Here is a 285,788-nt window from a genome sequence, read left to right on the forward strand (position 1 = left end):
TCTCCTGGAGGCGCTCAGTCAGACCCAGTGTTGACATGTGGCAAGACGCTCCTCGGGGCGCGTCTTGCTTGGGCCTCTCTCCTGGAGGCGCTCAGTCAGACCCAGTGGTGACACGTGGAAAGACGCTCCTCGGGGCGCGTCTTGGTTGGGCCTCTCTCCTGGAGGCCCTCAGTCAGACCCATTGTTGACATCTGGCAAGACGCTCCTCGGGGCACGTCTTGCTTGGGCCTCTCTCCTGGAGGCGCTCAGTCAGACCGAGTAGTGACATGTGGCAAGACGCTCCTCGGGGCGCGTCTTGCTTGGACCTCCCAGCTGGAGGCGCTCAGTCAGACCGAGTAGTGACATTTGGCAAGACGCTCCTCGGGGCGCCTCTTGCTTGGACCTCTCTCCTGGAGGCGCTCAGTTAGACCGAGTAGTGACATGTGGCAAGACGCTCCTCGGGGCGCATCTTGCCTGGGCCTCTCTCCTGGAGACGCTCAGTCAGACCGAGTGCTGACATAAGGCAAGACGCTCCTCGGGGCGCGTCTTGCTGGGGCCTCTCTCCTGGAGGTGCTCAATCAGACCCAGTGGTGACACGTGGCAAAACGTTCCTCTGGGCGCGTCTTGCTTGGGCCTCGTTCCTGGAGGAGCTCAGTCAGACCCAGTGGTGGCACGTGGCAAGACGCTCCTCAGGGCGCATCTTGCTTGGGCCTCTCTCCTGGAGGCGCTAAGTCAGACCCAGTGTTGACACGTGGCAAGAGGCTCCTCGGGGCGCGTCTTGCTTGGGCCTCTCTCCTGGAGGCGCTCAGTCAGACACAGTGATGACATGTGGCAAGACACTCCTCGGGGCGCGTCTTTCTTGGGCTTCTCTCATGGAGGCCCTCAGTAAGACCCATTGAAGACATGTGGAAAGAAGCTCCTCGGGGCGCGTCTTGCTTTGGCTTCTCTCCTGGAGGCCCTCAGTCAGACCCATTGTTGACATGTGGCAAGACGCTCCTCGGGGCGCGTATTGCTTGGGCCTCTCTCCTGGATGCCCTCTGTCAGACCCAGTGTTGACATGTGGCAAGACTCTCCTTGGGGCGCGTCTGGCTTGGGCTTCTCTCATGGAGGCCCTCAGTCAGACCCAGTGTTGACATGTGTCAAGACGCTCCTCGGGGCGTGTCTTGCTTGGGCCTCTCTCCTGGAGGCGCTATGTCAGACCCAGTGTTGACATGTGGCAAGACGCTCCTCGGGGCGCTTCTTGCTTGGGCTTCTCTCCTGGAGGCCCTCAGTCAGACCCATTGTTGACATGTGGCAAGACGCTCCTCGGGGCACGTCTTGCTTGGGCCTCTCTCCTGGAGGCGCTCAGTCAGACCCATTGTTGACATGTGGCAAGACGCTCCTCGGGGCGCGTCTTGCTTGGGCCTCTCTCCTGGAGGCGCTCAGTCAGACCGAGTAGTGACATGTGGCAAGACGCTTCTCGGGGCGCGTCTTGCTTGGACCTCCCTCCTGGAGGCGCTCAGTCAGACCGAGTAGTGACATTTGGCAAGACGCTCCTCGGGGCGCCTCTTGCTTGGACCTCTCTCCTGGAGGCGCTCAGTTAGACCGAGTAGTGACATGTGGCAAGACGCTCCTCGGGGCGCATCTTGCCTGGGCCTCTCTCCTGGAGACGCTCAGTCAGACCGAGTGCTGACATAAGGCAAGACGCTCCTCGGGGCGCGTCTTGCTGGGGCCTCTCTCCTGGAGGTGCTCAGTCAGACCCAGTGGTGGCACGTGGCAAGACGCTCCTCGGGGCGCATCTTGCTTGGGCCTCTCTCCTGGATGCCCTCTGTCAGACCCAGTGTTGACATGTGGCAAGACTCTCCTCGGGGCGCGTCTTGCTTGGGCTTCTCTCATGGAGGCCCTCAGCAAGACCCATTGTTGACATGTGGAAAGAAGCTCCTCGGGGCGCGTCTTGCTTTGGCTTCTCTCCTGGAGGCCCTCAGTCAGACCCATTGTTGACATGTGGCAAGACGCTCCTCGGGGCGCGTATTGCTTGGGCCTCTCTCCTGGAGGCGCTATGTCAGACCCAGTGTTGACATGTGGCAAGACGCTCCTCGGGGCGCTTCTTGCTTGGGCTTCTCTCCTGGAGGCCCTCAGTCAGACCCATTGTTGACATGTGGCAAGACGCTCCTCGGGGCACGTCTTGCTTGGGCCTCTCTCCTGGAGGCGCTCAGTCAGACCGAGTAGTGACATGTGGCAAGACGCTCCTCGGGGCGCGTCTTGCTGGGGCTTCTCTCATGGAGGCACTCAGTCAGACCCAGTGTTGACATGTGGCAAGACGCTCCTCGGGGCGCGTGTTGCTTGGACCTCTCTCCAGGAGGCGCTCAGTCAGACCGAGTAGTGACATGTGGCAAGACGCTCCTCGGGGCGCGTCTTGCTTGGGCCTCTCTCCTGGAGGCGCTCAATTAGGCCAAGTGTTGACATGTGGCAAGACGCTCCTCGGGGCGCTTCTTGCTTGGGCCTCTCTCCTGGAGGCGCTCAGTCAGACCGAGTGCTGACATGTGGCAAGACGCTCCTCGGGGCGCGTCTTGCTGGGGCCTCTCTCCTGGAGGCGCTCAGTCAGACCCAGTGTTGACATGTGTCAAGACGCTCCTCGGGCGTTTCTTGCTTGCGCTTCTCTCCTGGAGGCGCTCAGTCAGACCCAGAGGTGACATGTGGCAAGACGCTCCTCGGGCCTCTCTCCTGGAGGCGCTCAGTCAGACCCAGTGTTGACATGTGGCAAGACGCTCCTCGGGGCGCGTCTTGCTTGGGCTTCTCTCATGGAGGCCCTCAGTCAGACCGAGTAGTGACATGTGGCAAGACGCTCCTCGGGGCGTGTCTTGCTTGGGCCTCTCTCCTGGAGGCGCTATGTCAGACCCAGTGTTGACATGTGGCAAGACGCTCCTCGGGGCGCTTCTTGCTTGGGCTTCTCTCCTGGAGGCCCTCAGTCAGACCCATTGTTGACATGTGGCAAGACGCTCCTCGGGGCACGTCTTGCTTGGGCCTCTCTCCTGGAGGCGCTCAGTCAGACCGAGTAGTGACATGTGGCAAGACGCTCCTCGGGGCGCGTCTTGCTGGGGCTTCTCTCATGGAGGCACTCAGTCAGACCCAGTGTTGACATGTGGCAAGACGCTCCTCGGGGCGCGTGTTGCTTGGACCTCTCTCCTGGAGGCGCTCAGTCAGACCGAGTAGTGACATGTGGCAAGACGCTCCTCGGGGCGCGTCTTGCTTGGGCCTCTCTCCTGGAGGCGCTCAATTAGGCCCAGTGTTGACATGTGGCAAGACGCTCCTCGGGGCGCTTCTTGCTTGGGCCTCTCTCCTGGAGGCACTCAGTCAGACCGAGTGCTGACATGTGGCAAGACGCTCCTCGGGGCGCGTCTTGCTGGGGCCTTTCTCCTGGAGGCGCTCAGTCAGACCCAGTGTTGACATGTGTGAAGATGCTCCTCGGGCGTTTCTTGCTTGCGCTTCTCTCCTGGAGGCGCTCAGTCAGACCCAGAGGTGACATGTGGCAAGACGCTCCTCGGGCCTCTCTCCTGGAGGCGCTCAGTCAGAACCAGTGTTGACATGTGGCAAGACGCTCCTCGGGGCGCGTCTTGCTTGGGCCTCTCTCCTGGAGGTGCTCAGTCAGACCCAGTGTTGACATGTGGCAAGACGCTCCTCGGGGCGCGTCTTGCTGGGGCTTCTCTCATGGAGGCACTCAGTCAGACCCAGTGTTGACATGTGTCAAGACGCTCCTCGGGGCGCGTCTTGCTTGGGCTTCTCTCCTGGAGGCCCTCAGTCAGACCCATTGTTGACATATGGCAAGACGCTCCTCGGGGCGCGTCTTCCTTGGGCCTCTCTCCTGGAGGCGCTCAGTCAGAACCAGAGGTGACATGTGGCAAGACGCTCCTCGGGGTGCGTCATGCTTGGGCCTCTCTCCTGGAGGCCCTCTGTCAGATCCAGTGTTGACATGTGTCAAGACGCTCCTCCGGGCGCATCTTGCTTGGGCCTCTCTCCTGGAGGCGCTCAGTCAGACCCAGTGTTCACATGTGGCAAGACGCTCCTCGGGGCGCGTCTTGCTTGGGCCTCTCTCCTGGAGGCGCTCAGTCAGACCGAGTAGTGACATGTGGCAAGACGCTCCTCGGGGCACGTCTTGCTTGGGCCTCTCTCCTGGAGGCCCTCTGTCAGACCCAGTGTTGACATGTGGCAAGACGCTCCTCCGGGCGCATCTTGCTTGGGCCTCTCTCCTGGAGGCCCTCAGTCAGACCCATTGTTGACATGTGGCAAGACGCTCCTCGGGGCGCGTCTTGCTTGGGCCTCTCTCCTGGAGGCGCTCAGTCAGACCCAGTGTTGACATGTGGCAAGACACTCCATGGGGCGCGTCTTGCTTGGGCCTCTCTCCTGGAAGCGCTCAGTCAGACCCAGTGTTGACATGTGGCAAGACGCTCCTCGGGGCGCGTCTTGCTTGGGCCTCTCTCCTGGAGGCGCTCAGTCAGACTCAGTGGTGACACGTGGAAAGACGCTCCTCGGGGCGCGTCTTGGTTGGGCCTCTCTCCTGGAGGCGCTCATTCAGACCCAGTGGTGACATGTGGCAAGACGCTCCTCGGGGCGCGTATTGCTTGGGCCTCTCTCCTGAATGCCCTCTGTCAGACCGAGTGTTGACGTGTGGCAAGACTCTCCTCGAGGTGCGTCTTGCTTGGGCTTCTCTCATGGAGGCCCTCAGTCCGACCCAGTGTTGACATGTGTCAAGACGCTCCTCGGGGCGTGTCTTGCTTGGGCCTCTCTCCTGGAGGCGCTCAGTCAGACCCAGTGTTGACATGTGGCAAGACGCTCCTCTGGGTGCGTCTTGCTTGGGCTTCTCTCCTGGAGGCCCTCAGTCAGACCCATTGTTGACATGTGGCAAGACGCTCCTCGGGGCACGTCTTTCTTGGGCCTCTCTCCTGGAGGCGCTCAGTCAGACCGAGTAGTGACATGTGGCAAGACGCTCCTCGGGGCGCGTCTTGCTTAGACCTCCCTCCTAGAGGCGCTCAGTCAGACCGAGTAGTGACATTTGGCAAGACGCTCCTCGGGGCGCCTCTTGCTTGGACCTCTCTCCTGGAGGCGCTCAGTTAGACCGAGTAGTGACATGTGGCAAGACGCTCCTCGGGGCGCGTCTTGCTGGGGCCTCTCTCCTGGAGGTGCTCAATAAGACCCAGTGGTGACACGTGGCAAGACGCTCCTCTGGGCGCGTCTTGCTTGGGCCTCTCTCCTGGAGGAGCTCAGTCAGACCCAGTGGTGACACGTGGCAAGACGCTCCTCGGGGCGCATCTTGCTTGGGCCTCTCTCCTGGAGGCGCTAAGTCAGACACAGTGTTGACATGTGGCAAGACACTCCTCGGGGCGCGTCTTGCTTGCGCTTCTCTCCTGGAGGCGCTCAGTCAGACCCAGAGGTGACATGTGGCAAGACGCTCCTCGGGCCTCTCTCCTGGAGGCGCTCAGTCAGAACCAGTGTTGACATGTGGCAAGACGCTCCTCGGGGCGCGTCTTGCTTGGGCCTCTCTCCTGGAGGTGCTCAGTCAGACCCAGTGTTGACATGTGGCAAGACGCTCCTCGGGGCGCGTCTTGCTGGGGCTTCTCTCATGGAGGCACTCAGTCAGACCCAGTGTTGACATGTGTCAAGACGCTCCTCGGGGCGCGTCTTGCTTGGGCTTCTCTCCTGGAGGCCCTCAGTCAGACCCATTGTTGACATATGGCAAGACGCTCCTCGGGGCGCGTCTTCCTTGGGCCTCTCTCCTGGAGGCGCTCAGTCAGAACCAGAGGTGACATGTGGCAAGACGCTCCTCGGGGTGCGTCATGCTTGGGCCTCTCTCCTGGAGGCCCTCTGTCAGATCCAGTGTTGACATGTGTCAAGACGCTCCTCCGGGCGCATCTTGCTTGGGCCTCTCTCCTGGAGGCGCTCAGTCAGACCCAGTGTTCACATGTGGCAAGACATTCCTCGGGGCGCGTCTTGCTTGGGCCTCTCTCCTGGAGGCGCTCAGTCAGACCGAGTAGTGACATGTGGCAAGACGCTCCTCGGGGCACGTCTTGCTTGGGCCTCTCTCCTGGAGGCCCTCTGTCAGACCCAGTGTTGACATGTGGCAAGACGCTCCTCCGGGCGCATCTTGCTTGGGCCTCTCTCCTGGAGGCCCTCAGTCAGACCCATTGTTGACATGTGGCAAGACGCTCCTCGGGGCGCGTCTTGCTTGGGCCTCTCTCCTGGAGGCGCTCAATCAGACCCATTGTTGACATGTGGCAACACACTCCATGGGGCGCGTCTTGCTTGGGCCTCTCTCCTGGAGGCGCTCAATCAGACCCATTGTTGACACGTGGAAAGACGCTCCTCGGGGCGCGTCTTGGTTGGGCCTCTCTCCTGGAGGCGCTCATTCAGACCCAGTGGTGACATGTGGCAAGACGCTCCTCGGGGCGCATATTGCTTGGGCCTCTCTCCTGAATGCCCTCTGTCAGACCGAGTGTTGACGTGTGGCAAGACTCTCCTCGAGGCGCGTCTTGCTTGGGCTTCTCTCATGGAGGCCCTCAGTCCGACCCAGTGTTGACATGTGTCAAGACGCTCCTCGGGGCGTGTCTTGCTTGGGCCTCTCTCCTGGAGGCGCTCAGTCAGACCCAGTGTTGACATGTGGCAAGACGCTCCTCTGGGCGCGTCTTGCTTGGGCTTCTCTCCTGGAGGCCCTCAGTCAGACCCATTGTTGACATGTGGCAAGACGCTCCTCGGGGCACGTCTTGCTTGGGCCTCTCTCCTGGAGGCGCTCAGTCAGACCGAGTAGTGACATGTGGCAAGACGCTCCTCGGGGCGCCTCTTGCTTGGACCTCTCTCCTGGAGAACCTCAGTTAGACCGAGTAGTGACATGTGGCAAGACGCTCCTCGGGGCGCGTCTTGCTGGGGCCTCTCTCCTGGAGGTGCTCAATAAGACCCAGTGGTGACACGTGGCAAGACGCTCCTCTGGGCACGTCTTGCTTGGGCCTCTCTCCTGGAGGAGCTCAGTCAGACCCAGTGGTGACACGTGGCAAGACGCTCCTCGGGGCGCATCTTGCTTGGGCCTCTCTCCTGGAGGCGCTAAGTCAGACACAGTGTTGACATGTGGCAAGACACTCCTCGGGGCGCGTCTTGCTTGGGCTTCTCTCATGGAGGCCCTCAGTAAGACCCATTGTTGACATGTTGAAAGAAGCTCCTCGGGGCGCGTCTTGCTTTGGCTTCTCTCCTGGAGGCCCTCAGTCAGACCCATTGTTGACATGTGGCAAGACTCTCCTCGGGGCGCGTCTTGCTTGGGCTTCTCTCATGGAGGCCCTCAGTCAGACCCAGTGTTGACATGTGTCAAGACGCTCCTCGGGGCGTGTCTTGCTTGGGCCTCTCTCCTGGAGGCGCTATGTCTGACCCAGTGTTGACATGTGGCAAGACGCTTCTCGGGGCGCTTCTTGCTTGGGCTTCTCTCCTGGAGGCCCTCAGTCAGACCCATTGTTGACATGTGGCAAGACGCTCCTCGGGGCACGTCTTGCTTGGGCCTCTCTCCTGGAGGCGCTCAGTCAGACCGAGTAGTGACATGTGGCAAGACGCTCCTCGGGGCGCGTCTTGCTGGGGCTTCTCTCATGGAGGCACTCAGTCAGACCCAGTGTTGACATGTTGCAAGACGCTCCTCGGGGCGCGTGTTGCTTGGACCTCTCTCCTGGAGGCGCTCAGTCAGACCGAGTAGTGACATGTGGCAAGACGCTCCTCGGGGCGCGTCTTGCTTGGGCCTCTCTCCTGGAGGCGCTCAGTCAGACCGAGTGCTGACATGTGGCAAGACGCTCCTCGGGGCGCGTCTTGCTGGGGCCTCTCTCCTGGAGGCGCTCAGTCAGACCCAGTGTTGACATGTGTCAAGACGCTCCTCGGGCGTTTCTTGCTTGCGCTTATCTCCTGGAGGCGCTCAGTCAGACCCAGAGGTGACATGTGGCAAGACGCTCCTCGGGCCTCTCTCCTGGAGGCGCTCAGTCAGACCCAGTGATGACATGTGGCAAGCCGCTCCTCGGGGCGCGTCTTGCTTGGGCCTCTCTCCTGGAGGTGCTCAGTCAGACCCAGTGTTGACATGTGGCAAGACGCTCCTCGGGGCGCGTCTTGTTGGGGCTTCTCTCATGGAGGCACTCAGTCAGACCCAGTGTTGACATGTGGCAAGATGCTCCTCGGGGCACGTCTTGCTTGGGCCTCTCTCCTGGAGGCGCTCAGTCAGACCCAGAGGAGACATGTGTCAAGACGCTCCTCGGGGCGCGTCTTGCTTGGGCCTCTCTCCTGGAGGCACTCAGTCAGACCGAGTGCTGACATGTGGCAAGACGCTCCTCCGGGCGGGTCTTGCTTGGGCCTCTCTCCTGGAGGCGCTCAGTCAGACCCAGTGTTCACATGTGGCAAGACGCTCCTCGGGGCGCGTCTTGCTTGGGCCTCTCTCCTGGAGGCGCTCCGTCAGACCGAGTAGTGACATTTGGCAAGATGCTCCTCGGGGCGCTTCTTGCTTGGGCTTCTCTCCTGGAGGCCCTCAGTCAGACCCATTGTTGACATGTGGCAAGACGCTCCTCGGGGCACGTCTTGCTTGGGCGTCTCTCCTGGAGGCGCTCAGTCAGACCGAGTAGTGACATGTGGCAAGACGCTCCTCGGGGCGCGTCTTGCTGGGGCTTCTCTCATGGAGGCACTCAGTCAGACCCAGTGTTGACATGTGGCAAGACGCTCCTCGGGGCGCGTGTTACTTGCACCTCTCTCCTGGAGGCGCTCAGTCAGACCGAGTAGTGACAAGTGGCAAGACGCTCCTCGGGGCGCGTCTTGCTTGGGCCTCTCTCCTGGAGGCGCTCAATTAGACCCAGTGTTGACATGTGGCAAGACGCTCCTCGGGGCGCTTCTTGCTTGGGCCTCTCTCCTGGAGGCGCTCAGTCAGACGGAGTGCTGACATATGGCAAGACGCTCCTCGGGGCGCGTGTTGCTTGCACCTCTCTCCTGGAGGCGCTCAGTCAGACCCAGTGTTGACATGTGTCAAGACGCTCCTCGGGTGTTTCTTGCTTGCGCCTATCTCCTGGAGGCGCTCAGTCAGACCCAGAGGTGACATGTGGCAAGACGCTCCTCGGACCTCTCTCCTGGAGGCACTCAGTCAGACCCAGTGTTGACATGTGGCAAGACGCTCCTCGGGGCGCATCTTGCTTGGGCCTCTCTCCTGGAGGTGCTCAGTCAGACCCAGTGTTGACATGGGTCAAGACGCTCCTCGGGCGTTTCTTGCTTGCGCTTCTCTCCTGGAGGCGCTCAGTCAGACCCAGAGGTGACATGTGGCAAGACGCTCCTCGGGGCACTTCTTGCTTGGGCCTCTCTCCTGGAGGCGCTCAGTCAGACCGAGTGCTGACATGTGGCAAGACGCTCCTCGGGGCGCGTCTTGCTGGGGCCTCTCTCCTGGAGGCGCTCAGTCAGACCCAGTATTGACATGTGTCAAGACGCTCCTCGGGCGTTTCTTGCTTGCGCTTCTCTCCTGGAGGCGCTCAGTCAGACCCAGAGGTGACATGTGGCAAGACGCTCCTCGGGCCTCTCTCCTGGAGGCGCTCAGTCAGACCCAGTGATGACATGTGGCAAGACGCTCCTCGGGGCGCGTCTTGCTTGGGCCTCTCTCCTGGAGGTGCTCAGTCAGACCCAGTGTTGACATGTGGCAAGACGCTCCTCGGGGCGCGTCTTGCTGGGGCTTCTCTCATGGAGGCACTCAGTCAGACCCAGTGTTGACATGTGGCAAGATGCTCCTCGGGGCACGTCTTGCTTGGGCCTCTCTCCTGGAGGCGCTCAGTCAGACCCAGAGGAGACATGTGTCAAGACGCTCCTCGGGGCGTGTCTTGCTTGGGCCTCTCTCCTGGAGGCGCTCAGTCAGACCGAGTGCTGACATGTGGCAAGACGCTCCTCCGGGCGCGTCTTGCTTTGGCCTCTCTCCTGGAGGCGCTCAGTCAGACCCAGTGTTCACATGTGGCAAGACGCTCCTCGGGGCGCGTCTTGCTTGGGCCTCTCTCCTGGAGGCGCTCAGTCAGACCGAGTAGTGACATTTGGCAAGACGCTCCTCGGGGCGCTTCTTGCTTGGGCTTCTCTCCTGGAGGCCCTCAGTCAGACCCATTGTTGACATGTTGCAAGACGCTCCTCGGGGCACGTCTTGCTTGGGCCTCTCTCCTGGAGGCGCTCAGTCAGACCGAGTAGTGACATGTGGCAAGACGCTCCTCGGGGCGCGTCTTGCTGGGGCTTCTCTCATGGAGGCACTCAGTCAGACCCAGTGTTGACATGTGGCAAGACGCTCCTCGGGGCGCGTGTTGCTTGCACCTCTCTCCTGGAGGCGCTCAGTCAGACCGAGTAGTGACATGTGGCAAGACGCTCCTCGGGGCGCGTCTTGCTTGGGCCTCTCTCCTGGAGGCGCTCAATTAGACCCAGTGTTGACATGTGGCAAGACGCTCCTCGGGGCGCTTCTTGCTTGGGCCTCTCTCCTGGAGGCGCTCAGTCAGACGGAGTGCTGACATATGGCAAGACGCTCCTCGGGGCGCGTGTTGCTTGCACCTCTCTCCTGGAGGCGCTCAGTCAGACCCAGTGTTGACATGTGTCAAGACGCTCCTCGGGTGTTTCTTGCTTGCGCCTATCTCCTGGAGGAGCTCAGTCAGACCCAGAGGTGACATGTGGCAAGACGCTCCTCGGACCTCTCTCCTGGAGGCACTCAGTCAGACCCAGTGTTGACATGTGGCAAGACGCTCCTCGGGGCGCGTCTTGCTTGGGCCTCTCTCCTGGAGGTGCTCAGTCAGACCCAGTGTTGACATGGGTCAAGACGCTCCTCGGGCGTTTCTTGCTTGCGCTTCTCTCCTGGAGGCGCTCAGTCAGACCCAGAGGTGACATGTGGCAAGACGCTCCTCGGGCCTCTCTCCTGGAGGCGCTCAGTCAGACCCAGTGTTGACATGTGGCAAGACGCTCCTCGGGGCGCGTCTTGCTTGGGCCTCTCTCCTGGAGGTGCTCAGTCAGACCCAGTGTTGACATGTGGCAAGACGCTCCTCGGGGCGCGTCTTGCTTGGGCCTCTCTCCTGGAGGCGCTCAGTCAGACCCAGAGGAGACATGTGTCAAGACGCTCCTCGGGGCGCGTCTTGCTTGGGCCTCTCTCCTGGAGGCACTCAGTCAGACCGAGTGCTGACATGTGGCAAGACGCTCCTCCGGGCGCGTCTTGCTTGGGCCTCTCTCCTGGAGGCCCTCAGTCAGACCCATTGTTGACATGTGGCAAGACGCTCCTCGGGGCGCGTATTGCTTGGGCCTCTCTCCTGGATGCCCTCTGTCAGACCCAGTGTTGACATGTGGGAAGACTCTCCTCGGGGCGCGTCTGGCTTGGGCTTCTCTCATGGAGGCCCTCAGTCAGACCCAGTGTTGACATGTGTCAAGACGCTCCTCGGGGCGTGTCTTGCTTGGGCCTCTCTCCTGGAGGCGCTATGTCAGACCCAGTGTTGACATGTGGCAAGACGCTCCTCGGGGCGCTTCTTGCTTGGGCTTCTCTCCTGGAGGCCCTCAGTCAGACCCATTGTTGACATGTGGCAAGACGCTCCTCGGGGCACGTCTTGCTTGGGCCTCTCTCCTGGAGGCGCTCAGTCAGACCCATTGTTGACATGTGGCAAGACGCTCCTCGGGGCGCGTCTTGCTTGGGCCTCTCTCCTGGAGGCGCTCAGTCAGACCGAGTAGTGACATGTGGCAAGACGCTTCTCGGGGCGCGTCTTGCTTGGACCTCCCTCCTGGAGGCGCTCAGTCAGACCGAGTAGTGACATTTGGCAAGACGCTCCTCGGGGCGCCTCTTGCTTGGACCTCTCTCCTGGAGGCGCTCAGTTAGACCGAGTAGTGACATGTGGAAAGACGCTCCTCGGGGCGCATCTTGCCTGGGCCTCTCTCCTGGAGACGCTCAGTCAGACCGAGTGCTGACATAAGGCAAGACGCTCCTCGGGGCGCGTCTTGCTGGGGCCTCTCTCCTGGAGGTGCTCAGTCAGACCCAGTGGTGGCACGTGGCAAGACGCTCCTCGGGGCGCATCTTGCTTGGGCCTCTCTCCTGGATGCCCTCTGTCAGACCCAGTGTTGACATGTGGCAAGACTCTCCTCGGGGCGGGTCTTGCTTGGGCTTCTCTCATGGAGGCCCTCAGTAAGACCCATTGTTGACATGTGGAAAGAAGCTCCTCGGGGCGCGTCTTGCTTTGGCTTCTCTCCTGGAGGCCCTCAGTCAGACCCATTGTTGACATGTGGCAAGACGCTCCTCGGGGCGCGTATTGCTTGGGCCTCTCTCCTGGAGGCGCTATGTCAGACCCAGTGTTGACATGTGGCAAGACGCTCCTCGGGGCGCTTCTTGCTTGGGCTTCTCTCCTGGAGGCCCTCAGTCAGACCCATTGTTGACATGTGGCAAGACGCTCCTCGGGGCACGTCTTGCTTGGGCCTCTCTCCTGGAGGCGCTCAGTCAGACCGAGTAGTGACATGTGGCAAGACGCTCCTCGGGGCGCGTCTTGCTGGGGCTTCTCTCATGGAGGCACTCAGTCAGACCCAGTGTTGACATGTGGCAAGACGCTCCTCGGGGCGCGTGTTGCTTGGACCTCTCTCCTGGAGGCGCTCAGTCAGACCGAGTAGTGACATGTGGCAAGACGCTCCTCGGGGCGCGTCTTGCTTGGGCCTCTCTCCTGGAGGCGCTCAATTAGGCCAAGTGTTGACATGTGGCAAGACGCTCCTCGGGGCGCTTCTTGCTTGGGCCTCTCTCCTGGAGGCGCTCAGTCAGACCGAGTGCTGACATGTGGCAAGACGCTCCTCGGGGCGCGTCTTGCTGGGGCCTCTCTCCTGGAGGCGCTCAGTCAGACCCAGTGTTGACATGTGTCAAGACGCTCCTCGGGCGTTTCTTGCTTGCGCTTCTCTCCTGGAGGCGCTCAGTCAGACCCAGAGGTGACATGTGGCAAGACGCTCCTCGGGCCTCTCTCCTGGAGGCGCTCAGTCAGACCCAGTGTTGACATGTGGCAAGACGCTCCTCGGGGCGCGTCTTGCTTGGGCTTCTCTCATGGAGGCCCTCAGTCAGACCGAGTAGTGACATGTGGCAAGACGCTCCTCGGGGCGTGTCTTGCTTGGGCCTCTCTCCTGGAGGCGCTATGTCAGACCCAGTGTTGACATGTGGCAAGACGCTCCTCGGGGCGCTTCTTGCTTGGGCTTCTCTCCTGGAGGCCCTCAGTCAGACCCATTGTTGACATGTGGCAAGACGCTCCTCGGGGCACGTCTTGCTTGGGCCTCTCTCCTGGAGGCGCTCAGTCAGACCGAGTAGTGACATGTGGCAAGACGCTCCTCGGGGCGCGTCTTGCTGGGGCTTCTCTCATGGAGGCACTCAGTCAGACCCAGTGTTGACATGTGGCAAGACGCTCCTCGGGGCGCGTGTTGCTTGGACCTCTCTCCTGGAGGCGCTCAGTCAGACCGAGTAGTGACATGTGGCAAGACGATCCTTGGGCCTCTCTCCTGGAGGCCCTCTGTCAGACCCAGTGTTGACATGTGGCAAGACGCTCCTCCGGGCGCATCTTGCTTGGGCCTCTCTCCTGGAGGCCCTCAGTCAGACCCATTGTTGACATGTGGCAAGACGCTCCTCGGGGCGCGTCTTGCTTGGGCCTCTCTCCTGGAGGCGCTCAGTCAGACCCAGTGTTGACATGTGGCAAGACACTCCATGGGGCGCGTCTTGCTTAGGCCTCTCTCCTGGAAGCGCTCAGTCAGACCCAGTGTTGACAAGTGGCAAGACGCTCCTCGGGGCGCGTCTTGCTTGGACCTCTCTCCTGGAGGCGCTCAGTCAGACCCAGTGGTGACACGTGGAAAGACGCTCCTCGGGGCGCGTCTTGGTTGGGCCTCTCTCCTGGAGGCGCTCATTCAGACCCAGTGGTGACATGTGGCAAGACGCTCCTCGGGGCGCGTATTGCTTGGGCCTCTCTCCTGAATGCCCTCTGTCAGACCGAGTGTTGACGTGTGGCAAGACTCTCCTCGAGGCGCGTCTTGCTTGGGCTTCTCTCATGGAGGCCCTCAGTCCGACCCAGTGTTGACATGTGTCAAGACGCTCCTCGGGGCGTGTCTTGCTTGGGCCTCTCTCCTGGAGGCGCTCAGTCAGACCCAGTGTTGACATGTGGCAAGACGCTCCTCTGGGCGCGTCTTGCTTGGGCTTCTCTCCTGGAGGCCCTCAGTCAGACCCATTGTTGACATGTGGCAAGACGCTCCTCGGGGCACGTCTTGCTTGGGCCTCTCTCCTGGAGGCGCTCAGTCAGACCGAGTAGTGACATGTGGCAAGACGCTCCTCGGGGCGCGTCTTGCTTGGACCTCCCTCCTAGAGGCGCTCAGTCAGACCGAGTAGTGACATTTGGCAAGACGCTCCTCGGGGCGCCTCTTGCTTGGACCTCTCTCCTGGAGGCGCTCAGTTAGACCGAGTAGTGACATGTGGCAAGACGCTCCTCGGGGCGCGTCTTGCTGGGGCCTCTCTCCTTGAGGTGCTCAATAAGACCCAGTGGTGACACGTGGCAAGACGCTCCTCTGGGCGCGTCTTGCTTGGGCCTCTCTCCTGGAGGAGCTCAGTCAGACCCAGTGGTGACACGTGGCAAGACGCTCCTCGGGGCGCATCTTGCTTGGGCCTCTCTCCTGGAGGCGCTAAGTCAGACACAGTGTTGACATGTGGCAAGACACTCCTCGGGGCGCGTCTTGCTTGCGCTTCTCTCCTGGAGGCGCTCAGTCAGACCCAGAGGTCACATGTGGCAAGACGCTCCTCGGGCCTCTCTCCTGGAGGCGCTCAGTCAGAACCAGTGTTGACATGTGGCAAGACGCTCCTCGGGGCGCGTCTTGCTTGGGCCTCTCTCCTGGAGGTGCTCAGTCAGACCCAGTGTTGACATGTGGCAAGACGCTCCTCGGGGCGCGTCTTGCTGGGGCTTCTCTCATGGAGGCACTCAGTCAGACCCAGTGTTGACATGTGTCAAGACGCTCCTCGGGGCGCGTCTTGCTTGGGCTTCTCTCCTGGAGGCCCTCAGTCAGACCCATTGTTGACATATGGCAAGACGCTCCTCGGGGCGCGTCTTCCTTGGGCCTCTCTCCTGGAGGCGCTCAGTCAGAACCAGAGGTGACATGTGGCAAGACGCTCCTCGGGGTGCGTCATGCTTGGGCCTCTCTCCTGGAGGCCCTCTGTCAGATCCAGTGTTGACATGTGTCAAGACGCTCCTCCGGGCGCATCTTGCTTGGGCCTCTCTCCTGGAGGCGCTCAGTCAGACCCAGTGTTCACATGTGGCAAGACGCTCCTCGGGGCGCGTCTTGCTTGGGCCTCTCTCCTGGAGGCGCTCAGTCAGACCGAGTAGTGACATGTGGCAAGACGCTCCTCGGGGCACGTCTTGCTTGGGCCTCTCTCCTGGAGGCCCTCTGTCAGACCCAGTGTTGACATGTGGCAAGACGCTCCTCCGGGCGCATCTTGCTTGGGCCTCTCTCCTGGAGGCCCTCAGTCAGACCCATTGTTGACATGTGGCAAGACGCTCCTCGGGGCGCGTCTTGCTTGGGCCTCTCTCCTGGAGGCGCTCAGTCAGACCCAGTGTTGACATGTGGCAAGACACTCCATGGGGCGCGTCTTGCTTGGGCCTCTCTCCTGGAAGCGCTCAGTCAGACCCAGTGTTGACATGTGGCAAGACGCTCCTCGGGGCGCGTCTTGCTTGGGCCTCTCTCCTGGAGGCGCTCAGTCAGACCCAGTGGTGGCACGTGGAAAGACGCTCCTCGGGGCGCGTCTTGGTTGGGCCTCTCTCCTGGAGGCGCTCATTCAGACCCAGTGGTGACATGTGGAAAGACGCTCCTCGGGGCGCGTATTGCTTGGGCCTCTCTCCTGAATGCCCTCTGTCAGACCTAGTGTTGACGTGTGGCAAGACTCTCCTCGAGGCGCGTCTTGCTTGGGCTTCTCTCATGGAGGCCCTCAGTCCGACCCAGTGTTGACATGTGTCAAGACGCTCCTCGGGGCGTGTCTTGCTTGGGCCTCTCTCCTGGAGGCGCTCAGTCAGACCCAGTGGTGACACGTGGAAAGACGCTCCTCGGGGCGCGTCTTGGTTGGGCCTCTCTCCTGGAGGCGCTCATTCAGACCCAGTGGTGACATGTGGAAAGACGCTCCTCGGGGCGCGTATTGCTTGGGCCTCTCTCCTGAATGCCCTCTGTCAGACCTAGTGTTGACGTGTGGCAAGACTCTCCTCGAGGCGCGTCTTGCTTGGGCTTCTCTCATGGAGGCCCTCAGTCCGACCCAGTGTTGACATGTGTCAAGACGCTCCTCGGGGCGTGTCTTGCTTGGGCCTCTCTCCTGGAGGCGCTCAGTCAGACCCAGTGTTGACATGTGGCAAGACGCTCCTCTGGGCGCGTCTTGCTTGGGCTTCTCTCCTGGAGGCCCTCAGTCAGACCCATTGTTGACATGTGGCAAGACGCTCCTCGGGGCACGTCTTGCTTGGGCCTCTCTCCTGGAGGCGCTCAGTCAGACCGAGTAGTGACATGTGGCAAGACGCTCCTCGGGGCGCGTCTTGCTTGGACCTCCCTCCTAGAGGCGCTCAGTCAGACCGAGTAGTGACATTTGGCAAGACGCTCCTCGGGGCGCCTCTTGCTTGGACCTCTCTCCTGGAGAACCTCAGTTAGACCGAGTAGTGACATGTGGCAAGACGCTCCTCTGGGCGCGTCTTGCTTGGGCCTCTCTCCTGGAGGAGCTCAGTCAGACCCAGTGGTGACACGTGGCAAGACGCTCCTCGGGGCGCATCTTGCTTGGGCCTCTCTCCTGGAGGCGCTAAGTCAGACACAGTGTTGACATGTGGCAAGACACTCCTCGGGGCGCGTCTTGCTTGGGCTTCTCTCATGGAGGCCCTCAGTAAGACCCATTGTTGACATGTTGAAAGAAGCTCCTCGGGGCGCGTCTTGCTTTGGCTTCTCTCCTGGAGGCCCTCAGTCAGACCCATTGTTGACATGTGGCAAGACTCTCCTCGGGGCGCGTCTTGCTTGGGCTTCTCTCATGGAGGCCCTCAGTCAGACCCAGTGTTGACATGTGTCAAGACGCTCCTCGGGGCGTGTCTTGCTTGGGCCTCTCTCCTGGAGGCGCTATGTCAGACCCAGTGTTGACATGTGGCAAGACGCTCCTCGGGGCGCTTCTTGCTTGGGCTTCTCTCCTGGAGGCCCTCAGTCAGACCCATTGTTGACATGTGGCAAGACGCTCCTCGGGGCACGTCTTGCTTGGGCCTCTCTCCTGGAGGCGCTCAGTCAGACCGAGTAGTGACATGTGGCAAGACGCTCCTCGGGGCGCGTCTTGCTGGGGCTTCTCTCATGGAGGCACTCAGTCAGACCCAGTGTTGACATGTGGCAAGACGCTCCTCGGGGCGCGTGTTGCTTGGACCTCTCTCCTGGAGGCGCTCAGTCAGACCGAGTAGTGACATATGGCAAGACGCTCCTCGGGGCGCGTCTTGCTTGGGCCTCTCTCCTGGAGGCGCTCAGTCAGACCGAGTGCTGACATGTGGCAAGACGCTCCTCGGGGCGCGTCTTGCTGGGGCCTCTCTCCTGGAGGCGCTCAGTCAGACCCAGTGTTGACATGTGTCAAGACGCTCCTCGGGCGTTTCTTGCTTGCGCTTATCTCCTGGAGGCGCTCAGTCAGACCCAGAGGTGACATGTGGCAAGACGCTCCTCGGGCCTCTCTCCTGGAGGCGCTCAGTCAGACCCAGTGATGACATGTGGCAAGCCGCTCCTCGGGGCGCGTCTTGCTTGGGCCTCTCTCCTGGAGGTGCTCAGTCAGACCCAGTGTTGACATGTGGCAAGACGCTCCTCGGGGCGCGTCTTGTTGGGGCTTCTCTCATGGAGGCACTCAGTCAGACCCAGTGTTGACATGTGGCAAGATGCTCCTCGGGGCACGTCTTGCTTGGGCCTCTCTCCTGGAGGCGCTCAGTCAGACCCAGAGGAGACATGTGTCAAGACGCTCCTCGGGGCGCGTCTTGCTTGGGCCTCTCTCCTGGAGGCGCTCAGTCAGACCGAGTGCTGACATGTGGCAAGACGCTCCTCCGGGCGCGTCTTGCTTGGGCCTCTCTCCTGGAGGCGCTCAGTCAGACCCAGTGTTCACATGTGGCAAGACGCTCCTCGGGGCGCGTCTTGCTTGGGCCTCTCTCCTGGAGGCGCTCCGTCAGACCGAGTAGTGACATTTGGCAAGACGCTCCTCGGGGCGCTTCTTGCTTGGGCTTCTCTCCTGGAGGCCCTCAGTCAGACCCATTGTTGACATGTGGCAAGACGCTCCTCGGGGCACGTCTTGCTTGGGCGTCTCTCCTGGAGGCGCTCAGTCAGACCGAGTAGTGACATGTGGCAAGACGCTCCTCGGGGCGCGTCTTGCTGGGGCTTCTCTCATGGAGGCACTCAGTCAGACCCAGTGTTGACATGTGGCAAGACGCTCCTCGGGGCGCGTGTTGCTTGCACCTCTCTCCTGGAGGCGCTCAGTCAGACCGAGTAGTGACATGTGGCAAGACGCTCCTCGGGGCGCGTCTTGCTTGGGCCTCTCTCCTGGAGGCGCTCAATTAGACCCAGTGTTGACATGTGGCAAGACGCTCCTCGGGGCGCTTCTTGCTTGGGCCTCTCTCCTGGAGGCGCTCAGTCAGACGGAGTGCTGACATATGGCAAGACACTCCTCGGGGCGCGTGTTGCTTGCACCTCTCTCCTGGAGGCACTCAGTCAGACCCAGTGTTGACATGTGTCAAGACGCTCCTCGGGTGTTTCTTGCTTGCGCCTATCTCCTGGAGGCGCTCAGTCAGACCCAGAGGTGACATGTGGCAAGACGCTCCTCGGACCTCTCTCCTGGAGGCACTCAGTCAGACCCAGTGTTGACATGTGGCAAGACGCTCCTCGGGGCGTATCTTGCTTGGGCCTCTCTCCTGGAGGTGCTCAGTCAGACCCAGTGTTGACATGGGTCAAGACGCTCCTCGGGCGTTTCTTGCTTGCGCTTCTCTCCTGGAGGCGCTCAGTCAGACCCAGAGGTGACATGTGGCAAGACGCTCCTCGGGGCACTTCTTGCTTGGGCCTCTCTCCTGGAGGCGCTCAGTCAGACCGAGTGCTGACATGTGGCAAGACGCTCCTCGGGGCGCGTCTTGCTGGGGCCTCTCTCCTGGAGGCGCTCAGTCAGACCCAGTGTTGACATGTGTCAAGACGCTCCTCGGGCGTTTCTTGCTTGCGCTTCTCTCCTGGAGGCGCTCAGTCAGACCCAGAGGTGACATGTGGCAAGACGCTCCTCGGGCCTCTCTCCTGGAGGCGCTCAGTCAGACCCAGTGATGACATGTGGCAAGACGCTCCTCGGGGCGCGTCTTGCTTGGGCCTCTCTCCTGGAGGTGCTCAGTCAGACCCAGTGTTGACATGTGGCAAGACGCTCCTCGGGGCGCGTCTTGCTGGGGCTTCTCTCATGGAGGCACTCAGTCAGACCCAGTGTTGACATGTGGCAAGATGCTCCTCGGGGCACGTCTTGCTTGGGCCTCTCTCCTGGAGGCGCTCAGTCAGACCCAGAGGAGACATGTGTCAAGACGCTCCTCGGGGCGCGTCTTGCTTGGGCCTCTCTCCTGGAGGCGCTCAGTCAGACCGAGTGCTGACATGTGGCAAGACGCTCCTCCGGGCGCGTCTTGCTTTGGCCTCTCTCCTGGAGGCGCTCAGTCAGACCCAGTGTTCACATGTGGCAAGACGCTCCTCGGGGCGCGTCTTGCTTGGGCCTCTCTCCTGGAGGCGCTCAGTCAGACCGAGTAGTGACATTTGGCAAGACGCTCCTCGGGGCGCTTCTTGCTTGGGCTTCTCTCCTGGAGGCCCTCAGTCAGACCCATTGTTGACATGTTGCAAGACGCTCCTCGGGGCACGTCTTGCTTGGGCCTCTCTCCTGGAGGCGCTCAGTCAGACCGAGTAGTGACATGTGGCAAGACGCTCCTCGGGGCGCGTCTTGCTGGGGCTTCTCTCATGGAGGCACTCAGTCAGACCCAGTGTTGACATGTGGCAAGACGCTCCTCGGGGCGCGTGTTGCTTGCACCTCTCTCCTGGAGGCGCTCAGTCAGACCGAGTAGTGACATGTGGCAAGACGCTCCTCGGGGCGCGTCTTGCTTGGGCCTCTCTCCTGGAGGCGCTCAATTAGACCCAGTGTTGACATGTGGCAAGACGCTCCTCGGGGCGCTTCTTGCTTGGGCCTCTCTCCTGGAGGCGCTCAGTCAGACGGAGTGCTGACATATGGCAAGACGCTCCTCGGGGCGCGTGTTGCTTGCACCTCTCTCCTGGAGGCGCTCAGTCAGACCCAGTGTTGACATGTGTCAAGACGCTCCTCGGGTGTTTCTTGCTTGCGCCTATCTCCTGGAGGAGCTCAGTCAGACCCAGAGGTGACATGTGGCAAGACGGTCCTCGGACCTCTCTCCTGGAGGCACTCAGTCAGACCCAGTGTTGACATGTGGCAAGACGCTCCTCGGGGCGCGTCTTGCTTGGGCCTCTCTCCTGGAGGTGCTCAGTCAGACCCAGTGTTGACATGGGTCAAGACGCTCCTCGGGCGTTTCTTGCTTGCGCTTCTCTCCTGGAGGCGCTCAGTCAGACCCAGAGGTGACATGTGGACAGACGCTCCTCGGGCCTCTCTCCTGGAGGCGCTCAGTCAGACCCAGTGTTGACATGTGGCAAGACGCTCCTCGGGGCGCGTCTTGCTTGGGCCTCTCTCCTGGAGGTGCTCAGTCAGACCCAGTGTTGACATGTGGCAAGACGCTCCTCGGGGCGCTTCTTGCTTGGGCCTCTCTCCTGGAGGCGCTCAGTCAGACCCAGAGGAGACATGTGTCAAGACGCTCCTCGGGGCGCGTCTTGCTTGGGCCTCTCTCCTGGAGGCACTCAGTCAGACCGAGTGCTGACATGTGGCAAGACGCTCCTCCGGGCGCGTCTTGCTTGGGCCTCTCTCCTGGAGGCGCTCAGTCAGACCCAGTGTTCACATGTGGCAAGACGCTCCTCGGGGCGCGTCTTGCTTGGGCCTCTCTCCTGGAGGCGCTCAGTCAGACCGAGTAGTGACATTCGGCAAGACGCTCCTCGGGGCGCTTCTTGCTTGGGCTTCTCTCCTGGAGGCCCTCAGTCAGACCCATTGTTGACATGTGGCAAGACGCTCCTCGGGGCACGTCTTGCTTGGGCCTCTCTCCTGGAGGCGCTCAGTCAGACCGAGTAGTGACATGTGGCAAGAAGCTCCTCGGGGCGCGTCTTGCTGGGGCTTCTCTCATGGAGGCACTCAGTCAGACCCAGTGTTGACATGTGGCAAGACGCTCCTCGGGGCGCGTGTTGCTTGCACCTCTCTCCTGGAGGCGCTCAGTCAGACCGAGTAGTGAAATGTGGCAAGACGCTCCTCGGGGCGCGTTTTGCTTGGGCCTCTCTCCTGGAGGCGCTCAATTAGACCCAGTGTTGACATGTGGCAAGACGCTCCTCGGGGCGCTTCTTGCTTGGGCCACTCTCCTCGAGGCGCTCAGTCAGACGGAGTGCTGACTTATGGCAAGACGCTCCTCGGGGCGCGTCTTGCTGGGGCCTCTCTCCTGGAGGCGCTCAGTCAGACCCAGTGTTGACATGTGTCAAGACGCTCCTCGGGTGTTTCTTGCTTGCGCCTCTCTCCTGGAGGCGCTCAGTCAGACCCAGAGGTGACATGTGGCAAGACGCTCCTCGGACCTCTCTCCTGGAGGCGCTCAGTCAGACCGAGTGCTGACATAAGGCAAGATGCTCCTCGCGGCGCGTCTTGCTGGGGCCTCTCTCCTGGAGGTGCTCAGTCAGACCCAGTGTTGACATGTGGCAAGACGCTCCTCGGGGCGTGTCTTGCTGGGGCTTCTCTCATGGAGGCACTCAGTCAGACCCAGTGTTGACATGTGGCAAGATGCTCCTCGGGGCACGTCTGTCTTGGGCCTCTCTCCTGGAGGCGCTCAGTCAGACCCAGAGGAGACATGTGTCAAGACGCTCCTCGGGGCGCGTCTTGCTTGGGCCTCTCTCCTGGAGGCGCTCAGTCAGACCGAGTGCTGACATGTGGCAAGACGCTCCTCCGGGCGCGTCTTGCTTGGGCCTCTCTCCTGGAGGCGCTCAGTCAGACCCAGTGTTCACATGTGGCAAGACGCTCCTTGGGGCGCGTCTTGCTTGGGCCTCTCTCCTGGAGGCGCTCAGTCAGACCGAGTAGTGACATTTGGCAAGACGCTCCTCGGGGCGCTTCTTGCTTGGGCTTCTCTCCTGGAGGCCCTCAGTCAGACCCATTGTTGACATGTGGCAAGACGCTCCTCGGGGCACGTCTTGCTTGGGCCTCTCTCCTGGAGGCGCTCAGTCAGACCGAGTAGTGACATGTGGCAAGACGCTCCTCGGGGCGCGTCTTGCTTGGGCCTCTCTCCTGGAGGCGCTCAATTAGACCCAGTGTTGACATGTGTCAAGACGCTCCTCGGGCGTTTCTTGCTTGCGCCTCTCTCCTGGAGGCGCTCAGTCAGACCCAGAGGTGACATGTGGCAAGACGCTCCTCGGGCCTCTCTCCTGGAGGCACTCAGTCAGACCCAGTGTTGACATGTGGCAAGACGCTCCTCGGGGCGCGTCTTGCTGGGGCTTCTCTCATGGAGGCACTCAGTCAGACCCAGTGTTGACATGTGGCAAGATGCTCCTCGGAGCACGTCTTGCTTGGGCCTCTCTCCTAGAGGCGCTCAGTCAGACCCAGAGGAGACATGTGTCAAGACGCTCCTCGGGGCACGTCTTGCTTGGGCCTCTCTCCTGGAGGCGCTCAGTCAGACCGAGTGCTGACATTTGGCAAGACGCTCCTCCGGGCGCGTCTTGCTTGGGCCTCTCTCCTGGAGGCGCTCAGTCAGACCCAGTGTTCACATGTGGCAAGACGCTCCTCGGGGCGCGTCTTGCTTGGGCCTCTCTCCTGGAGGCGCTCAGTCAGACCCAGTGTTGACATGTGGCAAGACGCTCCTCGGGGTGCGTCTTGCTTGGGCCTCTCTCCTGGAGGCGCTCAGTCAGACCGAGTGCTGACATGTGGCAAGACGCTCCTCGGGGCGCATCTTGCTTGGGCTTCTCTCCTGGAGGCCCTCAGTCAGACCCAGTGTTGACATGTGGCAAGACACTCCTCGGGGCGCGTCTTATTTTGGCCTCTCTCCTGGGGGCCCTCAGTCAGACCCAGTGTTGACATGTGGCAAGACGCTCCTCGGGGCGCGTCTTGCTTGGGCTTCTCTCTTGGAGGCCCTCAGTCAGACCCATTGTTGACATGTGGCAAGACGCTCCTCGGGGCACGTCTTGCTTGGGCCTCTCTCCTGGAGGCGCTCAGTCAGACCGAGTAGTGACATGTGGCAAGACGCTCCTCGGGGCGCGTCTTGCTTGGACCTCCCTCCTGGAGGCGCTCAGTCAGACCGAGTAGTGACATGTGGCAAGACGCTCCTCGGGGCGTGTCTTGCTTGGACCTCTCTCCTGGAGGTGCTCAGTTAGACCGAGTCATGACATGTGGCAAGACGCTCCTCGGGGCGGGTCTTGCTTGGGCCTCTCTCCTGGAGGCGCTCAGTCAGACCGAGTGCAGACATTTGGCAAGACGCTCCTCGGGGCGCTTCTTGCTTGGGCTTCTCTCCTGGAGGCCCTCAGTCAGACCCATTGTTGACCTGTGGCAAGACGCTCCTCGGGGCACGTCTTGCTTGGGCCTCTCTCCTGGAGGCGCTCAGTCAGACCGAGTAGTGACATGTGGCAAGACGCTCCTCGGGGCGCGTCTTCCTTGGGCCTCTCTCCTGGAGGCGCTCAATTAGACCCAGTGTTGACATGTGGCAAGACGCTCCTCGGGGCACTTCTTGCTTGGGCCTCTCCCCTGGAGGCGCTCAGTCAGACCGAGTGCTGACATGTGGCAAGACGCTCCTCGGGGCGCGTCTTGCTGGGGCCTCTCTCCTGGAGGCGCTCAATCAGACCCAGTGTTGACATGTGTCAAGACGCTCCTCGGGCGTTTCTTGCTTGCGCCTCTCTCCTGGAGGCGCTCAGTCAGACCCAGAGGTGACATGTGGCAAGACGCTCCTCGGGCCTCTCTCCTGGAGGCACTCAGTCAGACCCAGTGTTGACATGTGGCAAGACGCTCCTCGGGGCGCGTCTTGCTGGGGCTTCTCTCATGGAGGCACTCAGTCAGACCCAGTGTTGACATGTGGCAAGATGCTCCTCGGGGCACGTCTTGCTTGGGCCTCTCTCCTGGTGGCGCTCAGTCAGATCCAGAGGAGACATGTGTCAAGACGCTCCTCGGGGCGCGTCTTGCTTGGGCCTCTCTCCTGGAGGCGCTCAGTCAGACCGAGTGCTGACATGTGGCAAGACGATCCTCCGGGCGCGTCTTGCTTGGGCCTCTCTCCTGGAGGCGCTCAGTCAGACCCAGTGTTCACATGTGGCAAGACGCTCCTCGGGGCGCGTCTTGCTTGGGCCTCTCTCCTGGAGGCGCTCAGTCAGACCCAGTGTTGACATGTGGCAAGACGCTCCTCGGGGCGCGTCTTGCTGGGGCTTCTCTCATGGAGGCACTCAGTCAGACCCAGTGTTGACATGTGGCAAGATGCTCCTCGGGGCACGTCTTGCTTGGGCCTCTCTCCTGGAGGCGCTCAGTCAGATCCAGAGGAGACATGTGTCAAGACGCTCCTCGGGGCGCGTCTTGCTTGGGCCTCTCTCCTGGAGGCGCTCAGTCAGACCGAGTGCTGACATGTGGCAAGACGATCCTCCGGGCGCGTCTTGCTTGGGCCTCTCTCCTGGAGGCGCTCAGTCAGACCCAGTGTTCACATGTGGCAAGACGCTCCTCGGGGCGCGTCTTGCTTGGGCCTCTCTCCTGGAGGCGCTCAGTCAGACCGAGTGCTGACATGTGGCAAGACGCTCCTCGGGGCGCATCTTGCTTGGGCTTCTCTCCTGGAGGCCCTCAGTCAGACCCAGTGTGGACATGTGGCAAGACACTCCTCGGGGCGCGTCTTATTTTGGCCTCTCTCCTGGGGGCCCTCAGTCAGACCCAGTGTTGACATGTGGCAAGACGCTCCTCGGGGCGCGTCTTGCTTGGGCTTCCCTCTTGGAGGACCTCAGTCAGACCCATTGTTGACATGTGGCAAGACGCTCCTCGGGGCACGTCTTGCTTGGGCCTCTCTCCTGGAGGCGCTCAGTCAGACCGAGTAGTGACATGTGGCAAGACGCTCCTCGGGGCTTGTCTTGCTTGGACCTCTCTCCTGGAGGCGCTCAGTTAGACCGAGTCATGACATGTGGCAAGACGCTCCTCGGGGCGGGTCTTGCTTGGGCCTCTCTCCTGGAGGCGCTCAGTCAGACCGAGTGCTGACATAAGGCAAGATGCTCCTCGCGGCGCGTCTTGCTGGGGCCTCTCTCCTGGAGGTGCTCAATCAGACCCAGTGGTGACACGTGGCAAGACGCTCCTCGGGGCGCGTCTTGCTTGGGCCTCTCTCCTGAAAGAGCTCAGTCAGACCCAGTGGTGACACGTGGCAAGACGCTCCTCGGGCCGCATCTTGCTTGGGCCTCTCTCCTGGAGGCGCTAAGTCAGACCCAGTGTTGACACGTGGCAAGACGCTCCTCGGGGCGCGTCTTGCTTGGGCCTATCTCCTGGAGGCGCTCAGTCAGACCCAGTGTTGACATGTGGCAAGACACTCCTCGGGGCGCGTCTTGCTTGGGCCTCTCTCATGGAGGCCCTCTGTCAGACCCAGTGTTAACATGTGTCAAGACTTTCCTCCGGGCGTGTCTTGCTTGGGCCTCTCTCCTGGAGGCGCTAAGTCAGACCCAGTGTTGACACGTGGCAAGACGCTCCTCGGGGCGCGTCTTCCTTGGGCTTCTCTCCTGGAGGCCCTCAGTCAGACCCATTGTTGACATGTGGCAAGACGCTACTCGGGGCGCGTATTGCTTGGGCCTCTCTCCTGGATGCCCTCTGTCAGACCCAGTGTTGACATGTGGCAAGACTCTCCTCGGGGCGCGTCTTGCTTGGGCTTCTCACATGGAGGCCCTCAGTCAGACCCAGTGTTAACATGTGTCAAGACTCTCCTCGGGGCGCGTCTTGCTTGGGCTTCTCACATGGAGGCCCTCAGTCAGACCCAGTGTTAACATGTGTCAAGACGCTCCTCGGGGCGCGTCTTGCTTGGGCTTCTCTCCTGGAGGCGCTCAGTCAGACCCAGTGTTGACATGTGTCAAGACGCTCCTCGGGGCGCATCTTGCTTTGGCCTCTCTCCTGGAGGCGCTCAGTCAGACCGAGTGCTGACATGTGGCAAGAAGCTCCTTGTGGCGCGTCTTCCTTGGGCTTCTCTCCTGGAGGCCCTCAGTCAGACCCATTGTTGACATGTGGCAAGACGCTCCTCGGGGCGCGTATTGCTTGGGCCTCTCTCCTGGATGCCCTCTGTCAGACCCAGTGTTGACATGTGGCAAGACTCTCCTCGGGGCGCGTCTTTTTTGGGCTTCTCACATGGAGGCCCTCAGTCAGACCCAGTGTTAACATGTGTCAAGACTCTCCTCGGGGCGTGTCTTGCTTGGGCCTCTCTCCTGGAGGCGCTCAGTCAGAACCAGTGTTGACATGTGGCAAGACGCTCCTCGGGGCGCTTCTTGCTTGGGCTTCTCTCCTGGAGGCCCTCAGTCAGACCCATTGTTGACATGTGGCAAGACGCTCCTCGGGGCACGTCTTGCTTGGGCCTCTCTCCTGGAGGTGCTCAGTCAGACCGAGTAGTGACATGTGACAAGACGCTCCTCGGGGCGCGTCTTGCTGGGGCTTCTCTCATGGAGGCACTCAGTCAGACCCAGTGTTGACATTTGGCAAGACGCTCCTCGGGGCGCGTCTTGCTTGGGCCTCTCTCCTGGAGGCGCTCAGTCAGACCCAGTGTTGACATGTGGCAAGACGCTCCTCGGGGCGCGTCTTGCTGGGGCTTCTCTCATGGAGGCACTCAGTCAGACCCAGTGTTGACATGTGGCAAGATGCTCCTCGGGGCACGTCTTGCTTGGGCCTCTCTCCTGGAGGCGCTCAGTCAGATCCAGAGGAGACATGTGTCAAGACGCTCCTCGGGGCGCGTCTTGCTTGGGCCTCTCTCCTGGAGGCGCTCAGTCAGACCGAGTGCTGACATGTGGCAAGACGATCCTCCGGGCGCGTCTTGCTTGGGCCTCTCTCCTGGAGGCGCTCAGTCAGACCCAGTGTTCACATGTGGCAAGACGCTCCTCGGGGCGCGTCTTGCTTGGGCCTCTCTCCTGGAGGCGCTCAGTCAGACCCAGTGTGGACATGTGGCAAGACACTCCTCGGGGCGCGTCTTATTTTGGCCTCTCTCCTGGGGGCCCTCAGTCAGACCCAGTGTTGACATGTGGCAAGACGCTCCTCGGGGCGCGTCTTGCTTGGGCTTCCCTCTTGGAGGACCTCAGTCAGACCCATTGTTGACATGTGGCAAGACGCTCCTCGGGGCACGTCTTGCTTGGGCCTCTCTCCTGGAGGCGCTCAGTCAGACCGAGTAGTGACATGTGGCAAGACGCTCCTCGGGGCTTGTCTTGCTTGGACCTCTCTCCTGGAGGCGCTCAGTTAGACCGAGTCATGACATGTGGCAAGACGCTCCTCGGGGCGGGTCTTGCTTGGGCCTCTCTCCTGGAGGCGCTCAGTCAGACCGAGTGCTGACATAAGGCAAGATGCTCCTCGCGGCGCGTCTTGCTGGGGCCTCTCTCCTGGAGGTGCTCAATCAGACCCAGTGGTGACACGTGGCAAGACGCTCCTCGGGGCGCGTCTTGCTTGGGCCTCTCTCCTGAAAGAGCTCAGTCAGACCCAGTGGTGACACGTGGCAAGACGCTCCTCGGGCCGCATCTTGCTTGGGCCTCTCTCCTGGAGGCGCTAAGTCAGACCCAGTGTTGACACGTGGCAAGACGCTCCTCGGGGCGCGTCTTGCTTGGGCCTATCTCCTGGAGGCGCTCAGTCAGACCCAGTGTTGACATGTGGCAAGACACTCCTCGGGGCGCGTCTTGCTTGGGCCTCTCTCATGGAGGCCCTCTGTCAGACCCAGTGTTAACATGTGTCAAGACTTTCCTCCGGGCGTGTCTTGCTTGGGCCTCTCTCCTGGAGGCGCTAAGTCAGACCCAGTGTTGACACGTGGCAAGACGCTCCTCGGGGCGCGTCTTCCTTGGGCTTCTCTCCTGGAGGCCCTCAGTCAGACCCATTGTTGACATGTGGCAAGACGCTACTCGGGGCGCGTATTGCTTGGGCCTCTCTCCTGGATGCCCTCTGTCAGACCCAGTGTTGACATGTGGCAAGACTCTCCTCGGGGCGCGTCTTGCTTGGGCTTCTCACATGGAGGCCCTCAGTCAGACCCAGTGTTAACATGTGTCAAGACTCTCCTCGGGGCGCGTCTTGCTTGGGCTTCTCACATGGAGGCCCTCAGTCAGACCCAGTGTTAACATGTGTCAAGACGCTCCTCGGGGCGCGTCTTGCTTGGGCTTCTCTCCTGGAGGCGCTCAGTCAGACCCAGTGTTGACATGTGTCAAGACGCTCCTCGGGGCGCATCTTGCTTTGGCCTCTCTCCTGGAGGCGCTCAGTCAGACCGAGTGCTGACATGTGGCAAGAAGCTCCTTGTGGCGCGTCTTCCTTGGGCTTCTCTCCTGGAGGCCCTCAGTCAGACCCATTGTTGACATGTGGCAAGACGCTCCTCGGGGCGCGTATTGCTTGGGCCTCTCTCCTGGATGCCCTCTGTCAGACCCAGTGTTGACATGTGGCAAGACTCTCCTCGGGGCGCGTCTTTTTTGGGCTTCTCACATGGAGGCCCTCAGTCAGACCCAGTGTTAACATGTGTCAAGACTCTCCTCGGGGCGTGTCTTGCTTGGGCCTCTCTCCTGGAGGCGCTCAGTCAGAACCAGTGTTGACATGTGGCAAGACGCTCCTCGGGGCGCTTCTTGCTTGGGCTTCTCTCCTGGAGGCCCTCAGTCAGACCCATTGTTGACATGTGGCAAGACGCTCCTCGGGGCACGTCTTGCTTGGGCCTCTCTCCTGGAGGTGCTCAGTCAGACCGAGTAGTGACATGTGACAAGACGCTCCTCGGGGCGCGTCTTGCTGGGGCTTCTCTCATGGAGGCACTCAGTCAGACCCAGTGTTGACATTTGGCAAGACGCTCCTCGGGGCGCGTCTTGCTTGGGCCTCTCTCCTGGAGGCGCTCAGTCAGACCCAGTGTTGACATGTGTCAAGACGCTCCTCGGGCGTTTCTTGCTTGGGCCTCGCTCCTGGAGGCGCTCAGTCAGACCCAGTGTTGACATGTGACAAGACGCTCCTCGGGACGCGTCTTGCTTGGGCCTCTCTCCTGGAGGCGCTCAGTCAGACCCAGAGGTGACATGTGTCAAGACGCTCCTCGGGCCTCTCTCCTGGAGGCGCTCAGTCAGACCCAGTGTTGACATGTGGCAAGACGCTCCTCGGGGCACGTCTTGCTTGGGCCTCTCTCCTGGAGGCGCTCAGTCAGACCAAGTAGTGACATGTGGCAAGACGCTCCTCGGGGCGCGTCTTGCTTGGACCTCCCTCCGGGAGGCGCTCAGTCAGACCGAGTAGTGACATTTGGCAAGACGCTCCTCGGGGCGTGTCTTGCTTGGACCTCTCTCCTGGAGGTGCTCAGTTAGACCGAGTAGTGACATGTGGCAAGACGCTCCTCGGGGCGGGTCTTGCTTGGGCCTCTCTCCTGGAGGCGCTCATTCAGACCGAGTGCTGACATAAGGCAAGATGCTCCTCGCAGCGCGTCTTGCTGGGGCCTCTCTCATGGAGGCACTCAGTCAGACCCAGTGTTGACATGTGGCAAGATGCTCCTTGGGGCACGTCTTGATTGGGCCTCTCTCCTGGAGGCGCTCAGTCAGACCCAGAGGAGACATGTGTCAAGACGCTCCTCGGGGCGCGTCTTGCTTGGGCCTCTCTCCTGGAGGCGCTCAGTCAGACCCAGTGTTCACATGTGGCAAGACGCTCCTCGGGGCGCATCTTGCTTGGGCCTCTCTCCTGGAGGCACTCAGACAGACCGAGTAGTGACATTTGGCAAGACGCTCCTCGGGGCACTTCTTGCTTGGGCTTCTCTCCTGGAGGCCCTCAGTCAGACCCATTGTTGACATGTGGCAAGACGCTCCTCGGGGCACGTCTTGCTTGGGCCTCTCTCCTGGAGGCGCTCAGTCAGACCGAGTAGTGACATGTGGCAAGACGCACCTCGGGGCGCGTCTTGCTGGGGCTTCTCTCATGGAGGCGCTAAGTCAGACCCAGTGTTGACACGTGGCAAGACGCTCCTCGGGGCGCGTCTTCCTTGGGCTTCTCTCCTGGAGGCCCTCAGTCAGACCCATTGTTGACATGTGGCAAGACGCTACTCGGGGCGCGTATTGCTTGGGCCTCTCTCCTGGATGCCCTCTGTCAGACCCAGTGTTGACATGTGGCAAGACTCTCCTCGGGGCGCGTCTTGCTTGGGCTTCTCACATGGAGGCCCTCAGTCAGACCCAGTGTTAACATGTGTCAAGACTCTCCTCGGGGCGCGTCTTGCTTGGGCTTCTCACATGGAGGCCCTCAGTCAGACCCAGTGTTAACATGTGTCAAGACGCTCCTCGGGGCGCGTCTTGCTTGGGCTTCTCTCCTGGAGGCGCTCAGTCAGACCCAGTGTTGACATGTGTCAAGACGCTCCTCGGGGCGCATCTTGCTTTGGCCTCTCTCCTGGAGGCGCTCAGTCAGACCGAGTGCTGACATGTGGCAAGAAGCTCCTTGTGGCGCGTCTTCCTTGGGCTTCTCTCCTGGAGGCCCTCAGTCAGACCCATTGTTGACATGTGGCAAGACGCTCCTCGGGGCGCGTATTGCTTGGGCCTCTCTCCTGGATGCCCTCTGTCAGACCCAGTGTTGACATGTGGCAAGACTCTCCTCGGGGCGCGTCTTTTTTGGGCTTCTCACATGGAGGCCCTCAGTCAGACCCAGTGTTAACATGTGTCAAGACTCTCCTCGGGGCGTGTCTTGCTTGGGCCTCTCTCCTGGAGGCGCTCAGTCAGAACCAGTGTTGACATGTGGCAAGACGCTCCTCGGGGCGCTTCTTGCTTGGGCTTCTCTCCTGGAGGCCCTCAGTCAGACCCATTGTTGACATGTGGCAAGACGCTCCTCGGGGCACGTCTTGCTTGGGCCTCTCTCCTGGAGGTGCTCAGTCAGACCGAGTAGTGACATGTGACAAGACGCTCCTCGGGGCGCGTCTTGCTGGGGCTTCTCTCATGGAGGCACTCAGTCAGACCCAGTGTTGACATTTGGCAAGACGCTCCTCGGGGCGCGTCTTGCTTGGGCCTCTCTCCTGGAGGCGCTCAGTCAGACCCAGTGTTGACATGTGTCAAGACGCTCCTCGGGCGTTTCTTGCTTGGGCCTCGCTCCTGGAGGCGCTCAGTCAGACCCAGTGTTGACATGTGACAAGACGCTCCTCGGGACGCGTCTTGCTTGGGCCTCTCTCCTGGAGGCGCTCAGTCAGACCCAGAGGTGACATGTGTCAAGACGCTCCTCGGGCCTCTCTCCTGGAGGCGCTCAGTCAGACCCAGTGTTGACATGTGGCAAGACGCTCCTCGGGGCACGTCTTGCTTGGGCCTCTCTCCTGGAGGCGCTCAGTCAGACCAAGTAGTGACATGTGGCAAGACGCTCCTCGGGGCGCGTCTTGCTTGGACCTCCCTCCGGGAGGCGCTCAGTCAGACCGAGTAGTGACATTTGGCAAGACGCTCCTCGGGGCGTGTCTTGCTTGGACCTCTCTCCTGGAGGTGCTCAGTTAGACCGAGTAGTGACATGTGGCAAGACGCTCCTCGGGGCGGGTCTTGCTTGGGCCTCTCTCCTGGAGGCGCTCATTCAGACCGAGTGCTGACATAAGGCAAGATGCTCCTCGCAGCGCGTCTTGCTGGGGCCTCTCTCATGGAGGCACTCAGTCAGACCCAGTGTTGACATGTGGCAAGATGCTCCTTGGGGCACGTCTTGATTGGGCCTCTCTCCTGGAGGCGCTCAGTCAGACCCAGAGGAGACATGTGTCAAGACGCTCCTCGGGGCGCGTCTTGCTTGGGCCTCTCTCCTGGAGGCGCTCAGTCAGACCCAGTGTTCACATGTGGCAAGACGCTCCTCGGGGCGCATCTTGCTTGGGCCTCTCTCCTGGAGGCACTCAGACAGACCGAGTAGTGACATTTGGCAAGACGCTCCTCGGGGCACTTCTTGCTTGGGCTTCTCTCCTGGAGGCCCTCAGTCAGACCCATTGTTGACATGTGGCAAGACGCTCCTCGGGGCACGTCTTGCTTGGGCCTCTCTCCTGGAGGCGCTCAGTCAGACCGAGTAGTGACATGTGGCAAGACGCACCTCGGGGCGCGTCTTGCTGGGGCTTCTCTCATGGAGGCACTCAGTCAGACCCAGTGTTGACATGTGGCAAGACGCTCCTCGGGGCGCGTGTTGCTTGCACCTCTCTCCTGGAGGCGCTCAGTCAGACCGAGTAGTGACATGTGGCAAGACGCTCCTCGGGGCGCGTCTTGCTTGGGCCTCTCTCCTGGAGGCGCTCAGTCAGACCAAGTGCTGACATGTGGCAAGACGCTCCTCGGGGCGCGTCTTGCTGGGGCCTCTCTCCTGGAGGCGCTCAGTCAGACCCAGTGTTGACATGTGTCAAGACGCTCCTCGGGCGTTTCTTGCTTGCGCCTCTCTCCTGGAGGCGCTCAGTTAGACCCAGAGGTGACATGTGGCAAGATGCTCCTCGGGCCTCTCTCCTGGAGGCACTCAGTCAGACCCAGTGTTGACATGTGGCAAGACGCTCCTCGGGGCACGTCTTGCTTGGGCCTCTCTCCTGGAGGCGCTCAGTCAGACCCAGAGGAGACATGTGTCAAGACGCTCCTCGGGGCGCGTCTTGCTTGGGCCTCTCTCCTGGAGGCGCTCAGTCAGACCGGGTGCTGACATGTGGCAAGACGCTCCTCCGGGCGCGTCTTGCTTGGGCCTCTCTCCTGGAGGCGCACAGTCAGACCCAGTGTTCACATGTGGCAAGACGCTCCTCGGGGCGCGTCTTGCTTGGGCCTCTCTCCTGGAGGCGCTCAGTCAGACCCAGTGTTGACATGTGGCAAGACGCTCCTCGGGGCGCGTCTTGCTTTGGCCTCTCTCCTGGAGGCACTCAGTCAGACCGAGTGCTGACATGTGGCAAGACGCCTCTCGGGGCGCATTTTGCCTGGGCTTCTCTCCTGGAGGCCCTCAGTCAGACCCAGTGTTGACATGTGGCAAGACGCTCCTCGGGGCGCGTCTTGCTTGGGCTTCTCTCCTGGAGGCCCTCAGTCAGACCCATTGTTGACATGTGGCAAGACGCTCCTCGGGGCACGTCTTGCTTGGGCCTCTCTCCTGGAGGCGCTCAGTAAGACCGAGTAGTGACATGTGGCAAGACGCTCCTCGGGGCGCGTCTTGCTTGGACCTCCCTCCTGGAGGCGCTCAGTCAGACCGAGTAGTGACATGTGGCAAGACGCTCCTCGGGGCGTGTCTTGCTTGGGCTTCTCTCCTGGAGGCCCTCAGTCAGACCCAGTGTTCATATGTGGCAAGACGCTCCTCGGGGCGCGTCTTGCTTTGGCCTCTCTCCTGGAGGCGCTCAGGCAGACCGAGTGCTGACATGTGGCAAGACGCTCCTCCGGGCGCGTCTTGCTTGGGCCTCTCTCCTGGAGGCGCTCAGTCAGACCCAGTGTTCACATGTGGCAATACGCTCCTCGGGGCGCATCTTGCTTGGGCCTCTCTCCTGGAGGCGCTCAGACAGACCGAGTAGTGACATTTGGCAAGACGCTCCTCGGGGCACTTCTTGCTTGGGCTTCTCTCCTGGAGGCCCTCAGTCAGACCCATTGTTGACATGTGGCAAGACGCTCCTCGGGGCACGTCTTGCTTGGGCCTCTCTCCTGGAGGCGCTCAGTCAGACCGAGTAGTGACATGTGGCAAGACGCTCCTCGGGGCGCGTCTTGCTGGGGCTTCTCTCATGGAGGCACTCAGTCAGACCCAGTGTTGACATGTGGCAAGACGCTCCTCGGGGCGCGTGTTGCTTGCACCTCTCTCCTGGAGGCGCTCAGTCAGACCGAGTAGTGACATGTGGCAAGACGCTCCTCGGGGCGCGTCTTGCTGGGGCCTCTCTCCTGGAGGCGCTCAGTCAGACCCAGTGTTGACATGTGTCAAGACGCTCCTCGGGCGTTTCTTGCTTGCGCCTCTCTCCTGGAGGCGCTCAGTTAGACCCAGAGGTGACATGTGGCAAGACGCTACTCGGGGCACGTCTTGCTTGGGCCTCTCTCCTGGAGGCGCTCAGTCAGACCGAGTAGTGACATGTGGCAAGACGCTCCTCGGGGCGTGTCTTGCTTGGGCTTCTCTCCTGGAGGCCCTCAGTCAGACCCAGTGTTCACATGTGGCAAGATGCTCCTCGGGGCGCGTCTTGCTTTGGCCTCTCTCCTGGAGGCGCTCAGGCAGACCGAGTGCTGACATGTGGCAAGACGCTCCTCCGGGCGCGTCTTGCTTGGGCCTTTCTCCTGGAGGCGCTCAGTCAGACCCAGTGTTCACATGTGGCAAGACGCTCCTCGGGGCGCATCTTGCTTGGGCCTCTCTCCTGGAGGCACTCAGACAGACCGAGTAGTGACATTTGGCAAGACGCTCCTCGGGGCACTTCTTGCTTGGGCTTCTCTCCTGGAGGCCCTCAGTCAGACCCAGTGTTCACATGTGGCAAGACGCTCCTCGGGGCGCATCTTGCTTGGGCCTCTCTCCTGGAGGCACTCAGTCAGACCCAGTGATGACATGTGGCAAGACGCTCCTCGGGGCGCGTGGTGCTTGCACCTCTCTCCTGGAGGCGCTCAGTCAGACCGAGTAGTGACATGTGGCAAGACGCTCCTCGGGGCGCGTATTGCTTGGGCCTCTCTCCTGGATGCCCTCTGTCAGACCCAGTGTTGACATGTGGCAAGACGCTCCTCGGGGCGCGTCTTGCTTGGGCCTTTCTCTTGGAGGCGCTCAATTAGACCCAGTGTTGACATGTGGCAAGACGCTCCTCGGGGCGCGTCTTGCTGGGGCCTCTCTCCTGGAGGCGCTCAGTCAGACCCAGTGTTGACATGTGTCAAGACGCTCCTCGGGCGTTTCTTGCTTGCGCCTCTCTCCTGGAGGCGCTCAGTTAGACCCAGAGGTGACATGTGGCAAGACGCTCCTCGGGGCGCGTCTTGCTTGGGCCTCTCTCCTGGAGGCGCACAGTCAGACCCAGTGTTCACATGTGGCAAGACGCTCCTCGGGGCGCGTCTTGCTTGGGCCTCTCTCCTGGAGGCGCTCAGTCAGACCGAGTGCTGACATGTGGCAAGACGCTTCTCGGGGCGCATTTTGCTTGGGCTTCTCTCCTGGAGGCCCTCAGTCAGACCCAGTGTTGACATGTGGCAAGACGCTCCTCGGGGCGCGTCGTATTTGGGCCTCTCTCCTGGGGGCCCTCAGTCAGACCCAGTGTTGACATGTGGCAAGACGCTCCTCGGGGCGCGTCTTGCTTGGGCTTCTCTCCTGGAGGCCCTCAGTCAGACCCATTGTTGACATGTGGCAAGACGCTCCTCGGGGCACGTCTTGCTTGGGCCTCTCTCCTGGAGGCGCTCAGTAAGACCGAGTAGTGACATGTGGCAAGACGCTCCTCGGGGCGCGTCTTGCTTGGACCTCCCTCCTGGAGGCGCTCAGTCAGACCGAGTAGTGACATGTGGCAAGACGCTCCTCGGGGCGTGTCTTGCTTGGACCTCTCTCCTGGAGGCGCTCAGTTAGACCGAGTAGTGACATGTGGCAAGACGCTCCTCGGGGCGGGTCTTGCTTGGGCCTCTCTCCTGGAGGCGCTCAGTCAGACCGAGTGCTGACATAAGGCAAGACGCTCCTCGGGGCGCATTTTGCTTGGGCCTCTCTCCTGGAAGCGCTAAGTCAGACCCAGTGTTGACACGTGGCAAGACGCTCCTCGGGGCGCGTCTTGCTTGGGCCTCTCTCCTGGAGGCGCTCAGTCAGACCCAGTGTTGACATGTGGCAAGACACTCCTCGGGGCGCATCTTGCTTGGGCTTCTCTCCTGGAGGCCCTCAGTAAGACCCATTGTTGACATGTGGCAAGACGCTCCTCGGGGCGCGTCTTGCTTGGGCCTCTCTCCTGGAGGCGCTCAGTCAGATCCAGTGTTGACATGTGGCAAGACACTCCTCGGGGCGCGTCTTGCTTGGGCTTCTCACATGGAGGCCCTCAGTCAGACCCAGTGTTAACATGTGTCAAGACTCTCCTCGGGGCGTGTCTTGCTTGGGCCTCTCTCCTGGAGGCGCTCAGTCAGACCCAGTGTTGACATGTGGCAAGACGCTCCTCGGGGCGCGTCTTGCTTGGGCTTCTCTCCTGGAGGCCCTCAGTCAGACCCATTGTTGACATGTGGCAAGACGCTCCTCGGGGCACGTCTTGCTTGGGCCTCTCTCCTGGAGGCGCTCAGTCAGACCGAGTAGTGACATGTGACAAGACGCTCCTCGGGGCACGTCTTGCTTGGGCCTCTCTCCTGGAGGCACTCAGTCAGACCGAGTAGTGACATGTGACAAGACGCTCCTCGGGGCGCGTCTTGCTGGGGCTTCTCTCATGGAGGCACTCAGTCAGACCCAGTGTTGACATGTGGCAAGACGCTCCTCGGGGCGCGTGTTGCTTGGACCTCTCTCCTGGAGGCGCTCAGTCAGACCCAGTGTTGACATGTGTCAAGACGCTCCTCGGGCGTTTCTTGCTTGGGCCTCGCTCCTGGAGGCGCTCAGTCAGACCCAGTGTTGACATGTGACAAGACGCTCCTCGGGGCGCGTCTTGCTTGGGCCTCTCTCCTGGAGGCGCTCAGTCAGACCCAGAGGTGACATGTGTCAAGACGCTCCTCGGGCCTCTCTCCTGGAGGCGCTCAGTCAGACCCAGTGTTGACAAGTGGCAAGACGCTCCTCGGGGCGCGTCTTGCTTGGGCCTCTCTCCTGGAGGCGCTCAGTCAAACCGAGTGTTGACATGTGGCAAGATGCTCCTCGGGGCACGTCTTGCTTGGGCCTCTCTCCTGGAGGCGCTCAGTCAGACCCAGAGGCGACATGTGTCAAGACGCTCCTCGGGGCGCGTCTTGCTTGGGCCTCTCTCCTGGAGGCGCTCAGTCAGACCGAGTGCTGACATGTGGCAAGACGCTCCTTCGGGCGCGTCTTTCTTGGGCCTCTCTCCTGGAGGCGCTCAGTCAGACCTAGTGTTCACATGTGGGAAGACGCTCCTCGGGGCGCGTCTTGCTTGGTTCTCTCTCCTGGAGGCGCTCAGTCAGACCCAGTGTTGACATGTGGCAAGACGCTCCTCGGGGCGCGTCTTGCTTGGGCCTCTCTCCTGGAGGCGCTCAGTCAGACCGAGTGCTGACATGTGGCAAGACGCTCCTCGGGGCGCATCTTGCTTGGGCTTCTCTCCTGGAGGCCCTCAGTCAGACCCAGTTTTGACCTGTGGCAAGACGCTCCTCGGGGCGCGTCTTATTTGGGCCTCTCTCCTGGGGGCCCTCAGTCAGACCCAGTGTTGACATGTGGCAAGACGCTCCTCGGGGCACGTCTTGCTTGGGCTTCTCTCCTGGCGGAGCTCAGTCAGACCGAGTAGTGACATGTGGCAAGACGCTCCTCGGGGCGTGTCTTGCTTGGACCTCTCTCCTGGAGGCGCTCAGTTAGACCGAGTAGTGACATGTGGCAAGACGCTCCTCGGGGCGGGTCTTGCTTGGGCCTCTCTCCTGGAGGCGCTCAGTCAGACCGAGTGCTGACATAAGGCAAGATGCTCCTCGCGGCGCGTCTTGCTTGGGCCTCTCTCCTGGAGGTGCTCAATCAGACCCAGTGTTCACATTTGGCAAGACGCTAATCGGGGCGCGTCTTGCTTGGGCCTCTCTCCTGGAGGCGCTCAGTCAGACCCAGTGTTGACATGTGGCAAGACGCTCCTCGGGGCGCGTCTTGCTTGGGCCTCTCTCCTGGAGGTGCTCAGTCAGACCGAGTGCTGACATGTGGCAAGACGCTCCTCGGGGCGCATCTTGCTTGGGTTTCTCTCCTGGAGGCCCTCAGTCAGACCCAGTGTTGACATGTGGCAAGACGCTCCTCCGGCGCGTCTTATTTGGGCCTCTCTCCTGGGGTTCCTCAGTCAGACCCAGTGTTGACATGTGGCAAGACGCTCCTCGGGGCGCGTCTTGCTGGGGCCTCTCTCCTGGAGGTGCTCAATCAGACCCAGTGGTGACACGTGGCTAGACACTCCTCGGGGCGCGTCTTGCTTTGGCCTCTCTCCTGGAGGCGCTCAGTCAGACCCATTGTTGACATGTGGCAAGACGCTCCTCGGGGCACGTCTTGCTTGGGCCTCTCTCCTGGAGGCGCTCAGTCAGACCCAGAAGTGACATGTGGCAAAACGCTCCTCGGGGCGTGTCTTGCTTGGACCTCTCTCCTGGAGGCCCTCATTCAGACCCATTGTTGACATGTGGCAAGACGCTCCTCGGGGCACGTCTTGCTTGGGCCTCTCTCCTGGAGGCGCTCAGTCAGACCCAGAAGTGACATGTGGCAAAACGCTCCTCGGGGCGTGTCTTGCTTGGACCTCTCTCCTGGAGGCGCTCAGTTAGACCGAGTAGTGACATGTGGCAAGACGCTCCTCGGGGCGGGTCTTGCTTGGGCCTCTCTCCTGGAGGCGCTCAGTCAGACCGAGTGCTGACATAAGGCAAGATGCTCCTCGCGGCGCGTCTTGCTGGGGCCTCTCTCCTGGAGGTGCTCAATCAGACCCAGTGGTGACACGTGGCTAGACACTCCTCGGGGCGCGTCTTGCTTTGGCCTCTCTCCTGGAGGCGCTCAGTCAGACCGAGTGCTGACATGTGGCAAGAAGCTCCTCGGGGCGCGTCTTGCTTGGGCTTCTCTCCTGGAGGCCCTCAGTCAGACCCATTGTTGACATGTGGCAAGACGCTCCTCGGGGCGCGTCTTGCTTGGGCCTCTCTCCAGAAGGCCCTCAATCAGACCCAGTGTTGACACGTGGCAAGACGGTCTTCGGGGCGCTTCTTGCTTGGGCCTCTCTCCTGGAGGCGCTCAGTCAGACCCAGTGGTGACATGTGGCAAGACGCTCCTCGCGACGCGTATTGCTTGGGCCTCTCTCCTGGATGCCCTCTGTCAGACCCAGTGTTGACATGTGGCAAGACTCTCCTCGGGGTGCGTCTTGCTTGGGCTTCTCTCATGGAGGCCCTCAGTCAGACCCAGTGTTGACATGTGTCAAGACGCTCCTCGGGGCGTGTCTTGCTTGGGCCTCTATCCTGGAGGCGCTCAGTCAGACCCAGTGTTGACATGTGGCAAGACGCTCCTCGGGGCGCTTATTGCTTGGGCTTCTCTCCTGGAGGCCCTCAGTCAGACCCATTGTTGACATGTGCCAAGACGCTCCTCGGGGCACGTCTTGCTTGGGCCTCTCTCCTGGAGGCGCTCAGTCAGACCGAGTAGTGACATGTGACAAGACGCTCCTCGGGGCGCGTCTTGCTTGGGCCTCTCTCCTGGAGGTGCTCAGTCAGACCCAGTGTTGACATGTGGCAAGACGCTCCTCGGGGCGCGTCTTGCTTGGGCCTCTCTCCTGGAGGTTCTCAGTCAGACCCAGTGTTGAAATGTAGCAAGATGCTCCTCGGGGCGCGTCTTGCTGGGGCTTCTCTCATGGAGGCACTCAGTCAGACCCAGTGTTGACATGTGGCAAGACGCTCCTCGGGGCACGTCTTGCTTGGGCCTCTCTCCTGGAGGCGCTCAGTCAGACCCAGTGTTCACATGTGGCAAGACGCTCCTCGGGGCGCGTCTTGCTTGGGCCTCTCTCCTGGAGGCTCTCAGTCAGACCGAGTGCTGACATGTGGCAAGACGCTCCTCCGGGCGCGTCTTGCTTGGGCCTCTCTCCTGGAGGCGCTCAGTCGGACCCAGTGTTCACATGTGGCAAGACACTCCTCAGGGCGCGTCTTGCTTGGGCCTCTCTCCTGGAGGCGCTCAGTCAGACCCAGTGTTGACATGTGGCAAGACGCTCCTCGGGGCACGTCTTGCTTGGGCCTCTCTCCTGGAGGCGCTCAGTCAGACCCAGTGTTCACATGTGGCAAGACGCTCCTCGGGGCGCTTCTTGCTTGGGCCTCTCTCCTGGAGGCGCTCAGTCAGACCCAGTGGTGACATGTGGCAAGACGCACCTCGGGGCGCGTATTGCTTGGGCCTCTCTCCTGGATGCCCTCTGTCAGACCCAGTGTTTACATGTGGCAAGACTCTCCTCGGGGCGCGTCTTGCTTGGGCCTCTCTCCTGGAGGCGCTCAGTCAGACCCAGTGTTGACATGTGGCAAGACGCTCCTTGGGGCGCTTCTTGCTTGGGCTTCTCTCCTGGAGGCCCTCAGTCAGACCCATTGTTGACATGTGGCAAGACACTCCTCGGGGCACGTCTTGCTTGGGCCTCTCTCCTGGAGGCGCTCAGTCTGACCGAGTAGTGACATGTGACAAGACGCTCCTCGGGGCGCGTCATGCTTGGGCCTCTCTCCTGGAGGCGCTCAGTCAGACCCAGTGTTGACACGTGGCAAGACGCTCCTCTGGGCGCTTCTTGCTTGGGCTTCTCTCCTGGAGGCCCTCAGTCAGACCCAGTGTTGACATGTGGCAAGACGCTCCTCGGGGCGCGTCTTATTTGGGCCTCTCTCCTGGGGGCCCTCAGTCAGACCCAGTGTTGACATGTGGCAAGACGCTCCTCGGGGCGCGTCTTGCTTGGGCTTCTCTCCTGGAGGCCCTCAGTCAGACCCATTGTTGACATGTGGCAAGACGCTCCTCGGGGCGCGTCTTGCTTGGGCCTCTCTCCTGGAGGCGCTCAGTCAGACCGAGTGCTGACATGTGGCAAGACGCTCCTCGGGGCGCATCTTGCTTGGGCTTCTCTCCTGGAGGCCCTCAGTCAGACCCAGTGTTGACATGTGGCAAGACGCTCCTCGGGGCGCGTCTTATTTGGGCCTCTCTCCTGGGGGCCCTCAGTCAGACCCAGTGTTGACATGTGGCAAGACGCTCCTCGGGGCGCGTCTTGCTTGGGCTTCTCTCCTGGAGGCCCTCAGTCAGACCCATTGTTGACATGTGGCAAGACGCTCCTCGGGGAACGTCTTGCTTGGACCTCCCTCCTGGAGGCGCTCAGTCAGACCGAGTAGTGACATGTGGCAAGACGCTCCTCAGTGTGTTTCTTGCTTGGACCTCTCTCCTGGAGGCGCTCAGTTAGACCGAGTAGTGACATGTGGCAAGACGCTCCTCGGGGCGGGTCTTGCTTGGGCCTCTCTCCTGGAGGCGCTCAGTCAGACCGAGTGTTGACATAAGGCAAGATGCTCCTCGCGGCGCGTCTTGCTGGGGCCTCTCTCCTGGAGGTGCTCAATCAGACCCAGTGTTCACATGTGGCAAGACGCTCCTCGGGGCGCGTCTTGCTTGGGCCTCTCTCCTGGAGGCGCTCAGTCAGACCCAGTGTTGACATGTGGCAAGACGCTCCTCGGGGCGCGTCTTGCTTGGGCCTCTCTCCTGGAGGCGCTCAGTCAGACCGAGTGCTGACATGTGGCAAGACGCTCCTCGGGGCGCATCTTGCTTGGGCTTCTCTCCTGGAGGCCCTCAGTCAGACCCAGTGTTGACATGTGGCAAGACGCTCCTCGGGGCGCATCTTGCTTGGGCTTCTCTCCTGGAGGCCCTCAGTCAGACCGAGTGCTGACATGTGGCAAGAAGCTCCTCGGGCGCATCTTGCTTGGGCTTCTCTCCTGGAGGCCCTCAGTCAGACCCAGTGTTGACATGTGGCAAGACGCTCCTCGGGGCACGTCTTGCTTGGACCTCCCTCCTGGAGGCGCTCAGTCAGACCGAGTAGTGACATGTGGCAAGACGCTCCTCGGGGCGTGTCTTGCTTGGACCTCTCTCCTGGAGGCACTCAGTTAGACCGAGTAGTGACATGTGGCAAGACGCTCCTCGGGGCGGGTCTTGCTTGGGCCTCTCTCCTGGAGGCGCTCAGTCAGAACGAGTGCTAACATAAGGCAAGATGCTCCTCGCAGCGCGTCTTGCTGGGGCCTCTCTCCTGGAGGTGCTCAATCAGACCCAGTGTTCACATGTGGCAAGACGCTCCTCGGGGCACGTCTTGCTTGGGCCTCTCTCCTGGAGGCGCTCAGTCAGACCCAGTGTTCACATGTGGCAAGACGCTCCTCGGGGCGCTTCTTGCTTGGGCCTCTCTCCTGGAGGCGCTCAGTCAGACCCAGTGGTGACATGTGGCAAGACGCACCTCGGGGCGCGTATTGCTTGGGCCTCTCTCCTGGATGCCCTCTGTCAGACCCAGTGTTTACATGTGGCAAGACTCTCCTCGGGGCGCGTCTTGCTTGGGCCTCTCTCCTGGAGGCGCTCAGTCAGACCCAGTGTTGACATGTGGCAAGACGCTCCTTGGGGCGCTTCTTGCTTGGGCTTCTCTCCTGGAGGCCCTCAGTCAGACCCATTGTTGACATGTGGCAAGACACTCCTCGGGGCACGTCTTGCTTGGGCCTCTCTCCTGGAGGCGCTCAGTCTGACCGAGTAGTGACATGTGACAAGACGCTCCTCGGGGCGCGTCATGCTTGGGCCTCTCTCCTGGAGGCGCTCAGTCAGACCCAGTGTTGACACGTGGCAAGACGCTCCTCTGGGCGCTTCTTGCTTGGGCTTCTCTCCTGGAGGCCCTCAGTCAGACCCAGTGTTGACATGTGGCAAGACGCTCCTCGGGGCGCGTCTTATTTGGGCCTCTCTCCTGGGGGCCCTCAGTCAGACCCAGTGTTGACATGTGGCAAGACGCTCCTCGGGGCGCGTCTTGCTTGGGCTTCTCTCCTGGAGGCCCTCAGTCAGACCCATTGTTGACATGTGGCAAGACGCTCCTCGGGGCGCGTCTTGCTTGGGCCTCTCTCCTGGAGGCGCTCAGTCAGACCGAGTGCTGACATGTGGCAAGACGCTCCTCGGGGCGCATCTTGCTTGGGCTTCTCTCCTGGAGGCCCTCAGTCAGACCCAGTGTTGACATGTGGCAAGACGCTCCTCGGGGCGCGTCTTATTTGGGCCTCTCTCCTGGGGGCCCTCAGTCAGACCCAGTGTTGACATGTGGCAAGACGCTCCTCGGGGCGCGTCTTGCTTGGGCTTCTCTCCTGGAGGCCCTCAGTCAGACCCATTGTTGACATGTGGCAAGACGCTCCTCGGGGCACGTCTTGCTTGGACCTCCCTCCTGGAGGCGCTCAGTCAGACCGAGTAGTGACATGTGGCAAGACGCTCCTCAGTGTGTGTCTTGCTTGGACCTCTCTCCTGGAGGCGCTCAGTTAGACCGAGTAGTGACATGTGGCAAGACGCTCCTCGGGGCGGGTCTTGCTTGGGCCTCTCTCCTGGAGGCGCTCAGTCAGACCGAGTGTTGACATAAGGCAAGATGCTCCTCGCGGCGCGTCTTGCTGGGGCCTCTCTCCTGGAGGTGCTCAATCAGACCCAGTGTTCACATGTGGCAAGACGCTCCTCGGGGCGCGTCTTGCTTGGGCCTCTCTCCTGGAGGCGCTCAGTCAGACCCAGTGTTGACATGTGGCAAGACGCTCCTCGGGGCGCGTCTTGCTTGGGCCTCTCTCCTGGAGGCGCTCAGTCAGACCGAGTGCTGACATGTGGCAAGACGCTCCTCGGGGCGCATCTTGCTTGGGCTTCTCTCCTGGAGGCCCTCAGTCAGACCCAGTGTTGACATGTGGCAAGACGCTCCTCGGGGCGCATCTTGCTTGGGCTTCTCTCCTGGAGGCCCTCAGTCAGACCGAGTGCTGACATGTGGCAAGAAGCTCCTCGGGCGCATCTTGCTTGGGCTTCTCTCCTGGAGGCCCTCAGTCAGACCCAGTGTTGACATGTGGCAAGACGCTCCTCGGGGCGCGTCTTGCTTGGGCTTCTCTCCTGGAGGCCCTCAGTCAGACCCATTGTTGACATGTGGCAAGACGCTCCTCGGGGCACGTCTTGCTTGGACCTCCCTCCTGGAGGCGCTCAGTCAGACCGAGTAGTGACATGTGGCAACACGCTCCTCGGGGCGTGTCTTGCTTGGACCTCTCTCCTGGAGGCGCTCAGTTAGACCGAGTAGTGACATGTGGCAAGACGCTCCTCGGGCCGGGTCTTGCTTGGGCCTCTCTCCTGGAGGCGCTCAGTCAGACCGAGTGCTAACATAAGGCAAGATGCTCCTCGCAGCGCGTCTTGCTGGGGCCTCTCTCCTGGAGGTGCTCAATCAGACCCAGTGTTCACATGTGGCAAGACGCTCCTCGGGGCGCGTATTGCTTGGGCCTCTCTCCTGGAGGCGCTCAGTCAGACCCAGTGTTGACATGTGGCAAGACGCTCCTCGGGGCGCGTCTTGCTTGGGCCTCTCTCCTGGAGGCGCTCAGTCAGACCGAGTGCTGACATGTGGCAAGACGCTCCTCGGGGCGCATCTTGCTTGGGCTTCTCTCCTGGAGGCCCTCAGTCAGACCCAGTGTTGACATGTGGCAAGACGCTCCTCGGGGCGCGTCTTATTTGGGCCTCTCTCCTGGGGGCCCTCAGTCAGACCCATTGTTGACATGTGGCAAGACGCTCCTCGGGGCGCGTCTTGCTTGGGCTTCTCTCCTGGAGGCCCTCAGGCAGACCCATTGTTGACATGTGGCAAGACGCTCCTCGGGGCACGTCTTGCTTGGGCCTCTCTCCTGGAGGCGCTCAGTCAGACCGAGAAGTGACATGTGGCAAGACGCTCCTCGGGGCGCGTCTTGCTTGGACCTCCCTCCTGGAGGTGCTCAGTCAGACCGAGTAGTGACATGTGGCAAGACGCTCCTCGGGGCGTGTCTTGCTTGGACCTCTCTCCTGGAGGCGCTCAGTTAGACCGAGTTGTGACATCTGGCAAGACGCTCCTTGGGGCGGGTCTTGCTTGGGCCTCTCTCCTGGAGGCGCTCAGTCAGACGAGTGCTGACATAAGGCAAGACGCTCCTCGGGGCGCTTCTTGCTTGGGCTTCTCTCCTGGAGGCCCTCTGTCAGACCCATTGTTGACATGTGGCAAGACGCTCCTCGGGGCACGTCTTGCTTGGGCCTCTCTCCTGGAGGCGCTCAGTCAGACCGAGTAGTGACATGTGACAAGACGCTCCTCGGGGCGCATCTTGCTTGGGCCTCTCTCCTGGAGGCGCTCAGTCAGACCCAGTGTTGACATGTGGCAAGACGCTCCTCGGGTCCCGTCTTGCTTGGAACTCTCTCCGGGAGGTTCTCAGTCAGACCCAGTGTTGAAATGTGGCAAGATGCTCCTCGGGGCGCGTCTTGCTGGGGCTTCTCTCATGGAGGCACTCAGTCAGACCCAGTGTTGACATGTGGCAAGACGCTCCTCGGGGCACGTCTTGCTTGGGCCTCTCTCCTGGAGGCGCTCAGTCAGACCCAGAGGAGACATGTGTCAAGATGCTCCTCGGGGCGTGTCTTGCTTGGGCCTCTCTCCTGGAGGCGCTCAGTCAGACCGAATGCTGACATGTGGCAAGACGCTCCTCCGGGCGCGTCTTGCTTGGGCCTCTCTCCTGGAGGAGCTCAGTCAGACCCAGTGGTGACATGTGGCAAGACGCTCCTCAAGGCGCGTATTGCTTGGGCCTCTCTCCTGGATGCCCTCTGTCAGACCCAGTGTTGACCTGTGGCAAGACTCTCCTCGGGGCGCGTCTTGCTTGGGCTTCTCTCATGGAGGCCCTCAGTCAGACCCAGTGTTGACATGTGTCAAGACGCTCCTCGGGGCGTGTCTTGCTTGGGCCTCTCTCCTGGAGGCGCTCAGTCAGACCCAGTGTTGACATGTGGCAAGACGCTCCTTGGGGCGCTTCTTGCTTGGGCTTCTCTCCTGGAGGCCCTCAGTCAGACCCATTGTTGACATGTGGCAAGACGCTCCTCGGGGCACGTCTTGCTTGGGCCTCTCTCCTGGAGGCGCTCAGTCAGACCGAGTAGTGACATGGGACAAGACGCTCCTCGGGGCGCGTCTTGCTTGGGCCTCTCTCTTGGAGGCGCTCAGTCAGACCCAGTGTTGACATGTGGCAAGACGCTCCTCGGGGCGCGTCTTGCTTGGGCCTCTCTCCTGGAGGTTCTCAGTCAGACCCAGTGTTGACATGTGGCAAGATGCTCCTCGGGGCGCGTCTTGCTGGGGCTTCTCTCATGGAGTCACTCAGTCAGACCCAGTGTTGACATGTGGCAAGACGCTCCTCGGGGCACGTCTTGCTTGGGCCTCTCTCCTGGAGGCGCTCAGTCAGACCCAGAGGAGACATGTGTCAAGATGCTCCTCGGGGCGCGTCTTGCTTGGGCCTCTCTCCTGGAGGCGCTCAGTCAGACCCAGTGTTCACATGTGGCAAGACGCTCCTCGGGGCGCGTCTTGCTTGGGCCTCTCTCCTGGAGGCGCTCAGTCAGACCCAGTGTTGACATGTGGCAAGACGCTCCTCGGGGCACGTCTTGCTTGGGCCTCTCTCCTGGAGGCGCTCAGTCAGACCCATTGTTGACATGTGCTAAGACGCTCCTCGGGGCACGTCTTGCTTGGGACTCTCTCCAGAAGGCCCTCAATCAGACCCAGTGTTGACACGTGGCAAAGCGCTCCTCGGGGCGCTTCTTGCTTGGGCCTCTCTCCTGGAGGCGCTCAGTCAGACCCAGTGGTGACATGTGGCAAGACGCTCCTCGGGGCGCGTATTGCTTGGGCCTCTCTCCTGGATGCCCTCTGTCAGACCCAGTGTTGACATGTGGCAAGACTCTCCTCGGGGCGCGTCTTGCTTGGGCTTCTCTCTTGGAGGCCTTCAGTCAGACCCAGTGTTGACATGTGTCAAGACGCTCCTCAGGGCGTGTCTTGCTTGGGCCTCTCTCCTGGAGGCGCTCAGTCAGACCCAGTGTTGACATGTGGCAAGACGCTCCTCGGGGCGCTTCTTGCTTGGGCTTCTCTCCTGGAGGCCCTCAGTCAGACCCATTGTTGACATGTGGCAAGACGCTCCTCGGGGCACGTCTTGCTTGGGCCTCTCTCCTTGAGGCGCTCAGTCAGACCGAGTAGTGACATGTGACAAGACGCTCCTCGGGGCGCGTCTTGCTTGGGCCTCAATCCTGGAGGCGCTCAGTCAGACCCAGTGTTGAAATGTGGCAAGACGCTCCTCGGGGCGCGTCTTGCTTGGGCTTCTCTAATGGAGGAACTCAGTCAGACCCAGTGTTGACATGTGGCAAGATGCTCCTCTGTGCGCGTCTTGCTGGGGCCTCTCTCCTGGAGGCGCTCAGTCAGACCCAGAGGAGACATGTGTCAAGATGCTCCTCGGGGCGCGTCTTGCTTGGGTCTCTCTCCTGGAGGTGCTCAGTCAGACCCAGTGTTGACATGTGGCAAGACGCTCCTTGGGGCGCTTCTTGCTTGGGCTTCTCTCCTGGAGGCCCTCAGTCAGACCCATTGTTGACATGTGGCAAGACGCTCCTCGGGGCACGTCTTGCTTGGGCCTCTCTCCTGGAGGCGCTCAGTCAGACCGAGTAGTGACATGTGACAAGACGCTCCTCGGGGCGCGTCTTGCTTGGGCCTCTCTCTTGGAGGTGCTCAGTCAGACCCAGTGTTGACATGTGGCAAGACGCTCCTCGGGGCGCGTCTTGCTTGGGCCTCTCTCCTGGAGGTTCTCAGTCAGACCCAGTGTTGACATGTGGCAAGATGCTCCTCGGGGCGCGTCTTGCTGGGGCTTCTCTCATGGAGTCACTCAGTCAGACCCAGTGTTGACATGTGGCAAGACACTCCTCGGGGCATGTCTTGCTTGGGCCTCTCTCCTGGAGGCGCTCAGTCAGACCCAGAGGAGACATGTGTCAAGATGCTCCTCGGGGCGCGTCTTGCTTGGGCCTCTCTCCTGGAGGCGCTCAGTCAGACCCAGTGTTCACATGTGGCAAGACGCTCCTCGGGGCGTGTCTTGCTTGGGCCTCTCTCCTGGAGGCGCTCAGTCAGACCCAGTGTTGACGTGTGGCAAGACGCTCCTCGGGGCACGTCTTGCTTGGGCGCTCAGTCAGACCGAGTGCTGACATGTGGCAAGACGCTCCTCGGGGCGCGTCTTGCTTGGGCTTCTCTCCTGGAGGCCCTCAGTCAGACCCATTGTTGACATGTGGCAAGACGCTCCTCGGGGCGCTTCTTGCTTGGGCCTCTATCCTGGAGGCGCTCAGTCAGACCCAGTGGTGACATGTGGCAAGACGCTCCTCGGGGCGCGTATTGCTTGGGCCTCTCTCCTGGATGCCCTCTGTCAGACCCAGTGTTGACATGTGGCAAGACTCTCCTCGGGGCGCGTCTTGCTTGGGCTTCTCTCTTGGAGGCCCTCAGTCAGACCCAGTGTTGACATGTGTCAAGACGCTCCTCGGGGCGTGTCTTGCTTGGGCCTCTCTCCTGGAGGCGCTCAGTCAGACCCAGTGTTGACATGTGGCAAGACGCTCCTCGGGGCGCTTCTTGCTTGGGCTTCTCTCCTGGAGGCCCTCAGTCAGACCCATTGTTGACATGTGGCAAGACGCTCCTCGGGGCACGTCTTGCTTGGGCCTCTCTCCTGGAGGCGCTCAGTCAGACCGAGTAGTGACATGTGACAAGACGCTCCTCGGGGCGCGTCTTGCTTGGGCCTCAATCCTGGAGGCGCTCAGTCAGACCCAGTGTTGAAATGTGGCAAGACGCTCCTCGGGGCGCGTCTTGCTTGGGTTCTCTAATGGAGGAACTCAGTCAGACCCAGTGTTGACATGTCGCAAGATGCTCCTCGGGGCGCGTCTTGCTGGGGCCTCTCTCCTGGAGGCGCTCAGTCAGACCCAGAGGAGACATGTGTCAAGATGCTCTTCGGGGCACGTCTTGCTTGGGCCTCTCTCCTGGAGGCGCTCAGTCAGACCGAGTGCTGACATGTGGGAAGACGCTCCTCCGGGCGCGTCTTGCTTGGGCCTCTCTCCTGGAGGCGCTCAGTCAGACCCAGTGTTCACATGTGGCAAGACGCTCCTCGGGGCGCGTCTTGCTTGGGCCTCTCTCCTGGAGGCGCTCAGTCAGACCCAGTGTTGACATGTGGCAAGACGCTCCTCGGGGCACGTCTTGCCTGGGCCTCTCTCCTGGAGGCGCTCAGTCAGACCGAGTGCTGACATGTGGCAAGACGCTCCTCGGGGCGCATCTTTCTTGGGCCTCTCCCCTTGAGGCCCTCTGTCAGACCCAGTGTTGACATTTGGCAAAACGCTCCTCCAGGCGCGTCTTGCTTGGGCCTCTCTCCTGGAGGCGCTCAGTCAGACCCAGTGTTGACATGTGGCAAGACACTCCTCAGGGCGCGTCTTGCTTTGGGCCTCTCTCCTGGGGAGGCGATCAGTCAGACCCAGTGTTGACATGTGTCAAGACGCTCCTCGGGCGTTTCTTGCTTGGGCCTCTCTCCTGGAGGCGCTCAGTCAGACCCAGTGTTGACATGTGACAAGACGCTCCTCGGGGCGCGTCTTGCTTGGGCCTCTCTCCTGGAGGCGCTCAGTCAGACCCAGAGGTGACATGTGGCAAGACGCTCCTCGGGGCGCGTCTTGCTTGGGCCTCTCTCCTGGACAAGCTCAGTCAGACCCAGTGTTGACATGTGGCAAGACGCTCCTCGGGTCACGTCTTGCTTGGGCCTCTCTCCTGGAGGCGCTCAGTCAGACCGAGTGCTGACATGTGGCAAGATGCTCCTTGGGGCGCGTCTTGCTTGGGCTTCTCTCCTGGAGGCCCTCAGTCGGACCCATTGTTGACATGTGGCAAGACGCTCCTCGGGGCACGTCTTGCTTGGGCCTCTCTCCTGGAGGCGCTCAGTCAGACCGAGTAGTGACATGTGACAAGACGCTCCTCGGGGCGCGTCTTGCTTGGGCCTCAATCCTGGAGGCGCTCAGTCAGACCCAGTGTTGACATGTGGCAAGACGCTCCTCGGGGCGCGTCTTGCTTGGGCCTCTCTCCTGGAGGCGCTCAGTCAGACCGAGTGCTGACATGTGGCAAGACGCTCCTCCGGGCGCGTCTTGCTTGAGCCTCTCTCCTGGAGGCGCTCAGTCAGACCCAATGTTCACATGTGGCAAGACGCTCCTCGGGGCGCGTCTTGCTTGGGCCTCTCTCCTGGAGGCGCTCAGTCAGACCCAGTGTTGACATGTGGCAAGACGCTCCTCGGGGCACGTCTTGCTTGGGCCTCTCTCCTGGAGGCGCTCAGTCAGACCGAGTGCTGACATGTGGCAAGACGCTCCTCGGGGTGCGTCTTGCTTGGGCTTCTCTCCTGGAGGCCCTCAGTCAGACCCATTGTTGATATGTGGCAAGATGCTCCTCGGGGCGCATCTTGCTTGGGCCTCTCCCCTTGAGGCCCTCTGTCAGACCCAGTGTTTGCATGTGGCAAAACGCTCCTCCAGGCGCGTCTTGCTTGGGCCTCTCTCCTGGAGGCGCTCGGTCAGACCCAGTGTTGACATGTGGCAAGACACTCCTCAGGGCGCGTCTTGCTTGGGGCTCTCTCCTGGGGAGGCGATCAGTCAGACCCAGTGTTGACATGTGTCAAGACGCTCCTCGGGCGTTTCTTGCTTGGGCCTCTCTCCTGGAGGCGCTCAGTCAGACCCAGTGTTGACATGTGACAAGACGCTCCTCGGGGCGCGTCTTGCTTGGGCCTCTCTCCTGGAGGTGCTCAGTCAGACCCAGAGGTGACATGTGGCAAGATGCTCCTCGGGGCGCGTCTTGCTTGGGCCTCTCTCCTGGAGGCGCTCAGTCAGACAGAGTGCTGACATGTGGCAAGATGCTCCTTGGGGCGCGTCTTGCTTGGGCTTCTCTCCTGGAGGCCCTCAGTCAGACCGATTGTTGACATGTGGCAAGACGCTCCTCGGGGCGCGTCTTGCTTGGGCCTCTCTCCTGGGGAGGAGATCAGTCAGACCCAGTGTTGACATGTGTCAAGAGGTTCCTCGGGCGTTTCTTGCTTGGGCCTCTCTCCTGGAGGCGCTCAGTCAGACCCAGTGTTGACATGTGGCAAGACGCTCCTCGGGGCGAGTCTTGCTTGGGCCTCTCTCCTGGAGCCGCTCAGTAAGACCCAGTATTGACATGTGGCAAGACGCTCCTCGGGGCGCGTCTTGCTTGGACCTCTCTCCCTGAGGCGCTCAGTCAGACCCAGTGTTAACATTTGGCAAGACACTCCTCGGGGCGCGTCTTGCTTGGGCCTCTCTCATGGAGGCCCTCTGTCAGACCCAGTGTTGACATGTGTCAAGACGCTTCTCGGTGGGCGTCTTGCTTTGGCCTCTCTCCTGGAGGCGCTCAGTCAGACCGAGTGCTTACATGTGGCAAGAAGCTCCTCGGGGCGCGTCTTGCTTGGGCTTCTCTCCTGGAGGCCCTCAGTAAGAACCATTGTTGACATGTGGCAAGACGCTCCTCGGGGCGCGTCTTGCTTGGGCCTCTCTCCAGAAGGCCCTCAATCAGACCCAGTGTTGACACGTGGCAAGACGCTCCTCGGGGCGCGTCTTGCTTGGGCCTCTCTCCTGGAGGCGCTCAGTCAGACTGATTAGTGAAATGTGGCCTGACGCTCCTCGGGGCGCGTGTTGCTTGGGCCTCTCTCCTGGAGGCGCTCAGTCAGACCAAGTGGTGACATGTGGTAAGACACTCCTCGGGGCGCGTCTTGCTTGGGCCTCTCTCCTGGAGGCCCTCTGTCAGACCCAGTGTTGACATGTGGCAAGAAGCTCCTCGGGGCGCGTCTTGCTTGGGCTTCTCTCCTGGAGGCCCTCAGTCAGACCGATTGTTGACATGTGGCAAGACGCTCCTCGGGGTGCGTCTTGCTTGGGCCTCTCTCCTGGGGAGGCGATCTTTCAGACCCAGTGTTGACATGTGTCAAGAGGTTCCTCGGGCGTTTCTTGCTTGGGCCTCTCTCCTGGAGGCGCTCAGTCAGACCCAGTGTTGACATGTGGCAAGACGCTCCTCGGGGCGCGTCTTGCTCTGGCCTCTCTCCTGGAGCCGCTCAGTCAGACCTAGTGCTGACATGTGGCAAGACGCTCCTCGGGGCGCGTCTTGCTTGGGCCTCTCTCCTGGAGGCGCTCAAACAGACCGAGTAGTGACATGTGGCAAGACGCTCCTCGGGGCGCGTCTTGCTGGGGCTTCTCTCATGGAGGCACTCAGTCAGACCCAGTATTGACATGTGGCAAGACGCTCCTCGGGGCGCGTCTTGCTTGGACCTCTCTCCCTGAGGCGCTCAGTCAGACCGAGTAGTGACATGTGGCAAGACGCTCCTCGGGGCGCATCTTGCTTGGACCTCTCTCCCTGAGGCGCTCAGTCAGACCCAGTGTTGACATTTGGCAAGACACTCCTCGGGGCGCGTCTTGCTTGGGCCTCTCTCATGGAGGCCCTCTGTCAGACCCAGTGTTGACATGTGTCAAGACGCTCCTCGGTGGGCGTCTTGCTTTGGCCTCTCTCCTGGAGGCGCTCAGTCAGACCGAGTGCTTACATGTGGCAAGAAGCTCCTCGGGGCGCGTCTTGCTTGGGCTTCTCTCCTGGAGGCCCTCAGTCAGACCCATTGTTGATATGTGGCAAGATGCTCCTCGGGGCGCATCTTGCTTGGGCCTCTCCCCTTGAGGCCCTCTGTCAGACCCAGTGTTTGCATGTGGCAAAACGCTCCTCCAGGCGCGTCTTGCTTGGGCCTCTCTCCTGGAGGCGCTCGGTCAGACCCAGTGTTGACATGTGGCAAGACACTCCTCAGGGCGCGTCTTGCTTGGGCCTCTCTCCTGGGGAGGCGATCAGTCAGACCCAGTGTTGACATGTGTCAAGACGCTCCTCGGGCGTTTCTTGCTTGGGCCTCTCTCCTGGAGGCGCTCAGTCAGACCCAGTGTTGACATGTGACAAGACGCTCCTCGGGGCGCGTCTTGCTTGGGCCTCTCTCCTGGAGGTGCTCAGTCAGACCCAGAGGTGACATGTGGCAAGATGCTCCTCGGGGCGCGTCTTGCTTGGGCCTCTCTCCTGGAGGCGCTCAGTCAGACAGAGTGCTGACATGTGGCAAGATGCTCCTTGGGGCGCGTCTTGCTTGGGCTTCTCTCCTGGAGGCCCTCAGTCAGACCGATTGTTGACATGTGGCAAGACGCTCCTCGGGGCGCGTCTTGCTTGGGCCTCTCTCCTGGGGAGGAGATCAGTCAGACCCAGTGTTGACATGTGTCAAGAGGTTCCTCGGGCGTTTCTTGCTTGGGCCTCTCTCCTGGAGGCGCTCAGTCAGACCCAGTGTTGACATGTGGCAAGACGCTCCTCGGGGCGAGTCTTGCTTGGGCCTCTCTCCTGGAGCCGCTCAGTAAGACCCAGTATTGACATGTGGCAAGACGCTCCTCGGGGCGCGTCTTGCTTGGACCTCTCTCCCTGAGGCGCTCAGTCAGACCCAGTGTTAACATTTGGCAAGACACTCCTCGGGGCGCGTCTTGCTTGGGCCTCTCTCATGGAGGCCCTCTGTCAGACCCAGTGTTGACATGTGTCAAGACGCTCCTCGGTGGGCGTCTTGCTTTGGCCTCTCTCCTGGAGGCGCTCAGTCAGACCGAGTGCTTACATGTGGCAAGAAGCTCCTCGGGGCGCGTCTTGCTTGGGCTTCTCTCCTGGAAGCCCTCAGTAAGAACCATTGTTGACATGTGGCAAGACGCTCCTCGGGGCGCGTCTTGCTTGGGCCTCTCTCCAGAAGGCCCTCAATCAGACCCAGTGTTGACACGTGGCAAGACGCTCCTCGGGGCGCGTCTTGCTTGGGCCTCTCTCCTGGAGGCGCTCAGTCAGACTGATTAGTGAAATGTGGCCTGACGCTCCTCGGGGCGCGTGTTGCTTGGGCCTCTCTCCTGGAGGCGCTCAGTCAGACCAAGTGGTGACATGTGGTAAGACACTCCTCGGGGCGCGTCTTGCTTGGGCTTCTCTCCTGGAGGCCCTCAGTCAGACCGATTGTTGACATGTGGCAAGACGCTCCTCGGGGTGCGTCTTGCTTGGGCCTCTCTCCTGGGGAGGTGATCATTCAGACCCAGTGTTGACATGTGTCAAGAGGTTCCTCGGGCGTTTCTTGCTTGGGCCTCTCTCCTGGAGGCGCTCAGTCAGACCCAGTGTTGACATGTGGCAAGACGCTCCTCGGGGCGCGTCTTGCTCTGGCCTCTCTCCTGGAGCCGCTCAGTGAGACCTAGTGCTGACATGTGGCAAGACGCTCCTCGGGGCGCGTCTTGCTTGGGCCTCTCTCCTGGAGGCGCTCAAACAGACCGAGTAGTGACATGTGGCAAGACGCTCCTCGGGGCGCGTCTTGCTGGGGCTTCTCTCATGGAGGCACTCAGTCAGACCCAGTATTGACATGTGGCAAGACGCTCCTCGGGGCGCGTCTTGCTTGGGCCTCTCTCCTGGAGGCGCTCAGTCAGACTGAGTAGTGACATGTGGCCTGACGCTCCTCGGGGCGCGTGTTGCTTGGGCCTCTCTCCTGGAGGCGCTCAGTCAGACCAAGTGGTGACATGTGGCAAGACACTCCTCGGGGCGCGTCTTGCTTGGGCCTCTCTCCTGGAGGCCCTCTGTCAGACCCAGTGTTGACATGTGGCAAGAAGCTCCTCGGGGCGCGTCTTGCTTGGGCTTCTCTCCTGGAGGCCCTCAGTAAGACCCATTGTTGATATGTGGCAAGACGCTCCTCGGGGCGCGTCTTGCTTGGGCCTCTCTCCTGGAGGCGCTCAGTCAGACTGAGTAGTGACATGTGGCCTGACGCTCCTCGGGGCGCGTGTTGCTTGGGCCTCTCTCCTGGAGGCGCTCAGTCAGACCAAGTGGTGACATGTGGCAAGACGCTCCTCGGGGCGCGTCTTGCTTGGGCCTCTCTCCTGGAGGCGCTCAGTCAGAATGAGTAGTGACATGTGGCCTGACGCTCCTCGGGGCGCGTGTTGCTTGGGCCTCTCTCCTGGAGGAACTCAGTCAGACCAAGTGGTGACATGTGGCAAGACACTCCTCGGGGCGCGTCTTGCTTGGGCCTCTCTCCTGGAGGCCCTCTGTCAGACCCAGTGTTGACATGTGGCAAGACACTCCTCGGGGCGCGTCTTGCTTGGGCCTCTCTCATGGAGGCCCTCTGTCAGACCCAGTGTTGACATGTGTCAAGACGCTCCTCGGGGCGCGTCTTGCTTTGGCCTCTCTCCTGGAGGCGCTCAGTCAGACCGAGTGCTGACATGTGGCAAGAATCTCCTCGGGGCGTGTCTTGCTTGGGCTTCTCTCCTGGAGGCCCTCAGTAAGACCCATTGTTGACATGTGGCAAGACGCTCCTCGGGGCGCGTCTTGCTTGGGCCTCTCTCCTGGAGGCGCTCAGTCAGACTGAGTAGTGACATGTGGCCTGACGCTCCTCGGGGCGCGTGTTGTTTGGGCCTCTCTCCTGGAGGCGCTCAGTCAGACCAAGTGGTGACATGTGGCAATACGCTCCTCGGGGCGCGTTTTGCTTGGGCCTCTCTCCTGGAGGCGCTCAGTCAGAATGAGAAGTGACCTGTGGCCTGACGCTCCTCGGGGCGCGTGTTGCTTGGGCCTCTCTCCTGGAGGCGCTCAGTCAGACCAAGTGGTGACATGTGGCAAGACACTCCTCGGGGCGCGTCTTGCTTGGGCCTCTCTCCTGGAGGCCCTCTGTCAGACCCAGTGTTGACATGTGGCAAGAAGCTCCTCGGGGTGCGTCTTGCTTGGGCTTCTCTCCTGGAGGCCCTCAGTAAGACCCATTGTTGATATGTGGCAAGACGCTCCTCGGGGCTCGTCTTGCTTGGGCCTCTCTCCTGGAGGTGCTCAGTCAGACTGAGTAGTGACATGTGGCCTGACGCTCCTCGGGGCGCGTGGTGCTTGGGCCTCTCTCCTGGAGGCGCTCAGTCAGACCAAGTGGTGACATGTGGCAAGACGCTCCTCGGGGCGCGTCTTGCTTGGGCCTCTCTCCTGGAGGCGCTCAGTCAGAATTAGTAGTGACATGTGGCCTGACGCTCCTCGGGGCGCGTGTTGCTTGGGCCTCTCTCCTGGAGGAACTAAGTCAGACCAAGTGGTGACATGTGGCAAGACACTCCTCGGGGCGCGTCTTGCTTGGGCCTCTCTCCTGGAGGCCCTCTGTCAGACCCAGTGTTGACATGTGGCAAGACAATCCTCGGGGCGCGTCTTGCTTGGGCCTCTCTCATGGAGGCCCTCTGTCAGACCCAGTGTTGACATGTGTCAAGACGCTCCTCGGGGCGCGTCTTGCTTTGGCCTCTCTCCTGGAGGCGCTCAGTCAGACCGAGTGTTGACATGTGGCAAGAAGCTCCTTGGGGCGCGTCTTGCTTGGGCTTCTCTCCTGGAGGCCCTCAGTAAGACCCATTGTTGACATGTGGCAAGACGCTCCTCGGGGCGCGTCTTGCTTGGGCCTCTCTCCTGGAGGCGCTCAGTCAGACTGAGTAGTGACATGTGGCCTGACGCTCCTCGGGGCGCGTGTTGCTTGGGCCTCTCTCCTGGAGGCGCTCAGTCAGACCAAGTGGTGACATGTGGCAATACGCTCCTCGGGGCGCGTCTTGCTTGGGCCTCTCTCCTGGAGGCGCTCAGTCAGAATGAGTAGTGACATGTGGCCTGACGCTCCTCGGGGCGCGTGTTGCTTGGGCCTCTCTCCTGGAGGCGCTCAGTCAGACCAAGTGGTGACATGTGGCAAGACACTTCTCGGGGCGCGTCTTGCTTGGGCCTCTCTCCTGGAGGCCCTCTGTCAGACCCAGTGTTGACATGTGGCAAGACACTCCTCGGGGCGCGTCTTGCTTGGGCCTCTCTCATGGAGGCCCTCTGTCAGACCCATTGTTGACATGTGTCAAGACGCTCCTCGGGGCACGTCTTGCTTTGGCCTCTCTCCTGGAGGCGCTCAGTCAGACCGAGTGCTGACATGTGGCAAGACGCTCCTCGGGCCGCGTGTTGCTTGGGCTTCTCTCCAGGAGGCCCTCAGTCAGACCCATTGTTGACATGTGGCAAGACGCTCCTCGGGGCGCGTCTTGCTTGGGCCTCTCTCCTGGAGGCGCTCAGTCAGACCGAGTGCTGACATGTGGCAAGACGCTCCTCGGACCGCGTGTTGCTTGGGCTTCTCTCCTGGAGGCCCTCAGTCAGACCCATTGTTGACATGTGGCAAGACGCTCCTCGGGGCACGTCTTGCTTGGGCCTCTCTCCTGGAGGCGCTCAGTCAGAACCAGAGGTGACATGTGGCAAGACGCTCCTCGGGGCGCGTCTTGCTTGGGCCTCTCTCCTGGAGCCGCTCAGTCAGACTGAGTAGTGACATGTGGCCTGACGCTCCTCGGGGTGCATCTTGCTGGGGCCTCTCTCCTGGAGGCGCTCAGTCAGACCCAGTGCTGACATGTGGCAAGACGCTCCTCGGGGAACGTCTTGCTTGGGCCTCTCTCCTGGAGGCGCTCAGTCAGACTGAGTAGTGACATGTGGCCTGACGCTCCTCGGGGCGCGTCTTGCTTGGGCCTCTCTCCTGGAGGCGCTCAGTCAGACCCAGTGGTGACATGTGGACAGACACTCCTCGGGGCGCGTCTTGCTTGGGCCTCTCTCCTGGAGGCCCTCTGTCAGACCCAGTGTTGACATGTGTCAAGACGCTCCTCGGGGCGCGTCTTGCTTGGGCTTCTCTCCTGGAGGCCCTCAGTCAGACCCATTGTTGACATGTGGCAAGACACTCCTCGGGGCGCGTCTTGCTTGGGCTTCTCTCCTGGAGGCGCTCAGACAGACCCAGTGTTGACATGTGACAAGACACTCCTCGGGGCGCGTCTTGCTTGGGCTTCTCTCCTGGAGGCGCTCAGACAGACCCAGTGTTGACATGTGACAAGACGCTCCTTGGGGCGCGTCTTGCTGGGGCCTCTCTCCTGGAGGCGCTCAGTCAGAACCAGAGGTGACATGTGGCAAGACGCTCCTCGGGGCGCGTCTTGCTTGGGCCTCTCTCCTGGAGGCCCTCTGTCAGACCAAGTGTTGACATGTGGCAAGACGCTCCTCCGGGCGCATCTTGCTTGGGCCTCTCTCCTGGAGGCCCTCAGTCAGACCCATTGTTGACATGTGGCAAGACGCTCCTCCGGGCGCATCTTGCTTGGGCCTCTCTCCTGGAGGCGCTCAGACAGACCCAGTGTTGACATGTGACAAGACACTCCTCGGGGCGCGTCTTGCTTGGGCTTCTCTCCTGGAGGCGCTCAGACAGACCCAGTGTTGACATGTGACAAGACGCTCCTTGGGGCGCGTCTTGCTGGGGCCTCTCTCCTGGAGGCGCTCAGTCAGAACCAGAGGTGACATGTGGCAAGACGCTCCTCGGGGCGCGTCTTGCTTGGGCCTCTCTCCTGGAGGCCCTCTGTCAGACCAAGTGTTGACATGTGGCAAGACGCTCCTCCGGGCGCATCTTGCTTGGGCCTCTCTCCTGGAGGCCCTCAGTCAGACCCATTGTTGACATGTGGCAAGACGCTCCTCGGGGCGCGTCTTGCTTGGGCCTCTCTCCTGGAGGCGCTCAGTCAGACCGAGTGCTGACATAAGGCAAGACGCTCCTCGGGGCGCGTCTTGCTGGGGCCTATCTCCTGGAGGCGCTCAGTCAGACCCAGCGCTGACATGTGGCCTGACGCTCCTCGGGGCGCGTGTTGCTTGGGCCTCTCTCCTGGAGGCGCTCAGTCAGACTGAGTAGTGACATGTGGCAAGACGCTCCTCGGGGCGCGTCTTGCTTGGGCCTCTCTCCTGGAGGCGCTCAGTCAGAATGAGTAGTTACATGTGGCCTGACGCTCCTCGGGGCGCGTGTTGCTTGGGCCTCTCTCCTGGAGGCGCTCAGTCAGACCAAGTGGTGACATGTGGCAAGACACTTCTCGGGGCACGTCTTGCTTGGGCCTCTCTCCTGGAGGCCCTCTGTCAGACCCAGTGTTGACATGTGGCAAGACACTCCTCGGGGCGCGTCTTGTTTGGGCCTCTCTCATGGAGGCCTTCTGTCAGACCCATTGTTTACATGTGTCAAGACGCTCCTCGGGGCGCGTCTTGCTTTGGCCTCTCTCCTGGAGGCGCTCAGTCAGACCGAGTGCTGACATGTGGCAAGACGCTCCTCGGGCCGCGTGTTGCTTGGGCTTCTCTCCTGGAGGCCCTCAGTCAGACCCATTGTTGACATGTGGCAAGACGCTCCTCGGGCCGCGTCTTGCTTGGGCCTCTCTCCTGGAGGCGCTCAGTCAGACCGAGTGCTGACATGTGGCAAGACGCTCCTCGGGCCGCGTGTTGCTTGGGCTTCTCTCCTGGAGGCCCTCAGTCAGACCCATTGTTGACATGTGGCAAGACGCTCCTCGGGGCGCGTCTTGCTTGGGCCTCTCTCCTGGAGGCGCTCAGTCACACTGAGTAGCGACATGTGGCCTGACGCTCCTCGGGGTGCGTCTTGCTGGAGCCTCTCTCCTGGAGGCGCTCAGTCAGACCCAGTGCTGACATGTGGCAAGATGCTCCTCGGGGCGCGTCTTGCTTGGGCCTCTCTCCTGGAGACGCTCCCTCACACAGTCACAGTCACAGTCCCTCTCGCTCACACAGTCACAGTCACAGTCCCTCTCCCTCACACAGTCACAGTCCCTCTACCTCACACAGTCACAGTCCCTCTCCCTCACACAGTCAAAGTCCCTCTCCCTCACACAGTCACAGTCCCTCTCCCTGACACAGTCACAGTCACAGTCAACGTCCCTCTCCCTCACACAGTCACAGTCCCTCTCGCTCACACAGTCCCTCACAGTCACAGTCCCTCTTCCTCACACAGTCCCTCACAGTCACAGTCACAGTCCCTCTCCCTCACACAGTATCTCACAGTCACAGTCACAGTCCCTCTCCCTCACACAGTCACAGTCACAGTCACAGTCCCTCTCCCTCACACAGTCACAGTCACAGTCCCTCTCCCTCACACAGTCACAGTCCCTCTCCATCACACAGACACAGTCCCTTTCCCTCACACAGTCACAGTCCCTCTCGCTCACACAGTCACAGTCACAATCCCTCTCCCTCACACAGTTACAGTCCCTCTCCCTCACACAGTCACAGTCACAGTCCCTCTCCCTCACACAGTCACAGTCCCTCTCGCTCACACAGTCACAGTCACAATCCCTCTCCCTCACACAGTTACAGTCCCTCTCCCTCACACAGTCACAGTCACAGTTCCTCTCCCTCACACAGTCACAGTCCCTTGCCCTCACACAGTCACAATCCCTCTCCCTCACACAGTCACAGTCCCTCTCCCTCACACAGTCACAGTCCCTCACCCTCACACAGTCACAGTCCCTCTCCCTCACACAGTCACAGTCCCTCTCCCTCACACAGTCACAGTCCCTCTCCCTCACACAGTCACAGTCCCTCTCCCTCACACACTAACAGTCACAGTCCCTCTCGCTCACACAGTCACAGTCACAGTCCCTCTCCCTCACACAGTCAAAGTCCCTCTCCCTGACACAGTCACAGTCACAGTCCCTCTCCCTCACACAGTCAAAGTCCCTCTCCCTGACACAGTCACAGTCACAGTCCCTCTCGCTCACACAGTCACAGTCACAGTCCCTCTCCCTCACACAGTCAAAGTCCCTCTCCCTGACACAGTCACAGTCACAGTCCCTCTCCCTCACACAGTCACAGTCCCTCACCCTCACACAGTCACAGTCCCTCTCCCTTACACAGTCACAGTCCCTCTCCCTCACACAGTCACAGTCCCTCTCCCTCACACAGTCCCTCACAGTCACAGTCACAGTCCCTCTCCCTCACACAGTCCCTCACAGTCACAGTCCCTCTCCCTCACACAGTCACAGTCACAGTCACAGTCCCTCTCCCTCACACAGTCACAGTCACAGTACCTCTCCCTCACACAGTCCCTCTCCCTGACACAGTCACAGTCACAGTCCCTCTCCCTCACACAGTCACAGTCACAGTCACAGTCCCTCTCCCTCACACAGTCACAGTCACAGTCCCTCTCCCTCACACAGTCACAGTCACAGTACCTCTCCCTCACACAGTCACAGTCACAGTCCCTCTCCCTGACACAGTCACAGTCACAGTCACAGTCCCTCTCCCTCACAAAGTCAGTCACAGTCCCTCTCCCTCACACAGTCACAGTCACAGTCCCTCTCCCTCACACAGTCAGTCACAGTCTCTCTCCCTCACACAGTCACAGTCCCTCTCCCTCACAGAGTCACAGTCCCTCTCCCTCACACAGTCATAGTCCTTCTCCCTCACACAGTCACAGTCACAGTCCCTCTCCCTCACACAGTCACAGTCACAGTCCCTCTCCCTCACACAGTCACAGTCAAAGTCACAGTCCCTCTCCCTCACACAGTCACAGTCACAGTCACAGTCCCTCTCCCTCACACAGTCACAGTCACAGTCCCTCTCCCTCACACAGTCACAGTCACAGTCACAGTCCCTCTCCATCACACAGTCACAGTCACAGTCACAGTCCCTCTCCCTCACACAGTCACTGTCACAGTCACAGTCCCTCTCCATCACACAGTCACAGTCACAGTCACAGTCCCTCTCCCTCACACAGTCACAGTCCCTCTCCCTCACACAGTCACAGTCCCTCTCCCTCACACAGTCCCTCTCCCTCACACAGTCACAGTCACAGTCCCTCTCGATCACACAGTCACAGTCACAGTCCCTCTCCCTCACACAGTCATAGTCCCTCTCCCTCACACAGTCCCTCTCCCTCACACAGTCACAGTCCCTCTCCCTCACACAGTCACAGTCCCTCTCCCTCACACAGTCACAGTCACAGTCCCTCTCCCTCACACAGTCACAGTCCCTCTACCTCACACAGTCACAATCCCTCTCCCTCACACAGTCACAGTCACAGTCCCTCTCCCTGACACAGTCACAGTCCCTCTCCCTCACACAGTCACAGTCCCTCTCCCTCACACAGTCACAGTCACAGTCCATCTCCCTCACACAGTAAGAGTCACAGTCACAGTCCCTCTCCCTCACACAGACACAGTCCCTCTCCCTCACAGAGTCACAGTCCCTCTCCCTCACACAGTCACAGTCACAGTCCCTCTCCCTCACACAGTCCTCACAGTAACAGTCACAGTCACAGTCCCTCTCCCTCACACAGTCACAGTCACAGTCCCTCTCCCTCACACAGTCACAGTCACAGGCACAGTCCCTCTCCCTCACACAGTCACAGTCACAGTCCCTCTCCCTCACACAGTCACAGTCCCTCTCCCTCACACAGACACAGTCCCTCTCCCTCACACAGTCACAGTCCCTCTCCCTCACACAGTCACAGTCCCTCTCGCTCACACAGTCACAGTCAAACTCCCTCTCCCTCACACAGTTACAGTCCCTCTCCCTCACACAGTCACAGTCCCTCTCCCTCACACAGTCAAAGTCCCTCGCCCTCACACAGTCACAGTCCCTCTCCCTCACACAGTCACAGTCACAGTCACAGTCCCTCTCCCTCACACAGTCACAGTCCCTCTCCCTCACACAGTCACAGTCCCTCGCCCTCACACAGTCACAGTCCCTCTCCCTCACACAGTCACAGTCCCTCTCCCTCACACAGTCACAGTCAAAGTCCCTATCCCTCACACAGTCACAGTCACAGTCCCTCTCGCTCACACAGTCACAGTCCCTCTCCCTCACACAGTCACAGTCCCTCTACCTCACACAGTCACAGTCCCTCTCCCTGACACAGTCACAGTCCCTCTCCCTCACACAGTCACAGTCACAGTCCCTCTCCCTGACACAGTCACAGTCCCTCTCCCTCACACAGTCACAGTCACAGTCCCTCTCCCTGACACAGTCACAGTCCCTCTCCCTCACACAGTCAAAGTCCCTCTCCCTCACACAGTCACAGTCAACGTCTCTCTCCCTCACACAGTCACAGTCCCTCTCCCTCACACAGTCACAGTCACAGTCCCTCTCCCTCACACAGTCACTGTCACAGTCCCTCTCCCTCACACAGTCACAGTCACAGTCCCTCTCCCTCACACAGTCACAGTCACAGTCCCTCTCCCTCACACAGTCAGTCACAATCCATCTCCCTCACACAGTCACAGTCCCTCTCCCTCACACAGTCATAGTCCTTCTCCCTCACACAGTCACAGTCCCTCTCCCTCACACAGTCACAGTCACAGTCCCTCTCCCTCACACAGACACAGTCACAGTCCCTCTCCCTCACAGAGTCAGTCCCTCTCCCTCACACAGTCACAGTCACAGTCCCACTCCCTCACACAGTCCCTCACAGTCACAGTCACAGTCCCTCTACCTCACACAGTCCCTCACAGTCACAGTCACAGTCCCTCTCCCTCACACAGTCCCTCACAGTCACAGTCCCTCTCCCTCACACAGTCACAGTCACAGTCACAGTCCCTCTCCCTCACACAGTCAGTCACAGTCCCTCTCCCTCACACAGTCACAGTCCCTCTCCCTCACACAGACACAGTCCCTCTCCCTCACAGAGTCACAGTCCCTCTCCCTCACACAGTCACAGTCCTTCTCCCTCACACAGTCACAGTCACAGTCCCTCTCCCTCACACAGTCACAGTCCCTCTCCCTGACACAGTCACAGTCAACGTCCCTCTCCCTCACACAGTCACAGTCACAGTCCCTCTCCCTCACACAGTCACAGTCACAGTCTCTCTCCCTCACACAGTGACAGTCACAGTCACAGTCACAGTCCCTCTCCCTCACACAGTCACAGTCAGTCACAGTCCCTCTCCCTCACACAGTCACAGTCCCTCTCCCTCACAGAGTCACAGTCCCTCTCCGTCACACAGTCATAGTCCTTCTCCCTCACACAGTCACAGTCACAGTCCCTCTACCTCACACAGTCACAGTCACAGTCACAGTCACAGTCCCTCTCCCTCACACAGACACAGTCACAGTCCCTCTCCCTCACACAGTCACAGTCACAGTCACAGTCCATCTCCCTCACACAGTCCCTCACAGTCACAGTCACAGTCCCTCTCCCTCACACAGTCCCTCACAGTCACAGTCCCTCTCCCTCACACAGTCACAGTCACAGACCCTCTCCCTCACACAGACACAGTCACAGTCCCTCTCCCTCACACAGTCACAGTCCCTCTCCCTCACACAGTCACAGTCACAGTCCCTCTCCCTCACACAGTCACAGTCCCTCTCCCTCACACAGTCACAGTCCCTCTCCCTCACACAGTCACAGTCCCTCTCGCTCACACAGTCACAGTCACAGTCCCTCTCGCTCACAAAGTCACAGTCACAATCCCTCTCCCTCACACAGTCACAGTCGCTCTGGCTCACACAGTCACAGTCACAGTCCCTCTCCCTCACACAGTGACAGTCCCTCTCCCTCACAGAGTCACAGTCCCTCTCCGTCACACAGTCATAGTCCTTCTCCCTCACACAGTCACAGTCACATTCCCTCTACCTCACACAGTCACAGTCACAGTCACAGTCACAGTCCCTCTCCCTCACACAGTCCCTCACAGTCACAGTCACAGTCCCTCTCCCTCACACAGTCCCTCACAGTCACAGTCACAGTCCCTCTCCCTCACACAGTCACAGTCACAGTCACAGTCCCTCTCCCTCACACAGTCACAGTCACAGTCACAGTCCCTCTCCCTCACACAGTCACAGTCACAGTCCCTTTCCCTCACACAGTGACAGTCACAGTCACAGTCCCTCTACCTCACACAGTCACAGTCACAGACACAGTCACAGTCCCTCTCCCTCACACAGTCCCTCACAGTCACAGTCACAGTCCCTCTCCCTCACACAGTCCCTCACAGTCACAGTCACAGTCCCTCTCCCTCACACAGTCACAGTCACAGTCACAGTCCCTCTCCCTCACACAGTCACAGTCACAGTCACAGTCCCTCTCCCTCACACAGTCACAGTCACAGTCCCTCTCCCTCACACAGTGACAGTCACAGTCACAGTCCCTCTCCCTCACACAGTGACAGTCACAGTCACAGTCACAGTCCCTCTCCCTCACACAGTCACAGTCACAGTCCCTCTCGCTCACACAGTCACAGTCCCTCTCCCTCACACAGTCACAGTCCCTCTACCTCACACAGTCACAGTCCCTCTCCCTGACACAGTCACAGTCCCTCTCCCTCACACAGTCACAGTCCCTCTCCCTGACACAGTCACAGTCCCTCTCCCTCACACAGTCATGGTCACAGTCCCTCTCCCTGACACAGTCACAGTCCCTCTCCCTCACACAGTCAAAGTCCCTCTCCCTCACACAGTCACAGTCAACGTCTCTCTCCCTCACACAGTCACAGTCCCTCTCCCTCACACAGTCACAGTCACAGTCCCTCTCCCTCACACAGTCACAGTCACAGTCCCTCTCCCTCACACAGTCACAGTCACAGTCCCTCTCCCTCACACAGTCACAGTCACAGTCCCTCTCCCTCACACAGTCAGTCACAATCCCTCTCCCTCACACAGTCACAGTCCCTCTCCCTCACACAGTCATAGTCCTTCTCCCTCACACAGTCACAGTCCCTCTCACTCACACAGTCACAGTCACAGTCCCTCTCCCTCACACAGACACAGTCACAGTCCCTCTCCCTCACAGAGTCAGTCCCTCTCCCTCACACAGTCACAGTCACAGTCCCTCTCCCTCACACAGTCCCTCACAGTCACAGTCACAGTCCCTCTACCTCACACAGTCCCTCACAGTCACAGTCCCTCTCCCTCACACAGTCCCTCACAGTCACAGTCCCTCTCCCTCACACAGTCACAGTCCCTCTCCCTCACACAGTAACAGTCACACTCCCTCTCCCTCACATAGTCAGTCACAGTCCCTCTCCCTCACACAGTCACAGTCCCTCTCCCTCACACAGACACAGTCCCTCTCCCTCACAGATTCACAGTCCCTCTCCCTCACACAGTCACAGTCCTTCTCCCTCACACAGTCACAGTCACAGACCCTCTCCCTCACACAGTCACAGTCCCTCTCCCTGACACAGTCACAGTCACAGTCAACGTCCCTCTCCCTCACACAGTCACAGTCACAGTCCCTCTCCCTCACACAGTCACAGTCACAGTCTCTCTCCCTCACACAGTGACAGTCACAGTCACAGTCACAGTCCCTCTCCCTCACACAGTCACAGTCAGTCACAGTCCCTCTCCCTCACACAGTCACAGTCCCTCTCCCTCACAGAATCACAGTCCCTCTCCGTCACACAGTCATAGTCCTTCTCCCTCACACAGTCACAGTCACAGTCCCTCTACCTCACACAGTCACAGTCACAGTCACAGTCACAGTCCCTCTCCCTCACACAGTCCCACACAGTCACAGTCCCTCTCCCTCACACAGTCACAGTCACAGTCACAGTCCATCTCCCTCACACAGTCCCTCACAGTCACAGTCACAGTCCCTCTCCCTCACACAGTCCCTCACAGTCACAGTCCCTCTCCCTCACACAGTCACAGTCACAGACCCTCTCCCTCACACAGACACAGTCACAGTCCCTCTCCCTCACACAGTCACAGTCCCTCTCCCTCACACAGTCACAGTCACAGTCCCTCTCCCTCACACAGTCACAGTCCCTCTCCCTCACACAGTCACAGTCACAGTCCCTCTCGCTCACACAGTCACAGTCACAGTCCCTCTCGCTCACACAGTCACAGTCACAATCCCTCTCCCTCACACAGTCACAGTCGCTCTGGCTCACACAGTCACAGTCACAGTCCCTCTCCCTCACACAGTCACAGTCCCTCTCCCTCACAGAGTCACAGTCCCTCTCCGTCACACAGTCATAGTCCTTCTCCCTCACACAGTCACAGTCACAGTCCCTCTACCTCACACAGTCACAGTCACAGTCCCTCTCCCTCACACAGTCCCTCACAGTCACAGTCACAGTCCCTCTCCCTCACACAGTCCCTCACAGTCACAGTCACAGTCCCTCTCCCTCACACAGTCACAGTCACAGTCACAGTCCCTCTCCCTCACACAGTCACAGTCACAGTCACAGTCACAGTCCCTCTCCCTCACACAGTCACAGTCACAGTCCCTTTCCCTCACACAGTGACAGTCACAGTCACAGTCCCTCTACCTCACACAGTCACAGTCACAGACACAGTCACAGTCCCTCTCCCTCACACAGTCCCTCACAGTCACAGTCACAGTCCCTCTCCCTCACACAGTCCCTCACAGTCACAGTCACAGTCCCTCTCCCTCACACAGTCACAGTCACAGTCACAGTCCCTCTCCCTCACACAGTCACAGTCACAGTCACAGTCCCTCTCCCTCACACAGTCACAGTCACAGTCCCTCTCCCTCACACAGTGACAGTCACAGTCAAAGTCCCTCTCCCTCACACAGTGACAGTCACAGTCACAGTCACAGTCCCTCTCCCTCACACAGTCACAGTCACAGTCCCTCTCCCTCACACAGTCACAGTCCCTCTCCCTCACACAGTCACAGTCCCTCTCGCTCACACAGTCCCTCACAGTCACAGTCACAGTCCCTCTCCCTCACACAGTCCCTCACAGTCACAGTCACAGTCCCTCTCCCTCATACAGTCACAGTCCCTCTCCCTCACACAGTCCCTCACAGTCACAGTCACAGTCCCTCTCCCTCACACAGTCCCTCACAGTCACAGTCACAGTCCTTCTCCCTCACACAGTCCCTCACAGTCACAGTGCCTCTCCCTCACACAGTCCCTCACAGTCACAGTCACAGTCCCTCTCCCTCATACAGTCCCTCACAGTCACAGTCCCTCTCCCTCACACAGTCCCTCACAGTCACAGTCCCTCTCCCTCACACAGTCCCTCACAGTCACAGTCACAGTCCCTCTCCCTCACACAGACACAGTCACAGTCCCTCTCCCTCACACAGTCCCTCACAGTCACAGTCCCTCTCCCTCACACAGTCACAGTCACAGACCCTCTCCCTCACACAGTCACAGTCACAGTCCCTCTCCCTCACACAGTCACAGTCCCTCTCCCTCACACAGTCACAGTCCCTCTCCCTCACACAGTCAAAGTCCCTCTCCCTCACACAGTCACAGTCACAGTCCCTCTCCCTCACACAGTCCCTCACAGTCACAGTCCCTCTCCCTCACACAGTCACAGTCCCTCTCCCTCACACAGTCACAGTCCCTCTCCCTCACACAGTCAAAGTCCCTCTCCCTCACACAGTCACAGTCACAGTCCCTCTCCCTCACACAGTCACAGTCCCTCTCCCTCACACAGTCACAGTCCCTCTCCCTCACACAGTCAAAGTCCCTCTCCCTCACAGTCACAGTCACAGTCCCTCTCCCTCACACAGTCCCTCACAGTCACAGTCCCTCTCCCTCACACAGTCACAGTCACAGTCACAGTCCCTCTCCCTCACACAGTCACAGTCACAGTCCCTCTCCCTCACACAGTCCCTCACAGTCACAGTCCCTCTCCCTCACACAGTCCCTCACAGTCACAGTCACAGTCCCTCTCCCTCACACAGTCACTCACAGTCACAGTCACAGACCCTCTCCCTCACACAGTCCCTCACAGTCACAGTCACATTCCCTCTCCCTCACACAGACACAGTCACAGTCCCTCTCCCTCACACAGACACAGTCACAGTCCCTCTCCCTCACACAGTCACAGTCACAGTCCCTCTCCCTCACACAGTCCCTCACAGTCACAGTCCCTCTCCCTCACACAGTCACAGTCACAGACACTCTCCCTCACACAGACACAGTCACAGTCCCTCTCCCTCACACAGTCACAGTCCCTCTCCCTCACACAGTCAAAGTCACAGTCCCTCTCCCTCACACAGTCACAGTCACAGTCCCTCTCACTCACACATTTACAGTAACAGTCACAGTCCCTCTCCCTCACAGAGTCACAGTCACAGTCCCTCTCCCTCACACAGTCACAGTCACAGTCCCTCTCCCTCACACAGACACAGTCCCTCTCCCTCACACAGACACAGTCCCTCTCCCTCACACAGTCACAGTCACAGTCCCTCTCCCTCACACAGTCACAGTCACAGTCACAGTCCCTCTCCCTCACACAGTCACAGTCACAGTCACAGTCCCTCTCCCTCACACAGTCACAGTCACAGTCCCTCTCCCTCACACAGTCACAGTCACAGTCCCTCTCCCTCACACAGTCACAGTCCCTCTCCCTCACACATACACAGTCCCTCTCGCTCACACAGTCACAGTCAAAGTCCCTCTCGCTCACACAGTCACAGTCACAGTCCCTCTCCCTCACACAGTCACAGTCACAGTCACAGTCCCTCTCCCTCACACAGTCACAGACTGTGACTGTGTGAGGGAGAGGGACTGTGACTGTGTCAGGGAGAGGGACTGTGACTGTGTGAGGGAGAGGGACTGTGACTGTTACTGTAAATGTGTGAGTGAGAGGGACTGTGTCTGTGACTGTGTGAGGGAGAGGGACTGTGACTGTGACTGTGTGAGGGAGAGGGACTGTGACTGTGACTGTGTGAGGGAGAGGGACTGTGACTGTGACTGACTGTGTGAGGGAGAGGGACTGTGACTGTGTGAGGGAGAGAGACTGTGACTGTGACTGTGACTCACAGTCACAGTCACAGTCTCTCTCCCTCACACAGTCACAGTCCCTCTCCCTCACACAGTCAAAGTCCCTCTCCCTCACACAGTCACAGTCACAGTCCCTCTCCCTCACACAGTCACAGTCACAGTCCCTCTCCCTCACACAGTCACAGTCACAGTCCCTCTCCCTCACACAGTCACAGTCACAGTCCCTCTCCCTCACACAGTCACAGTCACAGTCCCTCTCCCTCACACAGTCACAGTCCCTCTCCCTCACACAGACACAGTCCCTCTCCCTCACACAGACACAGTCCCTCTCCCTCACACAGACACAGTCCCTCTCCCTCACACAGTCAGTCACAGTCACAGTCCCTCTCCCTCACACAGTCACAGTCACAGTCCCTCTCCCTCACACAGTCACAGTCACAGTCCCTCTCCCTCACACAGTCACAGACACAGTCCCTCTCACTCACACATTTACAGTAACAGTCACAGTCCCTCTCCCTCACACAGTCACAGTCCCTCTCCCTGACACAGTCACAGTCCCTCTCCCTCACACAGTCACAGTCCCTCTCCCTCACACAGTCACAGTCACAGTCCCTCTCCCTCACACAGTAAGAGTCACAGTCACAGTCCCTCTCCCTCACACAGTCACAGTCCCTCTCCCTCACACAGTCACAGTCACAGTCCCTCTCCCTCACACAGTCACAGTCACAGTCACAGTCCCTCTCCCTCACACAGTCACAGTCACAGTCCCTCTCCCTCACACAGTCACAGTCCCTCACCCTCACACAGTCACAGTCCCTCTCCCTCACACAGTCACAGTCCCTCTCCCTCACACAGTCACAGTCACAGTCCCTCTCGCTCACACAGTCACAGTCACAGTCCCTCTCCCTCACACAGTCACAGTCCCTCTCCCTCACACAGTCACAGTCACAGTCACAGTCACAGTCCCTCTCCCTCACACAGTCACAGTCACAGTCACAGTCCCTCTCCCTCACACAGTCAGTCACAGTCCCTCTCCCTCACACAGTCACAGACTGTGACTGTGTGAGGGAGAGGGACTGTGACTGTGTCAGGGAGAGGGACTGTGACTGTGTGAGGGAGAGGGACTGTGACTGTTACTGTAAATGTGTGAGTGAGAGGGACTGTGTCTGTGACTGTGTGAGGGAGAGGGACTGTGACTGTGTGAGGGAGAGGGACTGTGACTGTGACTGTGTGAGGGAGAGGGACTGTGACTGTGACTGTGTGTGAGGGAGAGGGACTGTGACTGTGTGAGGGAGAGAGACTGTGACTGTGACTGTGACTCACAGTCACAGTCACAGTCTCTCTCCCTCACACAGTCACAGTCCCTCTCCCTCACACAGTCAAAGTCCCTCTCCCTCACACAGTCACAGTCACAGTCCCTCTCCCTCACACAGTCACAGTCACAGTCCCTCTCCCTCACACAGTCACAGTCACAGTCCCTCTCCCTCACACAGTCACAGTCACAGTCCCTCTCCCTCACACAGTCACAGTCACAGTCCCTCTCCCTCACACAGTCACAGTCCCTCTCCCTCACACAGACACAGTCCCTCTCCCTCACACAGACACAGTCCCTCTCCCTCACACAGACACAGTCCCTCTCCCTCACACAGTCAGTCACAGTCACAGTCCCTCTCCCTCACACAGTCACAGTCACAGTCCCTCTCCCTCACACAGTCACAGTCACAGTCCCTCTCCCTCACACAGTCACAGACACAGTCCCTCTCACTCACACATTTACAGTAACAGTCACAGTCCCTCTCCCTCACACAGTCACAGTCCCTCTCCCTGACACAGTCACAGTCCCTCTCCCTCACACAGTCACAGTCCCTCTCCCTCACACAGTCACAGTCACAGTCCCTCTCCCTCACACAGTAAGAGTCACAGTCACAGTCCCTCTCCCTCACACAGTCACAGTCCCTCTCCCTCACACAGTCACAGTCACAGTCCCTCTCCCTCACACAGTCACAGTCACAGTCACAGTCCCTCTCCCTCACACAGTCACAGTCACAGTCCCTCTCCCTCACACAGTCACAGTCCCTCACCCTCACACAGTCACAGTCCCTCTCCCTCACACAGTCACAGTCCCTCTCCCTCACACAGTCACAGTCACAGTCCCTCTCGCTCACACAGTCACAGTCACAGTCCCTCTCCCTCACACAGTCACAGTCCCTCTCCCTCACACAGTCACAGTCACAGTCACAGTCACAGTCCCTCTCCCTCACACAGTCACAGTCACAGTCACAGTCCCTCTCCCTCACACAGTCAGTCACAGTCCCTCTCCCTCACACAGTCACAATACCTCTCCCTCACACAGACACAGTCCCTCTCCCTCACAGAGTCACAGTCCCTCTCCCTCACACAGTCATAGTCACAGTCACAGTCCCTCTCCCTCACACAGTCACAGTCACAGTCACAGTCCCTCTCCCTCACACAGTCACAGTCACAGTCACAGTCCCTCTCCCTCACACAGTCACGGTCCCTCGCCCTCACACAGTCACAGTCCCTCTCCCTCACACAGTCAAAGTCCCTCTCCCTCACACAGTCACAGTCACAGTCCCTCTCGCTCACACAGTCACAGTCACAGTCCCTCTCCCTCACACAGTCACAGTCCCTCTCCCTCACACAGTCACAGTCCCTCTCCCTCACACAGTCACAGTCCCTCTCCCTCACACAGTTACAGTCACAGTCACAGTCACAGTCCCTCTCCCTCACACAGTCAGTCACAGTCTCTCTCCCTCACACAGTCATAGTCCTCCCTCACACAGTCACAGTCACAGTCCCTCTCCCTCACACAGACACAGTCCCTCTCCCTCACACAGTCATAGTCCTTCTCCCTCACACAGTCACAGTCACAGTCCCTCTCCCTCACACAGTCACAGTCACAGTCACAGTCCCTCTCCCTCACACAGTCACAGTCACAGTCACAGTCCCTCTGCCTCACACAGTCACAGTCCCTCTCCCTCACACAGTCACAATCACAGTCACAGTCCCTCTCCCTCACACAGTCACAGTCACAGTCCCTCTCCCTCACACAGTCACAGTCACAGTCCCTCTCCCTCACACAGTCACAGTCCCTCGCCCTCACACAGTCACAGTCCCTCTCCCTCACACAGTCACAGTCCCTCTCCCTCACACAGTCACAGTCACAGTCCCTCTCCCTCACACAGTCACAGTCCCTCTCCCTCACACAGTCCCTCTCCCTCACACAGTAACAGTCACAGTCACAGTCCCTCTCCCTCACACAGTCACAGTCCCTCTCCCTCACACAGTCACAGTCACAGTCCCTCTCGCTCACACAGTCACACCCACAGTCCCTCTCGCTCACACAGTCACAGTCACAATCCCTCTCCCTCACACAGTCACAGTCCCTCTCACTCACACAGTCACAGTCCCTCGCCCTCACACAGTCACAATCACAGTCACAGTCCCTCTACCTCACACAGTCACAGTCACAGTCCCTCTCCCTCGCACAGTCACAGTCACAGTCCCTCTAACTCACACAGTCACAGTCCCTCTCCCTCACACAGTCCCTCACAGTCACAGTCCCTCTCCCTCACACAGTCACAGTCACAGTCACAGTCCCTCTCCCTCACACAGTCACAGTCACAGTCCCCCTCCCTCACACAGTCCCTCACAGTCACAGTCACAGTCAACGTCCCTCTCCCTCATACAGTCCCTCACAGTCACAGTCACAGTCCCTCTCCCTCACACAGTGCCTCACGGTCACAGTCACAGTCCCTCTCCCTGACACAGTCACAGTCACAGTCAACGTCCCTCTCCCTCACACAGTCACAGTCCCTCTCGCTCACACAGTCCCTCTTCCTCACACAGTCCCTCACAGTCACAGTCACAGTCCCTCTCCCTCACACAGTCACAGTCCCTCTCCCTCACACAGTCACAGTCACAGTCACAGTCCATCTCCCTCACACAGTCACAGTCACAGTCCATCTCCTTCACACAGTCCCTCACAGTCACAGTCCCTCTCCCTCACACAGTCACAGTCCCTCTTCCTCACACAGTCCCTCATAGTCACAGTCACAGTCCCTCTCCCTCACACAGTCACAGTCACAGTCACAGTCCCTCTCCCTCACACAGTCACAGTCACAGTCACAGTCCCTCTCCCTCATACAGTCCGTCACAGTCACAGTCCCTCTCCCTCACACAGTCCCTCACAGTCACAGTCCCTCTCCCTCACACAGTCCCTCACAGTCACAGTCACAGTCCCTCTCCCTCACACAGTCCTTCACAGTCACAGTCCCTCTCCCTCACACAGTCCCTCACAGTCACAGTCCCTCTCCCTCACACAGTCACAGTCACAGTCACAGTCCCTCTCCCTCATACAGTCCGTCACAGTCACAGTCCCTCTCCCTCACACAGTCCCTCACAGTCACAGTCCCTCTCCCTCACACAGTCCCTCACAGTCACAGTCACAGTCCCTCTCCCTCACACAGTCCCTCACAGTCACAGTCCCTCTCCCTCACACAGTCACAGTCACAGACCCTCTCCCTCACACAGACACAGTCACAGTCCCTCTCCCTCACACAGTCACAGTCCCTCTCCCTCACACAGTCACAGTCCCTTTCCCTCACACAGTCACAGTCACAGTCCCTCTCGCTCAAACAGTCACAGTCACAGTCCCTCTCCCTCACACAGTCACAGTCACAGTCCCTCTCTCTCACACAGTCACAGTCCCTCTCCCTCACACAGTCACAGTCCCTCTCCCTCACACAGTCACAGTCACAGTCCCTCTCCCTCACACAGTCACAGTCCCTCTCGCTCACACAGTCACAGTCACAGTCCCTCTCCCTCACACAGTCACATTCCCTCTCCCTCACACAGTCACAGTCCCTCTCCCTCACACAGTCACAGTCCCTCTCGCTCACACAGTCACAGTCACAGTCCCTCTCCCTCACACAGTCACAGTCCCTCTCCCTCACACAGTCACAGTCCCTCTCCCTCACACAGTCACAGTCCCTCTCCCTCACACAGTCACAGTCCCTCTCGCTCACACAGTCACAGTCACAATCCCTCTCCCTCACACAGTCACAGTCCCTCTCGCCCACACAGTCACAGTCACAGTCCCTCTCCCTCACACAGTCACAGTCCCTCTCCCTCACACAGTCACAGTCCCTCTCCCTCACACAGTCACAGTCCCTCTCCCTCACACAGTCAAAGTCACAGTCCCTCTCCCTCACACAGTCACCGTCACAGTCCCTCTCCCTCACACAGTAACAGTCACAGTCCCTCTCCCTAACACAGTCACAGTCCCTCTCCCTCACACAGTAACAGTCACAGTCACAGTCCCTCTCCCTCACACAGTCACAGTCACAGTCCCTCTCCCTCACACAGTCACAGTCCCTCTCCCTCACACAGTAACAGTCACAGTCACAGTCCCTCTCCCTCACACAGTCACAGTCACAGTCACAGTCCCTCTCCCTCACACAGTCACAGTCACAGTCCCTCTCCCTCAAACAGTCACAGTCACAGTCCCTCTCCCTCACACAGTCACAGTCCCTCTCCCTCAAACAGTCACAGTCACAGTCCCTCTCCCTCACACAGACACAGTCCCTCTCCCTCACACAGTCACAGTCCCTCTCCCTCACACAGTCACAGTCACAGTCCCTCTCCCTCACACAGTCACAGTCACAGTCCCTCTCGCTCACACAGTCACAGTCAAAGTCCCTCTCCCTCACACAGTCACAGTCACAGTCCCTCTCGCTCACACAGTCACAGTCACAATTCCTCTCCCTCACACAGTCACAGTCACAGTACCTCTCCCTCACACAGTCCCTCTCCCTGACACAGTCACAGTCACAGTCCCTCTCCCTCACACAGTCACAGTCACAGTCACAGTCCCTCTCCCTCACACAGTCACAGTCACAGTCACAGTCCCTCTCCCTCACACAGTCACAGTCACAGTACCTCTCCCTCACACAGTCACAGTCACAGTCCCTCTCCCTGACACAGTCACAGTCACAGTCACAGTCCCTCTCCCTCACAAAGTCAGTCACAGTCCCTCTCCCTCACACAGTCACAGTCACAGTCCCTCTCCCTCACACAGTCAGTCACAGTCTCTCTCCCTCACACAGTCACAGTCCCTCTCCCTCACAGAGTCACAGTCCCTCTCCCTCACACAGTCATAGTCCTTCTCCCTCACACAGTCACAGTCACAGTCCCTCTCCCTCACACAGTCACAGTCACAGTCCCTCTCCCTCACACAGTCACAGTCAAAGTCACAGTCCCTCTCCCTCACACAGTCACAGTCACAGTCACAGTCCCTCTCCCTCACACAGTCACAGTCACAGTCACAGTCCCTCTCCATCACACAGTCACAGTCACAGTCACAGTCCCTCTCCCTCACACAGTCACTGTCACAGTCACAGTCCCTCTCCATCACACAGTCACAGTCACAGTCACAGTCCCTCTCCCTCACACAGTCACAGTCCCTCTCCCTCACACAGTCACAGTCCCTCTCCCTCACACAGTCCCTCTCCCTCACACAGTCACAGTCACAGTCCCTCTCGATCACACAGTCACAGTCACAGTCCCTCTCCCTCACACAGTCATAGTCCCTCTCCCTCACACAGTCCCTCTCCCTCACACAGTCACAGTCCCTCTCCCTCACACAGTCACAGTCCCTCTCCCTCACACAGTCACAGTCACAGTCCCTCTCCCTCACACAGTCACAGTCCCTCTACCTCACACAGTCACAATCCCTCTCCCTCACACAGTCACAGTCACAGTCCCTCTCCCTGACACAGTCACAGTCCCTCTCCCTCACACAGTCACAGTCCCTCTCCCTCACACAGTCACAGTCACAGTCCATCTCCCTCACACAGTAAGAGTCACAGTCACAGTCCCTCTCCCTCACACAGACACAGTCCCTCTCCCTCACAGAGTCACAGTCCCTCTCCCTCACACAGTCACAGTCACAGTCCCTCTCCCTCACACAGTCCTCACAGTAACAGTCACAGTCACAGTCCCTCTCCCTCACACAGTCACAGTCACAGTCCCTCTCCCTCACACAGTCACAGTCACAGGCACAGTCCCTCTCCCTCACACAGTCACAGTCACAGTCCCTCTCCCTCACACAGTCACAGTCCCTCTCCCTCACACAGACACAGTCCCTCTCCCTCACACAGTCACAGTCCCTCTCCCTCACACAGTCACAGTCCCTCTCGCTCACACAGTCACAGTCAAACTCCCTCTCCCTCACACAGTTACAGTCCCTCTCCCTCACACAGTCACAGTCCCTCTCCCTCACACAGTCAAAGTCCCTCGCCCTCACACAGTCACAGTCCCTCTCCCTCACACAGTCACAGTCACAGTCACAGTCCCTCTCCCTCACACAGTCACAGTCCCTCTCCCTCACACAGTCACAGTCCCTCGCCCTCACACAGTCACAGTCCCTCTCCCTCACACAGTCACAGTCCCTCTCCCTCACACAGTCACAGTCAAAGTCCCTATCCCTCACACAGTCACAGTCACAGTCCCTCTCGCTCACACAGTCACAGTCCCTCTCCCTCACACAGTCACAGTCCCTCTACCTCACACAGTCACAGTCCCTCTCCCTGACACAGTCACAGTCCCTCTCCCTCACACAGTCACAGTCACAGTCCCTCTCCCTGACACAGTCACAGTCCCTCTCCCTCACACAGTCACAGTCACAGTCCCTCTCCCTGACACAGTCACAGTCCCTCTCCCTCACACAGTCAAAGTCCCTCTCCCTCACACAGTCACAGTCAACGTCTCTCTCCCTCACACAGTCACAGTCCCTCTCCCTCACACAGTCACAGTCACAGTCCCTCTCCCTCACACAGTCACTGTCACAGTCCCTCTCCCTCACACAGTCACAGTCACAGTCCCTCTCCCTCACACAGTCACAGTCACAGTCCCTCTCCCTCACACAGTCAGTCACAATCCATCTCCCTCACACAGTCACAGTCCCTCTCCCTCACACAGTCATAGTCCTTCTCCCTCACACAGTCACAGTCCCTCTCCCTCACACAGTCACAGTCACAGTCCCTCTCCCTCACACAGACACAGTCACAGTCCCTCTCCCTCACAGAGTCAGTCCCTCTCCCTCACACAGTCACAGTCACAGTCCCACTCCCTCACACAGTCCCTCACAGTCACAGTCACAGTCCCTCTACCTCACACAGTCCCTCACAGTCACAGTCACAGTCCCTCTCCCTCACACAGTCCCTCACAGTCACAGTCCCTCTCCCTCACACAGTCACAGTCACAGTCACAGTCCCTCTCCCTCACACAGTCAGTCACAGTCCCTCTCCCTCACACAGTCACAGTCCCTCTCCCTCACACAGACACAGTCCCTCTCCCTCACAGAGTCACAGTCCCTCTCCCTCACACAGTCACAGTCCTTCTCCCTCACACAGTCACAGTCACAGTCCCTCTCCCTCACACAGTCACAGTCCCTCTCCCTGACACAGTCACAGTCAACGTCCCTCTCCCTCACACAGTCAAAGTCACAGTCCCTCTCCCTCACACAGTCACAGTCACAGTCTCTCTCCCTCACACAGTGACAGTCACAGTCACAGTCACAGTCCCTCTCCCTCACACAGTCACAGTCAGTCACAGTCCCTCTCCCTCACACAGTCACAGTCCCTCTCCCTCACAGAGTCACAGTCCCTCTCCGTCACACAGTCATAGTCCTTCTCCCTCACACAGTCACAGTCACAGTCCCTCTACCTCACACAGTCACAGTCACAGTCACAGTCACAGTCCCTCTCCCTCACACAGACACAGTCACAGTCCCTCTCCCTCACACAGTCACAGTCACAGTCACAGTCAATCTCCCTCACACAGTCCCTCACAGTCACAGTCACAGTCCCTCTCCCTCACACAGTCCCTCACAGTCACAGTCCCTCTCCCTCACACAGTCACAGTCACAGACCCTCTCCCTCACACAGACACAGTCACAGTCCCTCTCCCTCACACAGTCACAGTCCCTCTCCCTCACACAGTCACAGTCACAGTCCCTCTCCCTCACACAGTCACAGTCCCTCTCCCTCACACAGTCACAGTCCCTCTCCCTCACACAGTCACAGTCACAGTCCCTCTCGCTCACACAGTCACAGTCACAGTCCCTCTCGCTCACAAAGTCACAATCCCTCTCCCTCACACAGTCACAGTCGCTCTGGCTCACACAGTCACAGTCACAGTCCCTCTCCCTCACACAGTCACAGTCCCTCTCCCTCACAGAGTCACAGTCCCTCTCCGTCACACAGTCATAGTCCTTCTCCCTCACACAGTCACAGTCACATTCCCTCTACCTCACACAGTCACAGTCACAGTCACAGTCACAGTCCCTCTCCCTCACACAGTCCCTCACAGTCACAGTCACAGTCCCTCTCCCTCACACAGTCCCTCACAGTCACAGTCACAGTCCCTCTCCCTCACACAGTCACAGTCACAGTCACAGTCCCTCTCCCTCACACAGTCACAGTCACAGTCACAGTCCCTCTCCCTCACACAGTCACAGTCACAGTCCCTTTCCCTCACACAGTGACAGTCACAGTCACAGTCCCTCTACCTCACACAGTCACAGTCACAGACACAGTCACAGTCCCTCTCCCTCACACAGTCCCTCACAGTCACAGTCACAGTCCCTCTCCCTCACACAGTCCCTCACAGTCACAGTCACAGTCCCTCTCCCTCACACAGTCACAGTCACAGTCACAGTCCCTCTCCCTCACACAGTCACAGTCACAGTCACAGTCCCTCTCCCTCACACAGTCACAGTCACAGTCCCTCTCCCTCACACAGTGACAGTCACAGTCACAGTCCCTCTCCCTCACACAGTGACAGTCACAGTCACAGTCACAGTCCCTCTCCCTCACACAGTCACAGTCACAGTCCCTCTCGCTCACACAGTCACAGTCCCTCTCCCTCACACAGTCACAGTCCCTCTACCTCACACAGTCACAGTCCCTCTCCCTGACACAGTCACAGTCCCTCTCCCTCACACAGTCACAGTCACAGTCCCTCTCCCTGACACAGTCACAGTCCCTCTCCCTCACACAGTCATGGTCACAGTCCCTCTCCCTGACACAGTCACAGTCCCTCTCCCTCACACAGTCAAAGTCCCTCTCCCTCACACAGTCACAGTCAACGTCTCTCTCCCTCACACAGTCACAGTCCCTCTCCCTCACACAGTCACAGTCACAGTCCCTCTCCCTCACACAGTCACAGTCACAGTCCCTCTCCCTCACACAGTCACAGTCACAGTCCCTCTCCCTCACACAGTCACAGTCACAGTCCCTCTCCCTCACACAGTCAGTCACAATCCCTCTCCCTCACACAGTCACAGTCCCTCTCCCTCACACAGTCATAGTCCTTCTCCCTCACACAGTCACAGTCCCTCTCACTCACACAGTCACAGTCACAGTCCCTCTCCCTCACACAGACACAGTCACAGTCCCTCTCCCTCACAGAGTCAGTCCCTCTCCCTCACACAGTCACAGTCACAGTCCCTCTCCCTCACACAGTCCCTCACAGTCACAGTCACAGTCCCTCTACCTCACACAGTCCCTCACAGTCACAGTCCCTCTCCCTCACACAGTCCCTCACAGTCACAGTCCCTCTCCCTCACACAGTCACAGTCCCTCTCCCTCACACAGTAACAGTCACACTCCCTCTCCCTCACATAGTCAGTCACAGTCCCTCTCCCTCACACAGTCACAGTCCCTCTCCCTCACACAGACACAGTCCCTCTCCCTCACAGAGTCACAGTCCCTCTCCCTCACACAGTCACAGTCCTTCTCCCTCACACAGTCACAGTCACAGACCCTCTCCCTCACACAGTCACAGTCCCTCTCCCTGACACAGTCACAGTCACAGTCAACGTCCCTCTCCCTCACACAGTCACAGTCACAGTCCCTCTCCCTCACACAGTCACAGTCACAGTCTCTCTCCCTCACACAGTGACAGTCACAGTCACAGTCACAGTCCCTCTCCCTCACACAGTCACAGTCAGTCACAGTCACTCTCCCTCACACAGTCACAGTCCCTCTCCGTCACACAGTCATAGTCCTTCTCCCTCACACAGTCACAGTCACAGTCCCTCTACCTCACACAGTCACAGTCACAGTCACAGTCCCTCTCCCTCACACAGTCCAAGTCCCTCTCCCTCACACAGTCACAGTCAACGTCTCTCTCCCTCACACAGTCACAGTCCCTCTCCCTCACACAGTCACAGTCACAGTCCCTCTCCCTCACACAGTCACAGTCACAGTCCCTCTCCCTCACACAGTCACAGTCACAGTCCCTCTCCCTCACACAGTCACAGTCACAGTCCCTCTCCCTCACACAGTCAGTCACAATCCCTCTCCCTCACACAGTCACAGTCCCTCTCCCTCACACAGTCATAGTCCTTCTCCCTCACACAGTCACAGTCCCTCTCACTCACACAGTCACAGTCACAGTCCCTCTCCCTCACACAGACACAGTCACAGTCCCTCTCCCTCACAGAGTCAGTCCCTCTCCCTCACACAGTCACAGTCACAGTCCCTCTCCCTCACACAGTCCCTCACAGTCACAGTCACAGTCCCTCTACCTCACACAGTCCCTCACAGTCACAGTCCCTCTCCCTCACACAGTCCCTCACAGTCACAGTCCCTCTCCCTCACACAGTCACAGTCCCTCTCCCTCACACAGTAACAGTCACACTCCCTCTCCCTCACATAGTCAGTCACAGTCCCTCTCCCTCACACAGTCACAGTCCCTCTCCCTCACACAGACACAGTCCCTCTCCCTCACAGAGTCACAGTCCCTCTCCCTCACACAGTCACAGTCCTTCTCCCTCACACAGTCACAGTCACAGACCCTCTCCCTCACACAGTCACAGTCCCTCTCCCTGACACAGTCACAGTCACAGTCAACGTCCCTCTCCCTCACACAGTCACAGTCACAGTCCCTCTCCCTCACACAGTCACAGTCACAGTCTCTCTCCCTCACACAGTGACAGTCACAGTCACAGTCACAGTCCCTCTCCCTCACACAGTCACAGTCAGTCACAGTCCCTCTCCCTCACACAGTCACAGTCCCTCTCCCTCACAGAGTCACAGTCCCTCTCCGTCACACAGTCATAGTCCTTCTCCCTCACACAGTCACAGTCACAGTCCCTCTACCTCACACAGTCACAGTCACAGTCACAGTCCCTCTCCCTCACACAGTCCCACACAGTCACAGTCCCTCTCCCTCACACAGTCACAGTCACAGTCACAGTCCATCTCCCTCACACAGTCCCTCACAGTCACAGTCACAGTCCCTCTCCCTCACACAGTCCCTCACAGTCACAGTCCCTCTCCCTCACACAGTCACAGTCACAGACCCTCTCCCTCACACAGACACAGTCACAGTCCCTCTCCCTCACACAGTCACAGTCCCTCTCCCTCACACAGTCACAGTCACAGTCCCTCTCCCTCACACAGTCACAGTCCCTCTCCCTCACACAGTCACAGTCACAGTCCCTCTCGCTCACACAGTCACAGTCACAGTCCCTCTCGCTCACACAGTCACAGTCACAATCCCTCTCCCTCACACAGTCACAGTCGCTCTGGCTCACACAGTCACAGTCACAGTCCCTCTCCCTCACACAGTCACAGTCCCTCTCCCTCACAGAGTCACAGTCCCTCTCCGTCACACAGTCATAGTCCTTCTCCCTCACACAGTCACAGTCACAGTCCCTCTACCTCACACAGTCACAGTCACAGTCCCTCTCCCTCACACAGTCCCTCACAGTCACAGTCACAGTCCCTCTCCCTCACACAGTCCCTCACAGTCACAGTCACAGTCCCTCTCCCTCACACAGTCACAGTCACAGTCACAGTCCCTCTCCCTCACACAGTCACAGTCACAGTCACAGTCCCTCTCCCTCACACAGTCACAGTCACAGTCCCTTTCCCTCACACAGTGACAGTCACAGTCACAGTCCCTCTACCTCACACAGTCACAGTCACAGACACAGTCACAGTCCCTCTCCCTCACACAGTCCCTCACAGTCACAGTCACAGTCCCTCTCCCTCACACAGTCCCTCACAGTCACAGTCACAGTCCCTCTCCCTCACACAGTCACAGTCACAGTCACAGTCCCTCTCCCTCACACAGTCACAGTCACAGTCACAGTCCCTCTCCCTCACACAGTCACAGTCACAGTCCCTCTCCCTCACACAGTGACAGTCACAGTCAAAGTCCCTCTCCCTCACACAGTGACAGTCACAGTCACAGTCACAGTCCCTCTCCCTCACACAGTCACAGTCACAGTCCCTCTCCCTCACACAGTCACAGTCCCTCTCCCTCACACAGTCACAGTCCCTCTCGCTCACACAGTCCCTCACAGTCACAGTCACAGTCCCTCTCCCTCACACAGTCCCTCACAGTCACAGTCACAGTCCCTCTCCCTCATACAGTCACAGTCCCTCTCCCTCACACAGTCCCTCACAGTCACAGTCACAGTCCCTCACAGTCACAGTCACAGTCCTTCTCCCTCACACAGTCCCTCACAGTCACAGTGCCTCTCCCTCACACAGTCCCTCACAGTCACAGTCACAGTCCCTCTCCCTCATACAGTCCCTCACAGTCACAGTCCCTCTCCCTCACACAGTCCCTCACAGTCACAGTCCCTCTCCCTCACACAGTCCCTCACAGTCACAGTCACAGTCCCTCTCCCTCACACAGACACAGTCACAGTCCCTCTCCCTCACACAGTCACAGTCACAGACCCTCTCCCTCACACAGTCACAGTCACAGTCCCTCTCCCTCACACAGTCACAGTCCCTCTCCCTCACACAGTCACAGTCCCTCTCCCTCACACAGTCAAAGTCCCTCTCCCTCACACAGTCACAGTCACAGTCCCTCTCCCTCACACAGTCCCTCACAGTCACAGTCCCTCTCCCTCACACAGTCACAGTCCCTCTCCCTCACACAGTCACAGTCCCTCTCCCTCACACAGTCAAAGTCCCTCTCCCTCACACAGTCACAGTCACAGTCCCTCTCCCTCACACAGTCACAGTCCCTCTCCCTCACACAGTCACAGTCCCTCTCCCTCACACAGTCAAAGTCCCTCTCCCTCACAGTCACAGTCACAGTCCCTCTCCCTCACACAGTCCCTCACAGTCACAGTCCCTCTCCCTCACACAGTCACAGTCACAGTCACAGTCCCTCTCCCTCACACAGTCACAGTCACAGTCCCTCTCCCTCACACAGTCCCTCACAGTCACAGTCCCTCTCCCTCACACAGTCCCTCACAGTCACAGTCACAGTCCCTCTCCCTCACACAGTCACTCACAGTCACAGTCACAGACCCTCTCCCTCACACAGTCCCTCACAGTCACAGTCACATTCCCTCTCCCTCACACAGACACAGTCACAGTCCCTCTCCCTCACACAGACACAGTCACAGTCCCTCTCCCTCACACAGTCACAGTCACAGTCCCTCTCCCTCACACAGTCCCTCACAGTCACAGTCCCTCTCCCTCACACAGTCACAGTCACAGACACTCTCCCTCACACAGACACAGTCACAGTCCCTCTCCCTCACACAGTCACAGTCCCTCTCCCTCACACAGTCAAAGTCACAGTCCCTCTCCCTCACACAGTCACAGTCACAGTCCCTCTCACTCACACATTTACAGTAACAGTCACAGTCCCTCTCCCTCACAGAGTCACAGTCACAGTCCCTCTCCCTCACACAGTCACAGTCACAGTCCCTCTCCCTCACACAGACACAGTCCCTCTCCCTCACACAGACACAGTCCCTCTCCCTCACACAGTCACAGTCACAGTCCCTCTCCCTCACACAGTCACAGTCACAGTCACAGTCCCTCTCCCTCACACAGTCACAGTCACAGTCACAGTCCCTCTCCCTCACACAGTCACAGTCACAGTCCCTCTCCCTCACACAGTCACAGTCACAGTCCCTCTCCCTCACACAGTCACAGTCCCTCTCCCTCACACATACACAGTCCCTCTCGCTCACACAGTCACAGTCAAAGTCCCTCTCGCTCACACAGTCACAGTCACAGTCCCTCTCCCTCACACAGTCACAGTCACAGTCACAGTCCCTCTCCCTCACACAGTCACAGACTGTGACTGTGTGAGGGAGAGGGACTGTGACTGTGTCAGGGAGAGGGACTGTGACTGTGTGAGGGAGAGGGACTGTGACTGTTACTGTAAATGTGTGAGTGAGAGGGACTGTGTCTGTGACTGTGTGAGGGAGAGGGACTGTGACTGTGACTGTGTGAGGGAGAGGGACTGTGACTGTGACTGTGTGAGGGAGAGGGACTGTGACTGTGACTGACTGTGTGAGGGAGAGGGACTGTGACTGTGTGAGGGAGAGAGACTGTGACTGTGACTGTGACTCACAGTCACAGTCACAGTCTCTCTCCCTCACACAGTCACAGTCCCTCTCCCTCACACAGTCAAAGTCCCTCTCCCTCACACAGTCACAGTCACAGTCCCTCTCCCTCACACAGTCACAGTCACAGTCCCTCTCCCTCACACAGTCACAGTCACAGTCCCTCTCCCTCACACAGTCACAGTCACAGTCCCTCTCCCTCACACAGTCACAGTCACAGTCCCTCTCCCTCACACAGTCACAGTCCCTCTCCCTCACACAGACACAGTCCCTCTCCCTCACACAGACACAGTCCCTCTCCCTCACACAGACACAGTCCCTCTCCCTCACACAGTCAGTCACAGTCACAGTCCCTCTCCCTCACACAGTCACAGTCACAGTCCCTCTCCCTCACACAGTCACAGTCACAGTCCCTCTCCCTCACACAGTCACAGACACAGTCCCTCTCACTCACACATTTACAGTAACAGTCACAGTCCCTCTCCCTCACACAGTCACAGTCCCTCTCCCTGACACAGTCACAGTCCCTCTCCCTCACACAGTCACAGTCCCTCTCCCTCACACAGTCACAGTCACAGTCCCTCTCCCTCACACAGTAAGAGTCACAGTCACAGTCCCTCTCCCTCACACAGTCACAGTCCCTCTCCCTCACACAGTCACAGTCACAGTCCCTCTCCCTCACACAGTCACAGTCACAGTCACAGTCCCTCTCCCTCACACAGTCACAGTCACAGTCCCTCTCCCTCACACAGTCACAGTCCCTCACCCTCACACAGTCACAGTCCCTCTCCCTCACACAGTCACAGCCCCTTTCCCTCACACAGTCACAGTCACAGTCCCTCTCGCTCACACAGTCACAGTCACAGTCCCTCTCCCTCACACAGTCACAGTCCCTCTCCCTCACACAGTCACAGTCACAGTCACAGTCCCTCTCCCTCACACAGTCACAGTCACAGTCACAGTCCCTCTCCCTCACACAGTCAGTCACAGTCCCTCTCCCTCACACAGTCACAGACTGTGACTGTGTGAGGGAGAGGGACTGTGACTGTGTCAGGGAGAGGGACTGTGACTGTGTGAGGGAGAGGGACTGTGACTGTTACTGTAAATGTGTGAGTGAGAGGGACTGTGTCTGTGACTGTGTGAGGGAGAGGGACTGTGACTGTGACTGTGTGAGGGAGAGGGACTGTGACTGTGACTGTGTGAGGGAGAGGGACTGTGACTGTGACTGACTGTGTGAGGGAGAGGGACTGTGACTGTGTGAGGGAGAGAGACTGTGACTGTGACTGTGACTCACAGTCACAGTCACAGTCTCTCTCCCTCACACAGTCACAGTCCCTCTCCCTCACACAGTCAAAGTCCCTCTCCCTCACACAGTCACAGTCACAGTCCCTCTCCCTCACACAGTCACAGTCACAGTCCCTCTCCCTCACACAGTCACAGTCACATTCCCTCTCCCTCACACAGTCACAGTCACAGTCCCTCTCCCTCACACAGTCACAGTCACAGTCCCTCTCCCTCACACAGTCACAGTCCCTCTCCCTCACACAGACACAGTCCCTCTCCCTCACACAGACACAGTCCCTCTCCCTCACACAGACACAGTCCCTCTCCCTCACACAGTCAGTCACAGTCACAGTCCCTCTCCCTCACACAGTCACAGTCACAGTCCCTCTCCCTCACACAGTCACAGTCACAGTCCCTCTCCCTCACACAGTCACAGACACAGTCCCTCTCACTCACACATTTACAGTAACAGTCACAGTCCCTCTCCCTCACACAGTCACAGTCCCTCTCCCTGACACAGTCACAGTCCCTCTCCCTCACACAGTCACAGTCCCTCTCCCTCACACAGTCACAGTCACAGTCCCTCTCCCTCACACAGTAAGAGTCACAGTCACAGTCCCTCTCCCTCACACAGTCACAGTCCCTCTCCCTCACACAGTCACAGTCACAGTCCCTCTCCCTCACACAGTCACAGTCACAGTCACAGTCCCTCTCCCTCACACAGTCACAGTCACAGTCCCTCTCCCTCACACAGTCACAGTCCCTCACCCTCACACAGTCACAGTCCCTCTCCCTCACACAGTCACAGTCCCTCTCCCTCACACAGTCACAGTCACAGTCCCTCTCGCTCACACAGTCACAGTCACAGTCCCTCTCCCTCACACAGTCACAGTCCCTCTCCCTCACACAGTCACAGTCACAGTCACAGTCCCTCTCCCTCACACAGTCACAGTCACAGTCACAGTCCCTCTCCCTCACACAGTCAGTCACAGTCCCTCTCCCTCACACAGTCACAATACCTCTCCCTCACACAGACACAGTCCCTCTCCCTCACAGAGTCACAGTCCCTCTCCCTCACACAGTCATAGTCACAGTCACAGTCCCTCTCCCTCACACAGTCACAGTCACAGTCACAGTCCCTCTCCCTCACACAGTCACAGTCACAGTCACAGTCCCTCTCCCTCACACAGTCACGGTCCCTCGCCCTCACACAGTCACAGTCCCTCTCCCTCACACAGTCAAAGTCCCTCTCCCTCACACAGTCACAGTCACAGTCCCTCTCGCTCACACAGTCACAGTCACAGTCCCTCTCCCTCACACAGTCACAGTCCCTCTCCCTCACACAGTCACAGTCCCTCTCCCTCACACAGTCACAGTCCCTCTCCCTCACACAGTTACAGTCACAGTCACAGTCCCTCTCCCTCACACAGTCAGTCACAGTCTCTCTCCCTCACACAGTCATAGTCCTCCCTCACACAGTCACAGTCACAGTCCCTCTCCCTCACACAGACACAGTCCCTCTCCCTCACACAGTCATAGTCCTTCTCCCTCACACAGTCACAGTCACAGTCCCTCTCCCTCACACAGTCACAGTCACAGTCACAGTCCCTCTCCCTCACACAGTCACAGTCACAGTCACAGTCCCTCTGCCTCACACAGTCACAGTCCCTCTCCCTCACACAGTCACAATCACAGTCACAGTCCCTCTCCCTCACACAGTCACAGTCACAGTCCCTCTCCCTCACACAGTCACAGTCACAGTCCCTCTCCCTCACACAGTCACAGTCCCTCGCCCTCACACAGTCACAGTCCCTCTCCCTCACACAGTCACAGTCCCTCTCCCTCACACAGTCACAGTCACAGTCCCTCTCCCTCACACAGTCACAGTCCCTCTCCCTCACACAGTCCCTCTCCCTCACACAGTAACAGTCACAGTCACAGTCCCTCTCCCTCACACAGTCACAGTCCCTCTCCCTCACACAGTCACAGTCACAGTCCCTCTCGCTCACACAGTCACACCCACAGTCCCTCTCGCTCACACAGTCACAGTCACAATCCCTCTCCCTCACACAGTCACAGTCCCTCTCACTCACACAGTCACAGTCCCTCGCCCTCACACAGTCACAATCACAGTCACAGTCCCTCTACCTCACACAGTCACAGTCACAGTCCCTCTCCCTCACACAGTCACAGTCACAGTCCCTCTCGCTCACACAGTCACAGTCACAGTCCCTCTCCCTCACACAGTCACAGTCCCTCTAACTCACACAGTCACAGTCCCTCTCCCTCACACAGTCCCTCACAGTCACAGTCCCTCTCCCTCACACAGTCACAGTCACAGTCACAGTCCCTCTCCCTCACACAGTCACAGTCACAGTCCCCCTCCCTCACACAGTCCCTCACAGTCACAGTCACAGTCAACGTCCCTCTCCCTCATACAGTCCCTCACAGTCACAGTCACAGTCCCTCTCCCTCACACAGTGCCTCACGGTCACAGTCACAGTCCCTCTCCCTGACACAGTCACAGTCACAGTCAACGTCCCTCTCCCTCACACAGTCACAGTCCCTCTCGCTCACACAGTCCCTCTTCCTCACACAGTCCCTCACAGTCACAGTCACAGTCCCTCTCCCTCACACAGTCACAGTCCCTCTCCCTCACACAGTCACAGTCACAGTCCATCTCCCTCACACAGTCACAGTCACAGTCACAGTCCATCTCCTTCACACAGTCCCTCACAGTCACAGTCCCTCTCCCTCACACAGTCACAGTCCCTCTTCCTCACACAGTCCCTCATAGTCACAGTCACAGTCCCTCTCCCTCACACAGTCACAGTCACAGTCACAGTCCCTCTCCCTCACACAGTCACAGTCACAGTCACAGTCCCTCTCCCTCATACAGTCCGTCACAGTCACAGTCCCTCTCCCTCACACAGTCCCTCACAGTCACAGTCCCTCTCCCTCACACAGTCCCTCACAGTCACAGTCACAGTCCCTCTCCCTCACACAGTCCTTCACAGTCACAGTCCCTCTCCCTCACACAGTCCCTCACAGTCACAGTCCCTCTCCCTCACACAGTCACAGTCACAGTCACAGTCCCTCTCCCTCATACAGTCCGTCACAGTCACAGTCCCTCTCCCTCACACAGTCCCTCACAGTCACAGTCCCTCTCCCTCACACAGTCCCTCACAGTCACAGTCACAGTCCCTCTCCCTCACACAGTCCCTCACAGTCACAGTCCCTCTCCCTCACACAGTCACAGTCACAGACCCTCTCCCTCACACAGACACAGTCACAGTCCCTCTCCCTCACACAGTCACAGTCCCTCTCCCTCACACAGTCACAGTCCCTTTCCCTCACACAGTCACAGTCACAGTCCCTCTCGCTCAAACAGTCACAGTCACAGTCCCTCTCCCTCACACAGTCACAGTCACAGTCCCTCTCTCTCACACAGTCACAGTCCCTCTCCCTCACACAGTCACAGTCCCTCTCCCTCACACAGTCACAGTCACAGTCCCTCTCCCTCACACAGTCACAGTCCCTCTCGCTCACACAGTCACAGTCACAGTCCCTCTCCCTCAAACAGTCACATTCCCTCTCCCTCACACAGTCACAGTCCCTCTCCCTCACACAGTCACAGTCCCTCTCGCTCACACAGTCACAGTCACAGTCCCTCTCCCTCACACAGTCACAGTCCCTCTCCCTCACACAGTCACAGTCCCTCTCCCTCACACAGTCACAGTCCCTCTCCCTCACACAGTCACAGTCACAGTCCCTCTCGCTCACACAGTCACAGTCACAATCCCTCTCCCTCACACAGTCACAGTCCCTCTCGCCCACACAGTCACAGTCACAGTCCCTCTCCCTCACACAGTCACAGTCCCTCTCCCTCACACAGTCACAGTCCCTCTCCCTCACACAGTCACAGTCCCTCTCCCTCACACAGTCAAAGTCACAGTCCCTCTCCCTCACACAGTCACCGTCACAGTCCCTCTCCCTCACACAGTAACAGTCACAGTCCCTCTCCCTCACACAGTCACAGTCCCTCTCCCTCACACAGTAACAGTCACAGTCACAGTCCCTCTCCCTCACACAGTCACAGTCACAGTCCCTCTCCCTCACACAGTCACAGTCCCTCTCCCTCACACAGTAACAGTCACAGTCACAGTCCCTCTCCCTCACACAGTCACAGTCACAGTCACAGTCCCTCTCCCTCACACAGTCACAGTCACAGTCCCTCTCCCTCAAACAGTCACAGTCACAGTCCCTCTCCCTCACACAGTCACAGTCCCTCTCCCTCAAACAGTCACAGTCACAGTCCCTCTCCCTCACACAGACACAGTCCCTCTCCCTCACACAGTCACAGTCCCTCTCCCTCACACAGTCACAGTCACAGTCCCTCTCCCTCACACAGTCACAGTCACAGTCCCTCTCGCTCACACAGTCACAGTCAAAGTCCCTCTCCCTCACACAGTCACAGTCACAGTCCCTCTCGCTCACACAGTCACAGTCACAATTCCTCTCCCTCACACAGTTACAGTCCCTCTCCCTCACACAGTCACAGTCACAGTCCCTCTCCCTCACACAGTCACAGTCACAGTCACAGTCCCTCTCCCTCACACAGTGACAGTCACAGTCCCTCTCCCTCACACAGTCACAGTCCCTCTCCCTCACACAGTCACAGTCCCTCGCCCTCACTCAGTCACAGTCCCTCTCCCTCACACAGTCACAGTCCCTCTCCCTCACACAGTCACAGTCACAGTCCCTCTCCCTCACACAGTCACAGTCACAGTCACAGTCCCTCTCGCTCACACAGTCACAGTCACAGTCCCTCTCCCTTACACAGTCACAGTCCCTCTCCCTCACACAGTCACAGTCCCTCTCCCTCACACAGTCAAAGTCCCTCTCCCTCACACAGTCACAGTCACAGTCCCTCTCCCTGACACAGTCACAGTCACAGTCCCTCTCCCTCACACAGTCACAGTCCCTCTCCCTCACACAGTAACAGTCACAGTCCCTCTCCCTCACACAGTCAGTCACAGTCCCTCTCCCTCACACAGTCACAGTCACAGTAACAGTCCCTCTCCCTCACACAGTAAGAGTCACAGTCACAGTCCCTCTCCCTCAAACAGTCACAGTCACAGTCACAGTCCCTCTCCCTCACACAGTCACAGTGACAGTCACAGTCCCTCTCCCTCACACAGTCAGTCACAGTCCCTCTCCCTCACACAGACACAGTCCCTCTCCCTCACAGAGTCACAGTCCCTCTCCCTCACACAGTCACAGTCCTTCTCCTTCACACAGTCACAGTCACAGTCGCTCTCCCTCACACAGTCACAGTCCCTCTCCCTCACACAGTCACAGTCACAGTCCCTCTCCCTCACACAGTCACAGTCACAGTCCCTCACCCTCACACAGTCACAGTCACAGTCCCTCTCCCTCACACAGTCACAGTCACAGTCCCTCTCCCTCACACAGTCAAAGTCACAGTCCCTGTCCCTCACACAGTCACAGTCACAGTCCCTCTCCCTCACAAAGTCACAGAAACAGTCACAGTCACAGTCCCTCTCCCTCACACAGTCACAGTCACAGTCACAGTCCCTCTCCCTCACACAGTCACAGTCCCTCTCCCTCACACAGTCACAGTCTCTCTCCCTCACACAGTCACAGTCCCTCTCGCTCACACAGTCACAGTCAAAGTCCCTCTCCCTCACACAGTCACAGTCCCTCTCGCTCACACAGTCACAGTCACAGTCCCTCTCGCTCACACAGTCACAGTCACAATCCCTCTCCCTCACACAGTTACAGTCCCTCTCCCTCACACAGTCACAGTCACAGTCCCTCTCCCTCACACAGTCACAGTCACAGTCCATCTCCCTCACACAGTCACAGTCTCTCTCCCTCACACAGTCACAGTCCCTCGCCCTCACACAGTCACAGTCCCTCTCCCTCACACAGTCACAGTCCCTCTCCCTCACACAGTCACAGTCACAGTCACAGTCACAGTCCCTCTCCCTCACACAGTCACAGTCACAGTCCATCTCCCTCACACAGTCACAGTCCCTCTCCCTCACACAGTCACAGTCCCTCGCCCTCACACAGTCACAGTCCCTCTCCCTCACACAGTCACAGTCCCTCTCCCTCACACAGTCACAGTCACAGTCACAGTCCCTCTCCCTCACACAGTCACAGTCACAGTCCATCTCCCTCACACAGTCACAGTCCCTCTCCCTCACACAGTCAAAGTCCCTCTTCCTCACACAGTCACAGTCACAGTCCCTCTCCCTCACACAGTCACAGTCACAGTCCCTCTCCCTCACACAGTCACAGTCACAGTCCCTCTCCCTCACACAGTCACAGTCCCTCGCCCTCACACAGTCACAGTCCCTCTCCCTCACACAGTCACAGTCCCTCTCCCTCACACAGTCACAGTCACAGTCACAGTCACAGTCCCATTCCCTCACACAGTCACAGTCACAGTCCATCTCCCTCACACAGTCACAGTCCCTCTCCCTCACACAGTCACAGTCCCTCGCCCTCACACAGTCACAGTCCCTCTCCCTCACACAGTCACAGTCCCTCTCCCTCACACAGTCACAGTCACAGTCACAGTCCCTCTCCCTCACACAGTCACAGTCCCTCTCCCTCACACAGTCACAGTCCCTCTCCCTCACACAGTCAAAGTCCCTCTCCCTGACACAGTCGCAGTCACAGTCACAGTCCCTCTCCCTCACACAGTCACAGTCACAGTCCCTCTCCCTCACACAGTCACAGTCACAGTTCCTCTCCCTCACACAGTCACAGTCACAGTCACAGTCCCTCTCCCTCACACAGTCACAGTCACAGTCCCTCTCCCTCACACAGTAAGAGTCACAGTTCCTCTCCCTCACACAGTCACAGTCACAGTCACAGTCCCTCTCCCTCACACAGTCACAGTCACAGTCCCTCTCCCTCACACAGTCACAGTCACAGTTCCTCTCCCTCACACAGTCACAGTCACAGTCCCTCTCCCTCACACAGTCACAGTCACAGTCCCTCTTCCTCACACAGTAAGAGTCACAGTCACAGTCCCTCTCCCTCACACAGTAACAGTCACAGTCACAGTCCCTCTCCCTCACACAGTCACAGTCACAGTCCCTCTCCCTCACACAGTCACAGTCACAGTCACAGTCCCTCTCCCTCACACAGTCACAGTCACAGTCCCTCACCCTCACACAGTCACAGTCACAGTCCCTCTCCCTCACACAGTCACAGTCACAGTCACAGTCCCTCTCCCTCACAAAGTCACAGAAACAGTCACAGTCACAGTCACAGTCCCTCTCCCTCACACAGTCACAGTCACAGTCCCTCTCCCTCACAAAGTCACAGAAACAGTCACAGTCACAGTCCCTCTCCCTCACACAGTCAAAGTCACAGTCCCTCTCCCTCACACAGTCACAGTAACAGTCACAGTCACTGTCCCTCTCCCTCACACAGTCACAGTCCCTCTCCCTCACACAGTCACAGTCACAGTCACAGTCACTGTCCCTCTCCCTCACACAGTCACAGTCCCTCTCCCTCACACAGTCACAGTCACAGTCACAGTCCCTCTCCCTCACACAGTCACAGTCCCTCTCCCTCACACAGTCACAGTCACAGTCCCTCTCGCTCACACAGTCACAGTCAAAGTCCCTCTCCCTCACACAGTCACAGTCACAGTCCCTCTCGCTCACACAGTCACAGTCACAATCCCTCTCCCTCACACAGTTACAGTCCCTCTCCCTCACACAGTCACAGTCACAGTCCCTCTCCCTCACACAGTCACAGTCACAGTCCCTCTCCCTCACACAGTCACAGTCACAGTCCATCTCCCTCACACAGTCACAGTCCCTCTCCCTCACACAGTCACAGTCCCTCTCCCTCACACAGTCACAGTCACAGTCACAGTCACAGTCCCTCTCCCTCACACAGGCACATTCACAGTCCATCTCCCTCACACAGTCACAGTCCCTCTCCCTCACACAGTCACAGTCCCTCTCCCTCACACAGTCACAGTCCCTCGCCCTCACACAGTCACAGTCCCTCTCCCTCACACAGTCACAGTCCCTCTCCCTCACACAGTCACAGTCACAGTCACAGTCCCTCTCGCTCACACAGTCACAGTCACAGTCCCTCTCCCTCACACAGTCACAGTCCCTCTCCCTCACACAGTCACAGTCCCTCTCCCTCAACCCCCTCAAAGTCCCTCTCCCTCACACAGTCACAGTCACAGTCCCTCTCCCTGACACAGTCACAGTCACAGTCCCTCTACCTCACACAGTCACAGTCCCTCTCCCTCACACAGTAACAGTCACAGTCCCTCTCCCTCACACAGTCACAGTCACAGTCCCTCTTCCTCACACAGTCACAGTCACAGTCCCTCTCCCTCACACAGTAAGAGTCACAGTCACAGTCCCTCTCCCTCACACAGTCACAGTCACAGTAACAGTCCCTCTCCCTCACACAGTAAGAGTCACAGTCACAGTCCCTCTCCCTCACACAGTCACAGTCACAGTCACAGTCCCTCTCCCTCACACAGTCACAGTCACAGTCACAGTCCCTCTCCCTCACACAGTCAGTCACAGTCCCTCTCCCTCACACAGTCACAGTCACAGTAACAGTCCCTCTCCCTCACACAGTAAGAGTCACAGTCACAGTCCCTCTCCCTCACACAGTCAGTCACAGTCCCTCTCCCTCACACAGTCACAGTAACAGTCCCTCTCCCTCACACAGTAAGAGTGACAGTCACAGTCCCTCTCCCTCACACAGTCACAGTCACAGTCACAGTCCCTCTCCCTCACACAGTCACAGTCACAGTCACAGTCCCTCTCCCTCACACAGTCAATCACAGTCCCTCTCCCTCACAGAGTCACAGTCCCTCTCCCTCACACAGTCACAGTCCCTCTCCCTCACACAGTCACAGTCACAGTCCCTCTCGCTCACACAGTCCCTCAAAGTCACAGTCCCTCTCCCTCACACAGTCAGAGTCACAGTCACAGTCCCTCTCCCTCACACAGTCACAGTCACAGTCCCTCACCCTCACACAGTCACAGTCACAGTCCCTCTCCCTCACACAGTCACAGTCACAGTCACAGTCCCTCTCCCTCACACAGTCAAAGTCACAGTCCCTCTCCCTCACACAGTCACAATCCCTCTCCCTCACAAAGTCACAGAAACAGTCACAGTCACAGTCCCTCTCCCTCACACAGTAACAGTCACAGTCCCTCTCCCTCACACAGTCACAGTCAAAGTCCCTCTCCCTCACACAGTCACAGTCAAGGTCCCTCTCCCTCACACAGTCACAGTCACAGTCCCTCTCCCTCACACAGTCACAGTCAAGGTCCCTCTCCCTCACACAGTCACAGTCACAGTCCCTCTCCCTCACACAGTCACAGTCACAGTCACAGTCCCTCTCCCTCACACAGTCACAGTCCCTCTCCCTCACACAGTCACAGTCACAGTCCCTCTCGCTCACACAGTCACAGTCAAAGTCCCTCTCCCTCACACAGTCACAGTCACAGTCCCTCTCGCTCACACAGTCACAGTCACAGTCCCTCTCCCTCACACAGTCACAGTCACAGTCCCTCTCCCTCACACAGTCACAGTCACAGTCACAGTCCCTCTCCCTCACACAGTCACAGTCACAGTCCATCTCCCTCACACAGTCACAGTCCCTCTCCCTCACACAGTCACAGTCCCTCGCCCTCACACAGTCACAGTCCCTCTCCCTCACACAGTCACAGTCCCTCTCCCTCACACAGTCACAGTCACAGTACCTCTCCCTCACACAGTCACAGTCACAGTCACAGTCCCTCTCCCTCACACAGTCACAGTCACAGTCCATCTCCCTCACACAGTCACAGTCCCTCTCCCTCACACAGTTACAGTCCCTCGCCCTCACACAGTCACAGTCCCTCTCCCTCACACAGTCACAGTCCCTCTCCCTCACACAGTCACAGTCACAGTCCCTCTCGCTCACACAGTCACAGTCACAGTCCCTCTCCCTCACACAGTCACAGTCCCTCTCCCTGACACAGTCGCAGTCACAGTCACAGTCCCTCTCCCTCACACAGTCACAGTCACAGTTCCTCTCCCTCACACAGTCACAGTCACAGTCCCTCTCCCTCACACAGTCACAGTCACAGTCCCTCTCCCTCACACAGTAACAGTCACAGTCACTGTCCCTCTCCCTCACACAGTCACAGTCCCTCTCCCTCACACAGTCACAGTCACAGTCACAGTCCCTCTCCCTCACACAGTCACAGTCCCTCTCTCTCACACAGTCACAGTCCCTCTCCCTCACACAGTCACAGTCACAGTCCCTCTCGCTCACACAGTCACAGTCAAAGTCCCTCTCCCTCACACAGTCACAGTCCCTCTCCCTCACACAGTCACAGTCACAGTCCCTCTCGCTCACACAGTCACAGTCAAAGTCCCTCTCCCTCACACAGTCACAGTCACAATCCCTCTCCCTCACACAGTTACAGTCCCTCTCCCTCACACAGTCACAGTCACAGTCCCTCTCCCTCACAAAGTCACAGAAACAGTCACAGTCACAGTCCCTCTCCCTCACACAGTAACAGTCACAGTCACTGTCCCTCTCCCTCACACAGTCACAGTCCCTCTCCCTCACACAGTCACAGTCACAGTCACAGTCCCTCTCCCTCACACAGTCACAGTCCCTCTCTCTCTTACACAGTCACAGTCCCTCTCCCTCACACAGTCACAGTCACAGTCCCTCTCGCTCACACAGTCACAGTCAAAGTCCCTCTCCCTCACACAGTCACAGTCACAGTCCCTCTCGCTCACACAGTCACAGTCACAGTCCCTCTCCCTCACACAGTTACAGTCCCTCTCCCTCACACAGTTACAGTCCCTCTCCCTCACACAGTCACAGTCACAGTCCCTCTCCCTCACACAGTCACAGTCACAGTCACAGTCCATCTCCCTCACACAGTCACAGTCCCTCTCCCTCACACAGTCACAATCCCTCTCCCTCACACAGTCACAGTCCCTCTCCCTCACACAGTCACAGTCCCTCTCCCTCACACAGTCACAGTCCCTCTCCCTCACACAGTCACAGTCACAGTCACAGTCCCTCTCCCTCACACAGTCACAGTCACAGTCCATCTTCCTCACACAGTCACAGTCCCTCTCCCTCACACAGTCAAAGTCCCTCTCCCTCACACAGTCACAGTCCCTCGCCCTCACACAGTCACAGTCCCTCTCCCTCACACAGTCACAGTCCCTCTCGCTCACACAGTCACAGTCACAGTCCCTCTCCCTCACACAGTCACAGTCCCTCTCCCTCACACAGTCACAGTCCCTCTCCCTCACACAGTCAAAGTCCCTCTCCCTCACACAGTCACAGTCACAGTCCTTCTCCCTGACACAGTCACAGTCACAGTCCCTCTCCCTCACACAGTCACAGTCCCTCTCCCTCACACAGTAACAGTCACAGTCCCTCTCCCTCACACAGTCACAGTCACAGTCCCTCTCCCTCACACAGTCACAGTCACAGTCCCTCTCCCTCACACAGTAAGAGTCACAGTCCCTCTCGCTCACACAGTCACAGTCACAGTCCCTCTCCCTCACACAGTCACAGTCCCTCTCCCTCACACAGTCACAGTCCCTCTCCCTCACACAGTCAAAGTCCCTCTCCCTCACACAGTCACAGTCACAGTCCCTCTCCCTCACACAGTCACAGTCACAGTTCCTCTCCCTCACACAGTCACAGTCACAGTCACAGTCCCTCTCCCTCACACAGTCACAGTCACAGTCCCTCTCCCTCACACAGTCACAGTCACAGTCCCTCTCCCTCACACAGTAAGAGTCACAGTTCCTCTCCCTCACACAGTCACAGTCACAGTCACAGTCCCTCTCCCTCACACAGTCACAGTCACAGTCACAGTCCCTCTCCCTCACACAGTAACAGTCACAGTCACAGTCCCTCTCCCTCACACAGTAACAGTCACAGTCCCTCTCCCTCACACAGACACAGTCCCTCTCCCTCACACAGTCACAGTCCCTCTCCCTCACACAGTCACAGTCACAGTCCCTCTCGCTCACACAGTCACAGTCACAGTCCCTCTCGCTCACACAGTCACAGTCACAATTCCTCTCCCTCACACAGTTACAGTCCCTCTCCCTCACACAGTCACAGTCACAGTCCCTCTCCCTCACACAGTCACAGTCACAGTCACAGTCCCTCTCCCTCACACAGTGACAGTCACAGTCCCTCTCCCTCACACAGTCACAGTCCCTCTCCCTCACACAGTCACAGTCCCTCGCCCTCACTCAGTCACAGTCCCTCTCCCTCACACAGTCACAGTCCCTCTCCCTCACACAGTCACAGTCACAGTCACAGTCCCTCTCCCTCACACAGTCACAGTCACAGTCACAGTCCCTCTCGCTCACACAGTCACAGTCACAGTCCCTCTCCCTTACACAGTCACAGTCCCTCTCCCTCACACAGTCACAGTCCCTCTCCCTCACACAGTCAAAGTCCCTCTCCCTCACACAGTCACAGTCACAGTCCCTCTCCCTGACACAGTCACAGTCACAGTCCCTCTCCCTCACACAGTCACAGTCCCTCTCCCTCACACAGTAACAGTCACAGTCCCTCTCCCTCACACAGTCACAGTCATAGTCCCTCTCCCTCACTCAGTAAGAGTCACAGTCACAGTCCCTTTCCCTCACACAGTCACAGTCACAGTCACAGTCCCTCTCCCTCACACAGTCAGTCACAGTCCCTCTCCCTCACACAGTCACAGTCACAGTAACAGTCCCTCTCCCTCACACAGTAAGAGTCACAGTCACAGTCCCTCTCCCTCACACAGTCACAGTCACAGTCACAGTCCCTCTCCCTCACACAGTCACAGTGACAGTCACAGTCCCTCTCCCTCACACAGTCAGTCACAGTCCCTCTCCCTCACACAGACACAGTCCCTCTCCCTCACAGAGTCACAGTCCCTCTCCCTCACACAGTCACAGTCCTTCTCCTTCACACAGTCACAGTCACAGTCGCTCTCCCTCACACAGTCACAGTCCCTCTCCCTCACACAGTCACAGTCACAGTCCCTCTCGCTCACACAGTCCCTCAAAGTCACAGTCCCTCTCCCTCACACAGTCAGAGTCACAGTCACAGTCCCCCTCCCTCACACAGTCACAGTCACAGTCCCTCACCCTCACACAGTCACAGTCACAGTCCCTCTCCCTCACACAGTCACAGTCACAGTCCCTCTCCCTCACACAGTCAAAGTCACAGTCCCTGTCCCTCACACAGTCACAGTCACAGTCCCTCTCCCTCACAAAGTCACAGAAACAGTCACAGTCACAGTCCCTCTCCCTCACACAGTCACAGTCACAGTCACAGTCCCTCTCCCTCACACAGTCACAGTCCCTCTCCCTCACACAGTCACAGTCTCTCTCCCTCACACAGTCACAGTCAAAGTCCCTCTCCCTCACACAGTCACAGTCCCTCTCGCTCACACAGTCACAGTCACAGTCCCTCTCGCTCACACAGTCACAGTCACAATCCCTCTCCCTCACACAGTTACAGTCCCTCTCCCTCACACAGTCACAGTCACAGTCCCTCTCCCTCACACAGTCACAGTCACAGTCCATCTCCCTCACACAGTCACAGTCCCTCTCCCTCACACAGTCACAGTCCCTCGCCCTCACACAGTCACAGTCCCTCTCCCTCACACAGTCACATTCCCTCTCCCTCACACAGTCACAGTCACAGTCACAGTCACAGTCCCTCTCCCTCACACAGTCACAGTCACAGTCCATCTCCCTCACACAGTCACAGTCCCTCTCCCTCACACAGTCACAGTCCCTCGCCCTCACACAGTCACAGTCCCTCTCCCTCACACAGTCACAGTCCCTCTCCCTCACACAGTCACAGTCACAGTCACAGTCACAGTCCCTCTCCCTCACACAGTCACAGTCACAGTCACAGTCCCTCTCCCTCACACAGTCACAGTCACAGTCCATCTCCCTCACACAGTCACAGTCCCTCTCCCTCACACAGTCAAAGTCCCTCTTCCTCACACAGTCACAGTCACAGTCCCTCTCCCTCACACAGTCACAGTCACAGTCCCTCTCCCTCACACAGTCACAGTCACAGTCCCTCTCCCTCACACAGTCACAGTCCCTCGCCCTCACACAGTCACAGTCCCTCTCCCTCACACAGTCACAGTCCCTCTCCCTCACACAGTCACAGTCACAGTCACAGTCACAGTCCCTCTCCCTCACACAGTCACAGTCACAGTCCATCTCCCTCACACAGTCACAGTCCCTCTCCCTCACACAGTCACAGTCCCTCGCCCTCACACAGTCACAGTCCCTCTCCCTCACACAGTCACAGTCCCTCTCCCTCACACAGTCACAGTCACAGTCACAGTCCCTCTCCCTCACACAGTCACAGTCCCTCTCCCTCACACAGTCACAGTCCCTCTCCCTCACACAGTCAAAGTCCCTCTCCCTGACACAGTCGCAGTCACAGTCACAGTCCCTCTCCCTCACACAGTCACAGTCACAGTCCCTCTCCCTCACACAGTCACAGTCACAGTTCCTCTCCCTCACACAGTCACAGTCACAGTCCCTCTCCCTCACACAGTCACAGTCACAGTCCCTCTCCCTCACACAGTAAGAGTCACAGTTCCTCTCCCTCACACAGTCACAGTCACAGTCACAGTCCCTCTCCCTCACACAGTCACAGTCACAGTCCCTCTCCCTCACACAGTCACAGTCACAGTTCCTCTCCCTCACACAGTCACAGTCACAGTCCCTCTCCCTCACACAGTCACAGTCACAGTCCCTCTCCCTCACACAGTAAGAGTCACAGTCACAGTCCCTCTCCCTCACACAGTAACAGTCACAGTCACAGTCCCTCTCCCTCACACAGTCACAGTCACAGTCCCTCTCCCTCACACAGTCACAGTCACAGTCACAGTCCCTCTCCCTCACACAGTCACAGTCACAGTCCCTCACCCTCACACAGTCACAGTCACAGTCCCTCTCCCTCACACAGTCACAGTCACAGTCACAGTCCCTCTCCCTCATAAAGTCACAGAAACAGTCACAGTCACAGTCACAGTCCCTCTCCCTCACACAGTCACAGTCACAGTCCCTCTCCCTCACAAAGTCACAGAAACAGTCACAGTCACAGTCCCTCTCCCTCACACAGTCAAAGTCACAGTCCCTCTCCCTCACACAGTCACAGTCCCTCTCCCTCACAAAGTCACAGTAACAGTCACAGTCACTGTCCCTCTCCCTCACACAGTCACAGTCCCTCTCCCTCACACAGTCACAGTCACAGTCACAGTCCCTCTCCCTCACACAGTCACAGTCCCTCTCCCTCACACAGTCACAGTCACAGTCCCTCTCGCTCACACAGTCACAGTCAAAGTCCCTCTCCCTCACACAGTCACAGTCACAGTCCCTCTCGCTCACACAGTCACAGTCACAATCCCTCTCCCTCACACAGTTACAGTCCCTCTCCCTCACACAGTCACAGTCACAGTCCCTCTCCCTCACACAGTCACAGTCACAGTCCCTCTCCCTCACACAGTCACAGTCACAGTCCATCTCCTTCACACAGTCACAGTCCCTCTCCCTCACACAGTCACAGTCCCTCTCCCTCACACAGTCACAGTCACAGTCACAGTCACAGTCCCTCTCCCTCACACAGGCACATTCACAGTCCATCTCCCTCACACAGTCACAGTCCCTCTCCCTCACACAGTCACAGTCCCTCTCCCTCACACAGTCACAGTCCCTCGCCCTCACACAGTCACAGTCCCTCTCCCTCACACAGTCACAGTCACAGTCACAGTCCCTCTCGCTCACACAGTCACAGTCACAGTCCCTCTCCCTCACACAGTCACAGTCCCTCTCCCTCACACAGTCACAGTCCCTCTCCCTCAACCCCCTCAAAGTCCCTCTCCCTCACACAGTCACAGTCACAGTCCCTCTCCCTGACACAGTCACAGTCACAGTCCCTCTACCTCACACAGTCACAGTCCCTCTCCCTCACACAGTAACAGTCACAGTCCCTCTCCCTCACACAGTCACAGTCACAGTCCCTCTCCCTCACACAGTCACAGTCACAGTCCCTCTCCCTCACACAGTAAGAGTCACAGTCACAGTCCCTCTCCCTCACACAGTCACAGTCACAGTAACAGTCCCTCTCCCTCACACAGTAAGAGTCACAGTCACAGTCCCTCTCCCTCACACAGTCACAGTCACAGTCACAGTCCCTCTCCCTCACACAGTCACAGTCACAGTCACAGTCCCTCTCCCTCACACAGTCAGTCACAGTCCCTCTCCCTCACACAGTCACAGTCACAGTAACAGTCCCTCTCCCTCACACAGTAAGAGTCACAGTCACAGTCACAGTCACAGTCCCTCTCCCTCACACAGTCAGTCACAGTCCCTCTCCCTCACACAGTCACAGTAACAGTCCCTCTCCCTCACACAGTAAGAGTCACATTCACAGTCCCTCTCCCTCACACAGTCACAGTCACAGTCACAGTCCCTCTCCCTCACACAGTCACAGTCACAGTCACAGTCCCTCTCCCTCACACAGTCAGTCACAGTCCCTCTCCCTCACAGAGTCACAGTCCCTCTCCCTCACACAGTCACAGTCCCTCTCCCTCACACAGTCACAGTCACAGTCCCTCTCGCTCACACAGTCCCTCAAAGTCACAGTCCCTCTCCCTCACACAGTCAGAGTCACAGTCACAGTCCCTCTCCCTCACACAGTCACAGTCACAGTCCCTCACCCTCACACAGTCACAGTCACAGTCCCTCTCCCTCACACAGTCACAGTCACAGTCACAGTCCCTCTCCCTCACACAGTCAAAGTCACAGTCCCTCTCCCTCACACAGTCACAATCCCTCTCCCTCACAAAGTCACAGAAACAGTCACAGTCACAGTCCCTCTCCCTCACACAGTAACAGTCACAGTCCCTCTCCCTCACACAGTCACAGTCAAAGTCCCTCTCCCTCACACAGTCACAGTCAAGGTCCCTCTCCCTCACACAGTCACAGTCACAGTCCCTCTCCCTCACACAGTCACAGTCAAGGTCCCTCTCCCTCACACAGTCACAGTCACAGTCCCTCTCCCTCACACAGTCACAGTCACAGTCCCTCTCCCTCACACAGTCACAGTCCCTCTCCCTCACACAGTCACAGTCACAGTCCCTCTCGCTCACACAGTCACAGTCAAAGTCCCTCTCCCTCACACAGTCACAGTCACAGTCCCTCTCGCTCACACAGTCACAGTCACAGTCCCTCTCCCTCACACAGTCACAGTCACAGTCCCTCTCCCTCACACAGTCACAGTCACAGTCACAGTCCCTCTCCCTCACACAGTCACAGTCACAGTCCATCTCCCTCACACAGTCACAGTCCCTCTCCCTCACACAGTCACAGTCCCTCGCCCTCACACAGTCACAGTCCCTCTCCCTCACACAGTCACAGTCCCTCTCCCTCACACAGTCACAGTCACAGTCCCTCTCCCTCACACAGTCACAGTCACAGTCACAGTCCCTCTCCCTCACACAGTCACAGTCACAGTCCATCTCCCTCACACAGTCACAGTCCCTCTCCCTCACACAGTCACAGTCCCTCGCCCTCACACAGTCACAGTCCCTCTCCCTCACACAGTCACAGTCCCTCTCCCTCACACAGTCACAGTCACAGTCCCTCTCGCTCACACAGTCACAGTCACAGTCCCTCTCCCTCACACAGTCACAGTCCCTCTCCCTGACACAGTCGCAGTCACAGTCACAGTCCCTCTCCCTTACACAGTCACAGTCACAGTTCCTCTCCCTCACACAGTCACAGTCACAGTCCCTCTCCCTCACACAGTCACAGTCACAGTCCCTCTCCCTCACACAGTCACAGTCACAGTCACAGTCCCTCTCCCTCACAAATTCACAGAAACAGTCACAGTCACAGTCCCTCTCCCTCAAACAGTAACAGTCACAGTCACTGTCCCTCTCCCTCACACAGTCACAGTCCCTCTCCCTCACACAGTCACAGTCACAGTCACAGTCCCTCTCCCTCACACAGTCACAGTCCCTCTCTCTCACACAGTCACAGTCCCTCTCCCTCACACAGTCACAGTCACAGTCCCTCTCGCTCACACAGTCACAGTCAAAGTCCCTCTCCCTCACACAGTCACAGTCCCTCTCCCTCACACAGTCACAGTCACAGTCCCTCTCGCTCACACAGTCACAGTCAAAGTCCCTCTCCCTCACACAGTCACAGTCACAATCCCTCTCCCTCACACAGTTACAGTCCCTCTCCCTCACACAGTCACAGTCACAGTCCCTCTCCCTCACAAAGTCACAGAAACAGTCACAGTCACAGTCCCTCTCCCTCACACAGTAACAGTCACAGTCACTGTCCCTCTCCCTCACACAGTCACAGTACCTCTCCCTCACACAGTCACAGTCACAGTCACAGTCCCTCTCCCTCACACAGTCACAGTCCCTCTCTCTCACACAGTCACAGTCCCTCTCCCTCACACAGTCACAGTCACAGTCCCTCTCGCTCACACAGTCACAGTCAAAGTCCCTCTCCCTCACACAGTCACAGTCACAGTCCCTCTCGCTCACACAGTCACAGTCACAGTCACAGTCCCTCTCCCTCACACAGTTACAGTCCCTCTCCCTCACACAGTTACAGTCCCTCTCCCTCACACAGTCACAGTCACAGTCCCTCTCCCTCACACAGTCACAGTCACAGTCACAGTCCATCTCCCTCACACAGTCACAGTCCCTCTCCCTCACACAGTCACAGTCCCTCTCCCTCACACAGTCACAGTCCCTCTCCCTCACACAGTCACAGTCCCTCTCCCTCACACAGTCACAGTCCCTCTCCCTCACACAGTCACAGTCACAGTCACAGTCACAGTCCCTCTCCCTCACACAGTCACAGTCACAGTCCATCTTCCTCACACAGTCACAGTCCCTCTCCCTCACACAGTCACAGTCCCTCTCCCTCACACAGTCACAGTCCCTCGCCCTCACACAGTCACAGTCCCTCTCCCTCACACAGTCACAGTCCCTCTCGCTCACACAGTCACAGTCACAGTCCCTCTCCCTCACACAGTCACAGTCCCTCTCCCTCACACAGTCACAGTCCCTCTCCCTCACACAGTCAAAGTCCCTCTCCCTCACACAGTCACAGTCACAGTCCTTCTCCCTGACACAGTCACAGTCACAGTCCCTCTCCCTCACACAGTCACAGTCCCTCTCCCTCACACAGTAACAGTCACAGTCCCTCTCCCTCACACAGTCACAGTCACAGTCCCTCTCCCTCACACAGTCACAGTCACAGTCCCTCTCCCTCACACAGTAAGAGTCACAGTCCCTCTCGCTCACACAGTCTCAGTCACAGTCCCTCTCCCTCACACAGTCACAGTCCCTCTCCCTCACACAGTCACAGTCCCTCTCCCTCACACAGTCAAAGTCCCTCTCCCTCACACAGTCACAGTCACAGTCCCTCTCCCTCACACAGTCACAGTCACAGTTCCTCTCCCTCACACAGTCACAGTCACAGTCACAGTCCCTCTCCCTCACACAGTCACAGTCACAGTCCCTCTCCCTCACACAGTCACAGTCACAGTCCCTCTCCCTCACACAGTAAGAGTCACAGTTCCTCTCCCTCACACAGTCACAGTCACAGTCACAGTCCCTCTCCCTCACACAGTCACAGTCACAGTCACAGTCCCTCTCCCTCACACAGTAACAGTCACAGTCACAGTCCCTCTCCCTCACACAGTAACAGTCACAGTCACAGTCCCTCTCCCTCACACAGTCACAGTCACAGTCCCTCTCCCTCACACAGACACAGTCCCTCTCCCTCACACAGTCACAGTCCCTCTCCCTCACACAGTCACAGTCACAGTCCCTCACGCTCACACAGTCACAGTCAAAGTCCCTCTCCCTCACACAGTCACAGTCACAGTCCCTCTCCCTCACACAGACACAGTCCCTCTCCCTCACACAGTCACAGTCCCTCTCCCTCACACAGTCACAGTCCCTCTCCCTCACACAGTCACAGACACAGTCCCTCTCCCTCACACAGTCACAGTCCCTCTCGCTCACACAGTCACAGGCACAGTCCCTCTCGCTCACACAGTCACAGTCACAATCCCTCTCCCTCACACAGTCACAGTCACAATCCCTCTCCCTCACACAGTTACAGTCCCTCTCACTCACACAGTGACAGTCACAGTCCCTCTCCCTCACACAGTCACAGTCCCTCGCCCTCACACAGTCACAGTCCCTCTCCCTCACACAGTCACAGTCCCTCTCCCTCACACAGTAACAGTCACAGTCACAGTCCCTCTCCCTCACACAGTCACAGTCACAGTCACAGTCCCTCTCCCTCACACAGTCACAGTCCCTCTCACTCACACAGTCACAGTCACAGTCACAGTCCCTCTCCCTCACACAGTCACAGTCCCTCTCCCTCACACAGTCACAGTCCCTCTCCCTCACACAGTCACAGTCACAGTCACAGTCCCTCTCCCTCACACAGTCACAGTCACAGTCCCTCTCCCTCACACAGTCAGTCACAGTCCCTCTCCCTCACACAGTCAGTCACAGTCCCTCTCCCTCACACAGTCAGTCACAGTCCCTCTCCCTCACACAGTAAGAGTCAGTCACAGTCCGTCTCCCTCACACAGTCACAGTCACAGTCACAGTCCCTCTCCCTCACACAGTCACAGTCACAGTCACAGTCCCTCTCCCTCACATAGTCAGTCACAGTCCCTCTCCCTCACACAGACACAGTCCCTCTCCCTCACAGAGTCACAGTCCCTCTCCCTCACACAGTCACAGTCCTTCTCCCTCACACAGTCACAGTCACAGTCCCTCTCCCTCACACAGTCACAGTCACAGTCCCTCTCGCTCACACAGTCCCTCACAGTCACAGTCCCTCTCCCTCACACAGTCACAGTCACAGTCACAGTCCCTCTCCCTCACACAGTCACAGTCACAGTCCCTCGCCCTCACACAGTCACAGTCACAGTCCCTCTCCCTCACACAGTCACAGTCACAGTCACAGTCACAGTCCCTCTCCCTCACACAGTCAAAGTCACAGTCCCTCTCCCTCACACAGTCACAGTCACAGTCCCTCTCCCTCACAAAGTCACAGAAACAGTCACAGTCACAGTCCCTCTCCCTCACACAGTAACAGTCACAGTCACTGTCCCTCTCCCTCACACAGTCACAGTCACAGTCCCTCTCCCTCACACAGTCACAGTCACAGTCCCTCTCCCTCACACAGTCACAGTCACAGTCACAGTCCCTCTCCCTCATACAGTCACAGTCCCTCTCCCTCACACAGTCACAGTGACAGTCACAGTCCCTCTCCCTCACACAGTCACAGAAACAGTCACAGTCCCTCTCCCTCACACAGTAACAGTCACAGTCACTGTCCCTCTCCCTCACACAGTAACAGTCACAGTCACAGTCACAGTCCCTCTCCCTCACACAGTCACAGTCACAGTCCCTCTCCCTCACACAGTCACAGTCACAGTCACAGTCCCTCTCCCTCACACAGTCAGAGTAACAGTCACAGTCCCTCTCCCTCACACAGTAACAGTCACAGTCACAGTCACAGTCCCTCTCCCTCACACAGTCACAGTCACAGTCACAGTCACAGTCCCTCTCCCTCACACAGTCACAGTCACAGTCACAGTCCCTCTCCCTCACACAGTCAGTCACAGTCCCTCTCCCTCACACAGTCACAGTCACATTCCCTCTCCCTCACACAGTCACATTCACAGTCACAGTCCCTCTCCCTCACACAGTCAGTCACAGTCCCTCTCCCTCACACAGTCACAGTCACAGTCCCTCTCCCTCACACAGTCAGTCACAGTCCCTCTCCCTCACACAGTCACAGTCACAGTCCCTCTCCCTCAGACAGTCACAGTCACAGTCCCTCTCCCTCACACAGTCACGGTCCCTCTCCCTCACACAGTCCCTCACAGTCACAGTCCCTCTCCCTCATACAGTCCCTCACAGTCACAGTCACAGTCCCTCTCCCTCACACAGTCCCTCACAGTCACAGTCCCTCTCCCTCACACAGTCCCTCACAGTCACAGTCACAGTCCCTCTCCCTCACACAGTCCCTCACAGTCACAGTCACAGTCCCTCTCCCTCACACAGTCCCTCACAGTCACAGTCCCTCTCCCTCACACAGTCACAGTCACAATCCCTCTCCCTCACACAGTCACAGTCCGTCTCCCTCACACAGTCACAGTCCCTCTCGCTCACACAGTCACAGTCACAATCCCTCTCCCTCACACAGTCACAGTCCCTCTCCCTCACACAGTCACAGTCCGTCTCCCTCACACAGTCACAGTCCCTCTCGCTCACACAGTCACAGTCACAGTCCCTCTCCCTCACACAGTCACAGTCCCTCTCCCTCACACAGTCACAGTCCGTTTCCCTCACACAGTCACAGTCCCTCTCCCTCACACAGTCAAAGTCCCTCTCCCTCACACAGTCACAGTCACAATCCCTCTCCCTGACACAGTCACAGTCACAGTCACAGTCCCTCTCCTTCACACAGTCAATGTCACAGTCCCTCTCCCTCACACAGTCACAGTCACAGTCCCTCTCCCTCACACAGTCAAAGTCACAGTCCCTCTCCCTCACACAGTCACAGTCACAGTCACAGTCCCTCTCCCTCACACAGTCACAGTCACAGTCCTTCTCCCTCACACAGTCACAGTCACAGTCACAGTCACAGTCCCTCTCCCTCACAAAGTCACAGAAACAGTCACAGTCACAGTCCCTCTCCCTCACAAAGTCACAGTCACAGTCACAGTCCCTCTCCCTCACAAAGTCACAGAAACAGTCACAGTCACAGTCCCTCTCCCTCACACAGTCAAAGTCACAGTCCCTCTCCCTCACACAGTCACAGTCACAGTCACAGTCCCTCTCCCTCACAAAGTCACAGAAACAGTCACAGTCACAGTCTCTCTCCCTCACACAGTCACAGTCACAGTTACAGCCCCTCTCCCTCACACAGTCACAGTCACAGTCCCTCTCCCTCACACAGTCACAGTCACAGTCCCTCTCCCTCACACAGTCACAGTCCCTCTCCCTCACACAGACACAGTCCCTCTCCCTCACACAGTCACAGTCCCTCTCGCTCACACAGTCACAGTCACAATCCCTCTCCCTCACACAGTTACAGTCCCTCTCCCTCACACAGTCACAGTCACAGTCCCTCTCCCTCACACAGTCACAGTCTCAGTCCCTCTTCCTCACACAGTCACAGTCACAGTCACAGTCCCTCTCCCTCACACAGTCACAGTCCCTCGCACTCGCCCTCACACAGTCACAGTCCCTCTCCCTCACACAGTCACAGTCCCTCTCCCTCACACAGTCACAGTCACAGTCACAGTCCCTCTCCCTCACACAGTCACAGTCACAGTCCCTCTCCCTCACACAGTTACAGTCCCTCTCGCTCACACAGTCACAGTCACAGTCCCTCTCCCTCACACAGTCACAGTCCCTCTCCCTCACACAGTCACAGTCCCTCTCCCTCACACAGTCAAAGTCCCTCTCCCTCACACAGTCACAGTCACAGTCCCTCTCCCTGACACAGTCACAGTCACAGTCACAGTCCCTCTCCCTCACACAGTCACAGTCACAGTCACAGTCCCTCTCCCTCACACAGTCACAGTCACAGTCCCTCTCCCTGACACAGTCACAGTCACAGTCACAGTCACAGTCCCTCTCCCTCACACAGTCACAGTCACAGTCACAGTCCCTCTCCCTCACACAGTCACAGTCACAGTCCCTCTCCCTCACACAGACACAGTCACAGTCACAGTCCCTCTCCCTCACACAGTCACAGTCACAGTCCCTCTCCCTCACACAGACACAGTCACAGTCACAGTCCTTCTCCCTCACACAGTCACAGTCACAGTCCCTCTCCCTCACAAAGTCACAGTCACAGTCACAGTCCCTCTCCCTCACACAGTCACAGTCACAGTCCCTCTCCCTCACACAGTCACAGTCACAGTCACAGTCCCTCTCCCTCACACAGTCACAGTCACAGTCACAGTCCCTCTCCCTCACACAGTCACAGTCACAGTCCCAATCCCTCACACAGTCACAGTCACAGTCCCTCTCCCTCACACAGTCACAGTCACAGTCACAGTCCCTCTCCCTCACACAGACACAGTCACAGTCACAGTCCCTCTCCCTCACACAGTCACAGTCACAGTCCCACTCCCTCACACAGTCACAGTCACAGTCCCTCTCGCTCACACAGTCACAGTCACAGTCCCTCTCCCTCACACAGTCACAGTCCCTCTACCTCACACAGTCACAGTCCCTCTACCTCACACAGTCAATGTCCCTCTCCCTGACACAGTCACAACCCCTCTCCCTCACACAGTCACAGTCACAGTTACAGTCCCTCTCCCTCACACAGTCACAGTCACAGTCCCTCTCCCTCACACAGTCACAGTCCCTCTCCCTCGCACAGTAAGAGTCACAGTCCCTCTCCCTCACACAGTCACAGTCCCTCTCCCTCACACAGTCACAGTCACAGTCCCTCTCCCTCACACAGTCACAGTCACAGTCCCTCTCCCTCACACAGTGACAGTCACAGTCACAGTCACAGTCCCTCTCCCTCACACAGTCACAGTGACAGTCCCTCTCCCTCACACAGACACAGTCCCTCTCCCTCACAGAGTCACAGTCCCTCTCCCTCACACAGACACAGTCCCTCTCCCTCACAGAGTCACAGTCCCTCTCCCTCACACAGTCATAGTCCTTCTCCCTCACACAGTCACAGTCACAGTCCCTCTCCCTCACACAGTCACAGTCACAGTCACAGTCCCTCTCCCTCACACAGTCAAAGTCACATTCCCTCTCCCTCACACAGTCACAGTCCCTCTCCCTCACACAGTCATAGTCCTTCTCCCTCACACAGTCACAGTCCCTCTCCCTCACAGAGTCACAGTCACAGTCCCTCTCCCTCACACAGTCACAGTCCCTCTCCCTCACACAGACACAGTCCCCCTCCCTCACAGAGTCACATTCCCTCTCCCTCACACAGACACAGTCCCTCTCCCTCACAGAGTCACAGTCCCTCTCCCTCACACAGTCATAGGCCTTCTCCCTCACACAGTCACAGTCACAGTCCCTCTCCCTCACAAAGTCACAGTCACAGTCACAGTCCCTCTCCCTCACACAGTCACAGTCACTGTCCCTCTCCCTCACACATTTACAGTCACAGTTACAGTCCCTCTCCCTCACACAGTCACAGTCACAGTCCCTCTCCCTCACACAGTCACAGTCACAGTCACAGTCCCTCTCCCTCACACAGTCACAGTCACAGTCCCTCTCCCTCACACAGTCACAGTCACAGTCACAGTCCCTCACACAGTCACAGTCACAGTCCCTCTCGCTCACACAGTCACAGTCACAGTCCCTCTCCCTCACACAGTCACAGTCACAGTCCCTCTCCCTCACACAGTGACAGTCACAGTCACAGTCACAGTCCCTCTCTCTCACACAGTCACAGTCACAGTCCCTCTCCCTCACACAGTCACAGTCCCTCTCCCTCACACAGACACAGTCCCTCTCCCTCACAGAGTCACAGTCCCTCTCCCTCACACAGACACAGTCCCTCTCCCTCACAGAGTCACAGTCCCTCTCCCTCACACAGTCATAGTCCTTCTCCCTCACACAGTCACAGTCACAGTCCCTCTCCCTCACACAGTCACAGTCACAGTCACAGTCCCTCTCCCTCACACAGTCAAAGTCACATTCCCTCTCCCTCACACAGTCATAGTCCTTCTCCCTCACACAGTCACAGTCCCTCTCCCTCACACAGTCACAGTCACAGTCCCTCTCCCTCACACAGTCACAGTCACAGTCCCACTCCCTCACACAGTCACAGTCACAGTCCCTCTCGCTCACACAGTCACAGTCACAGTCCCTCTCCCTCACACAGTCACAGTCCCTCTCTCTCACACAGTCACAGTCCCTCTCCCTCACACAGTCACAGTCACAGTCCCTCTCTCTCACACAGTCACAGTCACAGTCCCTCTCCCTCACACAGACACAGTCCCTCTCCCTCACATAGTCACAGTCCCTCTCCCTCACACAGTCACAGACACAGTCCCTCTCCCTCACACAGTCACAGTCCCTCTCGCTCACACAGTCACAGGCACAGTCCCTCTCGCTCACACAGTCACAGTCACAATCCCTCTCCCTCACACAGTCACAGTCACAATCCCTCTCCCTCACACAGTTACAGTCCCTCTCACTCACACAGTGACAGTCACAGTCCCTCTCCCTCACACAGTCACAGTCCCTCGCCCTCACACAGTCACAGTCCCTCTCCCTCACACAGTCACAGTCCCTCTCCCTCACACAGTAACAGTCACAGTCACAGTCCCTCTCCCTCACACAGTCACAGTCACAGTCACAGTCCCTCTCCCTCACACAGTCACAGTCCCTCTCCCTCACACAGTCACAGTCACAGTCCCTCTCCCTCACACAGTCACAGTCCCTCTCCCTCACACACTCACAGTCCCTCTCCCTCACACAGTCACAGTCACAGTCACAGTCCCTCTCCCTCACACAGTCACAGTCACAGTCCCTCTCCCTCACACAGTCAGTCACAGTCCCTCTCCCTCACACAGTCAGTCACAGTCCCTCTCCCTCACACAGTAAGAGTCAGTCACAGTCCGTCTCCCTCACACAGTCACAGTCACAGTCACAGTCCCTCTCCCTCACACAGTCACAGTCACAGTCACAGTCCCTCTCCCTCACATAGTCAGTCACAGTCCCTCTCCCTCACACAGACACAGTGCCTCTCCCTCACAGAGTCACAGTCCCTCTCCCTCACACAGTCACAGTCCTTCTCCCTCACACAGTCACAGTCACAGTCCCTCTCCCTCACACAGTCACAGTCCCTCTCCCTCATACAGTCACAGTCACAGTCCCTCTCGCTCACACAGTCCCTCACAGTCACAGTCCCTCTCCCTCACACAGTCACAGTCACAGTCCCTCGCCCTCACACAGTCACAGTCACAGTCCCTCTCCCTCACACAGTCACAGTCACAGTCACAGTCACAGTCCCTCTCCCTCACACAGTCAAAGTCACAGTCCCTCTCCCTCACACAGTCACAGTCACAGTCCCTCTCCCTCACAAAGTCACAGAAACAGTCACAGTCACAGTCCCTCTCCCTCACACAGTAACAGTCACAGTCACTGTCCCTCTCCCTCACACAGTCACAGTCACAGTCCCTCTCCCTCACACAGTCACAGTCACAGTCCCTCTCCCTCATACAGTCACAGTCCCTCTCCCTCACACAGTCACAGTGACAGTCACAGTCCCTCTCCCTCACACAGTCACAGAAACAGTCACAGTCACAGTCCCTCTCCCTCACACAGTAACAGTCACAGTCACTGTCCCTCTCCCTCACACAGTAACAGTCACAGTCACAGTCACAGTCCCTCTCCCTCACACAGTCACAGTCACAGTCCCTCTCCCTCACACAGTCACAGTCACAGTCACAGTCCCTCTCCCTCACACAGTCAGAGTAACAGTCACAGTCCCTCTCCCTCACACAGTAACAGTCACAGTCACAGTCACAGTCCCTCTCCCTCACACAGTCACAGTCACAGTCACAGTCACAGTCCCTCTCCCTCACACAGTCACAGTCACAGTCACAGTCCCTCTCCCTCACACAGTCAGTCACAGTCCCTCTCCCTCACACAGTCACAGTCACATTCCCTCTCCCTCACACAGTCACATTCACAGTCACATTCCCTCTCCCTCACACAGTCAATCACAGTCCCTCTCCCTCACACAGTCACAGTCACAGTCCCTCTCCCTCACACAGTCAGTCACAGTCCCTCTCCCTCACACAGTCACAGTCACAGTCCCTCTCCCTCAGACAGTCACAGTCACAGTCCCTCTCCCTCACACAGTCACGGTCCCTCTCCCTCACACAGTCCCTCACAGTCACAGTCCCTCTCCCTCACACAGTCACGGTCCCTCTCCCTCACACAGTCCCTCACAGTCACAGTCACAGTCCCTCTCCCTCACACAGTCCCTCACAGTCACAGTCCCTCTCCCTCACACAGTCCCTCACAGTCACAGTCACAGTCCCTCTCCCTCACACAGTCCCTCACAGTGTAACGGAAACAAAGTGTTGTAACTAACCAAAGTTGTATTTTAATACACTGTTAGTAGTTCACTTTTATAAACAGAAGAATAGGCTGTTTTTATCATCAGGGAGTTTAATTAAACACTCTGCATTGACTTTGAGACAAGAAAAGAGAGAGATATGGGATCGTTTGAGAATCTTTAATTTCTGAATTATAAATTCTAAACAATCTACCAGGACTACTCTGTGATGGATGAGAATGGATTCGGATGTTGTGTTGGTGCGTGTGTGTGAGTGTGTGTGTGTCTGGTTCAGATTCTCTAGGATGACGTAATCGAATCTGGTCGTCTTTGTTATGACTAGATATCACGAGGCTTATAAAGTGATGACATGAGCCGCTATTTTGCCGTGTACGTACCCAGTGGGGTCTCCCAAGTAGATCAGGAATTGCCAGGTCTGGAAACCTCGGATGTACGGTGGAGCTGTCGGTGCAGCGATCACAACGTTTCAAAGCCCGTCTGGAGGGTCGACCCAGTACCGTTCGTCGGCGTCAGCAGGTGCTCTTATTTTGAAAGGACGTCGTCTGGTTGTTAACCGACGAAAATCTCCCATTTCACAGTTCTTAGTTTAAAGAAAACGCATCCGGCCAGGCTGCGCTTGTCTTTAGGATGATGGTGAATAGAACTGAAGTCAAAATGGAACTGACTTAAAATGGCGTTGCCTTGTTTTATATCTCTGAATTGTTGATAAGTTTCAATAAAGTAGATTGGACACTTGAAGTCAACACCAGATTCTCCTGCGGCAGCCGAAAGCTCTGATTGGTTGGAACAATGTGTCATGCGTTTCTATGGAGATGAGGATCAGTATGTCTGCACCGTAGTCCTGGTTTCATTAAACATAATTCATGACATATTTATTTCACAGATCATTCACTTGATTATTGTTGATCAACATCTGTTTTGCTTAATAATTTTAATCACAAATAAAGTACTTTGATTAAGTAAAGCTTCTTCTTCTCCTTCGGACTCTTCTCCTGGAATGTAAACAGTCTGAGGACAACCCGACCTTGGTTTTTCTACACGGTGTTATTGTGCCCAGGGGCCAGCTGTATGGAGTTGAAAACCATGAACTTCATAACCTTACATATCCCCCCTTTTCAAGGTCAATGTGGTCCTTCAAGAGACCACTTGGTCGTTGAACCAACCCAAGTTATGAAGAATCTTGACAACAGAACCGGATGTGATCCCAAGGGAACAGCCATCTGTGGTGAGGTACGAACCCCACGCCGGAGAACAGTCTCGCATACTCCTCAGGAAGAACACAAGTCAGCAGGTTATTAATTATTCCCCATGGAAGCCATAAACGAAGCAACAGCAACTTCATATCCTCACGGGCAATAAAGCAAAGCAGGAGCAAATCTTGAACGTATCCACGAACAGGGTAGTATTCCAATTAAAAATCGATTGTTGTATCCGCAGGCAGGGCAATATTCCAAATAAAAATTGAACTTTGAAAGAGTACTTATCGTAATCCACAAAAAGGGAAGAGCGGGTGACAGTAAACCCAACGAATGAGGCGTCCCAGCAGCCAAGCTGGAACCACAGTCGTCCAAGGCCAACGAGCCGGAGAACCCCCAGGAGTAGTCGATGCAGATGACGAGTCACGGATCCACCCCCAGGACGCAGGATCCTCACACGCTCAACAGAGGAGAGAGAGCACAGTGTAGGCACTTCAATGTAGACACGACAAAAGTGCATTTCATGTCATCAAAGAAATAAAAATAATAAAAACCTAACTCTATGAGTGCCTTTTGTACTATGTGTTAGTTTTAAGTGTAATTACCCATTAAGTGAAGAAATGGATGCAGCCCTGACTGTGTAAGATGCAAAAAGGGATGATGCGAGAAGCAGAAAAATGAAAGAAACCCTAACCGGTATCAGTGAATCCTCACTGTAAATACTTGTGTCAGGACAGGGGCAAAATTGGTTACAGCCCAGTAGGATAAATCAAAGAATTGATGATCACAAACATAATTTTCACTGTTAAAATCAACTGGTCAAAGGTACTATAAAAAAAATAAATGTAAATCAGCACTAAAATGTAAATCAGTGGTTAGTAATCATGTTCATGTCAATGTACCCCTAAGGCATTGTGATTAGTAAAGATTAAAAAAAAAATTTTGGACAACAGTACTACGTGACCTAACCCACTCACTGTAACCTGGCCTTTTACCTGACTCCAGGAGCCCACAGCACGTCCATCTCAACACACCTTAAGTCTGCACGTGACGTATAACAGGAAAGACAACCATGTACACTCACAAACACAAATTTGTGTAATCAGAGATAGAAATCTGTGGAACCAACGGGACGTATTTATCACCCCCCTTTTGAAGTCGGTGGATTGTTGTTGTTGGTATCGGCCAAATCTGTGGGACCCTTGTGCAGTTTGATATGGTCCCTGTGTACCCATTTGTAGACGGGCGCCTTGTTTTTGTCGGCGATCTTGATCTGATACACGACCGGAGAGATCTTATCTGTAATCAGGTATGGACCCGACCATTTGGGCAAAAGTTTCTTAGCCAGCTTCCCCGAGGTCGCATTGTTGTTACCCGTTTTGGGAGCGAAAATGTAGTACCAGGCCTGGTCACCCACATCGAGTTCGGAATGTGAGGCTTTCTTATCGTAATAAGTTTTTCTGCCTTCAGCTGACTTTCCCAGAGATGCCTGTGCGAACGAGAATGCTGCAAGCAGGTGATTTCTCAGGTCCTGCAAGTATTGGCTGCTCGTACACGCCGGGGCTGTGTCGGACTGAACCTGTCGTTGATACAGCAGGTGAAGCGGTAGGGTCATCTGTCTGCCCGTCATCATTTCAAACGGGGAGACACCTGTAGACTCGTGAGGGGTAGCGCGTATGGCCATGAGGACCAACGGAAGTTTTACATCCCAATCTCGGTGGTTAGCTTTCACATATTTTTTTAACATGCTAATAACCGTGCGGTTCACCCTTTCGACCTGTCCAGAGGACTGGGGCCGGTGGCTAATGTGGAACTTAGCCTTGACACCCAACAGTTCCCAAAGATGTTTCATCACGTCAGAGGTGAAATGGGTACCCCTGTCCGAGTCGACCCTCGTGGGCAAACCGAAGCGGGCAAAAACGTGATTCAGCAAGAGGATCGCTGTAGTCTTAGCCGTGTCATCAGGTGCTGGCAAACATTCAACCCATTTGGTGAATGCGCAGGTGACAGTCAGTATGTACTTACTCCCTCTGGTGGATTTGGTCAGAGGCCCCACCCAATCGAATTGCAAGTCCGACCACGGAGTGGTCGGCCCTTTTTCTTGTAGGGGAGCTCTGTGCGTAGGGTTGGACGGCTGAAACTGACAACAAACCAAGCAACGCTCGACGTGGTCCGAGATATCACGACGCATCCCCGGCCAATAAGCAACCTGGCACAGGGCACCGAACGTGGCCTTGACGCCTTTGTGACCGGCGGATGGAGAGTCATGAGCCTGCGAGATCATGTCCCTCCTCAGCGGTTTTGGAGTAACAAGGACAGGCGGCGAAGGTGGCTTGGCGGCGTGCATCAGCAGCCCTTCGACGACCCTCAGCGTGGACCGCACACGAAAGAGAGAGCGAAGCTCTGGAACGGAATCAAGCTCGACGGAAGTCGGTAGCTGGGTTTTAGGATCAGAAATATACTTGATCATCCTGCTGATAGCAGGGTCCCGGGATTGAAGACTGACAAGATCGGTATCCGAATAGGCAGGTTGAACGGCCACCGCACCTTTGGGTGGTTCCGAGTCGGACGCTCTAGCAGCCCGAGCTCGAGTAACCACACACACCTGGTTTTCATCAGGGAAAGACCACACATGCCCCTCAAGCCACCCGGGTTCGAAAACCCACAGGGGACCATCGGTTGCGCCCTGTTTGGCCAAAGAGTCTGCAAGATCGTTCAACTCCTTTTCAGGACCGGGTGCGCGAGAGTGACCTTTGACTTTACGCCAGTAAATGTGCATGTCAAGTGTAGTCACCAGAATGTCACACGCCCTGAAGAGGGCTTGATTTTTGACGGGCTTCCGGCTAGCGGTCTGGAACCCGTTACTCTTCCACGTTGGTAGATGACACAAGAAACTGAGACGCGCGTAGTCCGAGTCAGTGCAAACCACCAGTTCACGGAAGCCATGGTCCCTAGCGCTACGTAGCGCTATCACGATCCCCGCTACTTCAGCATACTGTGAGGTCTTCTCACCCAGAGAGTAACATCGGGACTCCCTGCGGTCACCGTCCACCCAGACGACACCCACGCCCGCACTAGGCGCAGAACCGTGCCGAAAAGCACTGCCATCCACGTATACGGTCGGTAAACCCGCACAGTACGACTGGTCGTAGTAGTGGTGGTTGCGGTTTAGAAGAGCCTGAGGGGGCCTGGCTGGCGGGACTGACGCGATGGCGTCGTCCGAGCAATGTTGGCACGCAGCCAAACCCATGCCAAGAGGGCTACGTCGGTTCTGGGCGTAGCGCACCTCGATGTCGAAACTTTGAAGAGCCAGCAGCCACGAAGCGATTCGGGAATTGGTCACCACACCATCTCTGATGCGCTGACTGTTAAGGAAGGTCACCGGCTGGTGCTGTGTCTCAATGATGATTTTCTGTCCGCCAATGTAGTTCGCAAAGTACTTAACTGCCCACATGGTGGAAAGCAAAGCCTTTTCACAGTCCGAGTATTTCAACTCAGGTCCAGTCAAGAGCTTACTAGCATAGGCCACGACACGCCTGTCGCAGTCATGAATCTGGTAGAGACCAGCACTCAAACAGTGAGCTGAGAAACCAACCTCAAGATGGAACTCCTTGTCACAGTCGGGGAGCGCCAAGCACGGAGCCGAGCACATGGCGGCCTTCAGGTCATCCATGGCCTGCTGATGCTGCTCCGCCCATTCGAACGCCACATCCTTCTTCAACAGATTAGTCAGAGGTCGTGCCAACTCAGCGTAATGTTCCACGAACTGACGCGAGTAGTTGCAGACCCCCAAGAAGCTGCGAAGTTCGGAGACGTTCTTCGGAGGTGTGATGGTGGCAACACCCTGAATCCTGCCAAGCTGAGGCTGCACTCCCTGTGGTCCCACAAGGAGGCCAACGTACTGAACTTGTGACCTGCACCACTGTCCCTTGGCGAGAGAGATCTTAGCACCCGCCGCCGCGAGCTGACCCATGACATGGTCCAGCTCGGCCAGGTGGTCATCCAATGTACGCCGACGAATAAGAATGTCGTCGACATAGATGAGTGTCCCACGCTCTCGAGCATCGGGGCAGGCCTTGTTCAAGAAGATGTTGAACTCAGCCGGCGAGTTGGAATAACCAAAAGGACACCGGGTGAAGGTGTATTGCCGGTTGGCAAAGGAGAAAGCAAGTTTGTGTTGGTCCGATTCGTGGACGGGAATCGTCCAGAATCCAGACGCAATGTCAAGGGTGGAAAAATACTTAGCATCCTTCACTTTTGGAAGCTCCTGCTCCAGGCGTGCCATAGGCCACCTAGACAAGGGGACCTGTTTGTTGAGTTGCCGGTAGTCAATGGTAAGTCGCCACTTACCATTAGGCTTCAGTACCGGCCACAACGGAGCCGAGTAGGTGCTGTTGCAGGGTCGAATGACCCCGTTAGCCAAGAGGCTGTCAATGATTTCCTGGACCGGTTCTATGGACGCCAGGGGAATCTTGTATTGCCGCACAAAGGACGGCGGTGCATCTGGCCTGGTAGGAATCCGGACCTCATGGATAGTGGTCAGACCACAGTCCAAGGAGTCAAGTGAAAGAAAATCCTGGTACTTTAGCAAAAGTTGTCTTAGCTGGTCTCGCTCGACATCGTTGGTGAGAGCATCCGCTTGGTCTATGACCTTCTCAATCTGTAACAGAAGTTCCGGGGGTCTACCCGGTGGCTTCGAGAGTGGTGGTGAGGTCGAAATCGCGTCCCCCCGCGAAAGACATGCCACCGAAGGGCGTCCGCCTGTGTCAGGCCACGGTTTGTACGGCTTTGGCTTCCGCACACGTGCAAACAGTTGTCCGGACGCACCGCTGAGTCTAGCGTCAAGGCGTTGGAGACAGTCCAACCCTAAGAGCATGGGCATCGGCATCTCCTCGGTGATGTACACGAGGTGTTTAAAGGACATGCCTCCTATCGAGATGTTGACCTCAGTCGTCGCAGCCGCGGGCGAGGGAGCGCCATAGAACTCGTCAAAATCCTTTGGGCCGGAAATGAGTGTGGGGGGTGAGATGTCCTCCCCCCTTTGTTCGCACATGCTGCTGTAAAGAGCTCCGCTGATGAGCGAGATGTCCGCTCCTGTGTCTAATAATGCGACACAGCGATGTCTCTGATTAACAGTGACCTCCACTGCGGGCCTATTAGATCCCTTTCTCACGACCAGAGGTGCAAGCAAAATTTTCTCAGTTACGGCGGTGGTAGTAGTGGTACTGCGGTCGTCATCTGCGGGTTCATCGCCTAACATCGCCACAGATGGAACGACCGGAGAGGTGTTGTCTCCTTCCTTTGAGGTGTTGTTGTTTTCCTGTGAATCAGAACCTGTGAAAACATCAACCTGCAGCATCCCAGTCTCATTTTGTGGCTTCTCAGGCAAACCCGGAGCTGCCGCCCGTGTCGCCTGAGAATCACGCATGAATTGTTTGATGACTTCGACGTCTTTCTGAAGATTGCAGATCATGTTCATCATGTTAGTCATCATTGGAAGGAAAGTGTTTTGCATCGCCTGAAGTTGAGATGATAATTGCATCGTTACCTCTGAGTCCATTTTCCAAAATATCAAATAGCCTTTTAATTAGATGTTTATTTAGAAACAACCTTACCTGTAGATTTTTTAAAAGAGGTAGTCACAGGGAAGTTTGGCTGGTGAATGATTATTTTGGGCAAAATTGTTCAATAATGCCAAAAATATCATTGTTATTTGACCTGCCCAAGATGGCGGGTCGAGCTACGTGTCGGGCACCTAAGATGGCGGACCGCCGCGCATGCGTCGTCCGACACCCGGCTTGGATCCCCGTAGCAATCACACGATTCTGAACACTGCAGCGTGTTTCAGAACCGCCGCCAACGTTACCTTAAAGTACTCCGTACCGGAAGGTTTAGCGGATTAAAGGACACAGTTCCGCTGCGTCGGAACGGCTAGAAAGCTGCGCGGGACGCGTTCCCGAGCCTTCTCACCGAGAAGAGTGGCTAGTTAGCTCGTCGGCTAATGCTAGCGAACGCCCTGTTGCAACCAGGGTCTCAACATTGCCTCGATCAACCAACGGGCATCTCGCGCCGTGACTGAAAGGGTCTCAATAGCGTACGCAAACCGGATGCAGTATCGCTCTGCGGTTGTTCTCGGCTGACAGCGTTTACCGAGCAAATCAAGCTACGGCAGGTGCTAACGAGAATTCCGACTAAGAACAGCGCGGATTCTGCGCTCATCGAACGGAAATAAATTTCCGACGGAGTCTTCTGTCTCCGATTACACAAATGGACGCACACAGTGTCACAAACACCACGACAAACAATAAACAGACGGTTCCAATGCAATAAAACAGGAGAAATGTTTACCCTTAGATGTAGGCCTCAAAATGGCCACCAGCACACGTCAGCACTTAAGGTGTTTTGATGAAACAGCGCCCCCTGTTGGAGGGTGATGAATGTGCACCCCCCCCCCCCCCCCTTTTCTGAGAGCTGAAGGAGGAAGCGCTCGCCTTTTTCCTTTTCTCTAACACAGACAGTGAACTAAAAATCCCAAATAAAATGTCTCAGAGTCGGCACAAAGTGTAATAAACTGTGCAGATATCAAGCTTGGCTCGCCATATGTAACGGAAACAAAGTGTTGTAACTAACCAAAGTTGTATTTTAATACACTGTTAGTAGTTCACTTTTATAAACAGAAGAATAGGCTGTTTTTATCATCAGGGAGTTTAATTAAACACTCTGCATTGACTTTGAGACAAGAAAAGAGAGAGATATGGGATCGTTTGAGAATCTTTAATTTCTGAATTATAAATTCTAAACAATCTACCAGGACTACTCTGTGATGGATGAGAATGGATTCGGATGTTGTGTTGGTGCGTGTGTGTGAGTGTGTGTGTGTCTGGTTCAGATTCTCTAGGATGACGTAATCGAATCTGGTCGTCTTTGTTATGACTAGATATCACGAGGCTTATAAAGTGATGACATGAGCCGCTATTTTGCCGTGTACGTACCCAGTGGGGTCTCCCAAGTAGATCAGGAATTGCCAGGTCTGGAAACCTCGGATGTACGGTGGAGCTGTCGGTGCAGCGATCACAACGTTTCAAAGCCCGTCTGGAGGGTCGACCCAGTACCGTTCGTCGGCGTCAGCAGGTGCTCTTATTTTGAAAGGACGTCGTCTGGTTGTTAACCGACGAAAATCTCCCGTTTCACAGTTCTTAGTTTAAAGAAAACGCATCCGGCCAGGCTGCGCTTGTCTTTAGGATGATGGTGAATAGAACTGAAGTCAAAATGGAACTGACTTAAAATGGCGTTGCCTTGTTTTATATCTCTGAATTGTTGATAAGTTTCAATAAAGTAGATTGGACACTTGAAGTCAACACCAGATTCTCCTGCGGCAGCCGAAAGCTCTGATTGGTTGGAACAATGTGTCATGCGTTTCTATGGAGATGAGGATCAGTATGTCTGCACCGTAGTCCTGGTTTCATTAAACATAATTCATGACATATTTATTTCACAGATCATTCACTTGATTATTGTTGATCAACATCTGTTTTGCTTAATAATTTTAATCACAAATAAAGTACTTTGATTAAGTAAAGCTTCTTCTTCTCCTTCGGACTCTTCTCCTGGAATGTAAACAGTCTGAGGACAACCCGACCTTGGTTTTTCTACACGGTGTTATTGTGCCCAGGGGCCAGCTGTATGGAGTTGAAAACCATGAACTTCATAACCTTACAACAGTCACAGTCACAGTCCCTCTCCCTCACACAGTCCCTCACAGTCACAGTCCCTCTCCCTCACACAGTCACAGTCACAATCCCTCTCCCTCACACAGTCACAGTCCGTCTCCCTCACACAGTCACAGTCCCTCTCGCTCACACAGTCACAGTCACAATCCCTCTCCCTCACACAGTCACAGTCCCTCTCCCTCACACAGTCACAGTCCGTCTCCCTCACACAGTCACAGTCCCTCTCCCTCACACAGTCACAGTCCCTCTCCCTCACACAGTCACAGTCCGTCTCCCTCACACAGTCACAGTCCCTCTCCCTCACACAGTCAAAGTCCCTCTCCCTCACACAGTCACAGTCACAATCCCTCTCCCTGACACAGTCACAGTCACAGTCCCTCTCCTTCACACAGTCAATGTCACAGTCCCTCTCCCTCACACAGTCACAGTCACAGTCCCTCTCCCTCACACAGTCAAAGTCACAGTCCCTCTCCCTCACACAGTCACAGTCACAGTCACAGTCCCTCTCCCTCACACAGTCACAGTCACAGTCCCTCTCCCTCACACAGTCACAGTCACAGTCACAGTCACAGTCCCTCTCCCTCACAAAGTCACAGAAACAGTCACAGTCACAGTCCCTCTCCCTCACAAAGTCACAGTCACAGTCACAGTCCCTCTCCCTCACAAAGTCACAGTCACAGTCACAGTCCCTCTCCCTCACAAAGTCACAGAAACAGTCACAGTCACAGTCCCTCTCCCTCACACAGTCAAAGTCACAGTCCCTCTCCCTCACACAGTCACAGTCACAGTCACAGTCACAGTCCCTCTCCCTCACAAAGTCACAGAAACAGTCACAGTCACAGTCTCTCTCCCTCACACAGTCACAGTCACAGTTACAGTCCCTCTCCCTCACACAGTCACAGTCACAGTCACAGTCCCTCTCCCTCACACAGTCACAGTCACAGTCCCTCTCCCTCACACAGTCACAGTCCCTCTCCCTCACACAGACACAGTCCCTCTCCCTCACACAGTCACAGTCCCTCTCGCTCACACAGTCACAGTCACAATCCCTCTCCCTCACACAGTTACAGTCCCTCTCCCTCACACAGTCACAGTCACAGTCCCTCTCCCTCACACAGTCACAGTCACAGTCCCTCTTCCTCACACAGTCACAGTCACAGTCACAGTCCCTCTCCCTCACACAGTCACAGTCCCTCGCCCTCGCCCTCACACAGTCACAGTCCCTCTCCCTCACACAGTCACAGTCACAGTCACAGTCCCTCTCCCTCACACAGTCACAGTCACAGTCCCTCTCCCTCACACAGTCACAGTCCCTCTCGCTCACACAGTCACAGTCACAGTCCCTCTCCCTCACACAGTCACAGTCCCTCTCCCTCACACAGTCACAGTCACAGTCACAGTCCCTCTCCCTCACACAGTCACAGTCCCTCTCGCTCACACAGTCACAGTCACAGTCCCTCTCCCTCACACAGTCACAGTCCCTCTCCCTCACACAGTCACAGTCCCTCTCCCTCACACAGTCAAAGTACATCTCCCTCACACAGTCACAGTCACAGTCCCTCTCCCTGACACAGTCACAGTCACAGTCACAGTCCCTCTCCCTCACACAGTCACAGTCACAGTCACAGTCCCTCTCCCTCACACAGTCACAGTCACAGTCCCTCTCCCTGACACAGTCACAGTCACAGTCACAGTCCCTCTCCCTCACACAGTCACAGTCACAGTCACAGTCCCTCTCCCTCACACAGTCACAGTCACAGTCCCTCTCCCTCACACAGACACAGTCACAGTCACAGTCCCTCTCCCTCACACAGTCACAGTCACAGTCCCTCTCCCTCACACAGACACAGTCACAGTCACAGTCCTTCTCCCTCACACAGTCACAGTCACAGTCCCTCTCCCTCACAAAGTCACAGTCACAGTCACAGTCCCTCTCCCTCACACAGTCACAGTCACAGTCCCTCTCCCTCACACAGTCACAGTCACAGTCACAGTCCCTCTCCCTCACACAGTCACAGTCACAGTCACAGTCCCTCTCCCTCACACAGTCACAGTCACAGTCCCAATCCCTCACACAGTCACAGTCACAGTCCCTCTCCCTCACACAGTCACAGTCACAGTCCCTCTCCCTCACACAGACACAGTCACAGTCACAGTCCCTCTCCCTCACACAGTCACAGTCACAGTCCCACTCCCTCACACAGTTACAGTCACAGTCCCTCTCGCTCACACAGTCACAGTCACAGTCCCTCTCCCTCACACAGTCACAGTCCCTCTACCTCACACAGTCACAGTCCCTCTACCTCACACAGTCAATGTCCCTCTCCCTGACACAGTCACAACCCCTCTCCCTCACACAGTCACAGTCACAGTTACAGTCCCTCTCCCTCACACAGTCACAGTCACAGTCCCTCTCCCTCACACAGTCACAGTCCCTCTCCCTCGCACAGTAAGAGTCACAGTCCCTCTCCCTCACACAGTCACAGTCCCTCTCCCTCACACAGTCACAGTCACAGTCCCTCTCCCTCACACAGTCACAGTCACAGTCCCTCTCCCTCACACAGTGACAGTCACAGTCACAGTCACAGTCCCTCTCCCTCACACAGTCACAGTCACAGTCCCTCTCCCTCACACAGTCACAGTCCCTCTCCCTCACACAGACACAGTCCCTCTCCCTCACAGAGTCCCAGTCCCTCTCCCTCACACAGACACAGTCCCTCTCCCTCACAGAGTCACAGTCCCTCTCCCTCACACAGTCATAGTCCTTCTCCCTCACACAGTCACAGTCACAGTCCCTCTCCCTCACACAGTCACAGTCACAGTCACAGTCCCTCTCCCTCACACAGTCAAAGTCACATTCCCTCTCCCTCACACAGTCACAGTCCCTCTCCCTCACACAGTCATAGTCCTTCTCCCTCACACAGTCACAGTCCCTCTCCCTCACAGAGTCACAGTCACAGTCCCTCTCCCTCACACAGTCACAGTCCCTCTCCCTCACACAGACACAGTCCCCCTCCCTCACAGAGTCACATTCCCTCTCCCTCACACAGACACAGTCCCTCTCCCTCACAGAGTCACAGTCCCTCTCCCTCACACAGTCATAGGCCTTCTCCCTCACACAGTCACAGTCACAGTCCCTCTCCCTCACACAGTCACAGTCACAGTCCCTCTCCCTCACACATTTACAGTCACAGTTACAGTCCCTCTCCCTCACACAGTCACAGTCACAGTCCCTCTCCCTCACACAGTCACAGTCACAGTCACAGTCCCTCTCCCTCACACAGTCACAGTCACAGTCCCTCTCCCTCACACAGTCACAGTCACAGTCACAGTCCCTCACACAGTCACAGTCACAGTCCCTCTCGCTCACACAGTCACAGTCACAGTCCCTCTCCCTCACACAGTCAAGGTCACAGTCCCTCTCCCTCACACAGTGACAGTCACAGTCACAGTCACAGTCCCTCTCTCTCACACAGTCACAGTCACAGTCCCTCACCCTCACACAGTCACAGTCCCTCTCCCTCACACAGACACAGTCCCTCTCCCTCACAGAGTCACAGTCCCTCTCCCTCACACAGACACAGTCCCTCTCCCTCACAGAGTCACAGTCCCTCTCCCTCACACAGTCATAGTCCTTCTCCCTCACACAGTCACAGTCACAGTCCCTCTCCCTCACACAGTCACAGTCACAGTCACAGTCCCTCTCCCTCACACAGTCAAAGTCACATTCCCTCTCCCTCACACAGTCATAGTCCTTCTCCCTCACACAGTCACAGTCCCTCTCCCTCACACAGTCACAGTCACAGTCCCTCTCCCTCACACAGTCACAGTCACAGTCCCACTCCCTCACACAGTCACAGTCACAGTCCCTCTCGCTCACACAGTCACAGTCACAGTCCCTCTCCCTCACACAGTCAAAGTCACATTCCCTCTCCCTCACACAGTCACAGTCCCTCTCCCTCACACAGTCATAGTCCTTCTCCCTCACACAGTCACAGTCCCTCTCCCTCACACAGTCACAGTCCCTCTCCCTCACACAGACACAGTCCCTCTCCCTCACAGAGTCACATTCCCTCTCCCTCACACAGACACAGCCCCTCTCTCTCACAGAGTCACAGTCCCTCTCCCTCACACAGTCATAGTCCTTCTCCCTCACACAGTCACAGTCACAGTCCCTCTCCCTCACACAGTCACAGTCACAGTCACAGTCCCTCTCCCTCACACAGTCACAGTCACAGTCCCTCTCCCTCACACATTTACAGACACAGTTACAGTCCCTCTCCCTCACACAGTCACAGTCACAGTCCCTCTCCCTCACACAGTCACAGTCACAGTCACAGTCCCTCTCCCTCACACAGTCACAGTCACAGTCCCTCTCCCTCACACAGTGACAGTCACAGTCACAGTCCCTCTCCCTCACACAGTCACAGTCACAGTCCCTCTCCCTCACACAGTCACAGTCACAGTCCCTCTCGCTCACACATTCACAGTCAAAGTCCCTCTCCCTCACACAGTCACAGTCACAGTCCCTCTCGCTCACACAGTCACAGTCACAATCCCTCTCCCTCACACAGTTACAGTCCCTCTCCCTCACACAGTCACAGTCACAGTCCCTCTCCCACACACAGTCACAGTCACAGTCCCTCTCCCTCACACAGTCACAGTCCCTCTCCCTTACACAGTCACAGTCCCTCGCCCTCGCCCTCACACAGTCAAAATCCCTTTCCCTCACACAGTCACAGTCCCTCTCCCTCACACAGTCACAGTCACAGTCCCTCTCGCTCACACAGTCACAGTCACAGTCCCTCTCCCTCACACAGTCACAGTCCCTCTCCCTCACAAAGTCACAGAAACAGTCACAGTCCCTCTCCCTCACACAGTCACAGTCACAGTCCCTCTCCCTCACACAATCACATTCACAGTCACAGTCCCTCTCCCTCACACAGTCAGTCACAGTCCCTCTCCCTCACACAGTCACAGTCACATTCCCTCTCCCTCACACAGTCACATTCACAGTCACAGTCCCTCTCCCTCACACAGTCAGTCACAGTCCCTCTCCCTCACACAGTCACAGTCCCTCTCCCTCACACAGTCACAGTCCTTCTCCCTCACACAGTCAGTCACAGTCCCTCTCCCACAAACAGTCACAGTCACAGTCCCTCTCCCTCACACAGTCACAGTCACAGTCCCTCTCCCTCAGACAGTCACAGTCACAGTCCCTCTCCCTCACACAGTCACGGTCCCTCTCCCTCACACAGTCCCTCACAGTCACAGTCCCTCTCCCTCACACAGTCACAGTCACAGTCACTGTCCCTCTCCCTCACACAGTCCCTCACAGTCACAGTCACAGTCACAGTCCCTCTCCCTCATACAGTCCCTCACAGTCACAGTCACAGTCCCTCTCCCTCACACAGTCCCTCACAGTCACAGTCCCTCTCCCTCACACAGTCCCTCACAGTCACAGTCACAGTCCCTCTCCCTCACACAGTCCCTCACAGTCACAGTCCCTCTCCCTCACACAGTCACAGTCACATACCCTCTCCCTCACACAGACACAGTAACAGTCCCTCTCCCTCACACAGTCCCTCACAGTCACAGTAACAGTCCCTCTCCCTCACACAGTCCCTCACAGTCACAGTCACATACCCTCTCCCTCACACAGACACAGTCACAGTCCCTCTCCCTCACACAGTCCCTCACAGTCACAGTCACAGTCCCTCTCCCTCACACAGTCCCTCACAGTCACAGTCACAGTCCCTCTCCCTCACACAGTCCCTCACAGTCACAGTCCCTCTCCCTCACACAGTCACAGTCACATACCCTCTCCCTCACACAGTCACAGTCACTCTCCCTCACACAGTCACAGTCCCTCTCCCTCACACAGTCACAGTCACAGTCCATCTCCCTCACACAGTCACAGTCACAGTCCCTCTCGCTCACACAGTCACAGTCACAGTCCCTCTCCCTCACACAGTCACAGTCCGTCTCCCTCACACAGTCACAGTCCCTCTCGCTCACACAGACACAGTCCCTCTCCCTCACAGAGTCACAGTCCCTCTCCCTCACACAGTCATAGTCCTTCTCCCTCACACAGTCACAGTCACAGTCCCTCTCCCTCACACAGTCACAGTCACAGTTCCTCTCCCTCACACAGTCAAAGTCACATTCCCTCTCCCTCACACAGTCATAGTCCTTCTCCCTCACACAGTCACAGTCCCTCTCCCTCACACAGTCACAGTCACAGTCCCTCTCCCTCACACAGTCACAGTCACAGTCCCACTCCCTCACACTGTCATAGTCCTTCTCCCTCACACAGTCACAGTCCCTCTCCCTCACACAGTCACAGTCACAGTCCCTCTCCCTCACACAGTCAAAGTCACATTCCCTCTCCCTCACACAGTCATAGTCCTTCTCCCTCACACAGTCACAGTCCCTCTCCCTCACACAGTCACAGTCCCTCTCCCTCACACATTCACAGTCACAGTCCCTCTCGCTCACACAGTCACAGTCACAGTCCCTCTCCCTCACACAGTCATAGTCACAGTCCCTCTCCCTCACACAGTGACAGTCACAGTCACAGTCACAGTCCCTCTCCCTCACACAGTCACAGTCACAGTCCCTCTCCCTCACACAGTCACAGTCCCTCTCCCTCACACAGACACAGTCCCTCTCCCTCACAGAGTCACAGTCCCTCTCCCTCACACAGACACAGTCCCTCTCCCTCACAGAGTCACAGTCCCTCTCCCTCACACAGTCATAGTCCTTCTCCCTCACACAGTCACAGTCACAGTCCCTCTCCCTCACACAGTCACAGTCACAGTCACAGTCCCTCTCCCTCACACAGTCAAAGTCACATTCCCTCTCCCTCACACAGTCACAGTCCCTCTCCTTCACACAGTCATAGTCCTTCTCCCTCACACAGTCACAGTCCCTCTCCCTCACACAGTCACAGTCCCTCTCCCTCACACAGACACAGTCCCTCTCCCTCACAGAGTCACATTCCCTCTCCCTCACACAGACACAGTCCCTCTCTCTCACAGAGTCACAGTCCCTCTCCCTCACACAGTCATAGTCCTTCTCCCTCACACAGTCGCAGTCACAGTCCCTCTCCCTCACACATTTACAGACACAGTTACAGTCCCTCTCCCTCACACAGTCACAGTCACAGTCCCTCTCCCTCACACAGTCACAGTCACAGTCACAGTCCCTCTCCCTCACACAGTCACAGTCACAGTCCCTCTCCCTCACACAGTCACAGTCACAGTCACAGTCCCTCTCCCTCACACAGTCACAGTCACAGTCCCTCTCCCTCACACAGTCACAGTCACAGTCCCTCTCGCTCACACATTCACAGTCAAAGTTCCTCTCCCTCACACAGTCACAGTCACAGTCCCTCTCGCTCACACAGTCACAGTCACAATCCCTCTCCCTCACACAGTTACAGTCCCTCTCCCTCACACAGTCACAGTCACAGTCCCTCTCCCTCACACAGTCACAGTCACAGTCACAGTCCCTCTCCCTCACACAGTCACAGTCCCTCTCCCTCACACAGTCACAGTCCCTCGCCCTCGCCCTCACACAGTCACAGTCCCTTTCCCTCACACAGTCACAGTCCCTCTCCCTCACACAGTCACAGTCACAGTCACAGTCCCTCTCCCTCACACAGTCACAGTCACAGTCCCTCTCGCTCACACAGTCACAGTCACAGTCCCTCTCCCTCACACAGTCACAGTCCCTCTCCCTCACAAAGTCACAGAAACAGTCACAGTCCCTCTCCCTCACACAGTCACAGTCACAGTCCCTCTCCCTCACACAGTCACATTCACAGTCACAGTCCCTCTCCCTCACGCAGTCAGTCACAGTCCCTCTCCCTCACACAGTCACAGTCACATTCCCTCTCCCTCACACAGTCACATTCACAGTCACAGTCCCTCTCCCTCACACAGTCAGTCACAGTCCCTCTCCCTCACACAGTCACAGTCCCTCTCCCTCACACAGTCACAGTCCCTCTCCCTCACACAGTCAGTCACAGTCCCTCTCCCACACACAGTCACAGTCACAGTCCCTCTCCCTCACACAGTCACAGTCACAGTCCCTCTCCCTCAGACAGTCACAGTCACAGTCCCTCTCCCTCACACAGTCACGGTCCCTCTCCCTCACACAGTCCCTCACAGTCACAGTCCCTCTCCCTCACACAGTCACAGTCACAGTCACAGTCACAGTCCCTCTCCCTCACACAGTCCCTCACAGTCACAGTCCCTCTCCCTCACACAGTCCCTCACAGTCACAATCACAGTCCCTCTCCCTCACACAGTCCCTCACAGTCACAGTCACAGTCCCTCTCCCTCACACAGTCCCTCACAGTCACAGTCACAGTCCCTCTCCCTCACACAGTCCCTCACAGTCACAGTCCCTCTCCCTCACACAGTCACAGTCACATCCCCTCTCCCTCACACAGACACAGTAACAGTCCCTCTCCCTCACACAGTCACAGTCACTCTCCCTCACACAGTCACAGTCCCTCTCCCTCACACAGTCACAGTCACAGTCCATCTCCCTCACACAGTCACAGTCACAGTCCCTCTCGCTCAGACAGTCACAGTCACAGTCCCTCTCCCTCACACAGTCACAGTCCGTCTCCCTCACACAGTCACAGTCCCTCTCGCTCACACAGTCACAGTCACAGTCCCTCTCCCTCACACAGTCACAGTCCCTCTCCCTCACACAGTCACAGTCCGTCTCCCTCACACAGTCACAGTCCCTCTCCCTCACACAGTCAAAGTCCCTCTCCCTCACACAGTCACAGTCACAATCCCTCTCCCTGACACAGTCACAGTCACAGTCACAGTCCCTCTCCCTCACACAGTCATAGTCACAGTCCCTCTCCCTCACACAGTGACAGTCACAGTCACAGTCACAGTCCCTCTCCCTCACACAGTCACAGTCACAGTCCCTCTCCCTCACACAGTCACAGTCCCTCTCCCTCACACAGACACAGTCCCTCTCCCTCACAGAGTCACAGTCCCTCTCCCTCACACAGACACAGTCCCTCTCCCTCACAGAGTCACAGTCCCTCTCCCTCACACAGTCATAGTCCTTCTCCCTCACACAGTCACAGTCACAGTCCCTCTCCCTCACACAGTCACAGTCACAGTCACAGTCCCTCTCCCTCACACAGTCAAAGTCACATTCCCTCTCCCTCACACAGTCACAGTCCCTCTCCTTCACACAGTCATAGTCCTTCTCCCTCACACAGTCACAGTCCCTCTCCCTCACACAGTCACAGTCCCTCTCCCTCACACAGACACAGTCCCTCTCCCTCACAGAGTCACATTCCCTCTCCCTCACACAGACACAGTCCCTCTCTCTCACAGAGTCACAGTCCCTCTCCCTCACACAGTCATAGTCCTTCTCCCTCACACAGTCGCAGTCACAGTCCCTCTCCCTCACACATTTACAGACACAGTTACAGTCCCTCTCCCTCACACAGTCACAGTCACAGTCCCTCTCCCTCACACAGTCACAGTCACAGTCACAGTCCCTCTCCCTCACACAGTCACAGTCACAGTCCCTCTCCCTCACACAGTCACAGTCACAGTCACAGTCCCTCTCCCTCACACAGTCACAGTCACAGTCCCTCTCCCTCACACAGTCACAGTCACAGTCCCTCTCGCTCACACATTCACAGTCAAAGTTCCTCTCCCTCACACAGTCACAGTCACAGTCCCTCTCGCTCACACAGTCACAGTCACAATCCCTCTCCCTCACACAGTTACAGTCCCTCTCCCTCACACAGTCACAGTCACAGTCCCTCTCCCTCACACAGTCACAGTCACAGTCACAGTCCCTCTCCCTCACACAGTCACAGTCCCTCTCCCTCACACAGTCACAGTCCCTCGCCCTCGCCCTCACACAGTCACAGTCCCTTTCCCTCACACAGTCACAGTCCCTCTCCCTCACACAGTCACAGTCACAGTCACAGTCCCTCTCCCTCACACAGTCACAGTCACAGTCCCTCTCGCTCACACAGTCACAGTCACAGTCCCTCTCCCTCACACAGTCACAGTCCCTCTCCCTCACAAAGTCACAGAAACAGTCACAGTCCCTCTCCCTCACACAGTCACAGTCACAGTCCCTCTCCCTCACACAGTCACATTCACAGTCACAGTCCCTCTCCCTCACGCAGTCAGTCACAGTCCCTCTCCCTCACACAGTCACAGTCACATTCCCTCTCCCTCACACAGTCACATTCACAGTCACAGTCCCTCTCCCTCACACAGTCAGTCACAGTCCCTCTCCCTCACACAGTCACAGTCCCTCTCCCTCACACAGTCACAGTCCCTCTCCCTCACACAGTCAGTCACAGTCCCTCTCCCACACACAGTCACAGTCACAGTCCCTCTCCCTCACACAGTCACAGTCACAGTCCCTCTCCCTCAGACAGTCACAGTCACAGTCCCTCTCCCTCACACAGTCACGGTCCCTCTCCCTCACACAGTCCCTCACAGTCACAGTCCCTCTCCCTCACACAGTCACAGTCACAGTCACAGTCACAGTCCCTCTCCCTCACACAGTCCCTCACAGTCACAGTCCCTCTCCCTCACACAGTCCCTCACAGTCACAATCACAGTCCCTCTCCCTCACACAGTCCCTCACAGTCACAGTCACAGTCCCTCTCCCTCACACAGTCCCTCACAGTCACAGTCACAGTCCCTCTCCCTCACACAGTCCCTCACAGTCACAGTCCCTCTCCCTCACACAGTCACAGTCACATACCCTCTCCCTCACACAGACACAGTAACAGTCCCTCTCCCTCACACAGTCACAGTCACTCTCCCTCACACAGTCACAGTCCCTCTCCCTCACACAGTCACAGTCACAGTCCATCTCCCTCACACAGTCACAGTCACAGTCCCTCTCGCTCAGACAGTCACAGTCACAGTCCCTCTCCCTCACACAGTCACAGTCCGTCTCCCTCACACAGTCACAGTCCCTCTCGCTCACACAGTCACAGTCACAGTCCCTCTCCCTCACACAGTCACAGTCCCTCTCCCTCACACAGTCACAGTCCGTCTCCCTCACACAGTCACAGTCCCTCTCCCTCACACAGTCAAAGTCCCTCTCCCTCACACAGTCACAGTCACAATCCCTCTCCCTGACACAGTCACAGTCACAGTCACAGTCCCTCTCCTTCACACAGTCAATGTCACAGTCCCTCTCCCTCACACAGTCACAGTCACAGTCCCTCTCCCTCACACAGTCAAAGTCACAGTCCCTCTCCCTCACACAGTCACAGTCACAGTCACAGTCCCTCTCCCTCACACAGTCACAGTCACAGTCACAGTCCCTCTCCCTCAGACAGTCAAAGTCACAGTCCCTCTCCCTCACACAGTCACAATCACAGTCACAGTCACAGTCCCTCTCCCTCACAAAGTCACAGAAACAGTCACAGTCACAGTCCCTCTCCCTCACACAGTCACAGTCACAGTTACAGTCCCTCTCCCTCACACATTTACAGTCACAGTTACAGTCCCTCTCCCTCACACAGTCACAGTCACAGTCACAGTCCCTCTCCCTCACACAGTCACAGTCACAGTCCCTCTCCCTCACACAGTCACAGTCCCTCTCCCTCACACAGACACAGTCCCTCTCCCTCACACAGTACCAGTCCCTCTCGCTCACACAGTCACAGTCACAGTCCCTCTCGCTCACAAATTCACAGTCACAATCCCTCTCCCTCACACAGTCAAAGTCCCTCTCGCTCACACAGTCACAGTCACAATCCCTCTCCCTCACACAGTTACAGTCCCTCTCCCTCACACAGTCACAGTCACAGTCCATCTCCCTCACACAGTCACAGTCACAGTCACAGTCCCTCTCCCTCACACAGTCACAGTCCCTCGCCCTCGCCCTCACACAGTCACAGTCCCTGTCCCTCACACAGTCACAGTCCCTCTCCCTCACACAGTCACAGTCACAGTCACAGTCCCTCTCCCTCACACAGTCACAGTCCCTCTCGCTCACACTGTCACAGTCACAGTCCCTCTCCCTCACACAGTCACAGTCCCTCTCGCTCACACAGTCACAGTCACAGTCCCTCTCCCTCACACAGTCACAGTCACAGTCCCTCTCCCTGACACAGTCACAGTCACAGTCACAGTCACAGTCCCTCTCCCTCACACAGTCACAGTCACAGTCCCTCTCCCTCACACAGTCACAGTCCCTCTCCCTCACACAGACACAGTCCCTCTCCCTCACAGAGTCACAGTCCCTCTCCCTCACACAGACACAGTCCCTCTCCCTCACAGAGTCACAGTCCCTCTCCCTCACACAGTCACAGTCACAGTCCCTCACACAGTCACAGTCACAGTCCCTCTCCCTCACACAGTCACAGTCACAGTCCCTCTCCCTCACACAGTCACAGTCACAGTCCATCTCCCTCACACATTTACAGTCACAGTTACAGTCCCTCTCCCTCACACAGTCACAGTCACAGTCCCTCTCGCTCACACAGTCACAGTCACAGTCCCTCTCCCTCACACAGTCACAGTCCCTCTACCTCACACAGTCAATGTCCCTCTCCCTGACACAGTCACAGTCCCTCTCCCTCACACAGTCACAGTCACAGTTACAGTCCCTCTCCCTCACACAGTCACAGTCACAGTCCCTCTCCCTCACACAGTCACAGTCACAGTCCCTCTCCCTCGCACAGTAAGAGTCACAGTCCCTCTCCCTCACACAGTCACAGTCCCTCTCCCTCACACAGTCACAGTCACAGTCCCTCTCCCCCACACAGTCACAGTCACAGTCCCTCTCCCTCACACAGTCACAGTCACAGTCCCTCTCCCTCACAGAGTCACAGTCCCTCTCCCTCACACAGACACAGTCCCTCTCCCTCACAGAGTCACAGTCCCTCTCCCTCACACAGTCATAGTCCTTCTCCCTCACACAGTCACAGTCACAGTCCCTCTCCCTCACACAGTCACAGTCACAGTCCCTCTCCCTCACACAGTCAAAGTCACAGTCCCTCTCCCTCACACAGTCACAGTTACAGTCCCTCTCCCTCACCAAGTCACAGTCACAGTCCCTCTCCCTCACACATTTACAGTCACAGTTACAGTCCCTCTCCCTCACACAGTCACAGTCACAGTCCCTCTCCCTCACACAGTCACAGTCACAGTCCCTCTCCCTCACACAGTCACAGTCACAGTCACAGTCCCTCTCCCTCACACAGTCACAGTCCCTCTCGCTTACGCAGTCACAGTCACAGTCCCTCTCGCTCACACAGTCACAGTCACAATCCCTCTCCCTCACACAGTTACAGTCCCTCTCCCTCACACAGTCACAGTCACAGTCCCTCTCCCTCACACAGTCACAGTCACAGTCACAGTCCCTCTCCCTCACACAGTCACAGTCCCTCGCCCTCGCCCTCACACAGTCACAGTCCCTTTCCCTCACACAGTCACAGTCCCTCTCCCTCACACAGTCACAGTCACAGTCACAGTCCCTCTCCCTCACACAGTCACAGTCACAGTCCCTCTCGCTCACACAGTCACAGTCACAGTCCCTCTCCCTCACACAGTCACAGTCCCTCTCCCTCACACAGTCACAGTCACAGTCCCTCTCCCTCACACAGTCACAGTCCATCTCCCTCACACATTTACAGTCACAGTTACAGTCCCTCTCCCTCACAAAGTCACAGAAACAGTCACAGTCCCTCTCCCTCACACAGTCACAGTCACAGTCCATCTCCCTCACACATTTACAGTCACAGTTACAGTCCCTCTCCCTCACACAGTCACAGTCACAGTCCCTCTCCCTCACACAGTCACAGTCACAGTCCCTCTCCCTGACACAGTCACAGTCACAGTCAACGTCCCTCTCCCTCACACAGTCACAGTCCCTCTCCCTCACACAGTCACAGTCACAGTCCCTCTCCCTCACACAGTCACAGTCACAGTCCCTCTCCCTGACACAGTCACAGTCACAGTCAACGTCCCTCTCCCTCACACAGTCACAGTCCCTCTCCCTCACACAGTCACAGTCACAGTCCCTCTCCCTCACACAGTCACAGTCACAGTCCCTCTCCCTCACACAGTGACAGTCACAGTCACAGTCACAGTCCCTCTCCCTCACACAGTCACAGTCACAGTCACAGCCCCTCTCCCTCACACAGTCAGTCACAGTCCCTCTCCCTCACACAGTCACAGTCCCTCACCCTCACACAGACACAGTCCCTCTCCCTCACAGAGTCACAGTCCCTCTCCCTCACACAGTCATAGTCCTTCTCCCTCACACAGTCACAGTCACAGTCCCTCTCCCTCACAAAGTCACAGTCACAGTCACATTCCCTCTCCCTCACACAGTCACAGTCACAGTCCCTCTCCCTCACACAGTCACAGTCACAGTCCCTCTCCCTCACACAGTCCATCACAGTCACAGTCAAAGTCCCTCTCCCTCACACAGTCCCTCACAGTCACAGTCCCTCTCCCTCACACAGTCACAGTCACAATCCCTCTCCCTCACACAGTCACAGTCACAGTCCCTCTCCCTCACACAGTCACAGTCACAGTCACAGTCCCTCTCCCTCACACAGTCACAGTCACAGTCACAGTCCCTCTCCCTCACACAGTCACAGTCCGTCTCCCTCACACAGTCACAGTCCCTCTCGCTCACACAGTCACAGTCACAGTCCCTCTCCCTCACACAGTCACAGTCCGTCTCCCTCACACAGTCACAGTCCCTCTCGCTCACACAGTCACAGTCACAGTCCCTCTCCCTCACACAGTCACAGTCCCTCTCACTCACACAGTCACATTCCGTCTCCCTCACACAGTCACAGTCCGTCTCCCTCACACAGTCACAGTCCCTCTCGCTCACACAGTCACAGTCACAGTCCCTCTCCCTCACACAGTCACAGTCCCTCTCACTCACACAGTCACATTCCGTCTCCCTCACACAGTCACAGTCAGTCTCCCTCACACAGTCACAGTCCCTCTCCCTCACACAGTCACAGTCACAATCCCTCTCCCTGACACAGTCACAGTCACAGTCACAGTCCCTCTCCCTCACACAGTCACAGTCACAGTCCCTCTCCCTCACACAGTCACAGTTACAGTCCCTCTCCCTCGCACAGTAAGAGTCACAGTCCCTCTCCCTCACACAGTCACAGTCACAGTCCCTCTCCCTCACACAGTCACAGTCCCTCTCCCTCACAGAGTCACAGTCCCTCTCCCTCACACAGTCATAGTCCTTCTCCCTCACACAGTCACAGTCACAGTCCCTCTCCCTCACACAGTCACAGTCACAGTCCCTCTACCTCACACAGTCACAGTCACAGTCCCTCTCCCTCACACAGTAAGAGTCACAGTCCCTCTCCCTCACACAGTCACAGTCACAGTCCCTCTCCCTCACACAGACACAGTCCCTCTCCCTCACAGAGTCACAGTCCCTCTCCCTCACACAGTCATAGTCCTTCTCCCTCACACAGTCACAGTCACAGTCCCTCTCCCTCACACAGTCACAGTCACAGTCACAGTCCCTCTCCCTCACACAGTCACAGTCACAGTCCCTCTCCCTCACACAGTCACAGTCACAGTCCCTCTCCCTCACACAGTCCCTCACAGTCACAGTCCCTCTCCCTCACACAGTCACAGTCACAGTCCCTCTCCCTCACACAGTCACAGTCACAGTCACAGTCCCTCTCCCTCACACAGTCACAATCACAGTCACAGTCCCTCTCCCTCACACAGTCACAGTCCCTCTCCCTCACACAGTGACAGTCACAGTCACAGTCACATTCCCTCTCCCTCACACAGTCACAGTCCGTCTCCCTCACACAGTCACAGTCCCTCTCGCTCACACAGTCACAGTCACAGTCCCTCTCCCTCACACAGTCACAGTCCCTCTCCCTCACACAGTCACAGTCCGTCTCCCTCACACAGTCACAGTCCCTCTCCCTCACACAGTCAAAGTCCCTCTCCCTCACACAGTCACAGTCACAATCCCTCTCCCTGACACAGTCACAGTCCCTCTCCCTCACACAGTCAAAGTCACAGTCCCTCTCCCTCACACAGTCACAGTCACAGTCACAGTCCCTCTCCCTCACACAGTCAAAGTCACAGTCCCTCTCCCTCACACAGTCACAGTCACAGTCACAGTCCCTCTCCCTCACAAAGTCACAGAAACAGTCACAGTCACAGTCCCTCTCCCTCACACAGTCACAGTCACAGTCCCTCTCCCTCACACAGTCACAGTCACAGTCACAGTCCCTCTCCCTCACACAGTCACAGTCACAGTCCCTCTCCCTCACACAGTCACAGTCCCTCTCCCTCACACAGTCACAGTCAAAGTCCCTCTCCCTCACACAGTCACAGTCAGAGTCCCTCTCGCTCACACAGTCACAGTCCCTCTCCCTCACACAGTCACAGTCCCTCTCCCTCACACAGTCACAGTCCCTCTCCCTCACACAGTCACAGTCACAGTCCCTCTCCCTCACACAGTCACAGTCACAGTCCCTCTCCCTCACACAGTCACAGTCCCTCTCCCTCACACAGTCACAGTCCCTCTCCCTCACACAGTCAAAGTCCCTCTCCCTCACACAGTCACAGTCACAGTCCCTCTCCCTCACACAGTCACAGTCACAGTCCCTCTCCTCACACAGTCACAGTCACAGTCACAGTCCCTCTCCCTCACACAGTCACAGTCACAGTCCCTCTCCCTCACACAGTCACAGTCACAGTCCCTCTCCCTCACACAGTCACAGTCACAGTCACAGCCCCTCTCCCTCACACAGTCACACTCACAGTCCCTCTCCCTCACACAGTCACAGTCACAGTCACAGTCCCTCTCCCTCACACAGTCACAGTCACAGTCCCTCTCCCTCAAACAGTCACAGTCACAGTCCCTCTCCCTCACACAGTTAAAGTCACAGTCACAGTCACAGTCCCTCTCCCTCACACAGTCACAGTCACAGTCCCTCTCCCTCACACAGTCAGTCACAGTCCCTCTCCCTCACACAGTCACAGTCACAGTCCCTCTCCCTCACACAGTCACAGTCACAGTCCCTCTCCCTCACACAGTCACAGTCACAGTCACGGTCCCTCTCCCTCACACAGTCACAGTCACAGTCACAGTCCATCTCCCTCACACAGTCACAGTCCCTCTCCCACACACAGTCACAGTCCCTAGCCCTCGCCCTCACACAGTCACAGTCCCTCTCCCTCACACAGTCAAAGTCCCTCTCCCTCACACAGTCACAGTCACAGTGACAGTCCCTCTCCCTCACACAGTCACAGTCACAGTCCCTCTCGCTCACACAGTCACAGTCACAGTCCTTCTCCCTCACACAGTCACAGTCCCTCTCCCTCACACAGTCACAGTCCCTCTCCCTCACACAGTCAAAGTACCTCTCCCTCACACAGTCACAGTCACAGTCCCTCTCCCTGACACAGTCACAGTCACAGTCCCTCTCCCTCACACAGTCACAGTCACAGTCCCTCTCCCTCACACAGTCACAGTCACAGTCAAAGTCCCTCTCCCTCACACAGTCACAGTCACAGTCCCTCTACCTCACACAGTCAGTCACAGTCCCTCTCCCTCACACAGACACAGTCCCTCTCCCTCACAGAGTCACAGTCCCTCTCCCTCACACAGTCACAGTCCTTCTCCCTCACACAGTCAAAGTCACAGTCACAGTCCCTCTCCCTCACACAGACACAGTCCCTCTCCCTCACACAGTCACAGTCACAGTCCCTCTCGCTCACACAGTCCCTCACAGTCACACTCCCTCTTCCTCACACAGTCCCTCACAGTCACAGTCACTGTCCCTCTCCCTCACACAGTCCCTCACAGTCACAGTCACAGTCCCTCTCCCTCACACAGTCACAGTCACAGTCCCTCTCCCTCACACAGTCACAGTCACAGTCCCTCTCCCTCACACAGTCACAGTCACAGTCCCTCTCCCTCACACAGTCACAGTCACAGTCACTCTCCCTCACAAAGTCACAGTCACAGTCCCTCTCCCTCACACAGTCACAGTCACAGTCCCTCTCCCTCACACAGTCACAGTCCCTCTCCCTCACACAGTCACAGTCCCTCTCCCTCACACAGTCACAGTCCCTCTCCCTCACACAGTCACAGTCACAGTCACAGTCCCTCTCCCTCACACAGTCACAGTCCCTCTCCCTCACACAGTGACAGTCACAGTCACAGTCCCTCTCCCTCACACAGTCACAGTCACAGTCTCTCTCCCTCACACAGTCAGGGACTGTCACTGTGACTGTGACTGTAACTGTGTGAGGGAGAGGGACTGTGACTGTGACTCTTACTGTGTGAGGGAGAGGGACTGTGACTGTGTGAGGGAGAGGGACTGTGACTGTGTGAGGGAGAGGGACTGTGGCTGTGTGAGGGAGAGGGACTGTGACTGAGTGAGGGAGAGGGATTGTGACTGTGTGAGGGAGAGGGACTGTGACTGTGTGAGGGAGAGGGACCGTGACTTTGACTATGTGAGGGAGAGGGACTGTGACTGTGATTGTGACTGTGACTGTGTGAGGGAGAGGGACTGTGACTGTGTGAGGGAGAGAGACTGTGACTTTGACTGTGTGAGGGAGAGGGACTGTGACTGTGATTGTGACTGTGACTGTGTGAGGGAGAGGGACTGTGACTGTGTGAGGGAGAGGGACTGTGACTGTGTGAGGGAGAGGGACTGTGACTGTGTGAGGGAAAGGGACTGTGACTGTGTGAGGGAGAGAGACTGTGACTGTGACTGTGTGAGGGAGAGGGACTGTGACTGTGATTGTGACTGTGACTGTGTGAGGGAGAGGGACTGTGACTGTGTGAGGGAGAGAGACTGTGATTGTGACTGTGTGAGGGAGAGGGACTGTGACTGTGACTGTGTGAGGGAGAGGGACTGTGACTGTGACTGTGTGAGGGAGAGGGACTGTGACTGTGACTGTGTGAGGGAGAGGGACTGTGACTGTGACTGTGACTGTGTGAGGGAGAGGGACTGTGACTGTGTGAGGGCGAGGGACTGTGACTGTGTGAGGGAGAGGGACTGTGACTGTGACTGTGACTGTGTGAGGGAGAGGGACTGTGACTGTGTGAGGGAGAGGGACTGTGACTGTGTGAGGGAGAGGGACTGTGACTGTGTGAGGGAGAGGGACTGTGACTGTGTGAATGAGAGGGACTTTGACTGTGACTGTGTGAGGGAGAGAGACTGTGACTGACTGTGTGAGGGAGAGAGACTGTGACTGTGACTGTGACTGTGTGAGGGAGAGGGACTGTCACTGTGACTGTGACTGTAACTGTGTGAGGGAGAGGGACTGTGACTGTGTGAGGGAGAGGGACTGTGACTGTGACTGTGTTAGGGAGAGGGACTGTGACTGTGACTCTTACTGTGTGAGGGAGAGGGACTGTGACTGTGTGAGGGAGAGGGACTGTGACTGTGACTGTGTTAGGGAGAGGGACTGTGACTGTGACTGTGACTGTGTGAGGGAGAGGGACTGTGACTGTGTGAGGGAGAGAGACTGTGACTGTGTGAGGGAGAGGGACTGTGACTGTGTGAGGGAAAGGGACTGTGACTGTGACTGTGTGAGGGAGAGGGACTGTGACTGTGATTGTGACTGTGACTGTGTGAGGGAGAGGGACTGTGACTGTGTGAGGGAGAGGGACTGTGATGGTGACTGTGACTGTGACTGTGTGAGAGAGAGGGACAGTGACTGTGACTGTGACTGTGTGAGGGAGAGGGACTGTGACTGTGATTGTGACTGTGACTGTGTGAGGGAGATTGAATGTGACTGTGTGAGGGAGAGGGACTGTGACTGTGTGAGGGAGAGGGACTGTGACTGTGTGAGGGAGACGGACTGTGACTGTGACTCTTACTGTGTGAGGGAGAGGGACTGTGACTGTGACTCTTACTGTGTGAGGGAGAGGGACTGTGACTGTGACTGTGACTGTGTGAGGGAGAGGGACTGTGACTGTGACTGTCACTGTGTGAGGGAGAGGGACTGTGACTGTGACTCTTATTGTGTGAGGGAGAGGGACTGTGACTGTGTGAGGGAGAGGGACTGTGACTGTGACTGTGAGGGAGAGGGACTTTGACTCTGTGAGGGAGATGGACTGTGACTGTGTGAGGGAGATGGACTGTGACTCTGTGAGGGAGATGGACTGTGACTGTGTGAGGGAGAGGGACTGTGACTGTGTGAGGGAGAGGGACTGTGACTGTGACTGTGAGGGAGAGGGACTTTGACTCTGTGAGGGAGATGGACTGTGACTGTGTGAGGGAGAGGGACTGTGACTGTGTGAGGGAGAGGGACTGTGACTGTGACTGTGAGGGAGAGGGACTTTGACTCTGTGAGGGAGATGGACTGTGACTGTGTGAGGGAGAGGGACTGTGACTCTGTGAGGGAGATGGACTGTGACTGTGTGAGGGAGAGGGACTGTGACTGTGTGAGGGAGAGGGACTGTGACTGTGACTGTGTGAGGGAGAGGGACTGTGACTGTGACTGTGTGAGGGAGAGGGACTGTGACTGTGACTTTGTGAGGGAGAGTGACTGTGACTGTGACTGTGTGAGGGAGAGGGACTGTGACTGTGACTGTGTGAGGGAGAGGGACTGTGACTGTGACTGTGTGAGGGAGAGGGACTGTGACTGTGACTGTGTGAGGGAGAGGGACTGTGACTGTGACTGTGTGAGGGAGAGGGACTGTGACTGTGACTTTGTGAGGGAGACGGACTGTGACTGTGACTCTTACTGTGTGAGGGAGAGGGACTGTGACTGTGACTGTCACTGTGTGAGGGACAGTGACTGTGACTGTGTGAGGGAGACGGACTGTGACTGTGACTCTTACTGTGTGAGGGAGAGGGACTGTGACTGTGACTCTTACTGTGTGAGGGAGAGGGACTGTGACTGTGACTGTGACTGTGTGAGGGAGAGGGACTGTGACTGTGACTGTCACTGTGTGAGGGAGAGGGACTGTGACTGTGACTCTTATTGTGTGAGGGAGAGGGACTGTGACTGTGTGAGGGAGAGGGACTGTGACTGTGACTGTGAGGGAGAGGGACTTTGACTGTGTGAGGGAGATGGACTGTGACTGTGTGAGGGAGAGGGACTGTGACTGTGTGAGGGAGAGGGACTGTGACTGTGACTGTGTGAGGGAGAGGGACTTTGACTGTGTGAGGGAGAGGGACTATGACTGTGTGAGGGAGAGGGACTGTGACTGTGTGAGGGAGAGGGACTGTGACTGTGACTGTGTGAGGGAGAGGGACTGTGACTGTGTGAGGGAGAGGGACTGTGACTGTGTGAGGGAGATGGACTGTGACTGTGAGGGACTGTGTGAGGGAGAGGGACTGTGACTGTGACTGTGTGAGGGAGAGGGACTTTGACTGTGTGAGGGAGAGGGACTGTGACTGTGTGAGGGAGAGGGACTGTGACTGTGTGAGCGAGAGGGACTGTGACTGTGACTGTGTGAGGGAGAGGGACTGTGACTGTGTGAGGGAGAGGGACTGTGACTGTGTGAGGGAGAGGGACTGTGACTGTGACTGTGTGAGGGAGAGGGACTGTGACTGTGTGAGGGAGAGGGACTGTGACTGTGTCTGTGTGAGGGAGAGGGTCTGTGACTGTGACTGTGTGAGGGAGAGGGACTGTGACTGTGAGGGACTGTGTGAGGGAGAGGGACTGTGACTGTGTCTGTGTGAGGGAGAGGGACTGTGACTGTGACTGTGAGGGAATGTGAGGGAGAGGGTCTGTGACTGTTACTGTGAGTGACTGTGTGAGGGAGAGGGACTGTGACTGTGACTGTGAGGGACTGTGTGAGGGAGAGGGACTGTGACTGTGAGGGACTGTATGAGGGAGAGGGACTGTGACTGTGACTGTGAGGGACTGTGTGAGGGAGAGGCACTGTGACTGTGAGGGACTGTGTGAGGGAGAAGGACTGTGACTGTATGAGGGAGAGGGACTGTGACTGTGACTGTGAGGGACTGTGTGAGGGAGAGGGACTGTGACTGTGTGAGCGAGAGGGACTGTGACTGTGTGAGGGAGAGGGACTGTGACTGTGTGAGGGAGAGGGACTGTGACTGTGACTGTGTGAGGGAGAGGGACTGTGACTGTGACTGTCACTGTGTGAGGGAGAGGGACTGTGACTGTGACTGTCACTGTGTGAGGGAGAGGGACTGTGACTGTGACTGTGTGAGGGAGAGGGACTGTGACTGTGACTGTGACTGTGTGAGGGAGAGGGACTGTGACTGTGACTGTGTGAGGGAGAGGGACTGTGACTTTGACTGTGACTGTGTGAGGGGGAGGGACTGTGACTGTGAGGGACTGTGTGAGGGAGAGGGACTGTGACTGTGACTGTGAGGGACTGTGTGAGGGAGAGGGACTGTGACTGTGACTGTGACGGACTGTGTGAGGGAGAGGGACTGTGACTGTGTCTGTGTGAGGGAGAGGGACTGTGACTGTGACTGTGACTGTGTGAGGTAGAGGGACTGTGACTGTGACTGTGTGAGAGAGAAGGACTATGACTGTGTGACGGAGAGGGACTGTGACTCTGTGAGGGAGAGGGACTGTGACTGTGTGAGGGAGAGGGACTGTGACTGTGACTGTGTGAGCGAGAGGGACTGTGACTGTGTGAGGGAGAGGGATTGTGACTGTGACTGTGTGAGCGAGAGGGACTGTGACTGTGACTGTGTGAGCGAGAGGAACTGTGACTGTGACTGTGTGAGGGAGAGGGACTGTGACTGTGTGAGGGAGAGGGACTGTGACTGTGTGAGGGAGAGGGACTGTGACTGTGACTGTGTGAGGGAGAGGGACTGTGACTGTGTGAGGGAGAGGGACTGTGACTGTGTCTGTGTGAGGGAGAGGGTCTGTGACTGTGACTGTGTGAGGGAGAGGGACTGTGACTGTGAGGGACTGTGTGAGGGAGAGGGACTGTGACTGTGACTGTGAGGGACTGTGTGAGGGAGATGGACTGTGACTGTGACTGTGTGAGGGAGAGGGACTGTGACTGTGAGGGACTGTGTGATGGAGAGGGACTGTGACTGTGACTGTGTGAGGGAGAAGGACTGTGACTGTGACTGTGACTGTGTGAGGGAGAGGGACTTTGACTGTGACTGTGTGAGGGAGAGGGACTGTGACTGTGTGAGGGAGAGGGACTGTGACTGTGTGAGGGAGAGGGACTGTGACTGTGACTGTGACTGTGTGAGGGAGAGGGAATGTGACTGTGACTGTGACTGTGTGAGGGAGAGGGACTGTGACTGTGACTGTGATTGTGACTGTGACTGTGTGAGGGAGAGGGACTGTGACTGTGTGAGGGAGAGGGACTGTGACTGTGTGAGGGAGAGGGACTGTGACTGTGACTGTGACTGTGTGATGGAGAGGGACTGTGACTGTGACTGTGTGAGATAGAGGGACTGTGACTGTGTGAGGGAGAGGGACTGTGACTGTGTGAGGGAGAGGGACTGTGACTGTGTGAGGGAGAGGGACTGTGACTGTGACTGTGTGAGGGAGAGGGACTGTGACTGTGTGAGGGAGAGGGACTGTGACTGTGACTGTGACTGTGTGAGGGAGAAGGACTGTGACTGTGACTGTGACTGTGTGAGGTAGAGGGACTGTGACTGCTGCTGTGTGAGCGAGAGGGACTGTGACTGTGTGAGGGAGAGGGACTGTGACTGTGACTGTGACTGTGTGAGGGAGAGGGACTGTGACTGTGTGAGGGAGAGGGACTATGACTGTGTGAGGGCGAGGGACTGTGACTGTGTGAGGGAGAGGGACTGTGACTGTGTGAGGGAGAGGGACTGTGACTGTGTGAGGGAGAGGGACTGTGACTGTGACTGTGTGAGGGAGAGGGACTGTGACTGTGTGAGGGAGAGGGACTGTGACTGTGACTGTGACTGTGTGAGGGAGAGGGACTGTGACCGTGACTGTGACTGTGTGAGGGAGAGGGACTGTGATGGTGACTGTGACTGTGTGAGGGAGAGGGACTGTGACTGTGTGAGGGAGAGGGACTGTGATTGTGTGAAGGAGAGGGACTGTGACTGTGTGAGGGAGAGGGACTGTGACTGTGACTGTGTGAGGGAGAGGGACTGTGACTGTGACTGTGACTGTGTGAGGGAGAGGGACTGTGACTGTGTGAGGGAGAGGGACTGTGACTGTGTGAGGGAGAAGGACTGTGACTGTGACTGTGACTGTGTGAGGGAGAGGGACTGTGACTGTGACTGTGTGAGGGAGAGGGACTGTGACTGTGGCTGTGACTGTGTGAGGGAGAGGGACTGTGACTGTGACTGTGACTGTGTGAGGGAGAGGGACTGTGACTGTGTGAGGGAGAGGGACTGTGACTGTGACTGTGACTGTGCTTGTGTGAGGGAGAGGGACTGTGACTGTGTGAGGGAGAGGGACTGTGACGTTGTGAGGGAGAGGGACTGTGACTGTGTGAGGGAGAGGGACTGCGACTGTGACTGTGCGAGGGAGAGGGACTGTGACTGTGTGAGGGAGAGGGACTGTGACTGTGTGAGGGTGAGGGACTGTGACTGTGACTGTGACTGTGTGAGGGAGAGGGACTGTGACTGTGTGAGGGTGAGGGACTGTGACTGTGACTGTGACTGTGTGAGGGAGAGGGACTGTGACTGTGTGAGGGAGAGGGACTGTGACTGTGTGATGGTGAGGGACTGTGACTGTGACTGTGACTGTGTGAGGGAGAGGGACTGTGACTGTGTGAGGGTGAGGGACTGTGACTGTGACTGTGACTGTGTGAGGGAGAGGGACTGTGACTGTGTGAGGGATAGGGACTGTGACTGTGTGAGGGAGAGGGACTGTGACTGTGTGAGGGAGGGGGACTGTGACTGTGACTGTGTGAGGGAGAGGGACTGTGACTGTGACTGTGACTGTGACTGTGTGAGGGAGAGGGACTGTGACTGTGACTGTGTGAGGGAGAGGGACTGTGACTGTGTGAGGGAGAGGGACTGTGACTGTGTGAGGGAGAGGGACTGTGACTGTGACTGTGACTGTGACCGTGTGAGGGAGAGGGACCTTGACTGTGTGAGGGAGAGGGACTGTGACTGTGTGAGGGAGAGGGAGAGGGACTGTGACTGTGACTGTGACTGTGACTGTGTGAGGGAGAGGGACTGTGACTGCGACTGTGTGAGGGAGAGGGACTGTGACTGTGACTGTGTGAGGGAGAGGAATTGTGACTGTGTGAGTGAGAGGGACTGTGTGAGAGAGAGGGACTGTGACTGTGTGAGGGAGAGGGACTGTGACTGTGTGAGGGAGGGGGACTGTGACTGTGTGAGGGAGAGGGACTGTGACTGTGACTGTGACTGTGTGAGGGAGAGGGACTGTGACTGTGTGATGGAGAGGGACTGTGACTGTGACTGTGACTGTGACTGTGTGAGGGAGAGGGACTGTGACTGCGACTGTGTGAGGGAGAGGGACTGTGACTGTGACTGTGTGAGGGAGAGGGACTGTGACTGCGACTGTGTGAGGGAGAGGGACTGTGACTGTGACTGTGTGAGGGAGAGGGACTGTGTGAGAGAGAGGGACTGTGACTGTGTGAGGGAGAGGGACTGTGACTGTGTGAGGGAGGGGGACTGTGACTGTGTGAGGGAGAGGGACTGTGACTGTGACTGTGTGAGGGAGAGGGACTGTGACTGTGTGAGGGCGAGGGACTGTGACTGTGACTGTGTGAGGGAGAGGGACTGTGACTGTGACTGTGATTGTGACTGTGACTGTGTGAGGGAGAGGGACTGTGACTGTGTGAGGGAGAGGGACTGTGACTGTGTGAGGGAGAGGGACTGTGACTGTGACTGTGACTGTGTGATGGAGAGGGACTGTGACTGTGACTGTGTGAGATAGAGGGACTGTGACTGTGTGAGGGAGAGGGACTGTGACTGTGTGAGGGAGAGGGACTGTGACTGTGTGAGGGAGAGGGACTGTGACTGTGACTGTGTGAGGGAGAGGGACTGTGACTGTGTGAGGGAGAGGGACTGTGACTGTGACTGTGACTGTGTGAGGGAGAAGGACTGTGACTGTGACTGTGACTGTGTGAGGTAGAGGGACTGTGACTGCTGCTGTGTGAGCGAGAGGGACTGTGACTGTGTGAGGGAGAGGGACTGTGACTGTGACTGTGACTGTGTGAGGGAGAGGGACTGTGACTGTGTGAGGGAGAGGGACTATGACTGTGTGAGGGCGAGGGACTGTGACTGTGTGAGGGAGAGGGACTGTGACTGTGTGAGGGAGAGGGACTGTGACTGTGTGAGGGAGAGGGACTGTGACTGTGACTGTGTGAGGGAGAGGGACTGTGACTGTGTGAGGGAGAGGGACTGTGACTGTGACTGTGACTGTGTGAGGGAGAGGGACTGTGACGGTGACTGTGACTGTGTGAGGGAGAGGGACTGTGATGGTGACTGTGACTGTGTGAGGGAGAGGGACTGTGACTGTGTGAGGGAGAGGGACTGTGATTGTGTGAAGGAGAGGGACTGTGACTGTGTGAGGGAGAGGGACTGTGACTGTGACTGTGTGAGGGAGAGGGACTGTGACTGTGACTGTGACTGTGTGAGGGAGAGGGACTGTGACTGTGTGAGGGAGAGGGACTGTGACTGTGTGAGGGAGAAGGACTGTGACTGTGACTGTGACTGTGTGAGGGAGAGGGACTGTGACTGTGACTGTGTGAGGGAGAGGGACTGTGACTGTGGCTGTGACTGTGTGAGGGAGAGGGACTGTGACTGTGACTGTGACTGTGTGAGGGAGAGGGACTGTGACTGTGTGAGGGAGAGGGACTGTGACTGTGACTGTGACTGTGCTTGTGTGAGGGAGAGGGACTGTGACTGTGTGAGGGAGAGGGACTGTGACGTTGTGAGGGAGAGGGACTGTGACTGTGTGAGGGAGAGGGACTGCGACTGTGACTGTGCGAGGGAGAGGGACTGTGACTGTGTGAGGGAGAGGGACTGTGACTGTGTGAGGGTGAGGGACTGTGACTGTGACTGTGACTGTGTGAGGGAGAGGGACTGTGACTGTGTGAGGGTGAGGGACTGTGACTGTGACTGTGACTGTGTGAGGGAGAGGGACTGTGACTGTGTGAGGGAGAGGGACTGTGACTGTGTGATGGTGAGGGACTGTGACTGTGACTGTGACTGTGTGAGGGAGAGGGACTGTGACTGTGTGAGAGTGAGGGACTGTGACTGTGACTGTGACTGTGTGAGGGAGAGGGACTGTGACTGTGTGAGGGATAGGGACTGTGACTGTGTGAGGGAGAGGGACTGTGACTGTGTGAGGGAGGGGGACTGTGACTGTGACTGTGTGAGGGAGAGGGACTGTGACTGTGACTGTGACTGTGACTGTGACTGTGTGAGGGAGAGGGACTGTGACTGTGACTGTGTGAGGGAGAGGGACTGTGACTGTGTGAGGGAGAGGGACTGTGACTGTGTTAGGGAGAGGGACTGTGACTGTGACTGTGACTGTGACCGTGTGAGGGAGAGGGACCTTGACTGTGTGAGGGAGAGGGACTGTGACTGTGTGAGGGAGAGGGAGAGGGACTGTGACTGTGACTGTGACTGTGACTGTGTGAGGGAGAGGGACTGTGACTGCGACTGTGTGAGGGAGAGGGACTGTGACTGTGACTGTGTGAGGGAGAGGAATTGTGACTGTGTGAGTGAGAGGGACTGTGTGAGAGAGAGGGACTGTGACTGTGTGAGGGAGAGGGACTGTGACTGTGTGAGGGAGGGGGACTGTGACTGTGTGAGGGAGAGGGACTGTGACTGTGACTGTGACTGTGTGAGGGAGAGGGACTGTGACTGTGTGATGGAGAGGGACTGTGACTGTGACTGTGACTGTGACTGTGTGAGGGAGAGGGACTGTGACTGCGACTGTGTGAGGGAGAGGGACTGTGACTGTGACTGTGTGAGGGAGAGGGACTGTGACTGCGACTGTGTGAGGGAGAGGGACTGTGACTGTGACTGTGTGAGGGAGAGGGACTGTGTGAGAGAGAGGGACTGTGACTGTGTGAGGGAGAGGGACTGTGACTGTGTGAGGGAGGGGGACTGTGACTGTGTGAGGGAGAGGGACTGTGACTGTGACTGTGACTGTGTGAGGGAGAGGGACTGTGACTGTGTGAGGGCGAGGGACTGTGACTGTGACTGTGTGAGGGAGAGGGACTGTGACTGTGTGACGGAGAGGGACTGTGACTGTGTGAGGGAGAGGTACTGTGACTGTGTGAGGGAGAGGGACTGTGACTGTGTGAGGGAGAGGGACTGTGACTCTGTGAGGGAGAGGGACTGTGACTGTGACTGTGTGAGGGAGAGGGACTGTGACTGTGTGAGGGAGAGGGACTGTGACTGTGTGAGGGAGAGGGGCTGTGACTGTGACTTTGACTGTGTGAGGGAGAGGGACTGTGACTGTGTGAGGGAGAGGGGCTGTGACTTTGACTGTGACTGTGTGAGGGAGAGGGACCGTGACTGTGTGAGGGAGAGGGACTGTGACTGTGTGAGGGAGAGTTACTGTGACTGCGACTGTGTGAGGGAGAGGGACTGTGACTGTGACTGTGACTGTGACTGTGTGAGGGAGATTGACTGTGACTGTGACTGTGTGAGGGAGAGGGACTGTGACTGTGTGAGGGAGAGGGACTGTGGCTGTGACTGTGTGAGGGAGAGGGACTGTGACTGTGTGAGGGAGAGGGACTGTGACTGTGTGAGGGAGAGGGACTGTGACTGTGTGAGGGAGAGGGACTGTGACTGTGTGAGGGAGAGGGACTGTAACTGTGACTGTGACCGTGTGAGGGAGAGGGACTGTGACTGTGTGAGGGAGAGGGACTGTGACTGTGTGACGGAGAGGGACTGTGACTGTGACTGTGCTTGTGTGAGGGAGAGGGACTGTGACTGTGTGAGGGCGAGGGACTGTGACTGTGACTGTGTGAGGGAGAGGGACTGTGACTGTGTGACGGAGAGGGACTGTGACTTTGTGAGGGAGAGGGACTGTGACTCTGTGAGGGAGAGGGACTGTGACTGTGACTGTGACTGTGTGAGGGAGAGGGACTGTGACTGTGACTGTGACTGTGTGAGGGAGAGGTACTGTGACTGTGACTGTGACTGTGTGAGGGAGAGGGACTGTGACTGTGTGAGGGAGAGGGACTGTGACTCTGTGAGGGAGAGGGACTGTGACTGTGACTGTGACTGTGTGAGGGAGAGGGACTGTGACTGTGTGAGGGAGAGGGACTGTGACTGTGTGAGGGCGAGGGACTGTGACTGTGACTGTGACTGTGTGAGGGAGAGGGACTGTGACTGTGTGAGGGAGAGGGACTGTGACTGTGAATGTGACTGTATGAGGGAGAGGGACTGTGACTGTGTGAGGGAGAGGGGCTGTGACTGTGACTGTGACTGTGTGAGGGAGAGGGACCGTGACTGTGTGAGGGAGAGGGACTGTGACTGTGTGAGGGAGAGGGACTGTGACTGCGACTGTGTGAGGGAGATTGACTGTGACTGTGACTGTGACTGTGACTGTGTGAGGGAGATTGACTGTGACTGTGACTGTGTGAGGGAGAGGGACTGTGACTGTGTGAGGGAGAGGGACTGTGACTGTGTGAGGGAGAGGGACTGTAACTGTGACTGTGACCGTGTGAGGGAGAGGGACTGTGACTGTGTGAGGGAGAGGGACTGTGACTGTGACTGTGACTGTGTGAGGTAGAGGGACTGTGACTGTGACTGTGTGAGGGAGAGGGACTGTGACTGTGTGAGGGAGAGGGACTGTGACTGTGTGAGGGAGAGGGACTGTGACTGTGTGAGGGAGAGGGACTGTGACTGTGTGAGGGAGGGGGACTGTGACTGTGACTGTGACTGTGTGAGGGAGAGGGACTGTGACTGTGACTGTGACTGTGACTGTGTGAGGGAGAGGGACTGTGACTGCGACTGTGTGAGGGAGAGGGACTGTGACTGTGACTGTGACTGTGTGAGGGAGAGGGACTGTGACTGTGTGAGGGAGAGGGACTGTGACTGTGAATGTGACTGTGTGAGGGAGAGGGACTGTGACTGTGTGAGGGAGAGGGGCTGTGACTGTGACTGTGACTGTGTGAGGGAGAGGGACCGTGACTGTGTGAGGGAGAGGGACTGTGACTGTGTGAGGGAGAGGGACTGTGACTGCGACTGTGTGAGGGAGAGGGACTGTGACTGTGACTGTGTGAGGGAGATTGACTGTGACTGTGACTGTGTGAGGGAGAGGGACTGTGACTGTGTGAGGGAGAGGGACTGTGACTGTGTGAGGGAGAGGGACTGTGACTGTGTGAGGGAGAGGGACTGTGACTGTGTGAGGGAGAGGGACTGTGACTGTGTGAGGGAGAGGGACTGTAACTGTGACTGTGACCGTGTGAGGGAGAGGGACTGTGACTGTGTGAGGGAGAGGGACTGTGACCGTGACTGTGACTGTGACTGTGACTGTGTGAGGTAGAGGGACTGTGACTGTGACTGTGTGAGGGAGAGGGACTGTGACTGTGTGAGGGAGAGGGACTGTGACTGTGTGAGGGAGAGGGACTGTGACTGTGTGAGGGAGAGGGACTGTGACTGTGACTGTGACTGTGACTGTGTGAGGGAGAGGGACTGTGACTGCGACTGTGTGAGGGAGAGGGACTGTGACTGTGACTGTGACTGTGTGAGGGAGAGGGACTGTGACTGTGTGAGGGAGAGGGACTGTGACTGTGACTGTGACTGTGACTGTGTGAGGGAGAGGGACTGTGACTGTGTGAGGGAGAGGGACTGTGACTGTGTGAGGGAGAGGGAGAGGGACTGTGACTGTGACTGTGTGAGGGAGAGGAACTGTGTCAGTGTGAGGGAGAGGGACTGTGTGAGAGAGAGGGACTGTGACTGTGTGAGGGAGAGGGACTGTGACTGTGTGAGGGAGAGGGACTGTGACTGTGACTGTGTGAGGGAGAAGGACTGTGACTGTGACTGTGACTGTGTGAGGGAGAGGGACTGTGACTGCTGCTGTGACTGTGTGAGCGAGAGGGACTGTGACTGTGACTGTGTGAGGGAGAGGGACTGTGACTGTGACTGTGACTGTGTGAGGGAGAGGGACTGTGACTGTGTGAGGGAGAGGGACTATGACTGTGTGAGGGCGAGGGACTGTGACTGTGTGAGGGAGAGGGACTGTGACTGTGTGAGGGAGAGGGACTGTGACTGTGTGAGGGAGAGGGACTGTGACTGTGTGAGGGAGAGGGACTGTGACTGTGTGAGGGAGAGGGACTGTGACTGTGTGAGGGAGAGGGACTGTGACTGTGTGAGGGAGAGGGACTGTGACTGTGACTGTGTGAGGGAGAGGGACTGTGACTGTGTGAGGGAGAGGGACTGTGACTGTGACTGTGACTGTGTGAGGGAGAGGGACTGTGACGGTGACTGTGACTGTGTGAGGGAGAGGGACTGTGACTGTGACTGTGTGAGGGAGAGGGACTGTGACTGTGTGAGGGAGAGGGACTGTGACTGTGTGAAGGAGAGGGACTGTGACTGTGACTGTGTGAGGGAGAGGGACTGTGACTGTGACTGTGACTGTGTGAGGGAGAGGGACTGTGACTGTGTGAGGGAGAGGGACTGTGACTGTGACTGTGACTGTGTGAGGGAGAGTGACTGTGACTGTGTGAGGGAGAGGGACTGTGACTGTGACTGTGACTGTGTGAGGGAGAGGGACTGTGACTGTGACTGTGTGAGGGAGAGGGACTGTGACTGTGGCTGTGACTGTGTGAGGGAGAGGGACTGTGACTGTGACTGTGACTGTGTGAGGGAGAGGGACTGTGACTGTGTGAGGGAGAGGGACTGTGACTGTGACTGTGACTGTGCTTGTGTGAGGGAGAGGGACTGTGACTGTGACTGTGACTGTGTGAGGGAGAGGGACTGTGACTGTGTGAGGGAGAGGGACTGTGACTGTGACTGTGACTGTGTGAGGGAGAGGGACTGTGACTGTGTGAGGGAGAGGGACTGTGACGTTGTGAGGGAGAGGGACTGTGACTGTGTGAGGGAGAGGGACTGCGACTGTGACTGTGACTGTGCGAGGGAGAGGGACTGTGACTGTGTGAGGGAGAGGGACTGTGACTGTGTGACGGAGAGGGACTGTGACTGTGTGAGGGAGAGGGACTGTGACTGTGACTGTGTGAGGGAGAGGGACTGTGACTGTGTGAGGGAGAGGGACTGTGACTGTGTGAGGGTGAGGGTGAGGGACTGTGACTGTGACTGTGACTGTGTGAGGGAGAGGGACTGTGACTGTGTGAGGGAGAGGGACTGTGACTGTGTGAGGGAGAGGGACTGTGACTGTGACTGTGTGAGGGAGAGGGACTGTGACTGTGTGAGGGAGGGGGACTGTGACTGTGACTGTGACTGTGTGAGGGAGAGGGACTGTGACTGTGACTGTGACTGTGACTGTGACTGTGTGAGGGAGAGGGACTGTGACTGCGACTGTGTGAGGGAGAGGGACTGTGTTGTGACTGTGACTGTGTGAGGGAGAGGGACTGTGACTGTGTGAGGGAGAGGGACTGTGACTGTGACTGTGACTGTGACCGTGTGAGGGAGAGGGACTGTGACTGTGTGAGGGAGAGGGACTGTGACTGTGTGAGGGAGAGGGAGAGGGACTGTGACTGTGACTGTGACTGTGTGAGGGAGAGGGACTGTGACTGCGACTGTGTGAGGGAGAGGGACTGTGACTGTGTGAGGGAGAGGGACTGTGTGAGAGAGAGGGACTGTGACTGTGTGACGGAGAGGGATTGTGACTGTGACTGCGCTTGTGTGAGGGAGAGGGACTGTGACTGTGTGAGGGCGAGGGACTGTGACTGTGACTGTGTGAGGGAGAGGGACTGTGACTGTGTGACGGAGAGGGACTGTGACTGTGTGAGGGAGAGGTACTGTGACTGTGTGAGGGAGAGGGACTGTGACTGTGTGAGGGAGAGGGACTGTGACTGTGTGAGGGCGAGGGACTGTGACTGTGTGAGGGAGAGGGACTGTGACTGTGTGAGGGAGAGGGACTGTGACTGTGAATGTGACTGTGTGAGGGAGAGGGACTGTGACTGTGTGAGGGAGAGGGGCTGTGACTGTGACTGTGACTGTGTGAGGGAGAGGGATCGTGACTGTGTGAGGGAGAGGGACTGTGACTGTGTGAGGGAGAGGGACTGTGACTGTGACTGTGTGAGGGAGAGGGACTGTGACTGTGTGAGGGAGATTGACTGTGACTGTGTGAGGGAGAGGGACTGTGACTATGTGAGGGAGAGGGACTGTGGCTGTGACTGTGTGAGGGAGAGGGACGGTGACTGTGTGAGGGAGAGGGACTGTGACTGTGTGAGGGAGAGGGACTGTGACTGTGTGAGGGAGAGGGACTGTGACTGTGTGAGGGAGAGGGACTGTGACTGTGTCTGTGTGAGGGAGAGGGTCTGTGACTGTGACTGTGTGAGGGAGAGGGACTGTGACTGTGAGGGACTGTGTGAGGGAGAGGGACTGTGACTGTGACTGTGTGAGGGAGAGGGACTGTGACTGTGTCTGTGTGAGGGAGAGGGACTGTGACTGTGTCTGTGTGAGGGAGAGGGAATGTGACTGTGACTGTGAGGGACTGTGTGAGGGAGAGGGTCTGTGACTGTGACTGTGAGTGACTGTGTGAGGGAGAGGGACTGTGACTGTGACTGTGAGGGACTGTGTGAGGGAGAGGGACTGTGACTGTGAGGGACTGTGTGAGGGAGAGGGACTGTGACTGTGACTGTGACTGTGAGAGACTGTGTGAGGGAGAGGGACTGTGACTGTGACTGTGTGAGGGAGAGGGACTGTGACTGTGTGAGGGAGAGGGACTGTGACTGTGACTGTGACTGTGTGAGGGAGAGGGACTGTGACTGTGTGAGGGAGAGGGACTGTGACTGTGAATGTGACTGTGTGAGGGAGAGGGACTGTGACTGTGTGAGGGAGAGGGGCTGTGACTGTGACTGTGACTGTGTGAGGGAGAGGGACCGTGACTGTGTGAGGGAGAGGGACTGTGACTGTGTGAGGGAGAGGGACTTTGACTGCGACTGTGTGAGGGAGAGGGACTGTGACTGTGACTGTGACTGTGTGAGGGAGATTGACTGTGACTGTGACTGTGTGAGGGAGAGGGACTGTGACTGTGAGGGAGAGGGACTGTGACTGTGTGAGGGAGAGGGACTGTGACTGTGTGAGGGAGAGGGACTGTGACTGTGTGAGGGAGAGGGACTGTGACTGTGTGAGGGAGAGGGACTGTGACTGTGTGAGGGAGAGGGACTGTAACTGTGACTGTGACCGTGTGAGGGAGAGGGACTGTGACTGTGTGAGGGAGAGGGACTGTGACTGTGACTGTGACTGTGACTGTGACTGTGTGAGGTAGAGGGACTGTGACTGTGACTGTGTGAGGGAGAGGGACTGTGACTGTGTGAGGGAGAGGGACTGTGACTGTGTGAGGGAGAGGGACTGTGACTGTGTGAGGGAGAGGGACTGTGACTGTGTGAGGGAGGGGGACTGTGACTGTGACTGTGACTGTGTGAGGGAGAGGGACTGTGACTGTGACTGTGACTGTGACTGTGTGAGGGAGAGGGACTGTGACTGCGACTGTGTGAGGGAGAGGGACTGTGACTGTGACTGTGTGAGGGAGAGGGACTGTGACTGTGTGAGGGAGAGGGACTGTGACTGTGTGAGGGAGAGGGACTGTGACTGTGACTGTGACTGTGACTGTGTGAGGGAGAGGGACTGTGACTGTGTGAGGGAGAGGGACTGTGACTGTGTGAGGGAGAGGGAGAGGGACTGTGACTGTGACTGTGTGAGGGAGAGGAACTGTGACTGTGTGAGGGAGAGGGACTGTGTGAGAGAGAGGGACTGTGACTGTGTGAGGGAGAGGGACTGTGACTGTGACTGTGTGAGGGAGAAGGACTGTGACTGTGACTGTGACTGTGTGAGGGAGAGGGACTGTGACTGCTGCTGTGACTGTGTGAGCGAGAGGGACTGTGACTGTGACTCTGTGAGGGAGAGGGACTGTGACTGTGACTGTGACTGTGTGAGGGAGAGGGACTGTGACTGTGTGAGGGAGAGGGACTATGACTGTGTGAGGGCGAGGGACTGTGACTGTGTGAGGGAGAGGGACTGTGACTGTGTGAGGGAGAGGGACTGTGACTGTGTGAGGGAGAGGGACTGTGACTGTGTGAGGGAGAGGGACTGTGACTGTGTGAGGGAGAGGGACTGTGACTGTGTGAGGGAGAGGGACTGTGACTGTGTGAGGGAGAGGGACTGTGACTGTGACTGTGTGAGGGAGAGGGACTGTGACTGTGTGAGGGAGAGGGACTGTGACTGTTACTGTGACTGTGTGAGGGAGAGGGACTGTGACGGTGACTGTGACTGTGTGAGGGAGAGGGACTGTGACTGTGACTGTGTGAGGGAGAGGGACTGTGACTGTGTGAGGGAGAGGGACTGTGACTGTGTGAAGGAGAGGGACTGTGACTGTGACTGTGTGAGGGAGAGGGACTGTGACTGTGTGAGGGAGAGGGACTGTGACTGTGACTGTGACTGTGTGAGGGAGAGTGACTGTGACTGTGTGAGGGAGAGGGACTGTGACTGTGACTGTGACTGTGTGAGGGAGAGGGACTGTGACTGTGACTGTGTGAGGGAGAGGGACTGTGACTGTGGCTGTGACTGTGTGAGGGAGAGGGACTGTGACTGTGACTGTGACTGTGTGAGGGAGAGGGACTGTGACTGTGTGAGGGAGAGGGACTGTGACTGTGACTGTGACTGTGCTTGTGTGAGGGAGAGGGACTGTGACTGTGACTGTGACTGTGTGAGGGAGAGGGACTGTGAATGTGTGAGGGAGAGGGACTGTGACTGTGACTGTGACTGTGTGAGGGAGAGGGACTGTGACTGTGTGAGGGAGAGGGACTGTGACGTTGTGAGGGAGAGGGACTGTGACTGTGTGAGGGAGAGGGACTGCGACTGTGACTGTGACTGTGTGAGGGAGAGGGACTGTGACTGTGTGAGGGAGAGGGACTGTGACGTTGTGAGGGAGAGGGACTGTGACTGTGTGAGGGAGAGGGACTGCGACTGTGACTGTGACTGTGCGAGGGAGAGGGACTGTGACTGTGTGAGGGAGAGGGACTGTGACTGTGTGACGGAGAGGGACTGTGACTGTGTGAGGGAGAGGGACTGTGACTGTGACTGTGTGAGGGAGAGGGACTGTGACTGTGTGAGGGTGAGGGTGAGGGACTGTGACTGTGACTGTGACTGTGTGAGGGAGAGGGACTGTGACTGTGTGAGGGAGAGGGACTGTGACTGTGACTGTGTGAGGGAGAGGGACTGTGACTGTGTGAGGGAGGGGGACTGTGACTGTGACTGTATGAGGGAGAGGGACTGTGACTGTGACTGTGACTGTGACTGTGTGAGGGAGAGGGACTGTGACTGCGACTGTGTGAGGGAGAGGGACTGTGTTGTGACTGTGACTGTGTGAGGGAGAGGGACTGTGACTGTGTGAGGGAGAGGGACTGTGACTGTGTGAGGGAGAGGGACTGTGACTGTGTGAGGGAGAGGGAGAGGGACTGTGACTGTGACTGTGACTGTGACTGTGTGAGGGAGAGGGACTGTGACTGCGACTGTGTGAGGGAGAGGGACTGTGACTGTGTGAGGGAGAGGGACTGTGTGAGAGAGAGGGACTGTGACTGTGTGACGGAGAGGGACTGTGACTGTGACTGTGCTTGTGTGAGGGAGAGGGACTGTGACTGTGTGAGGGCGAGGGACTGTGACTGTGACTGTGTGAGGGAGAGGGACTGTGACTGTGTGACGGAGAGGGACTGTGACTGTGTGAGGGAGAGGTACTGTGACTGTGTGAGGGAGAGGGACTGTGACTGTGTGAGGGAGAGGGACTGTGACTGTGTGAGGGCGAGGGACTGTGACTGTGACTGTGACTGTGTGAGGGAGAGGGACTGTGACTGTGTGAGGGAGAGGGACTGTGACTGTGAATGTGACTGTGTGAGGGAGAGGGACTGTGACTGTGTGAGGGAGAGGGGCTGTGACTGTGACTGTGACTGTGTGAGGGAGAGGGACCGTGACTGTGTGAGGGAGAGGGACTGTGACTGTGTGAGGGAGAGGGACTGTGACTGCGACTGTGTGAGGGAGAGGGACTGTGACTGTGTGAGGGAGATTGACTGTGACTGTGTGAGGGAGAGGGACTGTGACTGTGTGAGGGAGAGGGACTGTGGCTGTGACTGTGTGAGGGAGAGGGACGGTGACTGTGTGAGGGAGAGGGACTGTGACTGTGTGAGGGAGAGGGACTGTGACTGTGTGAGGGAGAGGGACTGTGACTGTGTGAGGGAGAGGGACTGTGACTGTGTGAGGGAGAGGGACTGTGACTGTGTCTGTGTGAGGGAGAGGGTCTGTGACTGTGACTGTGTGAGGGAGAGGGACTGTGACTGTGAGGGACTGTGTGAGGGAGAGGGACTGTGACTGTGACTGTGTGAGGGAGAGGGACTGTGACTGTGTCTGTGTGAGGGAGAGGGACTGTGACTGTGTCTGTGTGAGCGAGAGGGAATGTGACTGTGACTGTGAGGGACTGTGTGAGGGAGAGGGTCTGTGACTGTGACTGTGAGTGACTGTGTGAGGGAGAGGGACTGTGACTGTGACTGTGAGGGACTGTGTGAGGGAGAGGGACTGTGTGAGGGAGAGGGACTGTGACTGTGACTATGAGGGACTGTATGAGGGAGAGGGACTGTGACTGTGACTGTGACTGTGAGGGACTGTGTGAGGGAGAGGGACTGTGACTGTGTGAGGGAGAGGGACTGTGACTGTGACTGTGACTGTGTGAGGGAGAGGGACTGTGACTGTGAGGGACTGTGTGAGGGAGAGGGACTGTGACTGTGACTGTGAGGGAGAGGGACTTTGACTGTGTGAGGGAGAGGGACTGTGACTGTGTGAGGGAGAGGGACTGTGACTGTGTGAGGGAGAGGGACTGTGACTGTGACTGTGTGAGGGAGAGGGACTTTGACTGTGTGAGGGAGAGGGACTGTGACTGTGTGAGGGAGAGGGACTGTGACTGTGACTGTGTGAGGGAGAGGGACTGTGACTGTGTGAGGGAGAGGGACTGTGACTGTGAGGGACTGTGTGAGGGAGAGGGACTGTGACTGTGACTGTGTGAGGGAGAGGGACTTTGACTGTGTGAGGGAGAGGGACTGTGACTGTGTGAGGGAGAGGGACTGTGACTGTGTGAGGGAGAGGGACTGTGACTGTGACTGTGTGAGCGAGAGGGACTGTGACTGTGACTGTGTGAGGGAGAGGGACTGTGACAGTGTGAGGGAGAGGGACTGTGACTGTGTGAGGGAGAGGGACTGTGACTGTGACTGTGTGAGGGAGAGGGACTGTGACTGTGTGAGGGAGAGGGACTGTGACTGTGTCTGTGTGAGGGAGAGGGTCTGTGACTGTGACTGTGTGAGGGAGAGGGACTGTGACTGTGAGGGACTGTGTAAGGGAGAGGGACTGTGACTGTGACTGTGAGGGACTGTGTGAGGGAGAGGGTCTGTGACTGTGACTGTGATGGACTGTGTGAGGGAGAGGGACTGTGACTGTGAGGGACTGTGTGAGGGAGAGGGACTGTGACTGTGAGGGACTGTATGAGGGAGAGGGACTGTGACTGTGACTGTGAGGGACTGTGTGAGGGAGAGGCACTGTGACTGTGAGGGAATGTGTGAGGGAGAAGGACTGTGACTGTATGAGGGAGAGGGACTGTGACTGTGACTGTGAGGGACTGTGTGAGGGAGAGGGACTGTGACTGTGACTGTGAGGGACTGTGTGAGCGAGAGGGACTGTGACTGTGTGAGGGAGAGGGACTGTGACTGTGTGAGGGAGAGGGACTGTGACTGTGACTGTGACTGTGTGAGGGAGAGGGACTGTGACTGTGACTGTGACTGTCACTGTGTGAGGGAGAGGGACTGTGACTGTGACTGTCACTGTGTGAGGGAGAGGGACTGTGACTGTGACTGTGTGAGGGAGAGGGACTGTGACTGTGACTGTGACTGTGTGAGGGAGAGGGACTGTGACTGTGACTGTGTGAGGGAGAGGGACTGTGACTGTGACTGTGACTGTGTGAGGGGGAGGGACTGTGACTGTGAGGGACTGTGTGAGGGAGAGGGACTGTGACTGTGACTGTGAGGGACTGTGTGAGGGAGAGGGACTGTGACTGTGACTGTGAGGGACTGTGTGAGGGAGAGGGACTGTGACTGTGTCTGTGTGAGGGAGAGGGACTGTGACTGTGACTGTGACTGTGTGAGGTAGAGGGACTGTGACTGTGACTGTGTGAGGGAGAGGGACTGTGACTGTGACTGTGTGAGCGAGAGGGACTGTGACTGTGTGAGGGAGAGGGATTGTGACTGTGACTGTGTGAGCGAGAGGGACTGTGACTGTGACTGTGTGAGGGAGAGGGACTGTGACTGTGTGAGGGAGAGGGACTGTGACTGTGTGAGGGAGAGGGACTGTGACTGTGACTGTGTGAGGGAGAGGGACTGTGACTGTGTCTGTGTGAGGGAGAGGGTCTGTGACTGTGACTGTGTGAGGGAGAGGGACTGTGACTGTGAGGGACTGTGTGAGAGAGAGGGACTGTGACTGTGACTGTGTGAGGGAGAGGGACTGTGACTGTGACTGTGTGAGGGAGAAGGACTGTGACTGTGACTGTGACTGTGTGAGGGAGAGGGACTTTGACTGTGACTGTGTGAGGGAGAGGGACTGTGACTGTGTGAGGGAGAGGGACTGTGACTGTGTGAGGGATAGCGACTGTGACTGTGACTGTGACTGTGTGAGGGAGAGGGACTGTGACTGTGACTGTGACTGTGTGAGGGAGAGGGACTGTGACTGTGATTGTGACTGTGACTGTGTGAGGGAGAGGGACTGTGACTGTGTGAGGGAGAGGGACTGTGACTGTGTGAGGGAGAGGGACTGTGACTGTGACTGTGACTGTGTGATGGAGAGGGACTGTGACTGTGACTGTGTGAGATAGAGGGACTGTGACTGTGTGAGGGAGAGGGACTGTGACTGTGTGAGGGAGAGGGACTGTGACTGTGACTGTGTGAGGGAGAGGGACTGTGACTGTGACTGTGTGAGGGAGAGGGACTGTGACTGTGTGAGGGAGAGGGACTGTGACTGTGACTGTGACTGTGTGAGGGAGAAGGACTGTGACTGTGACTGTGACTGTGTGAGGGAGAGGGACTGTGACTGTGACTGTGTGAGCGAGAGGGACTGTGACTGTGACTGTGTGAGGGTGAGGGACTGTGACTGTGTGAGGGAGAGGGACTGTGACTGTGTGAGGGAGAGGGACTGTGACTGTGACTGTGTGAGGGAGAGGGACTGTGACTGTGTCTGTGTGAGGGAGAGGGTCTGTGACTGTGACTGTGTGAGGGAGAGGGACTGTGACTGTGAGGGACTGTGTGAGAGAGAGGGACTGTGACTGTGACTGTGTGAGGGAGAGGGACTGTGACTGTGACTGTGTGAGGGAGAAGGACTGTGACTGTGACTGTGACTGTGTGAGGGAGAGGGACTTTGACTGTGACTGTGTGAGGGAGAGGGACTGTGACTGTGTGAGGGAGAGGGACTGTGACTGTGTGAGGGATAGCGACTGTGACTGTGACTGTGACTGTGTGAGGGAGAGGGACTGTGACTGTGACTGTGACTGTGTGAGGGAGAGGGACTGTGACTGTGACTGTGATTGTGACTGTGACTGTGTGAGGGAGAGGGACTGTGACTGTGTGAGGGAGAGGGACTGTGACTGTGTGAGGGAGAGGGACTGTGACTGTGACTGTGACTGTGTGATGGAGAGGGACTGTGACTGTGACTGTGTGAGATAGAGGGACTGTGACTGTGTGAGGGAGAGGGACTGTGACTGTGTGAGGGAGAGGGACTGTGACTGTGACTGTGTGAGGGAGAGGGACTGTGACTGTGACTGTGTGAGGGAGAGGGACTGTGACTGTGTGAGGGAGAGGGACTGTGACTGTGACTGTGACTGTGTGAGGGAGAAGGACTGTGACTGTGACTGTGACTGTGTGAGGGAGAGGGACTGTGACTGCTGCTGTGACTGTGTGAGGGAGAGGGACTGTGACTGTGACTGTGTGAGCGAGAGGGACTGTGACTGTGTGAGGGAGAGGGACTGTGACTGTGACTGTGACTGTGTGAGGGAGAGGGACTGTGACTGTGTGAGGGAGAGGGACTATGACTGTGTGAGGGCGAGGGACTGTGACTGTGTGAGGGAGAGGGACTGTGACTGTGTGAGGGAGAGGGACTGTGACTGTGTGAGGGAGAGGGACTGTGACTGTGACTGTGTGAGGGAGAGGGACTGTGACTGTGTGAAGGAGAGGGACTGTGACTGTGTGAGGGAGAGGGACTGTGACTGTGACTGTGTGAGGGAGAGGGACTGTGACTGTGTGAGGGAGAGGGACTGTGACGGTGACTTTGACTGTGTGAGGGAGAGGGACTGTGACTGTGTGAGGGAGAGGGACTGTGACTGTGTGAAGGAGAGGGACTGTGACTGTGTGAGGGAGAGGGACTGTGACTGTGACTGTGTGAGGGAGAGGGACTGTGACTGTGACTGTGACTGTGTGAGGGAGAGGGACTGTGACTGTGTGAGGGAGAGGGACTGTGACTGTGACTGTGTGAGGGAGAGGGACTGTGACTGTGGCTGTGACTGTGTGAGGGAGAGGGACTGTGACTGTGACTGTGACTGTGTGAGGGAGATGGACTGTGACTGTGTGAGGGAGAGGGACTGTGACTGTGACTGTGACTGTGCTTGTGTGAGGGAGAGGGACTGTGACTGTGTGAGGGAGAGGGACTGTGACGTTGTGAGGGAGAGGGACTGTGACTGTGTGAGGGAGAGGGACTGCGACTGTGACTGTGACTGTGCGAGGGAGAGGGACTGTGACTGTGTGAGGGAGAGGGACTGTGACTGTTTGACGGAGAGGGACTGTGACTGTGTGAGGGTGAGGGACTGTGACTGTGACTGTGACTGTGTGAGGGAGAGGGACTGTGACTGTGTGAGGGTGAGGGACTGTGACTGTGACTGTGACTGTGTGAGGGAGAGGGACTGTGACTGTGTGAGGGAGAGGGACTGTGACTGTGTGAGGGTGAGGGACTGTGACTGTGACTGTGACTGTGTGAGGGAGAGGGACTGTGACTGTGTGAGGGTGAGGGACTGTGACTGTGACTGTGTGAGGGAGAGGGACTGTGACTGTGTGAGGGAGAGGGACTGTGACTGTGTGAGGGAGAGGGACTGTGACTGTGTGAGGGAGGGGGACTGTGACTGTGACTGTGACTGTGTGAGGGAGAGGGACTGTGACTGTGACTGTGACTGTGACTGTGTGAGGGAGAGGGACTGTGACTGTGACTGTGTGAGGGAGAGGGACTGTGACTGTGTGAGGGAGAGGGACTGTGACTGTGTGAGGGAGAGGGACTGTGACTGTGACTGTGACTGTGACCGTGTGAGGGAGAGGGACTGTGACTGTGTGAGGGAGAGGGACTGTGACTGTGTGAGGGAGAGGGAGAGGGACTGTGACTGTGACTGTGACTGTGTGAGGGAGAGGGACTGTGACTGCGACTGTGTGAGGGAGAGGGACTGTGACTGTGACTGTGTGAGGGAGAGGAATTGTGACTGTGTGAGGGAGAGGGACTGTGTGAGAGAGAGGGACTGTGACTGTGTGAGGGAGAGGGACTGTGACTGTGTGAGGGAGGGGGACTTTGACTGTGTGAGGGAGAGGGACTGTGACTGTGACTGTGACTGTGTGAGGGAGAGGGACTGTGACTGTGTGACGGAGAGGGACTGTGACTGTGACTGTGACTGTGACTGTGTGAGGGAGAGGGACTGTGACTGCGACTGTGTGAGGGAGAGGGACTGTGACTGTGACTGTGTGAGGGAGAGGAATTGTGACTGTGTGAGGGAGAGGGACTGTGTGAGAGAGAGGGACTGTGACTGTGTGAGGGAGAGGGACTGTGACTGTGTGAGGGAGGGGGACTGTGACTGTGTGAGGGAGAGGGACTGTGACTGTGACTGTGACTGTGTGAGGGAGAGGGACTGTGACTGTGTGAGGGCGAGGGACTGTGACTGTGACTGTGTGAGGGAGAGGGACTGTGACTGTGTGACGGAGAGGGACTGTGACTGTGTGAGGGAGAGGTACTGTGACTGTGTGAGGGAGAGGGACTGTGACTGTGTGAGGGAGAGGGACTGTGACTCTGTGAGGGAGAGGGACTGTGACTGTGACTGTGTGAGGGAGAGGGACTGTGACTCTGTGAGGGAGAGGGACTGTGACTGTGTGAGGGAGAGGGGCTGTGACTGTGACTTTGACTGTGTGAGGGAGAGGGACTGTGACTGTGTGAGGGAGAGGGGCTGTGACTGTGACTGTGACTGTGTGAGGGAGAGGGACCGTGACTGTGTGAGGGAGAGGGACTGTGACTGTGTGAGGGAGAGTTACTGTGACTGCGACTGTGTGAGGGAGAGGGACTGTGACTGTGACTGTGACTGTGACTGTGTGAGGGAGATTGACTGTGACTGTGACTGTGTGAGGGAGAGGGACTGTGACTGTGTGAGGGAGAGGGACTGTGGCTGTGACTGTGTGAGGTAGAGGGACTGTGACTGTGTGAGGGAGAGGGAATGTGACTGTGTGAGGGAGAGGGACTGTGACTGTGTGAGGGAGAGTTACTGTAACTGTGACTGTGACCGTGTGAGGGAGAGGGACTGTGACTGTGTGAGGGAGAGGGACTGTGACTGTGTGACGGAGAGGGACTGTGACTGTGACTGTGCTTGTGTGAGGGAGAGGGACTGTGACTGTGTGAGGGCGAGGGACTGTGACTGTGACTGTGTGAGGGAGAGGGACTGTGACTGTGTGACGGAGAGGGACTGTGACTTTGTGAGGGAGAGGGACTGTGACTCTGTGAGGGAGAGGGACTGTGACTGTGACTGTGTGAGGGAGAGGGACTGTGACTGTGACTGTGACTGTGTGAGGGAGAGGGACTGTGACTGTGACTGTGACTGTGTGAGGGAGAGGGACTGTGACTGTGTGAGGGAGAGGGACTGTGACTCTGTGAGGGAGAGGGACTGTGACTGTGTGAGGGAGAGGGACTGTGACTGTGTGAGGGAGAGGGACTGTGACTGTGTGAGGGCGAGGGACTGTGACTGTGACTGTGACTGTGTGAGGGAGAGGGACTGTGACTGTGTGAGGGAGAGGGACTGTGACTGTGAATGTGACTGTGTGAGGGAGAGGGACTGTGACTGTGAATGTGACTGTGTGAGGGAGAGGGACCGTGACTGTGTGAGGGAGAGGGACTGTGACTGTGTGAGGGAGAGGGACTGTGACTGCGACTGTGTGAGGGAGATTGACTGTGACTGTGACTGTGACTGTGTGAGGGAGAGGGACTGTGACTGTGTGAGGGAGAGGGACTGTGACTGTGTGAGGGAGAGGGACTGTGACTGTGTGAGGGAGAGGGACTGTGACTGTGTGAGGGAGAGGGACTGTGACTGTGTGAGGGAGAGGGACTGTAACTGTGACTGTGACCGTGTGAGGGAGAGGGACTGTGACTGTGTGAGGGAGAGGGACTGTGACTGTGACTGTGACTGTGACTGTGTGAGGTAGAGGGACTGTGACTGTGACTGTGTGAGGGAGAGGGACTGTGACTGTGTGAGGGAGAGGGACTGTGACTGTGTGAGGGAGAGGGACTGTGACTGTGTGAGGGAGAGGGACTGTGACTGTGTGAGGGAGGGGGACTGTGACTGTGACTGTGACTGTGTGAGGGAGAGGGACTGTGACTGTGACTGTGTGAGGGAGAGGGACTGTGACTGCGACTGTGTGAGGGAGAGGGACTGTGACTGTGACTGTGACTGTGTGAGGGACAGGGACTGTGACTGTGTGAGGGAGAGGGACTGTGACTGTGAATGTGACTGTGTGAGGGAGAGGGACTGTGACTGTGTGAGGGAGAGGGGCTGTGACTGTGTGAGGGAGAGGGACTGTGACTGTGTGAGGGAGAGGGACTGTGACTGCGACTGTGTGAGGGAGAGGGACTGTGACTGTGACTGTGACTGTGTGAGGGAGATTGACTGTGACTGTGACTGTGTGAGGGAGAGGGACTGTGACTGTGTGAGGGAGAGGGACTGTGACTGTGTGAGGGAGAGGGACTGTGACTGTGTGAGGGAGAGGGACTGTGACTGTGTGAGGGAGAGGGACTGTGACTGTGTGAGGGAGAGGGACTGTTACTGTGTGAGGGAGAGGGACTGTAACTGTGACTGTGACCGTGTGAGGGAGAGGGACTGTGACTGTGTGAGGGAGAGGGACTGTGACTGTGACTGTGACTGTGACTGTGACTGTGTGAGGTAGAGGGACTGTGACTGTGACTGTGTGAGGGAGAGGGACTGTGACTGTGTGAGGGAGAGGGACTGTGACTGTGTGAGGGAGAGGGACTGTGACTGTGTGAGGGAGAGGGACTGTGACTGTGTGAGGGAGGGGGACTGTGACTGTGACTGTGACTGTGTGAGGGAGAGGGACTGTGACTGTGACTGTGACTGTGACTGTGTGAGGGAGAGGGACTGTGACTGTGACTGTGACTGTGACTGTGACTGTGTGAGGTAGAGGGACTGTGACTGTGACTGTGTGAGGGAGAGGGACTGTGACTGTGTGAGGGAGAGGGACTGTGACTGTGTGAGGGAGAGGGACTGTGACTGTGTGAGGGAGGGGGACTTTGACTGTGTGAGGGAGAGGGACTGTGACTGTGACTGTGACTGTGTGAGGGAGAGGGACTGTGACTGTGTGACGGAGAGGGACTGTGACTGTGACTGTGACTGTGACTGTGTGAGGGAGAGGGACTGTGACTGCGACTGTGTGAGGGAGAGGGACTGTGACTGTGACTGTGTGAGGGAGAGGAATTGTGACTGTGTGAGGGAGAGGGACTGTGTGAGAGAGAGGGACTGTGACTGTGTGAGGGAGAGGGACTGTGACTGTGTGAGGGAGGGGGACTGTGACTGTGTGAGGGAGAGGGACTGTGACTGTGACTGTGACTGTGTGAGGGAGAGGGACTGTGACTGTGTGAGGGCGAGGGACTGTGACTGTGACTGTGTGAGGGAGAGGGACTGTGACTGTGTGACGGAGAGGGACTGTGACTGTGTGAGGGAGAGGTACTGTGACTGTGTGAGGGAGAGGGACTGTGACTGTGTGAGGGAGAGGGACTGTGACTCTGTGAGGGAGAGGGACTGTGACTGTGACTGTGTGAGGGAGAGGGACTGTGACTCTGTGAGGGAGAGGGACTGTGACTGTGTGAGGGAGAGGGGCTGTGACTGTGACTTTGACTGTGTGAGGGTGAGGGACTGTGACTGTGTGAGGGAGAGGGGCTGTGACTGTGACTGTGACTGTGTGAGGGAGAGGGACCATGACTGTGTGAGGGAGAGGGACTGTGACTGTGTGAGGGAGAGTTACTGTGACTGCGACTGTGTGAGGGAGAGGGACTGTGACTGTGACTGTGACTGTGACTGTGTGAGGGAGATTGACTGTGACTGTGACTGTGTGAGGGAGAGGGACTGTGACTGTGTGAGGGAGAGGGACTGTAACTGTGACTGTGACCGTGTGAGGGAGAGGGACTGTGACTGTGTGAGGGAGAGGGACTGTGACTGTGTGACGGAGAGGGACTGTGACTGTGACTGTGCTTGTGTGAGGGAGAGGGACTGTGACTGTGTGAGGGCGAGGGACTGTGACTGTGACTGTGTGAGGGAGAGGGACTGTGACTGTGTGACGGAGAGGGACTGTGACTTTGTGAGGGAGAGGGACTGTGACTCTGTGAGGGAGAGGGACTGTGACTGTGACTGTGACTGTGTGAGGGAGAGGGACTGTGACTGTGACTGTGACTGTGTGAGGGAGAGGGACTGTGACTGTGACTGTGACTGTGTGAGGGAGAGGGACTGTGACTGTGTGAGGGAGAGGGACTGTGACTCTGTGAGGGAGAGGGGCTGTGACTGTGACTGTGTGAGGGAGAGGGACTGTGACTGTGTGAGGGAGAGGGACTGTGACTGTGTGAGGGCGAGGGACTGTGACTGTGACTGTGTGAGGGAGAGGGACTGTGACTGTGTGAGGGAGAGGGACTGTGACTGTGAATGTGACTGTGTGAGGGAGAGGGACTGTGACTGTGAATGTGACTGTGTGAGGGAGAGGGACCGTGACTGTGTGAGGGAGAGGGACTGTGACTGTGTGAGGGAGAGGGACTGTGACTGCGACTGTGTGAGGGAGATTGACTGTGACTGTGACTGTGACTGTGACTCTGTGAGGGAGATTGACTGTGACTGTGACTGTGTGAGGGAGAGGGACTGTGACTGTGTGAGGGAGAGGGACTGTGACTGTGTGAGGGAGAGGGACTGTGACTGTGTGAGGGAGAGGGACTGTGACTGTGTGAGGGAGAGGGACTGTGACTGTGTGAGGGAGAGGGACTGTGACTGTGTGAGGGAGAGGGACTGTAACTGTGACTGTGACCGTGTGAGGGAGAGGGACTGTGACTGTGTGAGGGAGAGGGACTGTGACTGTGACTGTGACTGTGACTGTGTGAGGTAGAGGGACTGTGACTGTGACTGTGTGAGGGAGAGGGACTGTGACTGTGTGAGGGAGAGGGACTGTGACTGTGTGAGGGAGAGGGACTGTGACTGTGTGAGGGAGAGGGACTGTGACTGTGTGAGGGTGGGGGACTGTGACTGTGACTGTGACTGTGTGAGGGAGAGGGACTGTGACTGTGACTGTGTGAGGGAGAGGGACTGTGACTGCGACTGTGTGAGGGAGAGGGACTGTGACTGTGACTGTGACTGTGTGAGGGAGAGGGACTGTGACTGTGTGAGGGAGAGGGACTGTGACTGTGAATGTGACTGTGTGAGGGAGAGGGACTGTGACTGTGTGAGGGAGAGGGGCTGTGACTGTGTGAGGGAGAGGGACTGTGACTGTGTGAGGGAGAGGGACTGTGACTGCGACTGTGTGAGGGAGAGGGACTGTGACTGTGACTGTGACTGTGTGAGGGAGATTGACTGTGACTGTGACTGTGTGAGGGAGAGGGACTGTGACTGTGTGAGGGAGAGGGACTGTGACTGTGTGAGGGAGAGGGACTGTGACTGTGTGAGGGAGAGGGACTGTGACTGTGTGAGGGAGAGGGACTGTGACTGTGTGAGGGAGAGGGACTGTGACTGTGTGAGGGAGAGGGACTGTAAATGTGACTGTGACCGTGTGAGGGAGAGGGACTGTGACTGTGTGAGGGAGAGGGACTGTGACTGTGACTGTGACTGTGACTGTGACTGTGTGAGGGAGAGGGACTGTGACTGTGTGAGGGAGAGGGGCTGTGACTGTGTGAGGGAGAGGGACTGTGACTGTGTGAGGGAGGGGGACTGTGACTGTGACTGTGACTGTGTGAGGGAGAGGGACTGTGACTGTGACTGTGACTGTGACTGTGTGAGGGAGAGGGACTGTGACTGCGACTGTGTGAGGGAGAGGGACTGTGACTGTGACTGTGACTGTGTGAGGGAGAGGGACTGTGACTGTGTGAGGGAGAGGGACTGTGACTGTGTGAGGGAGAGGGACTGTGACTGTGACTGTGACTGTGACTGTGTGAGGGAGAGGGACTGTGACTGTGTGAGGGAGAGGGAGAGGGACTGTGACTGTGACTGTGTGAGGGAGAGGAACTGTGACTGTGTGAGGGAGAGGGACTGTGTGAGAGAGAGGGACCTTGACTGTGTGAGGGAGAGGGACTGTGACTGCGACTGTGTGAGGGAGAGGGACTGTGACTGTGACTGTGTGAGGGAGAGGGACTGTGACTGTGTGAGGGAGAGGGACTGTGTGAGAGAGAGGGACTGTGACTGTGTGACGGAGAGGGACTGTGACTGTGACTGTGCTTGTGTGAGGGAGAGGGACTGTGACTGTGTGAGGGCGAGGGACTGTGACTGTGTGACGGAGAGGGACTGTGACTGTGTGAGGGAGAGGGACTGTGACTGTGTGACGGAGAGGGACTGTGACTGTGTGAGGGAGAGGTACTGTGACTGTGTGAGGGAGAGGGACTGTGACTGTGTGAGGGAGAGGGACTGTGACTGTGACTGTGACTGTGTGAGGGAGAGGGACTGTGACTGTGTGAGGGAGAGGGACTGTGACTGTGTGAGGGCGAGGGACTGTGACTGTGACTGTGACTGTGTGAGGGAGAGGGACTGTGACTGTGTGAGGGAGAGGGACTGTGACTGTGAATGTGACTGTGTGAGGGAGAGGGACTGTGACTGTGTGAGGGAGAGGGGCTGTGACTGTGACTGTGACTGTGTGAGGGAGAGGGACCGTGACTGTGTGAGGGAGAGGGACTGTGACTGTGTGAGGGAGAGGGACTGTGACTGTGACTGTGTGAGGGAGAGGGACTGTGACTGTGTGAGGGAGATTGACTGTGACTGTGTGAGGGAGAGGGACTGTGACTGTGTGAGGGAGAGGGACTGTGGCTGTGACTGTGTGAGGGAGAGGGACGGTGACTGTGTGAGGGAGAGGGACTGTGACTGTGTGAGGGAGAGGGAGTGTGACTGTGTGAGGGAGAGGGACTGTGACTGTGACTGTGACTGTGTGAGGGAGAGGGACTGTGACTGTGTGAGGGAGAGGGACTGTGACTGTGTGAGGGAGAGGGACTGTGACTGTGTGAGGGAGAGGGACTGTGACTGTGACTGTGTGAGGGAGAGGGACTGTGACTGTGTGAGGGAGAGGGAGTGGGACTGTGTGAGGGAGAGGGACTGTGACTGTGTGAGGGAGAGGGACTGTGACTGTGTGAGGGAGAGGGACTGTGACTGTTACTGTGCTTGTGTGAGGGAGAGGGACTGTGACTGTGTGACGGAGAGGGACTGTGACTGTGTGAGGGAGAGGTACTGTGACTGTGTGAGGGAGAGGGACTGTGACTGTGTGAGGGAGAGGGACTGTGACTCTGTGAGGGAGAGGGACTGTGACTGTGACTGTGACTGTGTGAGGGAGAGGGACTGTGACTGTGTGAGCGAGAGGGACTGTGACTGTGTGAGGGCGAGGGACTGTGACTGTGACTGTGTGAGGGAGAGGGACTGTGTGAGGGAGAGGGACTGTGACTGTGTGAGGGAGAGGAACTGTGACTGTGTGAGGGAGAGGGACTGTGACTGTGACTGTGTGAGGGAGAGGGACTGTGACTGTGTGAGGGAGAGGGACTGTGACTGTGTGAGGGAGAGGGACTGTGACTGTGACTGTGACTGTGTGAGGGAGAGGGACTGTGACTGTGTGAGGGAGAGGGACTTTGACTGTGTGAGGGAGAGGGAGAGGGACTGTGACTGTGACTGTGTGAGGGAGAGGAACTGTGACTGTGTGAGGGAGAGGGACTGTGACTGTGTGAGGGAGAGGTACTGTGACTGTGTGAGGGAGAGGGACTGTGACTGTGTGAGGGAGAGCGACTGTGACTGTGACTGTGTGAGGGAGAGGGACTGTGACTGTGACTGTGTGAGGGAGAGGGACTGTGACTGTGTGAGGGAGAGGGACTGTGACTGTGACTGTGACTGTGTGAGGGAGAGGGACTGTGACTGTGTGACGGAGAGGGACTGTGACTGTGTGAGGGAGAGGGACTGTGACTGTGACTGTGACTGTGTGAGGGAGAGGGACTGTGACTGTGTGACGGAGAGGGACTGTGACTGTGTGAGGGAGAGGGACTGTGACTGTGTGAGGGAGAGGGACTGTGACTGTGACTGTGACTGTGCTTGTGTGAGGGAGAGGGACTGTGACTGTGTGAGGGAGAGGGACTGTGACTGTGTGACGGAGAGGGACTGTGACTGTGTGAGGGAGAGGTACTGTGACTGTGTGAGGGAGAGGGACTGTGACTGTGTGAGGGAGAGGGACTGTGACTCTGTGAGGGAGAGGGACTGTGACTGTGACTGTGACTGTGTGAGGGAGAGGGACTGTGACTGTGTGAGGGAGAGGGACTGTGACTGTGACTGTGACTGTGTGAGGGAGAGGGACTGTGACTGTGTGAGGGCGAGGGACTGTGACTGAGACTGTGACTGTGTGAGGGAGAGGGACTGTGACTGTGTGAGGGAGAGGGACTGTGACTGTGACTGTGACTGTGTGAGGGAGAGGGACTGTGACTGTGTGAGGGAGAGGGACTGTGACTGTGACTGTGACTGTGTGAGGGAGAGGGACTGTGACTGTGTGAGGGAGAGGGACTGTGACTGTGTGAGGGAGAGGGACTGTGACTGCGACTGTGTGAGGGAGAGGGACTGTGACTGTGACTGTGACTGTGACTGTGTGAGGGAGATTGACTGTGACTGTGACTGTGTGAGGGAGAGAGACTGTGACTGTGTGAGGGAGAGGGACTGTGGCTGTGACTGTGTGAGGGAGAGGGTCTGTGACTGTGTGAGGGAGAGGGACTGTGACTGTGTGAGGGAGAGGGACTGTGACTGTGTGAGGGAGAGGGACTGTGACTGTGTGAGGGAGAGGGACTGTGACTGTGTGAGGGAGAGGGACTGTGACTGTGTGAGGGAGAGGGAGTGTGACTGTGTGAGGGAGAGGGACTGTGACTGTGACTGTGACTGTGTGAGGGAGAGGGACTGTGACTGTGACTGTGACTGTGTGAGGGAGAGGGACTGTGACTGTGTGAGGGAGAGGGACTGTGACTGTGACTGTGTGAGGGAGAGGGACTGTGACTGTGTGAGGGAGAGGGACTGTGACTGTGTGAGGGAGAGGGACTGTGACTGTGTGAGGGAGAGGGACTGTGACTGTGTGAGGGAGAGGGACTGTGACTGTGTGAGGGAGAGGGACTGTGACTTTGACTGTGACTGTGTGAGGGACTGTGTGAGGGAGAGGGACTGTGACTGTGTGAGGGAGAGGGACTGTGACTGTGACTGTGAGGGACTGTGTGAGGGAGAGGGACTGTGACTGTGTGAGGGAGAGGGGCTGTGACTGTGACTGTGACTGTGTGAGGGAGAGGGACCGTGACTGTGTGAGGGAGAGGGACTGTGACTGTGTGAGGGAGAGTTACTGTGACTGCGACTGTGGGAGGGAGAGGGACTGTGACTGTGACTGTGACTGTGACTGTGTGAGGGAGATTGACTGTGACTGTGACTGTGTGAGGGAGAGGGACTGTGACTGTGTGAGGGAGAGGGACTGTGGCTGTGACTGTGTGAGGGAGAGGGACTGTGACTGTGTGAGGGAGAGGGACTGTGACTGTGTGAGGGAGAGGGACTGTGATTGTGTGAGGGAGAGGGACTGTGACTGTGTGAGGGAGAGGGACTGTAACTGTGACTGTGACCGTGTGAGGGAGAGGGACTGTGACTGTGTGAGGGAGAGGGACTGTGACTGTGTGACGGAGAGGGACTGTGACTGTGACTGTGCTTGTGTGAGGGAGAGGGACTGTGACTGTGTGAGGGCGAGGGACTGTGACTGTGACTGTGTGAGGGAGAGGGACTGTGACTGTGTGACGGAGAGGGACTGTGACTTTGTGAGGGAGAGGGACTGTGACTCTGTGAGGGAGAGGGACTGTGACTGTGACTGTGACTGTGTGAGGGAGAGGGACTGTGACTGTGACTGTGACTGTGTGAGGGAGAGGGACTGTGACTGTGTGAGGGAGAGGGACTGTGACTCTGTGAGGGAGAGGGACTGTGACTGTGACTGTGACTGTGTGAGGGAGAGGGACTGTGACTGTGTGAGGGAGAGGGACTGTGACTGTGTGAGGGCGAGGGACTGTGACTGTGACTGTGACTGTGTGAGGGAGAGGGACTGTGACTGTGTGAGGGAGAGGGACTGTGACTGTGTGAGTTAGAGGGACTGTGACTGTGTGAGGGAGAGGGACTGTGACTGTGTGAGGGAGAGGGAGTGTGACTGTGTGAGGGAGAGGGACTGTGACTTTGACTGTGACTGTGTGAGGGACTGTGTGAGGGAGAGGGACTGTGACTGTGTGAGGGAGAGGGACTGTGACTGTGACTGTGAGGGACTGTGTGAGGGAGAGGGACTGTGACTGTGTGAGGGAGAGGGGCTGTGACTGTGACTGTGACTGTGTGAGGGAGAGGGACCGTGACTGTGTGAGGGAGAGGGACTGTGACTGTGTGAGGGAGAGTTACTGTGACTGCGACTGTGGGAGGGAGAGGGACTGTGACTGTGACTGTGACTGTGACTGTGTGAGGGAGATTGACTGTGACTGTGACTGTGTGAGGGAGAGGGACTGTGACTGTGTGAGGGAGAGGGACTGTGGCTGTGACTGTGTGAGGGAGAGGGACTGTGACTGTGTGAGGGAGAGGGACTGTGACTGTGTGAGGGAGAGGGACTGTGATTGTGTGAGGGAGAGGGACTGTGACTGTGACTGTGACTGTGTGAGGGAGAGGGACTGTGACTGTGTGACGGAGAGGGACTGTGACTGTGTGAGGGAGAGGGACTGTGACTGTGTGAGGGAGAGGGACTGTGACTGTGACTGTGACTGTGCTTGTGTGAGGGAGAGGGACTGTGACTGTGTGAGGGAGAGGGACTGTGACTGTGTGACGGAGAGGGACTGTGACTGTGTGAGGGAGAGGTACTGTGACTGTGTGAGGGAGAGGGACTGTGACTGTGTGAGGGAGAGGGACTGTGACTCTGTGAGGGAGAGGGACTGTGACTGTGACTGTGACTGTGTGAGGGAGAGGGACTGTGACTGTGTGAGGGAGAGGGACTGTGACTGTGACTGTGACTGTGTGAGGGAGAGGGACTGTGACTGTGTGAGGGCGAGGGACTGTGACTGAGACTGTGACTGTGTGAGGGAGAGGGACTGTGACTGTGTGAGGGAGAGGGACTGTGACTGTGACTGTGACTGTGTGAGGGAGAGGGACTGTGACTGTGTGAGGGAGAGGGACTGTGACTGTGACTGTGACTGTGTGAGGGAGAGGGACTGTGACTGTGTGAGGGAGAGGGACTGTGACTGTGTGAGGGAGAGGGACTGTGACTGCGACTGTGTGAGGGAGAGGGACTGTGACTGTGACTGTGACTGTGACTGTGTGAGGGAGATTGACTGTGACTGTGACTGTGTGAGGGAGAGAGACTGTGACTGTGTGAGGGAGAGGGACTGTGGCTGTGACTGTGTGAGGGAGAGGGTCTGTGACTGTGTGAGGGAGAGGGACTGTGACTGTGTGAGGGAGAGGGACTGTGACTGTGTGAGGGAGAGGGACTGTGACTGTGTGAGGGAGAGGGACTGTGACTGTGTGAGGGAGAGGGACTGTGACTGTGTGAGGGAGAGGGAGTGTGACTGTGTGAGGGAGAGGGACTGTGACTGTGACTGTGACTGTGTGAGGGAGAGGGACTGTGACTGTGACTGTGACTGTGTGAGGGAGAGGGACTGTGACTGTGTGAGGGAGAGGGACTGTGACTGTGACTGTGTGAGGGAGAGGGACTGTGACTGTGTGAGGGAGAGGGACTGTGACTGTGTGAGGGAGAGGGACTGTGACTGTGTGAGGGAGAGGGACTGTGACTTTGACTGTGACTGTGTGAGGGACTGTGTGAGGGAGAGGGACTGTGACTGTGTGAGGGAGAGGGACTGTGACTGTGACTGTGAGGGACTGTGTGAGGGAGAGGGACTGTGACTGTGTGAGGGAGAGGGGCTGTGACTGTGACTGTGACTGTGTGAGGGAGAGGGACCGTGACTGTGTGAGGGAGAGGGACTGTGACTGTGTGAGGGAGAGTTACTGTGACTGCGACTGTGGGAGGGAGAGGGACTGTGACTGTGACTGTGACTGTGACTGTGTGAGGGAGATTGACTGTGACTGTGACTGTGTGAGGGAGAGGGACTGTGACTGTGTGAGGGAGAGGGACTGTGGCTGTGACTGTGTGAGGGAGAGGGACTGTGACTGTGTGAGGGAGAGGGACTGTGACTGTGTGAGGGAGAGGGACTGTGATTGTGTGAGGGAGAGGGACTGTGACTGTGTGAGGGAGAGGGACTGTAACTGTGACTGTGACCGTGTGAGGGAGAGGGACTGTGACTGTGTGAGGGAGAGGGACTGTGACTGTGTGACGGAGAGGGACTGTGACTGTGACTGTGCTTGTGTGAGGGAGAGGGACTGTGACTGTGTGAGGGCGAGGGACTGTGACTGTGACTGTGTGAGGGAGAGGGACTGTGACTGTGTGACGGAGAGGGACTGTGACTTTGTGAGGGAGAGGGACTGTGACTCTGTGAGGGAGAGGGACTGTGACTGTGACTGTGACTGTGTGAGGGAGAGGGACTGTGACTGTGACTGTGACTGTGTGAGGGAGAGGGACTGTGACTGTGTGAGGGAGAGGGACTGTGACTCTGTGAGGGAGAGGGACTGTGACTGTGACTGTGACTGTGTGAGGGAGAGGGACTGTGACTGTGTGAGGGAGAGGGACTGTGACTGTGTGAGGGCGAGGGACTGTGACTGTGACTGTGACTGTGTGAGGGAGAGGGACTGTGACTGTGTGAGGGAGAGGGACTGTGACTGTGTGAGTTAGAGGGACTGTGACTGTGTGAGGGAGAGGGACTGTGACTGTGTGAGGGAGAGGGAGTGTGACTGTGTGAGGGAGAGGGACTGTGACTGTGACTGTGACTGTGTGAGGGAGAGGGACTGTGACTGTGTGAGGGAGAGGGACTGTGACTGTGTGAGGGAGAGGGACTGTGACTGTGTGAGGGAGAGGGACTGTGACTGTGACTGTGTGAGGGAGAGGGACTGTGACTGTGTGAGGGAGAGGGAGTGGGACTGTGTGAGGGAGAGGGACTGTGACTGTGTGAGGGAGAGGGACTGTGACTGTGTGAGGGAGAGGGACTGTGACTGTTACTGTGCTTGTGTGAGGGAGAGGGACTGTGACTGTGTGACGGAGAGGGACTGTGACTGTGTGAGGGAGAGGTACTGTGACTGTGTGAGGGAGAGGGACTGTGACTGTGTGAGGGAGAGGGACTGTGACTCTGTGAGGGAGAGGGACTGTGACTGTGACTGTGACTGTGTGAGGGAGAGGGACTGTGACTGTGTGAGCGAGAGGGACTGTGACTGTGTGAGGGCGAGGGACTGTGACTGTGACTGTGACTGTGTGAGGGAGAGGGACTGTGTGAGGGAGAGGGACTGTGACTGTGTGAGGGAGAGGAACTGTGACTGTGTGAGGGAGAGGGACTGTGACTGTGACTGTGTGAGGGAGAGGGACTGTGACTGTGTGAGGGAGAGGGACTGTGACTGTGTGAGGGAGAGGGACTGTGACTGTGACTGTGACTGTGTGAGGGAGAGGGACTGTGACTGTGTGAGGGAGAGGGACTTTGACTGTGTGAGGGAGAGGGAGAGGGACTGTGACTGTGACTGTGTGAGGGAGAGGAACTGTGACTGTGTGAGGGAGAGGGACTGTGACTGTGTGAGGGAGAGGTACTGTGACTGTGTGAGGGAGAGGGACTGTGACTGTGTGAGGGAGAGCGACTGTGACTGTGACTGTGTGAGGGAGAGGGACTGTGACTGTGACTGTGTGAGGGAGAGGGACTGTGACTGTGTGAGGGAGAGGGACTGTGACTGTGACTGTGACTGTGTGAGGGAGAGGGACTGTGACTGTGTGACGGAGAGGGACTGTGACTGTGTGAGGGAGAGGGACTGTGACTGTGACTGTGACTGTGTGAGGGAGAGGGACTGTGACTGTGTGACGGAGAGGGACTGTGACTGTGTGAGGGAGAGGGACTGTGACTGTGTGAGGGAGAGGGACTGTGACTGTGACTGTGACTGTGCTTGTGTGAGGGAGAGGGACTGTGACTGTGTGAGGGAGAGGGACTGTGACTGTGTGACGGAGAGGGACTGTGACTGTGTGAGGGAGAGGTACTGTGACTGTGTGAGGGAGAGGGACTGTGACTGTGTGAGGGAGAGGGACTGTGACTCTGTGAGGGAGAGGGACTGTGACTGTGACTGTGACTGTGTGAGGGAGAGGGACTGTGACTGTGTGAGGGAGAGGGACTGTGACTGTGACTGTGACTGTGTGAGGGAGAGGGACTGTGACTGTGTGAGGGCGAGGGACTGTGACTGAGACTGTGACTGTGTGAGGGAGAGGGACTGTGACTGTGTGAGGGAGAGGGACTGTGACTGCTACTGTGACTGTGTGAGGGAGAGGGACTGTGACTGTGTGAGGGAGAGGGACTGTGACTGTGACTGTGACTGTGTGAGGGAGAGGGACTGTGACTGTGTGAGGGAGAGGGACTGTGACTGTGTGAGGGAGAGGGACTGTGACTGCGACTGTGTGAGGGAGAGGGACTGTGACTGTGACTGTGACTGTGACTGTGTGAGGGAGATTGACTGTGACTGTGACTGTGTGAGGGAGAGAGACTGTGACTGTGTGAGGGAGAGGGACTGTGGCTGTGACTGTGTGAGGGAGAGGGTCTGTGACTGTGTGAGGGAGAGGGACTGTGACTGTGTGAGGGAGAGGGACTGTGACTGTGTGAGGGAGAGGGACTGTGACTGTGTGAGGGAGAGGGACTGTGACTGTGTGAGGGAGAGGGACTGTGACTGTGTGAGGGAGAGGGAGTGTGACTGTGTGAGGGAGAGGGACTGTGACTGTGACTGTGACTGTGTGAGGGAGAGGGACTGTGACTGTGACTGTGACTGTGTGAGGGAGAGGGACTGTGACTGTGTGAGGGAGAGGGACTGTGACTGTGACTGTGTGAGGGAGAGGGACTGTGACTGTGTGAGGGAGAGGGACTGTGACTGTGTGAGGGAGAGGGACTGTGACTGTGTGAGGGAGAGGGACTGTGACTTTGACTGTGACTGTGTGAGGGACTGTGTGAGGGAGAGGGACTGTGACTGTGTGAGGGAGAGGGACTGTGACTGTGACTGTGAGGGACTGTGTGAGGGAGAGGGACTGTGACTGTGTGAGGGAGAGGGGCTGTGACTGTGACTGTGTGAGGGAGAGGGACCGTGACTGTGTGAGGGAGAGGGACTGTGACTGTGTGAGGGAGAGTTACTGTGACTGCGACTGTGGGAGGGAGAGGGACTGTGACTGTGACTGTGACTGTGACTGTGTGAGGGAGATTGACTGTGACTGTGACTGTGTGAGGGAGAGGGACTGTGACTGTGTGAGGGAGAGGGACTGTGGCTGTGACTGTGTGAGGGAGAGGGACTGTGACTGTGTGAGGGAGAGGGACTGTGACTGTGTGAGGGAGAGGGACTGTGATTGTGTGAGGGAGAGGGACTGTGACTGTGTGAGGGAGAGGGACTGTAACTGTGACTGTGACCGTGTGAGGGAGAGGGACTGTGACTGTGTGAGGGAGAGGGACTGTGACTGTGTGACGGAGAGGGACTGTGACTGTGACTGTGCTTGTGTGAGGGAGAGGGACTGTGACTGTGTGAGGGCGAGGGACTGTGACTGTGACTGTGTGAGGGAGAGGGACTGTGACTGTGTGACGGAGAGGGACTGTGACTTTGTGAGGGAGAGGGACTGTGACTCTGTGAGGGAGAGGGACTGTGACTGTGACTGTGACTGTGTGAGGGAGAGGGACTGTGACTGTGACTGTGACTGTGTGAGGGAGAGGGACTGTGACTGTGTGAGGGAGAGGGACTGTGACTCTGTGAGGGAGAGGGACTGTGACTGTGACTGTGACTGTGTGAGGGAGAGGGACTGTGACTGTGTGAGGGAGAGGGACTGTGACTGTGTGAGGGCGAGGGACTGTGACTGTGACTGTGACTGTGTGAGGGAGAGGGACTGTGACTGTGTGAGGGAGAGGGACTGTGACTGTGAATGTGACTGTGTGAGGGAGAGGGACTGTGACTGTGAATGTGACTGTGTGAGGGAGAGGGACCGTGACTGTGTGAGGGAGAGGGACTGTGACTGTGTGAGGGAGAGGGACTGTGACTGCGACTGTGTGAGGGAGATTGACTGTGACTGTGTGAGGGAGAGGGACTGTGACTGTGACTGTGTGAGGGAGATTGACTGTGACTGTGACTGTGTGTGACTGTGTGAGGGAGAGGGACTGTGACTGTGTGAGGGAGAGGGACTGTGACTGTGTGAGGGAGAGGGACTGTGACTGTGACTGTGACTGTGTGAGGGAGAGGGACTGTGACGGTGACTGTGACTGTGTGAGGGAGAGGGACTGTGACTGTGACTGTGTGAGGGAGAGGGACTGTGACTGTGTGAAGGAGAGGGACTGTGACTGTGTGATGGAGAGGGACTGTGACTGTGACTGTGTGAGGGAGAGGGACTGTGACTGTGTGAGGGAGAGGGACTGTGACTGTGACTGTGACTGTGTGAGGGAGAGTGACTGTGACTGTGTGAGGGAGAGGGACTGTGACTGTGACTGTGACTGTGTGATGGAGAGGGACTGTGACTGTGACTGTGTGAGGGAGAAGGACTGTGACTGTGACTGTGACTGTGTGAGGGAGAGGGACTGTGACTGTGACTGTGTGAGGGAGAGGGACTGTGACTGTGACTGTGTGAGGGAGAGGGACTGTGACTGTGTGAGGGAGAGGGACTGTGACTGTGACTGTGCTTGTGTGAGGGAGAGGGACTGTGACGTTGTGAGGGAGAGGGACTGTGACTGTGTGAGGGAGAGGGACTGCGACTGTGACTGTGACTGTGCGAGGGAGAGGGACTGTGACTGTGTGAGGGAGAGGGACTGTGACTGTGTGACGGAGAGGGACTGTGACTGTGTGAGGGAAAGGGACTGTGACTGTGACTGTGTGAGGGAGAGGGACTGTGACTGTGTGAGGGAGAGGGACTGCGACTGTGACTGTGACTGTGCGAGGGAGAGGGACTGTGACTGTGTGAGGGAGAGGGACTGTGACTGTGTGACGGAGAGGGACTGTGACTGTGTGAGGGAGAGGGACTGTGACTGTGACTGTGACTGTGTGAGGGAGAGGGACTGTGACTGTGTGAGGGAGAGGGACTGTGACTGTGTGAGGGTGAGGGACTGTGACTGTGACTGTGACTGTGTGAGGGAGAGGGACTGTGACTGTGTGAGGGTGAGGGACTGTGACTGTGACTGTGACTGTGTGAGGGAGAGGGACTGTGACTGTGTGAGGGAGAGGGACTGTGACTGTGTGAGGGAGAGGGACTGTGACTGTGACTGTGACTGTGTGAGGGAGAGGGACTGTGACTGCGACTGTGTGAGGGAGAGGGACTGTGACTGTGACTGTGACTGTGTGAGGGAGAGGGACTGTGACTGTGTGAGGGAGAGGGAATGTGACTGTGTGAGGGAGAGGGACTGTGACTGTGACTGTGACTGTGACCGTGTGAGGGAGAGGGACTGTGACTGTGTGAGGGAGAGGGACTGTGACTGTGTGAGGGAGAGGGAGAGGGACTGTGACTGTGACTGTGACTGTGTGAGGGAGAGGGACTGTGACTGCGACTCTGTGAGGGAGAGGGACTGTGACTGTGTGAGGGAGAGGGACTGTGTGAGAGAGAGGGACTGTGACTGTGTGAGGGAGAGGAACTGTGACTGTGTGAGGGAGAGGGATTGTGTGAGAGAGAGGGACTGTGACTGTGTGAGGGAGAGGGACTGTGACTGTGTGAGGGAGAGGGACTGTGACTGTGTGAGGGAGAGGGACTGTGACTGTGTGAGGGAGAGGGACTGTGACTGTGACTGTGTGAGGGAGAGGGACTGTGACTGTGTGACGGAGAGGGACTGTGACTGTGACTGTGACTGTGCTTGTGTGAGGGAGAGGGACTGTGACTGTGTGAGGGCGAGGGACTGTGACTGTGACTGTGTGAGGGAGAGGGACTGTGACTGTGTGACGGAGAGGGACTGTGACTGTGTGAGGGAGAGGTACTGTGACTGTGTGAGGGAGAGGGACTGTGACTGTGTGAGGGAGAGGGACTGTGACTCTGTGAGGGAGAGGGACTGTGACTGTGAATGTGACTGTGTGAGGGAGAGGGACTGTGACTGTGTGAGGGAGAGGGACTGTGACTGTGTGAGGGCGAGGGACTGTGACTGTGACTGTGACTGTGTGAGGGAGAGGGACTGTGACTGTGTGAGGGAGAGGGACTGTGACTGTGACTGTGTGAGGGAGAGGGACTGTGACTGCGACTGTGTGAGGGAGATGGACTGTGACTGTGTGAGGGAGAGGGACTGTGACTGTGACTGTGTGAGGGAGAGGGACTGTGACTGTGTGAGGGAGAGGGACTGTGGCTGTGACTGTGTGAGGGAGAGGGACTGTGACTGTGTGAGGGAGAGGGACTGTGACTGTGTGAGGGAGAGGGACTGTGATTGTGTGAGGGAGAGGGACTGTGACTGTGTGAGGGAGAGGGACTGTAACTGTGACTGTGACCGTGTGAGGGAGAGGGACTGTGACTGTGTGAGGGAGAGGGACTGTGACTGTGTGACGGAGAGGGACTGTGACTGTGACTGTGCTTGTGTGAGGGAGAGGGACTGTGACTGTGTGAGGGCGAGGGACTGTGACTGTGACTGTGTGAGGGAGAGGGACTGTGACTGTGTGACGGAGAGGGACTGTGACTTTGTGAGGGAGAGGGACTGTGACTCTGTTAGGGAGAGGGACTGTGACTGTGACTGTGACTGTGTGAGGGAGAGGGACTGTGACTGTGACTGTGACTGTGTGAGGGAGAGGGACTGTGACTGTGTGAGGGAGAGGGACTGTGACTCTGTGAGGGAGAGGGACTGTGACTGTGACTGTGACTGTGTGAGGGAGAGGGACTGTGACTGTGTGAGGGAGAGGGACTGTGACTGTGTGAGGGCGAGGGACTGTGACTGTGACTGTGACTGTGTGAGGGAGAGGGACTGTGACTGTGTGAGGGAGAGGGACTGTGACTGTGAATGTGACTGTGTGAGGGAGAGGGACTGTGACTGTGAATGTGACTGTGTGAGGGAGAGGGACCGTGACTGTGTGAGGGAGAGGGACTGTGACTGTGTGAGGGAGAGGGACTGTGACTGCGACTGTGTGAGGGAGATTGACTGTGACTGTGTGAGGGAGAGGGACTGTGACTGTGACTGTGTGAGGGAGATTGACTGTGACTGTGACTGTGTGAGGGAGAGGGACTGTGACTGTGTGAGGGAGAGGGACTGTGACTGTGTGAGGGAGAGGGACTGTGACTGTGACTGTGACTGTGTGAGGGAGAGGGACTGTGACGGTGACTGTGACTGTGTGAGGGAGAGGGACTGTGACTGTGACTGTGTGAGGGAGAGGGACTGTGACTGTGTGAAGGAGAGGGACTGTGACTGTGTGATGGAGAGGGACTGTGACTGTGACTGTGTGAGGGAGAGGGACTGTGACTGTGTGAGGGAGAGGGACTGTGACTGTGACTGTGACTGTGTGAGGGAGAGTGACTGTGACTGTGTGAGGGAGAGGGATTGTGACTGTGACTGTGACTGTGTGATGGAGAGGGACTGTGACTGTGACTGTGTGAGGGAGAAGGACTGTGACTGTGACTGTGACTGTGTGAGGGAGAGGGACTGTGACTGTGACTGTGTGAGGGAGAGGGACTGTGACTGTGACTGTGTGAGGGAGAGGGACTGTGACTGTGTGAGGGAGAGGGACTGTGACTGTGACTGTGCTTGTGTGAGGGAGAGGGACTGTGACGTTGTGAGGGAGAGGGACTGTGACTGTGTGAGGGAGAGGGACTGCGACTGTGACTGTGACTGTGCGAGGGAGAGGGACTGTGACTGTGTGAGGGAGAGGGACTGTGACTGTGTGACGGAGAGGGACTGTGACTGTGTGAGGGAAAGGGACTGTGACTGTGACTGTGACTGTGTGAGGGAGAGGGACTGTGACTGTGTGAGGGAGAGGGACTGCGACTGTGACTGTGACTGTGCGAGGGAGAGGGACTGTGACTGTGTGAGGGAGAGGGACTGTGACTGTGTGACGGAGAGGGACTGTGACTGTGTGAGGGAGAGGGACTGTGACTGTGACTGTGACTGTGTGAGGGAGAGGGACTGTGACTGTGTGAGGGAGAGGGACTGTGACTGTGTGAGGGTGAGGGACTGTGACTGTGACTGTGACTGTGTGAGGGAGAGGGACTGTGACTGTGTGAGGGTGAGGGACTGTGACTGTGACTGTGACTGTGTGAGGGAGAGGGACTGTGACTGTGTGAGGGAGAGGGACTGTGACTGTGTGAGGGAGAGGGACTGTGACTGTGACTGTGACTGTGTGAGGGAGAGGGACTGTGACTGCGACTGTGTGAGGGAGAGGGACTGTGACTGTGACTGTGACTGTGTGAGGGAGAGGGACTGTGACTGTGTGAGGGAGAGGGAATGTGACTGTGTGAGGGAGAGGGACTGTGACTGTGACTGTGACTGTGACCGTGTGAGGGAGAGGGACTGTGACTGTGTGAGGGAGAGGGACTGTGACTGTGTGAGGGAGAGGGAGAGGGACTGTGACTGTGACTGTGACTGTGTGAGGGAGAGGGACTGTGACTGCGACTGTGTGAGGGAGAGGGACTGTGACTGTGTGAGGGAGAGGGACTGTGTGAGAGAGAGGGACTGTGACTGTGTGAGGGAGAGGAACTGTGACTGTGTGAGGGAGAGGGATTGTGTGAGAGAGAGGGACTGTGACTGTGTGAGGGAGAGGGACTGTGACTGTGTGAGGGAGAGGGACTGTGACTGTGTGAGGGAGAGGGACTGTGACTGTGTGAGGGAGAGGGACTGTGACTGTGACTGTGACTGTGTGAGGGAGAGGGACTGTGACTGTGTGACGGAGAGGGACTGTGACTGTGACTGTGACTGTGCTTGTGTGAGGGAGAGGGACTGTGACTGTGTGAGGGCGAGGGACTGTGACTGTGACTGTGTGAGGGAGAGGGACTGTGACTGTGTGACGGAGAGGGACTGTGACTGTGTGAGGGAGAGGTACTGTGACTGTGTGAGGGAGAGGGACTGTGACTGTGTGAGGGAGAGGGACTGTGACTCTGTGAGGGAGAGGGACTGTGACTGTGAATGTGACTGTGTGAGGGAGAGGGACTGTGACTGTGTGAGGGAGAGGGACTGTGACTGTGTGAGGGCGAGGGACTGTGACTGTGACTGTGACTGTGTGAGGGAGAGGGACTGTGACTGTGTGAGGGAGAGGGACTGTGACTGTGACTGTGTGAGGGAGAGGGACTGTGACTGCGACTGTGTGAGGGAGATGGACTGTGACTGTGTGAGGGAGAGGGACTGTGACTGTGACTGTGTGAGGGAGAGGGACTGTGACTGTGTGAGGGAGAGGGACTGTGACTGTGTGAGGGAGAGGGACTGTGACTGTGTGAGGAAGAGGGACTGTGACTGTGACTGTGACTGTGTGAGGGAGAGTGACTGTGACTGTGTGACTGAGAGGGACTGTGACTATGAATGTGACTGTGTGATGGAGAGGGACTGTGACTGTGACTGTGTGAGGGAGAGGGACTGTGACTGTGACTGTGTGAGGGAGAGCGACTGTGACTGTGTGAGGGAGAGGGATTGTGACTGTGACTGTGTGAGCGAGAGGGACTGTGACTGTGACTGTGTGAGGGAGAGTGACTGTGACTGTGTGAGGGAGAGGGACTGTGACTGTGTGAGGGAGAGGGACTGTGACTGTGTGAGGGCGAGGGACTGTGACTGTGTGAGGGAGAGGGACTGTGACTGTGTGAGTGAGAGGGACTGTGACTGTGACTGTGACTGTGTGAGGGAGAGTGACTGTGACTGTGTGAGGGAGAGGGACTGTGACTGTGACTGTGACTGTGTGAGGGAGAGTGACTGTGACTGTGTGAGGGAGAGGGACTGTGACTGTGACTGTGACTGTGTGAGGGAGAGCGACTGTGACTGTGTGAGGGAGAGGGATTGTGACTGTTACTGTGACTGTGTGAGGGAGAGGGAATGTGACTGTGACTGTGACTGTGTGAGGAAGAGGGACTGTGACTGTGTGAGGGAGAGGGACTGTGACTGTGTGAGGGAGAGGGACTGTGACTGTGTGAGGGCGAGGGACTGTGACTGTGACTGTGACTGTGTGAGGGAGAGGGACTGTGTCTGTGACTGTTATTGTGACTGTGACTGTGTGAGGAAGAGGGACTGTGACTGTGTGAGGGAGAGGGACTGTGACTGTGTGAGGAAGAGGGACTGTGACTGTGTAAGGGAGAGGGACTGTGACTGTGACTGTGTGAGGGAGAGGGACTGTGACTGTGTGAGGGAGAGGGACTGTGACTGTGACTGTGTGAGGGAGAGGGACTGTGACTGTGTGAGGGAGAGGGACTGTGACTGTGACTGTGACTGTGTGAGGGAGATGGACTGTGACTGTGTGAGGGAGAGGGACTGTGACTGTGACTGTGACTGTGTGAGGGACAGTGACTGTGACTGTGTGAGGGAGAGGGACTGTGACTATGACTGTGACTGTGTGTTCGAGAGGGACTGTGACTGTGTGAGGGAGAGGGACTGTGACTATGACTGTGTGAGGGAGAGGGACTGTGACTGTGACTGTTTGAGGGAGAGGGACTGTGACTGTGACTGTGTGAGGGAGAGGGACTGTGACTGTGACTGTGTGAGGGAGAGGGACTGTGACTGTGTGAGGGAGAGGGACTGTGACTGTGTGAGGGCGAGGGACTGTGACTGTGACTGTGACTGTGTGAGGGAGAGGGACTGTGACTGTGACTGTGACTGTGTGAGGGAGATTTACTGTGACTGTGACTGTGTGAGGGAGAGGGACTGTGACTGTGTGAGGGAGAGGGACTGTGGCTGTGACTGTGTGAGGGAGAGGGACTGTGACTGTGTGAGGGAGAGGGACTGTGACTGTGTGAGGGAGAGGGACTGTCACTGTGTGAGGGAGAGGGACTGTGACTGTGACTGTGTGAGGGAGAGGGACTGTGACTGTGTGAGGGAGAGGGACTGTGACTGTGTGAGGGAGAGGGACTGTGACTGTGACTGTGTGAGGGAGATGGACTGTGATTGTGTGAGGGAGAGGGACTGTGACTGTGTGAGGGAGAGGGACTGTGACTGTGTGAGGGAGAGGGACTGTGACTGTGTGAGGAAGAGGGACTGTAACTGTGACTGTGACTGTGTGAGGGAGAGGGACTGTGACTGTGTGAGGGAGAGGGACTGTGACTGTGTGAGGGAGAGGGAGTGTGACTGTGTGAGGGAGAGGGACTGTGACTGTGACTGTGACTTTGACTGTGTGATGGAGAGGGACTGTGACTGTGACTGTGTGAGGGAGAAGGACTGTGACTGTGACTGTGACTGTGTGAGGGAGAGGGACTGTGACTGTGACTGTGACTGTGTGAGGGAGAGGGACTGTGACTGTGTGAGGGAGAGGGACTGTGACTGTGACTGTGTGAGGGAGAGGGACTGTGACTGTGTGAGGGAGAGGGACTGTGACTGTGTGAGGGAGAGGGACTGTGACTGTGTGAGGGAGAGGGACTGTGACTGTGTGAGGGAGAGGGAGAGGGACTGTGACTGTGACTGTGTGAGGGAGAGGGACTGTGACTGTGTGAGGGAGAGGGACTGTGACTGTGTGAGGGAGAGGGACTGTGACTGTGACTGTGACTGTGTGATGGAGAGGGACTGTGACTGTGACTGTGTGAGGGAGAAGGACTTTGACTGTGACTGTGACTGTGTGAGGGAGAGGGACTGTGACTGTGACTGTGTGAGGGAGAGGGACTGTGACTGTGTGAGGGAGAGGTACTGTGACTGTGTGAGGGAGAGGGACTGTGACTGTGACTGTGACTGTGTGAGGGAGAGGGACTGTGACTGTGTGAGGGAGAGGGACTGTGACTGTGACTGTGAATGTGTGATGGAGAGGGACTGTGACTGTGACTGTGTGAGGGAGAAGGACTGTGACTGTGACTGTGACTGTGTGAGGGAGAGGGACTGTGACTGTGACTGTGTGAGGGAGAGGGACTGTGACTGTGTGAGGGAGAGGGACTGTGACAGTGACTGTGACTGTGTGAGGGAGAGGGACTGTGATTGTGACTGTGACTGTGTGAGGGAGAGGGACTGTGACTGTGTGAGGGAGAGGGACTGTGACTGTGTGAGGAAGAGGGACTGTGACTGTGTGAGGGAGAGGGACTGTGACGGTGACTGTGACTGTGTGAGGGAGAGGGACTGTGACTGTGACTGTGTGAGGGAGAGGGACTGTGACTGTGACTGTGATTGTGACTGTGACTGTGTGAGGGAGAGGGACTGTGACTGTGTGAGGAAGAGGGACTGTGACTGTGTGAGATAGAGGGACTGTGACTGTGTGAGGGAGAGGGACTGTGACTGTGTGAGGGAGAGGGACTGTGACTGTGACTGTGTGAGGGAGAGGGACTGTGACTGTGACTGTGTGAGGGAGAGGGACTGTGACTGTGTGAGGGAGAGGGACTGTGACTGTGACTGTGACTGTGTGATGGAGAGGGACTGTGACTGTGACTGTGTGAGGGAGAAGGACTGTGACTGTGACTGTGACTGTGTGAGGGAGAGGGACTGTGACTGCTGCTGTGACTGTGTGAGGGAGAGGGACTGTGACTGTGACTGTGTGAGCGAGAGGGACTGTGACTGTGACTGTGTGAGGGAGAGGGACTGTGACTGTGTGAGGGAGAGGGACTGTGACTGTGACTGTGACTGTGTGAGGGAGATGGACTGTGACTGTGACTGTGTGAGGGAGAGGGACTGTGACTGTGTGAGGGAGAGGGACTGTGACTGTGTGAGGGAGAGGGACTGTGACTGTGACTGTGTGAGGGAGATGGACTGTGATTGTGTGAGGGAGAGGGAATGTGACTGTGTGAGGGAGAGGGACTGTGACTGTGTGAGGGAGAGGGACTGTGACTGTGTGAGGAAGAGGGACTGTAACTGTGACTGTGACTGTGTGAGGGAGAGGGACTGTGACTGTGTGAGGGAGAGGGACTGTGACTGTGTGAGGGAGAGGGAGTGTGACTGTGTGAGGGAGAGGGACTGTGACTGTGACTGTGACTTTGACTGTGTGATGGAGAGGGACTGTGACTGTGACTGTGTGAGGGAGAAGGACTGTGACTGTGACTGTGACTGTGTGAGGGAGAGGGACTGTGACTGTGACTGTGACTGTGTGAGGGAGAGGGACTGTGACTGTGTGAGGGAGAGGGACTGTGACTGTGACTGTGTGAGGGAGAGGGACTGTGACTGTGTGAGGGAGAGGGACTGTGACTGTGTGAGGGAGAGGGACTGTGACTGTGTGAGGGAGAGGGACTGTGACTGTGTGAGGGAGAGGGAGAGGGACTGTGACTGTGACTGTGTGAGGGAGAGGGACTGTGACTGTGTGAGGGAGAGGGACTGTGACTGTGTGAGGGAGAGGGACTGTGACTGTGACTGTGACTGTGTGATGGAGAGGGACTGTGACTGTGACTGTGTGAGGGAGAAGGACTTTGACTGTGACTGTGACTGTGTGAGGGAGAGGGACTGTGACTGTGACTGTGTGAGGGAGAGGGACTGTGACTGTGTGAGGGAGAGGTACTGTGACTGTGTGAGGGAGAGGGACTGTGACTGTGACTGTGACTGTGTGAGGGAGAGGGACTGTGACTGTGTGAGGGAGAGGGACTGTGACTGTGACTGTGAATGTGTGATGGAGAGGGACTGTGACTGTGACTGTGTGAGGGAGAAGGACTGTGACTGTGACTGTGACTGTGTGAGGGAGAGGGACTGTGACTGTGTGAGGGAGAGGGACTGTGACAGTGACTGTGACTGTGTGAGGGAGAGGGACTGTGATTGTGACTGTGACTGTGTGAGGGAGAGGGACTGTGACTGTGTGAGGGAGAGGGACTGTGACTGTGTGAGGAAGAGGGACTGTGACTGTGTGAGGGAGAGGGACTGTGACGGTGACTGTGACTGTGTGAGGGAGAGGGACTGTGACTGTGACTGTGTGAGGGAGAGGGACTGTGACTGTGACTGTGATTGTGACTGTGACTGTGTGAGGGAGAGGGACTGTGACTGTGTGAGGAAGAGGGACTGTGACTGTGTGAGATAGAGGGACTGTGACTGTGTGAGGGAGAGGGACTGTGACTGTGTGAGGGAGAGGGACTGTGACTGTGACTGTGTGAGGGAGAGGGACTGTGACTGTGACTGTGTGAGGGAGAGGGACTGTGACTGTGTGAGGGAGAGGGACTGTGACTGTGACTGTGACTGTGTGATGGAGAGGGACTGTGACTGTGACTGTGTGAGGGAGAAGGACTGTGACTGTGACTGTGACTGTGTGAGGGAGAGGGACTGTGACTGCTGCTGTGACTGTGTGAGGGAGAGGGACTGTGACTGTGACTGTGTGAGCGAGAGGGACTGTGACTGTGACTGTGTGAGGGAGAGGGACTGTGACTGTGTGAGGGAGAGGGACTGTGACTGTGACTGTGACTGTGTGAGGGAGATGGACTGTGACTGTGTGAGGGAGAGGGACTGTGACTGTGACTGTGACTGTGTGAGGGACAGTGACTGTGACTGTGTGAGTGAGAGGGACTGTGACTATGACTGTGACTGTGTGTTCGAGAGGGACTGTGACTGTGTGAGGGAGAGGGACTGTGACTATGACTGTGTGAGGGAGAGGGACTGTGACTGTGACTGTTTGAGGGAGAGGGACTGTGACTGTGACTGTGTGAGGGAGAGGGACTGTGACTGTGACTGTGTGAGGGAGAGGGACTGTGACTGTGTGAGGGAGAGGGACTGTGACTGTGTGAGGGCGAGGGACTATGACTGTGACTGTGACTGTGTGAGGGAGAGGGACTGTGACTGTGACTGTGTGAGGGAGAGGGACTGTGACTGTGACTGTGACTGTGTGAGGGAGATTGACTGTGACTGTGACTGTGTGAGGGAGAGGGACTGTGGCTGTGACTGTGTGAGGGAGAGGGACTCTGACTGTGTGAGGGAGAGGGACTGTGGCTGTGACTGTGTGAGGGAGAGGGACTGTGACTGTGTGAGGGAGAGGGACTGTGACTGTGACTGTGTGAGGGAGAGGGACTGTGACTGTGTGAGGGAGAGGGACTGTGACTGTGTGAGGGAGAGGGACTGTGACTCTGACTGTGACTGTGTGAGGGAGATGGACTGTGATTGTGTGAGGGAGAGGGACTGTGACTGTGTGAGGGAGAGGGACTGTGACTGTGTGAGGGAGAGGGACTGTGACTGTGTGAGGAAGAGGGACTGTAACTGTGACTGTGACTGTGTGAGGGAGAGGGACTGTGACTGTGTGAGGGAGAGGGACTGTGACTGTGTGAGGGAGAGGGAGTGTGACTGTGTGAGGGAGAGGGACTGTGACTGTGACTGTGACTATGACTGTGTGATGGAGAGGGACCGTGACTGGGACTGTGTGAGGGAGAAGGACTGTGACTGTGACTGTGTGAGGGAGAGGTTGTGGGTTTAATACACATTATTATGATCAACCTGTTGAATAGTATAATAACAATATTCCTGTAAAAGTCATTTAGTAATGAACAACCTCAGTTCTATGAAAGAACATCATGTCTCTGATGTGTACACTGCAGGCCTGACCGGGGTTTGCACGCAAGGGCCTGTGTGTGTGTGTGTGTGTGTGTGTGTGTGTGTGTGTGTGTGTGTGTGTGTGTGTGTGTGTGTGTGTGTGTGTGTGTGTGTGTGTGTATGTGTGTGTGTGTGTGTGTTTGTGTGTGTGTGTGTGTTTGTGTGTGTGTGTGAAACAAATAAAGATAAATATAGCTAGTGCGGCCACGAGCGGTAATGCAGGGTAGAGGCGGCGCGAAAACGCCTCTAAAAACAAGCGCGTGCCCACGCCCGATCCGTGGAAGCACGTAGAACTAGCAAACGTACTAGCAGAAATCAACAATCGCACACGGGTCATTGAGTGTGTACAGGGTTCGTCTGCGTGTGTGGCATTGGGCAATCTAGCGGCAACCGAGTGGCCTGAAGGCAGAACCGGCCAACCCGTCGCCCTCACCATCGTTGCGCTTCGAGATGAACTATTGCTAAAGATGATCGTCCTCATCAACCAAGGCGCTACCAGAGTAGCTCGTAACAAAGACCCTCTCCGCCACCTCGCGGCCAGTGTACGCAGTGTACAGCAAATGACAAACGATGTTGCGAGCGATATATCGGAAAAACTTTGCACTGACGCGACGGTCGCCACTGAAGGTTGTGTGAGTCTCGCGCAAAGTGCCATATCAAACGTGCGCAAGCTAGTGACAAGCAACTTCACCAGATCTGTAGATTCTGCATACGCTCGGATACGAATGAAAGTATCGAGAGATAACACCGACACGAGTTGCGCGACGGCGCTGGCTGCAGTCACTACAACACTGGATTTATTAATCAACGTAATTGTGATCTTAATGGCGTATCGAGTGTGCACCAGAAACTACAACCAGTACTACAGAAAACTGGCATGAGGGTCACGGTCTAACGTTATGTTGGTGTCTCGCATCGACCGTCGACGGCCGTTTGCCAGCGGCTGAAAATGGCACAGTTGACGAAATGGAAACGCCGACCATCGATAGTGCACTCTCGCAAGTTCCAACCGCACCATCTCAGGAGACAGACCACAGAGTCATATTAGCGGAGGGTAGATAGAAAATGCGCAAATCGCCGCAACCGCCCATATACATACTATACGAGTTCAACATAGAGTAGAGTAAGAAGTTACTACCGATTGTATTTCCAACGTGCAAGCAGCTGGTGTGTGACGCTTTACTTGAGTATCACAGAGGTTGCGATGTCCTGTGTTCCACGAGCGCATGGAAACAAGTGAACGAACTTCTACGGACCGTACTGTTGGGGTATGAGCGAGCTGTAAAATCAATACACGCTAGACACGCGGACTTTGCCGCGTTAATGGACACGCATATCGCCACAACAAAACCGGGTCAAGTGTTCGGGGCGTCACCGCGCTCAACTATACACGTCTTGGCCTACCACGAGTACATGAGCCCACAGATCCTAAGCGAGGTCGAAGCCGTTGTGTCTACCCAACGCAAATTCAGCACAGCCGTGCGCGCTAAGACAAGTCCCTCTGGACTGCTGGAAATTTTGGAAACGTGGAAGGCTGGCGTGTACGCGCTTTCTACACAACAATATTCCTGTAAAAGTGATTTAGTAATGAACAACCTCAGTTCTGTGAAAGAACATCATGTTTCTGATGTGTACACTGCAGGCCTGACCGGTCTTGCTGGGGCCTCTCTCCTGGAGGCGCTCAATCAGACCCAGTGGTGACACGTGGCAAGAAGCTCCTCGGGGCGCGTCTTGCTGGGGCTTCTCTCATGGAGGCACTCAGTCAGACCCAGTATTGACATGTGGCAAGATGCTCCTCGGGGCACGTCTTGCTTGGGCCTCTCTCCTGGAGGCGCTCAGTCAGACCCAGAGGAGACATGTGTCAAGACGCTCCTCGGGGCACGTCTTGCTTGGGCCTCTCTCCTGGAGGCGCTCAGTCAGACCAAGTGGTGACATGTGGCAAGACACTCCTCGGGGCGCGTCTTGCTTGGGCCTCTCTCCTGGAGGCCCTCTGTCAGACCCAGTGTTGACATGTGTCAAGACGCTCCTCGGGGCGTGTCTTGCTTGGGCTTCTCTCCTGGAGGCCCTCAGTCATACCCATTGTTGACATGTGGCAAGACGCTCCTCGGGGCGCGTCATGCTTTGGCCTCTCTCCTGGAGGCGCTCAGTCAGACCCAGTGTTGACACGTGGCAAGACGCTCCTCGGGGCGCGTCTTGCTTGGGCCTCTCTCCTGTAGGCGCTCAGTCAGACCCAGTGTTGACATGTGGCAAGACACTCCTCGGAGCGCGTCTTGCTTGGGCCTCTCTCATGGAGGCCCTCTGTCAGACCCAGTGTTGACATGTGTCAAGACGTTCCTCGTTGCGCGTCTTGCTTTGGCCTCTCTCCTGGAGGCGCTCAGTCAGACCGAATGCTGACATGTGGCAAGAAGCTCCTCGGGGCGCGTGTTGCTTGGGCTTCTCTCCTGGAGGCCCTCAGTAAGACCCATTGTTGACATGTGAAAAGACGCTCCTCGGGGCGCGTCTTGCTTGGGCCTCTCTCCAGAAGGCCCTCAATCAGGCCCAGTGTTGACACGTGGCAAGACGCTCCTCGGGGCGCGTCTTGCTTGGGCCTCTCTCCTGGAGGCGCTCAGTCAGACTGAGTAGTGACATGTGGCCTGACGCTCCTCGGGGCGCGTGTTGCTTGGGCCTCTCTCCTGGAGGCGCTCAGTCAGACCAAGTGGTGACATGTGGCAAGACACTCCTCGGGGCGCGTCTTGCTTGGGCCTCTCTCCTGGAGGCCCTCAGTCAGACCCAGTGTTGACATGTGGCAAGACGCTCCTCGGGGCGCGTCTTGCTTGGACCTCTCTCCCTGAGGCGCTCAGTCAGACCGAGTAGTGACATGTGGCAAGACGCTCCTCGGGGCGCGTCTTGCTTGGACCTCTCTCCCTGAGGCGCTCAGTCAGACCCAGTGTTGACTATGGCAAGACACTCCTCGGGACGCGTCTTGATTGGGCCTCTCTCATGGAGGCCCTCTGTCAGACCCAGTGTTGACATGTGGCAAGACGCTCCTCAGGGGGCGTCTTGCTTTGGCCTCTCACCTGGAGGCGCTCAGTCAGACCGAGTGCTGACATGTGGCAAGAAGCTCCTCGGGGCGCGTCTTGCTTGGGCCTCTCTCCTGGAGGCGCTCAGTCAGACTGACTAGTGACATGTGGCCTGACGCTCCTCGGGGCGCGTGTTGCTTGGGCCTCTCTCCTGGAGGCGCTCAGTCAGACCCAGTGTTGACACGTGGCAAGACGCTCCTCGGGGCGCGTCTTGCTTGGGCCTCTCTCCTGGAGGCGCTCAGTCAGACCCAGTGTTGACATGTGGCAAGACACTCCTCGGGGCGCGTCTTGCTTGGGCCTCTCTCATGGAGGCCCTCTGTCAGACCCAGTGTTGACATGTGTCAAGACGCTCTTCGGGGCGCGTCTTGCTTTGGCCTCTCTCCTGGAGGCGCTCAGTCAGACCGAGTGCTGACATGTGGCAAGAAGCTCCTCGGGGCGCGTGTTGCTTGGGCTTCTCTCCTGGAGGCCCTCAGTAAGACCCATTGGTGACATGTGGCAAGACGCTCCTCGAGGCGCGTCTTGCTTGGGCCTCTCTCCAGAAGGCCCTCAATCAGACCCAGTGTTGACACGTGGCAAGACGCTCCTCGGGGCGCGTCTTGCTTGGGCCTCTCTCCTGGAGGCGCTCAGTCAGACCGAGTAGTGACATGTGGCCTGACGCTCCTCGGGGCGCATGTTGCTTGGGCCTCTCTCCTGGAGGCGCTCAGTCAGACCAAGTGGTGACATGTGGCATGACACTCCTCGGGGCGCGTCTTGCTTGGGCCTCTCTCCTGGAGGCCCTCTGTCAGACCCAGTGTTGACATGTGTCAAGACGCTCCTCGGGGCGTGTCTTGCTTGGGCTTCTCTCCTGGAGGCCCTCAGTCATACCCATTGTTGACATGTGGCAAGACGCTCCTCGGGGCGCGTCTTGCTTTGGCCTCTCTCCTGGAGGCGCTCAGTCAGACCGAGTGCTGACATGTGGCAAGACGCTCCTCGGGCCGCGTGTTGCTTGGGCTTCTCTCCTGGAGGCCCTCAGTCAGACCCATTGTTGACATGTTGCAAGACGCTCCTTTGGGCGCGTCTTGCTTGGGCCTCTCTCCTGGAGGCGCTCAGTCAGACCCAGTGTTGACACGTGGCAAGACGCTCCTCGGGGCGCGTCTTGCTTGGGCCTCTCTCCTGGAGGCGCTCAGTCAGACCCAGTGTTGACATGTGGCAAGACACTCCTCGGGGCGTGTCTTGCTTGGGCCTCTCTCATGGAGGCCCTCTGTCAGACCCAGTGTTGACATTTGTCAAGATGCTCCTCGGGGCGCGTCTTGCTTTGGCCTCTCTCCTGGAGGCGCTCAGTCAGACCGAGTGCTGACATGTGGCAAGAAGCTCCTCGGGGCGCGTGTTGCTTGGGCTTCTCTCCTGGAGGCTCTCAGTAAGACCCATTGTTGACATGTGGCAAGACGCTCCTCGGGGCGCGTCTTGCTTGGGCCTCTCTCCAGAAGGCCCTCAATCAGACCCAGTGTTGACACGTGGCAAGACGCTCCTCGGGGCGCGTCTTGCTTGGGCCTCTCTCCTGGAGGCGCTCAGTCAGACCCAGTGTTGACACGTGGCAAGACACTCCTCGGGGCGCGTCTTGCTTGGGCTTCTCTCCTGGAGGCCCTCAGTCAGACCCATTGTTGACATGTGGCAAGACGCTCCTCGGGGCACGTCTTGCTTGGACCTCCCTCCTGGAGGCGCTCAGTCAGACCGAGTAGTGACATGTGGCCTGACGCTCCTCGGGGCGCGTGTTGCTTGGGCCTCTCTCCTGGAGGCGCTCAGTCAGACCAAGTGGTGACATGTGGCAAGACACTCCTCGGGCCGCGTGTTGCTTGGGCTTCTCTCCTGGAGGCCCTCAGTCAGACCCATTGTTGACATGTTGCAAGAAGCTCCTTTGGGCGCGTCTTGCTTGGGCCTCTCTCCTGGAGGCGCTCAGTCAGACCGAGTGCTGACATGTGGAAAGACGCTCCTCGGGGCGCGTCTTGCTTGGGCTTCTCTCCTGGAGGCGCTCAGATAGACCCAGTGTTGACATGTGACAAGACGCACCTCGGGGCGCGTCTCGCTTGGGCCTCTCTCCTGGAGGCGCTCAGTCAGAACAAGTGGTGACTTGTGGCAAGACACTCCTCGGGGCGCGTCTTGCTTGGGCCTCTCTCCTGGAGGCGCTCAGTCAGACCCAGAGGAGACATGTGTCAAGACGCTCCTCGGGGCACGTCTGTCTTGGGCCTCTCTCCTGGAGGCGCTCAGTCAGACCAAGTGGTGACATGTGGCAAGACACTCCTCGGGGCGCGTCTTGCTTGGGCCTCTCTCCTGGAGGCCCTCTGTCAGACCCAGTGTTGACATGTGTCAAGACGCTCCTCGGGGCGTGTCTTGCTTGGGCTTCTCTCCTGGAGGCCCTCAGTCATACCCATTGTTGACATGTGGCAAGACGCTCCTCGGGGCGCGTCTTGCTTTGGCCTCTCTCCTGGAGGCGCTCAGTCAGACCCAGTGTTGACACGTGGCAAGACGCTCCTCGGGGCGCGTCTTGCTTGGGCCTCTCTCCTGGAGGCGCTCAGTCAGACCCAGTGTTGACATGTGGCAAGACACTCCTCGGGGCGCGTCTTGCTTGGGCCTCTCTCATGGAGGCCCTCTGTCAGACCCAGTGTTGACATGTGTCAAGACGCTCCTCGGGGCGCGTCTTGCTTTGGCCTCTCTCCTGGAGGCGCTCAGTCAGACCGAATGCTGACATGTGGCAAGAAGCTCCTCGGGGCGCGTGTTGCTTGGGCTTCTCTCCTGGAGGCCCTCAGTAAGACCCATTGTTGACATGTGAAAAGAGGCTCCTCGGGGCGCGTCTTGCTTGGGCCTCTCTCCAGAAGGCCCTCAATCAGGCCCAGTGTTGACACGTGGCAAGACGCTCCTCGGGCGCGTCTTGCTTGGGCCTCTCTCCTGGAGGCGCTCAGTCAGACCAAGTGGTGACATGTTGCAAGACACTCCTCGGGGCGCGTCTTGCTTGGGCCTCTCTCCTGGAGGCCCTCAGTCAGACCCAGTGTTGACATGTGGCAAGACGCTCCTCGGGGCGCGTCTTGCTTGGACCTCTCTCCCTGAGGCGCTCAGTCAGACCGAGTAGTGACATGTGGCAAGACGCTCCTCGGGGCGCGTCTTGCTTGGACCTCTCTCCCTGAGGAGCTCAGTCAGACCCAGTGTTGACTATGGCAAGACACTCCTCGGGGCGCGTCTTGATAGGGCCTCTCTCATGGAGGCCCTCTGTCAGACCCAGTGTTGACATGTGCCAAGACGCTCCTCAGGGGGCGTCTTGCTTTGGCCTCTCTCCTGGAGGCGCTCAGTCAGACCGAATGCTGACATGTGGCAAGAAGCTCCTCGGGGCGCGTCTTGCTTGGGCTTCTCTCCTGGAGGCCCTCAGTAAGAACCATTGTTGATATGTGGCAAGACACTCCTCGGGGCGCGTCTTGCTTGGGCCTCTCTCATGGAGGCCCTCTGTCAGACCCAGTGTTGACATGTGGCAAGACGCTCCTCGGGGCGCGTCTTGCTTGGGCCTCTCTCCTGGAGGCGCTCAGTCAGACTGAGTAGTGACATGTGGCCTGACGCTCCTCGGGGCGCGTGTTGCTTGGGCCTCTCTCCTGGAGGCGCTCAGTCAGACCCAGTGTTGACACGTGGCAAGACGCTCCTCGGGGCGCGTCTTGCTTGGGCCTCTCTCCTGGAGGCGCTCAGTCAGACCCAGTGTTGACATGTGGCAAGACACTCCTCGGGGCGCGTCTTGCTTGGGCCTCTCTCATGGAGGCCCTCTGTCAGACCCAGTGTTGACATGTGTCAAGACGCTCCTCGGGGCGCGTCTTGCTTTGGCCTCTCTCCTGGAGGCGCTCAGTCAGACCGAGTGCTGACATGTGGCAAGAAGCTCCTCGGGGCACGTGTTGCTTGGGCTTCTCTCCTGGAGGCCCTCAGTAAGACCCATTGGTGACATGTGGCAAGACGCTCCTCGGGGCGCGTCTTGCTTGGGCCTCTCTCCTGGAGGCGCTCAGTCAGACCGAGTAGTGACATGTGGCCTGACGCTCCTCGGGGCACATGTTGCTTGGGCCTCTCTCCTGGAGGCGCTCAGTCAGACCAAGTGGTGACATGTGGCATGACACTCCTCGGGGCGCGTCTTGCTTGGGCCTCTCTCCTGGAGGCCCTCTGTCAGACCCAGTGTTGACATGTGTCAAGACGCTCCTCGGGGCGTGTCTTGCTTGGGCTTCTCTCCTGGAGGCCCTCAGTCATACCCATTGTTGCCATGTGGCAAGACGCTCCTCGGGGCGCGTCTTGCTTTGGCCTCTCTCCTGGAGGCGCTCAGTCAGACCGAGTGCTGACATGTGGCAAGACGCTCCTCGGGCCGCGTGTTGCTTGGGCTTCTCTCCTGGAGGCCCTCAGTCAGACCCATTGTTGACATGTTGCAAGACGCTCCTTTGGGCGCGTCTTGCTTGGGCCTCTCTCCTGGAGGCGCTCAGTCAGACCCAGTGTTGACACGTGGCAAGACGCTCCTCGGGGCGCGTCTTGCTTGGGCCTCTCTCCTGGAGGCGCTCAGTCAGACCCAGTGTTGACATGTGGCAAGACACTCCTCGGGGCGTGTCTTGCTTGGGCCTCTCTCATGGAGGCCCTCTGTCAGACCCAGTGTTGACATTTGTCAAGATGCTCCTCGGGGCGCGTCTTGCTTTGGCCTCTCTCCTGGAGGCGCTCAGTCAGACCGAGTGCTGACATGTGGCAAGAAGCTCCTCGGGGCGCGTGTTGCTTGGGCTTCTCTCCTGGAGGCCCTCAGTCAGACCCATTGTTGACATGTTGCAAGAAGCTCCTTTGGGCGCGTCTTGCTTGGGCCTCTCTCCTGGAGGCGCTCAGTCAGACCGAGTGCTGACATGTGGAAAGACGCTCCTCGGGGCGCGTCTTGCTTGGGCTTCTCTCCTGGAGGCGCTCAGAAAGACCCAGTGTTGACATGTGACAAGACGCTCCTCGGGGCGCGTCTCGCTTGGGCCTCTCTCCTGGAGGCGCTCAGTCAGACCAAGTGGTGACTTGTGGCAAGACACTCCTCGGGGCGCGTCTTGCTTGGGCCTCTCTCCTGGAGGCCCTCTGTCAGACCCAGTGTTGGCATGTGGCAAGACGCTCCTCAGGGCGCGTCTTGGTTGGGCCTCTCTCCTGGAGGCGCTCAGTCAGACCCAGTGGTGACATGTGGCAAGACGCTCCTCGGGGCGCGTATTGCTTGGGCCTCTCTCCTGGATGCCCTCTGTCAGACCGAGTGTTGACATGTGGCAAGACTCTCCTCGGGGCGCGTCTTGCTTGGGCTTCTCTCATGGAGGCCCTCAGTCAGACCCAGTGTTGACATGTGTCAAGACGCTCCTCGGGGCGCGTCTTGCTTGGACCTCTCTCCCTGAGGCGCTCAGTCAGACCCAGTGTTGACATTTGGCAAGACAGTCCTCGGGGCGCGTCTTGCTTGGGCCTCTCTCATGGAGGCCCTCTGTCAGACCCAGTGTTGACATGTGTCAAGACGCTCCTCGGGGGGCGTCTTGCTTTGGCCTCTCTCCTGGAGGCGCTCAGTCAGACCGAGTGCTGACATGTGGCAAGAAGCTCCTCGGGGCGCGTCTTGCTTGGGCTTCTCTCCTGGAGGCCCTCAGTAAGAACCATTGTTGACATGTGGCAAGACGCTCCTTGGGGCGCGTCTTGCTTGGGCCTCTCTCCAGAAGGCCCTCAATCAGACCCAGTGTTGACACGTGGCAAGACGCTCCTCGGGGCGCGTCTTGCTTGGGCATCTCTCCTGGAGGCGCTCAGTCAGACTGAGTAGTGACATGTGGCCTGACGCTCCTCGGGGCGCGTGTTGCTTGGGCCTCTCTCCTGGAGGCGCTCAGTCAGACCAAGTGGTGACATGTGGCAAGACACTCCTCGGGGCGCGTCTTGCTTGGGCCTCTCTCATGGAGGCCCTCTGTCAGACCCAGTGTTGACATGTGTCAAGACGCTCCTCGGGGTGCGTCTTGCTTTGGCCTCTCTCCTGGAGGCGCTCAGTCAGACCGAGTGCTGACATGTGGCAAGACGCTCCTCGGGCCGCGTGTTGCTTGGGCTTCTCTCCTGGAGGCCCTCAGTCAGACCCATTGTTGACATGTGGCAAGACGCTCCTCGGGGCGCGTCTTGCTTGGGCTTCTCTCCTGGAGGCGCTCAGAAAGACCCAGTGTTGACATGTGACAAGACGCTCCTCGGGGCACGTCTTGCTTGGGCCTCTCTCTTGGAGACTCTCAGTCAGAACCAGAGGTGACATGTGGCAAGACGCTCCTCGGGGCGCGTCTTGCTTGGGCCTCTCTCCTGGAGGCCCTCTGTCAGACCCAGTGTTGACATGTGGCAAGACGCTCCTCCGGGCGCATCTTGCTTGGGCCTCTCTCCTGGAGGCCCTCAGTCAGACCCATTGTTGACATGTGGCAAGACGCTCCTAGGGGCGCGTCTTGCTTGGGCCTCTCTCCTGGAGGCGCTCAGTCAGACCGAGTGCTGACATAAGGCAAGACGCTCCTTGGGGCGCGTCTTGCTGGGGCCTCTCTCCTGGAGGCGCTCAGTCAGACCCAGTGCTGACATGTGGCAAGATGCTCCTCTGGGCGCGTCTTGCTTGGGCCTCTCTCCTGGAGGCCCTCTGTCAGACCCAGTGTTGGCATGTGGCAAGACGCTCCTCAGGGCGCGTCTTGGTTGGGCCTCTCTCCTGGAGGCGCTCAGTCAGACCCAGTGGTGACATGTGGCAAGACGCTCCTCGGGGCGCGTATTGCTTGGGCCTCTCTCCTGGATGCCCTCTGTCAGACCGAGTGTTGACATGTGGCAAGACTCTCCTCGGGGCGCGTCTTGCTTGGGCTTCTCTCATGGAGGCCCTCAGTCAGACCCAGTGTTGACATGTGTCAAGACGCTCCTCGGGGCGCGTCTTGCTTGGACCTCTCTCCCTGAGGCGCTCAGTCAGACCCAGTGTTGACATTTGGCAAGACACTCCTCGGGGCGCGTCTTGCTTGGGCCTCTCTCATGGAGGCCCTCTGTCAGACCCAGTGTTGACATGTGTCAAGACGCTCCTCGGGGGGCGTCTTGCTTTGGCCTCTCTCCTGGAGGCGCTCAGTCAGACCGAGTGCTGACATGTGGCAAGAAGCTCCTCGGGGCGCGTCTTGCTTGGGCTTCTCTCCTGGAGGCCCTCAGTAAGAACCATTGTTGACATGTGGCAAGACGCTCCTTGGGGCGCGTCTTGCTTGGGCCTCTCTCCAGAAGGCCCTCAATCAGACCCAGTGTTGACACGTGGCAAGACGCTCCTCGGGGCGCGTCTTGCTTGGGCCTCTCTCCTGGAGGCGCTCAGTCAGACCGAGTAGTGACATGTGGCAAGACGCTCCTCGGGGCGCGTCTTGCTTGGACCTCCCTCCTGGAGGCGCTCAGTCAGACCGAGTAGTGGAATTTGGCAAGACGCTCCTCGGGGCGCGTCTTGCTTGGACTTCTCTCCTGGAGGCGCTCAGTTAGACCGAGTAGTGACATGTGGCAAGACGCTCCTCGGGGCGCGTCTTGCTTGGGTCTCTCTCCTGGAGGCGATCAGTCAGACCGAGTGCTGGCATAAGGCAAGACGCTCCTCGGGGCACGTCTTGCTGGGGCCTCTCTCCTGGAGGTGCTCAATCAGACCCAGTGGTGACACGTGGCAAGACGCTCCTCTGGGCGCGTCTTGCTTGGGCCTCTTTCCTGGAGGAGCTCAGTCAGACCCAGTGGTGACACGTGGCAAGACGCTCCTCGGGGCGCATCTTGCTTGGGCCTCTCTCCTGGAGGCGCTACGTCAGACCCAGTGTTGACACGTGGCAAGACGCTCCTCGGGGCGCGTCTTGCTTGGGCCTCTCTCCTGGAGGCGCTACGTCAGACCCAGTGTTGACACGTGGCAAGACGCTCCTCGGGGCGCGTATTGCTTGGGCCTCTCTCCTGGATGCCCTCTGTCAGACCCAGTGTTGACATGTGGCAAGACTCTCCTCGGGGCGCGTCTTGCTTGGGCTTCTATCATGGAGGCCCTCAGTCAGACCCAGTGTTGACATGTGTCAAGACGCTCCTCGGGGCGTGTCTTGCTTGGGCCTCTCTCCTGGAGGCGCTCAGTCAGACCAAGTGGTGACATGTGGCAAGACACTCCTCGGGGCGCGTCTTGCTTGGGCCTCTCTCCTGGAGGCCCTCTGTCAGACCCAGTGTTGGCATGTGGCAAGACGCTCCTCAGGGCGCGTCTTGGTTGGGCCTCTCTCCTGGAGGCGCTCAGTCAGACCCAGTGGTGACATGTGTTAAGACGCTCCTCGGGGCGCGTATTGCTTGGGCCTCTCTCCTGGATGCCCTCTGTCAGACCGAGTGTTGACATGTGGCAAGACTCTCCTCGGGGCGCGTCTTGCTTGGGCTTCTCTCATGGAGGCCCTCAGTCAGACCCAGTGTTGACATGTGTCAAGACGCTCCTCGGGGCGCGTCTTGCTTGGACCTCTCTCCCTGAGGCGCTCAGTCAGACCCAGTGTTGACATTTGGCAAGACACTCCTCGGGGCGCGTCTTGCTTGGGCCTCTCTCATGGAGGCCCTCTGTCAGACCCAGTGTTGACATGTGTCAAGACGCTCCTCGGGGGGCGTCTTGCTTTGGCCTCTCTCCTGGAGGCGCTCAGTCAGACCGAGTGCTGACATGTGGCAAGAAGCTCCTCGGGGCGCGTCTTGCTTGGGCTTCTCTCCTGGAGGCCCTCAGTAAGAACCATTGTTGACATGTGGCAAGACGCTCCTTGGGGCGCGTCTTGCTTGGGCCTCTCTCCAGAAGGCCCTCAATCAGACCCAGTGTTGACACGTGGCAAGACGCTCCTCGGGGCGCGTCTTGCTTGGGCCTCTCTCCTGGAGGCGCTCAGTCAGACTGAGTAGTGACATGTGGCCTGACGCTCCTCGGGGCTCGTGTTGCTTGGGCCTCTCTCCTGGAGGCGCTCAGTCAGACCAAGTGGTGACATGTGGCAAGACACTCCTCGGGGCGCGTCTTGCTTGGGCCTCTCTCATGGAGGCCCTCTGTCAGACCCAGTGTTGACATGTGTCAAGACGCTCCTCGGGGCGCGTCTTGCTTTGGCCTCTCTCCTGGAGGCGCTTAGTCAGACCGAGTGCTGACATGTGGCAAGACGCTCCTCGGGCCGCGTGTTGCTTGGGCTTCTCTCCTGGAGGCCCTCAGTCAGACCCATTGTTGACATGTGGCAAGACGCTCCTCGGGGCGCGTCTTGCTTGGGCTTCTCTCCTGGAGGCGCTCAGAAAGACCCAGTGTTGACATGTGACAAGACGCTCCTCGGGGCACGTCTTGCTTGGGCCTCTCTCTTGGAGACTCTCAGTCAGAACCAGAGGTGACATGTGGCAAGACGCTCCTCGGGGCGCGTCTTGCTTGGGCCTCTCTCCTGGAGGCCCTCTGTCAGACCCAGTGTTGACATGTGGCAAGACGCTCCTCCGGGCGCATCTTGCTTGGGCCTCTCTCCAGGAGGCCCTCAGTCAGACCCATTGTTGACATGTGGCAAGACGCTCCTCGGGGCGCGTCTTGCTTGGGCCTCTCTCCTGGAGGCGCTCAGTCAGACCGAGTGCTGACATAAGGCAAGACGCTCCTCGGGGCGTGTCTTGCTGGGGCCTCTCTCCTGGAGGCGCTCAGTCAGACCCAGTGCTGACATGTGGCAAGACGCTCCTCTGGGCGCGTCTTGCTTGGGCTTCTCTCCTGGAGGCCCTCAGTCAGACCCATTGTTGACATGTGGCAAGACGCTCCTCGGGGCACTTCTTGCTTGGGCCTCTCTTCTGGAGGCGCTCAGTCAGACCGAGTAGTGACATGTGGCAAGACGCTCCTCGGGGCGCGTCTTGCTTGGACCTCCCTCCTGGAGGCGCTCAGTCAGACCGAGTAGTGGAATTTGGCAAGATGCTCCTCGGGGCGCGTCTTGCTTGGACCTCTCTCCTGGAGGCGCTCAGTTAGACCGAGTAGTGACATGTGGCAAGACGCTCCTCGGGGCGCGTCTTGCTTGGGTCTCTCTCCTGGAGGCGATCAGTCAGACCGAGTGCTGACATAAGGCAAGACGCTCCTCGGGGCGCGTCTTGCTGGGGCCTCTCTCCTGGAGGTGCTCAATCAGACCCAGTGGTGACACGTGGCAAGACGCTCCTCGGGGCGCGTCTTGCTTGGGCCTCTCTCCTGGAGGAGCTCAGTCAGACCCAGTGGTGACACGTGGCAAGACGCTCCTCGGGGCGCATCTTGCTTGGGCCTCTCTCCTGGAGGCGCTACGTCAGACCCAGTGTTGACACGTGGCAAGACGCTCCTCGGGGCGCGTCTTGCTTGGGCCTCTCTCCTGGAGGCGCTCAGTCAGACACAGTGTTGACATGTGGCAAGACGCTCCTCGGGGCGCGTATTGCTTGGGCCTCTCTCCTGGATGCCCTCTGTCAGACCCAGTGTTGACATGTGGCAAGACTCTCCTCGGGGCGCGTCTTGCTTGGGCTTCTATCATGGAGGCCCTCAGTCAGACCCAGTGTTGACATGTGTCAAGACGCTCCTCGGGGCGTGTCTTGCTTGGGCCTCTCTCCTGGAGGCGCTCAGCCAGACCCAGTGTTGACATGTGGCAAGACGCTCCTCGGGGCGCGTCTTGCTTGGGCCTCTCTCCTGGAGGCGCTCAGTCAGACCGAGTGCTGACATAAGGCAAGACGCTCCTCGGGGCGCGTCTTGCTGGGGCCTCTCTCCTGGAGGCGCTCAGTCAGACCCAGTGCTGACATGTGGCAAGATGCTCCTCTGGGCGCGTCTTGCTTGGGCTTCTCTCCTGGAGGCCCTCAGTCAGACCCATTGTTGACATGTGGCAAGACGCTCCTCGGGGCACGTCTTGCTTGGGCCTCTCTTCTGGAGGCGCTCAGTCAGACCGAGTAGTGACATGTGGCAAGACGCTCCTCGGGGCGCGTCTTGCTTGGACCTCCCTCCTGGAGGCGCTCAGTCAGACCGAGTAGTGGAATTTGGCAAGACGCTCCTCGGGGCGCGTCTTGCTTGGACTTCTCTCCTGGAGGCGCTCAGTTAGACCGAGTAGTGACATGTGGCAAGACGCTCCTCGGGGCGCGTCTTGCTTGGGTCTCTCTCCTGGAGGCGATCAGTCAGACCGAGTGCTGACATAAGGCAAGACGCTCCTCGGGGCACGTCTTGCTGGGGCCTCTCTCCTGGAGGTGCTCAATCAGACCCAGTGGTGACACGTGGCAAGACGCTCCTCTGGGCGCGTCTTGCTTGGGCCTCTCTCCTGGAGGAGCTCAGTCAGACCCAGTGGTGACACGTGGCAAGACGCTCCTCGGGGCGCATCTTGCTTGGGCCTCTCTCCTGGAGGCGCTACGTCAGACCCAGTGTTGACACGTGGCAAGACGCTCCTCGGGGCGCGTCTTGCTTGGGCCTCTCTCCTGGAGGCGCTACGTCAGACCCAGTGTTGACACGTGGCAAGACGCTCCTCGGGGCGCGTATTGCTTGGGCCTCTCTCCTGGATGCCCTCTGTCAGACCCAGTGTTCACATGTGGCAAGACTCTCCTCGGGGCGCGTCTTGCTTGGGCTTCTATCATGGAGGCCCTCAGTCAGACCCAGTGTTGACATGTGTCAAGACGCTCCTCGGGGCGTGTCTTGCTTGGGCCTCTCTCCTGGAGGCGCTCAGTCAGACCAAGTGGTGACATGTGGCAAGACACTCCTCGGGGCGCGTCTTGCTTGGGCCTCTCTCCTGGAGGCCCTCTGTCAGACCCAGTGTTGGCATGTGGCAAGACGCTCCTCGGGGCACGTCTTGCTGGGGCCTCTCTCCTGGAGGTGCTCAATCAGACCCAGTGGTGACACGTGGCAAGACGCTCCTCTGGGCGCGTCTTGCTTGGGCCTCTCTCCTGGAGGAGCTCAGTCAGACCCAGTGGTGACACGTGGCAAGACGCTCCTCGGGGCGCATCTTGCTTGGCCCTCTCTCCTGGAGGCGCTACGTCAGACCCAGTGTTGACACGTGGCAAGACGCTCCTCGGGGCGCGTCTTGCTTGGGCCTCTCTCCTGGAGGCGCTACGTCAGACCCAGTGTTGACACGTGGCAAGACGCTCCTCGGGGCGCGTATTGCTTGGGCCTCTCTCCTGGATGCCCTCTGTCAGACCCAGTGTTCACATGTGGCAAGACTCTCCTCGGGGCGCGTCTTGCTTGGGCTTCTATCATGGAGGCCCTCAGTCAGACCCAGTGTTGACATGTGTCAAGACGCTCCTCGGGGCGTGTCTTGCTTGGGCCTCTCTCCTGGAGGCGCTCAGTCAGACCAAGTGGTGACATGTGGCAAGACACTCCTCGGGGCGCGTCTTGCTTGGGCCTCTCTCCTGGAGGCCCTCTGTCAGACCCAGTGTTGGCATGTGGCAAGACGCTCCTCAGGGCGCGTCTTGGTTGGGCCTCTCTCCTGGAGGCGCTCAGTCAGACCCAGTGGTGACATGTATTAAGACGCTCCTCGGGGCGCGTATTGCTTGGGCCTCTCTCCTGGATGCCCTCTGTCAGACCGAGTGTTGACATGTGGCAAGACTCTCCTCCGGGCGCGTCTTGCTTGGGCTTCTCTCATGGAGGCCCTCAGTCAGACCCAGTGTTGACATGTGTCAAGACGCTCCTCGGGGCGCGTCTTGCTTGGACCTCTCTCCCTGAGGCGCTCAGTCAGACCCAGTGTTGACATTTGGCAAGACACTCCTCGGGGCGCGTCTTGCTTGGGCCTCTCTCATGGAGGCCCTCTGTCAGACCCAGTGTTGACATGTGTCAAGACGCTCCTCGGGGGGCGTCTTGCTTTGGCCTCTCTCCTGGAGGCGCTCAGTCAGACCGAGTGCTGACATGTGGCAAGAAGCTCCTCGGGGCGCGTCTTGCTTGGGCTTCTCTCCTGGAGGCCCTCAGTAAGAACCATTGTTGACATGTGGCAAGACGCTCCTTGGGGCGCATCTTGCTTGGGCCTCTCTCCAGAAGGCCCTCAATCAGACCCAGTGTTGACACGTGGCAAGACGCTCCTCGGGGCGCGTCTTGCTTGGGCCTCTCTCCTGGAGGCGCTCAGTCAGACTGAGTAGTGACATGTGGCCTGACGCTCCTCGGGGCGCGTGTTGCTTGGGCCTCTCTCCTGGAGGCGCTCAGTCAGACCAAGTGGTGACATGTGGTAAGACACTCCTCGGGGCGCGTCTTGCTTGGGCCTCTCTCATGGAGGCCCTCTGTCAGACCCAGTGTTGACATGTGTCAAGACGCTCCTCGGGGCGCGTCTTGCTTTGGCCTCTCTCCTGGAGGCGCTCAGTCAGACCGAGTGCTGACATGTGGCAAGACGCTCCTCGGGCCGCGTGTTGCTTGGGCTTCTCTCCTGGAGGCCCTCAGTCAGACCCATTGTTGACATGTGGCAAGACGCTCCTCGGGGCGCGTCTTGCTTGGGCTTCTCTCCTGGAGGCGCTCAGAAAGACCCAGTGTTGACATGTGACAAGACGCTCCTCGGGGCACGTCTTGCTTGGGCCTCTCTCTTGGGGACTCTCAGTCAGAACCAGAGGTGACATGTGGCAAGACGCTCCTCGGGGCGCGTCTTGCTTGGGCCTCTCTCCTGGAGGCCCTCTGTCAGACCCAGTGTTTACATGTGGCAAGACGCTCCTCCGGGCGCATCTTGCTTGGGCCTCTCTCCAGGAGGCCCTCAGTCAGACCCATTGTTGACATGTGGCAAGACGCTCCTCGGGGCGCGTCTTGCTTGGGCCTCTCTCCTGGAGGCGCTCAGTCAGACCGAGTGCTGACATAAGGCAAGACGCTCCTCGGGGCGCGTCTTGCTGGGGCCTCTCTCCTGGAGGCGCTCAGTCAGACCCAGTGCTGACATGTGGCAAGACGCTCCTCTGGGCTCGTCTTGCTTGGGCTTCTCTCCTGGAGGCCCTCAGTCAGACCCATTGTTGACATGTGGCAAGACGCTCCTCGGGGCACGTCTTGCTTGGGCCTCTCTTCTGGAGGCGCTCAGTCAGACCGAGTAGTGACATGTGGCAAGACGCTCCTCGGGGCGCGTCTTGCTTGGACCTCCCTCCTGGAGGCGCTCAGTCAGACCGAGTAGTGGAATTTGGCAAGACGCTCCTCGGGGCGCGTCTTGCTTGGACCTCTCTCCTGGAGGCGCTCAGTTAGACCGAGTAGTGACATGTGGCAAGACGCTCCTCGGGGCGCGTCTTGCTTGGGTCTCTCTCCTGGAGGCGATCAGTCAGACCGAGTGCTGACATAAGGCAAGACGCTCCTCGGGGCGCGTCTTGCTGGGGCCTCTCTCCTGGAGGTGCTCAATCAGACCCAGTGATGACACGTGGCAAGACGCTCCTCTGGGCGCGTCTTGCTTGGGCCTCTCTCCTGGAGGAGCTCAGTCAGACCCAGTGGTGACACGTGGCAAGACGCTCCTCGGGGCGCATCTTGCTTGGGCCTCTCTCCTGGAGGCGCTACGTCAGACCCAGTGTTGACACGTGGCAAGACGCTCCTCGGGGCGCGTCTTGCTTGGGCCTCTCTCCTGGAGGCGCTCAGTCAGACACAGTGTTGACATGTGGCAAGACGCTCCTCGGGGCGCGTATTGCTTGGGCCTCTCTCCTGGATGCCCTCTGTCAGACCCAGTGTTGACATGTGGCAAGACTCTCCTCGGGGCGCGTCTTGCTTGGGCTTCTATCATGGAGGCCCTCAGTCAGACCCAGTGTTGACATGTGTCAAGACGCTCCTCGGGGCGTGTCTTGCTTGGGCCTCTCTCCTGGAGGCGCTCAGTCAGACCCAGTGTTGACATGTGGCAAGACGCTCCTCGGGGCGCTTCTTGCTTGGGCTTCTCTCCTGGAGGCCCTCAGTCAGACCCATTGTTCACATGTGGCAAGAGTCTCCTCGGGGCACGTCTTGCTTGGGCCTCTCTCCTGGAGGCACTCAGTCAGACCGAGTAGTGACATGTGGCAAGACGCTCCTTGGGGCGCGTCTTGCTGGGGCTTCTCTCATGGAGGCACTCAGTCAGACCGAGTAGTGACATGTGGCAAGACGCTCCTCGGGGCGCGTCTTGCTTGGGCCTCTCTCCTGGAGGCGCTCAATTAGACCCAGTGTTGACATGTGGCTAGACGCTCCTCGGGGCGCGTCTTGCTTGGGCTTCTCTCCTGGAGGCCCTCAGTCAGACCCATTGTTGACATGTGGCAAGAAGCTCCTCGGGGCGCTTCTTGCTTGGGCCTCTCTCCTGGAGGCGCTCAGTCAAACCCAGTGTTGACATGTGTCAAGACGCTCCTCGGGCGTTTCTTGCTTGCGCCTCTCTCCTGGAGGCGCTCAGTCAGACCCAGAGGTGACATGTGGCAAGACGCTCCTCGGGCCTCTCTCCTGGAGGCGCTCAGTCAGACCCAGTGTTGACATGTGGCAAGACGCTCCTCGGGGCGCGTCTTGCTTGGGCCTCTCTCCTGGAGGTGCTCAGTCAGACCCAGTGTTGACATGTGGCAAGACGCTCCTCGGGGCGCGTCTTGCTGGGGCTTCTCTCATGGAGGCACTCAGTCAGACCCAGTGTTGACATGTGGCAAGACACTCCTCGGGGCGCGTCTTGCTTGGGCCTCTCTAATGGAGACGCTCAGTCAGACCGAGTGCTGACATAAGGCAAGACGCGCCCCGAGGAGCGTCTTGCCACGTGTCAACACTGGGTCTGATTGAGGGCCTTCTGGAGAGAGGCCCAAGCAAGACGCGCCCCGAGGAGCGTCTTGACACATGTCACTACTCGGTCTGACTGAGTGCCTCCGGGGCACATGTCAGCACTCGGTCGGACTGAGCGCCTCCAGGAGAGAGGCCAAAGCAAGACGCGCCCCGAGGAGCGTCTTGACACATGTCAACACTGGGTCTGACAGAGGGTATTCAGGAGAGAGGCCCAAGCAATACGCGCCCCGAGGAGCATCTTGCCACATGTCACCACTGGGTCTGAATGAGCGCCTCCAGGAGAGAAGCCCAAGCAAAACGCGCCCCGAGGAGCGTCTTGCCACATGTCAACACTGGGTCTAATTGAGCGCCTCCAGGAGAGAGGCCCAAGCAAGACGCGCCCGGAGGAGCGTCTTGCCACATGTCATTACTCGGTCTGACTGAGCGCCTCCAGGAGAGAGGTCCAAGCAAGACGCGCCCCAGGAGAGTCTTGCCACATGTCAACACTGGGTCTGACTGAGCGCCTCCAGGAGAGAGGCCCAAGCACGACGCGCCCCGAGGAGCGTCTTGCCACGTGTCAACACCGGGTCTGACTTAGCGCCTCCAGGAGAGAGGCCCAAGAAAGGTGCGCCCCGAGGGGCGTCTTGCCACGTGACACCACTGGGTCTGACTGAGCTCCTCCAGGAGAGAGGCCCCAGCAAGACACGCCCCGAGGAGCGTCTTGCCTTATGTCAGCACTCGGTCTGACTGAGCGCCTCCATTAGAGAGGCCCAAGCAAGACGTGCCCCGAGGAGCGTCTTGCCACATGTCACTACTCGGTCTAACTGAGCGCCTCCAGGAGAGAGGTCCAAGCAAGAAGCGCCCCGAGGAGCGTCTTGCCAAATGTCACTACTCGGTCTGACTGTGCGCCTCCAGGAGGGAGGTCCAAGCAAGACGCGCCCCGAGGAGCATCTTGCAACATGTCACTACTCGGTCTGACTGAGTGCCTCCAGGAGAGAGGCCCAAGCAAGACGTGCCCCGAGGAGCGTCTTGCCACATGTCAACAATGGGTCTGACTGAGGGCCTCCAGGAGAGAAGCCCAAGCAAGACGCGCCCAGAGGAGCGTCTTGCCACATGTCAACACTGGGTCGGAAAGAGGAACTCCATGAGAGAAGCCCAAGCAAGACGCGCCCCGAGGAGAGTCTTGCCACATGTCAACACTCGGTCTGACAGAGGGCATTCAGGAGAGAGGCCCAAGCAATACGCGCCCCGAGGAGCGTCTTGCCACATGTCACCACTGGGTCTGAATGAGCGCCTCCAGGAGAGAGGCCCAACCAAGACGCGCCCCGAGGAGTGTCTTGCCACATGCCAACACTGGGTCTGACTGAGCGCCTCCAGGAGAGAGGCCCAAGCAAGACGCGCCCCGAGGAGCTTCTTGCCACGTGTCAACACTGGGTCTGACTGAGCGCCTCCAAGAGAGAGGCCCAAACAAGACGCGCCCCGAGGAGCTTCTTTCCACATGTCAACAATGGGTCTTACTGAGGGCCTCCATGAGAGAAGCCCAAGCAAGACGCGCCCCGAGGAGTGTCTTGCCACATGTCAACACTGTGTCTGACTGAGCGCCTCCAGGAGAGAGGCCCAAGCAAGATGCGCCCGGAGGAGCGTCTTGCTACATGTCAACACTGGGTCTGACAGAGGGCCTCCAGGAGAGAGGCCCAAGCAAGACGTGCCCCGAGGAGCGTCTTGTCACATGTCAACACTGGGTCTTTCTGAGCGCCTCCAGGAGAGAAGCCCAAGCAAGACGCGCCCCGAGGAGCGTCTTGCCAAATGTCAGCACTCGGTCTGACTGAGCGCCTCCAGGAGAGAGGCCCAAGCAAGACGCGCCCCGAGGAGCGTCTTGACACATGTCAACAATGGGTCTGACTGAGGGCCTCCAGGAGAGAAGCCCAAGCAACACACGGCCCGAGGAGCGTCATGCCACATGTCAGCACTCGGTCTGACTGAGCGCCTCCAGGAGAGAGGCCAAAGCAAGACGCGCCCCGAGGAGCGTCTTGACACATGTCAACACTGGGTCTGACAGAGGGCCTCCATGAGAGAGGCCCAAGCAAGACGCGCCCCGAGGAGTGTCTTGCCACATGTCAACACTGGGTCTGACAGAGGGCCTCCAGGAGAGAGGCCCAAGCAAGACGCGCCCCGAGAAGTGTCTTGACACATATCACCACTTGGTCTGACTGAGCGCCTCCAGGAGAGAGGCCCAAGCAACACGCGCCCCGAGGAGCGTCAGACCACATGTCACTACTCATTCTGACTGAGCGCCTCCAGGAGAGAGGCCCAAGCAAGACGCGCCCCGAGGAGCGTCTTGCCACGTGTCAACACTGGGTCTGATTGAGGGCCTTCTGGAGAGAGGCCCAAGCAAGACGCGCCCCGAGGAGCGTCTTGCCACATGTCACCACTTGGTCTGACTGAGCGCCTCCAGGAGAGAGGCCCAAGCAACACGCGCCCCGAGGAGCGTCAGGCCACATGTCACTACTCAGTCTGACTGAGCGCCTCCTGGAGAGAGGCCCAAGCAAGACGCGCCCCGAGGAGCGTCTTGCCACATGTCAACAATGGGTCTTACTGAGGGCCTCCAGGAGAGAAGCCCAAGCAAGACGCGCCCCGAGGAGCTTCTTGCCACATGTCAGCACTCGGTCTGAATGAGCGCCTCCAGGAGAGAGGCCAAAGCAAGACGCGCCCCGAGGAGCGTCTTGACACATGTCAACACTGGGTCTGACAGAGGGCCTCCATGAGAGAGGCCCAAGCAAGACGCGCCCCGAGGACTGTCTTGCCACATGTCAACACTGGGTCTGACAGAGGGCCTCCAGGAGAGAGGCCCAAGCAAGACGCGCCCCGAGGAGTGTCTTGCCACATGTCACCACTTGGTCTGACTGAGCGCCTCCAGGAGAGAGGCCCAAGCAAGACGCGCCCCGAGGAGCGTCTTGCCACGTGTCAACACTGGGTCTGATTGAGGGCCTTCTGGAGAGAGGCCCAAGCAAGACGCGCCCCGAGGAGCGTCTTGCCACATGTCAACAATGGTTCTTACTGACGGCCTCCAGGTGAGAAGCCCAAGCAAGACGCGCCCCGAGGAGCTTCTTGCCACATGTCAGCACTCGGTCTGACTGAGCGCCTCCAGGAGAGAGGCCAAAGCAAGACGCCCCCCGAGGAGCTTCTTGACACATGTCAACACTGGGTCTGACAGAGGGCCTCCATGAGAGAGGCCCAAGCAAGACGCGCCCCGAGGAGTGTCTTGCCAAATGTCAACACTGGGTCTGACTGAGCTCCTCAGGGAGAGAGGTCCAAGCAAGACGCGCCCCGAGGAGCGTCTTGCCACATGTCACTACTCTTTCTGACTGAGCGCCTCAGGGAGAGAGGTCCAAGCAAGACGCGCCCCGAGGAGCGTCTTGACACATGTCAACACTGGGTCTGACTGAGGGCCTCCATGAGAGAAGCCCAAGCAAGACGCGCCCCGAGGAGCGTCTTGCCACATGTCAACACTGGGTCTGATTGAGGGCCTTCTGGAGAGAGGCCCAAGCAAGACGCGCCCCGAGGAGCGTCTTGCCACATGTCAACAATGGGTCTTACTGAGGGCCTCCAGGAGAGAGGCCCAAGCAAGATGCGCCCGGAGGAGCGTTTTGCCAGATGTCAACACTGGGTCTGACAGAGGGCCTCCAGGAGAGAGGCCCAAGCAAGACGCACCCCGAGGAGCGTCTTGCAATATGTCACCTCTGGGTCTGACTGAGCGCCTCCAGGAGAGAGGCCCAAGCAAGACGCGCCCCGAGGAGCGTCTTGCCACATGTCAACACTGGGTCTGACAGAGGGCCTCCATGAGAGAGGCCCAAGCAAGACGTGCCCCGAGGAGCGTCTTGCGACATGTCACTACTCGGTCTAACTGAGCGCCTCCAGGAGAGAGGTCCAAGCAAGACGCGCCCCGAGGAGCGTCTTGCCACATGTCACTACTCGGTCTGACTGAGCGCCTCCAGGAGAGAGGCCCAAGCAAGACGTGCCCCGAGGAGCGTCTTGCCACATGTCAACAATGGGTCTGACTGAGGGCCTCCAGGAGAGAAGCCCAAGCAAGACGCGCCCCGTGGAGCGTCTTGCCACATGTCAACACTGGGTCTGACTGAGCGCCTCCAGGAGAGAGGCCCAAGCAAGACGCGCCCCGAGGAGCGTCTTGCCACATGTCAACAATGGGTCTGACTGAGGGCCTCCAGGAGAGAAGCCCAAGCAAGACGCGCCCCGTGGAGCGTCTTGCCACATGTCAACACTGGGTCTTATTGAGGGCCTTCTGGAGAGAGGCCCAAGCAATACGCGCCCCGAGGAGCGTCTTGCCACATGTCAACAATGGGTCTTACTGAGGGCCTCCAGGAGAGAGGCCCAAGCAAGATGCGCCCGGAGGAGCGTCTTGCCACATGTCAACACTGGGTCTGACAGAGGGCCTCCAGGAGAGAGGCCCAAGCAAGACGCGCCCCGAGGAGCGTCTTGCCACATGTCACCTCTGGTTCTGACTGAGCGCCTCCAGGAGAGAGGCACAAGCAAGACGCGCCCCGAGGAGCGTCTTGCCACATGTCAACAATGGGTCTGACTGAGGGCCTCCAGGAGAGAAGCCCAAGCAAGACGCGCCCCGTGGAGCGTCTTGACACATGTCAACACTGGGTCTGACAGAGGGCCTCCAGGAGAGGGGCCCAAGCAAGACGCGCCCCGAGGAGTGTCTTGCCACATGTCACCAATGGGTCTGACTGAGCGCCTCCAGGAGAGAGGCCCAAGCAAGACGCGCCCCGAGGACCGTCAGGCCACATGTCACTACTCAGTCTGACTGAGCGCCTCCAGGAGAGAGGCCCAAGCAAGACGCGCCCCGAGGAGCGTCTTGCCACGTGTCAACACTGGGTCTGATTGAGGGCCTTCTGGAGAGAGGCCCAAGCAAGACGCACCACGAGGAGCGTCTTGCCACATGTCAACAATGGGTCTTACTGAGGGCCTCCAGGAGAGAAGCCCAAGCAAGACGCGCCCCGAGGAGCGTCTTGCCACATGTCAACACTGGGTCTAATTGAGCGCCTCCAGGAGAGACGCCCAAGCAAGACATACCCCGAGGAGCGTCTTGCCACATGTCACTACTCGGTCTGACTGAGCGCCTCCAGGAGAGAGGCCCAAGCAAGACGCGCCCCGAGGAGCGTCTTGCCACGTGTCAACACTGGGTCTGACTTAGCGCCTCCAGGAGAGAGGCCCAAGCAAGATGCGCCTCGAGGAGCGTCTTGCCACGTGTCACCACTGGGTCTGACTGAGCTCCTCCAGGAGAGAGGCACAAGCAAGACGCGCCCAGAGGAGCGTCTTGCCACGTGTCACCACTGGGTCTGATTGAGCACCTCCAGGAGAGAGGCCCCAGCAAGACGCGCCCCGAGGAGCGTCTTGCCTTATGTCAGCACTCGGTCTGACTGAGCGCCTCCAGGAGAGAGGCCCAAGCAAGACGCGCCCCGAGGAGCGTCTTGCCAAATGTCACTACTCGGTCTGACTGAGCGCCTCCAGGAGGGAGGTCCAAGCAAGACGCGCCCCGAGGAGCGTCTTGCCACATGTCACTACTCGGTCTGACTGAGCGCCTCCAGGAGAGAGGCCCAAGAAAGACGTGCCCCGAGGAGCGTCTTGCCACATGTCAACAATGGGTCTGACTGAGGGCCTCAAGGAGAGAAGCCCAAGCAAGACGCGCCCAGAGGAGCGTCTTGCCACATGTCAACACTGGGTCTGACTGAGCGCCTCCAGGAGAGAGGCCCAAGCAAGACACGCCCCGAGGAGCGTCTTGACACATGTCAACAATGGGTCGGACTAAGGGCCTCCATGAGAGAAGCCCAAGCAAGACGCGCCCCGAGGAGAGTCTTGCCACATGTCAACACTCGGTCTGACAGAGGGCATTCAGGAGAGAGGCCCAAGCAATGAGCGCCCCGAGGAGCGTCTTGCCTTATGTCAGCACTTGGTCTTACTGAGCGCCTCCAGGAGAGAGGCCCAAGCAAGATGCGCCCGGAGGAGCGTCTTGCCACATGTCAACACTGGGTCTGACAGAGGGCCTCCAGGAGAGAGGCCCAAGCAAGACGCGCCCCGAGGAGCGTCTTGCCACGTGTCAACACTGGGTCTGATTGAGGGCCTTCTGGAGAGAGGCCCAAGCAAGACGCGCCCCGAGGAGCGTCTTGCCACATGTCACTACTCGGTCTGACTGAGTGCCTCCGGGGCACATGTCAGCACTCGGTCGGACTGAGCGCCTCCAGGAGAGAGGCCAAAGCAAGAGGCGCCCCGAGGAGCGTCTTGACACATGTCAACACTGGGTCTGACAGAGGGTATTCAGGAGAGAGGCCCAAGCAATACGCGCCCCGAGGAGCATCTTGCCACATGTCACCACTGGGTCTGAATGAGCGCCTCCTGGAGAGAGGCCCCAGCAAGACGCGCCCCGAGGAGCGTCTTGCCTTATGTCAGCACTCGGTCTGACTGAGCGCCTCCATTAGAGAGGCCCAAGCAAGACGTGCCCCGAGGAGCGTCTTGCCACATGTCACTACTCGGTCTAACTGAGCGCCTCCAGGAGAGAGGTCCAAGCAAGAAGCGCCCCGAGGAGCGTCTTGCCAAATGTCACTACTCGGTCTGACTGTGCGCCTCCAGGAGGGAGGTCCAAGCAAGACGCGCCCCGAGGAGCATCTTGCCACATGTCACTACTCGGTCTGACTGAGTGCCTCCAGGAGAGAGGCCCAAGCAAGATGTGCCCCGAGGAGCGTCTTGCCACATGTCAACAATGGGTCTGACTGAGGGCCTCCAGGAGAGAAGCCCAAGCAAGAAGCGCCCAGAGGAGCGTCTTGCCACATGTCAACAATGGGTCGGACTGAGGAACTCCATGAGAGAAGCCCAAGCAAGACGCGCCCCGAGGAGAGTCTTGCCACATGTCAACACTCGGTCTGACAGAGGGCATTCAGGAGAGAGGCTCAAGCAATACGCGCCCCGAGGAGCGTCTTGCCACATGTCACCACTGGGTCTGAATGAGCGCCTCCAGGAGAGAGGCCCAACCAAGACGCGCCCCGAGGAGTGTCTTGCCACATGCCAACACTGGGTCTGACTGAGCGCCTCCAGGAGAGAGGCCCAAGCAAGACGCGCCCCGAGGAGCTTCTTGCCACGTGTCAACACTGGGTCTGACTGAGCGCCTCCAAGAGAGAGGCCCAAGCAAGACGCGCCCCGAGGAGAGTCTTGCCACATGTCAACACTCGGTCTGACAGAGGGCATTCAGGAGAGAGGCCCAAGCAATACGCGCCCCGAGGAGCGTCTTGCCACATGTCACCACTGGGTCTGAATGAGCGCCTCCAGGAGAGAGGCCCAACCAAGACGCGCCCCGAGGAGTGTCTTGCCACATGCCAACACTGGGTCTGACTGAGCGCCTCCAGGAGAGAGGCCCAAGCAAGACGCGCCCCGAGGAGCTTCTTGCCACGTGTCAACACTGGGTCTGACTGAGCGCCTCCAAGAGAGAGGCCCAAGCAAGACGCGCCCCGAGGAGCTTCTTTCCACATGTCAACAATGGGTCTTACTGAGGGCCTCCATGAGAGAAGCCCAAGCAAGACGCGCCCCGAGGAGTGTCTTGCCACATGTCAACACTGTGTCTGACTGAGCGCCTCCAGGAGAGAGGCCCAAGCAAGATGCGCCCGGAGGAGCGTCTTGCCACATGTCAACACTGGGTCTGACAGAGGGCCTCCAGGAGAGAGGCCCAAGCAAGACGTGCCCCGAGGAGCGTCTTGTCACATGTCAACACTGGGTCTTTCTGAGCGCCTCCAGGAGAGAAGCCCAAGCAAGACGCGCCCCGAGGAGCGTCTTGCCAAATGTCAGCACTCGGTCTTACTGAGCGCCTCCAGGAGAGAGGCCCAAGCAAGACGCGCCCCGAGGAGCGTCTTGCCACATGTCAACAATGGGTCTGACTGAGGGCCTCCAGGAGAGAAGCCCAAGCAACACACGGCCCGAGGAGCGTCATGCCACATGTCAGCACTCGGTCTGACTGAGCGCCTCCAGGAGAGAGGCCAAAGCAAGACGCGCCCCGAGGAGCGTCTTGACACATGTCAACACTGGGTCTGACAGAGGGCCTCCATGAGAGAGGCCCAAGCAAGACGCGCCCCGAGGAGTGTCTTGCCACATGTCAACACTGGGTCTGACAGAGGGCCTCCAGGAGAGAGGCCCAAGCAAGACGCGCCCCGAGAAGTGTCTTGACACATGTCACCACTTGGTCTGACTGAGCGCCTCCAGGAGAGAGGCCCAAGCAACACGCGCCCCGAGGAGCGTCAGACCACATGTCACTACTCATTCTGACTGAGCGCCTCCAGGAGAGAGGCCCAAGCAAGACGCGCCCCGAGGAGCGTCTTGCCACGTGTCAACACTGGGTCTGATTGAGGGCCTTCTGGAGACAGGCCCAAGCAAGACGCGCCCCGAGGAGCGTCTTGCCACATGTCACCACTTGGTCTGACTGAGCGCCTCCAGGAGAGAGGCCCAAGCAACACGCGCCCCGAGGAGCGTCAGGCCACATGTCACTACTCAGTCTGACTGAGCGCCTCCTGGAGAGAGGCCCAAGCAAGACGCGCCCCGAGGAGCGTCTTGCCACGTGTCAACACTGGGTCTGATTGAGGGCCTTCTGGAGAGAGGCCCAAGCAAGACGCGCCCCGAGGAGCGTCTTGCCACATGTCAACAATGGTTCTTACTGACGGCCTCCAGGTGAGAAGCACAAGCAAGACGCGCCCCGAGGAGCTTCTTGCCACATGTCAGCACTCGGTCTGACTGAGCGCCTCCAGGAGAGAGGCCAAAGCAAGACGCCCCCCGAGGAGCTTCTTGACACATGTCAACACTGGGTCTGACAGAGGGCCTCCATGAGAGAGGCCCAAGCAAGACGCGCCCCGAGGAGTGTCTTGCCAAATGTCAACACTGGGTCTGACTGAGCGCCTCAGGGAGAGAGGTCCAAGCAAGACGCGCCCCGAGGAGCGTCTTGCCACATGTCACTACTCGGTCTGACTGAGCGCCTCAGGGAGAGAGGTCCAAGCAAGACGCGCCCCGAGGAGCGTCTTGCCACATGTCAACACTGGGTCTGATTGAGGGCCTTCTGGAGAGAGGCCCAAGCAAGACGCGCCCCGAGGAGCGTCTTGCCACATGTCAACAATGGGTCTTACTGAGGGCCTCCAGGAGAGAGGCCCAAGCAAGATGCGCCCGGAGGAGCGTTTTGCCGCATGTCAACACTGGGTCTGACAGAGGGCCTCCAGGAGAGAGGCCCAAGCAAGACGCACCCCGAGGAGCGTCTTGCCACATGTCACCTCTGGTTCTGACTGAGCGCCTCCAGGAGAGAGGCCCAAGCAAGACGCGCCCCGAGGAGCGTCTTGCCACATGTCAACACTGGGTCTGACAGAGGGCCTCCATGAGAGAGGCCCAAGCAAGACGTGCCCCGAGGAGCGTCTTGCGACATGTCACTACTCGGTGTAACTGAGCGCCTCCAGGAGAGAGGTCCAAGCAAGACGGGCCCCGAGGAGCGTCTTGCCACATGTCACTACTCGGTCTGACTGAGCGCCTCCAGGAGAGAGGCCCAAGCAAGACGTGCCCCGAGGAGCGTCTTGCCACATGTCAACAATGGGTCTGACTGAGGGCCTCCAGGAGAGAAGCCCAAGCAAGACGCGCCCCGTGGAGCGTCTTGCCACATGTCAACACTGGGTCTGACTGAGCGCCTCCAGGAGAGAGGCCCAAGCAAGAGGCTCCCCGAGGAGCGTCTTGCCACATGTCAACAATGGGTCTGACTGAGGGCCTCCAGGAGAGAAGCCCAAGCAAGACGCGCCCCGTGGAGCGTCTTGCCACATGTCAACACTGGGTCTTATTGAGGGCCTTCTGGAGAGAGGCCCAAGCAATACGCGCCCCGAGGAGCGTCTTGCCACATGTCAACAATGGGTCTTACTGAGGGCCTCCAGGAGAGAGGCCCAAGCAAGATGCGCCCGGAGGAGCGTCTTGCCACATGTCAACACTGGGTCTGACAGAGGGCCTCCAGGAGAGAGGCCCAAGCAAGACGTGCCCCGAGGAGCGTCTTGCCACATGTCACCTCTGGTTCTGACTGAGCGCCTCCAAGAGAGAGGCACAAGCAAGACGCGCCCCGAGGAGCGTCTTGCCACATGTCAACAATGGGTCTGACTGAGGGCCTCCAGGAGAGAAGCCCAAGCAAGACGCGCCCCGTGGAGCGTCTTGACACATGTCAACACTGGGTCTGACAGAGGGCCTCCAGGAGAGGGGCCCAAGCAAGACGCGCCCCGAGGAGTGTCTTGCCACATGTCACCAATGGGTCTGACTGAGCGCCTCCAGGAGAGAGGCCCAAGCAAGACGCGCCCCGAGGAGCGTCAGGCCACATGTCACTACTCAGTCTGACTGAGCGCCTCCAGGAGAGAGGCCCAAGCAAGACGCGCCCCGAGGAGCGTCTTGCCACAGGTCAACAATGGGTCTGACTGAGGGCCTCCAGGAGAGAAGCCGAAGCAAGAAGCGCCCCGAGGAGCGTCTTGCCACATGTCAACACTGGGTCTGACTGAGCGCCTCCAGGAGAGAGGCCCAAGCAAAACACGCCCCGAGGAGCGTCTTGACACATGTCAACACTGGGTCTAATTGAGCGCCTCCAGGAGAGACGCCCAAGCAAGACATACCCCGAGGAGCGTCTTGCCACATGTCACTACTCGGTCTGACTGAGCGCCTCCAGGAGAGAGGTCCAAGCAACACGTGCCCCGAGGAGCTTCTTGCCACAGGTCAACAATGGGTCTGACTGAGGGCCTCCAGGAGAGAAGCCGAAGCAAGAAGCGCCCCGAGGAGCGTCTTGCCACATGTCAACAATGGGTCTGACTGAGGGCCTCCAGGAGAGAAGCCCAAGCAAGACGCGCCCCGTGGAGCGTCTTGCCACGTGTCAACACTGGGTCTGATTGAGGGCCTTCTGGAGAGAGGCCCAAGCAAGACGCACCACGAGGAGCGTCTTGCCACATGTCAACAATGGGTCTTACTGAGCGCCTCCAGGAGAGAAGCCCAAGCAAGACGCGCCCCGAGGAGCGTCTTGCCACATGTCAACACTGGGTCTAATTGAGCGCCTCCAGGAGAGACGCCCAAGCAAGACATACCCCGAGGAGCGTCTTGCCACATGTCACTACTCGGTCTGACTGAGCGCCTCCAGGAGAGAGGTCCAAGCAACACGTGCCCCGAGGAGCTTCTTGCCACAGGTCAACAATGGGTCTGACTGAGGGCCTCCAGGAGAGAAGCCGAAGCAAGAAGCGCCCCGAGGAGCGTCTTGCCACATGTCAACACTGGGTCTGACTGAGCGCCTCCAGGAGAGAGGCCCAAGCAAAACACGCCCCGAGGAGCGTCTTGACACATGTCAACACTGGGTCTGAATGAGCGCCTCCAGGAGAGAGGCCCAACCAAGACGCGCCCCGAGGAGTGTCTTGCCACATGCCAACACTGGGTCTGACTGAGCGCCTCCAGGAGAGAGGCCCAAGCAAGACGCGCCCCGAGGAGCTTCTTGCCACGTGTCAACACTGGGTCTGACTGAGCGCCTCCAAGAGAGAGGCCCAAGCAAGACGCGCCCTGAGGAGCTTCTTTCCACATGTCAACAATGGGTCTTACTGAGGGCCTCCATGAGAGAAGCCCAAGCAAGACGCGCCCCGAGGAGTGTCTTGCCACATGTCAACACTGTGTCTGACTGAGCGCCTCCAGGAGAGAGGCCCAAGCAAGATGCGCCCGGAGGAGCGTCTTGCCACATGTCAACACTGGGTCTGACAGAGGGCCTCCAGGAGAGAGAACCAAGCAAGACGTGCCCCGAGGAGCGTCTTGTCACATGTCAACACTGGGTCTTTCTGAGCGCCTCCAGGAGAGAAGCCCAAGCAAGACGCGCCCCGAGGAGCGTCTTGCCAAATGTCAGCACTCGGTCTTACTGAGCGCCTCCAGGAGAGAGGCCCAAGCAAGACGCGCCCCGAGGAGCGTCTTGCCACATGTCAACAATGGGTCTGACTGAGGGCCTCCAGGAGAGAAGCCCAAGCAACACACGGCCCGAGGAGCGTCATGCCACATGTCAGCACTCGGTCTGACTGAGCGCCTCCAGGAGAGAGGCCAAAGCAAGACGCGCCCCGAGGAGCGTCTTGACACATGTCAACACTGGGTCTGACAGAGGGCCTCCATGAGAGAGGCCCAAGCAAGACGCGCCCCGAGGAGTGTCTTGCCACATGTCAACACTGGGTCTGACAGAGGGCCTCCAGGAGAGAGGCCCAAGCAAGACGCGCCCCGAGAAGTGTCTTGACACATGTCACCACTTGGTCTGACTGAGCGCCTCCAGGAGAGAGGCCCAAGCAACACGCGCCCCGAGGAGCGTCAGACCACATGTCACTACTCATTCTGACTGAGCGCCTCCAGGAGAGAGGCCCAAGCAAGACGCGCCCCGAGGAGCGTCTTGCCACGTGTCAACACTGGGTCTGATTGAGGGCCTTCTGGAGACAGGCCCAAGCAAGACGCGCCCCGAGGAGCGTCTTGCCACATGTCACCACTTGGTCTGACTGAGCGCCTCCAGGAGAGAGGCCCAAGCAACACGCGCCCCGAGGAGCGTCAGGCCACATGTCACTACTCAGTCTGACTGAGCGCCTCCTGGAGAGAGGCCCAAGCAAGACGCGCCCCGAGGAGCGTCTTGCCACGTGTCAACACTGGGTCTGATTGAGGGCCTTCTGGAGAGAGGCCCAAGCAAGACGCGCCCCGAGGAGCGTCTTGCCACATGTCAACAATGGTTCTTACTGACGGCCTCCAGGTGAGAAGCACAAGCAAGACGCGCCCCGAGGAGCTTCTTGCCACATGTCAGCACTCGGTCTGACTGAGCGCCTCCAGGAGAGAGGCCAAAGCAAGACGCCCCCCGAGGAGCTTCTTGACACATGTCAACACTGGGTCTGACAGAGGGCCTCCATGAGAGAGGCCCAAGCAAGACGCGCCCCGAGGAGTGTCTTGCCAAATGTCAACACTGGGTCTGACTGAGCGCCTCAGGGAGAGAGGTCCAAGCAAGACGCGCCCCGAGGAGCGTCTTGCCACATGTCACTACTCGGTCTGACTGAGCGCCTCAGGGAGAGAGGTCCAAGCAAGACGCGCCCCGAGGAGCGTCTTGCCACATGTCAACACTGGGTCTGATTGAGGGCCTTCTGGAGAGAGGCCCAAGCAAGACGCGCCCCGAGGAGCGTCTTGCCACATGTCAACAATGGGTCTTACTGAGGGCCTCCAGGAGAGAGGCCCAAGCAAGATGCGCCCGGAGGAGCGTTTTGCCGCATGTCAACACTGGGTCTGACAGAGGGCCTCCAGGAGAGAGGCCCAAGCAAGACGCACCCCGAGGAGCGTCTTGCCACATGTCACCTCTGGTTCTGACTGAGCGCCTCCAGGAGAGAGGCCCAAGCAAGACGCGCCCCGAGGAGCGTCTTGCCACATGTCAACACTGGGTCTGACAGAAGGCCTCCATGAGAGAGGCCCAAGCAAGACGTGCCCCGAGGAGCGTCTTGCGACATGTCACTACTCGGTGTAACTGAGCGCCTCCAGGAGAGAGGTCCAAGCAAGACGCGCCCCGAGGAGCGTCTTGCCACATGTCACTACTCGGTCTGACTGAGCGCCTCCAGGAGAGAGGCCCAAGCAAGACGTGCCCCGAGGAGCGTCTTGCCACATGTCAACAATGGGTCTGACTGAGGGCCTCCAGGAGAGAAGCCCAAGCAAGACGCGCCCCGTGGAGCGTCTTGCCACATGTCAACACTGGGTCTGACTGAGCGCCTCCAGGAGAGAGGCCCAAGCAAGAGGCTCCCCGAGGAGCGTCTTGCCACATGTCAACAATGGGTCAAACTGAGGGCCTCCAGGAGAGAAGCCCAAGCAAGACGCGCCCCGTGGAGCGTCTTGCCACATGTCAACACTGGGTCTTATTGAGGGCCTTCTGGAGAGAGGCCCAAGCAATACGCGCCCCGAGGAGCGTCTTGCCACATGTCAACAATGGGTCTTACTGAGGGCCTCCAGGAGAGAGGCCCAAGCAAGATGCGCCCGGAGGAGCGTCTTGCCACATGTCAACACTGGGTCTGACAGAGGGCCTCCAGGAGAGAGGCCCAAGCAAGACGTGCCCCGAGGAGCGTCTTGCCACATGTCACCTCTGGTTCTGACTGAGCGCCTCCAAGAGAGAGGCACAAGCAAGACGCGCCCCGAGGAGCGTCTTGCCACATGTCAACAATGGGTCTGACTGAGGGCCTCCAGGAGAGAAGCCCAAGCAAGACGCGCCCCGTGGAGCGTCTTGACACATGTCAACACTGGGTCTGACAGAGGGCCTCCAGGAGAGGGGCCCAAGCAAGACGCGCCCCGAGGAGTGTCTTGCCACATGTCACCAATGGGTCTGACTGAGCGCCTCCAGGAGAGAGGCCCAAGCAAGACGCGCCCCGAGGAGCGTCAGGCCACATGTCACTACTCAGTCTGACTGAGCGCCTCCAGGAGAGAGGCCCAAGCAAGACGCGCCCCGAGGAGCGTCTTGCCACGTGTCAACACTGGGTCTGATTGAGGGCCTTCTGGAGAGAGGCCCAAGCAAGACGCACCACGAGGAGCGTCTTGCCACATGTCAACAATGGGTCTTACTGAGCGCCTCCAGGAGAGAAGCCCAAGCAAGACGCGCCCAGAGGAGAGTCTTGCCACATGTCAACACTGTGTCTGACTGAGCGCCTCCAGGAGAGAGGCCCAAGCAAGACGCGCCCCGAGGAGCGTCTTGCCACGTGTCAACACTGGGTCTGACTTAGCGCCTCCAGGAGAGAGGCCCAAGCAAGACGCGCCCAGAGGAGCGTCTTGCCACATGTCAACACTGGGTCTAATTGAGCGCCTCCAGGAGAGACGCCCAAGCAAGACATACCCCGAGGAGCGTCTTGCCACATGTCACTACTCGGTCTGACTGAGCGCCTCCAGGAGAGAGGTCCAAGCAACACGTGCCCCGAGGAGCTTCTTGCCACAGGTCAACAATGGGTCTGACTGAGGGCCTCCAGGAGAGAAGCCGAAGCAAGAAGCGCCCCGAGGAGCGTCTTGCCACATGTCAACACTGGGTCTGACTGAGCGCCTCCAGGAGAGAGGCCCAAGCAAAACACGCCCCGAGGAGCGTCTTGACACATGTCAACACTGGGTCTGACTGAGGGCCTCCATGAGAGAAGCCCAAGCAAGACGCGCCCAGAGGAGAGTCTTGCCACATGTCAACACTGTGTCTGACTGAGCGCCTCCAGGAGAGAGGCCCAAGCAAGACGCGCCCCGAGGAGCGTCTTGCCACGTGTCAACACTGGGTCTGACTTAGCGCCTCCAGGAGAGAGGCCCAAGCAAGACGCGCCCAGAGGAGCGTCTTGCCACGTGTCACCACTGGGTCTGATTGAGCACCTCCAGGAGAGAGGCCCCAGCAAGACGCGCCCCGAGGAGCGTCTTGCCTTATGTCAGCACTCGGTCTGACTGAGCGCCTCCAGGAGAGAGGCCCAAGCAAGACGCGCCCCGAGGAGCGTCTTGCCAAATGTCACTACTCGGTCTGACTGAGCGCCTCCAGGAGGGAGGTCCAAGCAAGACGCGCCCCGAGGAGCGTCTTGCCACATGTCACTACTCGGTCTGACTGAGCGCCTCCAGGAGAGAGGCCCAAGCAAGACGTGCCCCGAGGAGCGTCTTGCCACATGTCAACAATGGGTCTGACTGAGGGCCTCCAGGAGAGAAGCCCAAGCAATACGCGCACAGAGGAGCGTCTTGCCACATGTCAACACTGGGTCTGACTGAGCGCCTCCAGGAGAGAGGCCCAAGCAAGACACGCCCCGAGGAGCGTCTTGACACATGTCAACACTGGGTCGGACTGAGGGCCTCCATGAGAGAAGCCCAAGCAAGACGCGCCCCGAGGAGAGTCTTGCCACATGTCAACACTCGGTCTGACAGAGGGCATTCAGGAGAGAGGCCCAAGCAATGAGCGCCCCGAGGAGCGTCTTGCCTTATGTCAGCACTTGGTCTTACTGAGCGCCTCCAGGAGAGAGGCCCAAGCAAGACGCGCCCCGAGGAGCGTCTTGCGACATGTCACTACTCGGTCTGACTGAGCGCCTCCAGGAGAGAGGCCCAAGCAAGACGTGCCCCGAGGAGCGTCTTGCCACATGTCAACAATGGGTCTGACTGAGCGCCTCCAGGAGAGAGGCCCAAGCAAGCCGCGCCCCGAGGAGCGTCTTGCCACATGTCAACAATGGGTCTGACTGAGGGCCTCCAGGAGAGAAGCCCAAGCAAGACGCGCCCCGTGGAGCGTCTTGCCACATGTCAACACTGGGTCTTATTGAGGGCCTTCTGGAGAGAGGCCCAAGCAATACGCGCCCCGAGGAGCGTCTTGCCACATGTCAACAATGGGTCTTACTGAGGGCCTCCAGGAGAGAGGCCCAAGCAAGATGCGCCCGGAGGAGCGTCTTGCCACATGTCAACACTGGGTCTGACAGAGGGCCTCCAGGAGAGAGGCCCAAGCAAGACGCGCCCCGAGGAGCGTCTTGCCACATGTCACCTCTGGTTCTGACTGAGCGCCTCCAGGAGAGAGGCACAAGCAAGACGCGCCCCGAGGAGCGTCTTGCCACATGTCAACAATGGGTCTGACTGAGGGCCTCCAGGAGAGAAGCCCAAGCAAGACGCGCCCCGTGGAGCGTCTTGACACATGTCAACACTGGGTCTGACAGAGGGCCTCTAGGAGAGGGGCCCAAGCAAGACGCGCCCCGAGGAGTGTCTTGCCACATGTCACCAATGGGTCTGACTGAGCGCCTCCAGGAGAGAGGCCCAAGCAAGACGCGCCCCGAGGAGCGTCAGGCCACATGTCACTACTCAGTCTGACTGAGCGCCTCCAGGAGAGAGGCCCAAGCAAGACGCGCCCCGAGGAGCGTCTTGCCACGTGTCAACACTGGGTCTGATTGAGGGCCTTCTGGAGAGAGGCCCAAGCAAGACGCACCACGAGGAGCTTCTTGCCACATGTCAACAATGGGTCTTACTGAGGGCCTCCAGGAGAGAAGCCCAAGCAAGACGCGCCCCGAGGAGCGTCTTGCCACGTGTCAACACTGGGTCTAATTGAGCGCCTCCAGGAGAGACGCCCAAGCAACACATACCCCGAGGAGCGTCTTGCCACATGTCACTACTCGGTCTGACTGAGCGCCTCCAGGAGAGAGGTCCAAGCAACACGTGCCCCGAGGAGCGTCTTGCCACAGGTCAACAATGGGTCTGACTGAGGGCCTCCAGGAGAGAAGCCGAAGCAAGAAGCGCCCCGAGGAGCGTCTTGCCACATGTAAACACTGGGTCTGACTGAGCGCCTCCAGGAGAGAGGCCCAAGCAAAACACGCCCCGAGGAGCGTCTTGACACATGTCAACACTGGGTCTGACAGAGGGCATCCAGGAGAGAGGCCCAAGCAATACGCGCCCCGGGGAGCGTCTTGCCACATGTCAACAATGGGTCTGACTGAGGGCCTCCAGGAGAGAAGCCAAAGCAAGACGCGCCCCGAGGAGCTTCTTTCCACATGTCAACAATGGGTCCTACTGAGGGCCTCCATGAGAGAAGCCCAAGCAAGACGCGCCCCGAGGTGTGTCTTGCCACATGTCAACACTGTGTCTGACTGAGCGCCTCCAGGAGAGAGGCCCAAGCAAGACGCGCCCCGAGGAGCGTCTTGCCACGTGTCAACACTGGGTCTGACTTAGCGCCTCCAGGAGAGAGGCCCAAGCAAGATGTGCCTCGAGGAGCGTCTTGCCACGTGTCACCACTGGGTCTGACTGAGCTCCTCCAGGAGAGAGGCCCAAGCAAGACGCGCCCAGAGGAGCGTCTTGCCACGTGTCACCACTGGGTCTGATTGAGCACCTCCAGGAGAGAGGCCCCAGCAAGACGCGCCCCGAGGAGCGTCTTGCCTTATGTCAGCACTCGGTCTGACTGAGCGCCTCCAGGAGAGAGGCCGAAGCAAGACGCGCCCCGAGGAGCGTCTTGCCAAATGTCACTACTCGGTCTGACTGAGCGCCTCCAGGAGGGAGGCCCAAGCAAGACGTGCCCCGAGGAGCGTCTTGCCACATGTCAACAATGGGTCTGACTGAGGGCCTCCAGGAGAGAGGCCCAAGCAAGATGCGCCCGGAGGAGCGTCTTGCCACATGTCAACACTGGGTCTGACAGAGGGCATTCAGGAGAGAGGCCCAAGCAATGAGCGCCCCGAGGAGCGTCTTGCCTTATGTCAGCACTTGGTCTTACTGAGCGCCTCCAGGAGAGAGGCCCAAGCAAGACGCGCCCCGAGGAGCGTCTTGCCACATGTCAACAATGGGTCTGACAGAGGGCCTCCAGGAGAGAGGCCCAAGCAAGATGCGCCCGGAGGAGCGTCTTGCCACATGTCAACACTGGGTCTGACAGAGGGCCTCCAGGAGAGAGGCCCAAGCAAGACGCGCCCCGAGGAGCGTCTTGCCACATGTCACCTCTGGTTCTGACTGAGCGCCTCCAGGAGAGAGGCCCAAGCAAGACGCGCCCCGAGGAGCGTCTTGTCACATGTCAACACTGGGTCTGTCTGAGCGCCTCCAGGAGAGAAGCCCAAGCAAGACGCGCCCCGAGGAGTGTCTTGCCACATGTCAACAATGGGTCTGACTGAGGGCCTCCAGGAGAGAAGCCCAAGCAAGACGCGCCCCGAGGAGCGTCTTGACACATGTCAACACTGGGTCTGACAGAGGGCCTCCAGGAGAGAGGCCCAAGCAAGACGCGACCCGAGGAGTGTCTTGCCACATGTCACCACTGGGTCTGACTGAGCGCCTCCAGGAGAGAGGCCCAAGCAAGACGCGCCCCGAGGAACGTCAGGCCACATGTCACTACTCAGTCTGACTGAGCGCCTCCAGGAGAGAGGCCCAAGCAAGACGCGCCCCGAGGAGCGTCTTGCCACATGTCAGCACTGGGTCTGACTGAGCGCCTCCAGGAGAGAGGCCCCAGCAAGACGCGCCCCGAGGAGCATCTTGCCTTATGTCAGCACTCGGTCTGACTGAGGGCCTCCAGGAGAGAAGCCAAAGCAAGACGCGCCCCGAGGAGCTTCTTTCCACATGTCAACAATGGGTCTTACTGAGGGCCTCCATGAGAGAAGCCCAAGCAAGACGCGCCCCGAGGAGTGTCTTGCCACGTGTCACCACTGGGTCTGACTGAGCTCCTCCAGGAGAGAAGCTCAAGCAAGACGCGCCCCGAGGAGCGTCTTGCCTTATGTCAGCACTCGGTCTGACTGAGCGCCTCCAGGAGGGAGGTCCAAGCAAGACGCGCCCCGAGGAGCGTCTTGCCACATGTCACTACTCGGTCTGACTGAGCGCCTCTAGGAGAGAGGCCCAAGCAAGACGTGCCCCGTGGAGCGTCTTGCCACATGTCAACAATGGGTCTGACTGAGGGCCTCCAGGAGAGAAGCCCAAGCAAGACGCGTCCAGAGGAGCGTCTTGCCACATGTCAACACTGGGTCTGACAGAGCGCCTCCAGGAGAGAGGCCCAAGCAAGACACGCCCCGAGGAGCGTCTTGACACATGTCAACACTGGGTCGGACTGAGGGCCTCCATGAGAGAAGCCCAAGCAAGACGCGCCCCGAGGAGAGTCTTGCCACATGTCAACACTCGGTCTGACAGAGGGCATTCAGGAGAGAGGCCCAAGCAATGAGCGCCCCGAGGAGCGTCTTGCCTTATGTCAGCACTCGGTCTTACTGAGCGCCTCCAGGAGAGAGGCCCAAGCAAGACGCGCCCAAAGGAGCGTCTTGCCACATGTCAACAATGGGTCTGACTGAGGGCCTCCAAGAGAGAGGCCCAAGCAAGATGCGCCCGGAGGAGCGTCTTGCCACATGTCAACACTGGGTCTGACAGAGGGCCTCCAGGAGAGAGGCCCAAGCAAGACGCGCCCCGAGGAGCGTCTTGCCACATGTCACCTCTGGTTCTGACTGAGTGCCTCCAGGAGAGAGGCCCAAGCAAGAGGCGCCCCGAGGAGCGTCTTGTCACATGTCAACACTGGGTCTGTCTGAGCGCCTCCAGGAGAGAAGCCCAAGCAAGACGCGCCCCGAGGAGTGTCTTGCCACATGTCAACAATGGGTCTGACTGAGGGCCTCCAGGAGAGAAGCCCAAGCAAGACGCGCCCCGAGGAGCGTCTTGACACATGTCAACACTGGGTCTGACAGAGGGCCTCCAGGAGAGAGGCCAAAGCAAGACGCGCCCCGAGGAGTGTCTTGCCACAACTCACCACTGGGTCTGACTGAGCGCCTCCAGGAGAGAGGACCAAGCAAGACGCGCCCCGAGGAGCGTCAGGCCACATGTCACTACTCAGTCTGACTGAGCGCCTCCAGGAGAGAGGCCCAAGCAAGACGCGCCCCGAGGAGCGTCTTGCCACATGTCAGCACTGGGTCTGACTGAGCGCCTCCAGGAGAGAGGCCCCAGCAAGACGCGCCCCGAGGAGCGTCTTGCCTTATGTCAGCACTCGGTCTGACTGAGCGCCTCCAGGAGAGAGGCCCAAGCAAGACGCGCCCCGAGGAGCGTCTTGCCACATGTCAACAATGGGTCTGACTGAGGGCCTCCAGGAGAGAGGCCCAAGCAAGATGCACCCGGAGGAGCGTCTTGCCACATGTCAACACTGGGTCTGACAGAGGCCCTCCAGGAGAGAGGCCCAAGCAAGACGTGCCCCGAGGAGCGTCTTGTCACATGTCAACACTGGGTCTTTCTGAGCGCCTCCAGGAGAGAAGCTCAAGCAAGACGCGCCCCGAGGAGCGTCTTGCCAAATGTCAGCACTCGGTCTGACTGAGCGCCTCCAGGAGAGAGGCCCAAGCAAGACGCGCCCAGAGGAGCGTCTTGCCACATGTCAACAATGGGTCTGACTGAGGGCCTCCAGGAGAGAAGCCCAAGCAACACGCGGCCCGAGGAGCGTCATGCCACATGTCAGCACTCGGTCTGACTGAGCGCCTCCAGGAGACAGGCCAAAGCAAGACGCGCCCCGAGGAGCGTCTTGACACATGTCAACACTGGGTCTGACAGAGGGCCTCCATGAGAGAGGCCCAAGCAAGACGCGCCCCGAGGAGTGTCTTGCCACATGTCAACACTGGGTCTGACAGAGGGCCACCAGGAGAGAGGCCCAAGCAAGACGCGCCCCGAGAAGTGTCTTGACACATGTCACCACTTGGTCTGACTGAGCGCCTCCAGGAGAGAGGCCCAAGCAACACGCGCCCCGAGGAGTGTCAGACCACATGTCACTACTCATTCTGACTGAGCGCCTCCAGGAGAGAGGCCCAAGCAAGACGCGCCCCGAGGAGCGTCTTGCCACATGTCAACACTGGGTCTGACAGAGGGCCTCCAGGAGAGAAGCTCAAGCAAGACGCGCCCCGAGGAGCGTCTTGCCAAATGTCAGCACTCGGTCTGACTGAGCGCCTCCAGGAGAGAGGCCCAAGCAAGACGCGCCCAGAGGAGCGTCTTGCCACATGTCAACAATGGGTCTGACTGAGGGCCTCCAGGAGAGAAGCCCAAGCAACACGCGGCCCGAGGAGCGTCATGCCACATGTCAGCACTCGGTCTGACTGAGCGCCTCCAGGAGACAGGCCAAAGCAAGACGCGCCCCGAGGAGCGTCTTGACACATGTCAACACTGGGTCTGACAGAGGGCCTCCATGAGAGAGGCCCAAGCAAGACGCGCCCCGAGGAGTGTCTTGCCACATGTCAACACTGGGTCTGACAGAGGGCCACCAGGAGAGAGGCCCAAGCAAGACGCGCCCCGAGAAGTGTCTTGACACATGTCACCACTTGGTCTGACTGAGCGCCTCCAGGAGAGAGGCCCAAGCAACACGCGCCCCGAGGAGTGTCAGACCACATGTCACTACTCATTCTGACTGAGCGCCTCCAGGAGAGAGGCCCAAGCAAGACGCGCCCCGAGGAGCGTCTTGCCACGTGTCAACACTGGGTCTGATTGAGGGCCTTCTGGAGAGAGGCCCAAGCAAGACGCGCCCCGAGGAGCGTCTTGCCACATGTCACCACTTGGTCTGACTGAGCGCCTCCAGGAGAGAGGCCCAAGCAACACGCGCCCCGAGGAGCGTCAGGCCACATGTCACTACTCAGTCTGACTGAGCGCCTCCTGGAGAGAGGCCCAAGCAAGACGCGCCCCGAGGAGCGTCTTGCCACATGTCAACAATGGGTCTTACTGAGGGCCTCCAGGAGAGAAGCCCAAGCAAGACGCGCCCCGAGGAGCTTCTTGCCACATGTCAGCACTCGGTCTGAATGAGCGCCTCCAGGAGAGAGGCCAAAGCAAGACGCGCCCCGAGGAGCGTCTTGACACATGTCAACACTGGGTCTGACAGAGGGCCTCCATGAGAGAGGCCCAAGCAAGACGCGCCCCGAGGAGTGTCTTGCCACATGTCAACACTGGGTCTGACAGAGGGCCTCCATGAGAGAGGCCCAAGCAAGACGCGCCCCGAGGAGTGTCTTGCCACATGTCAACACTGGGTCTGACAGAGGGCCTCCATGAGAGAGGCCCAAGCAAGACGCGCCCCGAGGAGTGTCTTGCCAAATGTCAACACTGGGTCTGACTGAGCGCCTCAGGGAGAGAGGTCCAAGCAAGACGCGCCCCGAGGAGCGTCTTGCCACATGTCACTACTCGGTCTGACTGAGCGCCTCAGGGAGAGAGGTCCAAGCAAGACGCGCCCCGAGGAGCGTCTTGCCACATGTCAACACTGGATCTGACTGAGTGCCTCCATGAGAGAAGCCCCAGCAAGACGCGCCCCGAGGAGCGTGTTGCCACATGTCACTACTCGGTCTGTTTGAGCGCCTCCAGGAGAGAGGCCCAAGCAAGACACGCCCCGAGGAGCGTCTTGACACATGTCAACACTGGGTCTGACTGAGGGCCTCCATGAGAGAAGCCCAAGCAAGACGCGCCCCGAGGAGCGTCTATCCACATGTCAACACTGGGTCTGATTGAGGGCCTTCTGGAGAGAGGCCCAAGCAAGACGCGCCCCGAGGAGCGACTTGCCACATGTCAACAATGGGTCTTACTGAGGGCCTCCAGGAGAGAGGCCCAAGCAAGATGTGCCCGGAGGAGCGTTTTGCCACATGTCAACACTGGGTCTGACAGAGGGCCTCCAGGAGAGAGGCCCAAGCAAGACGCACCCCGAGGAGCGTCTTGCCACATGTCACCTCTGGTTCTGACTGAGCGCCTCCAGGAGAGAGGCCCAAGCAAGACGCGCCCCGAGGAGCGTCTTGCCACATGTCAACACTGGGTCTGACAGAGGGCCTCCATGAGAGAGGCCCAAGCAAGACGCGCCCCGAGGAGCGTCTTGCGACATGTCACTACTCGGTCTAACTGAGCACCTCCAGGAGAGAGGCCCAAGCAAGACGTGCCCCGAGGAGCGTCTTGCCACATGTCAACAATGGGTCTGACTGAGGGCCTCCAGGAGAGAAGCCCAAGCAAGACGCCCCCGTGGAGCGTCTTGCCACATGTCAACACTGGGTCTGACTGAGCGCCTCCAGGAGAGAGGCCCAAGCAAGACGTGCCCCGAGGAGCGTCTTGCCACATGTCACTACTCGGTCTGACTGAGCGCCTCCAGGAGAGAGGCCCAAGCAAGACGTGCCCCGAGGAGCGTCTTGCCACATGTCAACAATGGGTCTGACTGAGGGCCTCCAGGAGAGAAGCCCAAGCAAGACGCGCCCCGTGGAGCGTCTTGCCACATGTCAACACTGGGTCTGACTGAGCGCCTCCAGGAGAGAGGCCCAAGCAAGACGCGCCCCGAGGAGCGTCTTGCCACATGTCAACAATGGGTCTGACTTTGGGCCTCCCAGAGAGAAGCCCAAGCAAGACGCGCTTCGTGGAGCGTCTTGCCACATGTCAACACTGGGTCTTATTGAGGGCCTTCTGGAGAGAGGCCCAAGCAATACGCGCCCCGAGGAGCGTCTTGCCACATGTCAACAATGGGTCTTACTGAGGGCCTCCAGGAGAGAGGCCCAAGCAAGATGCGCCCGGAGGAGCGTCTTGCCACATGTCAACACTGGGTCTGACAGAGGGCCTCCAGGAGAGAGGCCCAAGCAAGACGCGCCCCGAGGAGCGTCTTGCCACATGTCACCTCTGGTTCTGACTGAGCGCCTCCAGGAGAGAGGCCCAAGCAAGACGCGCCCCGAGGAGCGTCTTGCCAATGGCAAAAATGGGTCTGACTAAGGACCTCCAGGAGAGAAGCCCAAGCAAGACGCGCCCCGTGGAGCGTCTTGACACATGTCAACACTGGGTCTGACAGAGGGCCTCCAGGAGAGGGGCCCAAGCAAGACGCGCCCCGAGGAGTGTCTTGCCACATGTCACCAATGGGTCTGACTGAGCGCCTCCAGGAGAGAGGCCCAAGCAAGACGCGCCCCGAGGAGCGTCAGGCCACATGTCACTACTCAGTCTGACTGAGCGCCTCCAGGAGAGAGGCCCAAGCAAGACGCGCCCCGAGGAGCGTCTTGCCACGTGTCAACACTGGGTCTGATTGAGGGCCTTCTGGAGAGAGGCCCAAGGAAGACGCACCACGAGGAGCGTCTTGCCACATGTCAACAATGGGTCTTACTGAGGGCCTCCAGGAGAGAAGCCCAAGCAAGACGCGCCCCGAGGAGCTTCTTGCCACATGTCAGCACTCGGTCTGACTGAGCGCCTCCAGGAGAGAAGCCAAAGCAAGACGCGCCCCGAGGAGCTTCTTGCCACGTGTCACCACTGAGTCTGACTGAGCGCCTCCAGGAGAGAGGCCCAAGCAAGACGCGCCCCGAGGAGCGTCTTGCCACGTGTCACCACTGGGTCTGATTGAGCGCCTCCAGGAGAGAGGCCCCAGCAAGACCGGTCAGGCCTGCAGTGTACACATCAGAGACATGATGTTCTTTCACAGAACTGAGGTTGTTCATTACTAAATGACTTTTACAGGAATATTGTTATTATACTATTCAACAGGTTGATCATAATAATGTGTATTAAACCCACAACCTAGCACTGAGGACAGAGGGACTTTATTTAAATTAGTACTTAATGGAAACGATTCATAATGATACACAAGAGCCATGTCATACATTCAGCCTAGGAATAGTAGCATTGTGCACTAATAAAAATATACACATCAATTGCTCGAATCCCATTGTTGCAAAGTAAAACTCTAATAAAACTCTAGTCTGACATCAACAGAGAAGACTTAGTGTATGCACTACAAATACAGCATTAGGATTTCGAGTGGACCGTGCACCTTGTGAACCATCAGAGGCTTATGACGCAACATATCTTCCAGTTGCTATTAGACAAGTTATAATTCTCGACCATTTTTCGGAACTGGTTTCTTGGGTCCGTGAGTAAATGCAAAATGAGATGATAGTCCTTAAGTAAGTTCCTTGCGATCCCATGTCACGCTCTTGCCCATCAGCCGGTGAACGCTGAGACGGAACTCGATGAGAGCGATGTATTTTTTAAGTGCTCCGAATGTACTTCTAACAAGCGTGCGATTCACTTTGTGAGTAAACTGCAGCTGCAGCTGATTCAAACAGTCGAGCCAACTTTCTACATCACAATGTTCGTTTTGTAGTTAGTCGAGTTACCTTTTGTGTGGCGCATGCACGGGTCGTTAGCGTCCAGCTCCCAGCTTAGAGAGTCCTGTATTGACACAGACGTCAATACATCTCGATGTCATGCAACACACAAAGTCTGTCGCATACAGGTGGGTTAACACATGTACGATACCTTTTGTGTGGCGCATGCACGGGTCGTTAGCGTCCAGCTCCCGGCTTATAGAGAGTCCTGTATTGACACAGACGTCAATACATCTCGATGTCATGCAACACACAAAGTCTGTCGCATACAGGTGGGTTAACACACATGTACGATGTGTGCGATGGCACGCCCAGTTTACAATGGGACACGACGATGATCATTGTTAACCAAACTCTTGTTTCTCACGACAGGTGGTAGCGTTGTCTCCTGCACCTGGTCTTCGTGCACAGAGGGTGCTGTAATGTGCTCGTCATAGTCGCGATCGTTGTCACTCGAATCCGTTGTTCTCACGACAGGTGGTAGCGTTGTCTCCTGCATGTTGTCTTCGCGTGCGGCAAGCGTTGTGCTGTGCTCGTTATAATGGTTGTCTTCGTACAAAGGGGGTGTTGAATACTCCTTCGCGAGTAGTGTAGGAGGTGGTGTGATGGGACGTATCTCAGAGGCGTTATGTGAGCGTACCACCATGGCCTGAGCAACTGCGACTACTGAGAGTACACCCAGTACAGACAGCGAGATCATTTTTTTTACTTGGGTGTTGTACGTGTGGGTACAGCCGCTTTAATGGCAGTGAGAGCAAGTGGTCAAATGTATTTATAGGTCACTAGCAGAAACTAAGGCACGTGGTCAGAGTGTAATCGTAACCACCGTAGCTCTTGTCATAATTTAATTAACATAGAAATCAGAAACGGGCATGTCAGGATAGACATCGCGAGTGATAATGCGGCCAGTATCTGTGTGCGCTTGAGAGCACCTTGTTGTTCTACTGTGGTGCCCACGCCGCCGGGTCTGTAAATGTCATCGACCTTCTTTATATACGCATACGCTAAAGACCGTATATTCTCTATGGATTTGAACACGTCCTTTGTTTTGCGTAACACTTGAGCTGTCTCGAGCGTGATTTTGTGAGTGTACGCCAGTGTTTCGCGTGCACCGAGGTCCGAAAGGGCATGCGCTACAACTATTAACCTTGGTTTGGGAGTGTGGCGAAACGCTCGCTCCGCTGTAATGGGCAGATGCAATGTTATCACCTGGTACGTTTCGTTAGTCGGGTCGTAACACACCGGTCCGTGACACGGACCGTCACATTGTATGGGGCACAGTAAGGACAACACGCCGCCGACCGTGACTTCGCACTCGACCGCGGTGGTGTTGTCGATTTGCAAAGGATCACATACGCCTCTACAGTCGCAATGAGGCACATTGTAGTCGACGCGACCGTCGGTCACCATAGCTTTCGTCAGCCAACACACTCGATTGCCCTTCGAAACATCGGCGATCAACGTGAGCGTAGAGGTCGCTGTCGCTTTACTGTACGCCAGGATATCCGTGTGTGAGTGCACGCTCGACGTCGATTGACAACCGGTCATGTCAGACCTGATCAGACCTTCCGAACACATGACCATTAGTTGTTGTGCGGCCGAGAGTATCGCGATCATACCGTTGAGATGTGTAGAAAGCGCGTACACGCCAGCCTTCCACGTTTCCAAAGTTTCCAGCAATCTAGAGGGACTTGTCTTAGCGCGCACGGCTGTGCTGAATTTGCGTTGGGTAGACACAACGGCTTCTACCTCGTTTAGGATCTTGTGGGCTCATGTACTCGTGGTAGGCCAAGACGTGTATAGTCGAGCGCGGTGACGCCCCGAACACTTGACCCGGTTTTGTTGTGGCGATATGCGTGTCCAGTAATGCGGCAAAGTCCGCGTGTCTAGCGTGTATTGATTTTACAGCTCGCTCATACCCCAACAGTACGGTCCGTAGAAGTTCGTTCACTTGTTTCCATGCGCTCGTGGAACACAGGACATCGCAACCTCTGTGATAATCAAGTAAAGCGTCACACACCAGCTGCTTGCACGTTGTAAATACAATCGGTAGTAACTTCTTACTCCACTCTATGTTGAACTTGTATAGTATGTATATGGGCGGTTGCGGCGGTTTGCGCATTTTCTATCTACCCCCCGCTAATATGACTCTGTGGTCTGTCTCCTGAGATGGTGCGGTTGGAACTTGCGAGAGTGCACTATGGACGGTCGGCGTTTCCATTTCGTCAACTGTGCCATTTTCAGCCGCTGGCAAACGGCCGTCGACGGTCGATGCGAGACACCAACATAACGTTAGACCGCGACCCTCATGCCAGTTTTCTGTAGTACTGGTTGTAGTTTCTGGTGCACACTCGATACGCCATTACGATCACAATTACGTTGATTAATAAATCCAGTGTTGTAGCGACTGCAGCCAGCGCCGTCGCGCAACTCGTGTCGGTGTTATCTCTCGATACTTTCGTTGGTATTCAAGCGTATGCAGAATCTACGGATCTGGTGAAGTTGCTTGTCACTAGCTTGCGCACGTTTGATATGGCACTTTGCGTGAGACTCACACAACCTGCAGTGGCGACCGTCGCGTCAGTGCAAAGTTTTTCCGATATATCGCTCGCAACATCGTTTGTCATTTGCTGTACACTGCGCACACTGGCCGCGAGGTCGCGGAGAGGGTCTTCGTTACGAGCTACTCTGGTAGCGCCGTGGTTGATGAGGACGATCATCTTTAGCAATAGTTCATCTCGAAGCGCAACGATGGTGAGGGCGACGGGTTGGCCGGTTCCGCCTTCAGGCCACTCGGTTGCCGCTAGATTGCCCAATGCCACACACGCAGACGAACCCTGTACACACTCAATGACCCGTGTGCGATCGGTGATTTCTGCTAGTACGTTTGCTAGGTCTACGTGCTTCCACGGATCGGGCGTGGGCACGCGCTTGTTTTTAGAGGCGTTTTCGCGCAGCCTCTACCCTGCACGACCGCTCGTGGCCGCACTAGCTATATTTATCTTTATTTGTTTCACACACACACACACACACACACACACACACACACACACACACACACACACACACACACACACACACACACACAGACACACACACACACACACACACACACACACACACACGCACGCACGCACACACACACAAACACACACACACAGGCCCTTGCGTGCAAACCCCGGTCAGGCCTGCAGTGTACACATCAGAGACATGATGTGCTTTCACAGAACTGAGGTTGTTCATTACTAAATGACTTTTACAGGAATATTGTTATTATACTATTCAACAGGTTGATCATTATAATGTGTATTAAACCCACAACCTAGCACTGAGGACAGAGGGACTTTATTTAAATTAGTACTTAATGGAAACGATACATAATGATACATAAGAGCCATGTCATACATTCAGCCTAGGAATAGTAGCATTGTGCATTATTAAAAATATACAGATCAATTGCTCGAATCCCATTGTTGCAAAGTAAAACTCTAATAAAACTCTAGTCTGACATCAACAGAGAAGACTTAGTGTATGTACTACAAATACAGCATTAGGATTTCGAGTGGACCGTGCACCTTGTGAACCATCAGAGGCTTATGACGCTGTCACTACTCGGTCTGACTGAGCGCCTCAGTGAGAGAGGTCCAAGCAAGACGCGCCCCGAGGAGCTTCTTGCCACATGTCAGCACTCGGTCTGACAGAGGGCCTCCATGAGAGAGGCCCAAGCAAGACGCGCCCCGAGGAGTGTCTTGCCACATGTCAACACTGGGTCTGACTGAGTGCCTCCATGAGAGAAGCCCCAGCAAGATGCGCCCCGAAGAGCGTCTTGCCACATTTCACTTCTCGGTCTGTTTGAGCGCCTCCAGGAGAGAGACCCAAGCAAGACGTGCCCCGAGGAGCGTCTTGCCACATGTCAACAATGGGTCTGACTGAGGGCCTCCAGGAGAGAAGCCCAAGCAAGACGCGCCCCGAGGAGCGTCTTGCCACATGTCAACACTGGGTCTGACTGAGCGCCTCCAGGAGAGAGGCCCAAGCAAGACACGCCCCGAGGAGCGTCTTGACACATGTCAACACTGGGTCTGACTGAGGGCCTCCATGAGAGAAACCCAAGCAAGACGCGCCCCGAGGAGAGTCTTGCCACATGTCAACACTCGGTCTGACAGAGGGCCTCCAGGAGAGAGGCCCAAGCAAGACGCGCCCCGAGGAGTGTCTTGCCACATGTCACCACTGGGTCTGACTGAGCGCCTCCAGGAGAGAGGCCCAAGCAAGACGCGCCCCGTGGAGCGTCTTGTCACATGTCAACACTGGGTCTTTCTGAGCGCCTCCAGGAGAGAAGCCCAAGCAAGACGCGCCCCGAGGAGCGTCTTTCCACATGTCAACACCGGGTCTGACAGAGGGCATCCAGGAGAGAGGCCCAAGCAATACGCGCCCCGAGGAGTGTCTTGCCACATGTCAACAATGGGTCTGACTGAGGGCCTCCAGAAGAGAAGCCAAAGCAAGACGCGCCCCGAGGAGCTTCTTTCCACATGTCAACAATGGGTCTGACTGAGTTCCTCCAGGAGAGAGGCCCAAGCAACACGCGCCCCGAGGAGCGTCAGGCCACATGTCACTACTCATTCTGACTGAGCGCCTCCAGGAGAGAGGCCCTAGCAAGACGCGCCCCGAGGAGCGTCCTGCCACATGTCACCACTTGGTCTGACTGAGCGCCTCCAGGAGAGAGGCCCAAGCAACACGCGCCCCGAGGAGCGTCAGGCCACATGTCACTACTCAGTCTGACTGAGCGCCTCCAGGAGAGAGGCCCAAGCAAGACGCGCCCCGAGGAGCGTCTTGCCACATGTCAACAATGGGTCTGACTGAGGGCCTCCAGGAGAGAAGCCCAAGCAAGAAGCGCCCCGAGGAGCGTCTTGCCACATGTCAACACTGGGTCTGACTGAGCGCCTCCAGGAGAGAGGCCCAAGCAAGACACGCCCCGAGGAGCGTCTTGACACATGTCAACACTGGGTCTGACTGAGGGCCTCCATGAGAGAAGCCCAAGCAAGACGCGCCCCGAGGAGAGTCTTGCCACATGTCAACACCGGGTCTGACAGAGGGAATCCAGGAGAGAGCCCCAAGCAATACGCGCCCCGAGGAGTGTCTTGCCACATGTCAACAATGGGTCTGACTGAGGGCCTCCAGAAGAGAAGCCAAAGCAAGACGCGCCCCGTGGAGCTTCTTTCCACATGTCAACAATGGGTCTTACTGAGGGCCTCCATGAGAGAAGCCCAAGCAAGACGCGCCCCGAGGAGTGTCTTGCCACATGTCAACACTGTGTCTGACTGAGCGCCTCCAGGAGAGAGGCCCAAGCAAGATGCGCCCCGAGGAGCGTCTTGCCACGTGTCACCACTGGGTCTGACTGAGCTCCTCCAGGAGAGAGGCCCAAGCAAGACGCGCCCCGAGGAGCGTCTTGCCACGTGTCACCACTGGGTCTGATTGAGCACCTCCAGGAGAGAGGCCCCAGCAAGACGCGCCCCGAGGAGCGTCTTGCCTTATATCAGCACTCGGTCTGACTGAGCGCCTCCAGGAGAGAGGCCCAAGTAAGACGCGCCCCGAGGAGCGTCTTGCCACGTGTCAACACTGGGTCTGATTGAGGGCCTTCTGGAGAGAGGCCCAAGCAAGACGCGACCCGAGGAGCGTCTTGCCACATGTCACTATTCGGTCTGACTGAGCGCCTCCAGGAGAGAGGCACAAGCAAGACGTGCCCCGAGGAGCGTCTTGCCACATGTCAACAATGGGTCTGACTGAGGGCCTCCAGGAGAGAAGCCCAAGCAAGACGCGCCCAGAGGAGCGTCTTGCCACATTTCAACACTGGGTCTGACTGAGGGCCTCCAGGAGAGAGGCCCAAATAAGACGCGCCCCGGAGAGCGTCTTGCCACATGTCAACACTGCGTCTGACTGAGGGCCTCCAGGAGAGAAGCCCAAGCAAGATGCGCCCCGAGGAGCGTCTTGCCACATGTCAGCACTCGGTCTGACAGAGCGCCTCCAGGAGAGAGGCCCAAGCAAGACGCGCCCCGAGGAGCGTCTTGCCACATGTCAACACTGGGTCTGACTGAGCGCCTCTAGGAGAGAGGCCCAAGCAAGATGCGCCCCGAGGAGCGTCTTGCCACATGTGAAAACTGGGTTTGACTGAGCGCCTCCAGGAGAGAGGCCCAAGCAAGACGCGCCCGGAGGAGCGTCTTGCAACATGTCAGCACTCGGTCTGACTGAGCGCCTCCAGGAGAGAGGCCCAAGCAAGACGCGCCCCGAGGAGGGTCTTGACACATGTCTCCTCAGGGTTTGAGTGAGCGCCTCCAGGAGAGAGGCCCAAGCAAGACGTGCCCCGACGAGCATCTTGCCACATGTCAACACTGGGTCTGACTGAGTGCCTCCATGAGAGAAGCCCCAGCAGGACGCGCCCCGAGGAGCGTCTTGCCACATGTCAACAATGGGTCTGACTGAGGGCCTCCAGGAGAGAAGCCCAAGCAAGATGCGCCCCGAGGCGCGTCTTGCCACATGTCAACACTGGGTCTGACTGAGCGCCTCCAGGAGAGAGGCCCAAGCAAGACGCGCCCCGAGGAGCGTCTTGCCACATGTCACTACTCGCTCTAACTGAGCGCCTCCAGGAGAGAGGTCCAAGCAAGACGCGCCCCGAGGAGCGTCTTGCCAAATGTCACTACTCGGTCTGACTGAGCGCCTCCAGGAGGGAGGTCCAAGCAAGTCGCGCCCCGAGGAGCGTCTTGCCACATGTCACTACTCGGTCTGACTGAGCGCCTCCAGGAGAGAAGCCCAAGCAAGACGCGCCCAGCGGAGCGTCTTGCCACATGTCAACACTGGGTCTGACTGAGCGCCTCCAGGAGAGAGGCCCAAGCAAGACACGCCCCGAGGAGCGTCTTGACACATGTCAACACTGGGTCGGACTGAGGGCCTCCATGAGAGAAGCCCAAGCAAGACGCGCCCCGAGGAGAGTCTTGCCACATGTCAACACTCGGTCTGACAGAGGGCATTCAGGAGAGAGGCCCAAGCAATACGCGCCCCGAGGAGCGTCTTGCCACATGTCACCACTGGGTCTGAATGAGCGCCTCCAGGAGAGAGGCCCAACCAAGACGCGCCCCGAGGAGTGTCTTGCCACATGCCAACACTGGGTCTGACTGAGCGCCTCCAGGAGAGAGGCCCAAGCAAGACGCGCCCCGAGGAGCGTCTTGCACCGTGTCAACACTGGGTCTGACTGAGCGCCTCCAGGAGAGAGGCCCAAGCAAGACGCGCCCCGAGGAGCGTCTTGTCACATGTCAACACTGGGTCTGTCTGAGCGCCTCCAGGAGAGAAGCCCAAGCAAGACGCGCCCCGAGGAGTGTCTTGCCACATGTCAACAATGGGTCTGACTGAAGGCCTCCAGGAGAGAAGCCCAAGCAAGACGCGCCCCGAGGAGCGTCTTGACACATGTCAACACTGGGTCTGACAGAGGGTCTCCAGGAGAGAGGCCCAAGCAAGATGCGCACCGAGGAGTGTCTTGCCACATGTCACCACTGGGTCTGACTGAGCGCCTCCAGGAGAGAGGCCCAAGCAAGACGCGCCCCGAGGAGCGTCAGGCCACATGTCACTACTCAGTCTGACTGAGCGCCTCCAGGAGAGAGGCCCAAGCAAGACGCGCCCCGAGGAGCGTCTTGCCACATGTCAGCACTGGGTCTGACTGAGCGCCTCCAGGAGAGAGGCCCCAGCAAGACGCGCCCCGAGGAGCGTCGTGCCTCATGTCAGCACTCGGTCTGACTGAGCGCCTCCAGGAGAGAGGCCCAAGCAAGACGCGCCCCGAGGAGCGTCTTGCCACATGTCAACAATGGGTCTGACTGAGGGCCTCCAGGAGAGAGGCCCAAGCAAGATGCGCCCGGAGGACCGTCTTGCCACATGTCAACACTGGGTCTGACAGAGGGCCTCCAGGAGAGAGGCCCAAGCAAGACGCGCCCCGAGGAGCGTCTTGCCACATGTCACCTCTGGTTCTGACTGAGCGCCTCCAGGAGAGAGGCCCAAGCAAGACACGCCCCAAGGAGCGTCTTGTCACATGTCAACACTGGGTCTGTCTGAGCGCCTCCAGGAGAGAAGCCCAAGCAAGACGCGCCCCGAGGAGTGTCTTGTCACATGTCAACACTGGGTCTGTCTGAGCGCCTCCAGGAGAGAAGCCCAAGCAAGACGCGCCCCGAGGAGTGTCTTGCCACATGTCAACAATGGGTCTGACTGAGGGCCTCCAGGAGAGAAGCCCAAGCAAGACGCGCCCCGAGGAGCGTCTTGACACATGTCAACACTGGGTCTGACAGAGGGCCTCCAGGAGAGAGGCCCAAGCAAGACGCGCCCCGAGGAGTGTCTTGCCACATGTCACCACTGGGTCTGACTGAGCGCCTCCAGGAGAGAGGCCCAAGCAAGACGTGCCCCGACGAGCATCTTGCCACATGTCAACACTGGGTCTGACTGAGCGCCTCCAGGAGAGAGGCCCAAGCAAGACGCGCCCCGAGGAGCATCTTGCCACATGTCAGCACTGGGTCTGACTGAGCGCCTCCAGGAGAGAGGCTCCAGCAAGACGCACCCCGAGGAGCGTCAGGCCACATGTCACTACTCAGTCTGACTGAGCGCCTCCAGGAGAGAGGCCCAAGCAAGACGCGCCCCGAGGAGCGTCTTGCCACATGTCACCTCTGGGTTTGAGTGAGCGCCTCCAGGAGAGAGGCCCAAGCAAGATGTGCCCCGAGGAGCGTCTTGTCACATGTCAACACTGGGTCTTTCTGAGCGCCTCCAGGAGAGAAGCCCAAGCAAGACGCGCCCCGAGGAGCGTCTTGCCACATGTCAACAATGGGTCTTACTGAGGGCCTCCAGGAGAGAAGCCCAAGCAACACGCGGCCCGAGGAGCGTCTTGCCCCATGTCAGCACTCGGTCTGACTGAGCGCCTCCAGGAGAGAGGCCCAAGCAAGACGCGCCCCGAGGAGCGTCTTGCCACATGTCAACAATGGGTCTGACTGAGGGCCTCCAGGAGAGAAGCCCAAGCAACACGCGGCCCGAGGAGCGTCTTGCCACATGTCAGCACTCGGTCTGACTAAGCGCCTCCAGGAGAGAGGCCAAAGCAAGACGCGCCCCGAGGAGCGTCTTGACACATGTCAACAATGGGTCTGACAGAGGGCCTCCATGAGAGAGGCCCAAACAAGACGCGCCCCGAGGAGTGTCTTGCCACATGTCAACACTGGGTCTGACAGAGGGCCTCCAGGAGAGAGGCCCAAGCAAGACGCGCCCCGAGAAGTGTCTTGCCACATGTCACCACTTGGTCTGACTGAGCACCTCCAGGAGAGAGGCCCAAGCATTACGCGCCCGAGGAGCGTCAGGCCACATGTCACTACTCATTCTGACTGAGCGCCTCCAGGAGAGAGGCCCAAGCAAGACGCGCCCCGAGGAGCGTCTTGCCACATGTCACCACTTGGTCTGACTGAGCGCCTCCAGGAGAGAGGCCCAAGCAACACGCGCCCCGAGGAGCGTCAGGCCACATGTCACTACTCAGTCTGACTGAGCGCCTCCAGGAGAGAGGCCCAAGCAAGATGCGCCCCGAGGAGCGTCTTGCCACATGTCAGCACTGGGTCTGACTGAGCGCCTCCAGGAGATAGGCCCCAGCAAGACGCGCCCCGAGGAGCGTCTTGCCTTATGTCAGCACTCGGTCTGACTGAGCGCCTCCAGGAGAGAGGCCCAAGCAAGACGCGCCCCGAGGAGCGTCCTGCCACATGTCAACAATGGGTCCGACTGAGGGCCTCCAGGAGAGAGGCCCAAGCAAGATGCGCCCGGAGGAGCGTCTTGCCACATTTCAACACTGGGTCTGACAGAGGGCCTCCAGGAGAGAGGCCCAAGCAAGACGCGCCACGAGGAGCGTCTTGCCACATGTCACCTCTGGTTCTGACTGAGAGCCTCCAGGAGAGAGGCCCCAGCAAGACGCGCCCCAAGGAGCGTCTTGTCACATGTCAACACTGGGTCTGTCTGAGCGCCTCCAGGAGAGAAGCCCAAGCAAGACGCGCCCCGAGGAGTGTCTTGTCACATGTCAACACTGGGTCTGTCTGAGCGCCTCCAGGAGAGAAGCCCAAGCAAGACGCGCCCCGAGGAGTGTCTTGCCACATGTCAACAATGGGTCTGACTGAGGGCCTCCAGGAGAGAAGCCCAAGCAAGACGCGCCCCGAGGAGCGTCTTGACACATGTCAACACTGGGTCTGACAGAGGGCCTCCAGGAGAGAGGCCCAAGCAAGACGCGCCCCGAGGAGTGTCTTGCCACATGTCACCACTGGGTCTGACTGAGCGCCTCCAGGAGAGAGGCCCAAGCAAGACGCGCCCCGAGGAGCGTCAGGCCACATGTCACTACTCAGTCTGACTGAGCGCCTCCAGGAGTGAGGCCCAAGCAAGACGTGCCCCGACGAGCATCTTGCCACATGTCAACACTGGGTCTGACTGAGCGCCTCCAGGAGAGAGGCCCAAGCAAGACGCACCCCGAGGAGCGTCAGGCCACATGTCACTACTCAGTCTGACTGAGTGCCTCCAGGAGAGAGGCCCAAGCAAGACGCGCCCCGAGGAGCGTCTTGCCACATGTCACCTCTGGTTCTGACTGAGCGCCTCCAGGAGAGAGGCCCAAGCAAGACGTGCCCCGAGGAGCGTCTTGTCACGTGTCAACACTGGGTCTTTCTGAGCGCCTCCAGGAGAGAAGCCCAAGCAAGACGCGCCCCGAGGAGCGTCTTGCCACATGTCAACAATGGGTCTGACTGAGGGCCTCCAGGAGAGAAGCCCAAGCAACACGCTCCCCGAGGAGCGTCTTGACACATGTCAGCACTCGGTCTGACTGAGCGCCTCCAGGAGAGAGGCCCAAGCAAGACGCGCCCCGAGGAGCGTCTTGCCACATGTTAACAATGGGTCTAACTGAGAGGCTCCAGGAGAGAAGCCCAAGCAACACGCGGCCCGAGGAGCGTCTTGCCACATGTCAGCACTCGGTCTGACTGAGCGCCTCCAGGAGAGAGGCCAAAGCAAGACGCGCCCCGAGGAGCGTCTTGACACATGTCAACAATGGGTCTGACAGAGGGCCTCTATGAGAGAGGCCCAAGCAAGACGCGCCCCGAGGAGTGTCTTGCCACATGTCAACACTGGGTCTGACAGAGGGCCTCCAGGAGAGAGGCCCAAGCAAGACGCGCCCCGAGAAGTGTCTTGCCACATGTCACCACTTGGTCTGACTGAGCGCCTCCAGGAGAGAGGCCCAAGCAACACGCGCCCCGAGGAGCGTCAGGCCACATGTCACTACTCATTCTGACTGAGCGCCTCCAGGAGAGAGGCCCAAGCAAGACGCGCCCCGAGGAGCGTATTGCCACATGTCACCACTTGGTCTGACTGAGCGCCTCCAGGAGAGAGGCCCAAGCAACACGCGCCCCGAGGAGCGTCAGGCCACATGTCACTACTCAGTCTGACTGAGCGCCTCCAGGAGAGAGGCCCAAGCAAGACGCGCCCCGAGGAGCGTCTTGCCACATGTCAACAATGGGTCTTACTGAGGGCCTCCAGGAGAGAAGCCCAAGCAAGTTGCGCCCCGAGGAGCTTCTTGCCACATGTCAGCACTCGGTCTGACTGAGCGCCTCCAGGAGAGAGGCCAAAGCAAGACGCGCCCCGAGGAGCGTCTTGACACATGTCAACACTGGGTCTGACAGAGCGCCTCCATGAGAGAGGCCCGAGCAAGTAGCGCCCCGAGGAGTGTCTTGCCACATGTCAACACTGGGTCTGACAGAGGGCCTCCAGGAGAGAGGCCCAAGCAAGACGCGCCCCGAGGAGTGTCTTGCCACATGTCACCACTTGGTCTGACTGAGTTCCTCCAAGAGAGAGGCCCAAGCAAGACACGCCCCGAGGAGCGTCTTGACACATGTCAACACTGGGTCTGACTGAGGGCCTCCATGAGAGAAGCCCAAGCAAGACGCGCCCCGAGGAGAGTCTTGCCACATGTCAACACCGGGTCTGACAGAGGGCATCCAGGAGAGAGGCCCAAGCAATACGCGCCCCGAGGAGCGTCTTGCCACATGTCAACAATGGGTCTGACTGAGGGCCTCCAGAAGAGAAGCCAAAGCAAGACGCGCCCCGAGGAGCTTCTTTCCACATGTCAACAATGGGTCTTACTGAGGGCCTCCATGAGAGAAGCCCAAGCAAGACGCGCCCCGAGGAGTGTCTTGCCACATGTCAACACCGGGTCTGACTGAGCGCCTCCAGGAGAGAGGCCCAAGCAAGATGCGCCCCGAGGAGCGTCTTGCCACGTGTCACCACTGGGTCTGACTGAGCTCCTCCAGGAGAGAGGCCCAAGCAAGACGCGCCCCGAGGAGCGTCTTGCCACGTGTCACCACTGGGTCTCATTGAGCACCTCCAGGAGAGAGGCCCCAGCAAGACGCGCCCCGAGGTGCGTCTTGCCTTATATCAGCACTCGGTCTGACTGAGCGCCTCCAGGAGAGAGGCCCAAGTAAGACGCGCCCCGAGGAGCGTCTTGCCACGTGTCAACACTGGGTCTGATTGAGGGCCTTCTGGAGAGAGACCCAAGCAAGACGCGACCCGAGGAGCGTCTTGCCACATGTCACCTCTGGTTCTGACTGAGCGCCTCCAGGAGAGAGGCCCAAGCAAGACGTGCCCCGAGGAGCGTCTTGTCACGTGTCAACACTGGTCTTTCTGAGCGCCTCCAGGAGAGAAGCCCAAGCAAGACGCGCCCCGAGGAGCGTCTTGCCACATGTCAACAATGGGTCTGACTGAGGGCCTCCAGGAGAGAAGCCCAAGCAACACGCTGCCCGAGGAGCGTCTTGACACATGTCAGCACTCGGTCTGACTGAGCGCCTCCAGGAGAGAGGCCCAAGCAAGACGCGCCCCGAGGAGCGTCTTGCCACATGTTAACAATGGGTCTAACTGAGAGGCTCCAGGAGAGAAGCCCAAGCAACACGCGGCCCGAGGAGCGTCTTGCCACATGTCAGCACTCGGTCTGACTGAGCGCCTCCAGGAGAGAGGCCAAAGCAAGACGCGCCCCGAGGAGCGTCTTGACACATGTCAACAATGGGTCTGACAGAGGGCCTCTATGAGAGAGGCCCAAGCAAGACGCGCCCCGAGGAGTGTCTTGCCACATGTCAACACTGGGTCTGACAGAGGGCCTCCAGGAGAGAGGCCCAAGCAAGACGCGCCCCGAGAAGTGTCTTGCCACATGTCACCACTTGGTCTGACTGAGCGCCTCCAGGAGAGAGGCCCAAGCAACACGCGCCCCGAGGAGCGTCAGGCCACATGTCACTACTCAGTCTGACTGAGCGCCTCCAGGAGAGAGGCCCAAGCAAGACGCGCCCCGAGGAGCGTCTTGCCACATGTCAACAATGGGTCTTACTGAGGGCCTCCAGGAGAGAAGCCCAAGCAAGACGCGCCCCGAGGAGCTTCTTGCCACATGTCAGCACTCGGTCTGACTGAGCGCCTCCAGGAGAGAGGCCAAAGCAAGACGCGCCCCGAGGAGCGTCTTGACACATGTCAACACTGGGTCTGACAGAGCGCCTCCATGAGAGAGGCCCGAGCAAGTAGCGCCCCGAGGAGTGTCTTGCCACATGTCAACACTGGGTCTGACAGAGGGCCTCCAGGAGAGAGGCCCAAGCAAGACGCGCCCCGAGGAGTGTCTTGCCACATGTCACCACTTGGTCTGACTGAGTTCCTCCAAGAGAGAGGCCCAAGCAAGACACGCCCCGAGGAGCGTCTTGACACATGTCAACACTGGGTCTGACTGAGGGCCTCCATGAGAGAAGCCCAAGCAAGACGCGCCCCGAGGAGAGTCTTGCCACATGTCAACACCGGGTCTGACAGAGGGCATCCAGGAGAGAGGCCCAAGCAATACGCGCCCCGAGGAGCGTCTTGCCACATGTCAACAATGGGTCTGACTGAGGGCCTCCAGAAGAGAAGCCAAAGCAAGACGCGCCCCGAGGAGCTTCTTTCCACATGTCAACAATGGGTCTTACTGAGGGCCTCCATGAGAGAAGCCCAAGCAAGACGCGCCCCGAGGAGTGTCTTGCCACATGTCAACACCGGGTCTGACTGAGCGCCTCCAGGAGAGAGGCCCAAGCAAGATGCGCCCCGAGGAGCGTCTTGCCACGTGTCACCACTGGGTCTGACTGAGCTCCTCCAGGAGAGAGGCCCAAGCAAGACGCGCCCCGAGGAGCGTCTTGCCACGTGTCACCACTGGGTCTCATTGAGCACCTCCAGGAGAGAGGCCCCAGCAAGACGCGCCCCGAGGTGCGTCTTGCCTTATATCAGCACTCGGTCTGACTGAGCGCCTCCAGGAGAGAGGCCCAAGTAAGACGCGCCCCGAGGAGCGTCTTGCCACGTGTCAACACTGGGTCTGATTGAGGGCCTTCTGGAGAGAGACCCAAGCAAGACGCGACCCGAGGAGCGTCTTGCCACATGTCACTATTCGGTCTGACTGAGCGCCTCCAGGAGAGAGGCACAAGCAAGACGTGCCCCGAGGAGCGTCTTGCCACATGTCAACAATGGGTCTGACTGAGGGCCTCCAGGAGAGAAGCCCAAGCAAGACGCGCCCCGAGGAGCATCTTGCCACATTTCAACACTGGGTCTGACTGAGGGCCTCCAGGAGAGAGGCCCAAATAAGACGCGCCCCGAGGAGCGTCTTGCCACATGTCAACACTGGGTCTGACTGAGGGCCTCCAGGAGAGAAGCCCAAGCAAGATGCGCCCCGAGGAGCGTCTTGCCACATGTCAGCACTCGGTCTGACTGAGCGCCTCCAGGAGAGAGGCCCAAGCAAGACGCGCCCCGAGGAGCGTCTTGCCACATGTCAACACTGGGTCTGACTGAGCGCCTCCAGGAGAGAGGCCCAAGCAAGACGCGCCCCGAGGAGCGTCTTGCCACATGTGAAAACTGGGTCTGACTGAGTGCCTCCAGGAGAGAGGCCCAAGCAAGACGCGCCCCGAGGAGCGTCTTGCAACATGTCAGCACTCGGTCTGACTGAGCGCCTCCAGGAGAGAGGCCCAAGCAAGACGCGCCCCGAGGAGGGTCTTGACACATGTCTCCTCTGGGTTTGACTGAGCGCCTCCAGGAGAGAGGCCCAAGCAAGACGTGCCCCGACGAGCATCTTGCCACATGTCAACACTGGGTCTGACTGAGAGCCTCTAGGAGAGAGGCCCGAGGAGCTTCTTGCCACATGTCACCTCTGGGTCTGACTGAGCGCCTCCAGGAGAGAGGCGCAAGCAAGAAACGCCCGAGGAGCGTCTTGACACATGTCAACACTGGGTTTGACTGAGCGCCTCCAGGAGAGAGGCCCCAGCAAGACGCGCCCCGAGGCGCGTCTTGCCACCTGTCAACAATGGGTCTGACTGAGCGCCTCCAGGAGAGAGGCCCAAGCAAGACACGCCCCGAGGAGCGTCTTGACACATGTCAACACTGGGTCTGACTGAGGGCCTCCATGAGAGAAGCCCAAGCAAGACGCGCCCCGAGGAGAGTCTTGCCACATGTCAACACTGGGTCTGACAGAGGGCATCCAGGAGAGAGGCCCAAGCAATACGCGCCCCGAGGAGCGTCTTGCCACATGTCAACAATGGGTCTGACTGAGGGCCTCCAGAAGAGAAGCCAAAGCAAGACGCGCCCCGAGGAGCTTCTTTCCACATGTCAACAATGGGTCTTACTGAGGGCCTCCATGAGAGAAGCCCAAGCAAGACGCGCCCCGAGGAGCGTCTTGCCACATGTCAGCACTGGGTCTGACTGAGCGCCTCCAGGAGAGAGGCCCCAGCAAGACGCGCCCAGAGGAGCGTCTTGCCTTATGTCAGCACTCGATCTGACTGAGCACCTCCAGGAGAGAGGCCCAAGCAAGACGCGCCCCAAGGAGCGTCTTGCCACATGTCAACAATGGGTCTGACTGAGGGCCTCCAGGAGAGAGGCCCAAGCAAGATGCGCCCGGAGGAGCGTCTTGCCACATGTCAACACTGGGTCTGACAGAGGGCCTCCAGGAGAGAGGCCCAAGCAACACGCGCCCCGAGGAGCGTCAGGCCACATGTCACTACTCAGTCTGACTGAGCGCCTCCAGGAGAGAGGCCCAAGCAAGACGCGCCCCGAGGAGCGTCTTGCCACATGTCAACAATGGGTCTTACTGAGGGCCTCCAGGAGAGAAGCCCAAGCAAGACGCGCCCCGAGGAGCTTCTTGCCACATGTCAGCACTCGGTCTTACTGAGCGCCTCCAGGAGAGAGGCCAAAGCAAGACGCGCCCCGAGGAGCGTCTTGACACATGTCAACACTGGGTCTGACAGAGCGCCTCCATGAGAGAGGCCCGAGCAAGTAGCGCCCCGAGGAGTGTCTTGCCACATGTCAACACTGGGTCTGACAGAGGGCCTCCAGGAGAGAGGCCCAAGCAAGACGCGCCCCGAGGAGTGTCTTGCCACATGTCACCACTTGGTCTGACTGAGTTCCTCCAAGAGAGAGGCCCAAGCAAGACACGCCCCGAGGAGCGTCTTGACACATGTCAACACTGGGTCTGACTGAGGGCCTCCATGAGAGAAGCCCAAGCAAGACGCGCCCCGAGGAGAGTCTTGCCACATGTCAACACCGGGTCTGACAGAGGGCATCCAGGAGAGAGGCCCAAGCAATACGCGCCCCGAGGAGCGTCTTGCCACATGTCAACAATGGGTCTGACTGAGGGCCTCCAGAAGAGAAGCCAAAGCAAGACGCGCCCCGAGGAGCTTCTTTCCACATGTCAACAATGGGTCTTACTGAGGGCCTCCATGAGAGAAGCCCAAGCAAGACGCGCCCCGAGGAGTGTCTTGCCACATGTCAACACCGGGTCTGACTGAGCGCCTCCAGGAGAGAGGCCCAAGCAAGATGCGCCCCGAGGAGCGTCTTGCCACGTGTCACCACTGGGTCTGACTGAGCTCCTCCAGGAGAGAGGCCCAAGCAAGACGCGCCCCGAGGAGCGTCTTGCCACGTGTCACCACTGGGTCTCATTGAGCACCTCCAGGAGAGAGGCCCCAGCAAGACGCGCCCCGAGGTGCGTCTTGCCTTATATCAGCACTCGGTCTGACTGAGCGCCTCCAGGAGAGAGGCCCAAGTAAGACGCGCCCCGAGGAGCGTCTTGCCACGTGTCAACACTGGGTCTGATTGAGGGCCTTCTGGAGAGAGACCCAAGCAAGACGCGACCCGAGGAGCGTCTTGCCACATGTCACTATTCGGTCTGACTGAGCGCCTCCAGGAGAGAGGCACAAGCAAGACGTGCCCCGAGGAGCGTCTTGCCACATGTCAACAATGGGTCTGACTGAGGGCCTCCAGGAGAGAAGCCCAAGCAAGACGCGCCCCGAGGAGCATCTTGCCACATTTCAACACTGGGTCTGACTGAGGGCCTCCAGGAGAGAGGCCCAAATAAGACGCGCCCCGAGGAGCGTCTTGCCACATGTCAACACTGGGTCTGACTGAGGGCCTCCAGGAGAGAAGCCCAAGCAAGATGCGCCCCGAGGAGCGTCTTGCCACATGTCAGCACTCGGTCTGACTGAGCGCCTCCAGGAGAGAGGCCCAAGCAAGACGCGCCCCGAGGAGCGTCTTGCCACATGTCAACACTGGGTCTGACTGAGCGCCTCCAGGAGAGAGGCCCAAGCAAGACGCGCCCCGAGGAGCGTCTTGCCACATGTGAAAACTGGGTCTGACTGAGTGCCTCCAGGAGAGAGGCCCAAGCAAGACGCGCCCCGAGGAGCGTCTTGCAACATGTCAGCACTCGGTCTGACTGAGCGCCTCCAGGAGAGAGGCCCAAGCAAGACGCGCCCCGAGGAGGGTCTTGACACATGTCTCCTCTGGGTTTGACTGAGCGCCTCCAGGAGAGAGGCCCAAGCAAGACGTGCCCCGACGAGCATCTTGCCACATGTCAACACTGGGTCTGACTGAGAGCCTCTAGGAGAGAGGCCCGAGGAGCTTCTTGCCACATGTCACCTCTGGGTCTGACTGAGCGCCTCCAGGAGAGAGGCGCAAGCAAGAAACGCCCGAGGAGCGTCTTGCCACCTGTCAACAATGGGTCTGACTGAGCGCCTCCAGGAGAGAGGCCCAAGCAAGACACGCCCCGAGGAGCGTCTTGACACATGTCAACACTGGGTCTGACTGAGGGCCTCCATGAGAGAAGCCCAAGCAAGACGCGCCCCGAGGAGAGTCTTGCCACATGTCAACACTGGGTCTGACAGAGGGCATCCAGGAGAGAGGCCCAAGCAATACGCGCCCCGAGGAGCGTCTTGCCACATGTCAACAATGGGTCTGACTGAGGGCCTCCAGAAGAGAAGCCAAAGCAAGACGCGCCCCGAGGAGCTTCTTTCCACATGTCAACAATGGGTCTTACTGAGGGCCTCCATGAGAGAAGCCCAAGCAAGACGCGCCCCGAGGAGCGTCTTGCCACATGTCAGCACTGGGTCTGACTGAGCGCCTCCAGGAGAGAGGCCCCAGCAAGACGCGCCCAGAGGAGCGTCTTGCCTTATGTCAGCACTCGATCTGACTGAGCACCTCCAGGAGAGAGGCCCAAGCAAGACGCGCCCCAAGGAGCGTCTTGCCACATGTCAACAATGGGTCTGACTGAGGGCCTCCAGGAGAGAGGCCCAAGCAAGATGCGCCCGGAGGAGCGTCTTGCCACATGTCAACACTGGGTCTGACAGAGGGCCTCCATGAGAGAGGCCCAAGCAAGACGCGCCCCGAGGAGCGTCTTGCCACATGTCACCTCTGGTTCTGACTGAGCGCCTCCAGGAGAGAGGCCCAAGCAAGACGCGCCCCGAGGAGCGTCTTGTCACATGTCAACACCGGGTCTGTCTGAGCGCCTCCAGGAGAGAAGCCCAAGCAAGACGCGCCCCGAGGAGTGTCTTGCCACATGTCAACAATGGGTCTGACTGAGGGCCTCCAGGAGAGAAGCCCAAGCAAGACGCGCCCCGAGGAGCGTCTTGACACATGTCAACACTGGGTCTGACAGAGGGCCTCCAGGAGAGAGGCCCAAGCAAGACGCGCCCCGAGGAGTGTCTTGCCACATGTCACCACTGGGTCTGACTGAGCGCCTCCAGGAGAGAGGCCCAAGCAAGACGCGCCCCGAGGAGCGTCAGGCCACATGTCACTACTCAGTCTGACTGAGCGCCTCCAGGAGAGAGGCCCAAGCAAGACGCGCCCCGAGGAGCGTCTTGCCACATGTCAGCACTGGGTCTGACTGAGCGCCTCCAGGAGAGAGGCCCCAGCAAGACGCGCCCCGAGGAGCGTCGTGCCTTATGTCAGCACTCGGTCTGACTGAGCGCCTCCAGGAGAGAGGCCAAAGCAAGACGCGCCCCGAGGAGCGTCTTGCCACATGTCAACAATGGGTCTGACTGAGGGCTTCCAGGAGAGAGGCCCAAGCAAGATGCGCCCGGAGGAGCGTCTTGCCACATGTCAACACTGGGTCTGACAGAGGGCCTCCAGGAGAGAGGCCCAAGCAAGACGCGCCCCGAGGAGCGTCTTGCCACATGTCACCTCTGGGTCTGACTGAGCGCCTCCAGGAGAGAGGCCCAAGCAAGACGCGCCCCAAGGAGCGTCTTGTCACATGTCAACACTGGGTCTGTCTGAGCGCCTCCAGGAGAGAAGCCCAAGCAAGACGTGCCCCGAGGAGTGTCTTGTCACATGTCAACACTGGGTCTGTCTGAGCGCCTCCAGGAGAGAAGCCCAAGCAAGACGCGCCCCGAGGAGTGTCTTGCCACATGTCAACAATGGGTCTGACACAGGGGCCTCCAGGAGAGAAGCCCAAGCAAGACGCGCCCCGAGGAGCGTCTTGACACATGTCAACACTGGGTCTGACAGAGGGCCTCCAGGAGAGAGGCCCAAGCAAGACGCGCCCCGAGGAGTGTCTTGCCACATGTCACCACTGGGTCTGACTGAGCGCCTCCAGGAGAGAGGCCCAAGCAAGACGCGCCCCGAGGAGCTTCAAGCCACATGTCACTACTCAGTCTGACTGAGCGCCTCCAGGAGAGAGGCCCAAGCAAGACGTGCCCCGACGAGCATCTTGCCACATGTCAACACTGGGTCTGACTGAGCGTCTCCAGGAGAGAGGCCCAAGCAAGACGCGCCCCGAGGAGCATCTTGCCACATGTCAACACCGGGTCTGTCTGAGCGCCTCCAGGAGAGAAGCCCATGCAAGACGCGCCCCGAGGAGTGTCTTGCCACATGTCAACAATGGGTCTGACTGAGGGCCTCCAGGAGAGAAGCCCAAGCAAGACGCGCCCCGAGGAGCGTCTTGACACATGTCAACACTGGGTCTGACAGAGGGCCTCCAGGAGAGAGGCCCAAGCAAGACGCGCCCCGAGGAGTGTCTTGCCACATGTCACCACTGGGTCTGACTGAGCGCCTCCAGGAGAGAGGCCCAAGCAAGACGCGCCCCGAGGAGCGTCAGGCCACATGTCACTACTCAGTCTGACTGAGCGCCTCCAGGAGAGAGGCCCAAGCAAGACGCGCCCCGAGGAGCATCTTGCCACATGTCAGCACTGGGTCTGACTGAGCGCCTCCAGGAGAGAGGCTCCAGCAAGACGCACCCCGAGGAGCGGCAGGCCACATGTCACTACTCAGTGTGACTGAGCGCCTCCAGGAGAGAGGCCCAAGCAAGACGCGCCCCGAGGAGCGTCTTGCCACATGTCAACAATGGGTCTGACTGAGGGCCTCCAGGAGAGAAGCCCAAGCAACACGCGGCCCGAGGAGCGTCTTGCCACATGTCAGCACTCGGTCTGACTGAGCGCCTCCAGGAGAGAGGCCCAAGCAAGACGCGCCCCGAGGAGCGTCTTGCCACATGTCAACAATGGGTCTGACTGAGGGCCTCCAGGAGAGAAGCCCAAGCAACACGCGGCCCGAGGAGCGTCTTGCCACATGTCAACACTGGGTCTGACAGAGGGCCTCCATGAGAGAGGCCCAAGCAAGACGCGCCCCGAGGAGCGTCTTGCCACATGTCACCTCTGGTTCTGACTGAGCGCCTCCAGGAGAGAGGCCCAAGCAAGACGCGCCCCGAGGAGCGTCTTGTCACATGTCAACACCGGGTCTGTCTGAGCGCCTCCAGGAGAGAAGCCCAAGCAAGACGCGCCCCGAGGAGTGTCTTGCCACATGTCAACAATGGGTCTGACTGAGGGCCTCCAGGAGAGAAGCCCAAGCAAGACGCGCCCCGAGGAGCGTCTTGACACATGTCAACACTGGGTCTGACAGAGGGCCTCCAGGAGAGAGGCCCAAGCAAGACGCGCCCCGAGGAGAGTCTTGCCACATGTCACCTCTGGTTCTGACTGAGCGCCTCCAGGAGAGAGGCCCAAGCAAGACGCGCCCCGAGGAGCGTCTTGTCACATGTCAACACCGGGTCTGTCTGAGCGCCTCCAGGAGAGAAGCCCAAGCAAGACGCGCCCCGAGGAGTGTCTTGCCACATGTCAACAATGGGTCTGACTGAGGGCCTCCAGGAGAGAAGCCCAAGCAAGACGCGCCCCGAGGAGCGTCTTGACACATGTCAACACTGGGTCTGACAGAGGGCCTCCAGGAGAGAGGCCCAAGCAAGACGCGCCCCGAGGAGTGTCTTGCCACATGTCACCACTGGGTCTGACTGAGCGCCTCCAGGAGAGAGGCCCAAGCAAGACACGCCCCGAGGAGCGTCAGGCCACATGTCACTACTCAGTCTGACTGAGCGCCTCCAGGAGAGAGGCCCAAGCAAGACGCGCCCCGAGGAGCGTCTTGCCACATGTCAGCACTGGGTCTGACTGAGCGCCTCCAGGAGAGAGGCCCCAGCAAGACGCGCCCCGAGGAGCGTCGTGCCTTATGTCAGCACTCGGTCTGACTGAGCGCCTCCTGGAGAGAGGCCAAAGCAAGACGCGCCCCGAGGAGCGTCTTGCCACATGTCAACAATGGGTCTGACTGAGGGCCTCCAGGAGAGAGGCCCAAGCAAGATGCGCCCGGAGGAGCGTCTTGCCACATGTCAACACTGGGTCTGACAGAGGGCCTCCAGGAGAGAGGCCCAAGCAAGACGCGCCCCGAGGAGCGTCTTGCCACATGTCACCTCTGGGTCTGACTGAGCGCCTCCAGGAGAGAGGCCCAAGCAAGACGCACCCCAAGGAGCGTCTTGTCACATGTCAACACTGGGTCTGTCTGAGCGCCTCCAGGAGAGAAGCCCAAGCAAGACGCGCCCCGAGGAGTGTCTTGTCACATGTCAACACTGGGTCTGTCTGAGCGCCTCCAGGAGAGAAGCCCAAGCAAGACGCGCCCCGAGGAGTGTCTTGCCACATGTCAACAATGGGTCTGACTGAGGGCCTCCAGGAGAGAAGCCCAAGCAAGACGCGCCCCGAGGAGCGTCTTGACACATGTCAACACTGGGTCTGACAGAGGGCCTCCAGGAGAGAGGCCCAAGCAAGACGCGCCCCGAGGAGTGTCTTGCCACATGTCACCACTGGGTCTGACTGAGCGCCTCCAGGAGAGAGGCCCAAGCAAGACGCGCCCCGAGGAGCGTCAAGCCACATGTCACTACTCAGTCTGACTGAGCGCCTCCAGGAGAGAGGCCCAAGCAAGACGTGCCCCGACGAGCATCTTGCCACATGTCAACACTGGGTCTGACTGAGCGTCTCCAGGAGAGAGGCCCAAGCAAGACGCGCCCCGAGGAGCATCTTGCCACATGTCAGCACTGGGTCTGACTGAGCGCCTCCAGGAGAGAGGCTCCAGCAAGACGCACCCCGAGGAGCGTCAGGCCACATGTCACTACTCAGTGTGACTGAGCGCCTCCAGGAGAGAGGCCCAAGCAAGACGCGCCCCGAGGAGCGTCTTGCCACATGTCAGCACTCGGTCTGACTGAGCGCCTCCAGGAGAGACGCCCAAGCAAGACGCGCCCCGAGGAGCGTCTTGCCACATGTCAACAATGGGTCTGACTGAGGGCCTCCAGGAGAGAAGCCCAAGCAACACGCGGCCCGAGGAGCGTCTTGCCACATGTCAGCACTCGGTCTGACTGAGCGCCTCCAGGAGAGAGGCCAAAGCAAGACGCGCCCCGAGGAGCGTCTTGACACATGTCAACAATGGGTCTGACAGAAGGCCTCCATGAGAGAGGCCCAAACAAGACGCGCCCCGAGGAGTGTCTTGCCAAATGTCAACACTGGGTCTGACAGAGGGCCTCCAGGAGAGAGGCCCAAGCAAGACGTGCCCCGAGAAGTGTCTTGCCACATGTCACCACTTGGTCTGACTGAGCGCCTCCAGGAGAGAGGCCCAAGCAACACGCGCCCTGAGGAGCGTCAGGCCACATGTAACTACTCATTCTGACTGAGCGCCTCCAGGAGAGAGGCCCAAGCAAGACGCGCCCCGAGGAGCGTCTTGCCACATGTCACTACTCAGTCTGACTGAGCGCCTCCAGGAGAGAGGCCCAAGCAACACGCGCCCCGAGGAGCGTCAGGCCACATGTCAGCGCTGGGTCTGACTGAGCGCCTCCAGGAGATAGGCCCCAGCAAGACGCGCCCCGAGGAGCGTCTTGCCTTATGTCAGCACTCGGTCTGACTGAGCGCCTCCAGGAGAGAGGCCCAAGCAAGACGCGCCCCGAGGAGCGTCTTGCCACATGTCAACAATGGGTCTGACTGAGGGCCTCCAGGAGAGAGGCCCAAGCAAGATGCGCCCGGAGGAGCGTCTTGCCACATGTCAACACTTGGTCTGACAGAGGGCCTCCAGGAGAGAGGCCCAAGCAACACGCGCCCCGAGGAGCGTCTTGCCACATGTCACCTCTGGTTCTGACTGAGCGCCTCCAGGAGAGAGGCCCCAGCAAGACGCGCCCCAAGGAGCGTCTTGTCACATGTCAACACTGGGTCTGTCTGAGCGCCTCCAGGAGAAAAGCCCAAGCAAGACGCGCCCCGAGGAGTGTCTTGTCACATGTCAACACTGGGTCTGTCTGAGCGCCTCCAGGAGAGAGGCCCAAGCAAGATGCGCCCGGAGGAGCGTCTTGCCACATGTCAACAATGGGTCTGACAGAGGGCCTCCAGGAGAGAGGCCCAAGCAAGACGCGCCCCGAGGAGCGTCTTGCCACATGTCACCTCTGGGTCTGACTGAGCGCCTCCAGGAGAGAGGCCCAAGCAAGACGCACCCCAAGGAGCGTCTTGTCACATGTCAACACTGGGTCTGTCTGAGCGCCTCCAGGAGAGAAGCCCAAGCAAGACGCGCCCCGAGGAGTGTCTTGTCACATGTCAACACTTGGTCTGTCTGAGCGCCTCCAGGAGAGAAGCCCAAGCAAGACGCGCCCCGAGGAGTGTCTTGCCACATGTCAACAATGGGTCTGACTGAGGGCCTCCAGGAGAGAAGCCCAAGCAAGACGCGCCCCGAGGAGCGTCTTGACACATGTCAACACTGGGTCTGACAGAGGGCCTCCAGGAGAGAGGCCCAAGCAAGACGCGCCCCGAGGAGTGTCTTGCCACATGTCACCACTGGGTCTGACTGAGCGCCTCCAGGAGAGAGGCCCAAGCAAGACGCGCCCCGAGGAGCGTCAAGCCACATGTCACTACTCAGTCTGACTGAGCGCCTCCAGGAGAGAGGCCCAAGCAAGACGTGCCCCGACGAGCATCTTGCCACATGTCAACACTGGGTCTGACTGAGCGTCTCCAGGAGAGAGGCCCAAGCAAGACGCGCCCCGAGGAGCATCTTGCCACATGTCAGCACTGGGTCTGACTGAGCGCCTCCAGGAGAGAGGCTCCAGCAAGACGCACCCCGAGGAGCGTCAGGCCACATGTCACTACTCAGTGTGACTGAGCGCCTCCAGGAGAGAGGCCCAAGCAAGACGCGCCCCGAGGAGCGTCTTGCCACATGTCAGCACTCGGTCTGACTGAGCGCCTCCAGGAGAGACGCCCAAGCAAGACGCGCCCCGAGGAGCGTCTTGCCACATGTCAACAATGGGTCTGACTGAGGGCCTCCAGGAGAGAAGCCCAAGCAACACGCGGCCCGAGGAGCGTCTTGCCACATGTCAGCACTCGGTCTGACTGAGCGCCTCCAGGAGAGAGGCCAAAGCAAGACGCGCCCCGAGGAGCGTCTTGACACATGTCAACAATGGGTCTGACAGAAGGCCTCCATGAGAGAGGCCCAAACAAGACGCGCCCCGAGGAGTGTCTTGCCAAATGTCAACACTGGGTCTGACAGAGGGCCTCCAGGAGAGAGGCCCAAGCAAGACGTGCCCCGAGAAGTGTCTTGCCACATGTCACCACTTGGTCTGACTGAGCGCCTCCAGGAGAGAGGCCCAAGCAACACGCGCCCTGAGGAGCGTCAGGCCACATGTAACTACTCATTCTGACTGAGCGCCTCCAGGAGAGAGGCCCAAGCAAGACGCGCCCCGAGGAGCGTCTTGCCACATGTCACTACTCAGTCTGACTGAGCGCCTCCAGGAGAGAGGCCCAAGCAACACGCGCCCCGAGGAGCGTCAGGCCACATGTCAGCGCTGGGTCTGACTGAGCGCCTCCAGGAGATAGGCCCCAGCAAGACGCGCCCCGAGGAGCGTCTTGCCTTATGTCAGCACTCGGTCTGACTGAGCGCCTCCAGGAGAGAGGCCCAAGCAAGACGCGCCCCGAGGAGCGTCTTGCCACATGTCAACAATGGGTCTGACTGAGGGCCTCCAGGAGAGAGGCCCAAGCAAGATGCGCCCGGAGGAGCGTCTTGCCACATGTCAACACTTGGTCTGACAGAGGGCCTCCAGGAGAGAGGCCCAAGCAAGACGCGCCCCGAGGAGCGTCTTGCCACATGTCACCTCTGGTTCTGACTGAGCGCCTCCAGGAGAGAGGCCCCAGCAAGACGCGCCCCAAGGAGCGTCTTGTCACATGTCAACACTGGGTCTGTCTGAGCGCCTCCAGGAGAAAAGCCCAAGCAAGACGCGCCCCGAGGAGTGTCTTGTCACATGTCAACACTGGGTCTGTCTGAGCGCCTCCAGGAGAGAGGCCCAAGCAAGATGCGCCCGGAGGAGCGTCTTGCCACATGTCAACAATGGGTCTGACTGAGGGCCTCCAGGAGAGAGGCCCAAGCAAGATGCGCCCGGAGGAGCGTCTTGCCACATGTCAACACTTGGTCTGACAGAGGGCCTCCAGGAGAGAGGCCCAAGCAAGACGCGCCCCGAGGAGCGTCTTGCCACATGTCACCTCTGGTTCTGACTGAGCGCCTCCAGGAGAGAGGCCCCAGCAAGACGCGCCCCAAGGAGCGTCTTGTCACATGTCAACACTGGGTCTGTCTGAGCGCCTCCAGGAGAGAAGCCCAAGCAAGACGCGCCCCGAGGAGTGTCTTGTCACATGTCAACACTGGGTCTGTCTGAGCGCCTCCAGGAGAGAAGCCCAAGCAAGACGCGCCCCGAGGAGTGTCTTGCCACATGTCAACAATGGGTCTGACTGAGGGCCTCCAGGAGAGAAGCCCAAGCAAGACGCGCCCCGAGGAGCGTCTTGAAACATGTCAACACTGGGTCTGACAGAGGGCCTCCAGGAGAGAGGCCCAAGCAAGACGCGCCCCGAGGAGTGTCTGTCCACATGTCACCACTGGGTCTGACTGAGCGCCTCCAGGAGAGAGGCCCAAGCAAGACGCGCCCCGAGGAGCGTCAGGCCACATGTCACTACTCAGTCTGACTGAGCACCTCCAGGAGAGAGGCCCAAGCAAGACGTGCCCCGAGGAGCGTCTTGCCACATGTCAGCACTGGGTCTGACTGAGCGCCTCCAGGAGAGAGGCCCCAGCAAGATGCACCCCGAGGAGCGTCAGGCCACATGTCACTACTCAGTCTGACTGAGCGCCTCCAGGAGAGAGGCCCAAGCAAGACGCGCCCCGAGGAGCGTCTTGCCACATGTCACCTCTGGTTCTGACTGAGCGCCTCCAGGAGAGAGGCCCAAGCAAGACGTGCCCCGAGGAGCGTCTTGCCACATGTCAACAATGGGTCTGACTGAGGGCCTCCAGGAGAGAAGCCCAAGCAACACGCGGTCCGAGGAGCGTCTTGCCACATGTCAGCACTCGGTCTGAATGAGCGCCTCCAGGAGAGAGGCCCAAGCAAGACGCGCCCCGAGGAGCATCTTGCCACATGTCAACAATGGGTCTGACTGAGGGCCTCCTGGAGAGAAGCCCAAGCAACACGCGGCCCGAGGAGCGTCTTGCCACATGTCAGCACTCGGTCTGACTGAGCGCCTCCAGGAGAGAGGCCAAAGCAAGACGCGCCCCGAGGAGCGTCTTGACACATGTCAACAATGGGTCTGACAGAGGGCCTCCATGAGAGAGGCCCAAGCAAGACGCGCCCCGAGGAGTGTCTTGCCACATGTTAACACTGGGTCTGACAGAGGGCCTCCAGGAGAGAGGCCCAAGCAAGACGCGCCCCGAGAAGTGTCTTGCCACATGTCACCACTTGGTCTGACTGAGCGCCTCCAGGAGAGAGGCCCAAGCAACACGCGCCCCGAGGAGCGTCAGGCCACATGTCACTACTCATTCTGACTGAGCGCCTCCAGGAGAGAGGCCCAAGCAAGACGCGCCCCGAGGAGCGTATTGCCACATGTCACCACTTGGTCTGACTGAGCGCCTCCAGGAGAGAGGCCCAAGCAACACGCGCCCCGAGGAGCGTCAGGCCACATGTCACTACTCAGTCCTACTGAGCGCCTCCAGGAGAGAGGCCCAAGCAAGACGCGCCCCGAGGAGCGTCTTGCCACATGTCAACAATGGGTCTTACTGAGGGCCTCCAGGAGAGAAGCCCAAGCAAGACGCGCCCCGAGGACCTTCTTGCCACATGTCAACACTCGGTCTGACTGAGCGCCTCCAGGAGAGAGGCCAAAGCAAGACGCGCCCCGAGGAGCGTCTTGACACATGTCAACACTGGGTCTGACAGAGGGCCTCCATGAGAGAGGCCCAAGCAAGACGCGCCCCGAGGAGTGTCTTGCCACATGTCAACACTGGGTCTGACAGAGGGCCTCCAGGAGAGAGGCCCAAGCAAGACGCGCCCCGAGGAGTGTCTTGCCACATGTCACCACTTGGTCTGACTTAGTTCCTCCAGGAGAGAGGCCCAAGCAACACGCGCCCCGAGGAGCGTCAGGCCACATGTCACTACTCATTCTGACTGAGCGCCTCCAGGAGAGAGGCCCAAGCAAGACGCGCCCCGAGGAGCGTCTTGCCACATGTCACCACTTGGTCTGACTGAGCGCCTCCAGGAGAGAGGCCCAAGCACCACGCGCCCCGAGGAGCGTCAGGCCACATGTCACTACTCAGTCTGACTGAGCGCCTCCAGGAGAGAGGCCCAAGCAAGACGAGCCCCGAGGAGCGTCTTGCCACATATCAACAATGGGTCTTACTGAGGGCCTCCAGGAGAGAAGCCCAAGCAAGACGCGCCCCGAGGAGCTTCTTGCCACATGTCAACACTGGGTCTGACAGAGGGCCTCCAGGAGAGAGGCCCAAGCAAGACGCGCCCCGAGGAGTGTCTTGCCACATGTCACCACTTGGTCTGACTGAGCGCCTCCAGGAGAGAGGCCCAAGCAACACGCGCCCCGAGGAGCGTCAGGCCACATGTCACTACTCATTCTGACTGAGCGCCTCCAGGAGAGAGGCCCAAGCAAGACGCGCCCCGAGGAGCGTATTGCCACATGTCACCACTTGGTCTGACTGAGCGCCTCCAGGAGAGAGGCCCAAGCAACACGCGCCCCGAGGAGCGTCAGGCCACATGTCACTACTCAGTCTGACTGAGCGCCTCCAGGAGAGAGGCCCAAGCAAGACGCGCCCCGAGGAGCGTCTTGCCACATGTCAACAATGGGTCTTACTGAGGGCCTCCAGGAGAGAAGCCCAAGCAAGACACGCCCCGAGGAGCTTCTTGCCACATGTCAGCACTCGGTCTGACTGAGCGCCTCCAGGAGAGAGGCCAAAGCAAGACGCGCCCCGAGGAGCGTCTTGACACATGTCAACACTGGGTCTGACAGAGGGCCTCCATGAGAGAGGCCCAAGCAAGACGCGCCCCGAGGAGTGTCTTGCCACATGTCAACACTGGGTCTGACAGAGGGCCTCCAGGAGAGAGGACCAAGCAAGACGCGCCCCGAGGAGTGTCTTGCCACATGTCACCACTTGGTCTGACTGAGTTCCTCCAGGAGAGAGGCCCAAGCAACACGCGCCCCGAGGAGCGTCAGGCCACATGTCACTACTCATTCTGACTGAGCGCCTCCAGGAGAGAGGCCCAAGCAAGACGCGCCCCGAGGAGCGTCTTGCCACATGTCACCACTTGGTCTGACTGAGCGCCTCCAGGAGAGAGGCCCAAGCAACACGCGCCCCGAGGAGCGTCAGGCCACATGTCACTACTCAGTCTGACTGAGCGCTTCCAGGAGAGAGGCCCAAGCAAGACGCGCCCCGAGGAGCGTCTTGCCACATATCAACAATGGGTCTTACTGAGGGCCTCCAGGAGAGAAGCCCAAGCAAGACGCGCCCCGAGGAGCTTCTTGCCACATGTCAACACTGGGTCTGACAGAGGGCCTCCAGGAGAGAGGCCCAAGCAAGACGCGCCCCGAGGAGTGTCTTGCCACATGTCACCACTTGGTCTGACTGAGCGCCTCCAGGAGAGAGGCCCAAGCAACACGCGCCCCGAGGAGCGTCAGGCCACATGTCACTACTCAGTCTGACTGAGCGCCTCCAGGAGAGAGGCCCAAGCAAGACGCGCCCCGAGGAGCGTCTTGCCACGTGTCAACACTGGGTCTGATTGAGGGCCTTCTGGAGAGAGGCCCAAGCAAGACGCGCCCCGAGGAGCGTCTTGCCACATGTCAACAATGGTTCTTACTGAGGGCCTCCAGGAGAGAAGCCCAAGCAAGACGCGCCCCGAGGAGCTTCTTGCCACATGTAAGCACTCGGTCTGACTGAGCGCCTCCAGGAGAGAGGCCAAAGCAAGACGCCCACCGAGGAGCTTCTTGACACATGTCAACACTGGGTCTGACAGAGGGCCTCCATGAGAGAGGCCCAAGCAAGACGCGCCCCGAGGAGTGTCTTGCCAAATGTCAACACTGGGTCTGACTGAGCGCCTCAGGGAGAGAGGTCCAAGCAAGACGCGCCCCGAGGAGCGTCTTGCCACATGTCAATACTGGGTCTGACTGAGTGCCTCCATGAGAGAAGCCCCAGCAAGACGCGCCCCGAGGAGCGTCTTGCCACATGTCACTACTCGGTCTGTTTGAGCGCCTCCAGGAGAGAGGCCCAAGCAAGACGCGCCCCGAGGAGCGTCTTGCCACATGTCAGCACTAGGTCTGACTGAGCGGCTCCAGGAGAGAGGCCAGAGCAAGACGCGCCCCGAGGAGCGTCTTGCCACATGTCAACACTGGGTCTGACTGAGCGCCTCCAGGAGAGAGGCCCAAGCAAGAAACGCCCGAGGAACCTCTTGACGCATGTCAACACTGGGTCTGAATGATCGCCTCCCCAGGAGAGAGGCCCAAGCAAGACGCGCCCCGAGGAGCGTCTTGCCACATGTCAACAATCGGTCTGACTGAGGGCCTCCAGGAGAGAAGCCCAAGCAAGACGCGCCCCGAGGAGCTTCTTGCCACATGTCAACACTGGGTCTGACAGAGGGCCTCCAGGAGAGAGGCCCAAGCAAGACGCGCCCCGAGGAGTGTCTTACCACATGTCACCACTTGGTCTGACTGAGAGCCTCCAGGAGAGAGGCCCAAGCAACACGCGCCCCGAGGAGCGTCAGGCCACATGTCACTACTCAGTCTGACTGAGCGCCTCCAGGAGAGAGGCCCAAGCAAGACGCGCCCCGAGGAGCGTCTTGCCACGTGTCAACACTGGGTCTGATTGAGGGCCTTCTGGAGAGAGGCCCAAGCAAGACGCGCCCCGAGGAGCGTCTTGCCACATGTCAACAATGGTTCTTACTGAGGGCCTCCAGGAGAGAAGCCCAAGCAAGACGCGCCCCGAGGAGCTTCTTGCCACATGTAAGCACTCGGTCTGACTGAGCGCCTCCAGGAGAGAGGCCAAAGCAAGACGCCCACCGAGGAGCGTCTTGACACATGTCAACACTGGGTCTGACAGAGGGCCTCCATGAGAGAGGCCCAAGCAAGACGCGCCCCGAGGAGTGTCTTGCCAAATGTCAACACTGGGTCTGACTGAGCGCCTCAGGGAGAGAGGTCCAAGCAAGACGCGCCCCGAGGAGCGTCTTGCCACATGTCAATACTGGGTCTGACTGAGCGGCTCCAGGAGAGAGGCCCAAGCAAGACTCGCCCCGAGGAGCGTCTTGCCACATGTCAACACTGGGTCTGACTGAGCGCCTCCAGGAGAGAGGCCCAAGCAAGAAACGCCCGAGGAACCTCTTGACACATGTCAACACTGGGTCTGACTGATCTCCTCCCCAGGAGAGAGGCCCAAGCAAGACGCGCCCCGAGGAGCGTCTTGCCACATGTCAACAATCGGTCTGACTGAGGGCCTCCAGGAGAGAAGCCCAAGCAAGACGCGCCCCAAGGAGCATCTTGCCACATGTCAGCACTCTGTCTGACTGAGCGCCTCCAGGAGAGAGGCCCAAGCAAGACGCGCCCCGAGGAGCATCTTGCCACATGTCACCTCTGGGTCTGACTGAGCACCTCCAGGAGAGAGGCCCAAGCAAGACGCGCCCCGAGGAGCGTCTTGTCACATGTCAACACTGGGTCTGACTGAGCGCCTCCAGGAGAGAGGCCCAAGCAAGAAACGCCCGAGGAGCGTCTTGACACATGTCAACACTGGGTCTGACTGATCGCCTCCCCAGGAGAGAGGCCCAAGCAAGACGCGCCCTGAGGAGTGTCTTGCCACATGTCAACACTGGGTCTGACAGAGGTTCTCAAGGGGAGAGGCCCAAGCAAGATGCACCCCGAGGAGCATCTTGCCACATATCAACAATGGGTCTGACTGAGGGCCTCCAGGAGAGAGGCCCAAGCAAGACGCACCCCGAGGAGCGTCTTGCCACATGTCAGCACTCGGTCTGACTGAGCGCCTCCAGGAGAGAGGCCCAAGCAAGACGTGCCCCGAGGAGCGTCTTGCCACATGTCAACACTGGGTCTGACTGAGCGCCTCCAGGAGAGAGGCCCAAGCAAGACGCGCCCCGAGGAGCGTCTTGCCACATGTGAACATTGGGTCTGACTGAGCGCCTCCAGGAGAGAGGCCCAAGCAAGACGCGCCCGGAGGAGCGTCTTGCCACATGTCAGCACTCGGTCTGACTGAGCGCCTCCAGGAGAGAGGCCCAAGCAAGACGCGCCCCGAGGAGCGTCTTGCCACATGTCAACACTGGGTCTGACTGAGCGCCTCCAGGAGAGAGGCCCAAGCAAGACGTGACCCGAGGAGCGTCTTGCCAGATGTCAACACTGGGTCTGACTGAGCTTGTCCAGGAGAGAGGCCCAAGCAAGACGCGCCCCGAGGAGCGTCTTGCCACATGTCACCTCTGGGTCTGACTGAGCGCCTCCAGGAGAGAGGCCCAAGCAAGACGCGCCCCGAGGAGCGTCTTGTCACATGTCAACACTGGGTCTGACTGAGCGCCTCCAGGAGAGAGGCCCAAGCAAGAAACGCCCGAGGAGCGTCTTGACACATGTCAACACTGGGTCTGACTGATCGCCTCCCCAGGAGAGAGGCCCAAGCAAGACGCGCCCTGAGGAGTGTCTTGCCACATGTCAACACTGGGTCTGACTGAGCGCCTCCAGGAGAGAGGCCCAAGCAAGACGCGCCTGGAGGAGCGTTTTGCCAAATGTCAACACTGGGTCTGACAGAGGGCCTCAAGGGGAGAGGCCCAAGCAAGATGCGCCCCGAGGAGCTTCTTGCCACATGTCAGCACTCGGTCTGACTGAGCGCCTCCAGGAGAGAGGCCCAGGCAAGACGTGCCCCGAGGAGCGTCTTGCCACATGTCAACACTGGGTCTGACTGAGCGCCTCCAGGAGAGAGGCCCAAGCAAGACGCGCCCCGAGGAGGGTCTTGCCACATGTGAACACTGGGTCTGACTGAGCGCCTCCAGGAGAGAGGCCCAAGCAAGACGCACCCGGAGGAGCGTCTTCCCACATGTCAGCACTCGGTCTGACTGAGCGCCTCCAGGAGAGAGGCCCAAGCAAGACGTGCCGCGAGGAGCATCTTGACACATGTCTCCTCTGGGTCTGACTGAGCGCCTCCAGGAGAGAGGCCCCAGCAAGACGCGCCCCGAGGAGCATCTTGCGACATGTCAACACTGGGTCTGACTGAGTTCCTCCATTAGAGAACCCAAGCAAGACGCGCCCCGAGGAGCGTCTTGCCACATTTCAACACTGGGTCTGACTGAGCGCCTCCAGGATTGAGGCCCAAGCAAGACGCGCCCCGAGGAGCGTCTTGTCACATGTCACTACTCGGTCTGACTGAGCGCCTCCAGGAGAGAGGCCCAAGCAAGACGTGCCCCGAGGAGCGTCTTGCCACATGTCAACAATGGGTCTGACTGAGGGCCTCCAGGAGAGAAGCCCAAGCAAGAAGCGCCCCGAGGAGCGTCTTGCCACATGTCAACACTGGGTCTGACTGAGCGCCTCCAGGAGAGAGGCCCAAGCAAGACACGCCCCGAGGAGCGTCTTGACACATGTCAACACTGGGTCTGACTGAGGGCCTCAAGGAGAGAAGCCCAAGCAAGACGCACCCCGAGGAGAGTCTTGCCACATGTCAACACTGGGTCTGACAGAGGGCATCCAGGAGAGAGGCCCAAGCAATACGCGCCCCGAGGAGCGTCTTGCCACATGTCACCACTGGGTCTGACTGAGCGCCTCCAGGATAGAGGCCCAAGCAAGAAGCGCCCCGAGGAGCGCTTTGCCACGTGTCAACACTGGGTCTGATTGAGGGCCTTCTGGAGAGAGGCCCAAGCAAGACGCGCCCCGAGGAGCGTCTTGCCACATGTGAACACTGGGTCTGACTGAGCGCCTCCAGGAGAGAGGCCCAAGCAAGACGCGCCCCGAGGAGCATCTTGACACATGTCTCCTCTGGGTCTGACTGAGCGCCTCCAGGAGTGAGGCCCAAGCAAGACATGCCCCGAGGAGTGTCTTGCCACATGTCAACACTGGGTCTGACTGAGTGACTCCATGAGAGAAGCCCCAGCAAGACGCGCCCCGAGGAGCATCTTGCCACATGTCAACACTGGGTCTGACTGAGAACCTCCAGGAGAGAGGCCCAAGCAAGACGCGCCCCGAGGAGCGTCTTGCCACATGTCAACACTGGGTCTGACTGAGCGCCTCCAAGAGAGAGGCCCAAGCAAGACGCGCCCCGAGGAGCGTCTTGTCACATGTCACTACTCGGTCTGACTGAGCGCCTCCAGGAGAGAGGCCCAAGCAAGACGTGCCCCGAGGAGCGTCTTGCCACATGTCAACAATGGGTCTGACTGAGGGCCTCCAGGAGAGAAGCCCAAGCAAGAAGCGCCCCAAGGAGCGTCTTGCCCCATGTCAACACTGGGTCTGACTGAGCGCCTCCAGGAGAGAGGCCCAATTAAGACGCGCCCCGAGGAGCATCTTGACACATGTCTCCTCTGGGTCTGACTGAGCGCCTCCAGGAGAGAGGCCCCAGCAATACGCGCACAGAGGAGCATCTTGCCACATGTCAACACTGGGTCTGACTGAGTTCCTCCATTAGAGAAGCCCAAGCAAGACGCGCCCCGAGGAGCGTCTTGCCACATTTCAACACTGGGTCTGACTGAGCGCCTCCAGGATTGAGGCCCAAGCAAGACGCGCCCCGAGGAGCGTCTTGTCACATGTCACTACTCGGTCTGACTGAGCGCCTCCAGGAGAGAGGCCCAAGCAAGACGTGCCCCGAGGAGCGTCTTGCCACATGTCAACAATGGGTCTGACTGAGGGCCTCCAGGAGAGAAGCCCAAGCAAGAAGCGCCCCGAGGAGCGTCTTGCCACATGTCAACACTGGGTCTGACTGAGGGCCTCCAAGAGAGAAGCCCAAGCAAGACGCGCCCCGAGGAGAGTCTTGCCACATGTCAACACTGGGTCTGACAGAGGGCATCCAGGAGAAAGGCCCAAGCAATACGCGCCCCGAGGAGCGTCTTGCCACATGTCACCACTGGGTCTGACTGAGCGCCTCCAGGAGAGAGGCCCAAGCAAGAAGCGCCCCGAGGAGCGCTTTGCCACGTGTCAACACTGGGTCTGATTGAGGGCCTTCTGGAGAGAGTCCCAAGCAAGACGTGCCCCGAGGAGCGTCTTGCCACATGTCAACAATGGGTCTGACTGAGCGCCTCCAGGAGAGAGGCCCAAGCAAGACGTGCCCCGAGGAGCGTCTTGCCACATGTCAACACTGGGTCTGACTGAGCGCCTCCAGGAGAGAGGCCCAAGCAAGACGCGCCCCGAGGAGCGTCTTGCCACATGTGAACACTGGGTCTGACTGAGCGCCTCCAGGAGAGAGGCCCAAGCAAGACGCGCCCCGAGGAGCATCTTGACACATGTCTCCTCTGGGTCTGACTGAGCGCCTCCAGGAGAGAGGCCCAAGCAAGACGTGCCCCGAGGAGCGTCTTGCCACATGTCAACACTGGGTCTGACTGAGTGACTCCATGAGAGAAGCCCCAGCAAGACGCGCCCCGAGGAGCATCTTGCCACATGTCAACACTGGGTCTGACTGAGTTCCTCCATTAGAGAAGCCCAATTAAGACGCGCCCCGAGGAGCGTCTTGCCACATTTCAACACTGGGTCTGACTGAGCGCCCCCAAGAGAGAGGCCCAAGCAAGACGCGCCCCGAGGAGCGTCTTGTCCCATGTCACTACTCGGTCTGACTGAGCGCCTCCAGGAGAGAGGCCCAAGCAAGACGTGCCCCGAGGAGCGTCTTGCCACATGTCAACAATGGGTCTGACTGAGGGCCTCCAGGAGAGAAGCCCAAGCAAGAAGCGCCCCAAGGAGCGTCTTGCCACATGTCAACACTGGGTCTGACTGAGCGCCTCCAGGAGAGAGGCCCAAGCAAGACACGCCCCGAGGAGCGTCTTGACACATGTCAACACTGGGTCTGACTGAGCGCCTCCAGGATTGAGGCCCAAGCAAGACGCGCCCCGAGGAGCGTCTTGTCACATGTCACTACTCGGTCTGACTGAGCGCCTCCAGGAGAGAGGCCCAAGCAAGACGTGCCCCGAGGAGCGTCTTGCCACATGTCAACAATGGGTCTGACTGAGGGCCTCCAGGAGAGAAGCCCAAGCAAGAAGCGCCCCGAGGAGCGTCTTGCCACATGTCAACACTGGGTCTGACTGAGGGCCTCCAAGAGAGAAGCCCAAGCAAGACGCGCCCCGAGGAGAGTCTTGCCACATGTCAACACTGGGTCTGACAGAGGGCATCCAGGAGAAAGGCCCAAGCAATACGCGCCCCGAGGAGCGTCTTGCCACATGTCACCACTGGGTCTGACTGAGCGCCTCCAGGAGAGAGGCCCAAGCAAGAAGCGCCCCGAGGAGCGCTTTGCCACGTGTCAACACTGGGTCTGATTGAGGGCCTTCTGGAGAGAGTCCCAAGCAAGACGTGCCCCGAGGAGCGTCTTGCCACATGTCAACAATGGGTCTGACTGAGCGCCTCCAGGAGAGAGGCCCAAGCAAGACGTGCCCCGAGGAGCGTCTTGCCACATGTCAACACTGGGTCTGACTGAGCGCCTCCAGGAGAGAGGCCCAAGCAAGACGCGCCCCGAGGAGCGTCTTGCCACATGTGAACACTGGGTCTGACTGAGCGCCTCCAGGAGAGAGGCCCAAGCAAGACGCGCCCCGAGGAGCATCTTGACACATGTCTCCTCTGGGTCTGACTGAGCGCCTCCAGGAGAGAGGCCCAAGCAAGACGTGCCCCGAGGAGCGTCTTGCCACATGTCAACACTGGGTCTGACTGAGTGACTCCATGAGAGAAGCCCCAGCAAGACGCGCCCCGAGGAGCATCTTGCCACATGTCAACACTGGGTCTGACTGAGTTCCTCCATTAGAGAAGCCCAATTAAGACGCGCCCCGAGGAGCGTCTTGCCACATTTCAACACTGGGTCTGACTGAGCGCCCCCAAGAGAGAGGCCCAAGCAAGACGCGCCCCGAGGAGCGTCTTGTCCCATGTCACTACTCGGTCTGACTGAGCGCCTCCAGGAGAGAGGCCCAAGCAAGACGTGCCCCGAGGAGCGTCTTGCCACATGTCAACAATGGGTCTGACTGAGGGCCTCCAGGAGAGAAGCCCAAGCAAGAAGCGCCCCAAGGAGCGTCTTGCCACATGTCAACACTGGGTCTGACTGAGCGCCTCCAGGAGAGAGGCCCAAGCAAGACACGCCCCGAGGAGCGTCTTGACACATGTCAACACTGGGTCTGACTGAGGGCCTCCATGAGAGAAGCCCAAGCAAGACGCGCCCCGAGGAGAGTCTTGCCACAGGTCAACACTGGGTCTGACAGAGGGCATCCAGGAGAGAGGCCCAAGCAATACGCGCCTCGAGGAGCGTCTTGCCACATGTCACCACTGGGTCAGACTGAGCGCCTCCAGGAGAGAGGCCCAAGCAAGACGCGCCCGGAGGAGCGTCTTGCCACATGTCAGCACTCGGTCTGACTGAGCGCCTCCAGGAGAGAGGCCCAAGCAAGACACGCCCCGAGGAGCATCTTGACACATGTCTCCTCTGGGTCTGACTGAGCGCCTCCAGGAGAGAGGCCCAAGCAAGACGTGCCCCGAGGAGCGTCTTGCCACATGTCAACACTGGGTCTGACTGAGTGCCTCCATGAGAGAAGCCCCAGCAAGACGCGCCCCGAGGAGCATCTTGCCACATTTCAACACTGGGTCTGACTGAGAACCTCCCGGAGAGAGTTCCAAGCAAGACGGGACCCGAGGAGCGTCTTGCCACATGTCAACACTGGGTCTGACTGAGCGCCTCCAGGAGAGAGGCCCAAGCAAGATGCGCCCCGAGGAGCGTCTTGTCACATGTCACTACTCGGTCTGACTGAGCGCCTCCAGGAGAGAGGCCCAAGCAAGACGTGCCCCGAGGAGCGTCTTGCCACATGTCAACAATGGGTCTGACAGAAGGCCTCCAGGAGAGAAGCCCAAGCAAGAAGCGCCCCGAGGAGCGTCTTGCCTTATGTCAGCACTCGTCTGACTGAGCGCCTCCAGGAGAGAGGCCCAAGCAAGACCCGCCCCAAGGAGCGTCTTGCCAGATGTCACTACTCGGTCTAACTGAGCGCCTCCAGGAGAGAGGTCCAAGCAAGACACGCCCCGAGGAGCGTCTTGCCACATGTCACTACTCGGTCTGACTGAGCACCTCCAGGAGGGAGGTCCAAGCAAGACGCGCCCCGAGGAGCGTCTTGCCACATGTCACTTCTCGGTCTGACTGAGCGCCTCCAGGAGAGAGGCCCAAGCCAGACGTGCCCCGAGGAGCGTCTTGCCACATGTCAACAATGGGTCTGCCTGAGGGCCTCCAGGAGAGAAGCCCAAGCAAGATGCGCCCCGAGGAGCGTCTTGCCACATGTCAGCACTCGGTCTGACTGAGCGCCTCCAGGAGAGAGGCCCAAGCAAGACGCGCCCCGAGGAGCGTCTTGCCACATGTGAACACTGGGTCTGATTGAGCACCTCCAGGAGAGAGGCCCCAGCAAGACGCGCCGCGAGGAGCATCTTGCCTTATGTTAGCACTCGGTCTGACTGAGCGCCTCCAGGAGAGAGGCCCAAGCAAGACCCGCCCCGAGGAGCGTCTTGCCACATGTCACTACTCGGTCTAACTGAGCGCCTCCAGGAGAGAGGTCCAAGCAAGACACGCCCCGAGGAGCGTCTTGCCACATGTCACTACTCGGTCTGACTGAGCGCCTCCAGGAGGGAGGTCCAAGCAAGACGTGCCCCGAGGAGCGTCTTGCCACATGTCAACAATTGGTCTGACTGAGGGCCTCCAGGAGAGAAGCCCAAGCAAGACGCGCCCCGAGGAGCGTCTTGCCACATGTCAACACTGGGTCTGACTGAGGGCCTCCAGGAGAGAAGCCCAAGCAAGATGCGCCCGAGGAGCTTCTTGCCACATGTCAGCACTCGGTCTGACTGAGGGCCTCCAGGAGAGAAGCCCAAGCAAGATGCGCCCCGAGGAGCGTCTTGCCACATGTCAACACTGGGTCTGACTGAGGGCCTCCAGGAGAGAAGCCCAAGCAAGATGCGCCCCGAGGAGCGTCTTGCCACATGTCAGCACTCGGTCTGACTGAGCGCCTCCAGGAGAGAGGCCCAAGCAAGACGCGCCCCGAGGAGCGTCTTGCCACATGTCAACACTGGGTCTGACTGAGTGCCTCCAGGAGAGAGGCCCAAGCAAGACGCGCCCCGAGGAGCGTCTTGCCACATGTGAACACTGGGTCTGATTGAGCACCTCCAGGAGAGAGGCCCCAGCAAGACGCGCCGCGAGGATAATCTTGCCTTATGTCAACACTCGGTCTGACTTAGCGCCTCCAGGAGAGAGGCCCAAGCAAGACCCGCCCCGAGGAGCGTCTTGCCACATGTCACTACTCGGTCTAACTGAGCGCCTCCAGGAGAGAGGTCCAAGCAAGACACACACTGAGGAGCGTCTTGCCACATGTCACTACTCGGTCTGACTGAGCGCCTCCAGGAGGGAGGTCCAAGCAAGACGTGCCACGAGGAGCGTCTTGCCACATGTCAACAATGGGTCTGACTGAGGGCCTCCAGGAGAGAAGCCCAAGCAAGACGCGCCCCGAGGAGCGTCTTGCCACATGTCAACACTGGGTCTGACTGAGGGCCCCCAGGAGAGAGGCCCAAATAAGACGCGCCCCGAGGAGCGTCTTGCCACATGTCAACACTGGGTCTGACTGAGGGCCTCCAGGAGAGAAGCCCAAGCAAGATGCGCCCCGAGGAGCGTCTTGCCACATGTCAGCACTCGGTCTGACTGAGCGCCTCCAGGAGAGAGGCCCAAGCAAGACGCGCCCCGAGGAGCGTCTTGCCACATGTCAACAATGGGTCTGACTGAGGGCCTCCAGGAGAGAAGCCCAAGCAAGACGCGCCCCGAGGAGCGTCTTGCCACATGTCAACACTGGGTCTGACTGAGGGCCCCCAGGAGAGAGGCCCAAATAAGACGCGCCCCGAGGAGCGTCTTGCCACATGTCAACACTGGGTCTGACTGAGGGCCTCAAGGAGAGAAGCCCAAGCAAGAAGCGCCCCGAGGAGCGTCTTGCCACGTGTCAACACTGGGTCTGACTGAGCGCCTCCAGGAGAGAGGCCCAAGCATGACGCGCCCCGAGGAGCGTCTTGTCACATGTCACTACTCGGTCAGACTGAGCGCCTCCAGGAGAGAGGCCCAAGCAAGACGTGCCCCGAGGAGTGTCTTGCCACATGTCAACAATGGGTCTGACTGAGGGCCTCCAGGAGAGAAGCCCAAGCAAGAAGCGCCCCAAGGAGCGTCTTGCCACATGTCAACACTGGGTCTGACTGAGCGCCTCCAGGAGAGAGGCCCAAGCAAGACGCGCCCCGAGGAGAGTCTTGCCACATGTAAACACTGGGTCTGACAGAGGGCATCCAGGAGAGAGGCCCAAGCAATACGCGCCCCGAGGTGCGTCTTGCCACATGTCACCACTGGGTCTGACTGAGCGCCTCCAGGAGAGAGGCCCAAGCAAGAAGCGCCCCGAGGAGCGTCTTGCCACATGTGAACACTGGGTCTGACTGAGCGCCTCCAGGAGAGAGGCCCAAGCAAGACGTGCCCCGAGGAGCGTCTTGCTACATGTCAACACTGGGTCTGACTGAGCGCCTCCAGGAGAGAGGCCCAAGCAAGACGCGCCCTGAGGAGTGTCTTGCCACATGTGAACACTGGGTCCGACTGAGCGCCTCCAGGAGAGAGGCCCAAGCAAGACGCGCCCGGAGGAGCGTCTTGCCACATGTCAGCACTCGGTCTGACTGAGAGCCTCCAGGAGAGAGGCCCAAGCAAGACGCGCCCCGAGGAGCATCTTGACACATGTCTCCTCTGGGTCTGACTGAGCGCCTCCAGGAGAGAGGCCCAAGCAAGACGTGCCCCGAGGAGCGTCTTGCCACATGTCAACACTGGGTCTGACTGAGTGCCTCCATGAGAGAAGCCCCAGCAAGACGCGCCCCGAGGAGCATCTTGCCACATTTCAACACTGGGTCTGACTGAGAACCTCCAGGAGAGAGGCCCAAGCAAGACGCGCCCCGAGGAGCGTCTTGCCACATGTCAACACTGGGTCTGACTGAGCACCTCCAGGAGAGAGGCCCAAGCAAGACGCGCCCCGAGGAGCGTCTTGTCACATGTCACTACTCGGTCTGACTGAGCGCCTCCAGGAGAAGGGCCCAAGCAAGACGTGCCCCGAGGAGCGTCTTGCCACATGTCAACAATGGGTCTGACTGAGGGCCTCCAGGAGAGAAGCCCAAGCAATAAGCGCCCCGAGGAGCGTCTTGCCACATGTCAACACTGGGTCTGACTGAGCGCCTCCAGGATAGAGGCCCAAGCAAGACACGCCCCGAGGAGCGTCTTGACACATGTCAACACTGGGTCTGACTGAGGGCCTCCATGAGAGAAGCCCAAGCAAGACGCACCCCGAGGAGAGTCTTGCCACATGTCAACACTGGGTCTGACAGAGGGCATCCAGGAGAGAGGCCCAAGCAATACGCGTCGCGAGGAGCGTCTTGCCACATGTCACCACTGGGTCTGACTGAGCGCCTCCAGGAGAGAGGCCCAAGCAAGAAGCGCCCCGAAGACCGTCTTGCCACGTGTCAACACTGGGTCTGATTGAGGGCCTTCTGGAGAGAGGCCCAAGCAAGACGCGCCCCGAGGAGCGTCTTGCCACATGTCAACAATGGGTCTGACTGAGGGCCTCCAGGAGAGAAGCCCAAGCAAGACGCGCCCCGAGGAGCTTCTTGCCACATGTCAGCACTCGGTCTGACTGAGCGCCTCCAGGAGAGAGGCCCAAGCAAGACGCGCCCCGAGGAGTGTCTAGCCACGTGTCACCACTGGGTCTGATTGAGCACCTCCAGGAGAGAGGCCCCAGCAAGACGCGCCGCGAGGAGCATCTTGCCTTATGTCAGCACTCGGTCTGACTGAGCGCCTCCAGGAGAGAGGCCCAAGCAAGACCCGCCCCGAGGAGCGTCTTGCCACATGTCACTACTCGGTCTAACTGAGCGCCTCCAGGAGAGAGGTCCAAGCAAGACACGCCCCGAGGAGCGTTTTGCCACATGTCACTTCTCGGTCTGACTGAGCGCCTCCAGGAGAGAGGCCCAAGCAAGACGTGCCCCGAGGAGCGTCTTGCCACATGTCAACAATGGGTCTGACTGAGGGCCTCCAGGAGAGAAGCCCAAGCAAGACGCGCCCCGAGGAGCGTCTTGCCACATGTCAACACTGGGTCTGACTGAGGAACCCCAGGAGAGAGGCCCAAATAAGACGCGCCGGAGGAGCGTCTTGCCACATGTCAACACTGGGTCTGACTGAGGGCCTCCAGGAGAGAAACCCAAGCAAGATGCGCCCCGAGGAGCGTCTTGCCACATGTCAGCACTCGGTCTGACTGAGCACCTCCAGGAGAGAGGCCCAAGCAAGATGCGCCCCGAGGAGCGTCTTGCCACATGTCAACACTGGGTCTGACTGAGCGCCTCCAGGAGAGAGGACCAAGCAAGACGCGCCCCGAGGAGCGTCTTGCCACATGTGAACACTGGGTCTGATTGAGCACCTCCAGGAGAGAGGCCCCAGCAAGACGCGCCGCGAGGAGCATCTTGCCTTATGTCAGCACTCGGTCTGACTGAGCGCCTCCAGGAGAGAGGCCCAAGCAAGACCCGCCCCGAGGAGCGTCTTGCCACATGTCACTACTCGGTCTAACTGAGCGCCTCCAGGAGAGAGGTCCAAGCAAGACACGCCCCGAGGAGCGTCTTGCCACATGTCACTACTCGGTCTGACTGAGCGCCTCCAGGAGAGAAGCCCAAGCAAGACGTGCCCCGAGGAGCGTCTTGCCACATGTCAACACTGGGTCTGACTGAGGGCCCCCAGGAGAGAGGCCCAAATAAGACGCGCCCCGAGGAGCGTCTTGCCACATGTCAAAACTGGGTCTGACTGAGGGCCTTCAGGAGAGAAGCCCAAGCAAGCTGCGCCCCGAGGAGCGTCTTGCCACATGTCAGCACTCGGTCTGACTGAGCGCCTCCAGGAGAGAGGCCCAAGCAAGACGCGCCCCGAGGAGCGTCTTGCCACATGTCAACACTGGGTCTGACTGAGCGCCTCCAGGAGAGAGAACCAAGCAAGACGCGCCCCGAGGAGCGTCTTGCCACATGTGAACACTAGGTCTGACTGAGCGCCTCCAGGAGAGAGGCCCAAGAAAGACGCGCCCGGAGGAGCGTCTTGCCACATGTCAGCACTCGGTCTGACTGAGCGCCTCCAGGAGAGAGGCCCAAGCAAGACGCGCCCCGAGGAGCGTCTTGACACATGTCGCCTCTGGGTCTGACTGAGCGCCTCCAGGAGAGAGGCCCAAGCAAGACGTGCCCCGAGGAGCATCTTGCCACATGTCAACACTCGGTTTGACTGAGCGCCTCCAGGAGAGAGGCCCAAGCAAGACGCGCCCCGAGGAGCGTCTTGCCACTTGTCAACACTGGGTCTGACTGAGCGCCTCCAGGAGAGAGGCCCGAGGAGCGTCTTGACACATGTCACCTCTGGGTCTGACTGAGCGCCTCCAGGAGAGAGGCCCAAGCAAGACGCGCCCCGAGGAGCGTCTTGTCACATGTCAACACTGGGTCTGACTGAGCGCCTCCAGGAGCGAGGCCCAAGCAAGAAACGCCCGAGGAGCGTCTTGACACATGTCAACACTGGGTCTGACTGAGCGCCTCCGGGAGAGAGGTCCAAGCAACACGCGCCCCGAGGAGCGTCTTGCCACATGTCAACACTGGGTCTGACTGAGTGCCTCCATGAGAGAAGCCCCAGCAAGACGCGCCCCGAGGAGCGTCTTGTCACATGTCATTACTCGGTCTGACTGAGCGCCTCCAGGAGAGAGGCCCAAGCAAGACGTGCCCCGAGGAGCGTCTTGCCACATGTCAACAATGGGTCTGACTGAGGGCCTCCAGGAGAGAAGCCCAAGCAAGAAGCGCCCCGAGGAGCGTCTTGCCACATGTCAACACTGGGTCTGACTGAGCGCCTCCAGGAGAGAGGCCCAAGCAAGACACGCCCCGAGGAGAGTCTTGACACATGTTAACACTGGGTCTGACTGAGGGCCTCCATGTGAGAAGCCCAAGCAAGACGCGCCCCGAGGAGTGTCTTGCCACATGTCAACACTGGGTCTGACTGAGCGCCTCCAGGAGAGAGGCCCAAGCAAGAATCGCCCCGAGGAGCGTCTTGCCACATGTCAACAATGGGTCTGACTGAGGGCCTCCAGGAGAGAAGCCCAAGCAAGTTGCGCCCCGAGGAGTGTCTTGCCACATGTCAACACTGGGTCTGACTGAGCGCCTCCAGGAGAGAGGCCCAAGCAAGACGCGCCCCGAGGAGCGTCTTGCCACGTGTCAACACTGGGTCTGACTTAGCGCTTCCAGGAGAGAGGCCCAAGCAAAATGCGCCCCGAGGAGCGTCTTGCCACGTGTCACCACTGGGTCTGACTGAGCTCCTCCAGGAGAGAGGCCCAAGCAAGACGCGCCCCGAGGAGTGTCTTGCCACGTGTCACCACTGGGTCTGATTGAGCACCGCCAGGAGAGAGGCCCCAGCAAGACGCGCCGCGAGGAGCATCTTGCCTTATGTCAGCACTCGGTCTGACTGAGCGCCTCCAGGAGAGAGGCCCAAGCAAGACCCGCCCCGAGTAGCGTCTTGCCACATGTCACTACTCGGTCTAACTGAGCGCCTCCAGGAGAGAGGTGCAAGCAAGACACGCCCCGAGGAGTGTCTTGCCACATGTCACTACTCGGTCTTACTGAGCGCCTCCAGGAGAGAGGCCCAAGCAAGACGTGCCCCGAGGAGCGTCTTGCCACATGTCAACAATGGGTCTGACTGAGGGCCTCCAGGAGAGAAGCCCAAGCAAGACGCGCCCCGAGGAGCGTCTTGCCACATGTCAACACTGGGTCTGACTGAGGGCCCCCAGGAGAGAGGCCCAAATACGACGCGCCCCGAGGAGCGTCTTGCCACATGTCAACACTGGGTCTGACTGAGGGCCTCCAGGAGAGAAGCCCAAGCAAAATGCGCCCCGAGAAGCGTCTTGCCACATGTCAGCACTCGGTCTGACTGAGCGCCTCCAGGAGAGAGGCCCAAGCAAGACGCGCCCCGAGGAGCGTCTTGCCACATGTGAACACTGGGTCTGACTGTGCGCCTCCAGGAGAGAGGCCCAAGCAAGACGCGCCCGGAGGAGCGTCTTGCCACATGTCAGCACCCGGTCTGACTGAGCGCCTCCAGGAGAGAGGCCCAAGCAAGACGCGCCCCGAGGAGCGTCTTGACACATGTCTCCTCTGGGTCTGACTGAGCGCCTCCAGGAGAGAGGCCCAAGCAAGATGTGCCCCGAGGAGCATCTTGCCACATGTCAACACTGGGTCTGACTGAGTGCCTCCATGAGAGAAGCCCCAGCAAGACGCGCCCCGAGGAGTGTCTTGCCACATGTCAACACTGGGTCTGACTGAGCACCTCCAGGAGAGAGGCCCAAGCAAGACGCACCCCGAGGAGCGTCTTGCCACATGTCAACACTGGGTCTGACTGAGTGCCTCCAGGAGAGAGGCCCGAGGAGCGTCTTGCCACATGTCACCTCTGGGTCTAACTGAGCGCCTCCAGGAGAGAGGCGCAAGCAAGAAATGCCCGAGGAGCGTCTTGACACATGTCAACACTGGGTCTAATTGAGCGCCTCCAGAAGAGAAGCCAAAGCAAGACGCGCCCCGAGGAGCGTCTTGCCACATGTCACTACTCGGTCTTACTGAGCGCCTCCAGGAGAGAGGTGCAAGCAACACGCGCCCCGAGGAGCGTCTTGCCACATGTCAACACTGGGTCTGACTGAGTGCCTCCATGAGAGAAGCCCCAGCAAGACGCGCCCCGAGGAGCGTCTTGCCACATGTCACTACTCGGTCTGACTGAGCGCCTCCAGGAGAGAGGTGCAAGCACCACGCGCCCCGAGGAGCATATTGCCACATGTCATCACTGGGTCTGACTGAGTGCCTCCAGGAGAGAGGCCCAAGCAAGATGCGCCCCGAGGAGCGTCTTGCCACATGTGAACACTGGGTCTGACTGAGGGCCTCCAGGAGAGAAGCCCAAGCAAGAAGTGCCCCGAGGAGCGTCTTGCCAAATGTCACTACTCTGTCTGTCTGAGTGCCTCCAGGAGAGAGGCCCAAGCAAGATGCGCCCCGAGGAGCGTCTTGCCACATGTGAACACTGGGTCTGACTGAGCGCCTCCAGGAGAGAGGCCCAAGCAAGACGCGCCCGGAGGAGCGTCTTGCCACATGTCAGCACTCGGTCTGCCTGAGCGCCTCCAGGAGAGAGGCCAAAGCAAGACGCGCCCCGAGGAGCGTCTTGCCACATGTGAACACTGGGTCTGACTGAGGGCCTCCAGGAGAGAAGCCCAAGCAAGACACGCCCCGAGGAGCGTCTTGCCACATGTCACTACTCGGTCTGACTGAGCGCCTCCAGGAGAGAGGCCCAAGCAAGACGTGCCCCGAGGAGCGTCTTGCCACATGTCACCTCTGGGTCTAACTGAGCGCCTCCAGGAGAGAGGCGCAAGCAAGAAACGCCCGAGGAGCGTCTTGACACATGTCAACACTGGGTCTGACTGAGCGCCTCCAGGAGAGAGGCCCCAGCAAGACGCGCCCCGAGGAGCGTCTTGCCACATGTCACTACTCGGTCTGACTGAGCGCCTCCAGGAGAGAGGTGCAAGCAACACGCGCCCCGAGGAGCGTCTTGCCACATGTCAACACTGGGTCTGACTGAGTGCCTCCATGAGAGAAGCCCCAGCAAGACGCGCCCCGAGGAGCGTCTTGCCACATGTCACTACTCGGTCTGACTGAGCGCCTCCAGGAGAGAGGTGCAAGCACCACGCGCCCCGAGGAGCGTCTTGCCACATGTCATCACTGGGTCTGACTGAGTGCCTCCAGGAGAGAGGCCCAAGCAAGACGTGCCCCGAGGAGCGTCTTGCCACATGTCAACAATGGGTCTGACTGAGGGCCTCCAGGAGAGAAGCCCAAGCAAGACGCGCCCCGAGGAGCGTCTTGCCACATGTCAACACTGGGTCTGACTGAGGGCCTCCAGGAGAGATGCCCAAGCAAAATGCGCCCCGAGAGGCGTCTTGCCACATGTCAGCACTCGGTCTGACTGAGTGCCTCCAGGAGAGAGGCCAAAGCAAGACGCGCCCCGAGGAGCGTCTTGCCACATGTCAACACTGGGTCTGACTGAGCGCCTCCAGGAGAGAGGCCCAAGCAAGACGCGCCCCGAGGAGCGTCTTGCCACATGTGAACACTGGGTCTGACTGTGCGCCTCCAGGAGAGAGGCCCAAGCAAGACGCGCCCGGAGGAGCGTCTTGCCGCATGTCAGCACTCGGTCTGCCTGAGCGCCTCCAGGAGAGAGGCCCAAGCAAGACGCGCCCCGAGGAGCGTCTTGACACATGTCTCCTCTGGGTCTGACTGAGCGCCTCCAGGAGAGAGGCCCAAGCACGACGTGCCCCGAGGAGCGTCTTGCCACATGTCAACACTGGGTCTGACTGAATGCCTCCAGGAGAGAGGCCCGAGGACCGTCTTGCCACATGTCACCTCTGGGTCTAACTGAGCGCCTCCAGGAGAGAGGCGCAAGCAAGAAACGCCCGAGGAGCGTCTTGACACATGTCAACACTGGGTCTGACTGAGCGCCTCCAGGAGAGAGGCCCCAGCAAGACGCGCCCCGAGGAGCGTCTTGCCACATGTCAGCACTTGGTCTGACTGAGCGCCTCCAGGAGAGAGGCCCAAGCAAGACGCGCCCCGAGGAGCGTCTTGCCACATGTCACTACTCGGTCTGACTGAGCGCCTCCAGGAGAGAGGTGCAAGCAACACGCGCCCCGAGGAGCGTCTTGCCACATGTCAACACTGGGTCTGACTGAGTTCCTCCATGAGAGAAGCCCCAGCAAGACGCGCCCCGAGGTGCGTCTTGCCACATGTCACTACTCGGTCTGACTGAGCGCCTCCAGGAGAGAGGCCCAAGCAAGACGTGCCCCGAGGAGCGTCTTGCCACATGTCAACAATGGGTCTGACTGAGGGCCTCCAGGAGAGAAGCCCAAGCAAGAAGTGCCCCGAGGAGCGTCTTGCCAAATGTCACTACTCGGTCTGTCTGAGTGCCTCCAGGAGAGAGGCCCAAGCAAGATGCGCCCCGAGGAGCGTCTTGCCACATGTGAACACTGGGTC

The sequence above is a fragment of the Nothobranchius furzeri genome, unplaced genomic scaffold (assembly GCF_043380555.1).
Source record: "Nothobranchius furzeri strain GRZ-AD unplaced genomic scaffold, NfurGRZ-RIMD1 Scf026, whole genome shotgun sequence".
NCBI lineage: Eukaryota > Metazoa > Chordata > Actinopteri > Cyprinodontiformes > Nothobranchiidae > Nothobranchius > Nothobranchius furzeri.